A 244,239-nucleotide genomic window follows, 5' to 3' on the forward strand; every position below is an offset into this window, starting at 1 on the left:
CTTTTCATACCCATGCTTCATCAGGTGCTCATGAACGATGGTTTTAGAGAACTGTAGCTAATCTACTAATACATGTGGCGTGTACCGAGGATCAATCTTGATAAGTGTCTCGATTTGATTGTCATCTGTAGCATCATGAACTTTTCATACAACCTAATAGAATTATATTATAAAAATTGCCAGATATCAATAAAAAAAACATCATTGCATGAAATAGATCTCCAGAGATACGGTCCGTGCACCTATGCAGTGGCGTAGCGTGACCGGGTGACACATGACCTGAGACGGATGTCTTGGTTGTCATCCCTCCAATCAACCCTTGTTATCAAGTTTTTTTTGGGTGTTTTTAACACTATAGTTAGCGTTTCTTGGAAGATTTCATTATGATTTTCACTAATCCAATGATTGGTATCGTCCACGTTATTTCAGGGGCATTCAAATACCTACGGAATATTGGTATCTCTAACAAAAACTCACTTTCTGAAAAATTTTGACCGCTCTTGCATTTCCGATGAAACGACGAAGTACTCCAGCATTCACGCCTTATTATTTTTTAGTCATTTTTAGTCTATTTCTTCCGTCTAGCTTGTTTATCTGATGACGAATTTTCCTTTCAGCAGCGAACTCGTAATCATTGAATGGTCTTTTCGGCTGAATCGTGAATTGAAGGCGATCGAATTGTATGCCGTAAAGAACGTGATTGTGGTGCTCGAAGATTACAATCGTCACAAAACCTCAGAGCCCCATAGAGAGATAGTGAGTTCTCGTCAAGTGGATCTTGAAGAAGACGCGGAAAACGACAGTTGATGAAGGAGGTCGTTACCCAAATCAGCAGTCTAATTTCCCATCTAAACAAAAATTGTTTTACATAGACCATACCATTTTCAATATTGACGTGTGGGACAATTTCAAATATTCGATAATTGTGCGATGCAACCAGGAGTACTGTCGAACATAATCCCATATTGTTTCGATGATCTATGTATTATACATAACTATTTCCTACTTTACATGACCCATCAGGATTTCAATGAACTCGTTTTGCATCTCTAGAGAGAGATTAGATACTGATATTTTGTGGTTTGTCTTCCATTTTTTCAAACATCGGATATGTTCTTTCAATCTACACTACACCACTGTAAATATAGAAGATTTTTTTTGTACGTTCCAATTTTCGGAAAACCTGTAGAGATTTCGAAAAATAGAAACGAAGCAGTTTTGTCATCAAAAGCGGAAGCTGAATAGAAACCCGCACTTAAGTCGTGATTTTCAATACTACAAAGATTCCAACATTTTTCGTGTCTTTGGGAGTATTTGTTCTGACGGAACCCATGGGCCTCTATTACCGGTTGGAATAAATTATTCGATCCAAGTTCATGTGCGTTTCTTTCAGAATATACATTTCAGGGAAGAAGTTCAGTTTTATGAAAAAATATGGATGTTTGACCAGGCAGCACTCTCAGGCAACTTAGTATTTTTATTGATGAATACAGAATTCTCAGGGTGGGCGTATAGTTTTAACAATATTGTAAATACAGAACAGAACTCATTCAATTTTGACTATAAACATGAATGTTTTATATAAAAAATATTTACCGATTCCACGTGGACATTATCTAAACCCCCTTCCCCCTGGCCGTGGACAAGCGTGGACATTTCCGTAACCCTTACCCCCCCTAAAGTTGTCCACGTGGTATGTGGACAGCCCCTAAGGCGATGCACCTGTCGAGGAATGACGAGTTGTGTTAAGGATGCATTCAACATCTGAAATTCTTTCATCCCAGGTTCGTTGATCATTCTTCACATATGCTCTTATAGCTGCATTAATGCTTTGATTTACACGCTCCACTGGGTTCGCTTGGGAGTGGTACTTGGAGTTAAGCCAATGTTTAACATTATTTTCCGTAAGGAACTTTTTGAATTCCTTTGAAACAAAAGTAGTGGCATTATCGCTCAATAAAATTTCTGGTGTACCATTCCTGGCGAACCAGTGGTCCCGTAAAATCGAACACAGTGTAGTAGCTTGTATTTTACGAATTGGATGCAGTAATACCCATTTGGTAAATACATCCAAAACAACCAACAGATGTTGATTTCCATGTTTGCTCCTGGGGAGGGGACCAATGAAATCCACTGATATCATCCTCCAGGGATCAGTAGTTCGCCGTGTTTTTCCCTTTTCAGGGTTTAATGCGACGGTTGATGGTTTTATTTCTTTACAGGTTGAACAGTTTCGAATAATTTGTTTGATATACTATGACATTCGTGGCCAGTAATATCGTAGCTTGACTTCATGCAGCGTTTTGTCGAAGCCCATGTGCAACAATGTTTCATGAGTTCGTTTAACTATGTCTTCACGACATTCAGGCGAAGGAATTAGTTTCCACTGAAATTTATAATCTCTCCTAACGGACTCGGAGTCGAAACGTATTTGAACAATTTGTTTCCAATTGTTTTGAAGTCAAGGTAATTTTGAGGATGTTTAGAGACTTTTTCTTTAAGGGAACAGTACCATTTTGATTCAGATGAAGCCGAAATTGTAGAGACACAACGTGACAATGCGTCGGGGACGACGTTTTCAGTGCCCTTCCGATACACTATCGTCATGTTGTAACCCTGTAAGTCCAGACTCCATCTGCTAAGACGAGATCCGATTTGGATTTGAGGATCCATGTAATCGCAGAGTTATCTGTTACCAATTTAAAATGGTAACCCTTCAGATAAGCTCTGAAGTGATGAATGGACAGTATCACTGCCAGTCCCTCTTTTTCCGTGGCGTGGTAGTTCCGCTGTGGCTTGGTCAGCTTATGGGAGAAGTATTCAATTACCTTCTCACCATTTTCATATTCCTGCGTCAGGACTGCCGCGACCGCGACGTCGCTCGCATCTGTCTGAAGCACAAACTCTCTATTGAAGTCGGGTGCTACCAGGACAGGAGGTGTTATAAGCTTCTCTTTCAGTGATTGAAACGACTTTTCGGCAGAAGGAGAGCAGTTTATGGTTTTGGTTTTTCCCTTCAACATTTCTGTTAATGGTGCGCTAATTTCACTGAACTGGGCAATAAACCGGCGATAGTAATTGGCCATGCCAAGGAATCGCCTGAGTTTAGTTACACTCTGGGGTCTTTCAAATTCCAAAACTGGTCGGATTTTTTCTGGATTTACCTTCAATCCATCGGTGGTCAATACATATCCGAGGAAATTAAGCTCTTGTACAACAAATCTACTCTTCTTTAAATTAACGGTTAAATTGGCCGAATTCAGACGTGTTGCAACTTTTCTGAGTAATCGTATATGATCCTCAAATGTCTCCGTTACCACGATGATGTCATCGAGGTAAACGAAGACATTTGGTTCAAGTTTTCCTTGACCCAATACGTGGTCCATCAGCCTAGCAAGAGTTGCAGCACTGTTGATCAGGCCGTATGGTAACCGTGTGAAACGAAACATACCTTTACCAGGAATACTAAAAGCGGTAAATTTTCGGCACTCTTCAGCAAGGGAAATTTGGAGAAAGGGTTCCTTCAAATCTATTGTTGATAAAAATTTAGCTTTTGGAAGACTGCTCAGTATACGTCCGGGATGCGGTAACGGATATGCATCCAGCACCGTTCGGTCGTTCAGGGGTCTCGCATCGAGACACAAACGAATTGAATTATCTGGTTTTCCCACAGCCACGATGTTGAGCGACCAATCTGAATTAGCCTCTTCAATAATCCCCATGTCCATCCACCGATCGATTTCTGCCCACACTTTTCTCAATTTGTTTGGGATATTACCGGACTGGTTTCTCGTTCTTGAACTCATCTTTTATTATTATACGGTGTTCTGTTCCGGTGGTACAATCCAATTTTCCGGAATGAATATCTTTGAATAAACGTTTAATATTCGCTATCTCCCTCAATTGACTATCATTTAGTGATACTTCGTCACACATTATTTCGTTGTCAAAATCCTCATCATCGTGTATTGTGATGCACCCTCTTACTTCCGGAGCTATTCCGAAAACAGACCAAAAGTCCATCCCACAAATGCAATTCATGGCGAGCTGTCCCACTACCAAAGTTGGTACTATTTTTGTAAGACCATTGTAAGTATATGGTATGTCTAACTGACTCACAATGTCTAGCTTTTTGGCGTTAGCTGTTCTTAAAACAGTTCGTAGCGGGACTTTACCTGTTATACCTGTTCTTAATTTTCGGAATATTCTTGCGCTCATCAAAGTGGAGTTACTTCCATTATCCAACAGGGCCTTTATTTGTACACCGAATACCTCTAATTCGACGAATGGTCGATTATCTAACTTGTCTGTGATGAAGATCGTACATGAATTCGACGTGTAATCATCGTCAACTGCAGGCCGATAGTAGTTAGAAAATTTAGTATTAGTTTCACAATGTCGAAGAACACGCGTGCGTTGTATCGCTCGCGCTTTTAAGCGATACAGATGTCGTTTTTTTGACAGTATGGACAACGATTCGTTTGAAATCCCTTGAAGCCACAGATTTCACAAAAAACGCGTCCAGGCTTCGAGCAAGTTGTATGTTTATGACCTTTAGTACCACAATTATAGCATGTATCGTATGGTGGAGGATTATGATTTTTCACGAGATATTCTAAAGAGATAATTGTTCTTTCAGGAACATTTTCAGATTGCGTTTGGGTTTCTTTACCTTTAGGTTTTGTTTGACTTATTTATTACTTAATTACTGATTGTGGATTACTATTTCCGTCTGAATCAAAACGATCGTTTGAGTAAGCGGTTTTATGCTTGTGATTTGAATTTCGTTCAACCGATTGACCTTAAGCTTGGTTTCGGTTCCAAAAATATTTCGGTTTACTGAAGTTGTTTTTACCATCGTTAGAATTCGAATTTTGATGAACTGGACGATTTGTCTGGTATTGATCGCGTGTTATGGTATTAACCTCTCGGGGGTTACCGAACACTTTGTTGAAAATTGGTACTCTTGATGCATCGAGAGTTTTCCCAATACTTAGAAGTTCTGCTAACGTGTTAACAGATTTAAAAATCATTATCTGTTTGTAATCCGGTCTTAGATTTCGCTTGAGATGTCCCAATTTCTCCTCTGGGTTCAAAGGAACACTCAGAGCTCTGAAAAGTTTTTCCATACTTAAAAAGTATTTTTGGAAGCTCTCATTCTTATGTTGCCGCCTGGAGGCAATTTTCATTTTTAGTGTCGCATCTAATTCAGGATGTACGAAATTTGCTTTTAGTTCTCTAACCAAATGATTCCAATCAAACAGGCGGTTCTCGCTTCTCATTGAAAGAAACCAATTCAAGGCTGTTCCTTTAAAAAGGTGCATAGCGGAGTTGAACAGTTCTTCTTGCGAGATTTGTTCTGAAACTGCATAGTGATAAACGCTATCGAGGAATTCATTTAACCCTAACCCTTCATTTTCGCCATCATATTTCATAATTTTCCAATCTGCGACGCGTTGTGGACGTCGATGAGTGAGTGAATCAAGTAAGACTGATCCTACCGGCTCGATATTGTTCGCGGGCACTTGCGGAATGTTCGCACACATAGGAAAATTAACTTCTCTCGTATTAGAGCAATTAGAAATCACACGTGGGTTCAATATGTTTGACGTAACATGAGGGATTCTTGATGAACATCTAGGAGTATTTGAAAATGAACTGGTCGTAGTTGTAGAGTTCATCCCATGAGTGGTTACTGAATTAACAGGGACTCAAAAATTTTCGCTATAAGCTTGACTCCTAGAACGTTCTGCCGTCATTAACTCTCCTAATGTTTGGTTTGCCTTTTTAATTTCATTATTAATTTCCATCATTGTATCTGTCATCGAATTGATTCTTATCATGGAATTTGATATGGATTGAACCGATTCTAAAAGAGAATCTATTCGTGACACTTCGACTTTACGGTTCTCCTCCATTTGGATATGCATGAATCTAATCTCATTTATAACATCATTCAAGCAGTACAGATCGTTAGGTGTTCTGTTAGCTTGGGATACTGCTGTGATACAGTTTTCCGAATTCGTAATTTCTTGAGGTACACAATTTCGGGTTGGGTCATTAACTTCTCTTCAGTGTCTACCGGTTCAGTAGACTGAGCTGTCTCTTCACAAATATTATCATCGTCCTCTGACTCAGTTTGCTCCTGTGTCAAACCATCAAACTTTAAATTATAATAATCTATAACTTCTTCTAATATGTTAATAATTCTTATATTTTGTTCTCCTGCCGTGTACTTCATTAACAATTGAAGACGATTGGCAAGATGTAATAATCTTGAGCGAAAAACTAATTTGTAAGGCACACGATATCTTAAATCTTCTTTAATCAATAGTACTTTGTTTGCACATAGTTCACCATCCTCCACCGCGTCACCGTATATTTTTCTAACAATTTCTTTTGTTCCTTTCTTTTCAGCCTCCATCGAATCGCGCACACGCCTTTTTCGTTGCGTTCCTTGGATATCCCTACCATCGAACTCTTCTAGCTCAACACCTCGCGACATTAGCTCAAAGTTCAGCTCATCCTCATTCAGATGATCAACTCGAAACGTATAATACAATTGTTTAAGGGAATTCAACGTGAGCTTGGCCATCATGGAGTGTTACAAAATCGTCAACAAAAGAGCTCGATAATAGAGAAGATTGTATAAAGTACAACAATAGTCTATTGTCTGTGAACCGATGCTATCATCAGGACACACGTGCAGCCACGGAATCACGACCACTAAGGACACCAGATAAATCCAAACGCGGAGCGAACCTGAATATTGATTATTCAATAACGAGATCAAATCGATTGATATGAGTGGAACGACAAAAGAACTTTGCAAGGATCACCACGTTCGCGAAGAAACTAGAGAAAATTATCCAAAAAATTTTAACCATTCACAAGCCGTCGGGACTGCACTTTAAATATTACTTTTTTTTCACGAACTCGAAAGAAATTCACTATATTTTCGTCGGACCCACCCAATTGAACGTTTATATATTCTCTCTTTCTGTCGAACGTACCCAGAAGAGCGGTGAAAATATGCTATTTCCATTCTACCATTCGTGCTCATAACCATCCTTTAATTCCGGCTACTTTGACTGTAGTTTTAATGTCATTTGACATTAAAGCTGCAGTGGTATGCATTCTTCTTCTCTCTTTATTCTGCATTCAAACGTAGCTGCACACATACATCCACCTTCTCACTCACACATCCATACACGATGGATGATATTTAGATGGATTGTTTAGATCAAAGCAACCGACAAACTATTCCCTATCAAGTGCGAATGTGTTGAATGAACGTTTCAAACGGTGATCGTTCCCCGTGAACACTGTTGTTTAACTACGGGACTATGAACAGCTAATGAATAAGACGGAAAAAACCGAAATGTCATATAACATTTTTAGGTCGACGGTACTTTGACTGTTCATGTTATGATGTTCATTAATGACACAGCACACACGTCTCCATAATTAGTGATACGATGGTAACCATTACCAAGACTGGTCCGGACTGTTACAGTTGCTATTGGTACAATTTAAGTCAAGGCATGTCGTGAGATCGAAGCGAAACTTTTGGGGTGGAAGTTTGACAGTGTGGGGAGCCGTTTCCTATCACAGCAAGCTTCTCATTTGTTCATTTTCACCCGAATGAACTCCGAAAAGTATCTTCAATTATTGGAGGACGTTTTGATTGGCCATATTGAGAATAACGCTACCGAGGATGTCGTTTTTTCAGCAGGATTATGCATAGATCCACGTTTCCAAGCAATCGAAAGCATGGTTTTCCGAGAAGGACATTCCGCTTCTTAAATGACCTGCTTGCAGTCGATTGCAATCCCATAGAGAACCTATGGAGAATCTTGGCCGAGATGGACTATGCAAAGGGATGACAATTTGACAACATTTCCAGTCTCAAGGCAGTAATTCAGAAGTGTTGGGCTATAATCAATATGGCAACACTTTAAAAGCTGTCTGACTCGATGCCAAATCGAGTTTTCAAAGTGATCCGAAATGGAGCTGGACATACTAAATATTAGCTACCGATTGGACTCGAAATTTGCCGCATAAATTTTCTTTTATTGAAATTTTAGAATGCGGCTAAACGAATGTCCACCCAGATTCCACATACCACATACCACATAACCGAAACAAACCTACTGTGATTTGAGCTTTCATCACAACCCCACGTAACAATTAGACTCAGTTTTTCGATGCTTGTTTTGGTATCGTAACTCAAATACTCGAGAATACGTTGAATAGTATGGTCGATCAAACTCTGTAAAGCAACGCTAGCATGTGACGTTTTTATACATATGCCTGAAGAAATTGAAAAGAATTGTATTATGTTTAATTATGTTCAAATCATACCAACTTGACGGATAACAAAGCTTTTTAGCTTTCACAATCGAATTATATGCAGGGTATAAATCGAGCCCCTGTCGTTTTGTCGTCATTCGCACGTTCAAGTATCATTCCGGCAAATAAATCCAATTGCTTCTTCTGGGGTAAGAGCTGTTCTATGCGAGCTTCTTTTAGAACGTCTATTTTTCTTATTAGGCGTTTTCACCAAATTTTCTACAATCATAGCCGAATGACGGGACTAACCAACCCTGATACTGGAAGCTATTGCGAAGCCCAGTTCTTCAGCAGAATTTTTTTCTGTAATCTCCCGAACACGGTTACGCTTCATCCTTTGGCTCAGCTCAGAGAAACATTTCCTTTCTTGCCTTCTAGCAGTATTAGAAAAGGTATTTTTTGAGAAAACCAAAACTTCTTCGAGCCACGTAGCATTTTGCCGTTCAAATCGGGAGCGTGTACGAGCACATTTTGACCACCGTGTTGAGAACTTTAACTTCTCAAATTTCAGGCACTCAAAACACATATTAGGCTGTCAAAAAAGTCCTGCGGTATTTCCGCGAGGTGTCGTTGTAAGCGCGTAGTTCTAGTTGTATTCATTGTATCGAGTCATACTATAGCTTGTTGGGAAGGTATTTTTGCGCGCTATAATATAGTGTTTTGACAGTGTTTGTTTGGTTAAGTCGTTCGTGAGTTATAGTGTCGCAAATATGGAGCACAATAAAGAGAAAATCCGACATATTTTACAGTACTACTATGACAAAGGCAAAAATGCATCTCAAGCTGCCAATAAAATTTGTGCAGTTTATGGACCCGATACAGTTTCCATTTCCACCGCACAACGATGGTTTCAACGTTTTCGTTCTGGTGTAGAGGTTGTCGAAGATGCGCCACGCTCCGGAAGGCCTGTCGTCAAAAATTGCGACAAAATCGCTGAATTAGCCGAGAAAGACCGGCATAGTAGCAGCCGTAGCATCGGCTAAGAGCTGGGGATAAGTCATCAAACTGTTATTAAACATTTGAAGAAGCTTGGATTCACAAAGAATCTCGATGTATGGGTGCCACACACGTTGACGCAAAAAAAACATCTTTGACCGTATCGACGCATGTGAATCGCTGCTGAATCGCAACAAAATCGACCCGTTTCTGAAGCGGATGGTGACTAGCGATGAAAAGTGGGTCACTTACGACAACGTGAAGCGCAAACGGTCGTGGTCGAAGCCCGCTGAAGCGGCTCAGACGGTGGCCAAGCCCTCATTAACGGCCAGGAAGGTTCTGTTGTGTGTTTGGTGGGATTGTCAAGGAATAATCTATTATGAGCTGCTTCCCTATGGCCAAACGCTCAATTCGGACCTGTACTGCCAACAACTGGACCGCTTGAAGGTAGCACTCATGAAGAAGAGGCCATCTTTGATAAACAGAGGCCGCATTGTCTTCCATTAGGACAACGCCAGGCCACACACTTCTTTGGTGACGCGCCAGAAGCTCCGGGAGCTCGGATGGGAGGTTCTTTTGCATCCGCCGTATAGTCTGGACCTTGCACCAAGTGACTACCACCTGTTTTTGTCCATGGCGAACGAGCTAGGTAGTCAGAAGTTAGCCACAAAAGAGGCCTGTGAAAATTGGCTATCCGAGTTTTTTGCCAATAAGGAAGCGAGCTATAACAGGGGTATTATGAAGTTGGCATCTCGTTGGGAACAAGTCATCGAACAAAACGGCGCATATTTCACTCAAAACAGATGATTGTAACTAATTTTATGAACAAATGAAAATTTAAAAAAAATACCGCAGGACTTTTTTGACAGTCTAATATTTGAATTACTTAGAAAACAAAAAGTGAATTTATACTTTTTTTAGAATGAATTAGATGAAAATAAACAATAATAGTGTTTTATGAACAAAACTGCACAAAGAATTGACTTATTTATAAAAAGATTGAGGAAAAATAGGGTGCGGCTAAACGAATGTCTACCAGTGTATAAATAAATATAGAAAGCATATGTTTTACTGCTAAACCCAGTGTTTTTGAAACGAGACAACGACCACACAAACTACTTGCAATATAATCGTCATATTTATATTTTTTGCTGTAAAATTTTCATTAATTATAATAAACGCTAACATTGAATATCAGAACTCACAATAATGCATTGAGTAATGTAGCATACCTGGAGGCTATTTCTATATACTTTGGGACGAACGGTACAAGTGTCATCAAAACAGATTCAAGCAAGAATGCAAGCGGTTGTGCGTCACAGGGATGCCAGGTGATTTTCTTCGAAAGTCATGACATGGTACGAGAAAATGTCTTCACCATAATATCGGAGGAAAGTTCTTCACACAAAAACAAAACTATGATAACTCTATTTGTTTATTCCAGCATTGAAATTTTGGTTGTAACTCAAACCATATCCATTATTGTAGGAAAGGTATGTAACCGGAAAACCTGTGGTCTTTTGAAAGATCTAAGTTAATCTATTGTATAGTAGGGCCAAAATAACAGAAATTCAATGTCACAATCATTCGAACGGAAATAATATCTTTAAAAAATCCACGTACGTTATACTGAAATGTCTTCACATATTTTATAATGACTTCAAAATGTCTTCAAAAAACAGGAAGTGGGTTATATCTATGGTATAACCGCAATGGTGACGTAGGACTATCGTTGATTCAGTGATCATTTGTTTGAAGTTGAATCTGAATCCATTCTGAATGAATGAATAAATGAATATTCGGGGGACTTCGAAAATGAGAGCGTTACGCTAGAGGTACAAGGTTTTATGCATCTAATTATGGAAACGAAAATATCCTACTGATGGGGAAGAATAATCTTCAGAAGCTTTCCTGCTAATTACACTTGATTGAAAAATTACAAAATCAAATGTATTTGGTCGCTGTGTTATATGGTAAGAAAACATTAAAATAAACTCTTTCGCATGAATGTATTTTTCAATTCCCAGGGAACTGGCAGATTATTTTTCAGCATTGATTAGATTTTTCCAGATTGTCCTCGATACTCGAAGCCCATCAGTGGCTAATGCTAACTCGATAACCACCTGTTAATAGCACTTGATTGAAAAATATTTGGTCGCAGTTTTACATGGATAGAAAACATTAAAATAAACTCTTTCACAGGAATGTATTTTTCAATTCCCAGGGAACTGGCAGATTATTTTTCAGCAGCGATTAGATCTTTCCGGAATTTTCTCGATGCTGAATGGCATCCAAACGAAAAAAATTCCGCGCGTGTACGTGTGTGTGTGTGTGTGGCGGCTGCTTCGATGTCTTCCCGGGGAACCGTTTTTCGATGCTGATACTCTCTTGGTCACTATCTCTTCTCCTCCTGATGGCTCGGCTTTTCTGCCCTCCTTCACAGTTCCAAACAAACTGCATGTCTTTCAGGTTAGGTCAGGCTAGGTAATGAATATCTCGATATCTCGATTCCTCGCCGTCCACCTCGTTCAATAACGATGTTGTCTTGTCGATGCCCTCACGAAAAATGAATGCGTTTCACCACCAGAATATTGCTTAAGTATGCTTTTTGTGCGTGATTGAATCGGGAGAAGGTGTGGTTTACGATGGCTATTTTCGCGATGCGAAACATTTTCCGTTGCGTGCGCATACAATATTGGATATGAAAATTTTCTACTGATGGGGAAGAATAATTTTCAGAAGCTTTCATGTTAATTGCGATCGATTGAAAAATCACAAAACCAAATGTATTTGGTTGCAGTGTTATATGGATAGAAAACATTAGAATAAACTCTTTCGCATCAATGTATTTTTCAATTCCCAGGGGAACTGGCAGAGTATTTTTCAGCAACGATTAGTTCTTTCCAGATTTTCCTCGATACTCGAAGCTAACTCGATAACCACCTGTTAATAGAACTTGATTGAAAAATATTTGGTCGCTGTGTTACACGGATAGAAAACATTAAAATAAACTCTTTCACATGAATGTATTTTTCAATCCCCAGGGGAACTGGCAGATTATTTTTCAGCAACGATTAGAGTTTTCCAGATTTTCCTCGATACTCGAAGCCCACCAGTGGTTAATACTAACTCGATAACCATCTGTTAATAGCACTTGATTGAAAAATATTTGGTCGCTGTGTTGTATGGCTAGAAAACATTAAAATAAACTCTTTCGCATGAATGTATTTTTCAATTCCCAGGGAACTGGCTGATTATTTTTCAGTAACGATTAGATCTTTCCGGAATTTTCTCGATGCTGTATGGCATCCAAACGAAAATACTCCTTTCAGTTTGGCCTGCAAAAAACTATTCTGAACTCGAATCCATCAAATTTGGAGCCCTGAAAAGGGCCGTTGATTATATGCTAAGCTCATATAGCACGCTCTCCTTGGATTCGACGGGCTAGCTGAATGTCCTTGGGCATGATGTGATGCGTTTTGCGTGGATAGCACACAAATTAGTATCTTCGAATAGGCCTCCTGCAGCGTCATAATCGCGGAAGTCCTGAGTAATTCCACGAACCAAATGCTGCAAAGCTAGCTTGCGGATCAGCAATTCGGTCGACTTCTGATAGCGACGAATTTCACGCAAAGTTCCCGGTCGATAGCGATGAGGCTTCTTCACCTATCCTGCGACTGGTTCGCTTATCCGAGCTGCTTTCGTGGTGCCTTACCACCGAAAGACTAACGAGCTGTCTGCTTGGTCCCTCAAAAAACGTTTCCTCACGGTGCGAGAGTAGAGTAAGAAATGAACGAAAGCAAAGGAAGCGTCATTTTATAAACCATAAAAGTATAAAATGTAAACCCCATCCTTATTATATTCGTAGCTTACCCTGAGAGAGAAACGAATAACATCGAAGTAAGTGAACAGTAAGCTTATATAATAAAGAGGGTGGGGTTTACATTTTATACTTTTATGGTTTATAATATCACGCTTCATTTGCTTTCGTTCATTTCTTACTCTACTCTCGCATCGTGAGGACTTGTTTGTTGAGGGACCAAGCAAACAGCTCGTTAGTCTTTCGGTGGTAGGGCACCACGAAAGCAGCTCGGATAAGCACACCAGTCGCAGGAAGTGTTTTAAAAAGCCACATCGCTATCGACCGGGAACTTTGCGTGAAATTCGTCGCTATCAGAAGTCGACCGAATTGTTGATCCGCAATTTACCTTTGCAGCATTTGGTTCGTGGAATTGCTCAGGACTTCAAAACCGATTTGCGCTTTCAAAGTTCCGCGATTATGACGCTGCAAGATGCCTATTCGAAGATACCATATTGTTTGCTATCCACGCAAAACGCGTCACATCATGCCCAAGGACATTCAGCTGGTCCGTCGAATCCAAGGAGAGCGTGCTATATGAGCTTAGCATATAATTAACGGCCCTTTTCAGGGCTCCGAATTTGATGGATTACAGTTCTGAAAAGTTTTTTACAGGCCGAACTGAAAGGAGCATTTAGCGAAAATCGTGGTGTCGATGATAATTCGATACCGATAGGGGCCATGGATATGGATTTGATAGTGAAAAATATGAAATACATGACATGATGTAATGAATATTTCCCCATATCGAAGAAATCACCTTGATGAAACTGCATTATAAAATTATTTGTGTACGAATGCCGCAATCGATAGTCGACTCTAATTTGCGCTGGGTAATTTCCTCGGAGGACTCGATTCCTCCTTTGAGCATTAATAATCTCTTTCTGGCAAAACGAAGTGGTAGGATAATCACATTATTGGAAAGATAAAATGAAGAAGTTTTCTGCCAAATTTCTTCAACCTCCAAACATTTCTTTCTCCCGTTTGTCGTTTTTGCGTTCGCTAATCCTGTCTCACAACACACATTTCTCGTTTGAGAAATTGTTGAGTAAACATCGTTTGCCAGTGCGCATAGAGCGGGAATTCTTCAAGATTCATTGCACCTCAAATAAATTTCCGAAAGACGTGGTTTTATTTTGATCGCACTTGATTAAAAAATCCAAAACGATATGTATTTGGTCGCAGCATTATATGAGTAGGAAGCAAATAATCGCTCGAAAATTACATGATTTTCGCGATGTGAAAAATTTTCCGTTTTTCATGTTATGCATCCAATATTGGATACGAAAATCATCTACAGATGGGGAAAAATAATATTCAGAAGCTTTCCTGTTAATTGCGATTGATTGAAAAATCACAAAACCAAATGTATTTGGTTGCAGTGTTGTATGGATAGAAAACATTAAAATAAACTCTTTCGCATGAATGTATTTTTCAAGTCCCAGGGGAACTGGTAGATTATTTTTCAGCAACGATGATAGCAACGAGGGTTCCGCGCGTGTATGTGTATGTGGCGGCTGCTCCGATGTTTCAAGCGGAACCGTGGCATCACTCTCCTCCTGATGGATTCCCTTCTGGCCCAAGGTGCACAAACAGGCTCTTGGTGACACCGTTCATCAGAGCTTTCATGATAACCGAAGTTAGCTTCATCACAACAGCGACAACATGCTCCAATCGCTATTCAATTATAACCGAGTGGGTTTACGAGCGGCGCTCGCTTATATACCGATTGGTGATTTCAATAGCCTGTTTTTAAAGCAATTTTAAGGCTATTGAAACAAGTTTTTGGATGAAAAGTAACAATTATATAACGCGTTGACATTTTATCTTTCGAATAAAGTGTTTATCATACCATTTCGTTCAGTTGTTCAGGAGCTATTAACACTCAAAATCTCGGTCTCCGGCGTAACGCTTTCGTTTTCGAAACTTTGATTTTACACCTCGGTATAGAAATGAAAGACGTAGTCCTACGTCAAAATCAAATGTCTTCAAAATGAAGACATGTCTTCAAACCTGGCATCTCTGGTTCGCCACAAAGTGGAAGAGAGACGAAATCGCTAGAAAAGATTGCCTTACTAATTTTCAACAACGATGATAATTTGAAATTTTCATTAATTTGTTTTTTTTACTTGCTTCATGATATTAGTTAACTGTTTTTGTTTCGATTTAATTAATTAATTTATAATGAAAATAGAAAAACATTTGTTATTTGCTACAAAAAACATGCCTATTATTGACCAACTTACCCCGTGTGTGAGGTTAGTTGGTCAATTTATTCTGAAATATAAAGACGTTAAATACAAGAAAAATGTCAAATAATTGATTCTCTGGTTATTTTTAATTGAAAGGGTAAAAGTTAAGGTTCATTGTGGTACATAACATTCTAACGCAAAACTTCGTACTACAAAGTTATAGCCAAATTTATTCAAAAATGACCAACTAGCCCCGCCCTACCCTACATAAAAAAAATCGGCAAAAAAGGAAAATTCATACGTGACTCCTTACAAATTTTCACAGATTGCAGTCATAAAAATACATGAAAAAGTTCGTTTCAAAATAATTATATTTTTTATAAAGCAAATTATTTCATGCTGTCGTTTTTATTACACATGAAATAATGCATGCCTTAAGCCTATTGAACTATATTCGTTGAGGGAATATCAGATTTTTCCAAAACGAAATCATATTGACACTTTTCGAAATACAAATATTTTTTCAATTTTCATAGCAGATGTCTCAAAAAAAGGTTCGGCATCCTTTCTATAGTGCTTTGTGAAACATCTCAAAATATTTGAACACCACCGCTGACATTCGAGCAAGACAAAGTAAGGAAAGATAATGTATATCTGCACTGAGTGTCGAATTGAATTGAATGGTCGGAGTTTTAAGCAGTACATGGAAGACACTTCGAAATCCCAGGGCGATTCTTCTGTTACCTCGAAGGATTTAACGAGCCAAGTTCAACTGCTTGCCGATGCAATCGACAAATTGGGCAAGAAGGTTGACGGTATCTCGTTGGCTCAATCGTATGCGGGTAGTAAGTCTAATTCATTGCTTACACCTACCGGTCGAACATGGCCTAAGCCAGGGCTAAAACGCCCTCGTGAGGAAAAATACGACTCGACTTCTTTGGCTACGGATCACGGAACATAATCTATAGACCTCAGCGATCTGTCTATCGACCCCATCGTACCTGCTCCAATTCCACCGAAATTTTGGTTGTATTTATCGGGATTTCAGCCTATGATTACTGCCGATGATGTGCAAAAAATTGTGACACGATGTCTTGACCTCTCTTCACCGTGTAACGTAATCCGGGTGGCCCCGAAAGGGAAAGATGTCGCAAAATTGTCGTTCGTTTCGTTCAAAATTGGACTTGAGCCGGCGTTGCAAGAAAAGGCGCTACTTGCGTCGACCTGGCTGGACGGATTAGTGTTCAGGGAGTTTGTGGACTAATCAAAAAACTCTTTTCGACCGACAAACAAATCTGGAGGCAACAACCAGACTCTGATTTAACGTATTGTACATTAGAGATGTGCCATCCGCTCATGAGCTGTTCATTCGAATCGCTTCATCGTAGTGAGCGGTTTCGGATCGGCTCGCAATCTAAACAACGCAGCTCATCAGCTCATTACGGAGCTGGTGAGCTGATGAGCTGTTGAGCTGTTGAGCTGATGAGCTGCTGAGCTGTTGAGCTGATGAGCTGCTGAACTGTTGAGCTGATGATCTGCTGAGCTGTTGAGCTGATGAGCTGCTGAGCTGTTGAGCTGATGAGCTGCTGAGCTGTTGAGCTGATGAGCTGCATAGCTGTGGAGCGCAAAAGCAGCAAAGAGTGTGAATTTTGAGACGCGGAAGAATTTTTCGTCTCCCGCGCTTTATGATATGACGTCAGTTTGTTTTCGTGTGTCCATCTTCGTTCTTTAGCTTTAGCAGAGATGCCAGAGAGGAAAAAAGGTTTTTGTTTTGAAGATATTCAATCGTTCCATTAAATTTTTCTTACATCGCCAAACAAAATAATAAAAATTATTATATGCTTGTAAATGGAATTACTATATTATATTGTTATTAAAACATGAATTTTAAAACACATAAATTAATTTTCGCGTGCTGAATCAAAACAATTCAGAAAACTACCCGCCATAAATGCTGGTGATTGATAATGGTCCTTTTGTTACCTTTTTCATGGCGAAGAATTGTTTCTCGTTGCGCCTATTAATGGATTTATTTTTATATCCTTGGATGCAAAAAAAAAATATCTCGGTAGTTTTATCAAAAAACGTTGTCTCAGCTACTGCTGGTTCTTCTGTTGTTTAAGTTCAGCATATCCTAAGCATCTTCTATGTTGGATTTCAGCATTCAATATTTGTTGTATATTATATTATTAGAATCCATATTAAATTTAGTTTGTGTACAATTACTAATTAAATTCGTTTATTTTTTTTGATTTCCGTCTATTAAGAAAATGAACACTATAAAATGTCCCATGGTAGTTATGCAGTTGTGTGGACAGCCGCAAAATTCAATTGAGCTGAAGAGCGGTTCCGAATGAGCAGTTCACTTGTATGAGCTGGACGGCTCTGAGCCGCTCACCATGATGAGCTGATTTGCCCATCTCTTGTAAGGAGCTCAAGACTTTAAGATATAAAATAAAAAATATGCTGTGCTGTGGTACCTAGATTAAAACTGCTTTTTTATTCATATTTCGCTTTTCCATCAATATATATATATATATATATATATATATATATATATATATATATATATATATATATATATATATATATATATATATCCCATGTGAGGAAGTGGAGTTTTTAAAAAAAAGACTAACTAAACTAAGCTAAAGCTAAAAAGGAAAACGCGACTGTTCTCGTCGGCTCACTAATTTTATCTGAGTCTTTATTCAATTTCTTTTGGTACAATACGAGTTGGAAATCATTATTACTTGGAGAGATGTTGAATCGGCGTAGTTTGATGCCTCCGCGGTTGGTCTCTGCTGCGATCCGGTTCCGTTGTTTACAGTCACAGCACGTCTTATGCCGTGGGTATGGTTGCTGGTTTGATTATATGGGCCTGGCGATAACTTGTGGACCTGGCGATAACTTCTCCCTTTGGTAAGAATGAGACGTCCCGGCTCACTAAGGATGATTTAGCTTCTTCGGATGCTGACTTGGGATTTTCTGCTGGTTTTGGTAAACGATCTAAGAAAGATTCGTGTGGTTGAGGTTTTCCAAGAATTCTGATATTGATGCTTTTGGATTTTATTAAGTACAGCACGATCATTATTATAACTCCCAGGATACTGACAATAGATAAACTCATTGATGAGTAATGGTGAGTTTTATAGCTTTCCACCAATGAATCCAGATGATTTCTGTTGATAATGTGTAGATCTTCAATAGCGGTCTGGTTTTGGGTAATTTGTACTTCGATTTTCAAACCATCGAAAGGGAGTATTATTGGAATTTCGTTTCTGATTATTTCTGTCTTTGTAAATGTTGTTTTGTTCACCTCGATGCTGCAGTTATGAAACTCAATCAAAAATAATCCAGATAAATTTCTATCAGTAATTCAGCAGTTTGTTTTGATTTCCAGAGGAATCATAGATTTTAAAACGACATGGTGATCAGCTAGAAGGTTGATTTCATTTTTCCGTTCATATTTTTCAAACGTACAATTTCCAGTAAATCCTCGTAATATTTTTGAGAAGCATTTATCATCGCTGTAGTTTAGGAGCATGTCTTCGTTACAAGTGTTGTTCTGCTCGATCTGCTGACATTCTCTCGTGACGAAGTAAGTTCCTATCTCGCTCGTCAATGCTTTGTTTGCTGGTATGTTCAATATCTTGTTTCCAACTGGTAAGGTTTCTAGTATCAAATTACTATATGTTACATTTTGAAGAGAAGGTATCTTGACTACAAATATCAGTTCAGATGAATTAAAAAATGCAGATATTTCAAGGAAGTCGTAAGCTTGCTCTATATTTTTGATTTCTATGCCTTTTTCTTCTAATCTTTCTATTGAAAACAAAAGTTCTTCTGGGTGGAGGATATGTTTCGAGACAATGTTAAGTTTTGCTAAATGAATCGACTCTGCTATGTCCTTGAAATGTGAGATTAAGTTATCTAGTAACATGTTGATTTACATTACATCTTTGATTATTTGTATTTGTTTTGCTGTGTTATCCATACGAGCCTGATTGAAATTTTTGACAATGATTTCTTGCTGTTTATTAATTTGTTTTATAATTGTATCTATTCTGTTATTCAATTGATAATTTATCTTGGCTTGTTTGTTATTTTCATTGATAAGTTGATTGCCTTTAATTCTTAGCTCCTCCAAATCTTTAATAATTTCATTGTAATCTTCGTTATCCAAGTTTCCGGTGATAAATTTTATTCCGCTTCCCACAAAATTCAATAATCCTCTTTTGGGTCGTGGTTTATTCTGAAGGCTATGATAAAGATAGTTAAGATTATTAAATTTTGAAGGGATAATTTCGTTCAATTCCGATGTATTGCAAATATTCTTTATTCCGTCGATCAAATTTTTTATCGTTATCAAAGTGGGGTGATAAATTTCGAAATCTATGATATGGTAAATTTTGTGTTCCCCATCTTTGATGTAGTTTTTACCTGATGCTATTGCTAGCAGACCTGGATTGTGACTAAGTTCCATTATTTGTATGGTAGGTTGCCTGCCCATAGTTCCAGATACTAAAACGAGAAATAAGAGAGTTCGGACGGCGGTCCATATCCTAAAATAGAAAAATAGATTAGAGTTCATTTTATTACTTCCTTATTCTACGCATTTTTGCTTTATGTAGTTTCCTATTTTTATCGTCTTCATACGTTTGGTTCCTGTCTTCGACAACTTTAACAGGTTGAAACCATTCTTTAGTTTTTGCTTTAATACCCTGCCGTCTATTAAAAAACTGTTTGATCGGCTTCAAGTAATGGTGGGTCTTCTCTAGATGCATTTTGTTGTTGATGTTGTTTCTGCTGTGTATCAGTAGCTCTAGCCTCTGCTTCTTTATATATTTTGTCACGGTATTCCAAAAGCTGGGCTCTATCTAAAGGTCGTTCTTCTTCGCTTTTTATTCCGTAGAATATTTCGCGAGGTCTCATATTGGTAGAGCTGTGAATTGTATTATTGTACAAGCTACACGATATTTGAAACATTTCCTTATTGGTGACATTCTCATATTTGTCTTTATTGCATCTGAAAATTTCTTCTATTGTTGAATGGAATCGTTCTACCGTTCCATTTTGTTCACTGTAGTTGGTTGGTGTAAAATACTGTTGAATATGAAGTTTATCTAGCATGTCCCGCATTTCAATGGATTTGAATGCTGGTTCATTATCAGATATCATCATTTTAGGTGTTCCGTATAATGAAATAAATTTGACAATAGCTTTTCTAATGTCGACTGTGGTTCTTGATTTAATAGGAAGTAGAAATCCAAATTTAGACAGTTTGTCTATAATTGATAAAAATAAATTAGGTTGGGATATTAACACATAAATGTGGATAATATCCAATGGTTGCTTTGCGATAGGGGTTTCGCCTAGAAGAATCTTATACGGTTTTCTCTCATACTTCATTCGATTGCAGGTATTACATAATATGATAAACTTCCTTATCTTAATTTTCATTTTTGGAAAATAGAATCTTCTTCTCATTACTGCCAGATTTTCTTGAATTCCACGATGTGCAATTTCGTGAGTTTCTTCAATTGAAGTATCTTGCTCCTCATCGGATCTCAAGTCGATTAGTAAGCGTTGTGATATTCTAACCTTGAAAGTACGACATCTACTGAAATAATTTTTATAAACTATTTGAATTTGGTTTATGAGATTTTCTGGACATATTATGTAATTTGTGCGTCGAGGCTCCATATATTCTTTAAACATTTTAATTAGAAACGGTACGCCAAATATTACTTTGGTAATAGTCCGCCTGTAAACTCTGGGAAACACTTCTTCGAAAGTAGTACTTTCTTCACCAATTTTGAGTATAATTTGATTATGGAAATAATTTATGGGAGCCTCTGTGCATTGTATGAATTCTGAATCATCAGTATTCGCTGAATGCACGGTGATATCGTCGGAAGATGAATCAGTTTCATTAATGTTAAGTTCGTGGAAAACTCTGGACAATCCATCGGCTACCACATTCTGTTTGCCAGGTTTGTATTGGATGTCAAAATCAAATTCTGATAAACTTAACCGCCAATGAATGAGCCTTTGATTTGGTTCTTTGAGGTTTAGGCTGTAGGTGAGCGGTTTGTGATCAGTATAAAGTGTAAATCTGTTGCCATAAAGGTATGGTCTGAAATGTTTGCAACCCCAAACTATTGCTAATAGCTCCTTTTCTATGGTGGAGTAATTCTCCTCGGATTTATTAAGGGTACGAAAGGCATAGGCAATTGGCCTATCTTTACCTATTGGCCCTTGCGAAAGTACGGCACCTATTGCGTGATTAGACGCGTCAGTGGTCAAAATAAAAGGTTTTGTGAAGTCTGGGTACTGAAGGATGTCACTACTGGTCAAAATGTTTTTGCATTTGTCAAATGCCTTTACGAAGTCTTCATTGTGAACTATTTTTTCACCTTTTCTCAAAGAGTTAGTCAAAGGTTTTGCAATTTTTGCAAAGTCCTTTATAAATTTTCTATAATAACCGAGTATTCCTAGAAATCCTCGAAGTTCTTTATCACTCTTAGGTAAAGGCCAATTTTGAATTGACTCGATTTTATCCGGGTTTGGTCTCACACCTTCGGATGTGACGACATGTCCCAGAAAGGCAACTTCTTTACTTAGAAATTCGCACTTATCCAGCTGAATTTTCATATTATATTTAGACAATGAATCAAAAATTTTCTTTAGATTGTCTAAATGTTCTTGCAAACTTGTAGAAAAAACGATGATATCATCCATATAGATGAAACATCGCAAACCAATATGCTCTCTAAGAATATTGTCCATCACTCTTTGAAATGTGGATGGCGCATTCTTGAGTCCAAATGGCATTCGTAAGAACTCATAGTGCCCATTTTCGACACTAAAAGCCGTCTTTGGAATGTCTGTTTTCTCGACTTCTATCTGGTGAAAACCAGACGCTAAATCAATAGTAGAAACATTATTACATCTTCCAAGCTTATCGAGAATATCGGAAATGTTGGGGATTGGGTACCGATCGTTGATTGTTTTATCGTTCAGTTTACGATAGTCAATCACTAATCTCCATTTCTTTTTGCCAGAGGCGTCTAGCTTTTTGGGAACTATTCAAACTGGAGAGGTCCACGGGATAACTGAGTGTCTTATAATACCCTGTTGTAACATCTGGGATATTTGTTTCTGCACTTCTTCTCGATGGCAAAAAGGGTACCTGTATGATTTGGCATAAATTGGTAAATCGTCCTTTGTTTGAATATTATGCTTAATAGCATTAGTGAATGATAAAGCTTCTTCTAATAGAAATACATCTTGGTTTTCCGCAATTATTTTCAGTAGCTTCGATTTTTCTTCTGAGTTGAGGTGATTCAATCTTAGTTGATCAAAAAGTCTTCGGTTTATTGGAACTGGAGTAGTTGAGCGAATTTGTGTTTCAAAATTATTCAATTCGAATTCAAAGGGTTTCTCAATGTTAATTTTAGTAGGTTCCTTTGAGTAATTAGTAATTGTCATGAAAGCACGATTGTTTACGGCGTTGTATATTCCAGAGTGAATAAATGTGGTATCGGAAATATTCATGTCAGTGTTCACGAAGAAATCTCCTTCACTGATTGTTACTGGAAGGCTCACTACTTTCGTTTCTACAGGATTCAATTGTATTTCAGTAGCAAACGGATATTTTCTTTTCATTTTTATTTTCCCAGTAGGAAATTGTAACTCATTTGTATTTGTGAGAATGTCGATTCGAAGCATTTGTAAAGATTCGTAACCAATCAGTCCATCAAAAAATGGATGAAAGTCAAAAACGTAAAATTTTTGTGTTTGAGGCACTTGAATGAATGGATTGAATTCTACAAAACGATGATTTGTATGAGAACCGTTAATATTAGTGACAATGGCTGGATCGGTGTGTCTGCAATTTTCAAAGTTAACATGTCGGGTGCTTATGTAGTTTTTATTTGCCCCGGTATCTATTAAAAATTTTAAAACTCCTTTCGAAGTAGGAACTTCGATATAAGGTATGAAATTATTTACGTTGGATTGAATTCTGCATCCTGCTGTCGAAAATTTAGGTCATCGATTTCATTTGTGATTTTCTCTTCGTTATTGGTTTCAATTTGTTGGTCTGATGGCTGGGTTTCTGAGCAAATCTCATTGCTTTGGTTTTCGAAATTTTGATATGCGTAATAGTATTCGTCATTATTGGGGTAATAGTAATTTTCAGGATTTAATTCCTCAGGAATTTGGAAGTTGGGTCTATTCATATAATTGACTTGACGAGTTCTCATGGAGTGGTCAACCTCCATGGGTACCGGTCTTGGTTGTTGATCGTTGGGTCTTTGTACATACGCGTCCCTTTGGGGGTTCGGTAAGTTGAAGCGTGGTTGATTGAAATATTGTGAGTGATGAGCTCTTGGAGGTGGATGGAAAGGTGGTTGCAATGCTCTAGGTTGTGGTTGAAATGCTCTATGCTGTGGTTGGAATTGTCTATGTGGTGGTTGGAATGTTCTATGTTGTAATTGGAATGGCCTAGAATGTTGCTGTGATGATCTAGGGTATTGTTGGAATAAATTTGGGATCGAATTGTTGGGTCTTGGTGGAATTGGGGGTGCAGCTTTAAAAGGGTTTCTAACATAATTATAATTTCCTTCCTCGAGGCAGAGTCGTACCGCTTCCTTTAGTGTTTTTGGACATTGCGCTCTTATGATTGATCCAAGTGGATCCTTTAATCCTGCCAAAAATACTTTTAGACCTAATTCTTGATAAAATGAATTTTTTGCTGCTTTCACGTCAGCATTATTTTCGTTCAAATTGAGAATATTCACTAGCAGTGAAATTGAATGAGAAATCCGACTATAAAATTCTTCTACGGTAGTGCTCTGGTTCGATTTAAATAAATCCCGCGTGAGGGAAATTTCGTCACGCTTATCGCTATAATGTGTAATCAATGTGTTTTTAATATCGTCCCAATCTGTCGAGGTGCCGTAAATTTCCAGAACGGTATCGGCATCTCCTATTATTTTGCTACGGATGGCTTGCATCCAGACTTGAAATATAGGGGAATTTCTAGCTTCGGCCAGAAGTGGAATTAAATTGTCGATGCATTTGATGAAACTGTGCAGTTTCACTGGGTTTCCATCGAAACAAGCGATGTCCCTTATGATTTGTGGTGTTTGCAAAGATTTTATGATTGTTTCTGTTCTGGCAAAATTGTTGGCAACATCGTTTTGAACGTTCACAGGTTCAGGTTGATGTTGAATAATTTGTGCTGCTTGCGGAGCAACAATTTGTGGGGCGGCATGTTGAGCAGCGCGTACTGCTTCAACGGCGCCTTGTATCTCAAGCTGAAGCTGTTGAATTTGATCATCTCGGTCCATGATGGCTTGTTGCAATTCTGCAATATGCGCATCCATTTTTACTTTAATTAATTCCGCACTTGATAAAAGTAAATAATCAAATCACTATTTTACGGTGTACTTATTGTTCTTTTGAAAGTATTTTATTTCACTTATATCTCTTATTTATTTAATAGAATAAACTCTTTAATTATTTTGGCACTTGATAGATAGTTAAATCGTAATTGAGTGATTGGTATGTATTGTTTTATTTCACTTTTATTTTTCTTATTTATTTAGTAGAATAAAATAAAATTCTTACCTTAGAAAAAGAAATGGTCCCATATCCTTTGGGTTCTTTTGACGTAGGACTACGTCTAACCGGAAGATATAGTGGGTGAAATAGAAATCTAGGCACTGAACAAGTAGGAAAAAATGCAAGATTTGGAACGCTTATAACTCGAGCATTTCTCAATAGATCGCAAAGGTTTTTGCATCAATTGATAGGAAATATATCTACGCATCTATCATAACGAATAACATTTAATTTTTCTTGAGATAAATAATTGAATAATTGTGAAATATCAAGCATTGTCAAAATGCACTATGTGCCCATTTTTGATTGGTCCATTTTGTGCTCCTCAAATCGAACCGACCAAAACGGGCAACCAGAGCAGCAGCGAAATAGAATGAAGCACGATTGGAAAGGAAAAAGAAAAAAATGAACGAAACATTGGTCGCAGTCTCACACATGCGTAATTCTCGAGCCAGCCAGTCAGCTTAAAAATCCCCGCTCCGCTGCCGTAACTATCATTCTCATTCAAACCGTACACCACATCGGTTTGCATCACAACAATCAACAAACCAACCCAAGCAGCCATGTCTGGACATGGTAAAAGAGGAAAAGTGATGGGAAAGGCAAAATCCCGCTCGAACCGTGTTGATCTGGAGTTCCCCGCAAGGGTAGCTAGGCCGAGCGCGTTAGTACCAGTGCACCAGTCTACCTAGCCGGCGTTATATAGTTTCGGCCGCCGAAGTGATCGAGTTAGCTGGCAAAGCTGCTCGCGACGATAAGAAAACCCGCATTCGGAACAGAACACATTCGGTTCGGTGGACATCAAGACAACAGGCAGTTGCAGCGAGTGGCGAGTGGCAAACGCAATCGCAAAACGGCACCAGGTAGCAGAAGAAAAAAGTTTGTTCTTTATACAAACTGCTTTGGTGGCAAATCCAGAACAAGGCGGCATCGAGGGCGTTCGAAATGGTTTTTTTTTTCAAAACCACGAGTACTAAGTTTTCTAAATTGGAACCATTCCATAAAACAAGGCGCTTTTCAGGGCCATTAAACCTTCCAAAAAAGAGTTTAGGAAATACAATTCAATGCTTTCTAAAACAATATCCAAAATAATAATAAAACACAAATTTATTTTTTCATAATTTGTTTGTCAGGATATGATGAGTATGTGAATTTGGCAGTTGTTCTGAGCTTATTGATTTTCACCTATTCTTAAATTGCTTCTAGATTGAAAGTTCAGTAATTTACACTTATCTCGACATTTAGCTAATTGGACGGACCTGTAATGCGACATATTTAGTTGGACATTTTTGTAAACATAGAGTTCGGGGTCCAAATTATGACCCCACATTGAAAGTCGACACTGTACCACTGTCATCGCAAATGTTCAATTACAGGTTAAAATTACCTCCAATCCGATACTGAGTGGTGGTAATGCGACGTGCCATTGAATTTAATTTACTTAAAATATGTCACAAGCTGGATGGGAAGAAATTTTCCAACTGTGAAAGCTGTGGCGAGTAGCAAATGCAATCGCTTAACAGAAAGATTTAGCCGAACAAGATGGGGAAAGAATTAATAAAAAAAAAGATGGGGATATCGAGTGATAACAAAACAATAAACTCTTTAGATTGAAGATAATTTTGTGATCCTGAAAAGGACCCTTTTTAGCCTGCATGTGAATCCAACGAGCGAACAAATCGTATTGAATGTATTTTTTTGCCATCGCTCCCTTTTAACGCTCATTCGTTCGTCTCGTTGGATTCGCCCCTCTGGCTGAGTCTGCCGATTTGTCTCTATCCTGTGAGTGTGTACCGCTAGAGTATAAAACACGCGGACCCCAAAAAAATATCTTATTTTCTTTCAAACCGTAAACCCGTGTGGTTGTACGGCATCGGCATCGTGGATGTAACAAAGGAGGACAAGTTAAGGGAAAGGCAAAGTCTCACTCGAACCGTGCAAGTCTCTAGTTCCCTGTTGGTCGCATTCACTGATTGCTCCGCAAGGGTAACTAGGCCGAACGGATTGGTGCCGGAGCACCAGTATACCTAACAGCGATTATAGAGTTTCGGCCGTCGGAGTGCTCGAGTTGGCTTGCAAAGCTGCTCACGACAATAAGAAAACCCGCATCAAGAACAGAGCAGCTTCGGTTCGGCGCTCATCAAGGCAACAATTAGTTTCAGTGAGTGGCAAAGTGTTTCTCCGGCACGTCGTATCAAATGTAATTTACTGAACAACATGTCACAAGCTGGATGGGAAGAAATTTTCCAACTGTGAAAGCTGTGGCGAGTGGCAAACGCAATAGCTAAACAGGAAGGTTTAACCGAACAAGATGGGAATATCGAGTGATAACAAAAACACAACTCCAAAGGTTCTTTTCAGAACCATCAACATATTCATGAAGAGTAAACAGTAAACTAATCCATTTTTAAGGTAGATAGGTAGGTATCCACGTAGGAGAAGAAAATAAAACAATATATTCAAAATATATATTTAACAAAAGCTGTCCCCTTTGTATAGTCCTACGTCACTCCGGTTATGTCCCCGACATTACCCACCCGTCTTTTTATGTAGAAGCAGGTCGTTAGCTCCGTGATGTGTCAGCTGCTGCGTTTTGTATCTGATATGCACTCAGGGAACACTTTCACTAAACACTCAACACGGGGCGCTAACTAATCCTACCGACTGCGCCACTTAACTTCCCATGTGAGGAAGTGGAGTTTTAAAAAAAAAGACTAACTAAACTAAGCTAAAGCTAAAAAGGAAAACGCGACTGTTCTCGTCGGCTCACTAATTTTATCTGAGTCTTTATTCAATTTCTTTTGGTACAATACGAGTTGGAAATCATTATTACTTGGAGAGATGTTGAATCGGCGTAGTTTGATGCCTCCGCGGTTGGTCTCTGCTGCGATCCGGTTCCGTTGTTTACAGTCACAGCACGTCTTATGCCGTGGGTATGGTTGCTGGTTTGATTATATGGGCCTGGCGATAACTTATATATATATATATATATATATATATATATATATATATATATATATATATATATATATATATATATATATATGTTTGTTTATTTATTTATTTGTTATCAACAGGCCTCACAAGAGTGCTCTAATGATATACTTAAATCAAACATCGAAAAAATTAGAAAAAATCCTTTTCAGATGTGAACGGGTCAAGTTAAAATCGTACGAAGTGTACGAGCGGTTGAAAACTCGGCACCTACTTGAAACGGGTTCATTATACCCGTAATTAGTGCTTGAAGAGGGGACACAAATGAATTTATGAGAGCGCAAAGTTCGTGTCCTTATATTAAAATTAATTAATTGGAGAAGAGTAGAACAGTCGATGTTTGAGAGGATCAGGTCTGATACGAATATCGCTTTAGCGACGTCTCTACGTAGATTTAGTGAGTCTAGTCCAATTAAATTAGAGCGATCTTCATAATTTGGAAGATTTGAAGGATTGTCCCAAGGCAAATTTCGCAGAGCGAAACGAACGAATTTGCGTTGAATCGCTTCGATTCGCTGAACGCCATTTTGATAATAAGGCGACCATACCACACAAGCATACTCGAGGATTGAGCGGACCAACGCACAACATAGAGACTTTAAACAATGTATGTTCCTGAAATCTTTCGTAACGCGAAAGATGAATCCTAGGACTCTGGATGCTGTTGATATAAGCGATGTGTTCTTTAAATGTTAACTTAGAATCGAGATCTTCGCCAGAATCGCTAAGATCTTTGATGGCCATAACCCGGTTCACAATGACATTTCGTAATTTATACGGGTAGGCAATAGCTAAACGTATCCGCGAAAAGGTGATAATTGAGCATTTTGCTGGATTCAAAACCATCCTGTTGATGTCACACCATTCATCAAAAATGTTGAGTTGCTGCTGTAGGTATGCTGCGTCATCAAGACAATTAACGGTGCAAAATAGTTTGAAATCATCTGCGTTAGAGAGTTTGTGGCACTTCAGACAGAAATTAACATCGTTGAGGTAGAGTAGAAAGATGTAGGGGCCAAGGTGACTTCCTTGAGGTACGCCAGATGTAACTCGAAATGGAGAAGATACAGTGTCACCGATTTTCACTGACATCACACGATCGGTCAGGTACGAACGTAGCCAGTTCAGAAAGTTGCCATGAAATCCAAGACGTTGTAGTTTGGCGACGGCAATTTCATGGTTTATCTTGTCAAATGCAGCTGAGAAATCTGTATACACAGCATCAATTTGCTGGCGTGACTGTAGAGAACGAGCGATGAATGAGGTATACAATACTAGATTTGTGGATGTAGATCGTTTGGGAACGAAACCATGTTGTTTATCAGTAATTGCTGCAGGCATAGGAGATGTAGTCCAGAACTATCAGTTCAAAGAGTTTGGAAACCGAGCAAAGGCTAGCGTTCCCTCTATAGTTATTGACATTTCTTTTGCAACCTTTTTTGAAGACCGGGAAAACAAAAGAATTTTTCCATGCCTTTGGAAAAGTTCCACATGATACTGATTGGCTGAACAGGAGACTCAGAGGCGAAGATAGACTGCTGGAGCACTTTTTGTACACTATAGAAGGGATACCATCTGGTCCAGGATTTGTAGAATTTTTGATAACGTGGCAGGCTTCTTGTACTCTGCTAGAACTTAAAGCAGCCAATGTGCAAACAGGCGGAAGGCAAGGTACATTTCTTATAGCTGTATCAATATGATCTTTGTCTAGGGTTTCACTGACGAAAACACTGCTGAATTGTTCCCTAAACAGTGAACAAATGGTATCCCTGTTCGAAGCCTCCACATTATTACGTGTCATCACAGTAGGAAGTCCAGACTCTTTCCTCTGTTCATCTACGTACTTCCAGAAATCCTTCGGACTGAGTCGTAGATTATCTTGAATACGATTTAAAGTAACTCTAAACAAGGTTTTATTTAACCATTTGTAGTTTTTGTTGGCGACGGAATAACGATTCCTCCAAAAATCAGTACGGTATTTCGAATATTTCTTCAAAGTGTATCTTTTTTCTTTTCGAAGGCGTTTCAATTGGTAATTTGTCCAAGGTGGGTGAAGAGGATCCTTGGTTGTTTTCTTAGGAACAAACTGATCAATTGCATAGAGGATCACATGGGACATGGATGATGCGGCTTCCTCAATATCGCGGCCATTCAGAATATCATTCCGAAATTCGATTTACGATAGTTGTAATGAGTTGATTCGATGGTGTTTGCACAAACGGGCGGTGACGATTCAAGTAATGATACCAGAAGCGGAGGATGGTGGCGACACATTTTCACTAAAGCGGAGGGAGCTGATGTTACAGTCGCATTGTGGACCATCTCTAAATTAACGAAGCATAGATCGAGAATACGATTGTTGTGATTCAAGATTCCGTTCATTTGGTACAAATCAGCAGTACTGTATCCGTCCAGTAGACTTTCTGTCATACGGTTCATAGAGGAGCACGAGGAATTAGGATATAAGTAATTGGATGTGCTTCGAATCCAGCTAATACCAGGTAGATTAAAATCGCCAAGAAGTAAGATGTTGTCATTTAGTTTCATTTGATTCCTAATCCAAATAATTGATGAGATGTACGTATCTATTACTGCAGAGTCGTTCACACGATCCGGAGGAATGTACGCAATACCAATATAAGTAGAATGGCTATAAAACGTTACGGCAACCCATATTTGTTCCACACTATGGCCATTTGGAGGAATTAATTCACGCGAGATGAATTTCGATCTAACAGCTAACAAAACACCACCGCCAGTGAGTTTGCAACTATTCTCAGCAGATCGATCAAGACGGTACACTATGTAACAAGATCCAAACAATTGTTGCGACAGTGTGTTGCTATTGAGTCATGTTTCAGTAAAGTAGATGATATCGTATGAAGCATCGGAAACAGCTAGGTAGTAATCGGCGATAGATGTGTTCATTCCACCGACGTTCTGATAATAAATTACAATGTTGTGATATATACAAGAGACGCTCGCACTTGACGCTGAAGGACGCCCGTTCTCTGAACATGCTGAACCGGATCCTTGTTCATCATTTGACCAACAGTTGAGGTTGTAGGGTTGCATAAAAAAATACCTTGAGCGTTATCAGAATGCGGCTGAACGGTTGCCCGAGGCTGATTATTTGAGGTTGATGCAATGAGACGAGGTGATGTTTGCTGTACAGTTTGGATTGTAGTTGGATTACGAATTACGAAAGGAGTGATTGATACTCAAACTGGCCAAAAGTCGGGAGAGGTAATCGCATTTTCGATAAACTCGGGGACTCCTAATTTGAATGAAATGAATGATAATGGGATGTTGTCTTCCCTATTTTGTCGAACCAGCTTGTGACACCGAATAATAGAAGGTTCACAAGCGCATTTCCCAGAAATAAATTGAATTATGTTTTTCGGAGATTCGGAAGGTGAGAACCGGGTGAGATAAAACCAGTTTGACGGTTTCGTGACCGGTACAACGGAGAGCGTAGGAAGAGTATTCGTAGTCGTGTAAATCCTGTGCACATTCTGGTCGTCATTAGCATTACCTGCATTTGCTACCAACGATGGCGATTGACGAGCAAGACATGGCATTACAGTTGAGCTCTCCGATCTAACATCGGGTACGTTGCTAATAAATATGACGGTGGAATTCGAAGCACTTCTGACAATGGATGGTCCAGTCGGTGCGACCAGGTTGTTAGTTCGATCGGACATAACGATATGAATCGGCGACGATGGTGTAGAACAGGCTGCGGTCTCGTTGGTCTTGTCGCTAGCAGTCGTCGTGCCTGGTATCGGTTGAGAGTGAATGAGAGGCGTAGTATCGCGACCAGCTTCGGCTGGGCATATACTATGTAGAACGTTACCTGTGAAACTAGTTGAAGTAGCCAGCACAGGCGAAGATGAACGGTGCACATATGTTGGTATTACAGCCGAGTTAAGTATTCGTTCGGAAACAGCTGTAGTATCGTTGAAAGTTGTAGCAGTAGTTGAAGATGCTAGCTCAAGGGGAGAAGTTGACGGATTCGCTGTTGATGTTGATCTGTTGATAGCACTTTCGATGGCGCAACCGGTGCTTGTTGCGCAAGAAGTAGAAACGGCTGGAGTTTCCTCGGCGATGTTCATCAGATCCGAAGTGTTGACGGAAGCATCAGTACCCATTGTTTTCTCCATACAAGTAGTAATGAGCTGCGGTGATATGCGGTTATATATATTGGGCTGTTTCAAAAGTTTATGATTTGCTCAGCATCTACTATCCTACACGCGAATGATATGTCCACCCATACCTATCATCGCTCACGCACCGTGTTACAGTCGAATACGACCCATCCACATGCTTATCTTATGTCTAGCATAAGGCATCTCAAGTGTTGAGAAAGTTCGTGCACCTCGAGGAAGGTTCTTTTGAAACAAATCAATAGAAGCCATCCTATGCGCGATCAGTATAACTACCCGCACATATCATCGCTCACGCACCGTGTTACAGTCGAATACGACCCATCCACATGCTTATCTTATATCTAGCATAAGGCATCTCAAGTGTTGAGAAAGTTCGTGCACCTCGAGGAAGGTTCTTTTGAAACAAATCAATAGAAGCCATCCTATGCGCGATCAGTGTGACTACCCGCACATATCATCGCTCACGCACCGTGCAGCAGTCGAATACGACCCATCCACATGCTTATCTTATGTCTAGCATAAGGCATCTCAAGTGTTGAGAAAGTTCGTGCACCTCGAGGAAGGTTCTTTTGAAACAAATCAATAGAAGCCATCCTATGTGCGATCAGTGTGACTACCCGCACATATCATCGCTCACGCACCACGTTGCAGTCGAATGTGACCCATCCACATGCTTATCTTATGTCTAGCATAAGGCATCTCAAGTGTTGAGAAAGTTCGTGCACCTTCGAGGAAGGTTCTTTGGAAACAAATCAATAGAAGCCATCCTATGCGCGATCAGTGTGACTACCCGCACATATCATCGCTCACGCACCACGTTGCAGTCGAATGTGACCCATCCACATGCCTATCTTATGTCTAGCATAAGGCATCTCAAGTGTTGAGAAAGTTCGTGCACCTCGAGGAAGGTTCTTTTGAAACAAATCAATAGAAGCCATCCTATGCGCGATCAGTGTGACTACCCGCACATATCATCGCTCACGCACCACGTTGCAGTCGAATGTGACCCATCCACATGCCTATCTTATGTCTAGCATAATGCGTCTCAAGTGTTGAGAAAGTTCGTGCACCTTCGAGGAAGGTTCTTTTGAAACAAATCAATAGAAGCCATCCTATGCGCGATCAGTGTGACTACCCGCACATATCATCGCTCACGCACTACGTTGCAGTCGAATGTGACCCATCCACATGCCTATCTTATGTCTAGCATAATGCATCTCAAGTGTTGAGAAAGTTCGTGCACCTCGAGGAAGGTTCTTTTGAAACAAATCAATAGAAGCCATCCTATGCGCGATCAGTGTGACTACCCGCACATATCATCGCTCATGCACCACGTTGCAGTCGAATGTGACCCATCCACATGCCTTCAGGCATCCGAAAATTTTTTAATAAAAAAAAGAGAAGTCACCACATGCAGCACTAAGCTGCAGTAGGACTTCTCTTCTAACCACAACAACCGTACACGTACCCCATCCACATGCCTATCTCCGACACTCGGCATGGACCTTCAAGCGCCCGAAAATGTTTTAATAAAAAAAAGAGAAGTCACCACATGCAGCACTAAGCTGCAGTAGGACTTCTCTTCTAACCACAACAACCGTACACGTACCCCATCCACATGCCTATCTCCGACACTCGGCATGGACCTTCAAGCGCCCGAAAATGTTTAAATTATAAAAAGAGAAGTCACCACATGCAGCACTAAGCTACAGTAGGACTTCTCTTTTAAACACAACAACCGTACACGTACAAGGCCAACCTCCAAGCATGGGTAGTCTGAGAGGATCGAAATGTACACCTCTCTGCAACTCGCAACTCCCAGCCTGTAAACCTATCGTTTGTAGGAGGTCTCAGGTGTCCAGGTGCCACGCAACACGGTGGACACGCAAACGCGCATCACCTCTACGTGCTGGGCTCATCCCTTTTCGCTCGCAGCTACTCAGGGAATCCTTGTTAGTTTCTTTTCCTCCCCTTAGTAATATGCTTAAATTGAGGGGGTAGTCATACATCATTTGAGGCCTATAAGAACTATCTCATGTATGGAGAAGATGGAACACACAAAGACTTTCATCTTGGGACGTGTGTTCATCAAGCCGTGCGCCGGGGCCTTCGCACGTTTGACTATCTTCAATGTTTTTCCACCACTGAAGGCCGAAAAACACCATTACGCATATGCGCTACCTAAGCAGCGCATATAGTTAAATTGGTAAATATAGGCACTCAAAAATGTGTACATCGCACAATGATTGTACGATGTGCAATATGCGTTCAACTTGTCGGTGTTCATGTGTCCTGCAGTTCACATTCTGACGCGCAATTTGCTGCAGTCTTCATCGATCCACGAGCCGAGTGTAGTCACACATCATTTGAGGCCTATAAGAACTATCTCATGTATGGAGAAGATGGAACATACAAAGACTTTCATCTTGGGACGTGTGTTCATCAAGCCGTGCGCCGGGGCCTTCGCACGTTTGACTATCTTCAATGTTTTTCCACCACTGAAGGCCGAAAAACACCATTACGCATATGCGCTACCTAAGCAGCGCATATAGTTAAATTGGTAAATATAGGCACTCAAAAATGTGTACATCGCACAATGATTGTACGATGTGCAATATGCGCTCAACTTGTCGGTGTTCATGTGTCCTGCAGTTCACATTCTGACGCGCAATTTGCTGCGGTCTTCATCGATCCACTAGCCGAGTGATCTCCTGCCTAGGGTTTGTTGTATATGGATTTATTGAAATTGAAACACGGGTTGAAATTTGAAACACACACTTGGAGAGTACGTTCGCATGTAAACATACGATGTACAGGCCACTCCTGGGTTCTTAGAACCCATCGCACTTGCAGAATGAACATCACGCCGGATTTCATCACTTGGGACGTATTTTTGTCATCATTGGTCCAAAGACCGTGTGATCGGCTTAACCTTTAGCTTTTTCGAACCGCTACGGTGTGGCTTATGTTTTGAGACTTTCCCAAAAGACTGGTCTGGTAGTTTCGAGCCGCGCACACACTGCAAGGTATGGCCCCTACAATAGGATGAAAGTTCGAAGGCCCCGGCCCTTCATCCAAGTAGTAATACCTTTAGTGCAGTAAGGGAGTGTAAATCCTTTTATCGATCTGAAGACCGAGATGAAAGGGTTTGTTGTATGAATTGAAACATAACGGACTCGCCAGGAGAGCATTTTTAATGGGAACGTACGTTCGCACAACAAAGGTACGAGTACGGCGCCACTCCTAGTCCTCGCAAAACAACCACTGGGTAACGCGTGTCTATGTACCAAGACCCCAACGCGTTCGGTCTTCTGTTCGACAAAGGTCATCATAAGACGTAATAATGATCCTTCCGCAGGTTCACCTACGGAAACCTTGTTACGACTTTTACTTCCTCTAAATAACCAGGCTCGGTCAACTTCAGCGTGTCAAATGCAGCCCTCGAGGAGCCAGCAAATTACTCGCCTCCAAAGGCCTCACCTAATAATTCATCGGTAGTAGCGACGGGCGGTGTGTACAAAGGGCAGGGACGTAATCAACGCTGGCTAGTGACCAGCACTTACTGGGAATTCCAAGTTCATATGGACCGTTTCAGTCCATAATCCCGACTACGTGGGCATTTCAGTGATTTCCCGTTCCTCTCGGAATAGGGTACACGCTGCTGCCCACATTGTAGCGCGCATGCAGTCCAGAACATCTTAGGGCATCACGGACCTGTTATCGCTCAATCTCACCTTGCTTAACACAAGTTGTTCCATTAAGCAGAAGTCAACCTCGATGAGTTGACGTGTCATCAGGTCATACTACACTGCGCCAGCGAGCGCGCGCGGAAGCCGACCCGAAAGCCAACCCCACACGCACACATCACAACCGGACGACAGCTTCTACGTCTGACTGCTGATAGCGTTCTAGTTAATTTGATTGAGTCACGTTCGTTATCGGAATTAACCAGACAAATCAATCCACGAACTAAGAACGGCCATGCACCACTACCCTTAGTTTTGAGAAAGAGCTATTAATCTGTCTTACCTCAATAAGTTCGGACCTGGTAAGTTTTCCCGTGTTGAGTCAAATTAAGCCGCAGGCTCCACTCCTGGTGGTGCCCTTCCGTCAATTGCTTTAAGTTTCAACTTTGCAACCATACTTCCCCCGGAACCTGATTTTGGTTTCCCGGAAGCCACTGAGAGCACCATACAGTAGCGTCTCCCAATTGCTAATTGGCATAGTTTACGGTTAGAACTAGGGCGGTATCTAATCACCTTCGATCCTCTAACTTTCGTTCTTGATTAATGAAAGCATCCATGGCAAATGCTTTCGCTTTAGTTAGTCTTACGACGGTCTACGAATTTCACCTCTCGCGCCGTAGTACTAATGCCCCCAACTACTTCTGTTAATCAATACCTCCGGATCCGGTTACAAACCAATGAATATTAGGACCAGACATTTGTTCTAGTTAGGATTAGACATTTGTTCTACAGTAACTAGCTGCTCTGTCATTCGCCTAAGTTTATCTCTCTTACATTATTCCCTATATTCCCTATACTCCTGTTCACCATCACTTTGAGCGGGTGTTTTTTGCTCTATTCACTCTTTTTCATTTTTTTTGAGTATTCGTGATATGGTGGGCCTATCTCTAGTCCCTAACTTAGATCATATTAGTCAAATTACAGTCTCTTATGAAATCACACGTTCTTTTTATGTTCTCAGTGCTATTTTTCAGAATTATTTGGATGTTGTCTCCTAGTCCATGTTTCCGTCTTTCAGTGTCGTACTTTCTACACTCCACAAGGATATGTTCTACTGTTAAAGCTGTTCCACAAGTTTCGCACGTGGGTCCATCTTGGTGTCTCTGGTTCATGATTGAGCTGTGCGTCATCCAGGTGTGGCCTATCCTGAGCCTAGTAAGCAACTTCTGGTCCCTAGGGTTGTCTGCTTCGGTCCATTTTTCTACGCTGCCTTTAATTTTCCTGAGTATCTGTTCTCTGCAGTGTAACCAGGTTTTGTTCCATTCGTCCTTTATTGCTTCTTTGATCCACCTGATGGCATCTTCCTTAGGTATGGTTCTGTCTTCAAGTGGCTTGGATCGACCTTCGTTGGCTAAAAAGTCCGCTTTCTCGTTGCCTTCAATCCCAGTATGGGCGGGAATCCATATAAACCTTATACCTTTTTCCCAAGCTGTTGCTTTGGCCTGCTTCAGCCATGGGTGGTCGCAGTTTTGGTAGTCTACCGTTTATGCACACGTTTGTGTTGGGGATCGTTATACCATACCCCACATCATTTTTTGTTTTCGAACCATCAGTGTATATCAGGCTTCTTCCTGGGTAATTGTATGTGTACATTCTGAAATTCGTTTTTGCGACGTTATTTGGGCATCCTGCCTTAGTATTGGCTTTTATTGTCCAATCAATAATTGGACATTGGTGTACCCATGTTCTTTGTTTGGTTGGTACACTTGTTACGGTTTGAGGTAGATCTTGATTTGTAAGCTGTTTAAAGCTGAAGTTTGCTCTTTCCAATAGAGGGAGGGTTTCCCATTGGTCTGATGTAAGCCTGTCTTTCAGTTGATATGCTTTTGTACAAATGTTTCTAGTGATTTGGTATTTGAGAGGGAGCTCTCCACATTCGGCATAAATTGATAGTACTGGGCTGGTGCAAAAAGCACCTGATGCTATATTGTGGAGGCGATCTGGCGTAGTGGTAACATCCATGCCTCTCACGTTAAAGGTCACGAGTTCAATTCTCACTCCCGACATTCTTCCAAAAATGGAAGTAAAAGTGACGAACCAGCCAAATGAGTTGAAAGTCACTATAATACAGATAAAAAAAAACCTGATGCTATTCTGATTCCTTCGTTGTATACAGATTCTAGAGCTTTAGTAGCTTTATCGCCTGCTCTTGAGTACAGCTCAGCTCCATGTAATATTTTGGCTAATATTGAAGCGTTTACTACCTTTATTAGGGTATATCTGTTGCTAGGTTTGAACCTTCCTGCTATTATTTTCATTACTCTTATATAACCTTGTGTTGTTCTCTTAACGTCTTCGAAGTGTTGTCTGAAGGTTAATTTTGAATCTATTGTTACTCCCAGTACTTTCTTTTTTCTATCTTGGGGGATTATGCATTCTCCCAGATGGAGCGAGGGGGCCTTTCTATGGTGTCGTCTTCTGCATATATGTACTAGTTTTGATTTCTGGGGATTAATCTTGAATCCCCTTTCATCGGCCCAACATTGTATGTGGTTGATCGCTCTTTGAGTTTTCCTTCTATTCCAGCCTGGCGTTTCACCGTAGTTAATAAGTGTAATGTCATCTGCGTATACCACCAGAGACACGTTATTTGGTACCCTTTCGAAGAGGGACTCCATAGCTATTAAAAATAACGTTGTTGACATGACTGAACCTTGCGGTATGCCGTTTTGTAGGGTTCTAGATAAGCTCAATGCTCCTTTGCAAAACACTTTAATTTTCCTATCGGTCAGGAAGTCTTTAACGAAGCTCAGAATGCGACCGTCAAAACCCCATACTTTCATTTGCTTTAAGATTGGTAGTCTCCACGTCCTATCGAAAGCTTTGGACAGGTCCAGTGAGACCATGTCTAGGTGGGCATTTTGCCTTGTGGCTGTATTAATTATACTCTCGACGTGTGCTAGGTAGGTGGTTGTACTTTTGCCTCTTCTAAAAGCATGTTGTCTTTCGTTTAACAGGTTTCTGTACTCTAGCTCATCAATGAGTCTTCTGTTGACCATTCTTTCTAATGTTTTTCCCACACAACTAAGGAGGGTTATAGGTCTATATCCATCTGGGTTCATGGTGTTGCTACCTACTTTGGGAATTGGTATGATAATACCTTCTTTCCATTTTCTTGGTATTTTGCCGGTATGCCATACTTCGTTAAGTGTTTTTAGTAGTATAGTTTTACCCTTAATTGGAAGATTTTGTAGTAGTGGATAGGTTATATTATCTTCACCTGGAGATTTTCCTGTGGCACTGTTCAGTGCCCATAGGAGTTTTTTCATGTCGAAGCTTCTGTTGTAAATTTCATTATTTACACTTATTTTTATATCCACTGTTTTCTCCTCGTTCTCTTTGAAGTTTCTGAAGGAGGTCTCGTAGACCTCATCTGACGATACTTTAGTGAAGTGCTTGGCAAGTTCTTCTGTTATGATGTTATTGTCATCTGTTATTTTTTGGTCAATATTCATTATTATTCTCTCACATTTGTATTCTCCTTTACATGCTCTAACTTTAGCCCACATGCTGGAGCTGCTTGTGTTTGGGGAGATCCCTGCTAGGTATTCCTCCCAGCTTTTTTTTCTTGCCGCCTTTATTATGGTTCTTGCTTTTGCTCTCTCTATTCTGAACTTTTTCGCGTTTTCCTGGTATTCAGGTGAGGAAGGGTTGGAGTTCTTCAACTTCCTGAGTGCCTTTTTACGGCTTTTTATGGCTTGGTGTACCTCGCTGGTCCACCATGGGACCTCTCTCTTTGGCTTGTAGCCGGTTGTTTTCCTCATGCTTTTGCTAGCCGCAGTTGTTATGATATCTGTTAGTCCCATGGGGTCTATACTTTCTATACCTGTTAAGGCACGTTCGATTTCACTCTCATATTTGTTCCAGTTAGCTGCTTCTGTTACCCTGGCAGGGTAGTCCACAGTCGACCATGTATTTTCCCTAGCGACTCGTGGGAACCACATGAAAAGCAAAACCAACCCAATGCGAAGATCGAAGCGTATTCGTCACCCTAAGAAGTGTCCTTGTTGTGTGAACTCAGTGGCATCGTCGTCCTCATCGTCATCATCGTCCTCATCATCATCGTCCTCATCATCATCGTCCTCATCATCATCGTCCTCGTCCTCGTCCTCGTCCTCATCGCTATCCCCTTCTCCGGTTATAGATATAAATCCGGATGAAGAATCGAAGAGCGAGCAGCAATGGTCTGACCACCCATTAGCACCGTCATCGCCATCCGAAAGGACACAAGACCCACTGTACGAAGAATCGAAGAGCGAGCAGCAATGGTCTGACCACCCATTAGCATCGCCATCGTCATCCGAAATGACACAAGACCCACTACACGTGGAATCGAATAGTGAGCAGCAATGGTCTGACCACCCATTAGCAACGCCACCCTTATCAGTATCATGGGAACCACTAGCATCGTCATCCAGAGTGATGCTAGAGCAACTACCCCAGTCCCCTTCTGTAGACATAGAGTCGTTTGATACACAGCAGACGATCCAATTAGACTCTCCGAAAGAACTCAGAGTTGTCCTAGAGCCGATAGATGCTAGTCAATATGATATACAAACCATAAGACTATCTAGAACTGAAACAAGAATGTTCATCTTGCACCACTACGACATGGGTGATTCAGTGTCGGACACCCTCTTGGCATTGAATTCCACATATGGACAAACTGTTACTCGTAGAACGGTTACGATGTGGTACAAAAGGTTCGATACCGACAGGAACTGCGCGGATCGTCCACGCAAAGGCCGTCCGAAGGCAATCGATAACACAGCAACACTGCTTGCTGATGTGAAACAAAACAGCCAGCAATCTACGAGGTCTATGGCCCAGAAATACAACTGTTCGGCAGCGACTGTTATGCGATCGTTGCATAAACTAAACTATGTGCCCAGAAGAATGGGATACCACCCACACAAGCTAGACCCAGTCAACCTTGCAAAGCGGGTGAAACTAGCCCAACGACTACTCAGACAAAGTGAACGAGACCAGGGTATGCTCGATAATTTGGTCACTTTTGATGAATCGAAGATACCCATGTTTGCGCCTTACAGAGGCATACATTGGATCGAAAAAGGCGCCATGGCGAAGACAATCGCCAAAGACAGGATGAATCGCAAGTGGAACATGCTCTGTGTGTTTTGGGAGCGACGAGGCATTATACACTGGGAATTGCTAGACAAGGGTGTATCTGTTAACCGTAAACGATATCAGAAGCAGCTGGAAAAGGTGGCTGGTATACTGGGAGTGAGTAAACATAGGCCGGTACCCCTACTACACGATAACGCTCCGTGCCATAGGGCACATGAAACGATAGATTAGGCGAGGAGGGGATTTAACATATTGAACCATCCTCCTTACTCACCAGACATCAGTCCATCGGACTACCATTTATTCAGGTCATTGAGTAATAAGCTTAGGCATAAACTCTTCAAGACTAAGGATGAGATGAGCGCATTCCTAAAAGAGTTCTTCGATAGCAAGCCTCCTACGTTCTATGCCAGAGGCATAGATTCCCTACCTGCGAGATGGAAGCGGGTCATCAAGTACGGTGGTAAATACTGCTTCTAGGTCAGTGTTATGTCATGTATGTTATGTGTTGTGTATCGTCCAATAAAAAAGAGAGATGCCCCCCTAAATGTGTGGGGCTTCTCTCTTTTTTATTAAATTCCCCTGCGCCTTAATCTATGCAACACGCATTACATCTGGTACTACGGCTAAGTCCCAGAAACGAGGTCATAAGTCGAAAAAATTCTAAGTCCGAACAATATTCTAAGTCCAAGAAATATGTTCCCGGATCACCCCCCATCGGAATCCGACTCACACCCGGCACTGGTACTGATTACGGTGTACCAAGTTGCCCCGATCGAACGAGGTGTCTCTGCTAGCGGTATAAGCTGTGCACCATGTCCTGGAATGCAAAGTAGCATGTTTTGGAAAAGTACCCCCCCACCCCCACAGCACAGCACAACAGCACAACAGTTTGTTCAATTTCTCACTGCGCGACTCAGCACGCAGTACGTGTAACAATGCCCCATCAGCATCGGCGCGGCACAGTAGCTTGTGCAGTATTGCCCTTGCGATGCGCTATGTGATGGGCGGGTGCGTCGTGTCCCGTAAGAGAGAAGTCCCACCGTGGTAGCTTAGTGCTGCCCGCGCTGGCGGCTTCTCTCTTTTTTCATTAAATCGCATTGCGCCTGGTAGTATGCAATCGTGCGTGTGTGTGAAATCATCCCATGGCCTGGAATAACAACTGTCAAGTGTTGTCCCCCAGCACAACACAGCACACAACAGTCTGCGCGAGCCAACGCCCGCAGTACGCAGCATCGGCGATAAGTACGATAATGCTATAACACCAAGTGCGTGTGTGAAGCCATTCCCCTCGCTGGATATTACTTTACTTTTTTTTTTATTTCATCCTGCGCCTGGTAGTATGCCATTCCATGTCCTGGAATGACAAGTCTCAAGTGCACAACACCCGCACACCAGCACCCGCAGTACGCAATGTGTATAACACTGCCCCGCCGATAATAACACTAAGTCCCAGAAAGCGTCCAAGTCCCCCCAGCATACAGCACACAACAGCGCTGCGCGAGCCAGCATCCGCAGTACGCAGTGTGTGCCCCGTCGGCAATAACACCAAGTCCCAGAAAGCGTCCAAGTCCCCCCAGCATACAGCACGCAACAGTTTGTTTAATTTCTCACTGCGCGAGCCAACCCCCGCAGTACGCAATGTGTAAAACACTGCCCCGCCGACAATAACACTAAGTCCCAGAAAGCATCCAAGTCCCCCCAGCATACAGCACACAACAGCGCTGCGCGAGCCAGCCCCCGCAGTACGCAATGTGTAAAACATTGCCCCGCCGACAATAACACTAAGTCCCAGAAAGCGTCCAAGTCCCCCCAGCATACAGCACACAACAGCGCTGCGCGAGCCAACCCCCGCAGTACGCAATGTGTAAAACACTGCCCCGCCGACAATAACACTAAGTCCCAGAAAGCGTCCAAGTCCCCCCAGCATACAACACACAACAGCGCTGCGCGAGCCAACCCCCGCAGTACGCAATGTGTAAAACACTGCCCCGCCGACAATAACACTAAGTCCCAGAAAGCGTCCAAGTCCCCCCAGCATACAGCACACAACAGCGCTGCGCGAGCCAACCCCCGCAGTACGCAATGTGTAAAACACTGCCCCGCCGACAATAACACTAAGTCCCAGAGTCCCAGAAAGCGTCCAAGTCCCCCCAGCATACAGCACACAACAGCGCTGCGCGAGCCAACCCCCGCAGTACGCAATGTGTAAAACACTGTATAAGTTTTAAGCAGTGTATAAGTATTGATCCATCCTTTCCAAAACTTTTGCAACACATATATATATATATATATATATATATATATATATATATATATATATATATATATATATATATATATATATATATATATATATATATATATATATATATATATATATATATATATATATATATATATATATATATATATATATATATATATATATCTGTCTGCATGTCTGTCTGCCTGTTTGTTTCTTGTGGACTCGGAAACTACTGCACCGATCGACATGAAAATTTGGTATGTAGGGGTTTTTGGGGTCGGGAAAGGTTCTTATGATAGTTCGAGATCCCTCCACCCTCTCTAAGAGGGGGGTTGCCATACATATAAACACAAATTTCTACATTCTTCCAGAATTAATCAAGCAAATGTAACGAAATTTGGCATGTGGAAGTTTTAGGGTGCAATAAATGATTCTACGGTTGTCCCTCTCTCTTAAGGGGGGCTGCCATACAAATGCAACACTAATTTCTGCATTACTCAAGAATTAATCAAGCAAATGAAACGGAATTTGGCATGAGGAAGTTTTAGGGTGCAATAAATGATTCTATGGTTGTCCTTCTCTCTAAAGGGGGGCTGTCATACAAATGAAACACAAATTTCTACATTACTCGAGAATTAATCAAGCAGATGAAACTAAATTTGGCATGTGGAAGTACTAGGGTGCAATAAATGATTCTATGGTTGTTAGATACCCCTCCCTGCCATATAGATGAAGCACAAATTTCTACATTACTCGGGAATCAATCACGCAAATGGAATGAAATTTGACATGTGGAAGTTTTAGGGTGCAATAAATGATTGTATGGTTGTCCCTCTCTCTAAAGGGGAGCTGCCATACAAATGAAACACAAATTTTTACATTACTCGAGAATTAATAAAGCAAATGAAACGAAATTTGGCATGTGATGATTTTAGGGTGCAATAAATGTTTTTACGGTGGTTAGACAGTCCACCCCCCTCTCTAAGAGGGGCTGCCATACAAATGAAACACAAATTCCTACATAACTTGAGAATTAATAAAGCATATGAAACCAAATTTGGCATGTGGAGGTTTTAGGGTGCAATAAATGTTTTTACGGTAGTTAGGCACTCCACCCCCTCTCTAAGGGGGGGCTGCCATACAAATGAAAGACAAATTTCTGCATATCTCGAAAACTAATCAAGCTAATGGAGCCAAATTTGGCATGGGAAGATTTTAGGGGTCACGAAATGTTTCTATGGTGAATAGACACTCCTCCCCTTTCTCTCTGAGGGAGGGGGGGGGCTGCCATACAAATGAAGCATACATTTCAGCATAGTTCAAGAACTAATCAAGCAAACGGAACCAAATTTGGCATGTGGAGGTTTTAGGGGGCAAGAAACATTTCTAAGGTGATTCAACAATCCTTCCACCTTTCTAAAGGGGGGCTGCCATAGAAATGAAACACAAATTTCTGCATAACTCGAGAACTAATCAAGCAAATGGAACCAAATTTGGCAAATGAAGGTCTTAGGGAGCAATAAATGTTCTTATGGTGGTTTGATACTCCTTTCCCTTCTCTAAAGAGGAGGGGAGAGGGGAGGGTGCTGAACAACTCGACAACTAATCAGACAAATGGAATCAAACTTAGCATATAGAGGTTTTAGGGATCGATAATGGTATCTATGGTAGTTCGACATTTCTCACCCCCCTACCCCTATCTTAAGGGGGGCTCCCATACAAATGAAACACAAACTTCTGCATAACCCGAGATCAAGCCTAATCTAATCAAGCAAATGAAGCCAAATTTGGGATCTGAGGGTTTTTGGGAACGTGAAATGTTTCAACCAAACATGACAATTGAAAATTTTCGGAAAACTCTGAAGGAAAATGGTAAAATTCAAAAAAAATCAATTCGCATGTGTTCTACGATTACATATTGACAAGCGTTGTTAGTCCATTTGATGTTTGCGGTAATGAAATTGATCTTCGTCCGAAAGTGGAATTGGATGGTGGAACGCATCGCATCGTCTTCTATCTATATAAATAAAAATGGATCGCCGAATGTGTTAATAAGAGCAAAACTGGAGAAACGAATTGTCCGATTTAGAGCTGTCTTCATTCTATCATATTTTCTGTATCAAACATTTATTCCATGTAACGGAGAAATATGTTATTTGCAAGTGGATGAAAAATCTGGTACGAGAATTATGTCTGAACATAATCTGATATTATAATGTTGAGCTTTGGTAGAAGTACTGAAATTTTGTAGTAAAAAATAATTTTAAAGGGGAGATTAGAAGATCAATCAATGAACAGTTCTACGATTGGACCCATGATTGTGCGCTTAGTAAGAAAACGTGGATGTGATAACAAAAAATAAATTTTGGGCGGGACGAAGTTCGCCGGGTCGGCTAGTATAAAATAAAAAAAAATATGCTGTTCTGTGATAACTAGATTACAACCAAGATGGTGGAGTTAACAGGTGGCTCGTAATTTACACTATTTAGAAAAGACGTATGAAGGATGACAAGACGAAAAGTTTGGATTTGTTTATGTTATTACTTACGTTGGTATGGTTACATTTGATTTCGTCGAAGGTATTCGAAGCAGTATAATAAATAAACAGTTGTCGTTGAAAATAGTAACCTAGTAACTTTTATGCATATGCTTCCGCCAGCTGGCTCGGCTAATGTGATTCAGGGAGTGCTTTGATCGTGGTACCGCCACTGGCGCATAATTTGGAGCTTTGTTTTATGTGCTGGTTCATAACGACAATCAACCGTGCCGGCGAAACTGTAGTCAATGTTTAGTGTTGTTTGGATACCATCTATGTAAATAAGTTCAAACTTACGGGATACGTCCGAACGACAATTCTGACATTACGTTTTACCTTCCACTTCACTTTCCTTGATTACAACTGCTTTATGTTGATTCATATTTCACTTTTACATCAAAAAACTTTTTTTTATTATATTCTACCTTTTTCGTACGGCTATCTTGAATGTTCAGTTAATTTTTGAGAACTCTTTTCTTACACGTGTTTTGGTTCATCTTCGATTTTTGCATATTGCAAAAATGGATCAAAGAATCTGTATCAAATTTTGTGTGAAAAACAAAATTAAGCGCGCGAACACATTCCGAATGCCGATTGTGACATCTGGTGAACCTACCTTGGAGCGAAACAACGTTTATCGGAGTTCGAAAAAATATTCTCGGAGGGTCGAAAAGATGTAAATAACGCAAAGCGTGCCGGAAAACGGAAAAAACGAGTTTTTAGTAAGTCAAAACGTTGTCATGTCACGATGAAATTCTATTCTATTCTGATTTATTTTGGAACGGGTGGTTTCTGATTTCGTTTAGGACAGGGGATATGAAAATCATTAGATAAAGTTCGGTAAATCTAGTCATTTTCTTCACTCCAGTTTTTTTATAATATGTTCAGATGATTTATTATTAATTAATATCTTTGCACTCTTACATAAATCTATTGTGCGCCAGAATTAATGATACATTCATAATATTGGAAAAACACAGTAAATAGTTAGGAAATGGCATATATAGACCATAAGTATAATCTGGCGTACAAATGTTACATTGTTTGTCCTGTTGTCTTGTGGTTGAACAGCGATTTTTATACACCTGAATAAGCGATCTGAATCGTTCGATTTGAATCTACGCTGTATATTGCAAGTTACATTCACAAATAGGCACACCCATGTAAGAAGGGTAAATAGTAATATATGCGCACGCATAGTTTTATCGACCGACAGTATCAGTGGAACAATATTAGGTCCATTCGAGAGAAAAGTGCCAAGAAAGGTGTTTTCCAACTGCTTTTGTGTATTTTCATTAACATTACCAGTTTATGTCTGTTAATTTGAATGTAGAAAAGTGCAAGCTGCATGTGTTTCTTCGTTGCGAAGTATTATATTGTACCGTTTTACTGCTTAAAGTGTCAATCGGAATAATGGAATAATGGTTCAAATGTGTCGAAAGTTTATGAGTATCTAGACGAAAAATTACAATGATAAGTTTTCCAGAATCTTGCAATTCAGCTCCCAAAATTTGTATCTAATGTGGATTCACTGAAAATTTCCTATTATGAATTTATCGATTCGAATGAGTTCATCTACACTTTGAGTTAATCAATTGTTATGTGCGAAAAAAAATAATTTAAGAATTTCAATCGACCTCAGTGCAGTTTTACTAGTTTTGTTTTCCCCGATGATAAATCGTCTGGGATGAACGTTGAAAAGCAATCGGATATGCTCTTGGCAAATAGTGTTACCTTTTCATTATTTACTCGTTAACAATATATTTATCAGTTCTAAATCTAAAAAAATTCAAATGAATAGATTTTTTCAATTTTCAAGAATTCACTTTGTAGTGAAATTCTCAGTAACACCAAATTTTCGCACGTTTGCATAGTTTGACTTGGTTTCTAATCTGATAAAAAAGCTAGACTAATGAATTTTCTGTGTAATCGACACAAGTAGAAAAAAAAGATTGATATGAAGTGGTGCATACTAAGGTATCCCTATTGAAAACAGATAAATTTATCATTTAGAAAATTGTCTTCTATTTAAAATAGCTGCTCCGCGAAGTTCTATGTATTCAAACTACCACTTCACCCCTTCATTTTTGTCATTTTTGATATCATTTTCAAAGAAATATTAAAGAAAAATCATCCGGCTATATTTTTCAATATTAAAATAGTTGGTCTATTTCAAATTTTCTAGTATACATAAAATCAACAAACTAAGGACGAAAAAAACATTTAAAAAATAAACGAAATGCGTAAATTATGGAAATTATTTCATCATTGACTGTCTCGTATTTGATTTCTGGTTATTTTTACCTTTTGATTGGTATCTCTTTTGAAAAAAAAAAACCGATTGGCCCAAAAAGGACACCAAACAGTTTATAACAATGACTCGAGGGTTCTCTTCAATTCAAATGGATCAGTTCTAGCTATTAACGTATCCATTCGACTAAGATACGTCCGATCTTTATTTCTGAAATAAATATTTCAGCGTTATTAGGAGTGACTGAACGGAATGCCCAGTAGTCGTGCGGATTCAATTCTTACATGAGTTGAATTTTGATTGCTCAGAAACCCAAATCCTTAATGTGGGTGGACGTAGTTCGAACTTTCAGAATGGCAAACACATTAAAAAGTGTTGCCAACCTAATGCTCTATACTTCTATATTAGATTGACGAAAAAATAATCCTTTATTTAACGTAAAATTCAAGGCTTTTTTGGTATAGTTTCTAATTCACGTCATATATGAATATGTTGACACTTTGATAATTCCATTATATTTTATCTATAGAAATCTTCCTATTGCCAAAAAACTGGGACAATCGATGTAAACCACTAATTGCCAGGACTATACTGCCATTCTACGCATAGTTGTCGCATGTTCCAAAATCAGCAACTGAGAAAAAGGCATTCAAAGTTTTCTAGTATTTTCGTCTACCAGAAGCTTTAAGCATTTTGGTTTAGCAATACACTGGGTTTTTTATAAGCAGAGAACTATTGTTTAATGAAATGTGGAAAGATCCCCTCATTTGAATCAATCAATCTGGGTTACAGGCTTAAAAATTCATGGTGGGACAGTTATGCCTAGAATATCAACATGGGACAATAGAACTTGATGTTGTTTTTTGAAATACTGGGAACAAACAATAATCTAAAGTGCGTTTTTTATTATTACAACGGTTGTCGAAATTAGAAAAAGTCAGGAGTGTTGATGTAGGAGATGACGCATAACCAAACAACAATATTCTCATCCCTCATACTCTGGGAAAAAATTATGGGAATAAATTTATCTCAATGCTCTTATTTGAATCGTAAAGCAAATTCACACTGCCTTCATTGTTGTCTTTTTTAAACAATTTTTCGGATGAAGCTCATCTGGGTGTTCCCATTATGCATGTTTCATCCCTAGCCACAAAGCAGTTTCTTCCCTTCTTCGACTGCCTCGAATGTTGAGTTCTCTGATTATTAATTTGTGTCAAATGAAGCGTCAATTACACGGGATAGAGTTTTTGATGAATTTTCGCCCAGTTTAATGGAATTTTTGATAAACACAAATATTCATTGCACCCATGTTGGTCATTATTTACATTTTCACACCCATCCTCAAGACGGAAATGCTACTTGGGGTCTTTAGTCATTACCATGAACTTGTGTTAACAGTGGAAGAAGTTCTGTGAAAGTTTAATCAAGTTTGAAACAATACTTTGCTTGAAACTTATGATGGCATCGATCTTCTTCTACTTCAATGGCACTCACATAATGCAAGTTGAGTTTCTTTAATGAGAAATCTGCTATCAGTGAAACAGTACCTCATCAAATCAATCAAAAACTAATGCAGTCGTTAGAAGAAGGCCTTACTATTCCTTTGTTAAGATATTAAATCCACCAAATCAAAAACGACAGTAAAACTGGAAGGCCTTTCATGCTTGAACTGCAATATTCTGGCCTAATAGTTGAAAAATATAAAAAGAATTCAATTCAGCGCTGAGTTCTATGTTAAGTTTGATCGAAATGATAATTGCGACCTTTCCCTTGGACAAGGTACAGGTAGGGGAAGTTGGGATAAGACGGGAATGTTAATAATAACTTCAATTGTATCTTTGAAATTCATGTTTCCAAATATTTTAATGCAGTTTTTTACAACTCAACATGCTGTTTTTCGAAATAGTCGGCCAAATGTTTTACAAAAAGGTGTTTTTCAATGATTTTTTACTGATATTAAAATAGACCAAAGAGTAGAACATTTTTTTCGATGCGGGTAATATGGACATATAGTGGTTTGTAATATACAAAGCCTAGAAGTTTATCGCTGATGAGATGAATAATTTCATTCAACCAAAGTCTGATATCATTTCAAATGTCCGTTGAATGATGAAAAAATCGAATTAATCCATTTAGAAGTGATATTTTGCTTTTCAGCAGTATAAACGAACAGACCCTCAACTATTTTGTTTTTGGTTCCAGTCAGCTTCTAGACAGTCCACCTTTGACGATTTGATTTCCGTGTTTATAGACGTAGGGCATTCCTTAGGAATAGAATATACAGACTTTTCACAGCCCACTTCCACTGGCAACTGTCTGTTTCACCCCACCAGTACTATAATTTAAATTTTCCACTCATAAATGAATTTACTTGTTAGTACATACCTAATATCGCTTCTCTCTTAACTTAAAAACCGAAATATAACCATCAACGAATTGAATTTCGAAATTAAAGCACTCAAAATGCTTCATATCGATCACGCGAAAATTACATCCACACGCGGAATCATGTTTGATTTTCGGTTATTGTTTTCTTTTTTTTCATTTTTTTTAGAGTGGTTTAAATATTATCGAATAGCATGTAGAAGGAGTACTCATCAACAGAAATTTTGAAATTCATAATGTAACTGTACAAATCAACCATCTGTCCATTTTAACCCCACTGTACGTCTTACTCGCACCTCCCCTAAATGAAACCTTCTGAATATCCCAACAAGACGATAGAATGAGTATTGATAAAACGGAAACATATTTTATTATATTAATGTATTTTCACATAAGTTCACAATTATCACAAAAATTCACAATTATCACGACATTTTCATAGGTCGTATTCTTTTGTCCGTGCATAGTTTCAAACGAAAGGGACATGACCTGAAAACATCACTTTGAAACAGAATAGCAGAAACCATTAGTTTAAACAGTTAAATACGTGCAATGAATTAACTAGTGAATTAGTAAATACAAATATTCAACTCTTTGAAAACTTATTCCCAAGAATAAATTTTGGAGTTAAAAGTGGAATCATTTATTAAATTGAAAGTGCAAAAGTGTATAAAAAGCATAAAATAATTCATTATAAAGTATTGTGCACTGCAACCTTAACTCGAACGCAATCTCGATTTATCGATACCGGAGCTATTTAAGTGTAAAAAATACCTAAAATGCTGATTCGGTGGAAAAGCAAAGATAAGAGTACGCCGTCGACTTCAACCGGAAATGCAAAGAAAAAAAGAAAAGGACGAGATGGAGGTAAGAATATAATGTTCAAACTTATATTACTTATGATGATACCAAACTTAAATCTATAGTGTGTTGTGTAACTCTCATGATAGAGAATGAGAATTACCTTTCTAGTAGAACATTTTGGTAGTCCCAATAAGATACGATGCAGTTGGGTGACATCGCCTATCCCTCCATATGTGCTCGGTGGATGCCAACATCTCAGCCTTTAGTGGGGTTGAAAACCAATCAAAGTACCTACATCTCAGCTTTTTTGATGCTCGAAATTGGCATCCAAAACATGGCTGCCTGTCTGAGGCCGCCGCTGAGCCGAGTTTACGTGGTTGAAATACTTGGAACTCATCTGAAACCGAATATATTTCAACATAAAAATGAGAAACTTGGTACTCTTCAGTTTTTTTTTACCTGTAGAATGTTTCCTCTATTTTGATTTTGACGTTTGCTCTTCAGTTTCAAATTGCGTCCAAGGAAGAGGAGCATCGGGGGTCTTCGTAGCCACATTGGCAGCGCGTTCGCTCGCTAAGCGGTCGATCGTGAGTTCAAAACTCAGACCTCTCAATTGAACATATTTTCGTTGTTATAGAATAACTACGTCTACGCAACAATTATCAGCGATGAAGATCGATTCAGGGTCGGAGTCCTGGCCTCTCTTCATTCATACAAGCACTACATGAAACTGCTCTGCTCTGCAAGATACATAGGGCTGTTGTGCTATTAACAGCATAAAAATGATCAATATCAACTGTATCTGCTAACCGGAAAACTGGACAATGGAAGAACTTAAAGAATACTCTTACGCCTAAATAGCTACTGTTTACTGTACCATACGTATGTAACAGAAGGAATACTTTAACGCCTAAATGATTGTGACTGTCAAATTTACAATTTATAGAAAAAACGATAAAACATGTACACGATTAAATCCGACTCTGTTACAGATAAAATACTAATGAGCCTAAATAAGTAAACAAAATGGGATAAAAAAGAAGTATCGCTTGAAAATTTTGCTCGCGCTATGCGAAACTTAACCTTTTTGCACATGAAGTCAAAAGTGGACAAATTGATCGTAATCAAGTGATTGTAGAACGTTTATCGATTGCAAAGAAGCCCGGATCCGGGGGATCTGCTGCAGCGACGACGAAAAAGTGGTCGCTCCCACTATATATGAAAAGGCAATTAGAGATGGGCAAAACGGTTCACTTTAATGAACCGATCAGTGACCAGCCGTTCACTTAAGTGAACTAGTTCTTTTGAGCAGTTCACTCACTCTTTCGTACATTAGAGGGATATGCTAAAGCATGTATAAAAAAGTGTGAGATGTTATGTAGGACTGTTCTTTTCATGCATAAAATGCTGTTTGTGAGCAATAATTATGTGTCCGAATTTTGTTAAAAATATCTTTTTTTTATCCAAAATATATATTTTTATTAAGGCTCATATGGCGTCAACCTGACGGGGCCGGGAGTTCAATATTTCGACAATGTTTGCCTTATAACTATGTTAGTAATTTGTAACCGATTACTCGCGGTTGGCTCGAGGTTAGTATTACAAGTGTTTTAGTAATTGTGATGTTGCTGTCTCCAATGCTCTGTACCTGTGCCCGACACGGGATACTTCCTTTTGGGATGCACCTGACCATTAATCAGCAACGCCCCCTAGTCTGTACCCCATATCTAGCGTGGTACGTCTTCTCGACTCGAGGAATCCAGGATAGAATGGTCACTAGCCGGCGCAAACATCAGCTCGTGTAGAGTTGTCATGAGCGGTACAACCTTTGGCTCTTGTTGAATGATCAGTGGACTGCACAACCTTTGGCCCGTGTATCTGTAAAGAGTGTGTGTATGTATTGCCGCGACTAAATAAAAGTTTATAGATCGGATAGGAGGGATATGAAACAGGGACACAACGAAGGAAACATCATTAAACGTTGACATCGGCGTTTCTGAGGAACAGGTATAGATGAAGCAGAAGATCAGGATCACGGCTACCTAAGATATCCCGGACGGGGATATCCGATTGTCTGCCTTTTGTTCTCAGTGCTCTAGAGAGCTGAGAGCGAGCAGCATGGAACCGGATACACGACCAGACAATATGCTCGATGTCGTGGTAGCAATCGCCACAATCACAAAGATTGTTTTCTGCGAGCCCAATGCGATAGAGATGCGCGTTTAGGTTGTAGTGATTGGACATAAGCCGAGATATTACGCGAATGAAATCACGACCTACATTCAATCCCTTAAACCAAGCTTTCGTCGAAACCTTAGGGATAATCGTGTGTAACCAGCGACCGAACTCATCTTCACTCCACATGCGCTGCCAAGTAACGAGTGTGTCCTGACGAGGAATGTGAAAAAATTCGTTATAAGCAATTTGCCTTTTCGAAGTGCCTTCTGAAGCGCCCACCTTAGCCATCGAGTCCGCTTTCTCATTCCCCGGAATCGAGCAATGAGAGGGAACCCATGCTAAGGTAATCTTGAATAATTTTTCGACCAAAACACTCAATAGATGTCTTATTCTTGTTAGGAAATAAGATGAGCGTTTATCAACTTTCATTGAGCGGATTGCCTCTATTGAGCTGAGACTGTCTGAAAAAATAAAATAATGGTCGATGGGCAATGTTTCAATGATCCCTAGTGCGTAGTATATCGCACCCAGTTCAGCGACATACACGGAACAAGGATCTTTGAGTTTGAAAGAGGCACTGGAATTTTCATTGAAGATGCCGAAGCCAGTGGCTAGTCTGCTTTTCTTCAATGTTTTGCAATAACTGCTATAGCAAAATTGTACCAAAACGCGAAAGAATTTCTCAAAATTATCGGGCACAATATGATATAATATCAAAACATTTCATATCAGCAACACAAATTTTTATTTACTGTTGAAAAACACTGTTTGAATTGCTTCGCTTTCAACTGTATTTTTTTTTTTGAGGTAGATTTGCATATCTTACTGAAATATTTACCCTCAACTTAAATATATGAAACTAAAACTTTATTTGATAAATAACAGTGTTTGCCAAATGATTCATTCACTGAAAAAATCGGTTTCGTTCCTTCAAATATGATCATACACAAATCATTTCCCCCAGCGGCATTATTTTGTTGTTATGTGCCGCAAATCACGACACAAAAGAGAACGAGACAATTCTGCATCGGTTCACCCTTCATGATACACCGACACGCAAGCAGAACCATCATATACGCTTTCGGTGCAGAAAGTTTATTTTCGTCTTTGCCTCTAACATATGCATATCGACGTCTCCATGCATCATGAAACAGCAAGATCGTACGGACTACGCAAATAGAGACGTCGGTTAATCGCTCGATTAATTCAAATAATCGATTATCTGAAATTATAATCGAGTAATTTTGTATCGAATAATTTAAAATCAAAATATGAATACATCGAATAATTGCCACTGTAATCGCGATTAATGAATAAAAGAATTTTTCTCAAGGATAATGCATTTTTATGTTAAGAATTAGGCTATATAATTTTTTTATCCGACATTTTTTCATCCAACCATCTAACAGCGACAACCCGATAGACCACGCGACCAGAATGACAACGTTATACGTGATTATTACAAGAAAAAAATATTCGCTCGATTAATTAATCGATTAATAATTGTTTTATTCGAATGAATCGAATATTGAAAAATGCCCCAACGATTAATCGATAATCGAATAAATGAAAAATTTAGACATCACTGTATGCAAAGCGAATGATTCCTATTCAGCTAATATAGCAGATCCTGATTTTTAAGTCTCAGAGAGTGCAAACTATATGATTATTTAGCTCGATAGAGGCTAAGGGAAGGGTAGACGGATCATATTTTCCATTTTCAACGCCACTATCGCTTGAAATATGTATATTCACATAGACCGCATAGTTTTACTAGCAACACCGCTCTCTTTTCCCATTCGTTGTTCTCCGTAAATGGTGACCGAATGATGACGTAATTTTTCTTGTATCATTTATTGCTTTACACTTGTCTGTGCAGTGGGTTTCGCCATAGTAGAGCGGGACGATATATGCGGTTCAAACTTGTATGCAGGCTTCGAAAATGGATGTTCGATACAGCTCGAATATGGAAACAACAGTCTTCGTTCCTCTCTTGGTTTAATCATGTAATGTTACACAAGTGATTACTGTCATTCATACAAGTATCTGAATGATCCTCTCATATTTGGTGATATGTTCGTGAGAGGTTACTTGCATGACACATTGTGTATAATTCAATTTTGATCGAAATCCAAACACTGATAAATAATCGTACAATCCAATTTAAGAACTATCGTATCCTGAAATATTGCATTTCATTATGAAAACGACAATACCGACATCTTATTTTTGTTATTTCATGGGGCTATCGTTTGTTTCCATTCGTTAATTTGAGGACTATTTACCTTGCAGCAGCATTCGTCTATCGCTCGTTCGCTCGCCTTCCTCTTATACACCGATCTCCATAAACAGTTCGTTCTGAACTGTATGCACAGTTCAGCCAGTGGTCAGTTCGTTCTGAACTGTATACACAGTTCCGCCAGCGGTCATCGTAAACAGTTCGTTCTGAACTGGGTAAGCAATTCTAGGAACTGTTGCCCAGTAAAAAAGACCGACCGTTCGTTCACTCTTTTTGGTGGACTAGCTCTTTTGAACAGTTCATAAACGGTTTGCCCATCTCTAAAGGCAATAAATGCTATATTGAGGTTTTCAATTTTGACGTAGAACTACGTCTTTCATTAAGGGTGCCAAATTAGAAAACAGGTCACGTTTTTATGAAATAATGTTAACGTTAATAACTATTTTTGCTGCGAACGGATTTTAACGATTTGCTTACCAATAGAATTTTCTAAGATTTGTTTGATATGCTATACATTACAATCCCATAGTCTGTATATGGTTTAAATTGAGGAAAACTGGAAGCAATCTCATTTCCCCATACATCGCTTCTAGCCATCAGTGTTTGGCTTTGTGTGTGTTGCTTGTTTTCGTTGCGCGAGAGAAGAACCTGCTTATTCCTTGTACATGTGAATAGCACACCTTCGATACTTTTAGTTGCCATTCGTATTTGCTCTCGTGCGCATCGGCTCCGTTCCGATGCAACAAGCTCCTAGCTTTGTTGACGGTTTTGACCGAGAGTCGAGAAACGATTTTTCATAAACGATCATTCTCGCGATGTTTCATTTTTATCGCTGCAACTGTGATGCTACAAAATCACGCAAGCCATTAAAATTTTTCAGGTTCCCCGAAACTTTTTACTGAATAGTTATTTATTAAATTTCGACGTATTCGCAACTAATATCTGAAATTATAAACCAACAAATTGAAAAAAAAAAATGATTGCGTAGGCCTACGTCCCAAGCGGTCGTGTCTCGGATACAATCCCTCGAATTTTTTTCCAATTCATTTATTTGTAAGGCCCATACGCATAAGCTTTGCGGAGCCGCCAACTCAAGATTTGTTTATACAAAATTTCAACTTAAATCTATGTTTAGTAACTTTCGATCGATTACTCGCGGTTTACTCGAGGTTAGAGGGGCAACAATTTTTGTGAGGCGGGTCAGGTTAGGGATATGGATATGAGGTATCATTGTCTCAACCGAGGGTTGCCGCACGCACTGTTTTTTTTTTTTTTTTTTTTTTTTTTTATAGAGGTGAGGAACGCTCTTCCAGCCTTATCTGGGAAGGGATAACCCAGACGTCGAGTGGGGATCGCACCCACAAAAATCAAGCCCTCATTCCACCCCGGGACCACATCTAGGCGACTACTTCAGGGGGCGGCTATGCTCATGCACTTAACGAGTTTTCAACGCTAACTAGCGTTGATCCTTCCCTTTTTCTCTATACATCTCATTTACGATTCCGTTGTACTCCGCCACGCACATCCGCTGCACAGGCTTCCTTTTACCCGTCGAGACGTGTACCGATTAGGAATTGCCCTCCAACTTGACGCGCAACCCGTCACAGTCACCCTCGCGGGGTTTCTCACCTGTCGAGACGTGAACCGATTAGGAAGCGCCCTCCAACTTGACGCGCGCCCCGTCACAGCCACCCTCGCAGGATTTCTCTTCCCAACGGAGCGTTGGATCCTCTGCTGCTGTTGTCCGATGTGTGCTCCGCTACTGTCCAAATGGTCGGTTCCTCTGTTGCTGCTGCTGTGCCCGATCCACTAATGTCCGAAAAGTTGGTTTTGCTGCTTTCCACTGTGTGCTCTTCTGCATCCAAGTTAAGAATGAGCTCGCTCGAAGGAAGGAAGGAAGGTATTGAATTAGAGAGACTTTAAACTCTGAGAGTTCATTCGTCTCTTGCCCTTGAGGGCGGGAAATTTAACTAAAGGAAAACTAAGAAAAGCTATTGCAAAATTCGTTATTCTCGCTCGACTCAGTCTTAGTAACCGCTATGGACGTATGTCGTATCGCCGCACCCTACACGGCTCTGGGGCCAAAAACACAACCAAACAATTGGAGCAGGGAAAAAAGCCCATTTTAGTGTGCTTGAAGAGCTTGCTTCTAAAATGGGCGTAAAAACCTGCTCATCTTTTGCTGAAAATAAAAGAACAGAAAAGGAAAATACTTTTAATGTGTATTCATTTCGATATTATATTATTAAATTCTGTCGAATAAACCTGTATCCTTTAAGAATTTTATGGTCCGGTCCTCTTCGATGTCGTCTCTTGCTAATGCAGTTCTGATGCTGTCTCCAACCTGAAATTTTGTTCTAGAGATGTTAAAAACTGGGCAATTGATTAACAAATGCTCTACTGTGAGCCTTACATTGCACCATGTGCAGCGCGGTTGATTTGCGATCAAGAAATTATGTGTTAAGAGAGTATGTCCGATACGCAAGCGTGTCAGGCATACTTGAATGGGGCGCTTAGTACTGTCCATCCAAGGATGGGTGGTATTCTTTATCTTTCTTAGAAAGAAGTCATTAGAGGTGTTCCAATTTATATCCCAACACGATCGTAGGTTGTTATCAACCCATCTGATGATGTCTTCGGACGGGGGGATATCAGTCCATAGTTCAGAATTTCTTCCCTCTTTGGCAAGACGATCAGCTAATTCATTTCCTTGAATTCCGCAGTGTCCCGGGATCCAACAGAAAATGATGTCCTTTCCCTTGATTCCAGCTTCAATGCTTTGGGTCCAGGGGTGCTTATTTTCGCCACTCTGGAGTGCAAGCAGGGAAGAGCTCGCTCGAAATTGCGCGGCCGTTTATATAGCGGCGTTCATTATGTTTCCCTCCCGACGATACTCTTTCGTTTCGCCCGCCCATCGAAATACAAGGGGACATATTAGGGGTATATTTTTCTTTTTTTTCTTTATGCTTATGAATTAAGTACACAATCCGGTGAATGTTTATTTATTTTTATTTGTACCACATCACTTTCCTACAATACCATGCACCTGTACTCTCTAATCAAAAATGCTGTATAAAACCATATCGTTGAAACGAGAAGGTTTCTTCATTGTACGTTTAGACCTATTAGAATCTACCACATTATTATTTGTACACATTTCTGAAAATTGCATCTCGCCAGTATCCAATAATTCTGTGTTATCTTTCTCTTGTAAAAAACTTTCTTCACATCTTGAACATTTCTCGAATATTGTACACCTCTGCTTCTTTGCAGAATAACTTTTGGTCCATCTCTTGCTAGAACTGTGAAACGATCCTTTAAGAATGTTGGGTCCCCTTTTTGCTTATTATTTTGTGCTAAAAATACTTTATCTCCGACTATTATCTCCGATTCTTTTGCTCCTCTAACTGTGTCAGCATACGTTTTACTACATAGTTTAGACGAAGCGTCTTTCTCGCGTACATCCGTTCGATCAAGCTGGTCAGGATTGATTGTTTCCCACAAGCATGGAAATGTTCCTCTAAATTTCCATCCGACAAGTAGTTCAAACGGCGTAATACCGAGCCGCGAGAGTGGACGTACCTTGTTATGCATGTGCAAATATTTTTCAAGCGCAACTTTCCAATTAATTCCATCAATCTTCGCGGCGGCTAAAGCGTCTTTAATTCCCTTATTTTGGCGCTCAACAGCTCCATTTGATTGAGCACTCAATGGAATTGATTTCCGAATTTTCACACCTCTTTCCTCACAAATCCTAACAAATTTTTCACTTTGGAATGGAGGCCCATTATCACTGAGAATCGACAGCGGATATCCCCACAGTTGAAAGATTTTGCCCAGCGCATCATTCGTACTCTCTGCGTCTATGTTTTTCATTTCTATGACGTGAAGATAACGCGAGTAGGTATCTACAACTACTAAGAATTCTCCGGATCCACAATCTTTGAATGAAAAAAAGACGGGTGGGTAATGTCGGGGACATAACCGGAGTGACGTAGGACTATACAAAGGGACAGCTTTTGTTAAATATATATTTTAAATATATTGTTTTATTTTTTTCTCACTATCTTTTAATTGATTTTTGATTTTTTTCTGAAACATTTGTACTTATCAACGCCGGGCAACTTTTGGCGTATGCACGTATCGTACAATCAAAATGATGGCTGTGATAGGGAATGCATAGGTGGTCATCAGCGCGCGTTTTGTACTCTAGCGGTACACACTCACAGGATAGAGACAAATCGGCAGACTCAGCCGAAGGGGCGAGTCCAACGAGACGAACGAATGGACGTTAAAAGGGAGCGATGGCAAAAAATACATTCATTACGATTTTTTCGCTCGTTGGATTCACATGCAGGCTAAAAAGGGTCCTTTTCAGGATCATAAAATTATCTTCAATCTAAAGAGTTTATTGTTTTGTTATCACTCGATATCCCCATCTTGGCTAAACCTTTCTGTTTAGCGATTGCATTTGCCACTCTCCACAGCTTTCACAGTTGGAAAATTTCTTCCCATCCAGCTTGTGACATATTTTACAGTAAATTACATTCAATGGCACGTCGCATTACCACCACTCAGTGTCGGATTGGAGGTAATTTTAACCTGTAATTGAACATTTGCGATGACAGTGGTACAGTGTCGACTTTCAATGTGGGGTCATAATTTGGATCTCTATGTTTACAAAAATGTCCAACTAAATATGTCGCATTACATGTCCGTCCAATTAGCTAATTGTCGAACTAATTGTAAATTACTGTACTTTCAATCTGGAAACAATTTAAGAATTGGTGAAAATTGAATAATCAGGAAAGTCCCCAACTAACAATAAGCTCAGAACAACTGCCAAATTCACATACTCATCAGATCCTGGCAAACAAATTATGAAAACATCAATTTGTGTTTTATTATTATTTTGGATAATGTTTTAGAAAGCATTGAACTTTATTTCCTAAACTCTTTTTTGGAAGGTTTAATGGCCCTGAAAAGCGCCTTGTTTTATGGAATGGTTCCAATTTAGAAAACTTAGTACTCGTGGTTTTGAAAAAAACCATTTCGAACGTCCTCGATGCCGCCTTGTTCTGGATTTGCTACCAAAGCAGTTTGTATAAAGAACAAACTTTTTTCTTCTGCTACCTGATGCCGTTTTGCGATTGCGTTTGCCACCCGCCACTCGCTGCAACTGCCTGTTGTCTTGATGTCCACCGAACAGAATGTGTTCTGCTCCGAATGCGGGTTTTCTTATCGTCGCGAGCAGCTTTGCCAGCTAACTCGATCACTTCGGCGGCCGAAACTATATAACGCCGGCTAGCTGGACTGGTACACTGGTACTAACGCGCTCGGCCTAGCTACCCTTGCGGGGAGCTCCAGATCAACACGGTTCGAGCGGGATTTTGCCTTTCCCTTCACTTTTCCTCCTTTACCATGTCCAGTCATGGCTGCTCGGGTTGGTTTGTTGATGTGTTGTGATGCGAACCGATGTGGTGTACGGTTTGGATGAGAATGATCGTTACGGCAGCGGAGCGGGGATTTTTAAGCTGACTGGCTGGCTCGAGAATTACGCATGTGTGAGACTGCGACCAATGTTTCCCTAATTTTTTTTCTTTTTCCTTTCCAATCGTGCTTCATTCTATTTCGCTGCTGCTCTGGTTGCCCGTTTTGGTCGGTACGATTTGAGGAGCACAAAATGGACCAATCAAAAATGGGCACATAGTGCATTTGGACAATGCTTGATATTTCACAATTATTCAATTATTTATCTTAAGAAAAATGAAATGTTATTCGTTATGATAGATGCGTAGATATATTTCCTATCAATTGATGCAAAAACCTTTGCGATCTATTGAGAAATGCTCGAGTTATAAGCGTTCCAAATCTTTTTTCCTACTTGTTCAGTGCCTAGATTTCCATTTCACCCCCTATATCTTCCGGTTAGACGTAGTCCTACGTCAAAAATCAATTTGAAGAAATTCCCATGGTCCTTCCGGCAACTCACGACTCGTCAAAGGTACAGGTGGATTTTTCCGTGAAAGTCTGACGCATGTTTCACAACTCTCTACAAAATTTTCTACTTGCTTAGCCATTCCTGGTCACCAGAAGTAATTTCGTAGAATCTTTTTCATAGAAACCATTCCCATGTGTCCTTCGTGTGCTGATTGGAGTGCTCTGTTCCGAAGAGTACTGGGCAAAATCACTCGATCTCTAATAAAAACTAATGCTCCCATAGCTCTTAAATTCTTTGTTTCTAATTCATATCTTCTTAATGTCTTATCCCATCGACCAATTTTCAATGCTTCACGTACTAAAATCAGTTCAACATCTTTCTCGGCCTCAACCTCAATATCATTCCATGTAAACTCCATTGTACCTGTGTCCAGAAAATACAACATATGTTTCTCTGTAGTATCGTCGAAAGGTTCAGCAAACTGTGACTCCGTGACCAACCGGGATAACGCATCAGCTACATTCTCATGTCCTGGAACTCGTTCAACCCTAAAGTTGTACGGTTGCAATCGTAGTGCCCATGCTTCAGCCCTTGAAACAGCTCGCTTTCCTATTCTGTGTAAACCGCCGAAAATATACTCGTTCGATTCCGCGTCCGTTCTGATTGTGAAATATATGTTTAGCAGGTACATATGGAAGCGCTCCACACCCCAAACCATTGCCAATGCCTCTTTCTGAGTTTGGGGATATTTTCTTTCAGTCGGTGTCAACGTCTTTGATGCACATGCAATTATACTGAACTAAAATGGCTCCTAGCCCATGAGGCGACGCATCTACATACAACTCTGTTACATCTTCACGACAAAAATATCCCAATTCTTTTATCTGTGTACAGGCTGTGCTCTTCAAGTAGTTAAATTCATTCTCCAAGTCCTGATTCCAGTAGAAGTCGTTAGCACTCGCCAATTCTCGTAAATAACGAGTTTTATTTGCACGCTGAGGAATGAATCGTTCAATGAAGGTAATTAAGCCTAGGAAACTTTTGACCTCTGCTTGTGATTCAGGTTTTCGGAAGTTTTTGATTGCACCTATTTTCTCTACATCAACTTGCCATCCTCTATTCGACAATTTGAAACCCAAAAAATTTGTTTCTTGTTGCGCAAAAGAACATTTCTCGTTCGTCCGACCACCAAAATATCATCCAAATAGTTAACAGTTCCTTCGCATCCGGCAAGTATTATGGTTTGCATAACCTCCTGAAAGATATCAGGGGCATTTGTAAGTCCGAAAGGCAATCGGCAACATCTGTAGAGAGCTTCACCCGCAAAAAAATTTGTAAGATGTCGTGATTCTTCGTCCAGGACAATGTGAAAAAAAGCGTTGGTTAAATCTATCGTGGAGAAGTAATTCGCTCCGTGCAATTCAAATAAAATTGCTTCAAATGTTGACATCTTGAATGGCATTCTATAAATGCATTTGTTTGGTCCACGCAAATCAATGACAAGACGAATATCTGATTTACCTTTTGGAATAACCAACAATGAAGAGCAAAAACTTTTATTCATATCCGTTGTTACTTTTTCTATAATACCGGACTCTCGCAGTTCCATTAATTTTTGTTTAGTTAACTCTTTGAATGCTACTGGAATATGCGTGTAGACATTTCTGGAAGGTGGCATGGAATCATCATAACGTAATTTAACTGCCGGTACGTTGAATTTCGGAAATTCTGCGACGTGAGCCCCTTGAATGCTGTGTACTGTAGCAAATTCGCATCGCCAGTCTGATTCCGCAGTTCCAGCCACTGGTACATTTATGCCTACCACCAACAAACTGTATCTTGCAGCAGTATTGAGCCCGAGAAGGGCTCTCGATTCACGAACGACATAAAACTTTTCGATGGTCACTGGTCTTTCTTTCGAAACAAACAGCTCAGCCGAAAACGTAGACACTACATGAATATTTCCTTGTGAAGCATAGGCCCTGAGCATTTTGTCCGAATCGTAACTTAGCTCATGAATACTCTGTCTAGCGTTTTTATCTCGAAGAATAGTATCGAACGACTCTGAAGTAATAGTATTAACTTGTGCACCCGAATCTATGAAAAATAGAACTTTTATTCCTGCAACATATCCAGTCTCATCGTTTGGGACACAAAAGTCGATTTTACTTATATCGGTTATTTTCTTTTCAGATGGCTGTAATATACGTAATGGTTGCATTTATGAAAAAAGAAAACCGTTTTAATTCATTTTGAAATAGTTTTATTCTTTAGTTCATGTTATTTCTCTGTTCACGAAAATATAATTCAACATCTAAAAATTATTTTTATGTTTCAGTGTCAACTTCTTTTACCTTCTTTTGCTCATTATCTTCTTCCGCTTTCTGGACAACTGCTACCTTGCTCGAAGGACCTGCTTCTTCACCTGCCCATCGTCGTTTCTGAGACTCCTGCTTTGTTTCACAAGCTCGTTCCAAATGTCCGCGACGATCGCACTTGCGACAAACTTTATCGATATGGCAGCAATTATCCGGAGTGTGATAAGCACTCAAACATCTCCAACAAGATTGGAGGCAGCAACATCCCAATTACGAGAACACTTGTAATACTAACCTCGAGCCGACCGCGAGTAATCGGTTACATATTACTAACATAGATAATAAGAAAAACTGTCAAAATATTGAACTCCGGCCCCGTCAGGCAAACGCCATATGAGCCTTGATAAAAATATATATTTTGGAAAAAAAAAAAGATTGGCTGACCCTTTGATTTCTCACGGGACCGTGAAGAAAACCTCCTCTGCCGCGACCACCGCTGTATCCCCTCAACGAATTGTTCTGAACCCGACGTCGTTGACCATAATCATTTGGTTGGTGTGAAACTGCTGCCACTCTGGCCGAACTCGGTTGATGGAGTCTACGATAATCATCTTCATTATCCAGTTCAACTTCACGATTTCGTATTTTGTCAATCAATTCATTCAGCGTCCCACCATCAGTTAGGACCCGAAAAGCTAACGTTCTGACACGGCTGTCAGTTGATCCTCTGGTTATCGTACGAGAAATTGCTTCGAATATTTCATCTGTTTTGTAATTGCACAGTTTCGAGGCCGCTGCCACTCTGTTCACGTATTCGATGTTAAGTTCGTTCGTCTTTTGTACCATATTGGCCAACTTGCTGCGCTGCGACAAAATATATGCTCTTGAACCAAAATAGGCATCCAATCGAGCAATCGCGTTCGAGTATGGAAGAAGAATTTCATCTGGCATTCCTGGTTGCGTGACAGTTCCTTCAAACAGTTCTAGAAGTGATGGACCTGCTTTTATACGAAATAAATCCATTTTGGTTGGTTCATCGATGGCCTGAATCAAATTCATAGAGGTTAATTTCCGTATCTCCTGCTATTGGGGCGCATATCGGGATGCTGAGACTGCTCAATGATATGTTGTTCATTGTAGTAAGCAGTGTCTCGTTACCGTTGTTCTGTTCGTCACGTATCGTGCTTGATCTTGCCTCAAGGAAATTATCATTCTGCTCAATGAAAGCCAGGGTATGACTTAATTGCTCCTTTTCCATACGTATTCTTTCCAATTCTGCTTTCATTTCTAAAATCTTCATCTTCAGCTTCCGAGACTTTTTTTCTTTTTTTGTTTCTGTAAATATAACACTAAATTACTTTACGTACAGATCATATTTCATCAAAACAAAATTCACATTTGATGTTTCAAATTTCTCTTTTTTTTCCAACTATGCCTTTCCAACCATAGTTCGTTTGCGTGAAAAAATATTCCGCTAGTAAAATATAACTCTTTACTTATAAGAATTTTATAATCATATTCCACCATTTTAATTAATTTAAAACTCTACTCAAAAAACTATACCTTCTCCATTATAGTTTTCGAATAAAAGAGTCCTCCGCCATTTCAATCGGAGTCTCAACTAAGCCTTTTCAATCATAGTTCCATTTTTTTTTTCACAGATACTCCGCCTTTACAATCGGAGTCTTTACATATAGCAATTCTATGGTTAAGACACTTTCCTAAAATTTTGATATTTCAGAGAACTCACTTTTATCAGTAGGTTCTTCATTCCTATCTGCTGCGCCATTGTCGTATCCGGACATCATTTTTGCTGTCTGGTTACGATTTTCCTTCCGCCGATTGAAAAGTTCCGCCGCTGCTGCTGCTTTTCGATGTGTGCTCCGCTGATGCTGTCCCAAAAGTACGCTCCGCTACTATACGACTGAACTCTGCTGCTGCTGCCCGATGCGCACTCCGCTGCTGTCCAAAAGGTTGGATCCTCTGCTGCTGTTGTCCGATGTGTGCTCCGCTACTGTCCAAATGGTCGGTTCCTCTGTTGCTGCTGCTGTGCCCGATCCACTAATGTCCGAAAAGTTGGTTTTGCTGCTTTCCACTGTGTGCTCTTCTGCATCCAAGTTAAGAATGAGCTCGCTCGAAATTGCGCGGCCGTTTATATAGCGGCGTTCATTATGTTTCCCTCCCGACGATACTCTTTCGTTTCGCCCGCCCATCGAAATACAAGGGGACATATTAGGGGTATATTTTGACGTAGGACTACGTCTTTCATTTCTATACCGGGGTGTAAAACCAAAGTTTCGAGAACGAAAGCGTTACGCTGGAGACCGAGATTTTGAGCGTTAATAGCTCTTAAACAACTGAACGAAATGGTATGATAAACACTTCATTTGAAAGATAAAATGTCTACGCGTCATATACTTGTTACCTTTTCATCCGAAAACTTGTTTCAATAGTCTTAAAATTGCTTTCAAAACAGGCTATTGAAATCACCAATCGGTATATAAGCGAGCGCCGCTCGTAAACCCACTCAGTTATGATTGAACAGCGATTGGAGCATGTTGTCGCTGTTGTTGTGAAGCTAATTTCGTTTATCATGAAAACGCCGAGGAACGGATGAACGGTTAGGAATTTCCGCTCTACGCACACTGGCAAACAATGTTTACTCAACAATTTCTCAAACGAGAAATGGGTGTTGTGAGAAAGGATTAGCGAACGCGAAAACGACAAACGGGAGAAAGATACGTTTGGAGGTTGAAGGAAATTGGCAGAAAACTTCTTCATTCTATCATTTAAATAATGTGATTCATACCACATCGTTTTACCAGAAAGAGATTATTAATGTTCAAAGGAGGAATCGAGTCCTCCGAGGAAATTACAAAGCGCAAATTAGAGTCGACTATCGATTGCGGCATTCGTACACAAATAATTTTATAATGCAGTTTCACCAAAGTGATTTCTTCGGATATATTCACTACATCATGTCATGTATTTCATATTCTTCATTAAGAAATCCATATCCATGGCACCTATCGGTAACGAATTATTATCGAAACCACGATTTTCGCTAAATGCTCCTTTCAGTTCGGCCTGTAAAAAACTTTTCTGTACTCTAATCCATCAAATTTGGAGCCCTGAAAAGGGCTGTTGATTATATGCTAAGCTAATATAGCACGCTCTCCTCGGATACGATGGGCCAGCTGGATGTCCTTGGGCATGATGTGACGCGTTTTGCATGGATAGCACACAAATTGGTATCTTCGAATAAGCCTCCTGCAGCGTCATAGCCGCGGAACTTTGGAAGCGCAAGTCGGTTTTGAAGTCCTGAGCAATTCCACGATCCAAATGCTGCAAAGGTAGCTGCGGATCAGCAATTCGGTCGACTTCTGATAGCGATGAATTTCACGCAAAGTTCCCGGTCGATAGCGATGTGGCTTCTCCACCTATCCTGCTACTGGTGCGCTTATCCGAGCTGACTTCGTGTGCCTTACCACCGAATGACTAACGAGCTGTCTGCGAAAGACTAACGAGCTCGAGTCCTCACGGTGCGAAAGTAGAGTAAGAAATGAACGAAAGCAAAGGAAGCGTCATTTTATAAACCATAAAAGTATAGAATCTAAATCCCACCCTTATTTTATTCGTGAGTATACAGTAAGCTTATATAATAAAGAGGGTGGGGTTTACATTCGATTCTTTTATGTTTTATAAAATGACACTTCCCTTGCTTTCGTTCATTTCTTACTCTACTCTCGCACCGTGAGGACTCGTTTCATCGGGACTAAGCAGACAGCTCGTTAGTCCTTCGGTGGTAAGGCACCACGAAAGCAGCTCGGATAAGCGCACCAGCCGCAGGAAGCGTGAAGAAGCCACATCGCTATCGACCGGGAACTTCGCATGAAATTCGTCGCTATCAGAAGTCGACCGAATTGCTGATCCGCAAGCTACCTTTGCAGCATTTGGTTCGTGGAATTGCTCAGGACTTCAAAACCGACTTGCGCTTCCAAAGTTCCGCGGTTATGACGCTGCAGGAGGCTTATTCGAAGATACCAATTTGTGTGCTATCCATGCAAAACGCGTCACATCATGCCCAAGGACATCCAGCTGGCCCGTCGAATCCAAGGAGAGAGTGCTATTTTAGCTTAGCATATAATCAACAGCCCTTTTCAGGGCTCCAAATTTGATGGATTAGAGTTCAGAAAAGTTTTTTACAGGCCGAACTGAAAGGAGCATTTAGCGAAAATCGTGGTGTCGATGATAATTCGATACCGATAGGTGCCATGGATATGGATTTCATAATGAAGAATATGAAATACATGACATGATGTAGTGAATATATCCCCATATCGAAGAAATCACTTTGATGAAACTGTTTACCGTTTTTCGTTTTTAAGTGTTGGGAAAGGGCATTATTTTTGCTGAGTAAATTCCAAGAAAAAATCCATTCCTTCTTTAAGCGTGATTCATTCTGCTTCGGATCAACGGAACAGTGATAATCATTTCATACAAAAGATAAAATGTCCAAGAGTTATATGATTGCTATTTATTGAGTCGGAAAATTGTTTCAATAGCTTAATGATAGCTTCGAAAACAGGTTATAAAATGACGCTTCCTTTGCTTTCGTTCATTTCTTACTCTACTCTCGCACCGTGACGACTCATTTGTTTGGGACCAAGCAGATAGCAGGGTAGTCTTTCAGTGGTAAGGCACACGAAAGCAGCTCGGATAAGCGCAGCAGCCGCAGGATAGGTGAAGAAGCCACATCGCTATCGACCGGGAATTTTGCGTGAAATTCATCGCTATCGGAAGTCGACCGAATTGCTGATCCGCAAGATACCTTTGCAGCTTTTGGATCGTGGAATTGCTCAGGACTTCAAAACCGACTTACGCTTCCAAAGTTCCGCGGTTATGACGCTGCAGGAGGCTTATTCGAAGATACAAATTTGTGTGCTATCCACGTAAAACGCGTCACATCATGCCCAAGGACATTCAGCTGGCCCGTCGAATCCAAGGAGAGGGTGCTATAGCTTAGCATATAATCAACGGCCCTTTTCAGGGCTCCAAATTTGATGGATTAGAGTTCAGAAAAGTTTTTTGCAGGCCAAACTGAAACGAGAATTTTCGTTTGGATGCCATACAGCATCGAGAAAATTCCGGAAAGATCTAATCGTTGCTGAAAAATAATCTGCCAGTTCCCTGGGAATTGAAGAATACATCCATGCGAAAGAGTTTATTTTAATGTTTTCTAATTGTATGGCGAACACAGCGACCAAATACGTTTGATTTCGTAATTTTTCAATCAAGTGTAATTAGCTGGAAAGCTTCTGAAGATTATTCTTTCCCATCAGTAGGATATTTTCGTATCCAATAATGGATGCATAACATGAAAAACGGAAAATGTTTCGTATCGCCAAAATTATATAATTTTCAATCGATTATTGCTCAGTCGCCGAAATTTTCATATTCAGAGAGTTCATTCTCCTCTAGTTTGCCTTCCAAATTGCCATCGTAAACCGCACCTTCTCTCGATTCAATCACGCACGAAAAGCATACTGAAATGATATTCTGGTGGTGAAACCCATTCATTTTTCGTGAGGCGTCGTGCACAAATTACGTAACGCGATAAGGGGGGAGGGGTTAGATGTTGCGTTACTTTCTGTTTATTAGAGATAGGAAATTGCGTTACGAAAGGGGGGGAGGTTTAAAATCCGGATTTTTGCGTTACGTAATTTGTGCACGACGCCTGAGGACATCGACAAGACAACATCGTTACTGAACGAGCTGAACGGCGAGGGATCGAGGTATTCATTACCTGGCTTGACCTGAAATGCAATCAGTTTGTTTTAACTGTGAGGGAGCGCAGAAAAGCCGATCGATCAGAAGGAGAAGAGAAGTATCAGCATCGAAATACGGTTTCTCGGGAAGACATAGAAGCAGCCGCCACACACACACACACACACATACACGCGCGCAACTCTTTTCGTTTGCTGGTTATCGAGAGGAAACCTGGAAAGAAATGATCGTTGCTGAAAAATAATCTGCCAGTTCCCCTTGGAATTGAAAATTACATTCAAGCGAGTTTATTTTAATGTTTTCTATCCATATAATACTGCGACCACATACATTTGGTTTTGTGATTTGTCAATCAAGTGCAGTTAACAGGAAAGCTTCTGAAAATTATTCTTCAGAACAAGGTTTTTTGTATCCAATATTGGATGCATAAAACCTTGAGTCTTCAAAGTAACATTCTCGTTTTTGAAGTCACCCAAATATTTATTTATTCATTCATTCAGGATGGATTTAGATTCAACTTCAAACAAATGATCTCTAAATCAACGATAGTCCTACGTCACCCTTGCGGTTATACCATAGATATAACCCACTTCCTGTTTTTCTTCTTTTTCTTTATGCTTATGAATTAAGTACACAATCCGGTGAATGTTTATTTATTTTTATTTGTTCCACATCACTTTCCTACGGTGCCCTCGTCGCGACACATTTTCTCCACTAGGTTCCCGGCATGGAGGGCAGGCAGCCCCTCGCGTCTTGCGGTGAACCTGGGACACACAAATACCACGTGTTCTGGTGTTTCCTCCACATCTTCACACTCCGGACAGAGTGGCGACGTATTGCCTGAAGCAGCCATGTCCAGACAGGAACTGTGTCAGATGAAAATTCACCTCCCCGTGCTTCCTGTGCAGCCAGGTCGATAGTACCGGTATGAGCCCATACGTCCACCTGCCTTTCTCCGCCGTGTCCCATTCCTGCTGCCAGTTCAAGAGTGATTCTACTCTCGCTGTTTTCCGGATACCCCTCATTTCCTTTCGTCTGTAGCACTCTCTGTCTTCCGCCAGTTGGGCCCAGGATAGAGCCTTGTGGTACTCCGGCCGTTATATTCAACGTTGTCTGCCCCGTGCTCGTCTCGTAGACTAGGACGCGGTTCTGGAAGTAGCTTCCTAGAATTCTGCACAGGTACCCAGGAACCTTCATACGGTGTAGGGACTCGGCAATGGGTTCCCAGCTAGCGCTGTTGAAAGCATTCCTCACGTCGATCGTTACTATAGCATAATGTCGGTCGCCCCTCCGCTTTTGCTGTGATGCCTTCTCTGCTTTTTCAACCACTGTCCGGATAGCATCAACGGTGGACCTACCTTTCCGGAATCCAAACTGCATCTTTGACAGACCATGGTCACTCTCCGTACATTTCGTCAGTCTGTTGAGGATACTCCTTCCCAAGAGTTTCCCAAGAGTATCCAGCAGGCATATAGGCCTATAGGATGTTGGTACCCCCGGGGGCTTTCCTGGTTTTGGCAGCAACACTAACCGCACGCACTGTTTTTTTTTTTTTTTTTTTTTTTTTTTTAAAGAGGTGAGGAACGCTCTACCAGCCTTACCTGGGAAGGGTTAACCCAGACGTCGAGTGGGGATCGCACCCACAAAAACCAAGCCCTCTACTCGTTGCCTTATTCCCCCTGGGACCACATCTAGGCGACTACTTCAGGGGGCGGCTGTGCTCATGCACTTCTCGAGTTTTCAACGCTAACTAGCGTTGTCCTTCCCTTTTTCTCAATATTTTTTTCTTTCCATTCGTTTTTAATTCCACTGCGCTGATGTCCTCTTCGCAGGCATTTTGAATTTACCCGTCGAGACGTGAACCGATTAGGAATTGCCCTCCTACTTGACGCGCAACCCGTCACAGCCACCCTCGCGGGGTTTCTCACCTGTCGAGACGTGAACCGATTAGGAAGCGCCCTCCAACTTGACGCGCGCCCCGTCACAGTCACCCTCGCAGGATTTCTCTTCCCAACGGAGCGCCGATTAGGCAGTGCCCTCCAACCTGACGCGCACTCCGTCACAGCTACTCTCGTGGGGTATTCACCATTTTGATCGTGGCTTCATCCTTGATGCTCGTTCCTTCGAAATGTTCGCGGTGTTCCTCCATCCAGGCCACGATCAGGCGTTGTCAGGTAGGCCTTTTGCTGTTCTCCGCGGCAGTATCCGTTTACCTGTCGAGACGTGCACCGATTAGGAAGCGCCCTCCAACTTGACGCGCGCCCCGTCACAGTCACCCTCGCAGGATTTCTCTTCCCAGCGGAGAGCCGATTAGGTGGTGCCCTCCAACACAACGCGCACCCCGTCACAGCTACTCTCGTGAGGTACCATCTCTTGCAACAGCCGTCGCCGTTGTTCACCTTTCACCGTCGGACGTTGTCAGCACTTTGGTCAGCCCTCCACCTTCGCTGCAGCTCCGACATGATTTGTGTGATTGCACTGCTCACGGCATTCCAGATCATCTCGTCGCGACACATCTCCTCCACAATATTCTCGACATGAAGTGCAGGCAGCCCCTCGCGCCTTTCGGTGAACCTGGGACAGACAAAAACGACGTGCTCCGGTGTTTCCTCCATATCTCCACACTCCGGACAGAGGGGTGAAACTGCGTGCCCGAACCGGTGTAGATATTGCCTGAAACAGCCATGCCCAGACAGAAACTGCGTCAAGTAAAAGTTAACTTCACCGTGTTTCCTGTTCAACCAGGTCGAAAGTACCGGTATCAGCCTGTACGTCCATCTACCATTTTCTGCCGTATCCCATTCATACTGCCATTTGTCCAACGACTCCGCTCTCATCAATTTCCGGATACCTCTGCTTTCCCGTCGCTTGTAGCACTCGCTATCTTCCGCCAGAGTGATGCAGATGGGAATCATTCCGGCGATTACACACACAGCTTCTGTCGAAATGGTCCTATAAGCACTTACGACTCGCATGGCCATGAGTCGGAATGTGCTGTTCAGCTTCCTCCGATTTCGGTGGGTTTCCAGAGCCGCCAACCAGGCAGGGCCACCATACCTCAGTATCGACGAAGATACACTTGCCAAGAGACGCCTCTTGCTGCTGCTTGGGCCAACCGCACGCACTGTAGCATTGTGCATAATGACCAGGGATAGCATCTGGTGTTCTACTATCTGTCGAGGGTGGGCGACGGTGAGATGAGGAGACAAGACAAACAAACTAATAACGAAAAAGAAAAAGAAAACACAAAAGCATTAAATTCTTATACTAGACCGTTTCACAAATATATAGATCAACTGCATATAGCAGATGTCGCGAGTTCCCAACACGTCTCTAACAGGAACATAGGGTTGTCTTCTTTGGACCTCAAGGGCATTCAAAAGGTGCTCTCTGACCGCGTGATTATCCGTACATTGCTGCGTAAACTGCGTGATCGATGTCATCGTAACCGTTTCCACACCGACAGACATTGCATTGAACAAGATTTATTCTATGGAGATGCAAATCTAACGAGTAGTGGTTGGACATAAGTCTACTCATTGCACAAATGGAGTCACATCTTACGTCCAAACCTTTGAACCACGCTCTCGAAGAAACATTTGAAATAATGTCCCAATCGGTTTGCCAACTCATGAGGCAACTCTGACGCAGTAATTGGAAAAATTCATCATATGAAATCTGTCTATCAAACAATTCGCCTTCCTGGGCATCCACCTTTGCGAGAGTGTCCGCCTTCTCATTGCCAGGAATTGAGCAATGAGAGGGAACCTATACAAAGGTTAGCTTATAAGATTTTTCGATCAGCGCACTCATCTGCTGCCTCACTTTTGAGAGGAAAAAAGATGGATGCCTACTAGGTTTCATCGACTGGAGAGCCTCAAGCGAACTACTGTAAAAGAGTGTTGTATTACCATTACATCAAGGTACATTGTATTTCTCGTATTGACAATAATAGTGCGATGACTTGCAACATGTTTTAACAGTCAAAGCACTTTGACAAACTATTTATCAGCAAATAATGAAGAACTTGTTTTGTCGGGTTGAGTTTTGTTGCAATGGTGATGTTGCAATGGTCGTCATAGTAGCTCAAATATATGCAGTGACAATGACAACTTTCAGCGCTGGCCACGACTACGTTTTAGGTGGTCCAAACGGGAAGAAAATGGTGCTTCGATCAGTTCTACTTCACTGTTGTCACTAACAAAGTCCAAGTCAAGTAGCCTATTGTTGGCATTCCGCACGTCACAGATCTGCTGCAGTCCATCAGCAAACATATTTTCGGTGAATGCAAGCTCCAGCTCAGTTGACGCGTTCGTCGGTATGTAGGTGTCTAAGTTTTCGTCATATGACCAGAGCAGGCGAGGCAGATTGTAATCACCAATAATCCTTTTCATCCTTTACTCACGATTTGCTGTACACAGTCATAGTGCGCGGCATATTTGCTGGGTTCGCTGTTTGGACGTAGGTATATTCCACACAGATAGACTGATTTAGACGAGAGGGAAAGCGAGTCACTTCCATCCAGGTCAACAGTAGCGTCAGATAGAGACTTCTTGACAGCGATAAACGTTCCGTCTCCTCTTTGAAGGTTGCTAGTCGCAGGTTGCTAGTGCATTGTTGACGTCCGCTCGAATTGGTTCGTTGGTCTTGGTGCGCATACCACCAGCGTTCTGGTAGTAGATGGTTATCGGAGCACTTGCCCTTCGGACTAAGGGGGAAGCGGTTACCGGCGGCAGAGTAAGCACAGGGACATTAACGGTTGCGTGAAAAGTAGTAGTAGGAGTTCTTCTGAGACTAAATGTTGTCTCCTTTTCTGGAGCTAACGATGGAGAATGGATGGTGCTTTCGGTGTGTCGGTTAAAACGGTTAGAACGGGTGTTGTTGCATCTGGCCTCAGTGATCTCAGTTGCATCTGGAATCAATCAGTGATTTAAAATTGGAACGAATTTCGTTTCTGATGTCCGCTAGTATGCAATCGCGAATTTCGGCCTTCATTTTTTTTTTTATCTTCGCTTATTTTTCGTCGGCCTATTTCCGCCACTTTAGTGCCAATCACCGACATCAGGGAGGCGACTCCACCTGTTCCTACCTATCAGACTCAACAACTCATGAGCCGGGCCAACTTCTTTTACTTCCGCTCCGAAGGAAGACGTAACTAGAGATTTTTCGCCTCAGAAAATCCCAACGACGCCAGCTGGGATTGAACCCAGGCCGATCGGATTGTGAGGCTGTTACGCTAACCATACAACCACTGGCGCCGTCAATCGGCCTTCATTGATTCAATTCACTTGCCTTGTTGACTGATACCAGTGAGTTAGCAAAACGTCGCGTCACCTGTGATTTGATTTGCACATTTTTCGCAAACTGTCGCCATTTCGCAAAAACCAGCAACACAGAAGTAGTTCCGCTAGCGACGGACAGATGATCGAATGATGACGCAAACAGCGAGATGGAAATCCAAAGCGATGACAGCAGTGAGTGAGAAGCGAAGAAAGTATCTCACCGTATGTTCGTCTCAGCTCTCTACTCGTGAGTGGAAGTGATGATGATGATCGTGAGGATGCGGAGAGAATGCGATTTTCAGGTGGCCCCCGTTATAAACAAACTGTTTGTAGGCTTTTCGGACTACAGAATGATAAGATGAGCAACAGCGGGAGTATTATATTCGCGACCAGGTACAGGTTATCTCGTATACTAGTTCTGAGCGGTGCTGGGCGATAAGTTGATGATCGGAATGTTTTGTTTACTTCGGTGAAAGGTGCTGATCGGAGGATCTTGATGAACAGATGTCGAGCTGATGTTTATATCAAGGCGCGTAGAAGTATATCCTAAGGTGGGCCAACTTGCTAAAACCACTCTTCAGCCATCTTGGAAGTCTACTGTGTTTTGTTTGTAAACAAAATACAATACGCTTGTACCCAAGCTCGCTCGTGATCAGTCTGTCTCTTTCACGCTTCAAGGAAATAATTCCCCTTCTGCTTTCTTCCGTACTGTTTTCATATACCGCTCCCCTAACCAACTTAGTAACGAAACGGCCTCACCTAGTAGCATAGACTCATCTTGGTTTATATTTCGGTCGGTGGTGCAGGACAAAGGGTTGCAAAAACAGTGCAGGTGAAGAGCGGCGAGGTGGGAGGCTCATGACATGGGGCAATGACGATGGGCAGTTTATTTCGACTACACTCCAGCCAGCTCGGAAAATATATCGCTTATCCTAACTGACTGGAATATTACGAATTCACGTTGGGTGGTTTATTCGAGTGGTTGTAGATATATAGGTGCGGCGTTGAGCGATTGTAGATGATGAATTACTGTGGAAACGATGATAAATAGATGGACAACAGAAAACTCAATACGACTCAATAACACAACAGTGATGCCAGTAAAAAGCCAGTTTGAGTTGATTGGGACATTATAGAGAAGGCATTCTTGCACCACAAAGTCATTCTGCTTCGGGTCATTATTCTGTTGAAGGTAGTAATCACGAGGGAGACCGAATTTCTGAACGGGCCACAAAGTCATTCTGCACCACAAAGTCATTCTGCTTCGGGTCATTATTCTGTTGAAGGTAGTAATCACGAGGGAGACCGAATTTCTGAACACGACCTCTCAGATTGTTCCTGTATGCTGCTCTCCGGACAGTGTCTGCACAGACAGGTCTACCAATTATGCCGGCTACTCCGGTAGTCAATTTAGGAACCCGAACAATTACCCGTTCATCATCAGAAGATAGGATCCGTTTGCGTTCTTCACCGGGAGATTTTCCGTGGTTCCTTCGTATTTCCCCTTTTTTTTCCAAAATATATATTTTTATAAAGGCTCATATGGCGTTAGCCTCACGGGGCCGGGAGTTCAATACTTTGACAATTTTTCTTATTATCTATGTTAGTAATATGTAACCGATTACTCGCGGTTGGCTCGAGGTTAGTATTACAAGTGTTTTCGTAATTGGGATGTTGCTGTCTCCAATGCTCTGTACGTATGCCCGACACGGGATACTTCCTATTGGGATGCAGCTGACCATTAATCAGCAACGCCCCCCTAGTCTGTACCTCATATCTAGCGTGGTGCGTCTTTCTCGACTCGAGGAATCCAGGATAGAATGGTCACTAGCCGGCGCAATCATCAGTTCGTGTAGAGTTGTCATGAGCGGTACAACCTTTGGCTCTTGTTGAATGATCAGTGGTTTATTTCCACTTGTTTATGATTTTCTTTACTGCAGAGTGGGTTCATCCGACAGCAGCTGCTATTTCCCGCAATGTCTTTCCTCAACAAGTCTTAATTATTATCATTGTACGTGTAACAATATCTATTTCGTTCCTCTTAATTGCCACTTTGATAAAAAACTTTTTCAAACATGTACAAAAAGAAAAACAAACGCTGCCCAAACAGTGGTTTGGTGTTGACATCCCACCCTGACAATTCGCAAAGATCTTCCTAAAAAGGTTAAATTGTTTGGAGAAATTTAAGGTGTACACTAAACTTTGCGATGCTTAGAATAGAGATTGATTTCAATTTTTTGGAAAATTTTTGGATTATTATCAAAAAAATATTTTCGCGAAATAGCGCGTATAGTTAGATAAATGTGTGTGTTATTATTATGTGTCAAAAGAAGAAATGTATTCGAAATATTTTGTACCAAATAAATGGAGAGTATCGTCAAGTAGCATGTGTATACTCAAATTTGCGATTGATTGTATATCATATGTTACAGAGTAGTGACGAAAACATCTTAAACGAAAATCGTAGAGGGTTGTGTCCGCGACACGATCGCTTCATTGACGTAGGACAATTCAATTATTTTAATCAAATCGCTCGCTTATCCCTTCTTGTATTATTGTATTAGGTTTTACAACAGATGGTGTAACTTGATTATTATTGCAGTGAATCAATTTTCCAGACAGTTATTGGAAAGCTACTGTCATTGCGCGTCTTTTTCAGTATATGTTGAAAAGTTGAAGCGTAAACAACATAGTTTTTTGCAAATTCGAATATATCGTATTTCGTACCAACGAGAGTGTTTTTGCGAGAAGTGTTACTTTACTACTTCATTATTAATATGAAAAAAAAGCTACGGAAAGTCGCATTTTTGTGGAAGTTTATGGTGGTCACCATAAACTTCCACAAAAATGCACGGTTCAAAAGGGGTAATTTTGACTTGGAAGACGAAGAACGTTTCGGACCGCCAAAAAAGTTTGAAGATGAAGAATTGGAGACTTTACTCGATCAAGCTCCGTCACAAACGCAACAAGAACTTGCAGATACACATGGAGTAGCTCAGAAAATCATATCCGATCGTTTAAAAGCAATGGGAATGATCCGAAAGATAAGACATTGGGTGCCGTATGAATTGAAGCCACGAGACGTCAAACGCCGTTTTTTTCTCATGTGTGAACAACTGCTCCAACGGCATAAAAGAAAGAGTTTTTTTGCATCGAATCGTTACTGGCGATGAAAAGTGCGTCCATTACGACAATCCTAAACGTCGGTCAAAGTATGCATTCCCCGGCCATGCATCAACAACGACGGCCGCGCGGAATATTCACGGCCAGAAGGTTATGCTGTCTATTTGGTGGGACCAGCCAGGTGTGGTGTACTATGAGCTGCTAAAACCGAATGAAACCAATACGGGGGACCTCTACCGACGACAATTGATGCGTTTGAGCCGTGTACTGAAGGAGAAACGGCCACAATACGAGCAAAGACACGATAATGTTTTGCAGCACGACAATGCTCGGCCGCATGTCGCGAAACCGGTCAAAACATACTTGGAAACGCTGAAACGGGAGGTCCTATCCCACCCGCCTTATTCTCCATACATTGCTCCTTCCAATTACTACCATTGTCGATCGATGCAACAAGGCCTGGTTGACCAGCACTTCTCCTATTTTGAGGAAGTCAAATATTGGAACGATTCGTGGTTAGCCGACAAACCGGCCGATTATTTCCGCAAAGGGATCCGTGAATTACCAGAAAGATGGGAATAAGTTGTGACTAGCGATGGGTAATACTTCGAATATTAAATGTGTAACCATTTTTGCAGAATAAAGCATTAATTTTTGAAAGAAAACGAAGCAACTTACCGGTACTCCTATTATTATTTTAGAATGTATATTTTTTATGGAACTCTTTATTACAAAAAGCCACTAACTCTGAAAAGAGCCTCGTGGGTTTGTAGAATCAGCTGAATATGGTTTATTCATATCATATTCCATAATATAACTATATTCTTTCCCTCACGAGAATAATACGACGAGCATGAGAATAATGAGCATGCTTCGAAAGCATTTTTCTATTTCTTAGTGTCATAGCTATAACAATAACTGTTATGTCACTACGATCTTTTTCCAATTAGCGTACATCCGGTCACATGCAATTATGCGATGATGAAGCGAAGCACAAACACATACGATATCGTCAAAGGAAAATGAACACTCTTTTGCTGTTGCTGTTGCTGCTACTGCTTTGCTACTACTGTTGCTTCTGCTTCTTATAATTGGGACTGAATTATCTGATCACTGATGTACACGACCTTACAGATTGATTGTTCAATTATTTTTTGTATTGATGAAACATAGTTTTCATGCTAAAATATATATTTTTCGTGTTTGTACCATTTTTAGTCTTATATTGTATAATCCACGATTTTCGTTATACGCGATGCCCTAGCCCGACTATTTCGCGGATAATCGGGGTTCTACTGTACCTAATTCCCTCCACGCCAAATTTTTCGCCTGAAGCGACATCTTCAGGACTAAAGGAGAACCAAACACTTTGTGTCTCGCGAGGTATGCTTGTAGGCGATTTGTAGCTCGATCGTCCCATACATCTGCTCAATATGAATTCGACTTGCCATTCATGTACAAATGATATTACGGATTCGCACGTTACTTGTCACGGATTTTACAATGCGGAAATCCATCCTTCCTGCTGTGGTATCCCCTGATCCGCATTCGACGATGTTTTGGAGAATCATCAGATATTCTGGATGTGCAAGTCGTGCACGTCCCTCATGAACAACATGCGCGTGAGTATTGCAGTACGTGCGACTTACGAATCTGGCCAAGAAGAAGTGATTTCCGCGCACTTCGAGATAGTAGAACGAATGAAACAAGAAATAGTCTGCGAAATGAAGAAGGAAATCGAATAGAACTTCGCAACGTTAATCAATTCCAGCTCGATGGCACCTAGATCGTCCTGGTAAATATTCTACATCGGGAACTGTTACAACTCGCCGCCGTCGACTCTTCGGAAAATCCAGTTCCAATAAGCCACAAGCTCAGCCACTTTTAATTGGCACTTTCGAATCGCAGTCACCGTCGCTGGGAAATTTCGTTATTACTGCTCTCAGTTGAAAATTTTGGCTGCATCTCTCCCGTATCACACGCGATGTTACTACAGAGCAAGTGCGAGCTCTGGCTTCACGTCGCTTAGGTAATGACGACGTTGAAGTTGTTCGTCTTGTGGGTAAAGGACGCGACGTGAGTACTCTATCGTTTATCTCCTTCAAAATTGGATTGAATGCGTCAAAGCCAAAGCCCTCAGAAGTCGAGAGGGGGTATTCCAAATCCCATTCGCAGGCGAGTACATGAATTCCGAAGATCTCCCGATGCCTGATACCTCTCTGGTTTCCAGATCTACATCGTCACCAACTCGTTCGAACTCTGCATTTATTACCAGAACGTCGGAGGTAACTCGTGCAGTGCTGACTACCGTATATCGTGTTCATGCGATGTCTACGATATCATCGTCCTCATTGAGACCTGGTTGGATGATCGCACCCATTCGCATCAACTGTTTGGCCCTGGCTATGATGTCTTTCGAGCTGACCATAGTCCATTAAATAGCCGAAAGACCACAGGAGTAGGGGGTTGCTATCGCAGTTCGCCGAAGCTGGAAGGCCCTAATGCACGACAACGCACATTGGACTGATGTGGAACAAGTCTGGATTTCCCTGGCATTAAACGATCGTAAGCTGTACCTTTGTGCCGTCCACATTCCTCCGGACCGTATTGAAGAGCATTCTCATTCCGTAACGTCAGTACTATCGAGCACTTTCACCTGCGACGACATTGTTATCTTCGGTGATTTTATTCTACCTGGAATCAAATGGCGTCCGCTTCGCGATGGCTTTCAATATCCTGATCCAACACTAACAACTCATCCCGCCATCTTCTCTGGTTTGTTCGATACGTATAGTGCAGCCACGCTTCGTCAAATCAATAACATCAATCAAATCAATATCATCAATAAATCAATAACATCGAATGAGAACGGCCTGCGTTGTCCCACGGGGCTTGTGAAATGGTTTCGTAGTTATATCCGCACTCTAGCGTGGTTGGATTCGAACTCTTTGTTCATATCTTATATTTTACATTTATCGCTTCCTGACTAAGCATATAGAGGGTGCCTACGTGACACTTTCCTCTGCTGTCAGCAAAGCCGCAATCGCCCGTTCTCAGAATATCGGATTGCGCTTTATGCTGACAGTGCGCATACGTATCAATAAGGCTGGTATCCACCACAGCCCGCATGTTGGACCTCTGTTTCGTTTCGCAACGAGATCATGCTCCGGTCATAACGGGTGTTAAATAAAAAATGAGAATTTTTCAATACCTTTCAGTAACTCAAATAAAGAGCGTAAAATTTTCTTTCTCCAAGAAAATTGCTCTTTGGGCTCCCTAGAAACAGTAGGCGTGTTTGGTTTTGCTAGTTTGAATTTAGTCAAAGCAAAGATGGCGTCGAAACAGCACGTGCTCCGCGAACGCATTGTATGGTTCTACGAAACGCATTTCCAGCAAGGAAAAAAGCGAAGCAACTGATTACAAGAATCCGGAATTGTATCCGGAAAATGGACGTAAGTGCCGTACAACGTTCTTGTGAGAGCATCGCGACAAAGTTGCGTCGAACAGCAGACCACGGCCCTTACTCAAACATTCACTGACATTTTTTTTAAGAAAATACATTATGTTATTAATAAAAAATACTGAAATCGATGAAAAAAAAATTTATTTTTATATGTGATTGAAAAAATTCTCATTTTTTATTTAACACCCGTTACCAGAGGCTCCCGCGCCACTTGTGAAACACGTTCCTCATCATCCACCTCTGCAGCTATCCGTTAACAAGAAGGCACTCACTACTTTCGAATCAACTACTGCTCCCATCAATAATTTCTTCAAAGCTGATATCGAAAGCATGTGCGCTGTATTATCGAGTGTTGATTGGAATAGTGTTCTTGACAATGATGATATTGACCGCGCGATGCAGGATTACTCGCATATTCTCGGCTATGTGCTACAAGCATGTTCTGAAACAGTGTTTCCATGACAATCGTGTTCCGTGGATAACAAAAGAGCTTAGACAACTTAAGACCCTAAAAAGAGCAGCACTCGGTCAGTATTTCAGGGAAACAGTGCGTCGCTCTGAGAATCACGTTGTGCTACAGGCCTGCTGCGCATTTTAAACCGTTTAGTCTCTATGTTTGACATTAACTTGTCTCGTGTTTGACCTTGACTTTGGACAACTTTCTTATGCAATGTAATTTTTTATTTAAATGATTATTTATGTAAAGCAAATTTATATATTCGTTCGATAACTCGCAAGTAGATCGGATAGGTTTTCGAAACGATCCAACAAAGGTGTTTTTTTCCACATCGAATCAGACTGTGTTTTTTTTCATCTGTTGCGCTTGCGAGTAGAGCGAAGCTCAAAGTGGTGCGCGACCGAGACGCAGAGGATACAATTCAGACAGATTTATCACACACGCCACACAGCAGCGGCAAGTATAAGTTTATTTTTCTTTTGTCCTCCTATCATTCCTTCTACCATCTGTGCTCGATTTCACTAAAAACTGTGAAGATTCTTGCATGCGATCGACTGAAATCTGTGTCACATAAAAATGACAAAAGAATTCTCAATCGGACAAACTCTTTTCGTGTGACTTTTGAGGGTTCCGCCCTTCCAAATTACGTTGCAATAGGGGCACTTCGTTTACCTGTTCGATTGTTTGTACCCCGGGTAATGAAATGCAACAAATGTATGCAACTCGGTCACACGGCCGCCTATTGTTGCAATAAAAAACGTTGCGCAGATTGTGGAGAGAGCCATGATGAGAATCCTTGCGCGAAAGAGCACAAGTGTCTTCATTGCGGCGGGACTCCTCATGATCTTATTCAATGCCCGGTGTACAAACAACGAGGGGAAAAACTCAAGCGTTCCTTAAAGGAACGTTCCAAGCGGACTTTTGCAGAAATGCTTAAGAGTTCCGTGCCAACGACACAGGACAATCCCTACTCCATTCTGCAGAACGACGAGCCTGTTGCTGACGCTCCCAATGCCGGATGTTCCGGTACATCGCAGGGTGCCATCAGGAAAAGAAAAATTACTTCTTTTCCATCACTCCCCAGAAAGAATACCGAAACTTCCCAAGTTGGAATGAAGCCTCGAACTGAACGTGCTGAGAATAGGCCGAAGCAAGTACCTCCCGGTTTACGTGGTCATGCTACCAACCAGGGGTCCTCAGCACTTCCCGGAACAACAACGAACACGTCTGTTCCATTTTCGCGGTCGAAGCAACAGCCACTACCTGGCCTGCTTGCGCTTTCAGACCTTGTGGATAACATTTTAAATGCTTTAAATATAAATGATCCTCTTAAAAGCATAGTATTATGTTTGCTTCCGGTTGTGAGAACATTTTTGAAAGAAAAATGTGGCTTTTTAGCAGCGTTCATTTCCCTCGATGCCTAATTCAGCGCAAGAGGTCAAGGATTTGACCACTGTCATACAGTGGAATTGCAGAAGCATCATCCCTAAACTAGACCAATTTAAATTTTTAGTTCACAGTTCTAACTGTGATGTATTTTCTCTCTGTGAAACATGGCTTTGTTCAGCCGACGAGCTGAATTTTCACGATTTCAACATTATTCGCCTAGATCGTAACGACTCGTTTGGTGGCGTACTATTGGGGATCAAAAAACGTCACTCCTTCTATAGAGTCACTATCCCATCGATTACAGGCATTGAAGTTGTCGCTTGCCAGATACAAATCAATGGCAAAGAACTCTGCATTGCTTCGATATATATTCCTCCCAGGACTACGGTAGGCCGCCATCAGTTCTTTGATATTATCGAGGCATTGCCGGAGCCGCGGTTAATCTTAGGTGACTTCAACTCCCATGGAACAGCATGGGGGTCACTCTACGATGACAACCGTGCCACGTTGATTTATGATCTGTGCGACAACTTCAACATGACAGTTTTAAATACTGGGGAAGCAACTAGGATAGCCAACCCTCCTGCACGGGCAAGCATGCTAGACATATCTCTCTGCTCTTCTTCATTATCCCTGGATTGCACATGGAAGGTAATCCAAGATCCCCACGGTAGTGATCACCTACCAATAATTTTATCGATCGCCAATGAATCAAAATCTAGTGAGTCAGTCGATATTGCGTATGACCTCACGAAGAATATTGACTGGAGAAAATTTGCAGAATTAATATCTGAAGCAATCATTTCGATGCATGAACTTCCTCCCCTTGAAGAGTATAATTTTATATCAAGTTTGATTTACGATAGCGCACTTCAAGCTCAAAAGAAACGTGTTCCTGCTACCACTTTCCGACGTCGTCCTCCATCACTTTGGTGGGACAAGGAATGTTCAAAGGTCTACCTTGAAAAATCATCCGCTTTCAAAAAATTCAGGAAAACTGGATTAGTGGAATGGTTTCGAAAGTACCAAGCTCTAGAAGCCAAACTAAAAGGTCTGATTAAAGCAAAAAGGCGTGGATATTGGCGGAAGTTCGTCAATGGTTTGTCAAGGGAGACCGCTATGAGTACTCTTTGGAATACGGCTAGGAGAATGCGTGGCTGGAACCATACCAATGAAAGCGAGGAATACTCTGACCGTTGGATTTTCAAATTTGCAAGGAAGGTTTGTCCCGATTCTGTTCCTGCACAAAGCGTCGTACGCGATATTCCGCTCCAATGCGATTATGAGAATTTTTCGATGGTAGAATTCTCAATTGCCCTCCTCTCATGTAACAATTCAGCTCCGGGGTCGGACAAGATTAAATTCAACTTGTTAAAGAATCTTCCCGACTTGGCAAAACAGCGTTTGCTGAACTTGTTCAACAAGTTTCTGGAGCTGAATATTGTCCCGCATGACTGGAGACAAGTGAGAGTGATAGCCATACGAAAACCCAACAAGCCGGCTTGCGATCACAACTCGTATAGGCCGATTGCAATGTTATCCTGTATTCGCAAATTGTTAGAGAAAATGATTCTACTTCGTTTAGACAAGTGGGTCGAAACGAACAATTTGCTGTCAAATACGCAGTTTGGCTTCCGCCGAGGTAAAGGGACGAATGATTGTCTCGCGCTGCTATCTTCTGAAATCCAAATCGCATTTGCTCGCAAAGAACAAATGGCTTCCGTTTTTCTCGATATCAAAGGGGCATTTGATTCAGTTTCCATGGAAATTCTCTCAGAGAAGCTTCATAATCGTGGACTTTCACCAATTCTGAATAATTTCATGTACAATTTACTGTCAGAAAAGCACATGAATTTTTCTCATGGCAACTCAAAATCTTCTCGTTACAGTTTTATGGGCCTACCGCAAGGCTCCTGCCTAAGCCCCCTCTTGTACAGTTTTTACGTCAATGATATGGATGATTGTCTAACTAGAGACTGCACGCTGATACAACTTGCAGACGATGGAGTTATTTCCATCACGGGTACTAATCCCGTCGCTCTGCAAAAGTCGTTGCAAGATACCATGAACAATCTGTTCACGTGGGCCCTCAAGCTGGGTATCGAATTCTCTACGGAGAAAACTGAAATGGTCGTTTTTTCTTGGAAGCACGAACCCGCCCAATTCCAGCTTTATCTATCCGGCAAAACGATCCAACACTCTATGTTTTTCAAATACCTGGGTGTATATTTTGATTCTAAATGTACCTGGGGGAGACACATTGCGTATTTGAAACAGAAATGCCAGCAAAGAATCAATTTTCTCCAAACAATAACCGGAACATGGTGGGGTGACCATCCAGGAGACCTCATTCTGTTGTACAAAACAACGATATTATCAGTGTTAGAATATGGCAGTTTTTGCTTCCGATCAGCTGCCAGGATTCATATTCTCAAGCTGGAGAGAATACAATATCGTTGCTTGCGTATAGCCATGGGGTGTTTGCATTCGACACATACGATGAGTCTCGAAGTTTTGGCAGGAGTACCCCCGCTTACTCTTCGGTTCACAGAATTATCCTACAGATTTCTCATCCGTTGCAAGATCATGAATCCATTGGTGATTGATAACTTCGAAAATCTACTCCAACTGACTCCTCAGTCAAGTTTTATGTCTTTATACCATGAGTACCTTACCCACGACGTGCACCCTTCACCAGGCATCTCCAACCAAGTTTGCTTCCCATACTTTTGCAATTCCTCTGTCATTTTTGATCTGTCCATGCGACAAAAAATCCATGGAATACCAGATCACCTACGCTCCAATGTTATTCCGTCGATATTTTCGGAAAAATATGGGAAAGTTGGATCTGATAAAATGTTCTTTACTGACGGTTCATACATAAACGGGTCCACTGGCTTCGGCATCTTCAATGAAAATTCCAGAGCCTCTTTCAAACTCAAAGATCCTTGTTCCGTGTATGTCGCAGAAATGGGTGCGATATACTATGCTCTAGGGATCATTGAAACACTGCCCATCGACCATTATTTTATTTTTTCAGACAGTCTCAGCTCAATAGAGGCAATCCGCTCAATGAAAGTTGATAAACGCTCATCTTATTTCCTAACAAGAATAAGACATCTATTGAGTGTTTTGGTCGAAAAATTATTCAAGATTACCTTAGCATGGGTTCCCTCTCATTGCTCGATTCCGGGGAATGAGAAAGCGGACTCGCTAGCTAAGGTGGGCGCTTCAGAAGGCACACTTTTTGAAAGGCAAATTGCCTATAATGAATTTTTTCACATTCCTCGTCAGGACACACTCGTTAGTTGGCAGCGCATGTGGAGTGAAGATGAGTTCGGTCGCTGGTTACACACGATTATCCCTAAGGTTTCGACGAAAGCTTGGTTTAAGGGATTGAATGTCGGTCGTGATTTCATTCGCGTGATATCTCGGCTTATGTCCAATCACTACAACCTAAACGCGCATCTCTATCGCATTGGGCTCGCAGCAAACAATCTTTGTGATTGTGGCGATGGCTACCACGACATCGAGCATGTTGTCTGGTCGTGTATCCGGTTCCATGCTGCTCGCTCTCAGCTCTCTAGAGCACTGAGAGTAAAAGGCAGACAATCGGATATCCCCGTCCGGGATATCTTAGGTAGCCGGAATCCTGATCTTCTGCTTCATCTATACCTGTTCCTCAGAAACGCCGATGTCAACGTTTAATGATGTTTCCTTCGTTGTGCCCCCTTTTCATATCCCTCCTATCCGATCGATAAACTTTTACTTAGTCGCGGCAATACATACACACACTCTTTACAGATGCACGGGCCAAAGGTTGTGCAGTCCACTGATCATTCAACAAGAGCCAAAGGTTGTACCGCTCATGACAACTCTACACGAACTGATGATTGCGCCGGCTAGTGACCATTCTATCCTGGATTCCTCGAGTCGAGAAAGACGCACCACGCTAGATATGGGGTACAGACTAGGGGGCCGTTGCTGATTAATGGTCAGCTGCATCCCAATAGGAAGTAGCCCGTGTCGGGCACACGTATAGAGCATCGAAGACTGCAACATACCAATTATGAGAACACTTGTAATACTAACCTCGAGCCAACCGCGAGTAATCGTTACATATTACTAACATAGTTGCAAGACAAAAATTGTCAAAATATTGGACTCCCGGCCCCGTCAGGCTAACGCCACATGTGCCTTAATAAAAAATATATTTTGGAAAAAAAAAAAAAAAAATTATATATTAAGATTACCATTGGGACTTCGAGCCTGTAGGCGAATAAACATAAATAAATAAATAAATGTGCATATAACTCTATGAATCTCATTGAATATTTCAAAAGTTGCCTCCAGGCATGCTAATCTGGAAGAGGGTGCTTATTTCATTGCAATTAACAACTATTGTAGACGGCGATACTTTGATACAAATAGTAACAAACTATTTAGGTGCGCTACACATAAAACGTCCCGTCACCGTAAAGTCAACGTAAAGGGATGAAACATCCAATATTTTCCCATGGAAATCGTATGGTCGCATTCACATATACCATCAACGACAACTCCAACGTCGCCAAAATAAGTCCAAGAGTTGGAAGAAAGGTAACGGTGACGTTTTATGTGTATTGTACATTATTCGTTAACATCCCACATTCCGTTTTGCCTGCCAAGATCGGGTCGATGAAATGTCAACAATCGACCTCAAATGCTGCCACCTTGCAATCGAGTTATCGACCTTTCATATGCATTCGCCGAACAATTTGACGCCACTTTCTTGCCAACATTTACAAGGCATCGACCTGCTTGCAGCGCTGCGTCCAGCACTGCTCACCTCTTGTTTGTATTAGTTTGTTATGAAACATGAAAATAAAATACATTGATCGATTTTAATCATTTTATATAAAAAAAATAAAAATGCATATGAAATATAAACTAGACATATAATGCAATCGGTGCATCCGGGTTGTCTGGATTGACAATTCGAATCCAGCTGAGAACTTTTCTCACATATGTGGCGCAATGCATATTCGCATATATTATTCAATGAGCGCGAAGCACGGGATCTCCGATAGGGAGAATTGCTCGAAATACTATCGATGGTCAGGTCCGGCTGCTGTTGATGCTGTCCCCCGGGATAGCCACCAGGGCTTGGAGGATACGGGAAAGCTGATGCTGTTGGCTGCTGTGATAGAAGTAGAAATAAGCACTGTGGGGATGGGGGAAATCATTTTTCTTACTCACCAGTTGATGGAAGCAAAAAAGTCGGATTATTCCAACGGATGTTACAATGCCTTACACGCTTTACCACACTTTGCAAATGCTTCGCGACTTTACTTTTTCCGCTCGACCCACCACCGCTTCTCGAACTGGGTGGGAATGGTGGAAGTGACTAATTAGAAGTACTTATTGCGGCTAGATTAGATGCACTCGTTTCGCTGTTATAATTCTCGTCCGAAAATACAACCTCCCCGTCGGCGATTTTCTTCTCATACTCCTCGTCCGAGTAATCGTCATAAATCTCATCATCCGGACTATCCGCGACGGGTGCGTAAAACGCCACATGCTCTCTATCCGTCAACAACCAGTTCGCATTACTGCCGTCATACTCCCACCAATCAAAATCTTTTCCCGAATCGATGCAAAACTAAATAAGCAACAGCTGACTGCTGGGATCCACCAGTGAAATGAACGCCGGAGGAAAATCATTCGGAGTTTCCATAGCAACCAGGGCCGAAAAATGGGCCATTTCGTAGACCAAACAGCAACGGGGTCCGACGGCACTTATTTGACGGCACCTCGAACGATACACACTACCAAACGGAATCGGCGAAAAGGCTTCCCCGTTCATATCGCGCAAAAACACATCCGACATGACAATGATGGTTCGCCGCATAATTTGCGCCAACGCTAGCACTGAATCTCCCTCCAGGCTCTCATAAGTGGCAGCATTTTCATCGTCCATCGACCTCGCGTCGAAATGTTTCTTCATAAATAGCGAATGCCTCCGCGAGGCACATTTCGAGTTCCGCTGAGATTCTGGCGAAGCGATCGCCATGAACTCCTCCCACTCCCGGGCTGTCTTGTTAATCTCTCAAGGATTGTTTTGCTGAATATTCCCTGAAATAAAATGAAATAATTAATGATAAAATTAGAAATTAATAGGAAACAAAAACAAATTCTGTACTCACCAGTTGTATGATCTGTTGTTTTGTATGAAATGACAGTTCATCGTTGAAGAAAAAGCAAGTGATGCCGTTTCGTTTCATAAATTGTTCCTTATTTTCGACCAACAAAGAGCGTTACGGCCAATGTTAGGTCGATGTTTTTTTTCGTCGACGGAATGTGGGATTTGACCTGACGTTACTGCTTCAAGCACGGAAAGCCAATGTGAATTAGTGACGAGGATCGACGATACATTATATTGAGGTTCACTTGCATATGCATTTGCTTACTACATTAAATTCAATTGTGTATAGTTTGCATTAATTTTTCTCTCTCTCTCTCTCTCTCTCTCTCTCTCTTTACAGAAGAAGATTGGCAAAATGATAAAGGTCGCAACCAACAAAACGAACAAGGTAAGAGTACAGTCAAAGTTAACAATATACAATTGTAGATTATCATAAAGGAATAAATACACGATAAAACAATAATGGGAATTACATGTTTATATATTTTTGTGGTGCAACTATTTGATACATTGTTCCTTCTTTGTATTTTTTGTTTTTTTTTTTGTGTTTTTTGGTTCCTAACAATCCCCTTTCAACCAACTCTATGCTTAACTAATTTTTACAACCAGTAGCAAATGAACCATATCATACCGACTCCAGAACACGTTTGTATGTATTGAGTGTACAAGTGAGTTATAAAGGATTCCTTACAGTGCACTAAAACGTATCGGGCAATGTTTTAACTTTTTTCATGTTGAAGTGCCAGTTCTTCTGTTTTCAGTGTGTACAATTTTACGGAAGTGTAAACAACGTTTCTATTCTGGATTCTATAATGTCATATTGTGTACCAACCAAAATATAGGGTAAGTGGGGGCAATTTGAACCCCCTAAGCAAATACGGTTACTTTACTCATATGAAGCTTTGTTGTTTTGTTCCATTTGAAGATCATACTCCATCAATTTCGACCCATGTACACTGGTTTAGCCAGTTCAAGAAAAGAGATTTTGAAAAAAGTGGCAAAGTGGAAAGTGGAAAATTTGTTGCATTGATTTACCGTTTGTAATTTTTTTTCTTCGCCATTTTCTGTTTCTGTTGGTTTATTTTTAATAAATGCATACATTGCGGTAGCAGAGAATCAGTGTTCCCAACATTTCTGGTTCAGTGTTAGAGGGAGATTGTAATTCTCCGGTTGATCTTGCCCTAAACCAACATCATACTGGCTGTTGTGTATCGAGGGATCGATTGGAACAGTGTGATCCCAGTACAGCTTGAAGCTGTCAATTTCTAGGACAGATCTGGGATGTTTAATGTGCTATATCCTAAGTCTGCGTCACATACATTCTGGTACATTGAATTGCAGAGAAGTTATGTCACTATTCATTTCCGACAGAAGGTGAGACATCTCAGTCTCCTCGAATTTCTCGTTCCCCTCCAGGATTTTCGTGGTCAGTTCAGAACAATTAGACTGCTTCAAAAACTGTTGTCAGTGAAGATATTGGAAGTGTGTATATTGTTTCATTCAGATGTTTTGATAAACGAGACGGAACTGAGCGGGAGACATAAGTGGAAATTAATTGAAGCTTAACCCCTTCACAAACGTGGAACCATTGAAAATTTTCAGTCGTATTTGGACCTTGAAAGTCAATTTAAAAATTTGATCAAAGGAAAAAAACGTGCTTATTGGCGAAATTTCGTGGGAGGTTTGTCACGGGAAACGTCAATGAAAAAATTATGGAAAGTGGCTCGAAACATGAGAAATCGCTCTTCAACGAATGAAAGCGAAGAATATTCACATCGATGGATTTTTAATTTTGCACGAAAGGTTTGTCCCAATTCCGCTCCCGTGCAAAAAATTGTTCGAAATATACCACAAGATAGGTGCGATCTTGATTCTGAGTTTTCGATGGTAGAATTCTCTCTTGCTCTCCTTTCATGTAACAATTCTGCTCCGGGATCGGATCGAATTAAGTTCAACTTGTTGAAAAACCTCCCTGATGTGGAGAAACATCGCTTGTTGAATTTATTCAATCGGTTTCTGGAACATAATATTGTTCCAGATGATTGGAGACAAGTACGAGTTTTAGCTATTCAAAAACCCGGAAAACCCGCGTCCGACTTCAATTCGTACCGCCCAATAGCAATGCTGTCTTGTATACGGAAATTGTTGGAGAAAATGATCTTGTTTCGCCTTGATCGATGGGTTGAAACGAATGGCCTACTCTCAGATACACAATATGGGTTCCGCAGGGGCAAGGGGACAAATGATTGTCTTGCGTTGCTTTCTTCAGAAATTCAAATGGCTTACGCCGAAAACAAACAAATGGCTTCAGTATTCTTGGACATAAAGGGGGCCTTTGATTCAGTTTCAATAGAGGTCCTGTCAGACAAATTACACTCTCGGGGTCTGCCGCCTCTATTGAATAATATGTTATATAACTTGCTTTGTGAGAAACATTTGAATTTTTCTCACGGGGATTCGACAGTAAGTCGGGTCTCCTACATGGGACTCCCCCAGGGCTCATGTTTAAGCCCCCTTTTGTACAACTTCTATGTAAGCGACATCGACAATTGCCTTACACCAAATTGCAGCCTAAGACAACTTGCAGATGATGGAGTGGTGTCTGTCGTAGGATCAAACGAATCCGACCTGCAAGGACCCTTACAAGATACTTTGAACAATTTTTCAACCTGGGCCATTGGCCTAGGGATCGAATTCTCCACGGAGAAAACAGAGATGGTGGTTTTTTCTAGGAAGCATAGACCAGCAAAACCAAAGCTTCAACTTTTGGGTAAACCGATCACTCATGCTATGTCATTCAAATATCTTGGGGTCTGGTTCGACTCCAAATGTACTTGGGGGGCCCATATTAGGTATCTGAGTAAAAAATGTCAACAAAGAATAAACTTTCTCCGTACAATTACCGGCACCTGGTGGGGAGCCCACCCCGAAGATCTTATAATGTTGTATCGAACAACTATTCTCTCAGTGATGGAGTATGGCAGTTTCTGTTTTCAATCAGCTGCCAAAACACACCTCATTAAACTCGAGCGAATTCAGTATCTTTGTCTCCGTATTGCGTTGGGATGTATGCCCTCAACGCATACCATGAGTCTCGAGGTTTTGGCAGGCGTACTCCCACTAAAAGATCGCTTCAATTTATTATCTCTTCGGTTCCTCATCCGGTGTAAGGTTATGAACCCATTGGTGATCGGAAATTTTGAGCAATTGATCGAGCTAAATTTTCATTCTGGATTCATGAGCTCATATCATGAATTCGTCTCCATGCAGGTTGATCCTTCTTCGTATATTCCCAACCGTGTTTGTTTTCCTGACTACATCAATTCCTCTGTGCATTTTGATATGTCCATGAAGCAGGATATCCATGGAATTCCAGATTATCATCGATCGGGGATCGTTCCTACGATTTTCGAAGCAAAATATGGGCGTGTCAATTGTGATAATATGTACTTTACTGATGGGTCCTCTATGAATGAGTCCACAGGATTTGGAGTGTTCAACAATTTTTTTAGCACCTCACACAGTCTTCAGTATCCTTGCTCAGTGTATATTGCTGAATTGGCAGCAATACACTGGGCGCTGGACAGCGTCGCCTCACGACCTGTTGAACACTATTACATTGTAACGGATAGTCTGAGCTCTGTCGAAGCTATCCGTTCAGTGAGGCCGGAAAAGCACTCGCCGTACTTCCTTGAGAGAATACGAGAAATTTTGAGTGCTTTATCCAGACGCTGTTATGTCATTACCTTTGTCTGGGTCCCTTCACATTGCTCAATTCCGGGTAATGAGAGGGCTGACTCATTAGCAAAGGTAGGTGCAATTGAAGGCGAAATTTATCAGCGTCAAATCGCCTTCAATGAATTTTATTCTTTAGTTCGTAAAAATACCATCGTTAACTGGCAACGCAAATGGAACGAAGATGAATTGGGCCGGTGGCTCTACTCAATTATCCCTAAGGTTAGCCTCAATCCGTGGTTCAAAAGTCTGGACTTGAGTCGGGACTTTATTCGCACCTTCTCCCGACTCATGTCCAATCACTGTTCGTTAGACGCGCTGCTTTTTCGTTTTAATCTTGCCGACAGCAATCTCTGCGGTTGTGACCATGGTTACCACGACATCGAACACGTTGTTTGGTCGTGCGAGTTGTATCTTGTCGCCAGATCGAATTTAAAAAACTCCCTTCGGGCTGGAGGAAAGCAGTCCAATGTGCCGGTGAGAGATGTGTTGGCTCGGTTAGACCTTGATTACATGTCCCAAATATATGTTTTCCTTAAAGCTATCGATCTTCGAGTGTGATTGTTCATACATCCTTTTCCCCTCCTTTTCGTCCTTCGCGAGCTATCGGTTCCCTTCCTACTAACATTAGAATAAGTTAAATTGTAAACACATATTAAATGTAAGGATAGTTTTAAGAATTGAGTGTGAAGTGTCAGTGTGAATGAGAATGTGAATGTGAATGTGAATGTGAGTGCGAGTGTAAACACACATCTCCTTACATCCCATCCTTTTCCTAATGAAAATGTGTCACCCTTCTAAACTCGAGTCGACCGCGAGTAATCGGTTTCCTATTTCATTAACCATAGAATTAAGGAAACAACATGTTGATATATGCTAGTTGAAATATAGTTAAGAGTTTGGCTCCATTAAACTTATGTAACTGAGCCTGTAAAATTAATCGGATTAATAAAAAAAACCCCTTCACGTATAACATCGAACCACACTCTTGGCTATTAGACTGAGCCAGAACGTACAACATCGAATCTCACTCGTCGTCTATTGATTTGAAATGGAAAAATGCTTCAGGCCTGTGATGATGCGGGACTGCTACGATCGTAAGTAAGATACACACACTCAGCAGAGTATCGAAACGACTCACTGTGCTCGTGTTTGGGCCCTGTTGTTGGAAATCAAATCGTACGGCAAGGGGTTAATCAGACTAGTTAGTTTTATTAGTGTTATTCTGAGTCATCCTTCTTTTTCTTCTTCATAAATAGCACTAACGTCCCTAGAGGAACTTCACCGTCTCAACGTAGTATTACTTGCGTCATTTTTATTAGTTGAGATTTCTATGCCAAATAACACGGCTCGAATGCATTCTGAGTGGCAAGCTCTAGAATACGCGTGACCACAGTGCAAGCCGCAGAAAATTTCTTTGACGAGAAATTCCCGCGACCAGAACGGGAATCGAACCCGAACCCCCGGCATGTTATGTGTGACGCTAACCACTCGGCCACGGGAGCACAATTCTGAGTCATTACGAACATCCAATCCTCATAAAACGATTGCCAATAAGTTTTGAAACTAGAAAATTAAGGAACATTGAGCTTGAAAATGATGTAGAAGGTTGGTTGAAAAGTAATTATCACATAATTTCATAGTGCAAACGAAGAGCTTCAAACCCCTTCATTTGACATTTGAAAGAAACATTCCCTTTCTCATCCAAGTGCAGTTTGTATGGTTACGTCTGCTGGTGCTATGGTGCTATGTAACTGCGAGGGAAGAAAGAAATTAAAGGAGCTCTGAAAAAAAATTGAACGGATCCCACAACCACCTTATCCCCAGAATCTTGTTCCTTGCCATTTTTATTTATATTGTCTATTTGTTTTTGACATGCGACCTGTAACTATTTTTCAATCACAAAACACTATCATATTCTAAGTCATTCGAGAAACGCGTCCAGCAGCAGTTTTTCTGAAAAAATACACAAGCCTTGTATTTTTTAAAATTTCTTTTTATCATATAAATTTCAGCTGAAGAGAAGAGGCGTGGTATGAGGAGTCGGGAAGATCCGAGACGTCACACATTAGGTGGAGACATGATGCACTATCAGAACCAAGGGGAACATACAGTTCTTCAAAGATCATTTGACTTAGAGGTAAGATTTTTAACGTCAATTAATCATGCACAAATTTTGAAAAAAGAGAAATGCCTAACTTTTTTATTTAAAAAATCATCTTATTTTTCTTTTAGTAGTTCAAAAAATATTATACAACGAAAAATATTCATTTCAGTTTTCGCATTGCCAATTCGAACAACCGCCAACGCCGCCTGTTTAGTACGAGTCTTCCAATGCCACTGTTGCTTGAGCGTTACTGGAACTCCAAAATCTTCGCAGGTTACATTTAAGCTCGTTGGAATAATCAGAGTCGAACTTTAAAAAATATAAAAATGGTGTTTCTTGGAAGATGTCTCTTCTATTCGTTTCGACGAAGACCGACCTTGGCGTATCTGCTTCTGATAGTACTATTCCCGACTCCCTTTCGTTGGTTCGTCAGTGAATACTGCAACAATGAAGGTTGGACACGTAAAATTCCGTACAAATCTTGTTGGGGCTTAAGACTCTTGTCGATAAACATTAGTAGGTATTAATATTATTATAAGTCCATTGTCTCAGCCAGAGCGAGAAGAGATCACAGTTCGTTTCGGGTGTAACCCCAGCATCTCGTGTATGCATATTGAACAAACTGGTTCAATTGCATCAGCTAAAGCAAACAGTGTTTGTATTAGTCAAGCGGCATCCACGTTTTTGGCCCAGCGGCCTACAGTGCCGATAAACAAGCCATCGCATCGAATATTCCGAGCAATGTACTGAAACACTGGTCCTTTAAGCCGAATGCGAAGGACATTTTGGGAACCAAAAAAGTGATTGTCACTACGTATTAGCAAGAACAAATGTTTCGGTGTGAAAGCTGCCATTCTGCACGCGTTGTCTGATGCCAATAGGCATTGTTTGACTGTTCGTGACAATATGAAAAAAAAGTCTGTTCTTGCAAATACGAAGGCCTAAGTAGTGACATTGACCCTTTGTGAAAGTGAAAAATAACCATTTTTCGTACGATGCAAACCCAAGACAAACTGCCAGCGTAGCCATTGTTGGATCGATCCGTTATTCAATCTAGGCGGTAATAAAGAGGACGTTTTATATCCTCTGTCGGGCAGGTAGCGCACCGTGTGTAACAGGACAATTAACCATTCAGCGGCTGTTACTTGCAACGCTCGAGGCGGTAAAAGTTTTCATGGAAAATTACGAAGAACGAAATACCAGTCTGGTTGGAGCTACTCGACCAGGCCTTCCACGACTGCCTGAAGGTTCGAACCGAAATGTAAAGGATGGACAATAGAGACGCCCCCTTAACATTTGCATAAAAAAATGATTTTTTTTCGGATGGTGATGAAAAATTCTAAGAAAGATAATTGAGTTTGATAAATTTCCCATGGAAGGTAATTATATTATTACAAAATTGATTGGTTTTTGGTATCTCCAATCACAGGTTTATATAACCTGTGTGTCTACAGAGAGAACCGAATACTGATACTGGAATTATACCACGTTTACGGATCTTTTTACGACGGAGTAAAACACGTGTAGTTTTTTTTAACTATTCAACTATCGACTGACTTTTATTAACGTCTTTCTTTTTTCCCATCTACGAATTCATCTCCTTACTATCAATGTGTTCACACAGGGAGTACCCGTAAATTCCGTTAGACAGCTCTCCTTTCAGGACTTGTTCGTCCCGACAAGTTATCTTGTTGAAGAATAGGGTGCAAGGCGATCAATGTGAACAACTTTCCAATCACTTCTTCCTCGTCGAGTCTCGTAGATTAGCTTGCTCAACTTCCTTTCAATTTGTTTGCAGTTTGATTGGAGCTTTGGAGAGCTACCCGCACTGCGCTTTGGATTGTACAATTAAACAAGCTGATTGTACCATTCCGTCATGCTGTCTGTGGTTATCTTCAAATTTGTTCTGACGATATCAGCTGTTATACGCATTTGCTCAAGTTTTGTTTGCAGGAATGCTGGTAAAGTTGAGACACTGCTGTCTGGATGTGTTGGTCGCCAGAGATCTATGGGTAACCTGATCTCTCTTCCTAAATTTAACAGAGCAGGAGAGAATTTGGTGGAGTTGTGTCCAGCTGCTCTATAACTCATCAATGCTAAGAGTAGAAGCTTATCCCAATTGTGTTGATCCTTATCGACAAATTTCGACAGATAATTCAGAAGCGTTCTGTTCATCCTTTTCACTAAACCATCAGATTGTGGATGTAAGGCTGTAGTACGCGTCTTATCAACACCTAAAAGCTTCAACATACCTTTGAAGACATCTGATTCAAAATTTCTTCCTTGATCTGTATGTATGTATGTATGTATGCTACGAGGTACGCCAAATCTCGAAACAACAGTTGCTACCAGAGCTTCCGCAACGGCTTCGGCAGTTTGAACCGGGAGAACTACCGCTTCTGACCATTTGGTGAAATAATCGCAGATTACCAAAATGTATCTGTTTCCGATAGAAGAGGCAGGCAATGGACCAAGAATGTCTATACCAAGTCCTTCAAACGGTTCCCCGACAAGTGATGGTTTTAAATTTCTTCGCAATCGTTTTGGAGGACCTTTCCTAGCCGCACAAACTGTACACTGCATGCACCATAATTTAATGTCACGAGACATACCAATAGAACCTTTCTTTAACCTTCGATGTAGTTTTATTGTTATCATAATGGCCACCAGTCAAACCGTTGTGTATGTTTGTTAGAATCTCAAATACCAACGTTTTCGGTACAACTGTCTGATTTATGAAATCTGCGGATCAAGACTTCATTTACGATTCCCAGGTCGTCGAACTTTTCCAATAAGACTTGCAAATAGTAGAAAGCCCAGCAATATCCTCCGCTTTCGGTCGGTGTCCTGCTTTCACCCATCCGACAACTACTTTTAAATCGACGTCGGCTAATTGAACTGCTGATAAATCCCGTCCTCCATTGAAAGCCACTCAACAATCCTCCAGCTCGTTCTGATTTTTCGATTCTAATTTCTCACAATATTGGCAGCTGGTATCGTAACAGGGTCTTCTTGAGAGTGCATCAGCGTTGCGATGCTTCAGTCCAGGTCTAGCTCACATAGGAAATCGTACTCCGATAGGCGTTCCACCCAGCGTGCCAACTGCCCATCCAAACACTTGAAATTGCGGAGCCATTTTAAGGCAGTATGGTAGAAATTGTCGTCCATACAGATAATGATGAAAATGATTTATCGATTTCACAACATAAAAAGCTCTTTTCTTTTTACGCAGTAATTACGTTCCGCTTTTGACAAACATTTACTGTAGTAGGCGTTCACTTTCTCTTTCCCATCTTGCATCTGGGACAAAACACAAAACAAAAACACGAAACACAAAAATGCTAAAACCGGGGCTGTTGTTAGCAGTTGCTTCAATTTCACGAATGCTTCTTCGCAGCTTGGGCTCCAGACGTACTTCATTTTGGGTTCAGTTAATTGATGTAGTGGCTTCACTATGTCAGAAAAATCCTTCACAAATTTCCTATAGTAAGCGCAGATTCCAATGAAACTACGCAGTTCCGTTTTATCTTTCTTATTCACCATAACGACTGGTGAGCACCAAGGGCTTTGGGAGGGCTTGATAATTCCACGCGATTGCATCTCTGCCAACAGACTGTCCATTTCCTCTCGTTTGGATGAAGGTATTCTTCGTGGAGGTATCTTAATTGGCTTGTGCTCACCGGTATTTATTTTATGCTTTACTATAGTTGTTTTCCCCATGTTATTTGGATCTCGACTAAAAACATCCTGACCAATTTTAATTGATGATCTGAATCAAGTTTACTGCTTGACGCAGTGAAAAGCGCAGTTAGATGCTTGGGGATTTATCCGACACAAACATTCTTATGCATGTCTTCATTCCCACATGGTTGAATCACTGAAACCGGGTGGCACTCACCGACATTTGTTCCGGCTTTTAAAATGACAGGAGACGTTGAAGAATTCAGCATCCGAATAGGAACGATTTCTTGTGCAGCGTCCGAAATCATCCTCGCGATGATGAGTTCCTTCCTTCAACCATGAGCGTTTGTGGACTCTGATCCACAACACAATTAGCATGAGCAATGAATTCACATTTGGCTGAGATTTCCACTTCATTTAGGAGCACTGGGAAAGACATTTCCTCTATGCTGTATCGCATTAGCGGGATTGATCCAGTCTCCGGGAATTGTAACGTTCCACGCGCGAAATCCATTTTACAAGCATTTTTGGCCAAGAAATCACTCGCTACGATACAATCCTCTGGGAGGTCAACGACCCAGGCTGTGTAATCAACATTAAACTGTCCAATCGCGAAAGTTACTGTGATTTCTGCCAAAACTGGTTTTAATTGTCCAGATACAGTCCGTTTGTACTTTTTGTTAACACGTGTGATCATTTGTCTTAGTTTCTCATAGAAATTTTAGCTGATGAGAGTTTTTGCTACTCCACTATAAACAATTGCTTCGTACGGTTTACCTTCTATACTAATCGAAGCGAGATAACTGCCATGATGTCGCGTTAAAGTGTGAACTTAATATATGCTGGATGGAGCTTGAGTTTCTTCCGACTTATGCCACTAAACCGGCGAACGATCGTTTCCTGATCGATTTTTAGTTTTGTATTGGTACCTTTTACGGAATGGTTTGGTTCGTGTACCTACAGCTCTTGATTCGAATGCGATCGCATTTTCCTCGGACAATTCATCACTGAACGATTGTTCACTTTCGTTTGTAGCTGATGCTACTAATCTAACAGCTTTTTTTCTATTAGCAGAGCCATTTGAACCGCTTCGTCGAGCTTTTTCACGTTGGCTAACCGAACTCGGTCTTGGACAAAAGGATCAATTAGACCGCCAATAAAATGATTGAGTGCAATTAAATCGCGAACATCATTAGGACGATTACGGTACGCCGAAGATACGAGTCTTTTGACAGTATCGGAATAGGTCGTGGTGTCTTCACATCGTTGCTGTTGCCTTGACCGCAGGTGTGCATGATGCAATCCTGTTCGGAACCCATCTCCAAAGCGTTGGTTTAGAGAAGAAGTTTAAGAGCAGAATAATCACTGCGAATCTCTGGCGCGATATTTCGGAGAACATCGAGTGCAGGACCTTTTAGCATCGCGGCTAAATATTTCACTCGAAGCTCCATAGAACATCCATTGATATCGGCTCCCATCTCGAACGATAGAACGTATATTTTTTTTCCAAAATATATATTTTATTAAGGCACATATGGCATTAGCATGACGGGGCCGGGAGTTCTATATTTTGACAATTTTTGTCTTACGACAGTGTTAGTAATATGTAACCAATTACTAGCGGTTGGCTCAAGGATAGTATTACAAAGATTCTCTTAATTGGGATGTTGCAGTCTCCAGTGCTCTGTATGTGTGGCCGACACGGGATACTTCATATTGGGATGCAACTGACCATTAATCAGCGACGCCCCCCTAGTCTGTACCTCATATCAATCGTAGTGCATCTCTCTAGACTCGAAGAATCCAGGGTAGAATGGTCACTGGGTGGTACAATCTTCAGCGCTTGTAGAGTTGTCATGAGCGATACAACTCTTAGCTCTTGTTGAATGAGTGGCCTGCACAACCTTCGACCTGTGTATCTGTAAAGAGTGTGTGTATGTATTGCCGCGACTAAGTAAAAGTTTGTCGATCGGATATGATACAGGAATACAACGGAGAAAACATCATTAAACGTTGACATCGGCGTTTCTGAGGAACAGGTATAGATGAAGCAGAAGATCAGGATCACGGCTACCTAAGATATCCCGGACGGGGATATCCGATGGTCTGCCTAGTGCCCTCAATGCGTGGAAGCGGATACACGACCAGACAACATGCTCGATGTCGTGGTAACCATCGCCACAATCACAAAGATTGTTTGCTGCGAGCCCAATGCGATAAAGAAGCGCGTTTAGGTTGTAGTGATTGGACCTAAGCCGAGATATCACGCGAATGAAATCACATTCAACCCCTTGAACTACATTCAACCACTTGAACTATGCACTCGTCGAGACCTTAGAGATAATCGTGTGTAACCAACTACCGAACTCATCTTCACTCCACATGCGCTGCCAACTTACGAGCGTGTGCTTACGAGGATAGTGGAAAAATTCATTATAAAAAATTGTACCTTCTGATGCGCCCACCTCAGCTAACGAGTCCGCTTTCTCATTCCCCGGAATCGAGCAATGAGAGGGAATGAGAGGGTAATCTTGAATAATTTTTCGACCAAAACACTCAAAAGATGTCTTATTCATGTGATCATTATCAACGTTCATTGAGCGGACTGCCTCTATTGAGCTGAGATTGTCTGAAAAAATAAAATAATGGTCGATAGGCAATGTTTCAATGATCGCTGGTGCGTAGTATATCGCACCCAGATCAGCGACATACACGGTACAAGGATGTTTGAGTTTGAAAGAGGCACTGAAATTTTCATTGAAGATGTCGACCAGTTTATGAATGAACCGTCAGTTTTCCGAAAATATCGACTGAATAACATTGGATTGTGAATGATCTTGGATTCCATGGATTTTTTGTCTCATGGGCAGACAAAAAAATGACAGAGGAATTGCAAAAATATGGGAAGCAAACTTGGTTGGAGATGCCCGGTGAAGGGTGCACTTCATGGGTAAGGTACTCATGGTATAAAGACATAAAACTTGACTGAGGAGTCAGTTGGAGTAGATATTCGAAGATATCAATCACCAATGGATGATCTTCATCTTGCAACGGATGAGAAATCCATAGGATGATTCTGTGAACCGAAGAGTAAGCGGCTGCCAAGACTTCGAGACTCATCGTATGTGTCGAATGCAAACACCCCATGGCTATACGCAGGCAACGATATTGTATCCTCTCCCGCTTGAGAATATGAATCCTGGAAGCTGATCGGAAGCAAAAACTGCCATATTCTAACACTGATAATTTCGTTGTTTTGTACAACTGAATGAGGTCTCCTGGATGTCTACCCTTCCCTTAGCCTCTATCGAGCTAAATAATCATATAGTTTGCACTCTCTGAGACTCAGGATCTGCTATATTAGCTGAATATGAATCATTCGTTTTGCGTAGTCCGTACGATCTTGCTATTTCATGATGCATGGAGAGATCGATATGCATATTTTAGAGGCAAAGAAGAAAATAAACTTTCTGCACCGAAAGCGTATATGACGGTTCTGCTTGCGTGTCGGTGTATCATGAAGGGTGAACCGATGCAGAGTTGTCTCGTTCTCTTTTGTGTCGTGATTTGCAGCACGTAACAACAAAAGAATGCCGCTGGGGTAAATGATTTGTGTATGATCATATTTGAACGAAAGAAAGCGATTTTTCAGTGAATTGATCATTTGGCAAACACTAGGTAGGAGGCTTGAGGTAGGCCCATAGAACTGTAACGAGAAGATTTCGAGCTGCCATGAGAGAAAATCATGTGCTTTTTCGACAATAAACTGTACAAGAAATTATTCAGAATCCACGATTATGAAGCTTCTCTGAGAGAATTTCCATGGAAACTGGATCAAATGCCCCTTTGATATCAAGGAAAATAGAAGCCATTTATTCTTTACGAGCAAATGCAATTTTAATTTCAGAAGATAGCAGCGAGAGACAATCATTCGTCCCTTTACCCCGGCGGAATCCAAACTGCGTATCTGACAGCAAATTGTTCGTTTCGACCCACTTGTCCAAACGAAGTAGAATCATTTTCTCTGACAATTTACGAATACAGGATAACATTGCAATCGTCCTATACGAGTTCGACCCGGAGCTGAATTGTTACATGAGAGAAGTGCAATTGAGAATTCCACCATTGAAAAATTCTCATAATCGCTTTGAAGCGGTACATCGCGTACGATATGTTGTGCAGGGACGGAATCGGGGCAAACCTTCCTTGCAAATTTTCAAATCCAACGGTCAGAATATTCCTCACTTTCGTTTGTATGGTTCCAGCCACGCATTCTCCTAGCCGTTTTCCAAAGAGTGCTCATAGCGATCTCCCTTGACAAACCATTGACAAATTTCCGCCAATATCTACGCTTTTTTGCTTTAATCAAACCTTTTAGTTTGGCTTCTAGAGCTTGGTACTTCGAAACCATTCCACTAATCCAGTTTTCCTGAATTTTATGAAAGCGGATGATTTTTCAAGGTAGACCTTTGAACACTCCTTGTCTCACCAAAGTGATGGAGGACGACGTCGGAAAGTGGTAGCAGGAACACGTTTTATTTATTTGAGCTTGAAGTGCACTTTCGTAAATCAAACTCGATATAAAGTTATACTCTTCGAGTGGAGAAAGTGCATGCAATTGCTTCAGATATTATTTCTGCAATTTCGAGTGGGATGAGGGGAGTTTTGGCCTATCGGATTCCCAGTGAATTGCATTCATTTGATTCCGCATGTGATCCAATTCCACCCCGTACTTCTGTGACTGCTTGTTTACTTCTTTTCGCAAATCATTGACTGATGATGAAACCGAGGCATTAAGTTCCTCGAACTTCTGTATATGATTCCTTCTGTCTTCATCATCCTTCTTTTGCTACTCGTTGAACATTACTTCAATAGCTTTGAGGATGTCACCTCCGGCACCGGCATGCTGAACATCCAGATTGCTTACGGAAGGTAGAATGGTAGTAGGCATAATATAACTAATTTCTGTATTGTGAGGATGCTTATACCCCACTTCTGACTCCAATGTAACAGAATTGATTGGTTCTTGGTATCTCCAATCACAGGTTGAAATAACCTGTGTGTCTACAGAGAGAACCGAATACTGAAGCTGGAATTATACCACGTTTACGGATCTTTTTACGACGGAGTAAAACACGTGTAGTTTCTTTTACTATTGAACTATCGACTGACTTTTATCAACGTCTTTCTTTTTCCCCATCTACGAATTCATCTCCTAACTATCAATGTGTTCACACAGAGAGTACCCGTCAATTCCGTAACAATATTATCTTGCAAAAAAATTGCGCCCTTGCAAGCGGCCTTCCGGCAGTTAACTGCAATATTCGCCATGGCGGACTAAAACATGCGTGTAGGCATGTTTTTAATTTCTTTCTTCGATTTATTTATCAATTCCTTCTCAGTTTTCGCGACATAATTGTTGGAGTAGATCTTACGCTTCAGGTTTGCCCAGAAATTCTCGATGGGACGCAGCTGGGGGACATTGCACGGTTTTGCCGACTTGGGTACCACATCGATATTCAGCTGCTCCATCTCCTCTAACGATCGCTTCGAGTAGTGCGCCGACGCCAGATCAGGCCAGAATACCACGTCTTCGCCCTTATGGTATTTCTTGATGAACGACGCAACTTCTGACAGGCACTTTTCACTATAAATTTCCTCGTTCACGGCCAGTCCGGAGCTAAAGAAGAGCAGCAGCACCTTTTTGGGGACCTTAGTGTGTGAAATAAACTTCACTTCGGATCTCACTTCCTTCGTGGGGGAAGTAAAATACGAAGTACCCTGCCAGTCGTTGCCATCCAGAGTGAGATAGGTCTCGTCGTCCTTGACCATCTTATTCAGCCGCTGCCGCTTGCTTGCAGCGATGTAGCCACTTTTCCTTCGATCTTCCTCTTCAGCATCCTTTGGAGCTTCTTGTCGCTCAGGGTCGTTGGCCGTCCGGAACCGGGCTTTCTTTCGATGCTCTGATTGTTGTCCAATAGTGCCAAGATGTTGTAGATGCCGGAACGGGCGTATCCGGCGTCCACAAAGTGCCGCACGATGTCCGTTTTCGTCGCGGCGGGGTATCGTTCTTTGAACGCGCACACTTCTGAACGGAGTAGCTCCACTGTTTTCGCCATCACGGTTAGAGTTCGACTAATACAGCTGTCAATTTTTTTCCTGCTGATTCGTGGGTTACTGTGATTAATGCTGCATTGATAGTTTCGTCAGGGCGTGTGGAGGTAAACCCATGAAAATCGGAAATTTTTGTCCATAAATGCAACGTTAGTGAAACATCTTCTAAGGTAGACATTACGCAACCAAAGGGTGATTGATGAACAGACGAATGCCGGACCTGAAATCAACTATCAACGTACACGATGTAGATCCAGCACAACTTACGCAGCTTCAAAATCGCTTGGCAATATGTGACGACTCAAGGATCCGGTACTTTGATCTTCGATACATATAACAATATGTGCAGTCAATATATCACGAATTTTGTCAACAACGAAGAGCTTCGGTGACTCTATAGCGTTTGCAGTCCGGCGAGCGCATACCTTTGTTCGTACGGAGGCAAGTTGTCAGGACGGGACTATGGACATCGGCGTAACATGAATCTTATGAATCGTTTTTGAATCCCTTCAATTTGTGAAACTTACCTTCTGCAGCTCTAGAGCGAAAGTGACGTTTGCTTCAAAATCGAACCGTACAAAGTCATACTCACTGCTTGCTCCGGAATCGGACGAATGATGGTCTCCAACACGGATGTCAACTTTCAGTATAAACGGTTTTTGGCGACCTTCAACATTTAGAATGGCGAATGGCGGTTCGAACAGCTGAATAGAGTGCGGATCACTGACGTTGATTTGTTTGGGTCCTGTAGACAGTAAATGTTCAATCAGAGCAGCCTTTTCTGTTTGGGTATAGGGATGCACGGAACGAATCATGAATACGCTACTGCTTCAGTCATCAACTAATCTCAATGCATTTTTCGTACTGCCAGCTCCACCAAGGAGTTGGACATCGTGAGACACTTCATATCCGCCGGATATAGCTTATCTGGCATTTACATAATCCTCTCTCTTATGGAGAAAGGCGAGAGTGTTGAAGGAAAGCCTGGTTCCGGCCGCCCGGCGGTGTTGCGCAACCGCAATGTGCCCCAGAAACTGGAGAGAAACCATTCTTTCGCGTCTTGGGCCGAGAGGTCGAAGCATTCGGCCAAACTGTGAAGAAGTACTTGGTCAGAATGAACTTTTCTATGCTGAAGTATTATTCGCCAAGGCCTCGAAAAAGCTGATGAACGTGCAGACATGCATCTTTTCATTTTCCATGGCTAAGGTACCGGCCAACTGCCATAGAGCCACCCGGCATGGCGCTGCAGCATTTTTGTAGAAAGCTCAATAAACATTGGATAAAAATAGCTCCAATGAATTATTGAATTAAAATTAGCCACCTTTTTCCATACATACGTTACAACATATAGCGGATAGATGCGGAATTATTATTCATCTATTCTTCCGATAGTTCATTTCATGAAGTCATCTCTCTTTTAAAGTTTGTGTAGGAACAGTCGAAACGTATCGTTAAAGAAACAGTAAGAACAGGTTTTTTTTCCATTTCATATTCAACCAAATTCCAAATTTGAAATTAATTAAAAAAGAAATCTTTAGCTAATCAATATCACGTACAAAAAAAATACATACATATAAATTGTTTTAAATTGCATTTCAGACGCCATCAATGAGAACTTACACGCCGATTAATCAAGGACCTCTATTTGACGATGATCCGGGGATAATGTCGGAAGTAGAAACTTCTAGTACGGGATTCAGAAGAGGAGGAAAACAACGTTCGTCACTACCGGTTGTACGGACACCGTCAAAAACATTGGAAAGACCCCTTGGTAGGTTTTGGAAATTTTCAATAAACTCGTATATCGAAAGTCACGAAAATTATTTTTCTTTGGGATCAGCCTATTGGACGAGCTCCCATTCTGCTACTCAGCTCTTGTAATACTTACAAAACAAAGAATTTTAGGGGAAAAATCATAAGGAATAAATGTTCCAAGTATATTTCAAACATTGAAAGGTAGTGATTTTCTATAGTGAGGCAGGTTTATGATTGCACATCAGTAGAAACATTTTCGGTTAACTTCAGACAATATATATGACAAAAACAAAAAATAAAAACAATCAAAAGGTGTATTGTAATAGTCTCATTATTATTTGTAGGTTTAGTATTTCTACAATACAGATCGGAAACAAAACGAGCTCTTCTGCCAAATGAAATAACATCCATCGATACCGTTCGTGCTTTGTTTGTAAGATCATTCCCCAGGCAATTAACGATGCAATATTTAGAGGGTCCCAACGTGAAAATTTACATCCACGATTCAAGCAAAGACATGTTTTACGAATTGGAGGACGTTCGGTAAGAAAATGACTTGTATTCTTAATACATTCGTGTAATTTTTCATCGTGCAACCTAGATCGCACCTTCGGGAGATTCGTGACCGTTCAGTACTTAGACTATTTGAATCGAATGAAGTAGCCAGCCCCCAAGTACTTCCAGGAGGAACTGGTGTTCCACAGCCGTTACCTCCAACATGTGGCCAAGGAGTTTGGGATTCTGAGCAGGTAATTTTCACAAAAAGATTTACGTTGTCCAACAATTGTCCAATCATGTCCATAAACCTTCCAACAATATAATTCTGATAGTGCTCCCGTGGTCGAGTGCTTAGCGTCAAGCATTGTCATGCCGGGGGTTCGAGTTCGCCTGGGGGAGTTTCCTTCAACGAAATTTCTTCCAACTTGTACGGTGGTCACGCGTATTCTAGAGCTTGCCACTCCAGAATACATTCAAGGTGTGTAAGGCGCGATTCACATACAACATCCACGTCACGTTACATCAATTACTCTCCCATGCAATTCTTATGGAAACATTTACATACACATACAACGGTAAGTTCGCCGTAGGCAAAATAAGTCCAAGAGAATAGTTGAATGGACGGTGACATTGTATGTGTAGCGCACATTATTCGGCATACACTGAGAGGAAAATTTAGTATATATGACCAATTTTTTGGTAAATATTACCAATTCGCTAGTCATTTTCTACCTGTCATTGGTACATCCTACAAAAAAAATTTGGTAGACACAAATGTCAAACAAAATTATGGTTTGTAAGTCCAGTGTTGGCTCAATTTTGGTTTCAGTAATGGCTGATTTGTTGGCCCTCCATTGGTTCAATATAATCGAGTAATATAATTTTTTTCAAATATTTTTATTCTTATTAAGCTTTTAGCGAGCGAGTTGGGTATCACGGTACTTAAAAGTGTACTTTTTCGGACACTTGCGAAATTTTGCTGGATCGCAAATTGCATCAACTCGTTCTCATCTTCGAAGATTATTTGACGCCGGAAATCGGCACCACGTCGTACGTACTCGAACGGGACATCGAAACAGTAACCCTCGATAATGCTTCTCGTACGCTTCTCGCTTTCTTTGATGGGGCTCACGCTGGTCACGGGTGTCTCTTATTCGAATAAGTTGCCAAATATGATAACCGCGTTCAACACATGAAACAGCGTTATTTCTACAAAATAGAATGAATTGCGTAACACAGTGCCAAATATTTTAAAAATAATTGAGCGTTTACCTATTTTTACTGGAAATCCCAATGGAAGCTGCATAGTGAAAAAATCTCTCAGTTTAGTCACATGCTGATTGATCATTGTGGATCAAAATTGGTAGTACTTGTTCTTTCAATTTAATAAGAAATTCTCCACTCAGCCTCATGCCGAGCCGGAAGTCAGCAGCACCTGCTCGTCGTTTTAATCTTGTGACAGCGGAACATCAAATCTGCCGGAAGAAAACCCTTGTTATTAATAATATTCCGAACATCTTTCACATATCTAACTACTAAATTTATCTGAAATAGTCAAGGTTCATAGTACTGTCGACCGGTTTCGAAACCGGGACCAAATAGTCTTCACTATTGCCACTATTGACCGCCTTCACCAATGGATCTTTACCTTTGTCTACTTCCTCCCTTTGGCGGATTGCCGATCGAATACTCCAACCGCGCTTCTAATGATTGCCTCCGCGCTGACAATACGACCAGAATTAAAGATGTTACTGCTTGATATGACGCTCCAAGTTCGAGTGGAAGCTGCATGTACCGATCCAGCAACGAAGCGCCTTGAAGCAAATTGACCACGCAAACTGATTCTCCCCATCATTCTCAGACGCGGATTTTCTGTTTTTGAGCACCGTGAAGTTGTGATTTGTGGAGGAAATTGTGTAGCAAATAGGACACATATCGCTCCGATCCTTTGATGGAAGGATTAGTGGGCTCCCAAGTACTGCTGTAGAATTGATGTTGTCGTGACGCTGTGTTTGAAATTGTGGAACTTTCGCCGTAGCATATCGTTCATCAGCTAGTGGAGTTTTTGTTACAGACAGTATATTATTGGAATAACACCGACAATCTGCGCTGTTGCTGCTATTTCTCATCTGAGTCGATGTTGTCCGAATCGGTGCTGGTAGTCTTTTTAGCTGTTGATTGCTCAGTGTGAAACGGTTGTTGTTGGTTTCCTCGCTGCTGACGGTACGATTGGTCCAACTGATATCCATCGTTTCCTGGAACAACGAATCAAACAATAATCGGATCTTCAATCAATTGTGTACGGCGACATCCGCCGTTTTTGGCCTCTAATGTCTAGTTTGCCTAAATGCTTACGGCTGCACGTAACTTTTGTATGAATTGTACGATTTTAGCCTAAAAAAGGAAAATATTTAGGTAAAATGCCGAATGTTTACCTCCAAATCGCTTCGCTTCCATTAGAGAAATGGCAGTTGCGCACACACACAGTTGTTAGAAATGAAAATACTCAAGGTTACACATGCTATGAAGTAAAATGTACGAATCATTGGTAGGGATGTACATTGCATCTGACATCAGTTTTACAAAGTTTTGGTAATAAAGGGTGTGTCACATCAAATTGCATCACGGAAAAAACGCTGTAGAAATTTAATTTTTAGGAATTATATCTTCAGCTTTCGCTTATAATCAGATAAGAGTGTATAGCTCACGTTGGCCATGCTTCACTGTCAATTTTTCGTAAATTTGGAAAAATGTCGTCGAACGAAAAAGAGCGTCGTGAATTAATTCTGTACACTCATTTCGAGAATCCGGAGTTGTCACATCGGGACATCGGTAAGATGCTGGGAATCGTCCAATCCACGGTCAGCAGAGTACTAAAACGATACTTCGAGAACCTAACCATCGACCGGAAGGTGAAGAACGGCAAAAATGGATGCTCCGTCAGTGAAAAACATCACAAGCGCGTAGTTAAGCAGTTTAGACGTGATCCGAGAAGTTCGGTCCGGGATGTCGCCAATAAGCTGAATTTGTCAAGTTCATTCGTCCAGCGGACCAAGCAGCGGGAGGGCCTGCGTACATACAAGGTTCAGAAGGCTCCTAACCGCGACGAAAGGCAAAACATGGTGGGGAAGACGCGAGCCCGGAAGCTGTACACCGAAATGCTGACGAAGCCGCATTGCTTGGTAATGGACGACGAAACCTACGTCAAAGCGGACTTTCGTCAGCTGCCGGGCCTGTTGTTCTTCTCCGCAGAGGACAAATTCACCGTTCCGGAGGAGATTCGCAAGCAGGAACTATCCAAGTTTGCCAAAAAGTACATGGTGTGGCAAGCGATCTGCTCTTGCGGAAAGCGGAGCGCCCCCTTCGTGATGACCGGCACGGTAAACGGGCAGGTTTACCTTAAGGAGTGCCTATAGAAGCGCTTACTACCACTATTGAAGCAGCACGAGGGCCCGACCATCTTCTGGCCGGATCTCGCTTCGTGCCACTATTCAAAGGACGTGTTGGAGTGGTACGAAGCCAACGGGGTCACCTTCGTGCCAAAGGAAATGAACCCGCCCAACGCGCCGGAGCTTCGCCCAATAGAGAAATATTGGGCGATTATGAAGCAGGCCCTCCGGAAGAACCCAAAAGTTGTCAAATCGGAGGCGGACTTCAAGAGAAAATGGATTTCTGTTCAAAAAAAACTACAACCTGACGTTGTACAGAACCTTATGGACGGGGTAAAGAGGAAGGTGCGAGCATACGGGGTTGGGCTCGAAGTATGAATAAAAAGAAAATGCCAAAAGTTGTTTAATAGTTTTTATTTTACTGTCTGAAATTTTCAAAAGGATCGGTCTACTGGGCGAATTTCTACAGCGTTTTTTCCGTGATGCAATTTGATGTGACACACCCTTTATTTACAAAAAAATTGTACATTTTACAAATGTTTTGACTACTAAAGATTTGGTAGCTGCATTTACTAAAGTTTTTCTCCAGTGTAGAAATCTCGACTAAGTACTACTAATAAAAATGTCGCAAGTATAGTTACGTTGGGAAGGCAAAAGTTCCACTGGGAACGATAGTGCTATCCAAGAAGAAGAATATAATCCTGATATATATGATTGACATTTATCCTTTAACACGTTGAGCCCCGAATTGTTCTTGCTACTCTTTCCATTAAAGCTCGCAGTTTTAAGTAAAATGATTATTGGTGGTTTCGGCATTTAAATGTATAGCATAACCCTTTAACTGAGTTTTCTGCTGGTCAATGTGTTTCATGAGTGTTAAAAAGGAAAAAAAATAGAAATCAAATAGAATGTGCTTTTTTGCAATTTTTCATCTTCATTTATTGATATTCAGGTAAACTACCTGCTACAGTCTAGAAATTTTGAACTTTTCTTAGTTAAAGTGTCTACATTCTATAGAAAATATAGAAAACCAGATCGATGACAGTCATTTCTCTGGATTTTGTCCACCTGAAAAGCCATAGTGCGTTGACTGCATCATTCCGAATTGTTTTCCGATGTCCCGTTTCGATGGGAGAGTTGATGATTTTCCTGGTGCTTACGCAAAATCAATTCGCGACGTTGCTTTTCCGGCGATGTAATTTTTCCAATTTTCGAAAAACTGACAGCTATCAAAATACAGTGTAAACAATACACTCTAAACTACGTATTTTTTACAGCGTTTTTCCGTGATGCAATTTGATGTGGGGCACCCTTTACTAAAATTTAACTGCATTCTAATATAACACCCGAAGTGGTAAACATGCGAATTGAATAAAATAATTATTAAAATTAAAATAAATATTTTTTGTAGGTGAATCAAAAGATAATGATCATTTATATCCATCCACTTCGTCTCCACTGGTATCTTAAAATCTTTCTATTTTCAAATATTTTTCATTACAGAGCTACTTCAGTGAACCTGAGTTTGATTCAGAATATCGACATCAACATATACACAAAAGTAAAGTGAGTAAACCAATTTTGACAATAATGATAAAGAACAATCGGAACTGTAGCTGAAGGGAAAATATCGCAATATGTTAATTATGAGTTAATTTGTTAATATGTCAATCATGAGTTCGGGCTTGAGATGAGTTTCCATGATAATGACGATGTCGATCCCGTTGAGAAAGTCAACAAACTCAATGTTCTTGAGCGAGCAAGCGTTCCGATGGACGATGGCAGGTAAATTCTGTCGGTTGTTTTCCGGCACTGTTCTAATGGGTGTTCAATAAAAAATGAGAATTATTTCAATACCTTTCTGTAAAAAAAAATAAGAGCATCGTCTGTCGGAAAAAGACTAGGTCCCCAAAGTACACGGTCGAGCAGATAGCGACCGTGAAATCTCAGTGCCGGTGGATGACGAAGAATTATCGCGGGACGTCGTTCGTGATGGGCGATGAGTGTTATTTTCCGCTGTCCCACATTACCGGCAATTTTTTTTTATTTTTATCCAAAATATATATTTTTATTAAGGCTCATATGGCGTCAGCCTAACGGGGCCGGGAGTTCAATTTTTCTACAATGTTTGCTTACAACTATGTTAGTAATATGTAACCGATTACTCGCGGTTGGCTCGAGGTTAGTATTACAAGTGTTCTCATAATTGGTATGTTGCAGTCTTCGATGCTCTGTACGTGTGCCCGACACGGGATATCTGCTATTGGGATGCAGCTGACCATTAATCAGCAACGCCCCCCTAGTCTGTACCCCATATCTAGCGTGGTGCGTCTTTCTCGACTCGAGGAATCCAGGATAGAATGGTCACTAGCCGGCGCAATCATCAGCTCGTGTAGAGTTGTTACCGGCAATGACCGGTGTTATACCAGCGACAAGACGTTCACATCCCCCGGGTTTAAGTACAAATACAAACTTAAGTTTGGGAAGAAAGTTGTGCTATATATTGCAATCTCCGACAAAGGGATTTCAAAGCCGTGGTTTAACAAGGCGAGCGGACTTGCCATCAACCAGAAGGTGTACCAGAAGGAGTGCATGCGCACTTGTGAGGTGGACGGGGAACCGGCGGTCTCTCCAGACGCTAGACGTGGTACACAAATTACCTAAAGCTAAACAACAAGTAACGCAAGACGAACACCCTCCCCCATAAGTTACGTAACGCTAACATAATATGTGCAAATGTCAGTCATTATCATATTTTAGTTTTTATTAAGTATTGAAAATCTCAATGTAGAATGTCAGAATAAAATGTTCTTACGGGTTCCTTATATGCAAGTATGAATGCGACAATGGATGTTGGCAGTCGGTTTTTTTCCGACACAGTTTTACGACCTGGCTGGTGGCTAATTGAAACACGGTTCCGTATTTCAAAAATTTCAGCTTATTCAGGGCATGTTCTACTGGTGACCTAGTTACCAGTTGCACAGTTGACGCACACTGGGTCAGCGTCATCCATCATTTCGCACGCATTGGCTGCGTGCGTTGATCTGCCCACATTTGACGCACCGGCTGCTCATGTGGCAATTTCTGGGACCATGTTAGAACATCAAACAGTTGTTACACTGCGTGACGTCACGTATATCGGTCGATAGCGCCCCAATTCCACGAGTAAAGTGCGATACACTATCTTACAGGGTTTTGCAGTTTAAACGCTCACGCAACAAATTTTAATAACTTCTACAAAAGTGAACCGATTTTTATTTTTAAAAAACGAAAATAAAGCTTATTTTTGGACATTTTCGATGTGACCACCCCTTTTTTCGGTAACGCGTTTTAAACGGTGAACAAAATTCTTCATGCACAACTCTAACATTACAACTTCGATGGTGTTGAAAATCCGAGTTATTTCTTCTTTAAGTACCTCCAAATTTTGTGGCTTATAAACATAGCAACGGTCATTCACGTACCTCCAGAGGAAACAATCGACGACGAGAAATGTTGGAATTCTTTCCATAAGAGGACAAAGTTTCATTAAGAGTTCGGTTGCTCGAGTAATACGATTTCACGAAAAATACACGTTCTTGTAAATTGTACATCTAGACACTAAAAACCGTCCGATCAGACTGAACGAGTAGCCGAATATTATCGTCCCGAAGTGGGGAATGCAGTGTTACCATCGACGGACAGGACGTCGATTCTCCGCCATTCCACTCCAGCACCCAGCGAGCTGTCGAACATATGTTCCTTCGAATCGGATAGACGTCGAGAAGGTTCCGTCTATCCAGCTTTCCGATTCTTCAACGGCACTTGAGAAACATTTTCATCAGCAACAGTTGCACCACGGTGTTCAACAGGAAAATTATATATATTCAAGGCATTACCCGAATCTTGACAAGGTAATTAGCGTTCCATTCCGATTATCTTGTCTCTCCGTTTTGCGTGGTCTTTCGCTTGCAGAACATTTCTCCGTATTCCACGATATCGACGAGAGCAGAACGTAAAGACGCAGTATTCTGTCCTCGTTTGCCTGCACCACAGAAGTCGACGACAATTATCAAGAAGAAAGTGATGCAAAGGAACTGCCTGTTCGTTTGGATAACCTCGCTGCACTATGTACCGAGCTCAATTCAGTGCAGGCCGAGTTGGAGACTTTGGAAGACACGGATTAAGCCATGGATGCGTATCTGCGCGATCTGAATTCGAAAAGCGTTATTGTCACACAAAAGGTACACTCATGCAATTTAATAACGTGTCATCTCGTCAAAAACACATGCAAAACCCACAACGTGAATCCCCGAGTCAAATGAGCTGCGTAAAACTGCCAGATGTTAAATTATCCGTATTTAATGGACAGTTCGAAAGTTGGCTAAATTTCCACGATTTATTTGATTCGATCGTTTACTCTTCATCGAATCTGTCAACCATCCAGAATTTTTACTATCCACGGTCTTCTTTGGCTGGTGAGGTATTGAAGGTGATTCAAACAATACCCACAACAAGTGAACAGTATGCTGTTGCATGGAAGATGTTGACCACGCAACATGTAAAAGAGTTGAAGCAGCTAGGTGAACACACCGGGATGTACTTCTCATTGATTTGATAAGTACGCGGCTAGACCAGTCAGCAGAAGAGACTGGGAAGAAACGCTTGAAAATATTACCTTCGATGAAATTGTTCAATTCTTACAGTGTCGAGTCAATGTACTGCAGTCAGTCGTTATTAAACCTGGTGAAGTACAACAATTTAATGTGAAAAAGATCTTCAAATATGTCGGGAAACATCGAAATATTCCAGAATGCATCACGTGAATGTACAGCTTGTTCGGGTCAACACTCTCTTTATCAATGTAGCGCATTTTCTAAAATGTCCGCAAAAGAGAAGGAAAAATTAATTCGACGTAACCAACTATGCCGTAGTTGCATGCGTCGAGGCCACGTTCTGAAAGAGTGTCCATCAGAAAGCAACTGCCGCAAGTATAGAGGACGACATCACACTCAGTTGTGTTCCGCTCAAAGATCAGTTAATTCAAAACAAACAACTTCAATTCAGCAATCGCCAGTTATTAATCAATCCAGTCACTCGAAGGGTAATGAATATAATGTGCTGGCAATGACTGTGGGCAGCTGTGGAGGCAGCTACCAACTCAGCCCAGAAGCATTTCGTTCTTGTGCTAGGAGAGCGAAAACTGGCATTCGACGACATGGAAACTCCTTTGACTCAAATCGAATACTGCTGACAAATGATCCATCGAACCTCGAACCACTTACACCTGGTCATTTCCTGGTTGGCACACACGTATCACACAAGGCGCCTCTATATATACCAGGTGAAACAATCATTTGAAAAGCACTTTCAGCCATATTGGAATTGCTGTCGGTTTACAAACAGCTCTGGTGAAAATCTCTACCCGGTCGGAAGAACAGGAAAATCGTCAAACGCTGCCGGCGGCTCTCTACAAACTACTACGACGCTTATTCGAACGATGCGTACTATGTTCGACTTTCGCGAATTTATATGACAAAGAAGGGATGATTTTGTTGAATTTCATTCTTATCCAGTTCATTCACTACTCTCGCATGTGAAAACGCAAAAATGGCGTATCCTAGCAATAACATGTTATACATTTATACAAGCGCCTTGGTATCACATACTCTACGACATCAATTACCAGAAATTCGCTCGTTACTGTAGAGCAAATCCAGGAAAGCATCTCAGGAGGCGATGTGTGAAAATTATTGTTAGCCGTAGTTATAGTATCAACCTTTGTAAAGACTAGACGTAGAAATAAAATTTTGTTAAGCTAGTTTTTAAAGCGAATTCAATTATACTCAGAAAATACTGGAAAACACACGAAAACTTCAAGTCAATCAAGACGTTGAAGAACCTTTACATACAGCGACGTCAATTCTCCGCCATTCCACCCCAGCACCCAGTGAGCTGTCGAACAAGGAGCTATTCAATTTTTTTTTTGCGTGAGCGTTTAGCTGAAAGACCCTGGATTTTATTTTCTTTAAATCACATAAAATCATATGAGTTATGATAATTTAAACATTTTTTTGTTTTGACAAAGGACTATGTCTTTGATTTATATATAGGAGGATCACTCTACGAAAAATGTAACGATTTATTAAGAGATTTCTAACACATATTACTCAAAATCATTATTGCGACATATGTTGTGTTATATACCATTAGACAAGAAAATTTATCCAGCAATTTTTTGAAAACGAACACGAACAGGAAACGATTAAAATGAGTATGTTTTTTTTTATTGCACTAACCACTCGCTTTCCTACCAGACGCGACGAGCAGACGAGCAATCTTTTGGTCTGCAATTCGGCGTTAGCTCACAATGTGAGTCAATGCGTATCATGAGTTCTATTCCATTTTTCGGACAAACAGGCTCCCCAATGTTCTGAACAATGTGGCAAAGAAGAGAAAATTGGGCTTATATTTATGTAGATCTTAACTATTTAGACTTGTGTTTGAAAATGATAAATCATGATTCCTTGTCTTCTTCTGCATAGTTAAAATAAACAGAGGAAAAGGATAGTAACGTTTTCAATTGTATATTTGTGTACATTTTTGAACAGAATGTGGTTCCCGATTCCACCCCGTTATCTGATCTTCAAGGGTTTCCATTTGATATATCAAAAGAGAAAAAAAATACAGATTTTGAACAATGAAAAAACTCAATTCAAATGCAATTACTACACACAATCACAGTTCTTTGTCAAGATCCTGTCCGTGCCGTTAGTCTCAGACCCATCAACTTTTTTAATCACGCAATACATATCGAAAGTTTTGATTTACATCATTTTGTTGTTTTTCTATCTGGTTGATGATGATTGACTTACATAGTACGTAGTGCAAAGCGACAATCCAAAAATTTACCCTCAAAGCAGCCCTCAGCATAATAGCGGCGATTGAACTGAAGCAAAATGATTAGAAACTCATGTTACAATTGACTTCAGGTCCAAGCACTGAAGCGAGTTCGGAAGATGTGCTGAGCTGTGACTGGAAAGTACGCCATGAGAGATATTTAAAACAGATTCGAATCATCTCGTGGAAAATTACTGTGGTATCTCCATTTTGTGTTACCCGGCGCAAGTGTTACAGGAATTAGTGCACAACGTTCTCTATTCAGCATCCCGAACAACTATCTCCGAATTTTAACACGGATTCGTAAAAAACCGGTCAACCACAACAAACCTCATGGCTTCAAGGCTTCATTTATTTCGATTTCTCGAAAGCGTTCGACAAAGTACCTCACGACCTCGCCATTACGAAACTTCGTCACCTGGGAACTCATCAACGTAACCACCGCCAAATCGTGCTCAGCCCTAGGATTTGTTCGACGTAGTACCAGCAACTTCCATGATATTTATGCCATGAAGACACTATACTGCTCATTAGTTCGTAGTACATTGGAGTATGCGGTATGTGTGTGGGCTCCATCTCACACAACCCAAACAATCCGAATGAAGAGAGTGCAACGCAGCTTCATTCGTTACCCGCTTCGCTCATTACCGTGGTCTGACCCAACGAACATGCCCGATAATGAAAGCCGCTGTAGACTTATCGCTCTCGAAACGCTTGTCTCCAGACGATCCAATCTACAACGGGTTTTTGTTTTTGATTTGATTTCGGAAAACATCGACTGTCCATCATTGTTGTGCAATGTTTCGTTTTATGCACCTTCCCGTCAACTTCGTGAGCGTGACTTACTGTTCATTACACTACATAGAACCTCTTATGGTCTCAATAACCCGTTGGATGTTTGTCTTCGTTTGTTCAAAAGTGTTTGTGCTGTGTTTGAATTTTACATGTCTAAAAATGTATTTAAAAATAGGATTAAGGGTTATTAGGTTAAGATCAGTCTGTGCAATCGTTTTCTAACATTCGAGATATTGCAAATAAATGAAATAATAAATAAATATTTTCATTCCACTTCCCACACCTATGTGAACTTAAACACGAGTTTTTCGTTTGTTTCACAGTGTTTTGGTATACTACCATATAGTGTTCAATAAAAAAATCACTTAATTTTCAAAATGAATCGCCCCAAATTTCTTGGAATACAACAAATTTCCTCTGCGTTATCACCAACAATATTATTTATTTGTTTATAATTAAAAAATTAAAATCATATAATTTAAAAAATGCATCATGAGTATTAGAAGTATCATACTTAATAGTTAAGTCAAGTACTCTGGATTAATAAAAAGCTAAATCTTCAAAATTCTCCACAGATCACGGATGCTTTAGCCTTCAGTGTATCTTCCATGTGTATTCGGATGTTTTTCCACGCGAAAACAATTGCTCCAACGAACGGTTCATTGTCGCATTTTGTACATAAATTCATAACCGCTGCTACTTCACCTTCGGCGGGCTCCTTATCGTGTTCACGTATTTCCCCTTCAATGTCAGTTTCTTTGCCGAGTTTATGTTTGAATTCTGGTTGTCCAAATTCAGCTAATCCATCGAATATATACTCACTATTTTTATCGGTTTCATTATCAATAATAGTGCCATCTCCAAGCAATACCAATCCACGCTTCTTTAATTTTTCTGGATTAACTTCACGTTTTATAACGGCTTTTGGGCCAGTTGTCTCTATAATTCGAACATTAGCTGGACTGTTGAGGTCAATATATGAAGTGTGTCTTCTTGGGATAATTTCCTCAGGAAAAATAATACTGCTATGCGTTTTGGGAAGAGCACTGTCCTCTGGTTTTATTTTTCCCAAAATATTCCCAATGACCAGCTGCTGTTGCAAATTGCGTTCACCTACGTGGAACTGACCACTTACAAACTGTGTTGTGATTGTTGCTGCATCCGATGGCAGTGAACCATCAATCAGTTGTGATGGTAGACCTTTCACAGGTATGCCCAAATTTCCTGGAGGTTGGGGATTACGTTCGGGAATATTGAGCTCGACTCTTGTAGGTATATGGCCACTCGCTAGCGAAGGATTCAATGGCTGCGGTGCTATCTGAAAACAGTAAAAAACAAATTAGCAACAAACATAAATTAGCGATCAAGCAGATTTCAAGAATTGAAAGTTCGAGTAATGTCAACGTCATTCATTTAGCTGTACATTATTTCTATTGTTATCAATATCTACTGGTTCAATTATAGCTCTTATGGTACATGTTTCGTCTTTGGATATTGAAACCCACTTGCTATAGATATATGAGTAAGTGGGCTTTTCAAGGCCAGAGGCAAGTTGAAATCGTAGTTTAATGCCTCTTTGACAGAGAAAATATCAGAACGTTCGGTGACTCCGAACAAAAACAAATATAATTCATCTTACTCTAAACTCGTGTGGCTACGACATTATTGCTTTCACGGAAACATGGCTTCGTAAAGAAACGATGAATCAACCTCAAACTACACATTCTGTTGCTGCAACCAAAACTCTTCGACCAGCAACATGACTCGGGGCGAAAGTGTACGCAAAAGCTTACAATGCAGCATCATTGAAGTTTCAAATGCAACTGAACTCGAACAAATCACAGTTTGAGTAAGTCAATCTTAGTTTGCCGTTCTTACTTGAAACCTAATAGTGATTCAGAGATGTACAGGAAGCATTGTAGTAGCCTCCAGTACTTTCTCGATCGCAAAAACTAAACCTTATTACACTTACCGAACTTTTTGTGGTACTTTGATGAACAATTCGATGAGTCAGAAATCACCTCAACACAGACGATTCTTGGCTCTGGATAATCTCAAATCTACAATCATCCTAACGCCTGCTTGACTTATCTCTCATAAAAAGCGGCATTATCTACAATGTTGCAAACTGTTGCCCAATATCAATACTAATTTGTCTAAGTTAGGTTCTCGAGCAAATGGTTCATGACGTTATACACCGCTCCATTCACCACGTAATATCAGTTAGACAGCATAGGTTTATGAAAAGTATCTCAACTACTGCAAACCTGATAACGTTTGTGCAGGGTCTGGTTGGGAAGCTCGAAAACCGGAAACAGGCCAACACGGTGGCTGGGCCTGCCGTTGCATCACTAAATGGATGCTCTCCTACTTAACAAGTCGCGAGGGGTTTGTTAAGTTCAATGTCTGGTACATTCAACATCCATTCTGCAGTCATCTTCGCTGCGATTGTTTGATGTAGTGACCCGAATAAATCGCCCCAGAAAACAACTGCAACAGAAATAACCCATCAGAAAAAGTGTAGTAGACTAGACATATTGTGGCGCGGGAAAAATGTCACATAAATGCCTCACAGAGAAAAGTGTAACTTCTATTATAAATTATAATTCGAAAAAATATATTCTGAGGTAAAGTTGATTTAACGAGGATACGGAATCGAGGCGGCCCAAGCCACCAAGACGACGCGATCCGAGTCTATCGCCGACCCGCACGCAAACCTGTGTTCCCAGGATTGCCCGGTTTGAAATGTAGGATACGATCCTTTAGCAAGGTCCAACCGAGCTTTAGCATTTATCCCGCGCCACAATATTTCTAGCCTACTACACTTTTTCTAAGGGATTATTTCTGTTGGAATTGTTTTCTGGGTAGATTTATGCCGGGAACCGTTTGATGTATGCAGACGACCTGAAGATCTATCGTGTCGTTTCCTCGTCCCTGGACTGTTGTATGCTTCAGGAGGATTTAAGCTCGCTAATGGCTTGGTGTGGGGGAACCGCTGGTAATACGGACAGTGGGGTAATATGGACAGGTGGTTGATTTGTATAGTTACATTTTGAATTTCCGATTTCTGTTAATGAGAACACCTTCTACATGTTATTCTATAATATTTAAGCCACTCTATGGAAATGAATACTTATCAAAAGTGGAAAAGGGAAACAAAAACCGAAAGTTATATTTCGGTTTGTGAGTTAACAGAGAAGCGATATTAGGTATGTACGAAAAAGTAAATTCATTTTTGAGTGGAAAAATTTAAATTATTGAAATAATTGTACTGGTGGGGTAAAACGGACAGTTGCCAGTGGTAGTGGAATGAACTGTGAAAAGTCTGTTTAATCTATTCCTAAGCAATCCCCTGCATCTATACATGGAAATCAAATTGCCAAATGTGGACTGTTTAGAAGCTTACTGGAATCAAAAGCAAAATAGTTGAGGGTCTGTCCGTTTATACTGCTGAAAAGCACGATATCACTTCTAGGTGGATTAATTCGATTTTTTCATCATTTAACGGACATTCGTGATGAGTTCAGACCTTGGTTGAATAAAATTATTCCTCTCGCGATCGATAAACCTCTACGCTTGATAAAATACAAACCTGTCCATATTACCCCCACTTCATGTCCATTATACCCGCATCGAAAAAAATGCTGTACTTTTCGGTCTGTTTTAATTTTAGTAAGAAACATTGAGAAATTTTTTTTTATAAAATATATGGCCAATTAGGTAGAAAAACAGTTTATTGAATTATAAGAAACTGCATCAAAGTTTTGGGAAACATAAGTTTCCAAAGATATAGTTAAAGTTCTTCTTAACATGCCCGTTTTACCCCTACCTCCCCTACTTTAAATGGCATGCCCTCTTCGAAGTGTAAGGTTGTTTCATTTACTCGCCAACGTTCTCTAGTAGATTTCGCTTACACAATAGGTGCGGACAAACTAGAACGCGTCAAACAAATCTAAGATCTAACATACTGATAGACTTCAAAGTGAAATTCAACTGTCTGCCTGAACGATAATGGAATCGTACTGTGTAAGTTCCAAATTCGATACGATATCGAAAAGTGTCAAGAACGTCACCAACTACTAAAGGGTGATCAATCATAGGATATTTTTTTTCAATAGCCGTTTTTTGACAGATCATGCATGATTATTTAGAAGCGAATGAACTGAAAAGTTTAAAGCCTCTTTAATCCAACATCATCATTATCATCATCATGTGTGAGTTCTGGTAAACTGTCATCGTGGTTTTGTTCAGTATTGTTTTTCATTTCATCATGAAAAGGCTTACACCGCAACAACGTCTACAAATTATTCAGCTGTATTATAAAAATCAGCGTTCTGTGAAAAAAGTTTTTCGTGCGCTCAGACCGCATTATGGTTGACATAATCGGCCTACCGAAGCTACTATTCGGCATACCATAAACAAAATTGAATCCGAATATTCATTATTGGATTATACTCGACCGAATAGAACACGTCGAGCAAGAAGTGTTGAAAAAATAGCGGCAGTAGCAGAGATTGTACGTGAAAACCGCGATGAATCGATTCGACACCGTTCTCAGCAACTTGACATGTCGTATGGAACAACTTGGTCCATTTTACGGAAGGATCTTCAATTCAAAGCATACAAAATACAGCTCGTACAAGAATTGAAGCCAAATGACCTTCCTGCACGTCACCGTTTTGCTGATTGGGCTCTTGAAAAGATCGAAAAAGATCCGTTGTTTTCGACCAAAATTTTGTTCAGCGATGAGTCGCATTTCTGGCTCAACGGTTATATCAATAAACAAAATTGTCGCATTTGGGATGAAGAGCAACCAAAACATGTTCAAGAACTGCCGTTACACTTAGAGAAAACAACGGTCTGGTCCATAGGCTGGTGGAATCATCGGTCCATATTTTTTGAAAAATGACAATGGCCGAAACGTAACTGGGTATGGGGCTCGCTGCCGCACCATGATATCGGATTTTTTGCTACCTGAAATTGAAGCTAATGATCTCGTTTTCAATAGGAAGGGGCCACTTGCAATACAGCTCGTGGAACAATAAAAATAATTGAGACGTCATTTCGGAGAGCAGCTGATTTCACGTTTAGGACCGGTGAGGTGACCACGAAGATCGTGTGATATCACACCTCTGGACTTTTTTCTTTGGGGATTTGTTAAGTCCAAAGTCTTTTGCCTACTATTCGACACTAGCTCACAATCTGAGTCAATGCGTTTCACGAGTTATTCTCCATTTTCGGACAGGACAGACATTTTAAGTTGGTAGAATCAATAGAGGGATGATCTTAGAAGATGGTTTTACTCTATTATCCTCAAAGTTCAATCAATTCGGGCTGAATTCACTTCTTTATCATGTAGGTCTTGCTACTAACAATTTATGTAATTGTGATCCGGGATGCAATAATATCGACCATGTTGGTCGGTTGTGTAAAAAATGCAATTAAGGAATTTAACTGGCTGCTGATTTGGAAGTTCGAAAGGGTATACTCGCGCATATCAAATTATGATAGCTTAAGTAGTCGCGATCTTATATTATGTTCCCCATATATGTATTCCCGCATCATTTCCTCGAATGTACTTGCCCATTCTCCTTTCCCTTTCCCATACATAAGCAGAACTTAACACCCAATGAGATCAGTTCACTACAGTAGCAATACGAACTTCCCAAGAGAGCACTCATGGCCCTAGGATACTCATTATACATCACCTTTTTAGACTTGTGTTTAAAAATGATAAATGATGCCCCTAGACCCAGACCCATCAACTTTTTTTCAAAAAGTTTTTCACCCGAACAGCAACATGAGGCCGAGCGTTGTAGTGATGGAATAATACCGACTCGAGTCTGGTGGCCAAATCTGAAAGTTTTTCGGCAAAAGCTCACTTTAACCCTTTATAAGGTCGTGGAAACTAGGCAAGGAATCGACTCGAACTTCAAAGAACATAATCCTTACATGAGGAAGAACACATATTTTCTTCTTCTTCTTCAAAGGCACTAACGTTCCTAGAGGAACTTCGCCGTCTCAACGTAGTATTACTTGCGTCATTTTTATTAGTACTTAGTTGAGATTTCTATGCCAAATAACACGCCTTGAATGCATTCTGAGTGGCAAGCTCTAGAATACGCGTGATCACAGTGCAAGTCGGAGGAAATTTCTTTGACGAAAAATTCCCCCGACCAGAACGGGAATCGAACCCGAACACCCGGCATGTTAGTTATGACGCTAATCACTCGACCACGGGAGCACAAGAACACATATTTACCTTTGATGAATAAATAAAGTATTGAAACAGTTAAAAAATTCATGACATTATATTTGCCACTGCCCGTTAACCCCAGAAACACTGGTAATAATATATCTGCCCCTGCCTGTCAACCCCAATAACACTGTTTGTAAGTTCACTTTAATGCGCCTGCAAAAATATTGAACTAATATTCCAAGTACGGCGGAAAAAAATGTTTTTTATGGGTGGCAATATAGTTGCCGTGGCCTTATAAAGGGTAAACGGATCAATTGTTGTATGTAGCTCATAGCGGATCAGTACCTTTCGATCACATCAAGTACAGATCCCGCAAATTGTGTTTATTTCCAAAGAAACTTGACATTTTCAACGCAATAATAATTGAATTTGTTGTGCTAAACTCTGAGACTTGTAAACAATACATGAATTGGTTGACAGATATCGACACTTCTCAATCCAGAAAAAATCAGTTGTTACCGTTGACTATTTTTGGCACCTTGAACCATCTCGTGAAAACGGAACAAATTAAGCCACCCAATATTTTAGAAAGAGTATCATAGGAAGAATTGTTTACCTGTGATGCAGTCGTAGGTGGATTCGGTGTGACTTCTCCTCCGTTATGGTCGAAATGGTGAACGTGGTGATGCTTATGGTCTCGATGCGCTTTGCCAGCACTTAACGCGACCTTATAAATGTGTACCATGGTCAATTCAAAATGTAAATCTGTATCAATTGGACCCGTGATTGAAGGACCGCCAGAGAAAAGTTTACCGTTTGGTTTTATGCTGTAGTCCACCAACTATAGAAAAATAAGAAATTGAACTATTTTGAATATAAAACAATTGATCGACAAAAGGTACTCGATTATGGAATCCTCGTCCAATTCTTTCTGCTTTAATCCACAATTGCCATTCTCCAGTTTTCCCATTCCACGAAGCACAAATATGATGCCATTTCCTCATTCTAAATGGGTAGTTCAGTCTTGAAATATGAAAAAAACAAGATATAATACAATAGAATAATTTGTTTCAGTTGGGATCACAAATGCGTGATGTACAAAACGTTAACACGGCTTAGTATGCGAATTTTACATATATTCAGCTCATCACATAACTCTAATGTACTTTTTCGTTAGACAAGCATTGCGCATTACGAATGATGAATTTAAATTGTTTGTGGCAAAAACACCACATAAATTAATCAGGCTTTAATTGCGAGCTTTCTCGTAACACTACCGTATGAGTTCAGTTTATTATCTTAAACTGTCACATTATCCACTTGCAGTCATCACTCGCTCGTTTATTAAAAGTCACTAGGGTTATGAAATCAATCAAATAGGGATTGAATCATCTAACACAACTGAAGATCGATTAGTATCATGATATAGTATATATACTAAGTAGTGGTATAATTTTCGGCAAAAGAATAATCATTCCGTAGAAAAAGAAAGCATGTGATTATTCAACTTATTCGTGAACATAATCTTACCTGAATAGTGATTGTCCATGTACAGCTAAGCTAATGAAACTCATGCCTCGTGCATTAGCAATCCATAATTGTATCTCTCGTGATTCGTTTTGAACTACAAAGTAAAACAACTTCATCAGACTGGCAGATTAAACCTTTCGTTTTTGTCGAATACTTCTGTATTTTTGATCAATATATATCATCAGTATATTTTACCTAGTTAACCCATCATCTCCCAGCGTATGAAATTTCATACGCAAACTACATAACCCTGTTTTGAAACCTATGAATTTCTGAAACTGAATATTTCAACATTAATATTAAACTACAAGGAATATCACATCAAATACCGATGTGTACGTCTTTCAGTTTCTGTAATTTTATTTGTATTTTGAACGGTACAAAATTTTGACAAATGGAGACGGAAAAATAAGCGTAGCAATTCTATAAATTTTGTCTTTAAAATAAGTGAAAGTTTATGCATCTTGTGACAAAACGCTACGTGACAAGTGTGAAATAGTAATATCTTTCAGAAAAATCCGATGAAAATATGGGAACAACAGTTGGTAATCCAAGAAAAAAATACACGGTATGTCAATTTAACCCAGTACTCGCGCGCAAAATCATAACTCGTATAATCGCGCACGGTGTCATAGATCGTGCGTGTCTCTGTAATATTGCTATTGTGGACTTTCTAAGCTTATTGGAATTTATTTGAAGGACAGGGTATAAATGAATGAAAAAACTGCAGAATTTCAGATTTTTTTTTTCTTCAACTTCATAGATTTTTTGGTCTGTGAGATTTGGTCCGCGAGTATAGAAGGATCTGTATTATAGTGATTTTCAACTCATTTGGCTGGTTCGTCACTTTTTACTTCCATTTTTGGAAGAATGTTGGGAGTGAGAATTGAACTCGTGACCTTTAGCGTGAGAGGCATGGATGTTACCACTACGCCAGATCGCTTCCACCTAGGATTCACAATAGTTTAACAACCGGGTGTGCCTTCTTGGGAGCTCAATGCACATTGTTAATTGTAAAATAGTTCTAGATTTGAAAAAAAAAAACGAACAAATACGAGGATTCACCGCCATCCCACTCCAGCATGCAAACCAGCTATCGAACAACGATCGAAGAGAATACAACAGTTTTTCAGTCATTCCGAATCGAAAATAACTTCACCACATGACGATTGAGAAATTGAAACAAATAACTTCAAATATCCTTAAATCGAACTTGGAAAGCTGTTCTAGAACACGAGAACAAGAGAACAAGGGATAGTCTTTGAATCAAAGTTGTATCAACTTACCTGCGTATGTAATGATAGTGTGATCTCCGGTGTGATTAGTGAAACGTGTCCATGCGCACAGAGTAAATTGTTCCAGTGCTGGCAAGCTTTGTTCATATGTTACGGTACCCTCATTGTTGAAAGCAAACTTATCGACACTGCACTTGTTCTGAGAATAAAAATAAACGGACACAGTTATTGTTCATTATGGCACTATGTTATACAATCAATATGCGTTGCGAGCGGTGAAAGTGAATGTTTAATGGACTGGACATATAAATTTTCCTTACGTAAAGCTCGCACGTAAAAAGGTCTCCTTTTATTGACGTGTATTTTGAAGAGTCACTATTCTTGGTAAAATGAGATTTTGTTTTATCTATTTTAATCGATAGTCTGCCATCGACGATCCATTGACGTGCGCTGAATAAGTAATGTTTGATTCACAAGATTAACAAAAAACCTAATGAATCCCTCAATAAAGAACAAACATCTCGTGCATTTATGGCTCTTGCAAACATTAATATGATCAAAGTTGGTTATTCCAATGAATTCAACGTATTCCTTCAAAACTTTCAAACTTTCTCAATAATTCTAGAGTAAATGTTAGGAATATAAAAAATTAGAAACATTCCGTCCAGTGATGTCATAAATAGTATTTACCTCAACATTTTTCCATTTTATGTTTCTCTAATTTCTTTCTTTTTTCCTTTGTGAGAAAACAATCAAAGGATTATTCTTATCTGTACGACAACTGCAGTTCATGTTTTCATCAGATGTTCATCTTTTTTAGTTCAATTGTTCAGACTATGAGACACTCCGATCAGTTTTTATTCTTATTTGAATGACATTGAGTTAGAAAAGAATTTCAATAGATACATGCATTTTTGAGAAAGACTTGGATCAAGTATGCGCAGAAGCGCAGTTTGGAACTGGCAGAGTATAGGCAGTGCCAAACAATTGAAAAAAAATACTAATTATGCGCAGATTTGAAACAAAATTAACAATATCATAACATCGAAAGAGGACACAAATCATTTGAACATCCGAGGGGAGGTATACTTACGTCAGTGTTATGAAATTCCGTAAAATATCGAGCACTGTAGAGAGGGTCATCATCTAGCAATTTATCATCCACAGCAGCGCCAAAATCCAAGCTCGATTTTTCATTTGATGAAAATATGTAATAATCAGATGAACGTTTAGTTGCAGCATGATTTTTCAGATTTATCTTCGAGGGCTCCACAGCAACATATGACGTAATCTTATTTAGTAACACATATATGATCACCACAAATATTTTGTTGCGTTCGATTTGCATTATGTAAAAAGTCGTCGTTACAAATGTGTTAGAAACGAAATTGAGATAAACACGATACACTTTCAGACGCAATACTGTTTCGATAGTCCATCCGCGGGCTTGAGATGCACGTGATTCGTTGCGTACACGCTGCAACAATTTTGGAGCGTCCGTGAGAAGCAGCAGATCGAACGCGACTACTTCAACGAATGTCCGTTGAAACTGCTAAAAAGAAATGTAAAAGTATGTTTGTGAAACAGTTTCAAGGAGAAGTGGTACTCTTTGAGACCATCTGTTCGTGAACGAAGCGAACGAGTAAAGTGCAGCTAGGATTTTGATAGTGTTTTTTTCATGAATTGAATATTTTCGTAGCGTCTCACGATTTTAATTAGGGAGTTTAGTAGTGGAGTTGAAACGAAGTCATGATTTCATTGCACGCTACCACCTATCTACACGAAAACTAGGTTATGTATGACGTAGGAATTTACTAATTGGCTATATAGAATTTGTCGCGAGCCAATTTCGGTTGGAGAGGCCCTAACACGTGTTATTTCTAAGTATCACACTTTATGCGTGTTAAAAACTGAAGAATAAAAGGATACATCATGGCCAATCATACGGGTTGGTGATGAAGCTATTCTTTTTGACTCGACTGTATTCAAAATTGTTCTATTGAAGTCATTGTAAAGATCATGAATAAAATGAGTCACTTGATCATCAAAAGACTTAAGTCATACATTGCCATATTGGTGGAAATGCCTAAAAATAAGATCAGATTGCCATACAAATGAAACACAAATTTCTGCATTACTCGAGAATTAATCAAGCAAATGAAACCAAATTAGGCGTATGGAGGTTTTAGGGTGCAATAAATGTTTCTATGGTGGCTAGACACATCACCCCCTCTAAGGGGGCTGCCATACAAATGAAAGACAAATATCTGAATAACTCGAAAACTAGCAAACTAGCGCTCCAGCAAATGGAGCCAAATTTGATGGCATGCGAAGGTTTTAGGGTACACGAAACGTTTCTATGGTGAATAGACACTCCGCCCTTCTCTCTGAGGGAGGGGAGTGTGGTACTGTCATACTAATGAATTTCTCCTGTCTGAAAATAATCTGATATTATAATGATGAGTTTTAGTAGAAGTACTAGGAATTATATAGTAAAAGGTAAATTCAACGGGGTCGTTTAGAAGATCAATCAATGAACAGTTCTGCGATTGGACCCGTAAACTTGCGCTTAGTAAGAAAACGTGAATGTTTGAAGGACAAAAAACAAATTTTAAGCGCGACGAAGTTTGCCGGGTCAGCTAGTAACACATAATAACGTATAACAAAATAACACATAAAATATTTTCAAAATTGCACGTCAAACAATCAAATAGTGACAGTGTAGAGTTTGAAAACTTAATCGAAAATTCTTTTCCCGTGTAGCACTTCGAGCATTTCAACTTACCCCATGTTTTTTTTTCAACCCAGGGGTAAGTTGAAACATCAGTGACAATCGACTGTTTGCCTGCAGGTTTTAATGTATGAATTGGTGCCGGACTTTTTTAACTATGATATCTTTATTCAAAAAAAAAGAAAGATTTTTATTTCGTTCGTCAATATGTCAAACAAAAACAGATTGTTAATTTCTCAACTAAGACTAGGACTAGGACAAGTACGAACGGTCATTTGCATAAAACTGTTTAGACTTATTTGGATATATTTTGAATCCAGATTCCACAAGGCGTCTCCCCTCTTTTACTGGGTGCATTACGTAATATTTGAATATATGAGAGATCCCATTAAGCTTATTAATAGCCGTTTTGAGAGGCTCTACTTTGAAGCAAAAGCACACACTAAATTCATGATATTTCAGCGTTTCAACTTACCCCGTTTTGCAAGGCAAGTTGATTCAATGCATATGAAAACTAAAAGTTTTAAAAATTTATATTTTTCGAACATCCAATGTGAATCTCACCATCTCACCAAGTCACCTGCCATACCGTGTATATGCTGCAAACAGATTCAAATATAGTGATTTTTTAAGATAACTTTCAAGTCGAACTTCGAAAAAACCGTTTCAACTTGCCCCAGTGTACCTTACCAATTTTCTCATACCTATGAGGACTCCCCTCATAGAAATCATCGCAGTCTAAATGACTTATGTTAAGGTAGTAGCCCGGTGTGACGACCGAAATTTCAACGCTTTTCCATATTTTTTTTCAACAAAAAATAAAAAGCGTTTTAAATTTTTATATGGTTTTATTAGTGTTTTAAAATATAGAGAAAAAAAATTTTTTAGTTTATTTTGCATAAATTTGTTTTCAATATTTAACGTCAGAGTGGAGTCATCGAAAAGAAGATGAGCTGGTTCAGGGAAGCACACAACCTTCCGAAGTCATCTGAGATAAAAAATTCAACAAGATTATTATTCTGTACACTTTATTTTAATGAACTAACCTATAATATACATGAAAAAAAACTAAAACATAATGGCGGATTCGTGAAAAATCCAATTTTTTTTATAACTAACTATTTTATAAAATAAAATAGTTAGTTATTTAAAAATTAAATGTTTTAAAGATTACGTATTTAGATATGTGTCTAGAAAAACGTAAAATTTTTAAAATCGGTTGAATAGTCGGTGCTTCCCCGAAATTTCGAAAACATGGTTTTCGAAAATTTCGTTCTATTGCGCGAAAAAAATGTTTTCTACTAAACATAACTTTCAAATGCTTGAAACTAACCATAACTTTCAATTTACTAGCAATGGTATCGCAGCGTTAACGTTACGCTTTACAAGTCATACGTGATACATGTCTAACCAAAAAATAAAATGAGCCTAAAAATAACAGAAAATGTCATAACTCTCAAATACTGGTGTAGCATTTGTATAATATACAGTAGAACCCCGGTTATCCGCGAAATAGTCTGACAAAGTCACTGCGCGTAACGAAAATCGCGGATAATGCAATAAAGGACTAAAAATGAGGTACAAATACGAAAAAAAGATATTTCAGCATGAAAACTATGTTTCAATATAAAAATCATTAAGCTGTCCATCTATAAGGTGTGTACAACAGTGGTCAGATAATGTTAAATTCTTGACCGAAAAGAAAGGGCATAAGTCTACCACTCATTAACAATTTTCGGGAAGCCTTATGTATTTACTATGAAACTCACTTTCGCGGTTAATCCGCCCCGTGGATCATCATTCTACTGTATATGGTATTGCAATATAAGATCAATATGAGCGAGCGAAACAAGAGACACATTGCAACTGACCGAGAAAGATATAGATTCACGTTAAGCTCTCCTTTTTACTCTTACACTTTCCAACTTCCTTTTGTAATGAGGTGTAATACGAGGGCAGTCCGATAAGTACCCTACGATAAGTAGCCTACAAAAAAAAACAAAAAAAAATTGGGATAGTGGCGATTTATTCCTCAACATAGTCTCCTTTAGCTCGATACACTTGACCAAGCGATGCTCCAACTTCTTTAATCCATCTGAAAAATACGTTTTCTCAAGGTCTGCAAAGTAGGCCTCCGTGGCGGCGATACTTCCTCATTCGACCCACATTTCTGTCCGGTGAGTGAAACAAAAAAAGTCGCACGGGGCCAAATCTGGAGAATACGGTGGATGTTCGTAGTGCAATTCGACCAATTTGGCCGTGACGACGGCAGAATTTCCATTTTTCTAAAATCCGCGGACACGCCCACTTCCACACAAGGTCGAAACAAAACTACGAGTCCGATTCGGCTGGAATTTTGACAGTAGCCGTTTACGAGAATGTATTACACGACAAATAATCTGTCTTGTGATACTGACACCATCTGGCGATGAGGCTCACTACTTATCGCACCGCCCTCGTATTGCCACGCGTTTATGCAACAGTCGGCCTTGGTTCGATCTCCATTAACATCGTTTGGACTTTTTTTTTGGGTGCAATCCCTTCTTGAATGGCGTTAACGTTCCCTGTGGAACTTTTGCCGCATCAACGTATGCATTAACTAGCGTCATTTATCAATACTTAGTTGATATTTCATAAGCCAAATAACACGCCTTTAACGTATTCCGAGGGGCAAGCTCTTGAATACGCGTGACCACAGTGCAAGTCGAAGGAAATTCCTTTGACTAGAAATCCCCCGGCCAGAACGGGAATCTAACCCGAACACACGGCATGATAATGTGTGACGCTAACTACTCGGCCATTGGTGCACTGGGTGCAATCCCAAAAGAGAGAATAAACAAAGAGATGTCTGCTCTCATACATACAAACATTTTTAAAGTTTCGAGACAGATGATTTTTTCTGACGAATAAGGCGGATTAACTGCCATCAAGCTCCTCGAGTTCCTCGAGTCCTCATCGTTTGGTGTTAATCGCCTAGATGAACGTGCTCAAGTTGATGCTATTTACACCAACATAAAAACCGCCTTCGACCACATTCTGCTAAGGAAACTATCCCGTCTTGGTGTTTCTGAATGATTCATCAACTGGCTGAGGTCATACTTTTCTGGAAGAACGTTCCGTGTCAAGCTCCAGTCAAACACTTCATTCCCGTTTGCTGTTTCTTCGAGAATTCTGCTAACCAGTAATCTGATCTTGTGGAACGTTCGTCGCTTATTGTAGCATCCGGATGTGTGTCGATCAGGGCCCAAAATCTTCGAAAATGAAAAATGAAAATCGACTTTCCTCTTAGTAGCTTCGCTGCGACTAGGACTACTTCGCCATCAACATGACTTGAATTGACGAGCGTTGAGAGCGAGGATGACTGACGAACTATTCTAGTAAATGGTTATTCAAATTGACGCGACTAATGAGTACAAATCTGCCTCTACATTCAACCTGACTTCAATCCACACTACTACTCAATCTGACACGAATCTCGTTACCCGCGTACACAATCTTATTATGATTACCCACCATGAACTCAAACCAACGAACTTAGACAGTTTATCCCCTGTTGGGTTGGATTATTGATGAAGGAGTAGACTGAAAGCTATAGCGAGATAGGTGCCAATTAGAAATAATCTGTTTAATAAAGTTTATAGTCCTGATCGCCGAGGTTTCGCTTTTGGCATTACAAAAGCGACAAACATCATCTTGTGCTAAACCTATGTTTTTAAGATGGTATTTACTCGGACAGTGTATTATTACAAGACCAGTGAATGTGCTGAAGTCTTTCTTATTAAGGCTTAGCAGCTGTTGAGTAATTGTAATTCTCGGCTTAATGAATTTTTTCGCCTGTTTAAGTTTTGCAGCCATCCAATTGGCTGTCACTTCCCGGTTTTCCCATTTCTCCAGCTCACTTTTCAACACACAGTTAGTTAGACAGTTACCAGGTATACTATACAGGTCCTCGCGTTAGTATTAGTAAATTGCGTGCAGTTTGGGTGAAATTCTAAACAAAACGTTAAGTTCACTTTGTCTCCGAGTTCAATTTTGTGAAAAAGCATAAAAAACGGGTTCATAACAACACAATTCACAATTTTGTCAGTGTTTCTGAACACAACACTGCACGCTATTCTATATGTGTGATAATTTTCGTGTACGATACAAAAAAGCTAGCTCACCTGCAGTACATGTCCAACCACGGTGAACTCAAACATCGGCACATGCATACGTGAGACATGAGAGAGAGAAACAAACTCATTTTGGGGGAGTCACTTCAATATGCAATGAAGTCCGTTTGACGGGAAGAATGAAATGAGATAGTCGAGTCGTAGAGTGAGATAGCCAAAACTCATTTCCAAATGAATCCGAAGGCGATTTTCTTCATAGTCCGCTGTCTATCTTCAGTTGAATATGACTCTGCCGAGCCCTGATTCCGATCAATGCAGATGGCTTGATGATTTATGTAGCAATCCCTACTAATGCGGATTGCAGTCTGGGCTGGACAAACCTTGCTTGACCATTTCGTGAGTTGGTGTCGTCTGAATAAACTGACCATCAGTATCACTGAGTGTGTTGATTATGAGCTTTTATCAACAGCCAGTTATATTCGACCATTCGACCGATCGACGATTTAATTTTAGAGAGGGTCACTCAGGTCAACGACTTAGGCGTAGCTCTCAATCCACTAAGCACAATCGTCCGTTAGGATTCAATTCAAACATTTCTAGGGGCTTCACTGATCCCTTCTGCTTGAAATAATCTACGGTTCTTTTGTTCGGTCGATTCTCGAAACCATACAGATCTCTTATCAGCATATGTGGAGCATCAGGATTAAGCGGATTCAAAAGTGCTTTATCTGTACAGCACTCAGACATCTGCATTGGCCTGATTAGTGGTTTCGTTTTTCAAATAAACAAAATATTATTTTCCAAATGTGAAATTCACGTGCATTCATATTTACTGTATGTTTTCTACGGTTTCGAATCTATCATTAATTTTCAACAATTTCACGCAAGGAACTTGTTTTAAGATTCCAATAGTTTTCGTAGATTAACGGAAGCGTACATCCAATGATTTAAACACTTTGATTATTTATGTTTCAGGCTGGAAAAACACCTTATTTCATCGGAGCGCAAACCCTTCCACGAGGCATCTACTCAGACAGGAACAAAAATACTGCCGGTAAATTTTTAATAATAACTTAATTACATTTTCAATATCCACAGAAAATATATATATCTTCTGACTAGTAACTGCACACTGCGTGTCGAATTTACCAAAAAACATAAAGATCACTATTGATTTTTTTTTTTTTCAATATATCAATAGTAACGCCCCTGACAATATCATTAAGTTCCAATTGCAATATGAATTCGTTAAGATTATTTTGTTTAACACAAAAAGCAATTTTCAACTCCTTTATCTACAGAACTTTGACTGCTCGACAACTTGACAACTTTGACAACGATAGTTCGTCAATTTTGCAGTGAATGCAACATTTCAATATATTGTCTTTCGAAATAATAGGCCAAATGTTTTACAAAAAAAAATCTTTTCAATGTTTTATACTGAAATTAAAACAGACCAAAAAGTAGAACCTTATTTTCCGATACGGATAATATGGACATACAGTAAAGCGATATGAACAGGTTTGTAATGTACGAAGCGTAGAAGTTTATTGCTCGTGAAAGCAATAATTTTACTCAGCCAAAATCTGAACTTATCACAAATTAATCCATCTAGCAGTGTTTCGTGCTTTTCTGCAGTATAAACGGATAGACCCTCAACTATGTTGCTTTTAGTTCCAGTAAGCTTCTACACAGTCCATCTTTGACGATTTTATTTCCATTTATAGACGCAAGACATCCCTTACGAATAGAATATACAGAATTTTCACAGTCCACCTCACTCCCACTGGCAACTGACCGTTTCACCACACCAGTACAATTATTTCAATAAATTAGATTTTCCGCTCACAAATGCATTTACTTTTCCGTACAAACCTGATATTGCTTCTCTGTTATCTTACAAATTGGAATATAACCGTCAGCGAATTTAATTGTAAAACTAATCCACTCAAAATGCCTAATATCGAAGCTGCAAAAGCAAAATTTTCAAGCGTAGCTGCTTTTGCTTGTACGCCATTTAGAAAGCTAAAGAGTTAAAGTCGAAATCAAAATAAAGGAGTCATTTGACACACACACATCTACAAGATAGGGGATGTTCAGGTTTTTCAATGGGCACTTAGGAAAAGTCAAATTCAGGTTGATCAAATTTTGATCGTTTCATTCCTTATTCTACATTCGTAACAGTGATATTTGTCAAAGAATAGCATTTTTACTAGCAACCCCCCTTTGTTTGTTATGTAGCTTGAGTTTTCGAACTATACATATAAATTAAGACCGTGCGATGCGTCTCTATTTTTAGGGTTACCAGCAAAACCGTTGCGATCGTACGGATCTAAAAGTAGTATTGGACCTTCCTTTCCCTATACTTCAGATCAATTATACAGTATTCCAGGTACGCATTTTCTGTTATATTTTTATTCTTTTATGGAAAACTCACCTTTACTTTGATGTTAGTGTTGGGAGGGAGGTAGGAGAGAGGGAGGGGTGTCATACTATCATAGAAACATTTCACGTACCCAAAATCTCCAGCTCCATTTGCTTGCTTAGTTCTCGAGTTATGCAGAAGTTTGTGTTTCATTTGTATGACAGCCCCCTTCCCCTTAGAGAGGCGAGAGGAGTGTCGAACCACCATAGGAACATTTATTGCCCCTTATATTATTATCACTCATTGATTCACGAGTTCTGCAGCATCCCCCCTGAGGGAGAGGGGGGGGGTGCAGGAGTACCAAACCACCATATATACATTTATCAATCCCTTAAAACTTTTTATGCCAAGTTTGATTCCATTTGCTTGATTAGTTCTCGAGTTATTCAGCCCCTCTCCCCTTCAGAGAGATTGTCATACTACCATAGAAACAATTACTGCCCCCAAATCCTCCAAATGCCAAATTTGGTTCCGTTTGCTGGATTAGTTCTTGAGTTATGCAGAAATTAATGCTTCATTTGTATGGCAGTTTCTCCACCTCTTAAAGGAGGAGAAGTGTCTATAGAAATGTTTCGTGCTCTCTAAGAATTCCGAATGCCAAATTTTAGTTCGTTTGTTTGATTAATTATCCCCCTTAAAGAGGGAGGTGGTGTGTCTGTCCAACACAGAAACATTTATTGCACCCTGAAATCTCCACATGCCAAATTTGGGCTCGCTTGCTTGAATTCTCGAGTTATACTGAAATTTGTGTTCCATTTGTATGGCAGCCCCCCCCCCCCCCCCCCTTAGAGAGGGGAGGTGTGACTATCCAACATAGAAACATTTATTGCACCCTAAAACCTCCACATGCCACATTTGGGTTTCTTCTTCTGTAGGAGCATTGTACCACTGTGACCATTAGTTTAATCTATTGTGGTGAAACCTCCCAAACAAATTTGGGTTTGTTTGCTTGATTAATTCTCGAGTTATATTGAATTTTTTGTTTCATTTGTATGGTAGCTCCCCATTAGAGAGGGGGGAGGTGTCTCGAGCTATCGTAAAAACCTTCCTCGGCCCAAAAAAACCCTAGTATATATATATATATATATATATATATATATATATATATATATATATATATATATATATATATATATATATATATATATATATGTGTGTGTGTGTGTATACATATATATATATCACGTTGAAAATTTAAAACCAATTTAAAAACTTTGCGGTTCATGAAATGAGAAAACTTGACGTTATTTTCTTATTAAAATTCAACAAAATAAATATAAACATGAAATTCAGTAATGATCAAGTTTGCACTAATAACTTTTAAATACACATTACTTACAAATACTTAAGTAGGTAATTAATTTTTGAAACTAACTTTAAATCGCAAAGTAAAGATAAAAATATGTTTCGGAAAAACGCAATCCTACGTCAAAAACTATGGGTGGGTTATACCTAAAACACAACCACATTTGATATTTGAGTATATTGATTAAATAATTGATTAAACCAGTCCCAATTTAGGTCAATTCATGTATTATGAAAAGATTACTTTCTTTGTTGAAAGTCGTATGGCATGATGCCTGGTGGACTTCCAAAATATGTGAACGAAAGAATGGCTAAACGTTCAAAGCATTTTACATTTCCCTCTGAATTTATTGCATCTCCCAAGTGTACGTACTTCTCGAACCGCAAATTTGCTTGATTTGTTGAACTTCAAGCACTTAGTGTTGATTTTGACATGTAAGTTGAACGCATATTGTTCAACCGACGTTATCCCAGCAAATTGTTATCAGAATTTTGCCAAACGGTATACGTAGATGAGTCAGAGTCTCTAGTCGACGCAAGATTGATTTTTCATCTTCCAACGACCACAAACATAAAGAATTACACCATTTCTTTCGATTGATTTATAATTCAAGCTGTTGAAAAATCATTCCACTGAAACGCAAAATACATGCACGAGTAAGGTCGTGAGCTCATTTGGGCAATATTTCTCAGCAAGTGGTGGACATGACCCCATGAAACTCTAGTGCTCTAGTACCAAAGATGCGGCTCAGCAGAACTAAAATGAGCTACCTGATCACATACGGTATTGAGCCATATTTTTTGAATGGCATTCTTCGTTTACTCGAAAATTGCAAGGATATCGTTATCGGATTGGACGAAACGTTAAATAAGATTTCACAAAACAACAGATGGATATTAGCGTCCGTCACCGGAATGTAACGAAGGGAACGGTGGATTCCAGGTACATTGGCTCAGCTGTTCTAAGCTCAACGCGTGCACTGGACTTGATGGACGGATTGAAGAAATATTTTGAAGCTAAACCTAGTTTTAAGTGGGTCAACTATGCATTGACGGTCCCCATGTTAATTGGAGAGTAGTGAAGCAGTTGAATGAAGAAATTCGTGAAATCCGAAGCATCCAAAACTACGAGCTCACGAATATAGGTAGCTGCAGGAATGAGAAAGACTGTTTGGAAAATTGATGAATTCCTCCACAGCCCATGATTGCATAAGAAACGTAATCGACAACACCATTAGTATTGGGAAAACGCATTTTTGTTGTTTTTTTGGCCTACAGGCATAACCATGCAAATTTCCGATGAAATGATCTGTCCAGTTGAAGGATATTATCGGCAAAAAGAGGGTCTAGGTGATTTTGCAGATTATAACATGTTTTTACCATTTGGAAAACGCTTGCGTCTATTTATGCGGACAATCAATCGTTTCAATGAACATTTGTCCGCATAGCTAGACGTAATCACCAGCTTGCTTTGTTTGTAGCGTTGGTATTTACAATTTCGATAATAGTCAAAACGTCTCCGTCGGTAGTTTCAGTTGTTATCGGATAGAATCAAAAAGGTTTGGAAGAAATTTAGTGAATTGTCTGGAAAAGGTGCTCTTGATTTGTTGCGAGTCTATGATAGTACTTTTTTCCTGAAGAATACTCTGGGATATTATAAGAACAGCAGGTTCGTATTTTTTCAATTAATAGAATTTGTAAAGGCAATCTGCAATGTTGGTAATTTTAGCAACATGATTTACCGATATCACGTTCAATCGCATAAAGATGGTGGAGTGACTTACTCCAACGGTATGAGTAAATGCTGAGTATTAGCGTCCGTCACCGGAATGTAACGAAGGGAACGGTGGATTCCAGGTACATTGGCTCAGCTGTTCTAAGCTCAACGCGTGCACTGGACTTGATCGACGGATTGAAGAAATATTTTGAAGCTAAACCTAGTTTTAAGTGGGCCAACTATGCATTGACGGTCCCCATGTTAATTGGAGAGTAGTGAAGCAGTTGAATGAAGAAATTCGTGAAATCCGAAGCATCCAAAACTACGAGCTCACGAATATAGGTAGCTGCAGGAATGAGAAAGACTGTTTGGAAAATTGATGAATTCCTCCACAGCCCATGATTGCATAAGAAACGTAATCGACAACACCATTAGTGTTGGGAAAACTAGGTGATTTTGCGGATTATAACATGTTTTTACCATTTGGAAAACGCTTGCGTCTATTTATGCGGACAATCAATCGTTTCAATGAACATTTGTCCGCATAGCTAGACGTAATAACCAGCTTGCTTTGTTTGTAGCGTTGGTATTTACAATTTCGATAATAGTCAAAACGTCTCCGTCGGTAGTTTCAGTTGTTATCGGATAGAATCAAAAAGGTTTTGAAGAAATTTAGTGAATTGTCTGGAAAAGGTGCTCTTGATTTGTTGCGAGTCTATGATAGTACTTTTTTCCTGAAGAATACTCTGGGATATTATAAGAACAGCAGGTTCGTATTTTTTCAATTAATAGAATTTGTAAAGGCAATCTGCAATGTTGGTAATTTTAGCAACATGATTTACCGATATCACGTTCAATCGCATAAAGATGGTGGAGTGACTTACTCCAACGGTATGAGTAAATGCTGAGTATGTGGAATAATTCAATGTTGAATCCGAAGAGTTATAATGCTAAGAACCAATAGTATTTTAATTTTACCACTGATCTGCTGGTTTCATTATCTACTCGAAGATTCAAATGCAGAAATTTAGGTAATTAGAACATTAAAAAACACAATTGGTTCTCTTTGTTCATCTTGTACAGAAAATAGTAATTATATGAGCAGCGTTTCAATGGTTTCTTATATTCGTCTATTAGGAAACACTTAGTAATAAGACACAATCGTGACATACATGTTTGGACTCTACAAAGAATGTGATTCAAATGTAGATTTAGCCTATAATACTGACAATTGTTGATTTTCGAACGATGTATGAAAGCTGTATGGAACTACGCCTGTTATGCGGACAAACAGTTATTTTTCGGAAACGTTTTTTTCGAAATGGTTCAAATGTTTTCGAAAAAAAAATGTTTGTTTGCATGTTGAGCAAATGTATTACATTGTGTAGAATGCGTAACAGCGAAAAAGTCGATTTTGTTCATTTTGTCGTTTACGTCTCCTATACAAACATGGGCAGTCCAGTGCTTCTACAGCCTGTTTGAGAACATTCCGTTAAGATGTGCGGAGTATTTTTGAATTATTGGATCGGTTGAAGTTTTGCGGAGTAAAATGGATCGAAACTTATGGTATAAAGGGTGTGTCACATCAAATTGCATCACGGAAAAAACGCTGTAGAAATTTAATTTTTAGGAATTATATCTTCAGCTTTCGCTTATAATCAGATAAGAGTGTATAGATCACGTTGGCCATGCTTCACTGTCAATTTTTCGTAAATTTGGAAAAATGTCGTCGAACGAAAAAAAGCGTTGTGAATTAATCCTGTGCGCTTATTTCGAGAATCCGGAGTTGTCACATCGGGACATCGGTAAGATGCTGGGAATCGTCCAATCCACGGTCAGCAGAGTACTAAAACGAAGCACCTTTTCTATTCGAACTGACGAACCTTTTAAAACCAGTAATGAATAAATTGAGAAAGTCAGGACTTTTGAGAGGGATTCTGAAGTTCCTTATAAATGTCGATCTTCCCGATGATTCGTTTCTGCTAAGCAGCGGCTAAAATTGAATTAGGATTCGCTGTAAAAGTTGCAATCAACAGTGTTGTGGAAACAATCAAGTTTATGAGATAAATATCTTGATTTTTGACGGAACTGTAAAGAGTACTACATTTAATTTCTTCGTAAAATGTAGGAACGATCACCTTTGTCGTATCCACGACAACGACACGACACGATATATTTGTTGTATCCAGCGTTTATAGTTTGCAAAAAGCGTATGAATTTCGCTCTTGAACATTTCGCCGAAAAAATAGAATCAGTGGTACCGTGGCGAACAACAGTAAACAGGAATTCCTCGAGTTTTGTGATACTTTGGGTTCGTGCGATATTCTGAAAAACTATCGTCGAAAAGAATAACGTTTGGACCTTTTGTGGGTGAAAAAACTCATAGGCGCAGCGGGAAAAGAATATACAAACTTGTCTGACTTTGTCAAAAAGATCCTCATTCTGTCGCATGGCAATGCTACTTTGGAGCGAAGTCCTCCATGAACAAAGTATGTTCGGTGGTAAACCAAAATGATCCGAACTTGGTAGCTCAGCGCATTGTTCACAATGAATTCATCTTATTTTGCAAACAACTTGCAACCTAAATGCAAGCTTGTTATGTTTGTTTGGACTTGAATTTAATCATTGCTTCATTCGTTTTACTAAAATATTAGCCATTATTGTAACAAATTGCTTCACGTAATACAACTTATACAGTATCATGAAAATGTTAATTAATAGGGGTCGATTTTTAGACCTCGTCGACCCCCAAAAACAATTTTCGTTTGTGTCGACCCCTTGGAAACCGAAAGGAAACCCGTCGACCACTTTGAGAAACCCTGACCTGGAGTCTCAATTTCAATTTTCTCATGCATAAAAAACGTAGTAAGAAACACATAACGTCCCGCCTAATGAGGCTTGAATTTAGAGATGAACCAGCCTTTGGCTGATAATCTCTCTAATAAAGAAAGAAAAAAAAAAATAAATAATGAGGCTTGGTTTAGTTTGAGTGGCATATTTATCCGGGATCAAAGTCACAAAAGGATCTAATTCAAGAGCAGGATGTGATGCGGTATATCAGCTTTAGTAAACAAAACATTGTAAGTCGTTATTAGCCTATGACTCTTTGCCCCCAAACATCAATGTATCTTCTATGCTAATTAATCGCAGAGATTAAACAAAATATATGTTCACCACTCCTAGAATATGTGAACAGTCGTCCAAACTGATGATTGGTCCAATATATCAGATTGAATAAACTAAATTTCACAAGAAATTCCTTTGATACCATGCGCACAGAATTACGGCCGTATGGCTAACGAGAGAGCAATTTCTGCTTTTATTTGTATTTTGACATGCGACAGCTCGACTGAAGTACAGAATGACTCAAAAGTCATTAAATTCTTCAAACATAAGGTGAATATCAATACGGTATATAGATAGTTAATAGTTATACTACCAAATAAGCCACTTTACCCCCACTACCCCTTTTATCCAATTATCCGATGTTTTTATAAATGTTTGAAACTTGAAGTTGGCAACACTTTTTGATAGATGTGCAATTCGTGATTGAATAGATGAATGGAATAACACCTGTGCAGACAGTTTATCGTTCAGTTGAACAAACTCTTCGCGCTCTCCCTCAATTCCCATTTCCCTGTCGAGCCCCATTGGATTATTTTTGGGAGGAATATCGCTGATGTATCTACGCCAATAAGCCGCCGATGATTGAAATGTTGGAAGATAACATTCACCACGTTATGGCTGGTGAATGTTATCACTTCCGTTGTCGCAAAAAGCGATCGAGAATTGGACTTCTATGAAAGCTATGCCCCTAGAACACTCTATATAACCAGATAGTATGAGGAATATATTCAAACAGGCTGAAATAAACTACTCCATTTCGTAATATCATAGAATATTCTTAATATGTTAAGTTGGCATTCATACGTACATAGGGTTAATTCTTGTTATCATGTGGGCATGTTTAAATATTCTTTTATAGATGGATATATGAGTTCTCCTGAACGAGGAGCCAGTAGAGCATATGAGGAACCATATTACAGCCAATACAGTACTCGTGGAAATACTGCAACACCAATAATAGATGAAGAACAAGGGTATTAACATAATTTGCTATTAAAAAATATGTAATCATCTTGTATTTCCAAACCTTACTGCAGTAGGGATGTCACGTTAGCAGAAGATCAATATGCTATGTACGGAGTTAAAGGACTTGGAAGGATTCCTCCTGCTGCAAATCAAATTTATGATCCTGCGAGGTAAGTGAAACTATTTTTTATTCGACTTTAAGTTATATACACTTCGGACATCTGATGGTAATTGGTGGTGCAAAGTTTTAATCGATGTACTCGTCAACTGTGTGTTACGTTTTCTTCTGCCTTTTAATTACGGAGGGTAGTGCAGAAATTGATGTTGTCGTCGGATGATAGTACGTAATTCCTGAAACAAAAATATTATTAGAGCCTCCGGAGACGAGTACAATCGGAAACTCACCATTACTCTTTATTGCTTGTACAATCATGCATAGCAAATAACCCGCAAACGAAAGAAAGGCTAGAGATGTTACACTAACTTGGAAAATCGATTGAATTTTAGTCGGCTTATGATCTAACATTTCTCTTCTGCAAAAGAGGTAGAATCTTAGTTAATCAGCATAATCAATGAGCATAATTATTACATTATTACAATTTTTACAATAATAATAACGTATATATTGCCTTAAAACTATGTACTTTTAAGGCAATATATACATTATTATTCAATCTTTATACATGTTTCTGTGCAATAAATATTAGTACCACAAAAAATGAAATGTTTGTTTGTTCATGCCATAGAGAGATGCTTTCATATAAAATTTAAAATAAATTTGTTCAGTGGAAGTAGAGATATCCTGTTCGTAGTTTCGAGAAAAACGCTTTTAAAATTTTGAATCAAGATCGTATCAGATTAGGTACCGTGACTCTAAAATAGTTATGACTCTTAGAATATTCGGAATTTCAAAAAAAAACTCTTCCATATTCTTAAACGTCGAATCTTCAGAAGTATGCAAAAAAAAGATTTTTTTAAATTTCTAAACAAATTGCAATTTATGAAATAGAAAATTCATTCGTTTCATATTCCAGTAAATACAAATTCCAGATGTCAAAATATGTTCTGAGGTAATTACAAAAGATGGCTTATTTATCATCAAATTGCATTGAACAATCACTCAACAATATTGATGTTGAAGCTTTTATTTCGCTCTGAAAACCTGCGTGCACATGGAATGTGAATAAAATACTTTCATTTTGCTCAAACCATGTCAATCACAAAACGCAACTTATGGCAGTCACCGACTAAAAAAACTTAAAAATCAGTAATTACATTCTTTACCATTCTTTAAATTAGTAATTATGATTTTTACATTGATTGTACAATGTTGAACAGTATAATTATGTAACAGGTGTGAGAATATTACCTGCTGAAATTATTAATCAACGATAATGCAACGACATCGTTCAGCATAGTATCGTTTGTTTCCACTTTTTTTACACCGTTCGTCACTGATGCACTTGCAGAGTTTTGGCAGTTGGTCAACATGCCGGATACTAATGTTCTGAGCTTCAGTAAATGTTCTAGTCGTAAATTTCTTAAATAATGCAAACTATCATCGGAACCATTTATACTATTACAATTAACAATACGACAAATCATCAACACCTCTAGAATACAACGAACGGTTACAATGTATTTGCTAGGCATGTTCTCAGGCTATATCACTTGTACGATGCAGTATTATATTTTCTGCATATTTCACACCCACAAGGCACTCGAACAGGTCTTATAGTGATACAATGTATCGCTGGTCTATTTATAAGGTGCATATTGCTATATCTATCAGCAGAGGGGATAAATATAAATTACGCTCCGTAAATGACTGGATTTTGGTAAGCCCTAGTTAGTGAGTGAGTTTCATTTGAAAAAAGCCAACGTTGAATATGTGTAAACTAATGTAAACCCCTGAAATGAAATGAATCTCTTTAACTTTTTTACTGTTAGAACCCAATTACAATCTTCTATCGATATAGTTATAAAAAACATTTAGTTATCACTACTTGTTCTTTCTATTATCTATATGTATTACAGAAGTACTTAATTTATGGACGCATTCCACCGAGATGGAAAGCGTAAAAGTTTGAAATTACTAGAACATGACAGTTTATAGACGCAGGCGAGAAACAAGTTTACTCGAAACACTCAACCGTTTCAAATTATGTTATCCATCGCATGGCTGTGATGATGCTTGAGAGACAATATGTTTCCCCTAGAAATATTCAAGAGCAAGTTACTAGTATGATGATCTCGTGATTGTGGAAATGTAAATTATTTAACGATGTCCAAACTGAAATTGAATATCAGCCTTGTTTCGAATTTTGCTTTTTAGTTATGTTCTATCATAAATGATACGATAATTTTTATGAAATCGCACATAATGAATGTTTGCTGAAAATATAATTTCATTGCAGGCCGGAGGATATACATCGCATCCGAGTGGAACACATGGAGAGGCAACTAGCAAACCTCACAGGTCTAGTGCAAAAGGCTCTAACACAAAAACCTCAAACACCTTTAAATAACAGCGCTCAGAATGTTCTCAGTATACCCGCTCAGTATCGATCTGGTTAGTTTAATTACCTGTATCTGTATAATCTGTATTCAATACTACAGTATGCGTCTTAAAAATGCACCTTGTTTTGAAATTATTGGAATACAACTGACATCCGGTATATTTTGGTTTTACAACATGTATATATTTTGTTTTTTGTTTGACAATAATTAAGAAATTTGCATTTGACATTGTTGCCAATTCTGATTGTGTTTGGCTTCAGAATCCATTGACTCTGTAGTGTAGTCTTCAAAATATTTATTTTGAATCGTTCAAGTTATTTTAGTTAGTTCAATTCATTGGAACAACATCCACAAAAGCCAGTATGTCTTCTACGTAGGCACATCAGGGGCCAAGTGGCGACCTTGCAAGTCCGAATCGAGATATTGTCTACAGCAACCATGACCCGATAAAAACTGCGTCAGATGGAAGCTTACCTTGTCTTGTTTTCTATCCAATCAACTGGCGATATAGGGAATCAGTCGGAGTGTTCATTTACAACTACCTGTATTATTCTGCGAGTTGTTAGAACACCAGAAATGTACGTTCAGCAACAAGAACTCTCATAGCTGTAAGCTTGCACGTTCTTTGTTGCCCAGGCTAGACATCCGTACCGGAGTCTGCTACTTCTGTTTGGGCTTGCACTGTATGGCATGCGAGATCTACGATGGATTGAGCATAACTCACGTGACGTTTGAATTTGAGTTAATCTATGGACTTCAACTCTCGTTTGGAAAATATCACCTATCCACCAAATTGTATCTTCGCTTGCACCCTTTGCTTATTCGACCATTTTCGCAAAACATAAATGTAAAACATGGTGGAATATCTGCAATTTTTCTTGGTGCGTCCAATTATCAACGATTCCAAACGCCTTAGTACCTAGAATTTCAACTTCCTCGCATGTTTCCCCAGTCACAGATAGTAGAGTGTCGTTAGCAAAGCCAGTGATTTCGACTGCCCTGAGGAGCTTTAGTGGTGTCAACATTCTGTTCTACATCCATAATTCAAAATAAACAAAGTATTCTTAAGGATGGAGACTTGCCAAACGCCTCCTGGGATTTTAGCCTTTATCTGCCCAAATACTGTCGTACAATAGTATTCTGTTTTGTAAATAACCCTCCAGGATTTTACCCAGACAGACAGGGTACACATTCTGTGCAATGCTTCGGCTATAGTTTTTCAGTTGGCGCAGTTGAATGCGTTTTTAACGTATATCGCTATAGACGCGAAATATCGTTTTCCTCGTATTTTCTGTATGGTGGCTTCTTCGGCCGTGTAAATCACTGAGATAGTCGAGAGTCGATCTTTCTCTCCGAAATTTGAACTATCTCTTCGAAAGTCCTTGTTTACTTTCTGTGATTTTGACAGTCTGTTGGCGATTATTTTTCCAGCATACATATTGGCCTTTACGATGAAGATTCTTCTGGAGTAATACCAGGTTTTTGTCTCTTCCCTTTGTCTGGGAAAACTTCTTCATTCAGGCTTCTTTGCAGTGTCAGTGTCATAAATATGTCTGAGTACATCTCTTCTATAGCTTGAATCGCTTGAACGTTGTGAATTTCATCCGGGCTCGGTGTTTTATTTTTCTTCAGTCTCTTTGCAGCCGTCATTAGTTCCTCAGCGGACACCAGCAATCCAGTATTTCCATCGCGACACGATGTGCATTCCTCCAAGGACTCGCGTCGCCGTCTCTGCACAGTTCTTTTAGACAATCCACTATGATGAGCTTGATTTCACGTTGGAGTGCGGCTCGTGCAGCGCGGAACAGTTCACGGCACTCGATTCTCTCGATGTCGGTTCTGCCCCTATGTGTACTTTTTCTGACACTAAGCTACCTTAAGCATCTAAAGCTATGGGTTTATCTCTTACATAAAGGGTGTCCCATATTAAATTGCATCGCGGAAAAAACGCTGAAGAAATTTACCTAGTTGAGCGATCCTTTTCAAACATTTAGACCATAAAATCTAACCCATTAGTAAGCTATTGGCATATTTATTTCATTCAACTTCAATACCATAACCGTATGTTCGCACTTACGCTTAACTCGACTCATAAGGTTCTGTACAATATCAGGATGCAGCTTCTTCTGTACGGAAATTCATTTTTTCTTCATGTCTTCCTCAGATTAAACCTTCTTGGGATGCTTTCGTAATGACTTCTTTATAACAGCCCAGCATTTTCCGATGGACCTTTGTTCCAATGCGTTGGATAGGGTTCATGTCCTCATATCCTTGGGTACGAATGTGACTTCGTTGGGTTCGTACCAATCCAGGACTTCCTTTGAATAGTGGCACGAAGCTAGATCCGGCCAGAAGATCGTAGGGCCATCGTGTTGCTTCAACAGAGGAAACAGACACTTCTGTAGACACTCCTTGAGGTAGATCTGCCTCATCCATGATGAGACAATGATGCTTCGTCAGCATCTGGGTGTACCGTTTCGGAGCCCGTGACTTTCACACAAATTCCCGGTACATACTTGACAGAATGTATACCTTCACACTACTACTTCTACAGCTACTACGGGCGAGCAATCTCGTATCCCGAAGGGAGAATAGAAAGGAACTCGCCACGTGTAGGTTGTAAAGAGTATCGACAAGGCAACGAATCTGAAACATCATTTTAACTTTGTTGTAATTTCCTAGGACGTACCTTTTTATACGCATACTTGTAAAAAGCATGTGTCGCAGTGTAATCTTTTTTCCTCTAATCCACAGATAAATCTGTATCATTCGAAAAATCTGTTTCGTTCAGTGATGACATTCAAGGGACTCCTAAGTCTTATACACCTAATCATCTCGGTAATGTACAAAAGTTGTGTTTGCTAGTTGAATTTGTTGTTTTTCTCTGCAAGTAACTAATAAATCTTTTCTTGTAAACAATGTAAATACAGGAGACTCGAAACCATCCAAACCTGCAATAAAATCATCTACTTTACCAAGGACTTCATCGCAAGGTATTATTTATATTTTGAATTCTGAACAAACAGGAAAGTGATGTTTACCTATTTCACCACATAGAGCGGGATCGTTTAAAGCCAGCACCGCCGCCTAAGCCACTAGTGCTGGCAAGTAACCAGTATAACGCGGACTTGTCACTAGCACCAGAGGTTTACAATAACTTACGAGGTTTACAAAAGAAAGCCAAAGATCTCAGGATCGAAGTACGTGCAATGAGGAGACTGACGCAAACACAAGTAGTTACCATAAGGGAAGATATTAAAGGTACATTTATGAGGATTCGAGCGACATTATTAGCTAGCAGCGGAACTCTTTGGGGACAGACTGAACACGAAAGGGTAAGAGTATATTATTATTATGAAAATATAATAGAGTGCAACGATTTTATCTAATATGAAATTTCGGGCCCATTTCTATCGAAACGACATTGAGGTGTGGTTTGGACCGCCACGATTCTTCATTCGTTAGATGGGGACTTCGCTCCCATTACATTGACCTTAGAATAAATTGTAGGACGAAAAACTAAATTCATGATAGAAATTGCGCTTTTTTCCGTTTGGCATTTACAGTATTGCTTTTGAATCCGGATGCTTGAATGTTGAATTCATGTGAAGTTACTGTTGTACCAATTTAGAGTAGTGTCAAGCATTGTACCTAACTGTTGACAAAAAAATGACAAAAATCAGAACAAATATTTGTGTTTCACTAACCCATGTCCGGAATAAGAAGCATATTCAAAAGATGATTTTTGATCCGGACGGCGGATCAAAGTAAACGATTTCTAATTGAAGGAGTTGCATAAGGGTGTCCGGAATTCAAAACATGAATAAAAAAGTGTCCGGATTTAAAATCACGGCACAATGAAGAAATTTTCAAATTTTGAACAAATATAGTATGATTTTGTGGAATTCTGTGATTCATAACTTGCATGAACGCCTAGGAACGGTAATTTTCCATGTTATGATATGTCAATGTCAATGATATGTCACAATATTTCTGGTAGACTTTTGTGACATTGGGCTTTTTCAGGTCAGAGGTCAGAGGAGAAATGCAAATCCAAAATGGCGGATTACATATTTTCTTTAAACCCCATCGATATGGGTATTAAATAAAAAACTTAACTAGTAGAATACAGTTATACATGAGAAATGCAAATCAAAAATGGGCCCCACCACACAATGACGGATTATATATTTTCTCAAAACCCTATCAATATGGGTTTTTCCCAATCTCCATCAATATGGGTATCAAATGAAAGGGATTGACTAGTAGAACAAAGTTATTCATGAGAAATGCAAATCCAAAATGGCCGCCACCACAAAATGATGGATTACATATTTTCTCAAAACTCTATCAATGTGGGTATCAAATGAAAGGGATTGACTAGTAGAACACAGTTATTTTTTGAAAAACGCAAATCCAAAATGGTGGATTACATATTTACTTAAAACAAACCCTATCAAAATGAGTATCAAATGAAGGGGCTTGACCATTAGATCACAGATATTTATGGAAAATTCAAATCCAAGATGGCCACTGTAACAAAATAGTCAATAACTTTTTTAAACCGATTCATTCAACTTGAACTGTGTATTAGTCAAATAATTTCATTTGATACCGATAATGATGAAATTGCAAAAAAAAATACATAGTCGTCCATTTTGTGCCGACGACCCTTCTGAATTTATGTTTTTCATAATGTAGTTTGTTCTACAAGTCAAGTCCATTCATTTGAGACATATATCCCAATTAACATTTTTTAAATAATGTGAAATCAATTATAGCGGCGGCCAAGATGCATTTTTCAAGGTAATGGAACACGCAGTATTATAATGACAGCAGAGATGAAAGTGTGTTTCAAATTTCGGTTCAATTAGTGAAAAGGAACGAGGTCAAACTTTTATTAATGTGGGACAACCCTACAGACATATAAACATACATACAAACAGTACCTTTCATTTGATACCCATGTTGATGGGGTTTTAGAAAAACCCATATTGATACGGTTTTGAGAAAATATGTAATCTGCCATTTTGTAGTGGCCGCCATTTTGGATTTTGTAAATAATAAAATACACAGTTTTATAATGACTGCAGAGATAAAGGTGTGTTCCAAATTTCAGATCAATCGGTCAACAGGAAGGGGTTAAATTTCTTTTAATGTTGTGAAGCGCTACAAACAAACATGTTACAAACATACAAATTACAGAGCAAGCTAAATAACACCTTTTAATAATTATCTTCAGACACTTCAGGCAAAAAAAGTTTCTCATTTTCATAGAACACTAGTTTGATACGGAGAAATTATTTTTAGTAATAATTTTTCTTTTTATTCATTACGTTTATTCCGCCTAAAAATCCATCATTATTTTCGACACTTCCCATCTCATAAAACAATGCTCAATGTCGTCAACGCATCATCACACCAACGATTAATGGCTGTGTAATATTGTTTATGCCGATGAAACATATTTTTGAACAAAACACCATAGCCGAAAAAGATTTTTCCCCTTCCAGTACAAATAAATATGTGGCAACACTGAAACATGTTACATATTATGATATGTTATGATTATAACCCTGTTTGGAAGCAATTGTCATTTATCTATTGGCGCCACTATATAGAAAACTTTCTATTCACTGGCGTGGCCAATTACTTGTGCGATACTTGCGCAAGTAACTGGAGCCGGGTGTTTACATGGCTCTAGTAACTAGACTCTAGTGATTGGATTCTACTAGTAGCGCGCTGACTGGCACCGTCTAAATCAGCCTTTAGTGCCATTGGCATAAATGCGATTAGCGCCTCCCACGATTTGTGCTTTATTGTCTCTACGAATCGAAGTACTAGATCGGGTTTTTCCACTTTTCCAATTTTCCACTAGAAAAAAATACAGTAAATATCGACGTCAAAATAGATCTGAAGTGCTACCAATCGTAACATTCAAATATATACTAATAAATCTAATCTGAAATAATTTATCTGCTGCAATCGATGGGAAAATATGCAAAGTTCAACCAAAAATGCATATTCAACCAATGTCCCATTTCTGAATGAGCTAGAAAGCTTAGAATTACACAATTTGATGAAGCCCTATTAATTTGTAGCAATATAGTAATATTTGTATGTTCGTTCATAATTTTATCAATTTCAACCACAGACGAACATGGCAAGAGAAGAAGAAATTTATAAACAAGAAGTAATGCGTCTCGAAAAGGACTTAAGTGATTTGGAATCTTCAGTTGAAGGACTAAGGGGAGAGGTAATCAATCGCCGCACACGGGTGAATATGACTGCTGTCGAAGATATGGCTCTAGTTTTAAGTCGAGCAAGGTACGTTGCATTAATATATGTGTTTCTAAACTTTGATAAACCTAATATTATACCCTACTGCATAACTGGATTCATAATCAATTGTTACAATCAATTAATTCAAACAATACGGTTTCAACACTAGAACTACCGGTCTATCTCCGTCATGACTGTAATTGATATACAGAAAATCAACTTAATCAAAATTCATAGCAAACTTCGGCCTATATGTCTGATCTCTTACGACGGTAGTTTTCGTGTAAATAAAACGAATTCGTATGAAATAAATCGCCTGTTTGCGTATAAATTTCTATTTAAAATTGCTCTGTTAGACACACTGTTGTTCTGTATTCAACCTTTCTCCATACTTCTATTGCAGCAAAACTGTCGCAGAGTTGAAAATACGCTTCCCAAGCTTGCAGCAGGATTTACGAAACTTTTTATCATTAGATATGGAACGATTATGCAGAGAGGAAACATTTTTGAAGGAAGAACCAGAAAGACTGGAATCTGCACTGAGGCGATGCAAAAAATTGACTGGAACATTGGTTACCTTGAAAAGGTGAATTAAATGGTCTGAAATTGTATACGTCTGTTGGTACAACTTTTTGTTTTAGGTTAGCAAGCGTGCAAGAACAACGATTACCAATACCTGAGTCAACATTACTGGAGGAACCGCTAAGGACCACAGAAGGCACCCCCAACACTAGCAAGGTTGGTTTATACAAGTTTTTTTTTCATTTACGTGTTGTCGCTTCACGTAAATTTACGATATAAAAATACCAGTGGTAAAAAGAAAAAAAGAGACGCACTTAACTTCATTTAGTAGCATCTTAGAGTTATTGCATCTGTTTTGTTTATAATTTTTATTGTTGTTTGTTTTTAAAATAAATAGCTTCTAAAATAACAAATAATTTTGTACTAAGCATTCCCACATAAACATGCTGAATTCCACATAACAACGAAATCACAAATTGCATACCAATGGATTCAATTTTATCCTGATGTTCATAAAGTTTTGTAATAATAAATAACTAATAATTTAATCTGCATCTCAGTGGGTGAATACTACAAAACCATATTTTGAACTCCCTAGTACAGTTTTCCATTTTGTTATATATCCGAGCTAGTATTCTCAGCTCAAGCATTTTTGAGACGATACGGTATCATAACTTGTTACCAGTTCTAATTAAAATCAATTCATTTTACTAATTTTGTTTTTCATACAACATTCGCGAGAAAGAAAGACAATCAAATCGAAACGGAGAAAACACATCGAAACTGTCGAGAATCTGAAATAAGAAATCATGGTCTAACTCCAGGCGGAAATTAACCTGAACTCTGGAGTTCTAATCAATTCAAGCTCGCTCCGATGAAATCGTAAACCGTTCGACATTTGTTCCAATATCTGCAAAAAGTGCCGTCTGTTTGACGTCTCAATCGCTCCAGCTACTAAATAAAAGTATTTTCGAGAATCTCTCCGAATGTTTCATTCAAACATAATTATAATTGAGGGGCTTAAAATGCAAGGGGTACAAGTGACATCGATTCGATTTCTCTACATAGACTCTCTCTGCTGGTCATAACATAGCTGTATACACACTCCCAGCTGTATTTGGCAATGTGGAAGATATGTCAGAACCTCATCTATCTATACTTCTATAGCAAACTCAAATTGAACGTTTTTGCAGTTATTAACTAAACAAAAAGTTGATGAAGAGAGTCGATCAAATCACTTACTCCGCTTTCCTTCAAAGCCCCTCATCTATAACCCTAATGACTAAACTACACTAATACACTTAAAAACTAACACCATAATTCGTAAGCGCGGAGTTAAAACGCCTTTATAGTGTTGCGCGCGACAAACCAAAATCGAACACGTAGCTGCATCGGTTGAACTCACGACACATGTTCGACATCGGTTCATTGTAGCCGTAGTTCGTATGAGCTAACGGTATCTGGAGATAGTTGTGAGACCGCAGGCTATTTGCAGAAGTTCAGGGCAATCGACGTAGGATGATATCAGATTCGATATGAAGCACCAATGATGACCAAATGAACAACACGTTCGTATCTTGACCAACTGCTGACCGGGACGCATTGAGGCTGAATCTTGGGAATATATACTTCTGATTCTTGGAGAGGTTGTTCTTACGCACAACAAGATATGATCTACTACACTCAAAAAGGTAAGGTACTTCATAAAGGAAGTCGTGCCTTCTTCGGGGGAGATGCAAAGACACTTATTCCCTGAGTGATGGAACGAACTGACAATGCATATAAAGTAAACTGTAGTACATCACAATAGATCAAACTAATGTTTGCAGTTTTTTTTTCCAAAATATATATTTTATTAAGGCACATATGATGTTAGCCTGACGGGGCCGGAAGTTCAATATTTTGACAATTTTTGTCCTACGACTATGTTAGTAATATGTAACCGATTACTCGCGGTTGGCTCGAGGTTAGTATTACAAAGATTCTCATAATTGGGATGTTGCAGTCTCCAGTACTATGTATGTGTGGTCGACATGGGATACTTCTTATTGGGGTGCAACTGATCATTAATCAGCGACGCCCCGCTAGTATGTACCTCATATCAATCGTGGTGCATATCTCTTGGCTCGAGGAATCCAGGGTAGAATAGTCACTGGGCGGTGTAATCTTCAGCTCGAGTAGAGTTGTCATGAGCGGTACAACCTTTGGCTCTTGTTGAATTTTCAGTGGCCTGCAAAACCTTCGACCTGTGTATCTGTAAAGAGTATGTGTATGTATTGCCGCGACTAAGTAAAAGTTTATCGATCGGATAGGAGGGATATGATACACGGATACAATGGAGGAAACATCATTAAACGTTGACTTCGGCGTTTCTGAGGAACAGGTATAGATGAAGCAGAAGATCAGGATCGCGGCTACCAAAGATATCCCAGACGGGGATAACCGATTGTCTGCCTAGTGCCCTCAATGCTCTGGTGAGCTGAGAGCGGGCAGCATGGAACCGGATACACGACGAGACAACATGTTCGATGTCGTGGTAGCCATCGCCACAATCACAAAGATTGTTTGCTGCGAGCTCAATGCGATAAAGATGCGCGTTTAGGTTGTAGTGATTGGACATAAGTGGACATAAGTGGACATAAGAGTGTGTGCTGACGAGGAATGTGAAAAAATTCATCATAAGCAATTTGCCTTTCAAAAAGTGTGCCTTCTGAAGCGCCCACCTTAGCCAGCGAGTCCGCTTTCTCATTCCCCGGAATCGAGCAATGAGAGGGAACCCATGCTAAGGTAATCTTGAATAATTTTTCGACCAAAACAGTTAATGTCTTATTCTTGTTAGGAAATAAGATGAGCGTTTATCAACTTTCATTGAGCGGATTGCCTCTATTGAGCTGAGACTGTCTGAAAAAATAAAATAATGGTCAATGGGCAATGTTTCAATGATCCCTGGTGCATAGTATATCGCACCCAGTTCAGCGACATACACGGAACAAGGATCTTTGAGTTTGAAAGAGGCACTGGAATTTTCATTGAAGATGCCGAAGCCAGTGGACCCGTTTATGAATAAACCGAAGAGTAAGCAGGGTTCTCCTGCCAAAACTTCGAGGCCCATCGTATACGTCGAATGCAAACACCCCATGGGTATAGGCAAGCAACGATATTGTATTCTCTCCAGCTTGAGAATATGAATCCTGGCAGCTGATCGGAAGCAAAAACTGCCATATTCTAACACTGATAATATCGTTGTTTTGTACAACTGTACAATTGTCTCTGCGTGCAGTCTCTAGTTAGACGTAATATTCATATCATTGACGTAAAAACTGTACAAAGGGGGCTTAGGCAGGAGCCTTGCGGTAGGCCCATAAAACTGTTACGAGAAGATTTCGAGCTGCCATGAGAGAAAATCATGTGCTTTTCTGACAGTAAAGTGTACAAGAAATGTTTGCAGTTGTTCAATGCTTCTTGAAAAGAAGAGCGGTTCCTTTGCGTGAACTGAAACTAAATCAGCAAATATCTTTACCGATTTCTTCAGTATTTTGTGTTCATTAATTAACTTTGTCTGCTTCCATCATGTTAAGGTTAAGGAGGCACTTGTAAATGTGAACGTACCACAGCAGTCTGATCGGATATATAATCAATCACCTCTCTATACGACCTTCTCGAGTAAATGTACTGAGCACTGATTACACCAATTCCACCACTGCTCAATAGTCCAGGGAACGAATTTAAGAAAAAATTGCGTTTGGTACTCGATAGTTATTCCCTGGAGCAGGGATTCTCAATGCGGTCGATATCGACCCCTTGGGGTCGATATTAGCTCCCAGGGGTCTACATAAACGAAAACTGATTTTGGTTCCTATTTGTGTTATTATATTACCTTTAAGATACTGTATAAGTTGTGTTACGTGAACCAACTTGTTATAAGAATGACTAATATTTTAGTAGAAAGTGTTATTGTTGTAATTTGTATTTATAATTATTAATTACACTTGATATTAATTGAATTTTATGTCTGTTTACTGATGAGTAAATAATGTCGAGTTTACTCGCTTAACCACCCGCAATGTTTTTGAATTGGTAAATATTTTGAATGAATAAGATAAAGATAATTTTTTTATAGAACTTTGGCTATAGGGGGTCGATGGTATCACTTCACTCTGGAAAAGGGGTCTCTTGCTTAAAAAAGTTTGAGTATCCCTGCTATCCCCGATACCGTTGCAAACATCTAGCATTTTTTAAGCAAAACTTATATATTCAGACCCAGGCGATCTTCGTCCTACTCATAATTGATATTTTAATACAAATAATTTCGATCACTCACGTTTCACCCATATTCATATCCGTTGTTCCATTCACGAGTTAAATCGTGACGTAGGGACACCAAATCATTCTTATTTATAAAGATGTACAAAATTCGCTAAATAAATAGCTTTTCAATTCTCGATAAAAGGGGGTCTCCGTAGCCACATTGGTTGCGCGTTCGCTTAGTAAGCGATCGATCGTGAGTTCAAAACTCAGGACCCTCATTGACCATCTTTGTGTTGTTACAGAATAACAACGTCCACGCAACAATCATCAGCGATGGAGATCGATCCACGGTCGAAATAAGATCGATTCATCCATACAACTGCTCTGCTCTGCAAGACACATCGGGCTGTTGTTGTATAAACAACTCAACAATGATCAATCAACTGTCTCCGCTGTCCGGTCTAACTGGATAATGGATGAACAGAAGGAAAAACTCTTACGCCTAAATGGCTACTGTGTAAATATGTACCATATGCGATGGTATAGAAGGGACTCTAGCGCCGAAAAATGGCAACTGTGTAATGTGCTAAGATATATGATAACCATGTGACATGTACACGATTAAAATTCGGCTCTGTTACAGCTAAAATGCTAATGAGCCTTAAATAAATAAATGGGATAAAAAAGACGGGTGGGTAATGTCGGGGACATAACCGGAGTGACGTAGGACTATACAAAGGGGACAGCTTTTGTTAAATATATATTTTAAATATATTGTTTTATTTTCTTCTCCTACGTGAATACCTACCTATCTACCTGAAAAATGGATTAGTTTACTGTTTACTATTTATGAACATGTTGATGGTTCTGAAAAGAAGCTTTGGTGTTGTGTTTTTGTTATCACTCGATATTCCCATCTTGTTCGGTTAAACCTTCCTGTTTCGCTATTGCGTTTGCCACTCGCCACAGCTGTCACAGTTGGAAAATTTCTTCCCATCCAGCTTGTGACATGTTGTTCAGTAAATTACATTTAATGCGACGTGCCGGAGAAACACTTTGCCACTCACTGAAACTAATTGTTGCCTTGATGAGCGCCGAACCGAAGCTGCTCTGTTCTTGATGCGGGTTTTCTGATTGTCGTGAGCAGCTTTGCAAGCCAACTCGAGCACTCCGACGGCCGAAACTCTATAATCGCTGTTAGGTATACTGGTGCTCCTGCACCAATCCGTTCGGACTAGTTACCCTTGCGGAGCAATCAGTGAATGCGACCAACAGAGAATTGGAAACCTGCACGGTTCGAGTGAGACTTTGCCTTTCCCTTAACTTGTCCTCCTTTGTTACGTCCACGATGCCGATGCCGTACAACCACACGGGTTTACGGTTTGAAAGAAAATAAGATATTTTTTTGGGGTCCGCGTGTTTTATACTCTAGCGGTACACGCTCACAGGATAGAGACAAAATCGGCAGACTCAGCCAGAGGGGCGAGTCCAACGAGACGAACGAATGAGCGTTAAAAGGGAGCGATGGCAAAAAAATACATTCATTACGATTTATTCGCTCGTTGGATTCACATGCAGGCTAAAAAGGGTCCTTTTCAGGATCACAAAATTATCTTCAATCTAAAGAGTTTATTGTTTTGTTATCACTCGATATCCCCATCTTGTTCGGCTAAACCTTTCTGTTTAGCGATTGCATTTGCCACTCGCCACAGCTTTCACAGTTGGAAAATTTCTTCCCATTTAGCTTGTGACATATTTTACAGTAAATTACATTCAATGGCACGTCGCATTACCACCACTCAGTGTCGGATTGGAGGCAATTTTAACCTGTAATTGAACATTTGCGATGACAGTGGTACAGTGTCGACTTTCAATGTGGGGTCATAATTTGGATCTCTATGTTTACAAAAATGTCCAACCAAATAAGTCGCATTACATGTCCGTCCAATTAGCTAAAGGTCGAACTAATTGTAAATTACTGTACTTTCAATCTGGAAACAATTTAAGAATTGGTGAAAATTGAATAATCAGGAAAGTCCCCAACTATCAATAAGCTCAGAACAACTGCCAAATTCACATACTCATCAGATCCTGGCAAACAAATTATGAAAAAATCAATTTGTGTTTTATTATTATTTTGGATAATGTTTTAAAAAGCATTGAACTGTATTTCCTAAACTCTTTTTGGAAGGTTTAATGGCCCTAAAAAGCGCCTTGTTTTATGGAATGGTTCCAATTTAGAAAACTTAGTACTCGTGGTTTTGAAAAAAAAAAAACCATTTCGAACGCCCTCGATGCCGCCTTGTTCTGGATTTGCCACCAAAGCAGTTTGTATAAAGAACAAACTTTTTTCTTCTGCTACCTGATGTCGTTTTGCGATTGCGTTTGCCTCTCGCCACTCGCTGCAACTGCCTGTTGTCTTGATGTCCACCGAACCGAATGTGTTCTGTTCCGAATGCGGGTTTTCTTATCGTCGCGAGCAGCTTTGCCAGCTAACTCGATCACTTCGGCGGCCGAAACTATAAAACGCCGGCCAGGTGGACTGGTGCACTGGTACTAACGCGCTCGGCCTAGCTACCCTTGCGGGGAACTCCAGATCAACACGGTTCGAGCCGGATTTTGCCTTTCCCTTCACTTTTCCTCCTTTACCATGTTTAGACATGGCTGCTTGGATTGGTTTGTTGATGTGTTGTGATGCGAACCGATGTGGTGTACGGTTTGAATGAGAATGATCGTTACGGTGGTGGTGATGGTTTTGTATTATAGAGACTTTAAACTTTTTAGTTCATTCGTCTCTAGCCTTGAGAAAGGCCCTTTGAAAACTCTACTCTAACTCCTGCATTACACCTCCGCCCCCATTGCCTTGAGAAAGGCACTCGATCCTTCGCCGTCCAGCTCGTCCAGCAACGATGTTGTCCAGTCGGTGTCCACACAAAGAATTATCGTTACGGAAGGAAGGAAGGTCTTGTATTATAGAGACTTTAAACTTTTGCAGTTCATTCGTCTCTAGCCTTGAGAAAGGCCCTTTGAAAACTCTACTCTACTCTATTACTCTACTCCAGCGCTACCACCTCCGCCCTCTTGCCTTGAGAAAGGCACTCGATCCCTCGCCGTCCAGCTCGTCCAGCAACGATGTTGTCCATTCGGTGTCCACACAAAGAATGATCGTTACGGCAGCGGAGCGGGGATTTTTAAGCTGACTGGCTGGCTCGAGAATTACGCATGTGTGAGACTGCGACCAATGTTTCGTTCATTTTTTTCTTTTTCCTTTCCAATCGTGCTTCATTCTATTTCGCTGCTGCTCTGGTTGCCCGTTTTGGTCGGTACGATTTGAGGAGCACAAAATGGACCAATCAAAAATGGGCACATAGTGCATTTGGACAATGCTTGATATTTCACAATTATTCAATTATTTATCTCAAGAAAAATTAAATGTTATTCGTTATGATAGATGCGTAGATATATTTCCTATCAATTGATGCAAAAACCTTTGCGATCTATTGAGAAATGCTCGAGTTATAAGCGTTCCAAATCTTGCATTTTTTCCTACTTGTTCAGTGCTTAGATTTCCATTTCACCCCCCATATCTTCCGGTTAGACGTAGTCCTACGTCAAAAAAAAATTCTCGATGTTTTTCAAACTTCTCGATTGATTTTCATAACATTGTTTCATAAATGACGCACGTGAAAGTGAATGCACCAAACCGTATAGAGATAATTTAAATCTGTTGTTCCGTACTCGATTTAAATCTTGACGTACAGACACTCATTGTTTGGACAAATAATGTTTTATTTATATAGAATGAAGTATTTGTAGCAGTACCTGAACATCAGTGGAATGATAAGTCAGAACAAAAGGACCTACCACTCTCTCTCCCGTTCTAAGGACCTTGTATTTCAACCATACTTTTTCATATATTTCGTCACACTAATGTCACGTACCCTCTGACTTGAATAGAAATTTAGCAATTAGTGCCATCTACCAGGGGGTCTCCGTAGCCACATTGGTTGCGCGTTCGCTTAGTAAGCGATCGATCGTGAGTTCAAAACTCAGGACCCTCATTGACCATCTTTGTGTTGTTACAGAATAGCTACGTCCACGCAACAATCATTAGCGATGGAGATCGATCCACGGTCGAAATAAGATCGATTCATCCATACAACTGCTCTGCTCTGCAAGACACATCGGGCTGTTGTTCTATAAACAACTCAACAATGATCAATCAACTGTCTCCGCTGTCCGGTCTAACTGGATAATGGGAGAACAGATAGAAAACTCTTACGCCTAAATGGCTACTGTGTAAATGTACCATATGTAATGGTATAGAAGGAATACTGGCGAATGGCAACTGTGTAATGTACAAATTATAGATATGATAACCATGTGACATGTACACGATTAAAAATTGGCTCTGTTACAGCTAGAATGCTAATGAGCCTAAAATAAATAAAAAAAGTGCCATCTACCGGTAAAATGTCAGAGATTTTTCATACTGCTTTTCGTGTTGACGGCATGGAATTTCGTTTTCACTGGTGTGAAGCGAAAATGGTAATCTAATGGTAATTCAGGTGGAATGGACAACTTTTATAAATAAGAGTTATAAATTAAAATTAGCTCTTCGGCTTTTAATATATACTCTAACTAATAGAGTTATGAATTTTTTACAATATAGAATAATACACTGGTTATAGAATAATACACTGAATTAATTCATAGAATAATACACTGTATTAAATATTAGCACATTTCACTCTACATCGAAGATGATCAAATTGGTTCTTTCAATCATTTTTGACGTAACCACGCTAGCCCGTTATCAATAAGACAACGTACACAAATTACGGGGCCAAAAATTAGGGATTTTGAAACGCCTAGCAGGCCCCCAACCATACTCTACCCCCTCCCCAACTCTCTTACGTAGCAAAGTCGTATACTTTACAAATAGTAAGTAACGTGATCTCGACTCTCCTTCTAGCGGTAAGTAATTTATGTACGTGCCCAGTAATATTTCTCTCCAAAATGTAATTGTGTAAATGATAAATACAGGTAAACTTCGATATAACGTTCATTTTACTTTCAAAATTGTACGTTGTATCGAATTGTACGTTATATCGAAGCATAATAAAGTACTCACAAACGTAGTCTATAATACATTATTGTGTTGCTGTTTTAGTACAGTTAATGAATAATGTCAATCAGAAGACGAAGCCAGCCTTTCTCATGATGTTTCCCTTCGTACTGTTGATTAAAGCTTGATTCATTTAGAATCCGGAATCACAAAACCAGCTGTATTTCGGGATTGATTGAAGGTACAAAACTTGTTTTAGCATCACAATACAGATAATTCATTGTTCTATCAGAAAAAAAATATTGAAAAAATTTTTCCTTTACACTTTGGAAATGTGTACGTTATATCGAGGTAAAATGTACGTTATATCGAGTGACATACTCCCATCGGAATTCCAATAAGATTGTATAAAATTACCAATAGATGACTTTACAAGACAGAATGTTTAGTTTTCTCAACGCCAGAGTCATACATCGTTTAACAATGAGTCAACATGTCAATTCACGATAACGTTGACACAGTGTCGACAGCTACCTCGAAGTGAAACAAATAACTCTCTTTCAAATTACCTGATCGTTAAAATTTAAATGAAAATTTTTACTTGAAAAACGTAGTCTTGAACCTCAATAAAGCTCATAATTATAATATGAGAGCGTTATCAGACTTAATCTACGATCATTATTTTTCCTCCATATACAAAAACAAAGTTTTACCTTTTTACATAGAATAAATATTTGATACGGAAAAGTTTTTTCATTTCATTCATTCATTACGAAAACACTGTATTCTATCAAATAATTGTAGTTCTTACTATAAAACTACGGCATGTTGCGTAAACTTTGGATTATTAACTTCTTACAACAGCTGCGAATGTAAATATTCTCTCATTACACTTCTTTTTTCCACAATGCATACTCAATGAAACAAAATATGGTGTTATGGAAACAGTTGAATGGATGAACATTTTGAAAATTCATAAAATAAAAAAAGACGGGTGGGTAATGTCGGGGTCATAACCGGAGTGACGTAGGACTATACAAAGGGGACAGCTTTTGTTAAATATATATTTTAAATATATTGTTTCATTTTATTCTCCTACGTGAATACCTACCTATCTACCTGAAAAATGGATTAGTTTACTGTTTACTCTTTATGAATATGTTGATGGTTCTGAAAAGAACCTTTGGTGTTGTGTTTTTGTTATCACTCGATATTCCCATCTTGTTCGGTTAAACCTTCCTGTTTAGCTATTACGTTTGCCACTCGCCACAGCTTTCACAGTTGGAAAATTTCTTCCCATCCAGCTTGTGACATGTTGTTCAGTAAATTACATTTGATGCGACGTGCCGGAGAAACACTTTGCCACTCACTGAAACTAATTGTTGCCTTGATGAGCGCCGAACCGAAGCTGCTCTGTTCTTGATGCGGGTTTTCTGATTGTCGTGAGCAGCTTTGCCAGCCAACTCGAGCACTCCGACGGCCGAAACTCTATAATCGCTGTTAGGTATACTGGTGCTCCGGCACCAATCCGTTCGGCCTAGTTACCCTTGCCGAGCAATCAGTGAATGCGACCAACAGGGAACTGGAGACTTGCACGGTTCGAGTGAGACTTTGCCTTTCCCTTAACTTGTCCTCCTTTGTTACGTCCACGATGCCGATGCCGTACAACCACACGGGTTTACGGTTTGAAAGAAAATAAGATATTTTTTTGGGGTCCGCGTGTTTTATACTCTAGCGGTACACACTCACAGGATATAGACAAGTCGGCAGACTCAGCCAGATGGGCGAGTCCAACGAGACGAACGAATGAGCGTTAAAAGGTAGCGATGGCAAAAAAATACATTCATTACGATTTGTTCGCTCGTTGGATTCACTTGCAGGCTAAGAAGGGTCCTTTTCAGGATCACAAAATTATCTTCAATCTAAAGAGTTTATTGTTTTGTTATCACTCGATATCCCCATCTTGTTCGGCTAAACCTTTCTGTTTAGCGATTGCATTTGCCACTCGCCACAGCTTTCACAGTTGGAAAATTTCTTCCCATCCAGCTTGTGACATATTTTACAGTAAATTACATTCAATGGCACGTCGCATTACCACCACTCAGTATCAGATTGGAGGTAATTTTAACCTGCAATTGAACATTTGCGATGGCAGTGGTACAGTGTCGACTTTCCATGTGGGGTCATAGTTTGGACCCCGAACTCTATGTTTACAAAAATGTCCAACTAAATATGTCGCATTACAGGTCCGTCCAATTAGCTAAATGTCGAGATAAGTGTAAATTACTGTACTTTCAATCTAGAAGCAATTTAAGAATTGGTGAAAATCAATAAGCTCAGAACAACTGCCAAATTCACATACTCATCATATCTTGACGAACAAATTATGAAAAAATCAATTTGTGTTTTATTATTATTTTGGATATTGTTTTAGAAAGCATTGAACTGTATTTCCTAAACTCTTTTTTGGAAGGTTTAATGGCCCTGAAAAGCGCCTTGTTTTATGGAATGGTTTCAATTTAGAAAACTTAGAAATCTTGGTTTTAAAAAAAACCATTTCGAATTACGCATGTGTGAGACTGCGACCAATGTTTCGTTCATTTTTTTCTTTTTCCTTTCCAATCGTGCTTCATTCTATTTCGCTGCTGCTCTGGTTGCCCGTTTTGGTCGGTTCGATTTGAGGAGCACAAAATGGACCAATCAAAAATGGGCACATAGTGCATTTTGACAATGCTTGATATTTCACAATTATTCAATTATTTATCTCAAGAAAAATTAAATGTTATTCGTGATGATAGATTTGTAGATATATTTCCTATCAATTGATGCAAAAACCTTTGCGATCTATTGAGAAATGCTCGAGTTATAAGCGTTCCAAATCTTGCATTTTTTCCTACTTGTTCAGTGCCTAGATTTCCATTTCACCCGCTATATCTTCCGGTTAGACCTAGTCCTACGTCAATATCTTCGTACAGATGAATACCATTTAAATTAATATATGTAACATGTAACACATGGTAACATATAATAGGAGGAAAAACGTTACATTGTTACTTTGCTAACCGAATAAAGTATCGATGAAATGAGTGACATCTATGGCTAAAAATAGTATGTATCATACGTATTTATTGTAGTTGCGGCACCTTGTGGCAGGAAGTGTCAAACACAAAGTGCTTACACGATCATTCATATGCTAGTAGAAAACTGATACAGTTAGAAAAATTGGAAAATTTTGAAAGAAAATGGTAAAATTCGGAAAATTGAATTTCCATATGTCCCGCAGTGACATCACTACGATTTACATTATTAGTTTAACTTGAACTTCGTATTTCGTTGGTGTGAGAAAATAGTAATGATTTTTCAAGAAAAATAACACACTTTAAAAACAAAAAACATAAATGAAAATTATCTTTTCCGCTTTCAAGATTTTATTTGCAAGTGATTATAGTATCTTTGAACGAGGATTGTGTCTGATATTAATTCAAATATTAATAGTGTGTATTAGTGGAAAACGAGAATCGAGTTACTGAAAATGCTTTCAAAAAGCTAGTGTGTTGTAAAAACGTACATTGTTTCAAAAATTGTAGTTTTGAATACATCATGTTGCGTAAACCGTGAATTACGAAATTCAACAGCTGCAACAGCTCCGAATATAAATATTTCCTCATTCCATATCTCTTTTCTACAATGCATAGTTTTGTCTCAAATTCCGAACACTTAATCTTTTATGGCAATTAAACAGTGTCTCATTACTCAAAATGGTACTTTTTCGCGAAATTAATGTGGTTTTTGGATACAATAGAGCCTTTTCTTTCATTTGGCTACCAGAAAATTAATTTACAAATTTATATTCATGGTGAAAAAACTAAAAATATGTTTGATTACTTTTGTCTGAAATTCTGAACACCCAAAATGCAATATAAAAAAAATCATAACTTTTGAGCTATTAGGCCGATTCAGATGACCAATATATCAAATCAAAGCGAATTAGCTATTCTTTTTTGGAAAAATGTAACACTCCCAAAAAATTGGATAATGTGCTTCGAAACTTGATTCAAATTTCGAATTTGCTAACGCAAACATTTTATCACTGGTTTTTACAGTCACTTTATTTATTCACGTATTTATTATTCAATTATCGAAAATATTAAAGTTCAGTAAATTTACATTTAAAAATGAAATGTTTGGAATTGAGACAAAATGGTACACTATATGGTTCTGGTAGCAGTTGAATGAATGAAAAATTTGAAAACAAATAGAAATTGAAACAAGTGAAAGCAAATATATCAAAATGAATATGATTGGCTGTTACGAAATGTATAGATGTCGCTAGATTTCATAAAATATTTCCAAAAAGATATTGAAATATTTCATTCCAACCAGATTACAACATCTGCCCGCTTCGTTCAATCCAAGCTAGTTCGTTAATATTTTTATGTTTTATTAATATTTTGTTTTTTTTGTATACCGTCAACAGGGGCTATTTGAAACAGATTTTAGCTTCCATGATTTGATTTTTTTATGTAACGGAATTTGGATTGGCCGATCTTTAGAAAAAGATTGATCTTGCTTATATTCATACAGAATTTCGCTGACAATAATCCCATGAAATCCGACCGTGTTATACACAGTTTTACCACACGTACAGATTTGAAAAAGATTCGATTTTGATGATCCAACGCTCAAGGCTGCAACAATGTTCAATCCCATAAACTTTTCCAAATTGACAAGCATTAACGTTTTGTTAGAGGCGTTTCCAGGCTTCTCCGATGGGAATATACAAGATCTGGAGAATGAATTCCGTACCCTAAACATAAAATTACATCGTAAGGAAATCACAGTTTTAGATGACGAGCATGTGCAGGATTGGTGGATAAACATTGGATGCCTAAAAAGAATTGACGGTTTGCTCACATTTTCAGCGCTTCGATGCCTTGTTTGTAACGTTCTCACTATGCCTCACTCCTCGGCAACTGTCAAGCGATTTTTTTCCTGAATATAATCAGAACAAAGATAAGCCTCGGAATCGGTTCAGCAACGATACGATGAACGCTATTTTGAGATCAAAAGATTTGATTGAACATCGTGGCGGCAGCTCGAAAATTTTAATAAATGATAGTATTCAGTCTAGATTCAGAAAAACTATGTATAAAACATCATCAAACAGACGAATGACTTGTAAGCGTAAATGTAATATTTGTAGTAAATATATGAGTAGTTTTTCATGCTAACAAAACAGATTTTTCTCTACAACGAATATTTTTGACGGTACAGATTTTTGGAAGAAAAAGTACAGATGAGAAAGATTTTTAACCTCTCTGGTACAGATGAAAATGTGGCAACACTGGTCATACGTCTGGAATTTAGTCGAAACATTGGTACAGGCAAACCTGTTTTTGTGCGCTCTTTTTTTGTGTGATTGCTCGTTTGTGCGACTCTTTTTGAGCGATTTTATTATGACATCGGGTCTTGAATCACACAAATTGTAAAATCGCACCTAATCAGTCACACAAATAAGAAATCGTACAAGAAGCAACCACACAAAAACAGGTTTGCCTGTAGTAATCCCAATTCGAGAAAAGAACGCTTCAGCTGGACCTGATGTCATCATCCAATTTGTATTACAATTTTCACTGTCAGCCTAGTGGATGTAATGGTGTGAATATATGTAAAGGCCCATTTATACGTTGCTAGTAGCTGACTTGTCAATGAGCAGCTACTGACCCGGTGAACTCGCTTGACAATTGGTTTATTCGCCTTGTCCGTTCACACAGTGTGAGCTGTTGGCGAGAAACTAGATATGACGGCACGGGTTTACCAGGGATGCCAGGCGATTTTTCAAAAGTCCATCAAATAGTCAGAAACAGCAATCAGGTCCGAATTTGTCAGATGATTGATCCGAAATCTATTTCTCTATTGGCAGTTTTCTTCTTAGGTTTTCAGTTGAATGTATCATTACACAATTTTATAGCGAAACAGAAGCTGATCGTGATTAAAAATACATACTTTGTGCTGAATTTCTTTGAACTGAAGGTACTATCCGAAAAAACAGAAAGAAAAAAGGGATTCGGGCCAGGAATTGGATGCAAAGAAAAGGAACAACAAATACAATATTGAAGGAACTCTGCGATGAGGATCCCCGAGATTACAAAGCAGTGTTGAGAATAACACCTGAACAGGTGGAAAAACTATTGGGTTTAATTGCTCCACAAATACAACGCCAAGATACACTCATGAGGGATGCTGTACCTGCAAGAGTGAAATTAGAAATGACATTGATGTGCCTTTTTTCTGGAATATCGTTCAGATTGTTATTGATATTTTTTTAGAATCTCGAAAGCATCCATAGCTAAGATAATTCCGGAGGTATGTGATGCTATAAATGGCAGTCTGAAAGATTTTTTTAAATTTTTTTTTTTTTTTTATTTATTTCGCCTTGCCAGCAGCTTCGTATACCAATTTGTGAAATGAAAATGATAGTAGATTTGCAGTTGGAATAAATATTCATCAAAAATTAAAATAATGAATGAAAATGTACTTTTTTAAATCGAGTAAGTATTCTGTTTCTTAGAACAATACTTTTTTTTGCAAGTTATGAGTGAATTTTGAATGAAAATTGTGCCTGATAATGATTCTATATTAGAGATTCTCAAGAAAACTATCTCAAAAAGAAAGCGTGCCCCGCCAGCGTGCAAAACGAAATAACAACGATTTCATTTAGAAACTATGAGGGTTTTATTTGTTTTTCCAATAATTCTCAAGTCTTTAAATATCTTCGCATATTTTCAAATATCTTAAAAATAGAGACATTTCTTTATATTTGGCATCCATGATTCGAACGCTAAATTCTGTTTTTGACGTTTTGAGGGATGCGAGTGCAAGTAAATTCAAAAAACTTTGAAGTAGCTCGCACGCCGGATTACACATGACACTAACTGGCATGATGTGTTCACACGGTGTGAGTAGCTCCACTGCAGTAACTGACTAGACCGACTCGTATGCTTACTCGCACCGTCTGAACCCGGCTTAACTTGCAATATTTTTTGACGTAGGACTACGTCTAACCGGAACATATAAGGTGGTGAAATGGAAATCTAGGCACTGAACAAGTAGGAAAAAATGCAAGATTTGGAACGCTTATAACTCGAGCATTTCTCAATTGATCGCAAAGATTTTTGCATCAATTGATAGGAAATATATCTACGCATCTATCATAACGAATAACATATCATTTTTCTTGAGATAAATAATTGAATAATTGTGAAATAACAAGCATTGTCCAAATGCACTATGTGCCCATTTTTGATTGGTCCATTTTGTGCTCCTCAAATCGTACCGACCAAAACGGGCAACCAGAGCAGCAGCGAAATAGAATGAAGCACGATTGGAAAGGAAAAAGAAAAAAATGAACATTGGTCGCAGTCTCACACATGCGTAATTCTCGAGCCAGCCAGTCAGCTTAAAAATCCCCGCTCCGCTGCCGTAACGATCATTCTTTGTGTGGACACCAACTGGACAACATCGTTGCTGGACGAGCTGGACGGCGAGGAATCGAGTGCCTTTCTCAAGGCTAGAGGGTGGAGGTGGTAGCGCTGGAGTAGAGTAGAGTAGAGTTTTCAAAGGGCCTTTCTCAAGGCTAGAGACGAATGAACTGCAAAAGTTTAAAGTCTCTATAATACAAGACCTTCCTTCCTTCCGTAACGATCATTCTCATTCAAACCGTACACCACATCGGTTCGCATCACAACACCTCAACAAACCAACCCAAGCAGCCATGTCTGGACATGGTAAAGGAGGAAAAGTGAAGGGAAAGGCAAAATCCCGCTCGAACCGTGCTGATCTGGAGTTCCCCGCAAGGGTAGCTAGGCCGAGCGCGTTAGTACCAGTGCACCAGTCCACCTAGCCGGCGTTATATAGTTTCGGCCGCCGAAGTGATCGAGTTGGCTGGTAAAGCTGCTCGCGACGATAAGAAAAACCGCATTCAGAACAGAACACATTCGGTTCGGTGGACATCAAGACAACAGGCAGTTGCAGCGAGTGGCAAACGCATTCGCAAAACGGCAGCAGGTAGCATAAGAAAAAAGTTTGTTCTTTGTACAAACTGCTTTGATGGCAAATCCAGAACAAGGCGGCATCGAGGGCGTTCGAAATGGTTTTTTTTCGAAACCACGAGTACTAAGTTTTCTACATTGAAACCATTCCATTAAACAAGGCGCTTTTCAGGGCCATTAAACCTTCCAAAAAAGAGTTTAGGAAATACAGTTCAATGCTTTCTATAACAATATCCAAAATAATAATAAAACACAAATTGATTTTTTCATAATTTGTTTGCCAGGATATGATGAGTATGTGAATTTGGCAGTTGTTCTGAGCTTATTGATTTTCACCAATTCTTAAATTGCTTCTAGATTGAAAGTACAATAATTTACACTTATCTCGACATTTAGCTAATTGGACGGACCTGTAATGCGACATATTTAGTTGGACATTTTTGTAAACATAGAGTTCGGGGTCCAAATTATGACTCCACATTGAGAGTCGACCCTGTACCACAGTCATCGCCAATGTTCAATTACAGGTTAAAATTGCCTCCAATCCGACACTGAGTGGTGGTAATGCGACGTGCCATTGAATGTAATTTACTGTACAATATGTCACAAGCTGGATGGGAAGAAATTTTCCAACTGTGAAAGCTGTGGCGAGTGGCAAACGCAATCGCTAAACAGAAAGGTTTAGCCGAACAAGATGGGGATATCGAGTGATAACAAAAACAATAAACTCTTCAGATTGAAGATAATTTTGTGATCCTGAAAAGGACCCTTTTTAGCCTGCAAGTGAATCCACGAGCGAACAAATCGTAATGAATGTATTTTTTTGCCATCGCTGCCTTTTACCGCTCATTCGTTCGTCTCGTTGGACTCGCCCCTTTGGCTGAGTCTGCCAATTTGTCTCTATCCTGTGAGCGTGTACCGCTAAAGTACAAAACGCACGGATCCGCTGAAAAATATATCATTCTCTTTCAAACCGTAAATCAGTGTGGTTGTATGGCATCATTTCACATCACATCGCATCAACGGATTGGTGCCGGAGCACCAGTATACCTAATAGCGGTTATAGAATTTCGGCCGCCGGAGTGCTCGAGTTGGCTTGCAAAGCTGCTCACGACAATAAGAAAACCCGCCTACAGAACAGAGCACATTCGGTTCGGAGGCAACAACTAGTTTCAGCGAGTGGCAAACGCAATCGCAAAACGGCTGCAGGTAGATGAAGGAAAAAGTTTGTTTATACAGACGGCTTTGGTGGCAAAACCAGCCACCGTAAAACACCGCGCTTTTCAGGGTCATTAAACCATTCAAAGAAGAGTTATTAAAAGTTTTTCACAATACCAATGCATTCTAAAGTGACATAATATGACATATAATATAAACTGTTTTATTTTGTTTATGCTTGTTCTTGAACTTATTGGTGGTTGGGTTCTTTTAAATTGATCATTCAGTTTTCACAAACCCATGCTTGGTTTCCGAATTAAAAGTGGCTTTAAATTACAACACATTGTATGCAGGATGGCATTAACGAATTCACAAGAACTGCTTTCTTTGGTTGATAACTGATGTTGAAAATTGACTGACGTTACATCTGCATTGTATAGAAAATTAACTAAGGAGCAACATGATGAGCTATGTATTTCCTGCTGCTCTGTTCTTATTTTAAAGGACTTTAATCCGAAGGTCATCCGTCCCTGTATTTACTGTTGGTTTTTCAGAACGCTTCTAGCTCGTTTATTTCTCGACAGATCGTAGAGTTCGTCTCCAAAACCTCAGTTCTTTTTCTTTTTAATTTACTTTGTTTGCGGAGACTACAAATCTTACAATTCATTCGTCTCCGAAACCACAGTTTAAGGTACGGTAATGTGCTCAATATATGATAGTGAATGAGCTGATAACCACCTATGCATTCCCTATCACAGCGATCATTTTGATTGTAAGATATGTGCATACGCCGAAAGATGCCCGGCGTTGAACATTTAATAAGTACAAATCCTTCAGAAAAAAAACAAGAATCAAGTTTGTAAAAAAAAACGCAAAAACACAACACCAAAGGTTCTTTTCAGAACCCCCAACATGTTCATGAAGAGTAAACAGTAAACTAATCCATTTTTCAGGTAGAAAATAAATAAATATATTCGAAATATATATTTAGCAAAAGCTGTCCCCTTTGTATAGTCCTACGTCACTCCGGTTATGTCCCCGACATTACCCACCCGTCATTTTTTTCTAATGACCAAACTTACAGAATTGTTTCGCCTAAATTTATGACCACTAATTTGTCAACCTTTTAAGGAATCCAATGTTTATGCAATGTTTGTCAGGTGTTTTTTGGCAACATTAAAATCAATGTTCACTCAAAAACAAATTTACAAAAAAAAATCCGAATAGAAGAAGATCGATTTTTGCGATTTTTAGAGTACAGAAAATCGAAAATTGGAAAGGAATACAGGAAAACTTCGATATAACGTACCCTCGATATAACGTACACATTATCAAAGTCCAAAAATTAATTTTTTGAATATTTTTTTTCTGAAAGAACAATACATTATCTGTATTTTGATACTAGCTTGTGTTATAACTTTAACCAATCCCGCAATACAACTGTTTAGTGATTCCGAATTCTAAATGAATCTAACTTCAATCAACAGAACGATGTTAAAAATCATGTGAAAAGTTGGCTTCGTCTTCTAATTGAATTTATTCATCAACCTTACTCAAACAGCAACACAATAAAGTAATATAAGCTATGTTCCAAAGTTCTTTATTATGCTTCGATATAACGTACAATTCGATACAACGTACAATTTTGAAAGTAAAATGTACGTTATATCGAAGTTACCCTGTAGCTCGATATCCTTTATATCGATCCAAGATCGCCCAATCCAAAGCGGAATCGTTTTTGGCTATCGATGCAATTTTGTATTTTTTTCTTCGCCTCAATTTACCACTTGTTAATAATATTTCATAAAGGTGGTAGATTACAGAGATTTATTTGGAATTGAGCTTGTAAATTTGTAGTGTTCATTGTTAGTTTTGTTTTCTTATTGAAAATCGAGTGTTCATATGTTATTGTAACATAATTTATGTTGTGTCAATATATATTTTTTATTTTTATTCGGTATTTGACAGGATAGTGGGGTACTTTTGGGTAACCGTTGGGATATTAAAAATTGTCCGAATAACGGATAGTTATTCGAAACATTATTTGTCAAGGGGACCGATTTAGGCCAAATATGCAGCGTTTGTCAGATAATTTGTTGCCATTTCAAAGCTAACTGGAATGTCAAAAAATCAAAAAATTAATTTTTGGGAAACTTACACCCTCAGTTGGCCTAAACGGATTTTTCGATATTTGAATTCCGTTGGAAAGTTACAGCCAAAACTATGAGGTCAACAGTATTGCTGTGCGAATTTTTAATCGTGTTTTTTTCGAACCTATGTTTTTTTCAGCTGGTGGTATCGATATCTCTTGATCTACTCGGCCGATTTGGCTGAAATTTTTTTTCAGCTTGTGAAAATGAATTATCTAAATCGTGACATAGTCGTTTCTTGATGACGTTTTTCTATTTTTCATGAAAAATAACCCATTTTTAACAAAAATGTTCTCAAAAGTTTCAAAATATTTATTGGAATTTGTTCTACGACACTCCATTGCTTCAGAACCGGTACTACCAGCAAGGTACCGATTTTCAGACAACATCTACGCAGCCAGCTGTAAACAGCTTAATAATCATTATTCATGCACTCAAAAAATGGAAAATACATGTTCAAATATACCTTAAACAATAACCAAGATACCCGGACACTTTATTTCTATCATTCAATAAAACATCACGAAAATTCATTATTTTTCGATCATTCCCTTAACCCTTTCGAGTACAACGTCGAGCCACACTCGTGGCGATCAGACTGTGTCAGAACGTACAACATCGAACCTCACTCGTGGTGTATCGTGCTGGTGAAATGATTACATAGCTTCAGGCGTATAATGTTCGTGGAACTGCTAGTTCAGAACAAGTATTTGCACATCATAGGGCGCCCATGTAAGATACACACGCTCAGCAAAGTGCTCGTGTTTTGACCGTGCTGTAGGAATTTAAATCGTACGACAAGGGGTTAACACTCTCGTCTCTATTGGTAAAAAAATGGAAATGCAATATGCATCTCCTGGGCAATCTGAACAGTGTAGGTTATAATGAACAAAACACAATACTATGACAACACAAAAACACAATAATGAACAAAACACAATACCTTTCTTTAACAAATCACAAAAACGAAAACAAAGTGTGTGTCCCATTTCACAACACACGATCAACCCTTCGAAGAAGTTGGAGAGCTCTGGTATGGAACTCACGATCTCTCGCTCGCGCGATTTGACTACGAAGAGCCGATACTGTGTAATAGGGATCACAAACGACATCTTTTATGCTCTCGTGCAATCACTGCATTTACATTTCGAGCGTGTGTTTAATTGGGCCCCCTTTACTTTAGCTGTTCGTTATCGTTTGCATGGAAAGGCACATAAATACATACATCAATGTAAGGGAAATGCAATGCTTTACATTTTCCTCAATTTAATTCATTTACGGCCTAGGGAATCGTAATGCATAGTCCCTTCGAATGCGCATAGATCAAATATTATTTGATCGATATTTTAAGATAACTACAAATATCTACCTGAAACATAATGGATTTATTTTCTCCATTGGTATGAATGAATAATCTCTTTCAAGCAAACGCGTCTCCTCTGCTCTCATCTGACTGTGGAATAGCAGATGGTTCCTCATACAGTGCTGACAACAGTTCACAATGCCCTCGAGCAAATATGTTGACCAACAATTATTACAAATTATTTATTAGAACCGAACGAATAAAATCGGTCTGTTTTTCGCATAAGCTAAGTTGTCCACGTGGTATGTGGAGAGTCTCTCAATTATTGATGAATAATAAATAAACGAAATCCGAATCAAAAAACATCAAGATTAAGTAATCGCTCGAATCCTATGGTACGCAATTTTGTTCGCATGATTCCATCCGATTTATGTTCTCCTCATATCAATATTATAGCATCCCATAAAATCATAACATCATTCGATTGAGTTCTATTTCAAAACATATCAAAATGTTGTCAATTGTTCAACAGCATTGTGCGATAGAAGAATATAATATTAATGATTTTGACGATTTCAATTAGTTGCAATCATTTTGCTAGTTGCTCTAATGAAAAATGAACACTGAGCCATGAATATACCACATTAACATCATTGAGTTCGAATTTGTTCGCGTTAAAAAACATATTGCCTTCTTTCTATCTTTACAAGAACAATGTACGTTAAATTTCAGTTTTCCGTTCTTATATGTGTTTATTTTAAATTTAATACGTGAAAATAAATTTAAACTAAAATATACAAAACAAAAATGACGAAAAAAAGGATATACTCGTGATAGTAATTCATCGATCAACTAATTAAAAAGAGCATTTTTCTGGACAGCTTGAATGAGAACAGTTTTTAAACTTGTGGTTGATTTTTGGCATGCTGTTAATTTCGCTGTTGGCCTCTTTGATTGACTTTGATTGGAACTATACAAAGCTAACAAAAATAATTTCTAAAATTCCCGTTCTTCGAAGAATATTGTAGCTCAACTTATTGTAGTTCAAGATAGTAAGCAGTTCTTGTTATGAAAATTGAAACTTGTACATTTTTCATTATTAGAAAAAACATTGAAAAATCGAACTTTTTTTTAGTGAGGAGGTAAAGTGGTCACCTGTGGGATGCAAAGTGGTAACTCGAACACATCACGCTAGAAGAGAGAGATTTATGCGTGTTTTTTTTTTTGGACAAATTTGTTTAAATCATTATTGAAATAGTAGGTACATGTATGAAATGAGGCAGGCCTATTCACCTAGAATCGCGGTTGAAATTTTCTCATACGTACAAAAACGTAGTAGCAAATATATAACGTTTTCCATAATGAGGCTTGGTTTTGGTTGGGGTGGCATTTTTTTCCTGGATCAAAACCACAAAAGGGACCCTTTTAGGAGCAGAAAGTGATAAGGTATATCAGCTTTTGAAAACAGAACATTGTCAGTAGTAATCCTCCACTGTCCACTTTGCCCTCCAAACATCGAAATGCGAAATATGCGAACAAATCGCTGAAATTGCACCTCCCCTAGAATATGTGAACAGTCGTCCAAACTGTTGATTTGTCTCAAATATCAGGTCAAATAAACTAAATTTCACTAGAAATTCCTTAAATTCGAAACGCACAAAACTACGGCCAAATGGCTACCGAGAGAGCGTTTTTTGTTTTTATTTATAATTTGACATGCGACAGCTCCAAGGGTGACTCAAAAGTCATGAAATTCTTGAAACATAAGGTGACTATCAATACGGTATCAATAGTCAATAGTTATACTACCAAACAAGCAGGTGACCATTTTACCCCAGGTGGCCACAATACCCCCACTACCCCTATTTGGAAGAGATATGTCCGTGAGCATCTAAACTATAGTTGGCACCAGTTGAATTGATATTTGCCGCAATTACGGTCTCGCACCAATTACGGAAGGACATACTTGTACAAATCCTTATTCACTTTATCTCCTTATGAAATACACACTTGCTCTATTTTTAAAGAAGCCACTTATCCAAAACCATAACACTGACAGAGTGTATTGTTAAAAGTTATCTTTTTCGTACCATATCGAGTGCAAGATTTCTGAAGATATCAGTGGTAACCATGCTTTCATTTGTGAAGAGGATCACCCGATTTTTCCACATTAGACCATTAGACTTGCAGCCCCGGATGCAGTTCGTATCATGTGGTTTTCCGTGCTCGTTATTATACCCTACAATCTCTTTTCATGATTTTCAGTAACGTAAAATCGGAAATACCAAGCATGTCTTTTTATGGTGACTCCCGTGGCCGAGAGATTAACTTCACATCGACACTATCATGTCGGATGTATTGAGCGTTGTGCAAAAGTGCCATCTCCACCCCGGAGCGAGAAACTGGACATCGTGACGCACTTCGTGTCCGTCGAGTAGGGCCGGTTCGACATTTACAACACCCCTTCTGTTCAAGAGGAAGACGAGAGCGTTGAACGTAAGTCTGGTTCCTACTATCCGATGATGCTGCACGACCGTAAAGTGCAGCAGAAACTAAAGAGGAAGACCGATAGGTGGCCTCATCGTTCCACACTTTGAGCTGGGAGAATGAAGCAGCAGCGTCAGTCGAGTCCGGCCGTGTTTGTAAGCAGAGATGCTGATGAAAAACTTTTTTTCGGTGGAACGCGAGGTCGTAGTCATAATGGACAACAAAACCCTTGCCCTAAATAGTAACAGCTGGCAGGTGACCGAAAACTTTACAACTCCCTCCAAAGAAATAAGCAATGATGTCAAACATATCTCCAACACCAAGTTCCCGAAGAAGGTCTTCCTGAGGCTGACAATCAGTGAGAAGGGAATGTCCAAGTCGCTGTTCTCTCCTCTGGGACTTGCGATAAATGGGGAGACATACAGCACGAAGTGTCTGCCGGAAGTTGTCATCTTCATCAAAAAGCGAAGCAGCCGGACCTGGCCTCAACCACTTATGCCAAGAAACCACTGAAGGAGATGTGTAGTAACATCACGTATGGACTGCTGTGCTCTTCAAATGAATGTAGATACTCTGCTGGAATGGTGTTCAATAGGAGGAATATTGGAGGTGAATATTAGGAAATGTCATGCGATAACACTTTCGCGGCTTTGCTCACCAGTCACATTTGAATATACAGGGTTTTCCATTTCGGGCTTCCGGAAGTATACAGCCCTGCGCTGACAACCGTTTGACATAGCTGTCAACCACAGCGTTATATCGTTAGTTGAATGACTGCCATTTTACAATATGGATCGTATTAGCATCGCACAACGTGTTAATTTTGTTAAATTATACTATAAAAATTATGAAAAACCGGCATATGTTTTTCGAGCATTACGGACGGATTTTGGTCGTCATGGACGGCCTACAGAGCACACAATCGCTAATGTAGTGCGTAAATTCGAACAAACTGGATCCGTAGCGGACATTGTAAAACCTGTGCATCATCGTAATGTGCGTTCGGCCGAAAATATTGCTGCTGTTGCTGCCAGTGTGGAGGATGACCCGAATGTTTCGATTCCACGGCGTGCTCAGCAATTGGGCTTGTCAAACACATAATTGTGGCGAATTTTGCATTTGGACTTGCACCTTCATCCATATAAAGTCCAACTGGTACAAAAATTAGAGCATGGTGACCATGGAATGCGTCGGGCATACGTCGATTGGGTGAACGAACAACAGCAGCAAAATGCTGAATTTTCGCATCAAATTTTCTTCAGCGATGAGGCACATTTCGAGCTCGGTGGCTATGTGAACACCCAAAATTTCCGTATATGGGGCTCAGAAAATCCACACGTGATTGTTGAGAGGCCATTGCATCCGCCAAAAGTCACTGTTTGGTGCGCATTATGGTCTGGTGGAGTCATCGGGCCGTATTTCTTTGAAAATCAGGACGGCGAGACGGTAACTGTAAATGGTGAGCGCTATGGCCGCATGTTAACCGATTTTTTTGCCACAAATTGAAGATATGGATACGGATGACATGTGGTTTCAGCAGGACGGCGCCACGTGCCACACAACACGACCAAACATGGCCATATTGCGAACGAAATTTGAGGGACGCATAATTTCGCGTTTTGGTGATGCTAATTGGCCGTCCAGATCATGCGATTTGAACCCGCTAGACTTTTTTTTTGTGGGGTTATGCGAAATACCGTGTATATGCCAAATCTCCGCAAACTCTTGAACATTTGAAAGACAACATTCGTGAAGTTATGACCGAGATTGGCAAGCTCGAGGAACGGAAACAGGTCGACACAGTCTATATAGATTTTGCCAAAGCCTTCGACAAAGTTCCGCACGCGACAACTGTTGATAAAATGAGAGGCATAGGCCTGCCGGATTGGATCACTAAATGGACGCACTCTTACTTAACAAGTCGCGAGGGGTTCGTTAAGTTCAATGGTGCCATGTCTGGCACATTCAACATCCCCTCTGGAGTGCCACAGGGCAGCCACTTAGGACCACTCATTTTCAACATTTTTGTCAACGACATCTGCAGTCTTCTTCGCTGCGATTGTCTGATGTATGCAGACGACCTTAAGATCTATCGTGCCGTGTCCTCGTCGCTGGACTGCTGTGTGCTTCAGGAGGATCTAAACTCACTACTAGATTGGTGCTCTTCAAATGGCATGCAAGTGAACACTTCGAAGTGTAAAGTCATGTCTTTCACTCGTCATCGCTCTCTAATCGATTTCGCTTACACAATGGGCACAAGCAACCTGGAACGCGTTGAGAAAATTCGAGACCTAGGCATACTGATAGACTCCAAAGCGAAATTCAACGAGCACATCTCCGCGATTACTGCTAAAGCGTACGCTTTGCTGGGCTTCATCCTTTAACGATGTATACGCTTTGAAGACCCTATTTTGTTCTCTAGTTAGAAGCACATTAGAATATGCAGTACAAGTTTGGGTACCATACCACAGAGAGCAAATTACTCGAATCGAAAACGTCCAGAAAACTTTCATAAAATATGCATTGCGCCGCTTACCCTGGACCAATCCCGTAATATTACCGGCATATGAGGATCGATGTAAATTGATCGATTTAGAGACGTTAGCCAAGCGGCGGATAAATTCGCGCAGGCTGTTTATATTCGATCTGATCACCGGCCGTCTGGATTGTTGCTACTTGCTAGAGAATTTGAACTTCCATGCACCTGTGTGAAATCTCCGGAATCGAGTCCTCTTGTGGGTTCCTGCTCATCGTACTCAGTACGCCTATTTCGAGCCTCTGATCACCAGCAGTAGGCTATTCAACGAAGTGACAGACGTTTTTGACTTCAACATTGCAAAAAATACATTTAGAAATAGAATAAGACAAATAAGATAGTTAAGTCTGTACTACTTTTAAAGTCGAAGACGATACGAAATAAATAAAATCGAGATACCGCCCCATAAGTCATCGAAAATTACCTGTTCCGGATCAAGGTGTGCGAGGAAGCCCTAGGACATTTGAATGATGCTGTATTTCACACATAATGGCATAAACCAAACTTTTTTGAATTTGAAATAAAAGTTTCATCGAAATTCGAATTCTAAGTGTGTTTTATTTCAATTTACTTTCGGAATTTAAAGTTGGAAAACCCTGTACGATGGGATCGACCGAAGTGGAAAGAGTTGCAGCCGTCAAAGACCTGTGTATCCTGCTCGATAACAAGCTAAAATTTACGCAGCATATTACAACGGTCACCGCTAAGGCTTTTAGCGTTCTTGGGTTCATTAGACACCACACTCAGGCATTTAGAGATGTCTATTGTCTCAAATCGTTGTATGTGTCTCTCGTACGCAGTATATTGGAATACGGTGTTACTGTTCGGGCCCCATACCACGCCGTTCACATCGCTCGCCTGGAACGTGTGCAGGAAAGTTTTATCCGATATGCTCTTCGTCATCTCCCCTGGCGCAACGACCAACATCTGACCACATATGAAGAACGCTGTGCCCTGATTCACTTACCGACACTGCAAAAACGACGAGAATTTCTCCAGAGACTGATTTTCTGAAGTTTTGGGCAAGCTTCGGATTAACGCTCTAGGTAGATCAACCAGACAATTTGTTTTCTTCCGGCAAGCAGCACATCGTAATCTATAAGGACAAAATAATCCCTTGGATGTTTGTTGCCAACGGTTCAATGAAGTGTATTACTTGTTTGAATTCGATATGTCCAGAAATGTGTTTGTTATAAGGATTCAATAATTGAATTTTAGTCTGTCCGACTATTTCTTGGCGAAGACTGGATAAATGAATAAACACGTTAATTGCTTATATACTGTTGTTTTGTGGCATCCGCTATCTCACGCACACTATATCGCGGATTTTCGATAGGCACAGTCTTAATAATGTCTGTATCCGTCGTTGCTGGGAGGTCCCTGCGGTCTTCATCATTGAGCTCAAAATTGCTAGCTCTAAACTTCTCAGCTCTACCACTCCCATAAACGGTGCAAATCTCGTCTGCAGTGTCCTTTGCACTATTGACTCTTTTAAAGAAATGAAACATGTCGCGAATGCTTATTTTGGGTCTCCTTAGCGAACGGTGGAAAGACTGTCATCTACGAAACGTTTTTGAATGAGACTTTGGTCACTTTGAGTAAACTGACCAGACGTCTCGCGTTACACGGGACAGTCCCGCATTTCAACAAAATGTCCCGCGTAAGATTCCGTCCCGCGAAACGTCCCGCATTTGGCAAAAGAAACGAAAATGTCCCGCGATATCAATATATTTCAATATCACAATTTGATCATGTTGATTTTCTTAAATGGATGAACCTCAAAAAAACTTTTAATACGTTGAGCTGGTTTCATCGCACCGACATTGGGCTTTTTGTTCAGAGAGTGTCAACTGGAAGCGACAGCAACAAAATTGGAAGATGATTTTTATAAAAGTCCCCTATTGATCCGCAGGAACCAACGTGAGTCAGACGAAAAGTTCATCTTTGATCCCCTAGCTCGGTCAGGGCTTAACGTTTTAAATAAGCCGGAAGAACTAGTGTATACTCGACAGGAATAGGCAGAGTTCTTTGATGAAGTATCGTAAATGAAACGCTAGGCGGTCTTACGGAAGTTGGCCGGAACCTGAACCATGGCCGATGAAAAGATGTATAACGGCGTGTTATTTTACATTTTTGTGGGTTTGGTGGTGGTCTGTCTCTCTATTTTGGCCATTCGTCCAAAAGTTTTCTATCGGGCGAAGCTGGGGAATGTTGGGAAGGTTGGTGGTCTTCGCGCCGATGTTTATCTCCAGCCGATCCTGATCCCAGGCTGATCCCAGGGTCGGCATAAAGACCACGTCACCTTCCCAACTCCGGCAAGCATTTCGTACTATATGACTCGAAAGCTTGGACATTCCATTCACGTCTGTCAGAAGAGGAGCTTCTTCGAGAACTTGATGTGAATGATATATTCGACGTCATCGCTTACCTGAGGAACGTAAAGTACCCGGTCCCCTGTCATTCGTTGAATTCTAGCATCGTGTACGTCTCGTCTTTCATTATGAGTACGAAAAGAAGTTTTTCACCAGCACCTCAAGCTACTCCTTCTGGGTGATTGCCTGCTGCTCAGATACAGCCGGTCTCGTCTGACGCTTCCGCATAAAAATGTCCATTTTGGCCAGATTCTTCTCCACCGTTTGCCCGGTTGCTTCGGTCCTTAAGGAGCGGCAAAGAGATGATATTGTAAATACCAGATTGGCTATATCTGGCGGACACAAAGTGCCTCAGGATGTCCAACTCTTTCGCTGTGGGGTGGAGTTTGCAGTATGGAAAAATCATCAAGTTGCTTGACTGTGCTGATGCAGCGAATCAACAGCCTTGAATCATTTTTGTTGTAGACTTAATAAACGTATGATTTAAAGAAATTTTGTTCCTATACATTATCTTTCATCGCCATCCGAAATTAGTCCATTTTTTTTTGAATGCATACGTTAACACTAAAATTGATGAAAAATTAATTGGAATGTTGGAGCATTCCATTCGGTAATTTGAAGAAAATTGTAGAATTTGAATCGTGAAATGCTCTGATTGAGCGAGTGATTTCGGGCGTAAACAAAATCTAAACCACCGAAAAATCACAACTGAATGCCGATACTCAGAAAGAAATAATACTGATCAGTTTAGACGAGCTAAACTATGGTTTATCGGTAATCGGTAATGAATTAGAGAGACTTTAAACTCTGAGAGTTCATTCGTCTCTTATGGTTTATGTTCACATAACGTATATACATAACGTTTTGTTTTTTGTGTCCCGCGTTAGACCTCTGACCATCTGGTCACTTTAACTTATTTAACTGTAAATTTGTCACTCATAGAATGGCGCGGACGAACCTCATGGGACAACCTAATATTTTGAAACATTTGAAGTAAACAACAGTTTGATTTGTTTCTCGGAGATGGCTTCGACCGTTGAATTGTTCATAACAAAAACTTGTTCAGTTATTTCAGAGAGGTTAGATATTTATTAACATGAACTATTTTATCTCGCTTTGAGTTTCACCACGACATTTAAATATTACTTTGCACAAAATGTCGAAATTTGTTTCAATTTTAAATTTGTAAATTTGTCTTTGCGAGAGGTTTCTATTTGCTGCTTCAATTGGAATGTAAAAAACACTGGTTCTCATTTCATGACTTTCTTGGTTTAGCACAGATAAACCATGATTTCCTTGGTTTGGTGATTATTGGTTCCCGGAATAAATCGCCCCAGAAAACAACTGCAACAGAAACAACTGCTCAGAAAAGGTGTGGTGTGATTTATTTTATTTAAACATTTCCACAGAAACAAACCAATTCAGCTTAGCAATGCTGCAAATTACGTACCACATCGTCCAGCCATCGGTGCTCATAACTCCGTGGAAACAGTATGCACTCGTTTGAAAGGCTCATCAAATCCTGATCCATCAATTATTCTGAAGAAGTGTAGTATGGCTAACTCTCATTTTCAAAGGGGAACAGGGGAATTGCCTCATTATGTGCACCTTCTATACTTTTCTAGGTGATTGTTGTCGACTTTCTCAAGCACAATTGTCTCAACTACCTTTGCACTACCCATGAATGAATCCCCGAAGAGATCAACTAGCACCAATCTTATCAGCTATACTTCATTCATCATCAGAGCTATAGAAGCACATAAGCATATAGACACAATCTACGCGGATTTTTCAGCAGCATTCGGCAACATTAATTATGAAATACTAATAGCAAAACCCGAACATCTCGGTTTCTCTGGTACGCTACTAAGTTGGCTAAATTCTTATCTTGTTGGTTGTTCAATGGCAGTTAAAGTAGGTGATATTATTTCTGAGCCTTTCTTTGTTACATCCGGTGTTCCACAGGGTAGTCACATTGGAGCCTTCTTATTTCTGCTGTATTTGAATGACATCAACTTTACTCTGAAATGTTTCACACATTCGTATGATTCCAAGCTTTATCATGTAATAACTTGCCAAGAAGACGCGCATTTTTTTCAGCCGGAACTCGATAGCTTCTCCGGCTTGTGTGCAATAAACCATTTGAGTTTGAACGCTGACAAATGCTCCGTTATCTTCTTCGCTCGCAATATATATATACTCGTTCGTCTACACTATTGCCGATACAATTCTTTATCGGAAGGATTAGGTTGAGGATTTGCTCGTGCTCTTAGATTCAAAGCTCATTTTTAAAGACCATATTGCTCACATTATTTCCAAGGCATCGAAGTTTTTGGGCTTTTTCCGAGCTGCTAAAGAGTTCTCAGACATCCACTGTATAAAAGTTTTGTATTGTTCGTTAGCCCGATCTATTTTGGAGTATGCTGTTGTTGTATGGACTCCGTACTATCAAAACAACATACAGTAAATAGAAGCTACAGTTTGTCCGTTGTTTCTACTAGAGGAATATCACGGTCAGTCCAGCCTTGTACGAGCGTATGAGAAGTCGGTCGATTTTCCACGAATTGCATCTGGATTTTCTTACTGTACATACATAGTAGTTGTAAATATTATTCAGTTGATAGTAGAGCAATGAGTATGCAGGAACTTCTACTTCCGTTGTGCAAAAGATCATTATTGTCAAAGTTTCTACGCAGAAATTCTTTCATTCTATTGTTTAAATAAATATTTATTTAATTTTATTTTCGATTGATACAAAAATCTCAATGTATTAAGTGACCAACTATTCCTATGCATCTTCAGTATAAATATAAATTGCATTTTGCTCGTTTTATATGGTTACTAGCTGACCCGGCAAACTTCGTCCCGCCCAATATGTATCGTTTTCACATCTACGTTTTCTTACTAAGCACCCGTTCAGGGGTCCAATCGCAGAACTGTTCATTGTTTGATCTTCTAATCTACCCTTTAAAATTATGTTTTACTATAAAATTTCAGAACTTCTACCAAAACTCGACATTATAATATCATTTCAGACCCAATTCTCGTGCAAAATTTTTTATCCACTTGCAAATAACATGTTTCTCCGTTACATGGAATAAATGTTTGATACAGAAGATGTGATAGAATGTAGACAGCTCTAAATCGGACAATTCCTTTCTCGAGTGTTGCTATTATCAACACATTCGGCGATCCATTTTTAATTATATAGATAGATGACGATATAGGAGCGCGTTTTATAACATTAAAATTCATTCCCACTTTCGAACGAAGATCAATTTCGTTACCGCAAACACCAAATGGACTAACAACGTTTGTCGATATGTAATTGTAGAACACATGCGAATTGTATTTTTCGAATGTTCGCATTTTCCTTCAGAGCTTTCCGAAAATTTTGTTTTTGTTGGAATATGTGTATTTTTTTTATAGAACCCCCTCTCCATTCCAGAGAAGGGAGGGGTGTGATACCATCATAGAAACATTTCTCGTGCCCAAAAACCCTCTCATCCCAAATTTGGCTCCATTTGCATTATTAGTTCTCGAGTTATGCAGAAATTTGTGTTTCATTTGTATAGCAGCCTTCCCTTAGAGAGAGGGGAAGAGTATCGAAACACTATAGAAACTTTATCGATCCCTAAAACCTCTATATACCAAGTTTGATTCCATTTGCTTGATTATTTCTCGAAGTAATCAACCCCTCCCCCTGTAGAAAGGGGGAGGAGTGTCAAACCACCTATGAAACGCCAAACCTCCACATGGCAAATTTGATTCTGTTTGCTTGATAAGTTCTTGAGTTATGTAGACATTTATGCTTTATTTGTATGGTAGCCCCCCACAGAGAGGGGGAGGAGTGTAAAACCTCCATAGAAACGTTTCTTGCCCTCAAAAACCTTTACATGCCAAGTTTGATTCCATTTTTTTGATTAGTTCTCGAGTTGTTCAGCACCCTTCTCCCTCCTCTTAAGAGAGGAGAAAGGAGTGTCAAATCACCATAAAAACATTTATTGCTCCCTAAAACCTCCAAAACCTGTCAAGTTTGATTCCATTCGCTCGATAATCAGCCCCGACCGTGACTTCAATCTACTGAAGAAGCCATTCCGTAAACGATGAGCCGTCTTGCTTCCTACCAAAAGCCTTCTCACCGCCCAGGTGTATTCTTCAGAAAAATTCTCAAAAACTGAGCATAAATGACTGGCCCCCTTAGTAGGAGACATTCGTTACAAACAAAACATTTATTAATCCTTTGATGTTTTGAGAAATACATGAATATTTACCGTCATAACCGTGATATGAATTCCTTTGAATTAGATCTATTTCACAAACCGGAATGTCGCTGCGTTAATAAATTTAATAATAAAGTCTAAAATACATATGCCGTTATTGAAACACATATGTGCACATTTTATCTTTATACTTACAATACAAACACTACTCAATATAGGGTATATATATATAAACTTAGTAGAACTAAAGCTGATACCGTCGATATGCAATAATTTTAATTATTCAATAGATAAGACATTCGAATCAATTGCAAACAGTGATTTGATCCGCATACCAAGAAAACGTCAAAGTCTACTAGAAATTCGTAAACATGTCAATTTGAATACTATGATAAATTTCTGCATTTTGTGGGATGTTACAGTGTAGGAACAAATTTCATTTGCTCCCTGATCTATATTCTTGACTTCCTCTCGATTCTCCCGGATTCCTTCTCATAACTTTATGTTTCTTGTTATTATATCCGATGTTTAGCTTGTCCGTAATAAGCTACGTGGAATACGGTATAAATAGTCATCAACATGATAAAAATGTGCATTATAAATAAAATATTGAATACACGTTACTTTTTCCTTAATTATTATATTTTAAAACGAAGTTTAAATCACAACATAGCTGTTTCTATTGTTTCCTTTCCATAGTTCAACTGGCGATGGAGCTCTAACTTCAGAGAGGCTATCAATGAGTAATGTTCCATCCATTTGTTGTTTCAAGTACTATATTCACTATTCAGCACCAAAAAATTGTTTGTTTACTTATTCGTTTGATTTGTTAACATTCCATTTGTATGGTAAGAAGCTTCTGCATTCGATTAAAGCAAATATAAAAATGTATTTCGCTGTGACAACATTATATTTGTATGAATGCTTCGAACGTAAATATTATCAAAAATACTGCATTCACTAGAGCACAATAAAAAGGCTTCAATCGAAAGAGTTTAGCAGGTTTAGCATACTCCTGTTTGAACTGTTTAAACTTTTTTCGAAAATCTGAATTATTTTTTTTTATCCAAAATATATATTTTATTAAGGCTCATATGGCGTCAGCCTAACGGGGCCGGGAGTTCAATATTTCGACAATGTTTGCTTACAACTATGTTAGTAATATGTAACCGATTACACGCGGTTGGCTCGAGGTTAGTATTACAAGTGTTCTCATAATTGGTATGTTGCAGTCTTCGATGCTATGTACGTGTGCCCGACACGGGATACTTCCTATTGGGATGCAGCTGACCATTAATCAGCAACGCCCCCCTATTCTGTACCCCATATCTAGCGTGGTGCGTCTTTCTCGACTCGAGGAATCCAGGATAGAATGGTCACTAGCCGGCGCAAACATCAGCTCGTGTAGAGTTGTCATGAGCGGTACAACCTTTGGCTCTTGTTGAATGATCAGTGGACTGCACAACCTTCGGCCCGTGCATCTGTAAAGAGTGTGTGTATGTATTGCCGCGACTAAGTAAAAGTTTATAGATCGGATAGGAGGGATATGAAACGGGGACACAACGAAGGAAACATCATTAAACGTTGACATCGGCGTTTCTGAGGAACAGGTATAGATGAAGCAGAAGATCAGGATCCCGGCTACCTAAGATATCCCGGACGGGGATATCCGATTGTCTGCCTTGTGCTCTCAGTGCTCTAGAGAGCTGAAAGCGAGCAACATGGAACCGGATACACGACCAGACAACATGCTCGATGTCGTGGTAGCCATCGCCATAATCGCAAAGATTGTTTGCTGCGAGCCCAATGCGATAGAGATGCGCGTTTAGGTTGTAGTGAATGGACATAAGCCGAGATATCACGCGAATGAAATCACGACCTACATTCAATCCCTTGAACCATGCAATCGTCGAGACCTTAGGGATAATCGTGTGTAACCAACGACCGAACTCATCATCACTCCACATGCGCTGCCAACTTACGAGCGTATACTGACGAGGAATGTGGAAAAATTCATTATAAGCCTTTCAAAAAGTGTGCCTTCTAAAGCGCCCACCTTAGCTAACGAGTCCGCTTTCTCATTCCGCGGAATCGAGCAATGAGAGGGAACCCATGCTAAGGTAATCTTGAATAATTTTTCGACCAAAACACTCAATAGTTGTCTTATTCTTGTTAGGAAATAAGATGAGCGTTTATCAACTTTCATTGAGCGGATTGCCTCTATTGAGCTGAGACTGTCTGAAAAAATAAAATAGTGGTCGATGGGCAATGTTTCAATGATCCCTAATGCGTAATATATCGCACCCAGTTCAGCCACATAAACGGAACAAGGATCTTTGAGTTTGAAAGAGGCACTGGAATTTTTATTGAAGATGCCGAAGCCAGTGGACCCGTTTATGAATGAACCGTCAGTAAAGAACATTTTATCAGATCCAACTTTCCCATATTTTTCCGAAAATATCGACGGAATAACATTGGAGCGTAGGTGATCTGGTATTCCATGGATTTTTTGTCGCATGGACAGATCAAAAATGACAGAGGAATTGCAAAAGTATGGGAAGCAAACTTGGTTGGAGATGCCTGGTGAAGGGTGCACGTCGTGGGTAAGGTACTCATGGTATAAAGACATAAAACTTGACTGAGGAGTTGGAGTAGATTTTCGAAGTTATCAATCACCAATGGATTCATGATCTTGCAACAGATGAGAAATCTGTAGGATAATTCTGTGAACCGAAGAGTAAGCGGGGGTACTCCTGCCAAAACATCAAGACTTATCCTATGTGTCGAATGCAAACACCCCATGGCTATACGCAAGCAACGATATTGTATTCTCTCCAGCTTGAGAATATGAATCCTGGCAGCTGATCGGAAGCAAAAACTGCCATATTCTAACACTAATAATATCGTCGTTTTGTACAACTGAATGAGGTTTCCTGGATGGGCACCCCACCATGTTCCGGTAATTGTTTGGAGAAAATTGATTCTTTGCTGGCATTTCGGTTTCAAATACGCAATGTGTCTCCCCCAGGTACACTTAGAATCAAAATATACACCCAGGTATTTGAAAAACATAGAGTGTTGGATCGTTTTGCCGGATAGGTGAAGCTGGAATTGGGCGGGTTCGTGCTTCCTAGAAAAAACGACCATTTCAGTTTTCTCCGTAGAGAATTCGATACCCAGCTTGAGGGCCCACGTGAACAGATTGTTCAGGGTATCTTGCAACGACTTTTGCAGAGCAACGGGATTAGTACCCGTGATGGAAATAACTCCATCGTCTGCAAGTTGTCTCAGCGTGCAGTCTCTAATTAGACAATCATCCATATCATTGACGTAAAAACTGTACAAGAGGGGGCTTAGGCAGGAGCCTTGCGGTAGGCCCATAAAACTGTAACGAGAAGATTTCGAGCTGCCATGAGAGAAAATCATGTGCTTTTCTAACAGTAAATTGTACAGAAAATTGTTGAGAATTGGTGAAAGTCCACGATTATGAAGCTTCTCTGAGAGAATTTCCATGGAAACTGAATCAAATGCCCCTTTGATATCGAGAAAAACGGAAGCCATTTGTTCTTTGCGAGCAAATGCGATTTGGATTTCAGAAGATAGCAGCGGAAGCCAAACTGCGTATTTGACAGCAAATTGTTCGTTTCGACCCACTTGTCCAAACGAAGTAGAATCATTTTCTCTAACAATTTACGAATACAAGATAACATTGCAATCGGCCTATACGAGTTGTGATCGCAAGCCGGCTTGTTGGGTTTCCGTATGGCTATCACTCTCACTTATCTCCAGTCATGCGGGACAATATTCAGCTCCAGAAACAAGTTCAGCAAACGCTGTTTTGCCAAGCCGGGAAGATTCTTCAACAAGTTGAATTTAATCTTGTCCGACCCCGGAGCTGAACTGCTACATGAGAGAAGAGCAATTGAGAATTCCACCATCGAAAAATTCTCATAATCGCTTTGAAGTGGAATGTCGCGTACGACGTTTTGTGCAGGAACGGTGTCGGGGCAAACCTTCCTTGCAAAGTTAAAAATCCAACGGTCAGAGTATTCCTCACTTTCGTTTGTATGGTTCTAGCCACGCATTTTCCTAGCCGTATTCCAAAGAGTGCTCATAGCGGTCTCCCTTGATAAACCATTGAAGAACTTCCGCCAATATCCACGCTTTTTTGCTTTAATCAAACTTTTAGTTTGGCTTCTAGAACTTGGTACTTTAGAAACCATTCCACTAATCCAGTTTTCCTGAAATTTTTGAAAGCGGATGATTTTTCAAGGTAGACCTTTGAACATTCCTTGTCCCACCAATGTGATGGAGGAGGACGTCGGAAAGTGGTAGCCGGTACACGTTTCTTTTGAGCTTGAAGTGCGCTTTCGTAAATCAAACTCGATATAAAGTTATATTCTTCGAGTGGAGGAAGTTCATGCATTGAAACAATTGCTTCAGATATTATTTCCGCAAATGTTCTCCAGTCAATATTCTTCGTGAGGTCATACGAAATATTGACTGACTCACGAGAGCTTGATTCATTAGCGATCGATAAAATTATTGGTAGGTGATCACTACCGTGGGGATCTTGGATTACCTTCCACATGCAATCCAGGGATAACGAAGAAGAGCATAGAGATATGTCCAGCATGCTTGCCCGTGCAGGAGGGTTGGCTATTCTGGTTGCTTCCCCAGTATTCAAAACTGTCAATTTGAAGTTGTCGCACAGATCATAAATCAAAGTGGCACGGTTGTCATCGTAGAGTGATCCCCATGCTGTTCCATGGGAGTTGAAATTACCTAAGATTACCCGCGGCTCCGGCATTGCCTCGATAGTATCAAAGAACTGATGGCGACCTACCGTAGTTCTGGGAGGGATATATATCGAAGCAATGCAGAGGTCTTTGCCATTGATTTGTGTCCGGCAAGCAACAACTTCAATGCCTGTCATCGATGGGAGAGTGACTCTATAGAAGGAGTGACATTTTTTAATCCCCAATAGTACGCCACCAAACGAGTCATTTCGATCGAGGCGAATAATGTTGAAATCGTGGAAATTCAGCTCATCGGCTGAAGAAAGCCATGTTTCACAGAGAGAAAATACATCACAGTTAGAGCTGTGAACTAAAAATTTAAACTGATCTAGTTTAGGAATGATGCTTCTGCAATTCCACTGTATTACAGTGGTCAAATCCTTGACCTCTTGCACTGAATCAGGCATCGAGGGAAATGAACGCTGCCAAAAAACCACATTTTTCTTTCAAAAATGTTCTCACAATCGGAAGCAAACATAATACTATGCTTTTAAGAGGGTCGTTTATATTTAAAGCATTTAAAATGTTGTCCACCAGGTCAGAAAGCGCAAGCAAGCCAGATTGTGGCTGTTGCCTCGACCGCGAAAAAGGAGCAGACGTGTTGGGTGCTGCTCCGGGAAGTGCTGAGGACCCCTGGTGCGTAGAAGAACCGCTTAAACCAGGAGGTACTTGCTTCGGTCTATTCTCAGCACGTTCGATTCGAGTTTTCATTCCAACTTGGGAAGTTTCGGTTTTCTTTCTGGGGAGTGATGGAAAAAAAGTATTTTTTCTTTTCCTGATGGCACCCTGCGATGTACCGGAACTTCCTGCATTGGGAGCGTCAGCAACAGGTTGTATGTACACCGGGCATTGAGTAAGATCATGAGGAGTCCCGCCGCAATGAAGACACTTGCGCTCTTTCGGGCAAGGATTCTCATCATGGCTCTCTCCACAATCTGCGCAACGTTTTTTGTTGCAACAATAGGCAGCCGTGTGACCGAGTTGCATACATTTGTTGCATTTCATTACCCGGGGTACAAACAACCGAACAGGTAAACGAAGTGCACCTATACGTAGTTTGGAAGGGCGGAACCCTCAAGTGTCACACGAAAAGAGTTTGTCCGATTGAGAACTCTTTTGTCATTTTTAAGTGACACAGATTTCAGTCGATCGCATGCAAGAATCAAGAAAACAAGAAACACTTTTATGTGAAGAGTTCTTGAAGCGACCGACACCATCGAGTATCTCTTTTCGAGTCAAACCCTTTTCGTTTATTACACCGTCTATTTCAACGTTGCAACATGGTACGTATACGCGATACTCGATTGCAAAGAGATCACAGCGCGTTATTTCATTCGCTTGGGTTCTGCTGGAGACGACAACTCGTAATTTGTCTGGCCCCATCCGAGTAATCTCGGTAACTTCGGAAAATTTCTGAAAATGGATGGGGGATGCTCCCCGCCCTCTGCCATATTAATAAAAACGAAGAAGTAGACAACTGTTCGATATGAACAGAATATAATAATTTCGAAAATATAAATTAGTAAAAGAAATTATATTTCTATATTAGTTATTGTTGAAAATTTTATTTATTTCAATTTTTGTTATTATGTGTAATTTGAAAATGAAAAAAGTTCCAATAAAAGTTCAACGGTGATGTAAGAAATGAACACCCCTAATGCCAACGCTTGCCGATATTTTTTTTTTTTATTAATTCGTTTATTTTTACAGGCTCAGTTACTTAAGTTCAAAGGAGCCGAATTCTTAAATATAATTTTAAAACTATATATATATAAACAATTTTCTTACATCTATGGTTAGTAAGGTGGAAAACCGATTACTCGCGGTGTACTCGAGTTTAGAAGGGTGACATATTTTTAGGAGAAGGATGGGATATAAGGAAATTGTAACAATGTTGATGAACACTCAATTCTTAAATCTATTCGTATATCTATAGTTTATTTACATTTCAACTTATTCTACTATTTATAGCAAGGGGACGAATTACCCGCAAAGGAAGAAAAGGAGGGTATAAGGATGTAGGTACAATCACACACGAAGATCTATAGCTTTAAGGAAAACATATATATGGGACATGTAATCAAGGTCTAACCGAGCCAACACATCTCTCACCGGCACATTGGGCTGTCTTCCTCGGGCCCGAAGGGAGTTTTCTAAATTCGATCTGGCGACCAGATACACCTCGCACGACCAAACAACGTGCTCGATGTCGTGATAACCTTGGCCACAAACGCAGAGACTGCTGCTGGCAAAATTGAAACGGAAAAGTAGTGCATCTAACACAGTGATTGGACATGAGTCGGGAGAAGGTGCGAATAAAGTCCCGACTCAAGTCCAGACTTTTGAACCACGGTTTGAGGCTAACCTTAGGGATAATCGAGTGAAACCACCGGCCCAATTCATCTTCAATCCACTTGCGTTGCCAGTTAGCGATGGTATTTTTGCGGACTAAAGAATAAAATTCATTGAAGGCGATTTGACGCTGATAAATATCGCCTTCAATTGCACCTACCTTTGCCAATGAGTCAGCCCTCTCATTACCCGGAATTGAGCAATGTGAAGGGACCCAGACAAAGGTAATGACATTACAGCGTCTGGATAAAGCACTCAAAATTTCTCGTATTCTCTCAAGGAAGTACGGCGAGTGCTTTTCCGGCCTCACTGAACGGATAGCTTCGACAGAGCTAAGACTATCCGTTACAATGTAATAGTGTTCAACAGGTCGTGAGGCGACGCTGTCCAGCGCCCAGTATATCGCTGCCAATTCAGCAATATATACCGAGCAAGGATTCTGAAGACTGTGTGAGGTGCTAAAAAATACGTTGAACACTCCAAATCCTGTGGACTCATTCATAGAGGACCCATCAGTAAAGTACATATTATCACAATTGATACGCCCATACTTTGCATTGAAGATCGTAGGAACGAACCCCAATCTAAGATAATCTGGATTTTCATGGATTTTCTCCTTCATGAACAGATCGAAATGTACAGAGGAATTGATGTAGTGAGGTAAACAAACACGGTTGGGAATATACGAAGATGGAACAACCTGCATATAGGTGAATTCATGATATGAACTCATGAATCCAGAATGAAAATTTAGCTCGATCAATTGCTCAAAATTTCCGGTCACCAATGGATTCATAACCTTACACCGGATGAGGAACCGAAGAGATAATAAATTGAAGCGATCTTTTAGTGGGAGTACGCCTGCCAAAACCTCGAGACTCATGGTATGCGTTGAGGGCATACATCCCAACGCAATACGGAGACAAAGACACTGAATTCGCTCGAGTTTAATGAGGTGTGTTTTGGCAGCTGATTGAAAACAGAAACTGCCATACTCCATCACTGGGAGAATAGTTGTTCGATACAACATAATAAGATCTTCGGGATGGGCTCCCCACCAGGTGCCGGTAATTGTACGGAGAAAGTTTATTCTTTGTTGGCATTTTTTACTCAGATACCTAATATGGGCCCCCAAGTACATTTGGAGTCGAACCAGACCCCAAGATACTTGAATGACATAGCATGAGTGATCGGTTTACCCAAAAGTTGAAGCTTTGGCTTTGCTGGTCTATGCTTCCTAGAAAAAACTACCATCTCTATTTTCTCCGTGGAGAATTCGATCCCTAGCCCAATGGCCCAGGTTGAAAAATTGTTCAAAGTATCTTGTAAGGGTCCTTGCAGGTCGGATTCGTTTGATCCTACGACAGACACCACTCCATCATCTGCAAATTGTCTTAGGCTGCAATTTTGTGTAAGGCAATTCTCGATGTCGCTTACATAGAAGTTGTACAAAAGGGGGCTTAAACATGAGCCCTGGGGGAGGCCCATGTAAGAGACCCGACTCATTGCCGAATCTCCGTGAGAAAAGTTCAAATGTTTCTCACAAAGCAAGTTATATAACATATTATTCAATAGAGGCGGCAGACCCCGAGAGTGTAATTTGTCTGATAAAACCTCTATTGAAACAGAATCAAAGGCCCCCTTTAAGTCCAAGAATACTGAAGCCATTTGTTTTGACGTAGGACTACGTCTTTCATTTCTATACCGGGGTGTAAAATCTGAGCGTTAATAGCTCCAAAACAACTGAACGAAATGGTATGATAAACACTTCATTCGAAAGATAAAATGTCTACGCGTTATATACTTGTTACTTTTTGATCCAAAAACTTGTTTCAATAGTCTTAAAATTGCTTTCAAAACAGGCTATTGAAATCACCAATCGGTATATAAGCGAGCGGCGCTCGGAAATCCACTCAGTTCTAATTGAACAGCGATTGGAGCATGTTGTCGCTGTTGCGGTGAAGCTCTTTATTTATCATGAAAGCGCGGATGAACGGTGTCCCCAAGAGCCTGTTTGTGCACCCTAGGCCAGAAGGGAATCTATCAGGAGGAGAGTGATGCCACAAACGGTTCCCTGGGAAGACATTGCTACACACACATACACGCGCGGCTATTAACAGGTGGTTATCGAGTTGGCATTAACCACTGGTGGGCTTCCAGTATCGAGGAAAATGTGGAAATATCTAATCGTTACTGAGAATAATCTGCCAGTTCCTCTGGGAATTTTCAAAATATATTCATGTGAAAGAGTTTAATTGAATGTTTTCTATCCATGTTACACTGTGACCAAATATGTTTCAATCAAGTGCAATTAACAGGTTGTTATCGAGTTGGCATTAACCACTGGTGGGCTTCCAGTATCGAGGAAAATGTGGAAATATCTAATCGTTACTGAAAATAATCTGCCAGTTCCTTTGGGAATTTTCAAAATATATTCATGTGAAAGAGTTTGATTGAATGTTTTCTATCCATGTTACACTGTGACCAAATATGTTTCAATCAAGTGCTGTTAACAGGTGGTTATCGAGTTGGCATTAACCAATGGTGGGCTTCCAGTATCGAGAAAAATGTGGAAATATCTAATCATTACTGAAAATAATCTGCCAGTTCCTTTGGGAATTTTCAAAATATATTCATGTGAAAGAGTTTAATTGAATGTTTTGTATCCATGTAACACTGTGACCAAATACATTTGGTTTTGTGGCTTTTCAATCAATCGCAATTAACAGGATAGCTTCAGAAGATTATTCTTCCCCATCAGTAGGATATTTCCGTATCCAATATTGTATGCGCCCGCAATCGATTATTGCTCAGTCGCCGAAAGTTCCGAGCTCAGAGAGTTCATTCCCCTCTAGTTTGCCTTCCAAATTGCCATCGTAAACCACACCTTCTCTCGGTTCAATCACACACAAAAAGCATACTTAAGCGATATACTGGTGGTGAGACACATTCATTTTGACGTAGGACTACGTCTTTCATTTCTATACCGGGGTGTAAAATCAAAGTTTCGAAAACGAAAGCGTTACGCCGGAGACCGAGATTTTGAGCGTTAATAGCTCCTAAACAACTGAACGAAATGGTATGATAAACACTTCATTCGAAAGATAAAATGTCTACGCGTTATATACTTGTTACTTTTTGATCCAAAAACTTGTTTCAATAGTCTTAAAATTGCTTTCAAAACAGGCTATTGAAATCACCAATCGGTATATAAGCGAGCGGCGCTCGGAAATCCACTCAGTTCTAATTGAACAGCGATTGGAGCATGTTGTCGCTGTTGCGGTGAAGCTCTTTATTTATCATGAAAGCGCGGATGAACGGTGTCACCAAGAGCCTGTTTGTGCACCCTAGGCCAGAAGGGAATCTATCAGGAGGAGAGTGATGCCACAAACGGTTTCCTGGGAAGACATTGCTACACACACATACACGCGCGGCTATTAACAGGTGGTTATCGAGTTGGCATTAACCACAGGTGGGCTTCCAGTATCGAGGAAAATGTGGAAATATCTAATCGTTACTTAAAATAATCTGCCAGTTCCTTTGGGAATTTTCAAAATATATTCATGTGAAAGAGTTTAATTGAATGTTTTCTATCCATGTAACACTGTGACCAAATATGTTTCAATCAAGTACTATTAACAGGTGGTTATCGAGTTGGCATTAACCACTGGTGGGCTTCCAGTATCGAGGAAAATGTGGAAATATCTAATCGTTACTGAAAATAATCTGCCAGTTCCTTTGGGAATTTTCAAAATATATTCATGTGAAAGAGTTTGATTGAATGTTTTCTATCCATGTTACACTGTGACCAAATATGTTTCAATCAAGTGCTATTAACAGGTTGTTATCGAGTTGGCATTAACCACTGGTGGGCTTCCAGTATCGAGGAAAATGTGGAAATATCTAATCGTTACTTAAAATAATCTGCCAGTTCCTTTGGGAATTTTCAAAATATATTCATGTGAAAGAGTTTAATTGAATGTTTTGTATCCATGTAACACTGTGACCAAATACATTTGGTTTTGTGGCTTTTCAATCAATCGCAATTAACAGGATAGCTTCAGAAGATTATTCTTCCCCATCAGTAGGATATTTCCGTATCCAATATTGTATGCGCCCGCAATCGATTATTGCTCAGTCGCCGAAAGTTCCGAGCTCAGAGAGTTCATTCCCCTCTAGTTTGCCTTCCAAATTGCCATCGTAAACCACACCTTCTCTCGATTCAATCACACACAAAAAGCATACTTAAGCGATATTCTGGTGGTGAGACACATTCATTTTTCGTGAGGACATCGACAAGACAACATCGTTGCCTAACGTGCTGGAGGAGGTGGACGGCGAAAGATCGACACATACACGCGCAGAACTCTTTCCGTTAGGATGCCATTCAGCATCGAGAAAGTTCCGGAAAGATCTAATCATTGCTGGAAAATAATCTGCCAGTTCCTTTGGGAATTTTCAAAATATATTCATGTGAAAGAGTTTAATTGAATGTTTTCTATCCATGTTACACTGTGACCAAATATGTTTCAACCAAGTGCTATTAACAGGTGGTTATCGAGTTGGCATTAACCAATGGTGGGCTTCCAGTATCGAGGAAAATGTGGAAATATCTAATCGTTACTGAAAATAATCTGCCAGTTCCTTTGGGAATTTTCAAAATATATTCATGTGAAAGAGTTTAATTGAATGTTTTGTATCCATGTAACACTGTGACCAAATACATTTGGTTTTGTGGCTTTTCAATCAATCGCAATTAACAGGATAGCTTCAGAAGATTATTCTTCCCCATCAGTAGGATATTTCCGTATCCAATATTGTATGCGCCCGCAATCGATTATTGCTCAGTCGCCGAAAGTTCCGAGCTCAGAGAGTTCATTCCCCTCTAGTTTGCCTTCCAAATTGCCATCGTAAACCACACCTTCTCTCGGTTCAATCACACACAAAAAGCATACTTAAGCGATATACTGGTGGTGAGACACATTCATTTTGACGTAGGACTACGTCTTTCATTTCTATACCGGGGTGTAAAATCAAAGTTTCGAAAACGAAAGCGTTACGCCGGAGACCGAGATTTTGAGCGTTAATAGCTCCTAAACAACTGAACGAAATGGTATGATAAACACTTCATTCGAAAGATAAAATGTCTACGCGTTATATACTTGTTACTTTTTGATCCAAAAACTTGTTTCAATAGTCTTAAAATTGCTTTCAAAACAGGCTATTGAAATCACCAATTGGTATATAAGCGAGCGGCGCTCGGAAATCCACTCAGTTCTAATTGAACAGCGATTGGAGCATGTTGTCGCTGTTGCGGTGAAGCTCTTTATTTATCATGAAAGCGCGGATGAACGGTGTCACCAAGAGCCTGTTTGTGCACCCTAGGCCAGAAGGGAATCTATCAGGAGGAGAGTGATGCCACAAACGGTTTCCTGGGAAGACATTGCTACACACACATACACGCGCGGCTATTAACAGGTGGTTATCGAGTTGGCATTAACCACAGGTGGGCTTCCAGTATCGAAGAAAATGTGGAAATATCTAATCGTTACTGAGAATAATCTGCCAGTTCCTCTGGGAATTTTCAAAATATATTCATGTGAAAGAGTTTAATTGAATGTTTTCTATCCATGTTACACTGTGACCAAATATGTTTCAATCAAGTGCTATTAACAGGTTGTTATCGAGTTGGCATTAACCACTGGTGGGCTTCCAGTATCGAGGAAAATGTGGAAATATCTAATCGTTACTTAAAATAATCTGCCAGTTCCTTTGGGAATTTTCAAAATATATTCATGTGAAAGAGTTTAATTGAATGTTTTCTATCCATGTAACACTGTGACCAAATATGTTTCAATCAAGTACTATTAACAGGTGGTTATCGAGTTGGCATTAACCACTGGTGGGCTTCCAGTATCGAGGAAAATGTGGAAATATCTAATCGTTACTGAAAATAATCTGCCAGTTCCTTTGGGAATTTTCAAAATATATTCATGTGAAAGAGTTTGATTGAATGTTTTCTATCCATGTTACACTGAGACCAAATATGTTTCAATCAAGTGCTATTAACAGGTGGTTATCGAGTTGGCATTAACCAATGGTGGGCTTCCAGTATCGAGGAAAATGTGGAAATATCTAATCGTTACTGAAAATAATCTGCCAGTTCCTTTGGGAATTTTCAAAATATATTCATGTGAAAGAGTTTAATTGAATGTTTTGTATCCATGTAACACTGTGACCAAATACATTTGGTTTTGTGGCTTTTCAATCAATCGCAATTAACAGGATAGCTTCAGAAGATTATTCTTCCCCATCAGTAGGATATTTCCGTATCCAATATTGTATGCGCCCGCAATCGATTATTGCTCAGTCGCCGAAAGTTCCGAGCTCAGAGAGTTCATTCCCCTCTAGTTTGCCTTCCAAATTGCCATCGTAAACCACACCTTCTCTCGATTCAATCACACACAAAAAGCATACTTAAGCGATATTCTGGTGGTGAGACACATTCATTTTTCGTGAGGACATCGACAAGACAACATCGTTGCCTAACGTGCTGGAGGAGGTGGACGGCGAAGGATCGACACATACACGCGCAGAACTCTTTCCGTTAGGATGCCATTCAGCATCGAGAAAGTTCCGGAAAGATCTAATCATTGCTGGAAAATAATTTGCCAGTTCCTTTGGGAATTTTCAAAATATATTCATGTGAAAGAGTTTAATTGAATGTTTTCTATCCATGTTACACTGTGACCAAATATGTTTCAACCAAGTGCTATTAACAGGTGGTTATCGAGTTGGCATTAACCACTGGTGGGCTTCCAGTATCGAGGAAAATGTGGAAATATCTAATCGTTACTGAAAATAATCTGCCAGTTCCTTTGGGAATTTTCAAAATATATTCATGTGAAAGAGTTTAATTGAATGTTTTCTATCCATGTTACACTGTGACCAAATATGTTTCAATCAAGTGCTATTAACAGGTGGTTATCGAGATGGCATTAACCACTGGTGGGCTTCCAGTATCGAGGAAAATGTGGGAATATCTAATCGTTACTGAAAATAATCTGCCAGTTCCTTTGGGAATTTTCAAAATATATTCATGTGAAAGAGTTTAATTGAATGTTTTCTATCCATGTAACACTGTGACCAAATACATTTGGTTTTGTGGTTTTTCAATCAATCGCAATTAACAGGATAGCTTCAGAAGATTATTCTTCCCCATCAGTAGGATATTTCCGTATCCAATATTGTATGCGCCCGCAATCGATTATTGCTCAGTCGCCGAAAGTTCCGAGCTCAGAGAGTTCATTCCCCTCCAGTTTGCCTTCCAAATCGCCATTGTAAACCACACCTTCTCTCGATTCAATCACACACAAAAAGCATACTTAAGCGATATTCTAGTGGTGAGACACATTCATTTTTCGTGAGGACATCGACAAGACAACATCGTTGCCTAACGTGCTGGAGGAGGTGGACGGCGAAGGATCGACACATACACGCGCAGAACTCTTTTCGTTAGGATGCCATTCAGCATCGAGAAAGTTCCGGAAAGATCTAATCATTGCTGGAAAATAATCTGCCAGTTCCTTTGGGAATTTTCAAAATATATTCATGTGAAAGAGTTTAATTGAATGTTTTCTATCCATGTAACACTGTGACCAAATATGTTTCAATCAAGTGCTATTAACAGGTGGTTATCGAGTTGGTATTAACCACTGGTGGGCTTCCAGTATCGAGGAAAATGTGGAAATAACTAATCGTTACTGAAAATAATCTGCCAGTTCCTCTGGGAATTTTCAAAATATATTCATGTGAAAGAGTTTAATTGAATGTTTTCTATCCATGTAACACTGTGACCAAATATGTTTCAATCAAGTGCTATTAACAGGTGGTTATCGAGTTGGCATTAACCACTGGTGGGCTTCCAGTATCGAGGAAAATGTGGAAATATCTAATCGTTACTGAAAATAATCTGCCAGTTCCTCTGGGAATTTTCAAAATATATTCATGTGAAAGAATTTAATTGAATGTTTTCTATCCATGTAACACTGTGACCAAATATGTTTCAATCAAGTGCTATTAACAGGTGGTTATCGAGTTGGAATTAACCACTGGTGGGCTTCCAGTATCGAGGAAAATGTGGAAATAACTAATCGTTACTGAAAATAATCTGCCAGTTCCTCTGGAAATTTTCAAAATATATTCATGTGAAAGAGTTTAATTGAATGTTTTCTATCCATGTAACACTGTGACCAAATACATTTGGTTTTGTGGTTTTTCAATCAATCGCAATCAACAGGATAGCTTCTGAAGATTATTCTTCCCCATCAGTAGGATATTTCCGTATCCAATATTGGATGCATAAAACCTTGTGCCTCCAACGTAACGCTCTCGTTTTCGAAGTTCTCCAAATATTCATTCATTCAGAATGAATTCAGATTCAACTTCATACAAATGATCTCTATATCAACGAGAGTCCTACGTCACCCTTGCGGTTATACCATAGATATAACCCACTTCCTGTTTTTCTTCGGCGTAAGCCATTTGAATTTCTGAAGAAAGCAACGCAAGACAATCATTCGTCCCCTTGCCCCTGCGGAACCCATATTCTGTATCTGAGAGTAGGCCATTCGTTTCAACCCATCGATCAAGGCGAAACAAGATCATTTTCTCCAACAATTTCCGTATACAAGACAGCATTGCTATTGGGCGGTACGAATTGAAGTCGGACGCGGGTTTTCCGGGTTTTTGAATAGCTATAACTCGTACTTGTCTCCAATCATCTGGAACAATATTATGCTCCAGAAACCGATTGAATAAATTCAACAAGCGATGTTTCGCCACATCAGGGAGATTTTTCAGCAAGTTGAACTTAATTCTATCCTATCCCGGAGTAGAATTGTTACATGAAAGGAGAGCAAGAGAGAATTCTACCATCGAAAACTCGGAATCAAGATCGCACCTATCTTGTGGTATATCTCGAACAATTTTTTACACAGGAGCGGAATCAGGACAAACCTTCCGTGCAAAATTCAAAATCTATCGATGTGAATATTCTTCGCTTTCATTCGTTGAAGAGCGATTTCTCATGTTTCGAGCCACTTTCCATAATTTTTTCATTGACGTTTCTCGTGACAAACCTCCCACGAAATTTCGCCAATAAGCACGTTTTTTCCCTTTGATCAAGTTTTTAAATTGATTTTCAAGGTCCAAATACGTCTGAAAATTTTCAGGGGTTCCACGTTTCCGAAAAGCTTTAAATGCATTCGATTTTTCTACATAAAGCTTGGAACATATGCTATCCCACCATAGATTGGGAGGCCTTCGACGAATAGTGGAACCTGGGATGGGTTTCGTTTGAGCGCGAACCGCGCTGTCATAGATCAAACGAGAAAGGAAGTTATACTCCTCCAATGGAGGTAAACCATCTCTGGAATTGATGGCTAGAGCAATCGCGTCCGCATATTTTTTCCAGTCAATGTGTCTTGTGAGGTCATATGCCATGTTTATAGATTCAAAAGAATTCGACCCAATGGTGATGGAAATTTTGATTGGCAAGTGATCACTACCGTTGGGGTCCTGGATTATATTCCACTTGCAATCTAACGATAGTGAATTCGAGCAAAGCGAGAGGTCAAGAGCACTTGGGTTAGCAGGAGGTTTAGGTATACGTGTTGTTTCCCCAGTGTTCAAAACGGTCATATTGAAGTTGTTACAAAGGTCATATATCAACAATGAACGATTGTCGTCGTACTGTTCCCCCCAGGCAGTTCCGTGAGAGTTGAAGTCTCCCAAGATCAATCGTGGCTCAGGAAGGAGTGAGCACATGTCATCAAGTTGCTTGCGGCTAACCGCAGCTCTCGGAGGCCAATACAAGCTGACAATACAGAGGTCTTTGCCTCTGATGTTTGCATGACAAGCAACAGCTTCGATCCCTCTAATAGGTGGAAGGTCAATTCGAAAAAATGAGTGGCACTTATTGATCCCCAATAGTACCCCTCCGTATCTGTCATCGCGGTCCAAGCGTATAATATTAAAATCGTGGAAAGAGATATCATCTCGCGAAGAAAGCCAAGTTTCGGACAGAGCAAAAACATCACAATTGAAGTTATGAATTAAAAACTTGAATGTATCCAATTTAGGGATAAGACTACGACAATTCCACTGAAAAACAGTGATATCTCCGACCTCTCTATCTAAATTAGACATCAAGAGAGATAATCACTGCAAGGAGGGGCCATGTTTACATCAATTGCTGTAAAATTGTCTTTAATACTGGAAGCATTGAGATGACAAGGGTTCTGATGGAGTCGGAAACATTAAAACACTTGAAGATTTGATCCAAAAGGTCAGACAACTTTATAAATCCCGATTGGGAAGATGAGCTGGACGGAAAAACAGGGACAGTTGGGGTTTTTGATGTCCCCTCGAGTGCTGGGTCATTCGAAGGTGAACTATTCTCACGGAATTCACGGATTCCAGGAGGAACCTGATTTTGCTTGTCCGCTGCACTCGATTTTTTAGGCAAGCTAACTGGGGGTATCACCGGGTATACCCCTTGTTCTTGTTCTTGAACTTTGGGAGTGGTCACATTTTTGCGCCGGGGATTCCCTTTGAAAATAAACGGTGTGCCCCCGCTAGCTGTGTCCGCTTCCATTTCATCAACTAGCAACGTGGAAAAGGTATTGTGTGTTGAGATTGGTTGTTGTTGTTGTTGGGCCAGTGGAGAAGCGCCCTTTAAAATTTCCGCAAAAGTGCGCTTCGAGCGTTCCTTTAAAGAGCGCTTCTGTTTCTCCCAGCGACTCTTGTAAGTTTCACAAGCTGAGAGCGCGTGTGGGGATCCTCCGCAATATGGACACTTATGCTCAGTCGCACTGCAGGATTTCCCCTCATGTTGCTCTCCGCAAGTGGCACAGCGCTCCTTGTTGGCACAATAATCTGAAGTGTGACCAACTGACTTGCATTTGTTGCAAGTCATGGGCTTTGGCACGAAGAGTCGCCAAAGCCCATGACTTGCAACAAATAGTCAGGGAGGGCGGCACCAGCAAAGGTGACTCGAACCGAGTCTGACGGCGTAAATTTAGTTTGGTCCCCATCATGGGAGAGTTTCCCGAGTTGGCGACAGTCCAAGATCTTTACTTCCATTGAGGGAAGCTTCTTGAACTTGCCTTTTCCTTCTTTTTTTATTTGTTCGCTCGTCAGACCCGTTTCAGTTATCACCCCCTCAATTTCTACGTTATGGGAGGGTATAAATGTTCTATATTCGAGAGTGAAGTGTTGGTCAGCAACAATCTCGTTTGCGTGTTTCCGTTTATTCACGACAACCCGCAATTTGTTCGGTCTAACCCTGCGAATTTCAGATACAGAAGAGTATCTGGCCAGATCTTTCATGATCTGAATCACGTTAAGGCTTTTTCCTTTTGGTTTTGGCCGGAGGAAAACAACCCACGGGCCAGTTCCAGGTGCATCTTCTGGATAAACTCTGACACGTGGAGTGGAGACAACAGAGGGAGAAGACGAGGACGAGGACGAGGATTGGGTTGGATCGGAAACATCAGAAGGGGGAAGCTAAATCGATGATGGGAGAGGGGGAGTGGAAGTAACAGTGGGTTCAGAAGGGAGGCTTGCTATTTTCTTAGAGGGGGGCTTGGAAGGATGAGCAGATTCGTCCCCAGAAGAATTATCTTCTTTTTGAGGGACTCGTTTATGTTTTTTCCCAGATCTTGTATGGGATTCATTATCGGAGATCTCCATCTCTGGAGATTCTCCACTATTCTCCATTTTACAAAAAATTGTGTCTTATTTTGAATCTATTATTGATTTTAACAATAATCTAAAAAAAAATAACAAAACAAACAAAAAAAATTATGATGATAATATTAAGCAATGAACATATGAGTTGAATAATAATATTAATATTAAATATGTGTACCTTAATATAAAAGTTGCCCTAACCAGGGAGAGACAGAGGCTACGCGCTATGGATCAACACAATAGCGCAAGAATAGCTCACACGATCACGCGATGATAATTCCCGTTAACGACAGCCACACGATGGCGATCCCGTTATGCCGATGTTCAACAGCCGCCAAGGGCTGCAAGCTGCAAGAGCGCTGCTTCCTTTGTTCCACTTCACAAAAGGTCAATTCGAAAGCGGACAGCAATGACCTTCACTCGTACACTATACCAATAGCACAATAGTAAAAGTGGCAACGCACAATACCGACACTGAACTTTACTCGTCAAGAGTTGGATAGCGAATGCTTGCCGATATGATAAACACAAAGTTAAACAATGGTATAAATCGAGCACAGAAGCTATACAGAATGATGGAAGAGGTAAGAGGAAAATAAATTTCTACTTGCCCCGCTGCTGTGTAGCGTGTGTGATGATGTGACTTGCTGCCGGATTGTCTCGATAGCGCACCACTTTTTATGAGCTTTACTCGCTCGCAACGCACCAGATGAAAAAATACACTAGAAACGGATGTAAAAAAAACACCTGTATCGGATCAAATATAGGTTCGACCGATCTGCTTGCGAGTTGTCGAAGCAATGAATTTTGATGTCAAACATTTTACTTCCGCAAATATATTTTTTTATATTCTAATGTTCACAAAACACTAATTAAAAAGCTATGCTGAATCACACTTATATTAAGTCAATATACAATGTTATCATTATGCTAATTTCATTCCCCAGGAAGGGTGCTCTAAACTATATAGCGCCGCCTTCAAATTTCTCATAAATTGAAATATATTTCGAAGAAAAAATCGAGAAGGACAATTCTTGCCGGGGCATATAAAAGAATCATTCTAACATTCTCATAGTTCACTCTCAACATTATCATACCAATTAAAAATGGCAAAACATAAGCTTTCACATCATTATTGCTGTTAGGAAGGTTTAACGGAATACAAAAGAAAAAAAATCTATAAACGGTATTAAAAATATTAGCAAGACGTGTTAAACATCGAGGGACTCTGTTTAACTTCGTTTCTTCGTATATGTTTCACATCATACAGTGTTGGACAAAACACTACTGCTGATGCAAAAAAGAAAGTGACAAAACTATGAGAAAAAATAATCCAATCCAGTACTTCAATCGATTTATAATAATTTATTTGCATTTTTTTAGTCAGTCATTAAAAAATGCAAGTTTTTTATTTATCTAAAAAGAACCTATTCCACTTTTATCTTGAATTTCAGACTTTCAACTCCTAGCAGAAAGCTGCCAGCATAAAACCAATGTGTATGTGTGATAGATGAAAATATTCTAAAGAAGTTCTAGTGAGGGTGAACATTGAAAATAATGTCTGAATTAATTGAAAAGAGAATCCGCGAAGTCCGTCTAAAGGCGGGCTTGGGCTGTAGAGGGTTAAACATACTTAACAACTAAAATGACGCGAAAAAAATTAAGACCGGTTTCAAAATTCATGATAAAAAAAATAAAAACAAGAAAATCCATACCGTGAAAAACTTCTAGGGTTAGTACTTGGTCGTGTAACATTTATAACACATCACTTCACGCACCTAGTTCGGCATGGAATCCACCAGCTTCTGGCACGTGGTGAACGGGATGGCGTTCCAACAAGCTTCGATCCTATCCCATAGTTGCTGCCTATTCTTCGACTTCTCCATGTACACCGAATTTTTCACGTTCTCCCATAAGTTCTCTATAGGGTTCAGATCCGGTGACTGCGCTGGCCTCTGACGGTCTTGGCGGTGTGCTTCGGATCGTTATCCTGCATGAACTGTCATTTCTGGGGCATCTCCCACTCGGCGTGTGGCACCATAACATCCCTTAGGATTTGGGCGTAGAGGTACTGATTAAGATCATGGGGGGACCACCCAGTACAGGGGGCCAACCCTGTACCAGGAGAAGCACACCCACACCATAATGTTCTCTTATCCATGCTTAAATGTCTTTGTGGTATTCTGTGTTATTATATGACGTAGCCTATTGGGCGATGAACTAGTTTTTTCGTCCGAGCCGATGAGGTTTACCTTCATCCGACCACAGTATATTACGTCACTGGTTTTCCTTCTCCGGACCGATCCAATCGAAGTGGTCTTTCGCGATCTTCAGCCACGCCTTCAGATGCTTCGGCGTCCGCATCGGGACCTTCCGGGGGCTTTTACCGCTTAGCCCCTGCTTCACCAGCCGCCACTGAACTGTCCGGGAACTCAGTACGTCCCGGATCTTTTTCGAGGCCTCAAGATCCCTCTTGAAGGCTCGCAGAGTTATCCTTCGCGGTCATTTTTCTTGGGCGTCCAGTCGTTCTGGATTTTTCGCGGTCGTGGAGGGCATTAAACACGAAGGATTTGTATCGTCACAAGTACTCTGCGATTTCACGATGGCTACTGCCTGCCTTGGAGATTTTGCGGATGATCATCCGCTGTGTTTCCGTGCAATTATGCCCGGGACTCTTTTTTCGTAGATTGCAACTAGAATTCGATAATCAAAACCTTACATACTTCTTGTTTACATGATAAATATTTACCCAGAATCCGGAAAACACAAAATACCAATGACGTGATCACAGTTCCTAGTCCGATTCCGTTTAATGCAGCGATAGATCACTAACCAAATAAGATTTTTTTTGTAGATTTTTTGTTTAAATTTAACACAACAATGTGATTTTGTCAGACACTGAGATATAGCTGGCGATCATCGGAACGTAGCTTTTTGAACATTCAAAATTCAACAACAAAATTCGTTCCGTTTCCCCGAGATGGCGCGAAGTGCTATAAATAGTCGACGGTGAGAGCTGATTTTTGCTGAATCGTGAAATCTCGACATCTGTCAACCATTTGGTTTTAAGTTTTGCACAACAAGTTCAATTTTTATTGCGTTGAAAATGTCGAGCTTCGAAGTTTTTATTTTCTTGACGATGTTTATGGTACAGAGTCACCATCGGATAGATTTTGTAGGGAATGGTTTGAGCGATTTAAAAGTGGACACTTTAGTGTTAAAAACAAAGAGCGTCCAGGTCATCCGAATAAGATTGAAGACGAAGATTTTCATTTCTCGATTAAGATTCGTGTCAAACGCACAGCTTGCAGAATCATTGACAGTTCGACATATCTAATATCTAAACGACTCAATGCCGCCGGATACATAAAAAACCAAGGAAATTATGTTCCATACAAATTGAAAGCAAGAGATGTCGAACGATTATTTTGAGATGTCGAAATGGATTCGCTACGACAATCCAAAACGCATCGACTTCGGTGGTCACATCCACGCTCGAATGTCCTGCATAACCGGAAAGCCGCTTCGCCGCCATGGTTCAAGCTTCCGGGAAGAGACAAACGTTCCTTGAAACGTTTTGACATTGCACAGATGATGGTTTTGGCCATTTTCAACTTATTTGCGATGCTTATACCCGACAATGTCGGGTTTTTATAACTTATGTGCAGAATATTCATTTTATTCGCTTGCTCTTCCATCGCGGGAAAATTTGAGAAACTACCTACTTTTTTCAAAAATTTTGCTCAGTATTCTAAGAGAATGACTGTATAATATGTAGAATGAAATCGCTTTAAGTGCGCTACACATACAGCGTCACCGGCACCGTTCCGTCAACTATTCTCTTGGACTTATTTGCCGACGTCAAAATTGCCGGTGATGATGTATGTGAATGCTACCATACGATTTCCATGGGAGAATATTTGACATTTCATTCCTTTACGTTGGCTTCACGGTGACGGGACGTTGTATGTGTAGAGCACTTTACCTGACAAAAAGGTATACCGATTCTGAATCGATAGAGCTTTACAAGCATGAAATAAATTCATAGTTTTCTGGTTATTTTATATATTCGGCGAATTTCGCGCTAATTCGTCTATGGAACTAGCAACTCCCTCTCAAAATCCATTCAAACTTTGTGGATATTAAGATATTAGTTAATTGAGTATCTTTGCTTCAAAAATGTGTTCTAAAAAATGAAAATTCAAGTTTCGCCCATTCCAGAACAAATTCTAGACAAAAATAGCGAAGATACTTTATTTACGAAGATACGAATTGAAATTGCGAAGATACTTTATTTGCTGATATCTCCCCATTCTCAGAATTTTAATGAATTCTTAGCGGGTGCTGCCAACTCTAAGGCAAGTTGACGTGAAATCCGTCATTTTTTCAAGTGACATTGACATTGACACAATTTTGCTTCATAAAAATCAAATATTATCATTTTGTTTGTTGTCACATATCACACATATTTCGCTCATTAATTTTATGTAAAAAGCTGATATAGTAAATGAATGCACATGTTCTTATTTACATTATTTCTAATGCATGGAAAAATATCACAGATGGCACATGCGAAAACGGTTTTTCATCTTGATTATTCCATTATTACTTAAATCTCGATTAATACCGACTAAGATTGTATTTGTCTCAGGGATAAAAACCCGAACCAAGCCATGTCAAAATATATCAACTTTTCACTACTGTGTCAAATGTCATATTGTATTGTGTAATGAAATGCTTGCCATTTTTGTTGTAAATTGTTTGATTGTGATGTTCAGTTCAACATTTTTTATTATCTACTTCATATTTTATTTCGCAAATAGCCAGTCCCAAGTCCCAGACAGGGTCCGATCAATATCAACGGTGGAGTTGCACCAGAAAACGCCCTCGATGCTCTTTTAGATGAGCTCCAAACATTCGCCAAACCTCCCAATGGAGTGAACGAGGTAATTGAACAACAATTCTATGTTCCTCTTATGTGAAATGAAGTGGAAGATGAAACATTACATGATATTAAATATTGAATTTTATGAACTGTTTCATATATATTGTTGAGAACAAATAAAAAATAGAATCATTTTCCATTTTCCTTCTCCCATTTTTAATGTAGATTCGTCCCGACGATTCTACTTCAGACGACAGTTCCCAGGCTATACAGAGTACTGTAACCACAAAAATTTCACAGTCTCAACTTTATCCAGAAAGTATGTCCACAAATGTAGGTCTACGACGGTTACACTCGTATCCAAGCGGGTCGGACACAGACACAAGCCCACCACAGCCGATGAGACCGACCGGAAAGCCTCCAGTTCCAGAACGCAATGCGGATCTACTATCAAAAGTAAATAGCAAGCGAGTACCTCCTCCACCGCCTCCACGAACTAGTTCGCGTAGCCCACTCGCTAGTCCAACAAGTCCAAATATGCCTCACCAAATGCAGCAATTATCCGAAATAGAGCATCAAACCACCATAAACTTCGATAATCTGGTTAAGGATTCCGGTATGGATTCTAGCAGTGAATCCGTCAGTTCTGATAATTCACAACGTCAGCAAGCTCTTGAATTGCGTCATCAAGAGTTATTGAAGAAACAAAAACAGTTACAAGAACAATACCAGCGTCTGCAGCAAATCAGCAAAAACAGTATTCCACTTGTATCATCTACTGTCAACGAGGAGAAGAAAAATACACACACAAATTTCGTACAAAAAAATAGAACTAATATGGCTAACAACATTGCTGACAAAACATGCTCTAACGCTACAGACATGACTTCCACTGCTAATGGTTATATTAATATGGGCAAAAATGACGATTTGAATGTTGAGACTAGCAGCAGTAATAGTCTTAGCAAGACAATTAACAAAGTTTATGAAACAGATATACTATAACAGCAAGCCAGAGTATGGTAAAAAACGAAAACAACTTTTCTATAATCTTTTTAAAAGCCAATGAAGTGTTGGCTCATTTTAGCAGTTATTGCTGAGATTTCGTTAAGCACTATAAGTTTTTATGCAAGTCTATCAAATACATATAAAACGAACATGTTAATATTATGTTAAAACTTCTGATTGTGATGTTTTGCAAAAAAATAAAGCTAAACAGGAACTCAACTTGAACGATCTTTCAATCTATATGAAACAAGTCATATGCCTAGATTCAGTAGCAAAATAATTAGTGGATGTTTCCGGACAACAAATCGAAGACAAACAGACGTTGAATTTTCGTCTGCTTTACCGACAGCGTTCCAAGTCAATAAGCATACAGCGTGTCTCGTAATCAGGAAGATGAGTGGTATCATACCACGGCAGTTGCCTTAACCCATTGACCTTTTCGCTACGAGCGTCGTCTATAGACGACATCAGGTTGATATTGCACATCGATCACACCAGCGCGATATGCTTACTTTTCGGCGCAGTGCTCCGTTCAGCGGTAGCAATTCGACGGAGCACACTGCCGTAGTTAAAGGGTTAATTCAGGTTTATATTTAGAGACCTCCAACATCATATGCTTGTTCGTCCCGGAATGTAAAACTGATGCATTTATGAATTTGCTAATTAAAGTGACTTTTAGTTCGCAGTATGTTTGTACTTGCGAAAAAAAAATCCGGTTTCGACCAATGTTCGATTTTTCGAACAGTCATTTCCCGGAAAATGGCAGTATTCTAGTCTAGAAATTTGAAAACAATCAATTTCTTTCCTTCATATTTCTATAGTTTAGGCATTCAAGAATATACCACAGAAAGGACTTATCGAAAATTCTATCATTTACCGAGTTAGAGCCATTTTAGTTATACGGTATCTAACCTGATACGGTCATAACAATGAAGTTCAAACGCGTTTTTCTCGAAACTGTTTTTTTTTTCAAATTGGCGTATACGATATCGCAAGTTCTACTGAACCGATGCATGGCGAATTTATATAAATAAAATCTGCAGGCATCTCTCTATCGCATGAACCTCTGAAAAATTGTATTTTTATAATTTTTACTATTTTGGTAAAATTTTGTTTTTCAAACGGCCGCTATTTTGTCAAAAAAGATGTTTTTGACTTGTCCGTGATTCATGCAATAGCGGCATCTTTTCTGATTGAGAATATGTTAAATTTTTATTTCTTTCAGATAACCAGAAAGACTGGATTCGTGAAAGCCATGGCACAATTTTTTTTATCCCTCTCACTTCATCAGCTCTTAACTATTCTAGTTATTCATATTTTTTTCCGTTCAATTTTTGTTTAATTGTTAAAAGAAAAAATAATGATATAATGGATAGTAGGGTAAATGATCTTGGTTGTATATATATATATATATATATATATATATATATATATATATATATATATATATATATATATATATCATATATATATATATATATATATATATATATATATATATATATATATATATATATATATATATATATATATATCATATATATATATATATATATATATATATATATATATATATATATATATATATATATATATATATATATATATATATGAACGTGAAGAAAAAAAAATCGCTAATAGCAGTGGCTGTAATTGCGGAGGTGTATCGTTTTTTAAATAATGCGCGAGGCAATCCGAAATCGAAGAAACGACTGTAGCAATTGAACTCACGGCACATGATCGACAAAGGCTCATTGTAGCCATAGTTTGTGTTAGAAAACGGTATTTGAAGGAAACTGTGAGACCTCAGGTTTCTTGTTTGCACGTTGAAATTAACCTTCTGCAGAAGCTCTGGACAATCAATATCTGACAATATCAAATCTGATATGAAGCAGGTTTTGGCAATCCTTCGACGATCATGCAGTGTTTCTATTCCGATAAGTTTGCAGCGATTTTCATAGCTGGGGAGATTATGAGGATTACTCCACGGTAGACGGCGTAATGCAAACCTCATGAACTTCCGCTGGACAGCTTCCACACGTAGAATACCGTTTTGGTAGTAGGGTGCCCAAACAATAGAGTACTCCAATAATGAGCGGACCAGGGCACAGTATAAAGCTTTTATGCAATAAATGTCCCTAAAATGTTTGGTCGAGCGAAATATAAAGCCAAGTGCTTTAGATGCTTTAGAAATTATGTATGCGCTATGCTCGCGAAACGTAAGCCTTGAGTCCAGTATGATTCCTAAGTCCTTAACACAGTCAACACGTTGTAGAGTTATGCCTTTCAGCTTATAAACATAATAAGCTGTTGAACGTTTACGAGAAAAGGATATTATCGAGCATTTGTTTGGGTTCAAAATCATCCTCAAATCATCCTCAAATCTCGCGTCACACCACACAGCAAAGGTATTTATTTGTGTCTGAAGAAACTCAGCATCAGCTTCACATTCAATCTGATGGTACAGTTTGAAGTCATCCGCATACGATAATTTCTGGCACTCAAGAGAGAAATTGATGTCGTTGAGGTAAAGTAAGAAGATATATGGACCGAGATGACTTCCTTGAGGAACTCCTGAAGTAACTCGAAAGGGCTTCGAGATAGTGTCACCAATTTTCACTGAAATTTTTCGGCCTGTTAGATATGATTGCATCCAACCCAGAAAAGAGCCACTGAAGCCAAGACATTGAAGTTTGGCGATTGTTATCTGGTGATTTATGGAATCCAAAGCTGCTGAGAAATCAGTGTATATCGCATCGATTTGTTGACGCGACTGTAGAGCCCGTGTTATTGAAGATGTGTAAACGATCAAATTCGTTGATGTGGATCGATTGGGAATGAATCCATGTTGCTCTTGGACTATGTAGCTTTTACAGTAATGAGAAATGCAATCCAGTACAATTATTTCGAACAATTTCGAAACCGCGCATAAGCAAGCAATTCCTCGATAGTTTTTACATCCTTTTTGCAACCCTTCTTGAAAACAGGGAATATGAAAGAATTCTTCCATGTTTTCGGAAAGATGCCACATTGGATGGAGCAGTTGAATATGATGCTTAGTGTTTGAGACAAACTTGTCGAGCACTTCTTCAGAATAATGGCGGGAATGCCATCAGGTCCAGGATTTGTAGACTGTTTCAGCTTACTGCATGCTGCGTCCACGATATTGGGACTGATCATAGGAGGTGTTACAGGCGAGTTAAACTGGGGTGTGTTATTACTCAAGGTACTCTTCCACTAAAACGCTATTGAACTGAACTCGGAACAGTTCGCAGATATCTTCTCTAGTCGAAGCTTCAATGTTATCGCGCACCATTACAGTCGGTAGTCCGGACTCTCTGCTTTGGTCATTAACAAATGACCAGAAACGTTTCGGTTTCCTTTTCAATGAAGATTGCATGCGGTCCTGATATTTGCCGAATAATGAACTGTTTAGGCGTTTATAATTGTTGTTGTTATAACGTGCTTTCCACAAAATACATCTATTTTTAGAATATTTTAGCGTTGTTTTTAAGCGTTTCAACTGATAATTTGACCAAGGTGGATGGAGGGTTGTACGATTCCTTTTTTTCGGAACAAATTGGTCGATGGCGTAGAGCAACACATGAGAAAAGGTTAGAGTAGCTGCCTCTAAATCTGAGTAGTCTAAAATTTCGTTCCAGTTCATGCTCCAGAAAAATCTATTCATTGATGAGTAATTAGCTTTCCTATAATCGTAATATACTGATTCTGTCGTGCGTGCGAATTCGGCTGGATGTGGAACACGTAACGAAATGAGAAGCGGAGGGTTATGAATACACGATTTCACCAGAGGAGAGGGCGCCTCAATCACAGCTACGCATGGTATGATTTCGGTACTGGTAAAGCATAGATCGAGAATCCGATTATTTCCATTAGGAACTCCATTTGTTTGGCATAACCCAGCAAAACTGAAACTGTCTAGAAGATGCACGGTTTGGCGATTCATGGTTGACCGTACAGATCAGGATAGTTTTTCTGTGTTGATTGTGTTGAGGTGAACACTTCTAAAATGCTCAAGAAAAGACAATATTCTGAAGAAAGCCTAAATTATGAATGAATCAATATGATGACAGTAAACTCAAGCAATGATAAATGCAACATCTAATTGTGAATTCGAATGTTTTCATTCAAAAATGGAAATTTCTAAAACCGTTAAAAAACATAAAAATTTGAATAATTTCAACACCTTATGGTAGTATTAGCAACTAGAGACTTGGGGCTTTTCAACAAACCCAAACTCGTATCGATTATGTGTGATTTTCATGAAGAAAAATCGATTTGCATTTACTAGTTACGTAAAAACACCCCAAATTGGACAAACCAAGATCATTTACCCTAGAAATATTATTTGTTTTATGTTCTCGAAAAAACGGCCGAAATTTGTGTCTCTACACTAGAATACCCCCTCAATGATAGCTTGGATTTTTTTGGCGTCAGAGGAAAAGTTGTTCAAAAAACTAAACAAAACAAATCTCTTTCATTAGATATTGTAAAATTTGATCGAAGCGGGCCTGACCCACATAAAATCACGAAAAACTGTAATTTTTTGTAGAAAACCAGCCTAGAAGTTGTGTTGCCGCGGTAGTGTCTCCATTCAAAATTTAGATAAAAATATAACCTTTCAATTGAACATTGTCCGATGCTGCGCAAAACTGCGCGAATTGTCGTTTAAGTGAGAAAAGCGAATGTTTCCTCAGCTGAGACGAATATGGCACTGCCGAACGATTTTCCGATGTCAATGTCTGCGTTGTTAATTTTGATGGACGATTGTCCTTCATTATCAGTATTTCTACGTTGATACATTGGACATCCACCTAGGCTTGCGGTCGTGTCGTTGGTGAAATCTTTAAAAAAAAGTCACAGGAGGGTTGTGTCCAAGACACGACCGCATAGTTGACGTAGGATTCCGTTAGACTATCTGCTGCACGCTGATTTTGGATACGTTTGAAGAATTACATTATTAAACTCTTCGATAATGATTTGGCTCCGTTTTGTCTGGTTGTTAGGTATTGTTTGTTCACTTCACTAGTGTCCATAACCGAGTGATAATGATAGATTAGATGGTGGGTATCACGTACCAAAGCCGCCCTCTGTTGTCCTGGACGAGATGGCGCCTGTGTTATGTATGGATGAAATAAAGAAATAAAGCTCATCAAAGCAATATAAGATAATTTTCATTATCGAACCCAATTTTTCTCAACAGAAAAAAAGTGTTACTTTAGTATAGAGAAAATATATTTGAAATGGAAAAGTAATTTCATTCATAACTTTTTATTTTCTGAGTATTTATTCAACCCATTTCCTTTTCACTTTAAACCCAACGGAACACAATGCTACATGCCTCAATGCTAACAGCACCCAATACGTATGTAGAGCATATGTGAAATCACTTTTTCGAATATTCCTTCATTTTTCCAATTTTCCTCGTCGCATGAACTTTCCATGGGAGAAAAAAAATCGTTTCATATTTCAAGTCATTTTAACACAATAGCTACCATACACAATTTTACACTTACAGTTGTGCTAAAAGTTTTACGAAGCAACCAACATAAAAGTTCCAAATTTAAATTTTATTTATATTCTATCAAGCATAAGTTCTATTCAGTTCATTGAAACATCATTCTTCACTCAAAAGATTCTTATTGGAACAAAAAAACACTTGTTCATCGCTCTCAACTTATTCGCCAGCACGTATGCAATCAGCAATGCCCACGCTAGTTACAATGAGCACTATCCATTTGTGCGCGTCGTTAGTTAAACTATCGAGGGTATTTACATGCTGATTTCTCCCAGACAACATTGATTTGAATTCTCATGTCGGTGGGAAAAAAATCTCCTCCTACTTTCATGTATCTGCAATGCTAATTTCCCCTAGGCAGCTTGGTTTTGATGTCTCTGTTTGGGACCCGCCGCTTATGTCGTCAATTTCGACCTATCAGAAGTGGGTATTTCTGTTAGGATAGGGGTTGAGATTCTTCAATTGTTCGATAGTTAGTTTCATGACATATATTATTTCATTCAATGTAAAAAATTGTTATGGAGTGCTGAAATAGATTGACGAAAAAATCTCATCAATCCATCATGAAATCACTGAAAAATAAGCATTTGAAATTGGACAATTTTCACGGTGCGCTCGATTTTCGATTTTCAATTTGTACCCCAATATGTTCCCGAAAGACGTAATCCTACGTCAAAAAATGCAGTGTACATTTTCCGCACGGCCATGAGCCATGTCTGTGGTAACAATATCGAACAGTAACCCAAATTTCGTCATAAGCAGACCCGAAAGCAAATTTAGATTGTTGGAATCTGAATGAAAATTTTTTTTCGATGTTGTTTAAACACTTAGAAGACAAAGTCCTGACCCAAACTTAACTATTTTTCTATAAATCTTCTTATAAATATTATCCAGAACATAAAATAATTATCAGAGACAATTTTCGTTCAAAATTTTTCCCTACCTGCAGGAATGTCTTATTCTGTTACACAGAACACACAATAGAGCCATATTTAATTTAATATTTTTGTTTTAAAGCGTTATTTCACTCGAAAGTTCATAACAATTTACGCGTCACAGAAATGAAACACGAAGCTCAATGACGTCTATATCGAATTGCGTTTCAAGGTCGGATGACATTTGCACAACCCGTCGAAGTCGAACGGATGACAGAATGCGATATTGCGATTCGGGTAATTTCGATTCGATCGGATTCCAGAATACGGGTGAGTAGTTGATCAATAAACGCATCTGGATTTTTTGAGAAAATTACACTATCGATATCTTCAGGGCGTATCCAAATTAAAAATGGGCATATGAGATAATCCTCGCTTTTGCCATCCAGTCGAATACACCCAGCAAGGTGTGGAACCGAATACATTAAACGTTGTAATGAAGTTATTCTACATTTCGTACATTTTTTTTTGTGTGAACACACGTGCTGTAATATCATGACAATGCATGCGTGTATTTTTCCTCACACCGCTTCTGATTGTCTAGAATCGTAGTTATTCGCTCTCTGCTTCTCTATCGATCGCAAGTCATTCTACGTTGAGATGGCGAACGTTAGGATCTTTAGGGACATTGGAGAAGAAGATGGAGAGCGTTGTTTCAACAGTGGGTGTCAACGATGAACTCCAGATTATTGTTTCTTCTTCGAATGTGCAGTCGCCTAACATGACTCTAGCAATGTCTTCAACAACATTCGTATTGAATATATACATGTGATCTACAGTCGGTGTTTTATTAGGATTGATGACAATAACGTGATTGTTGGTATACCACAACAGTTCAAAATAATGGACTCAGTGGTTCACACCCAACAGGGAAAAGAACGTGATTGTCACCTTGCAAACCGAGCTCATACATGAAGAAGTTCAATAATTTCTTATGTTTACTCAAAAAGTCTTCCAGCTCGCCGGCAATACACATGGCTTTAGCTGAATTGAGATGATTGGCGCATGTGTGGATGAAAGTTCGATGAAGCGAACTTAGCACCATCTGTCATTCAACAACGTAAATAAATTCGTTCTCTTTGAAAAACGAACGACGAGTCGATTATTGGGATTTTATTTATTCCAAAATACTAAAATCGCGATTAAGAATGGAATTTGTATGCCATAACATGTGTTAAAAATTAACTTTGGGTGTAGGCCACAACGAACTTTTTTTTTTCTTCTGAATCAATACCAACAAATCCAACCTTCGCAGCGCATTTTGGTACGTTCACTTTGGAAGACGGAAGATTTTTCGTTTATTGTTGCATATTCAATTGTGAATGTTTGCAAATATCGATTATTTTTTTTATTTATTAATCCGTTTATTTTTACAGGCTCAGTTACATAAGTTTAAAGGAGCCAAACTCTTAACAATATTTCAACATGTTGTTTCCTTATGGTTAATGAGATAGGAAATCGATTACTCACGGTCGACTCGAGTTTAGAAGGGTGACACATTTTCATTAGGAAAAGAATGAGATGTAAGGAGATTGTGTGGGCTTCAGAATGCGTATTGGCAGCACTGCCCGCTATAACTGTCTCGCCATACACGTTCATCCCACCTTTCATATATACCCCTTTTATAGTTACCCGATGAGCAAACCTCGAGCGCGGCCTGACAGCTCATCCGATGACGACACACACGAAAACGGCAGCTCCGGTGTTCCAGCCATAGCAGAGGGCAGATGTGTTTTCCGAGTCCCGAGGCAAAATAGAATACTCCACTGAGCCCGGTCATTCACATTGGCGATCCTGCCAGGAGCTGGAGTTTTCTGTAGTGGTGATAAAACGAATACCTATATCAATGACGAAAAATTGAAGTGGAAATCAGTTTCGAAGTGCAAAAAAAAATGGCTGTCGCCCCGGCTTAATAATTGTGATTGTTTTATTATCGCCGGTAGTGGGAAAATTATTGAACACGAACGCAAAAACTTTCCGTTTCGTAATGGAAAACGTTATTACGGTAAACTTCAGTGTGACTGAAGTAAATGAAAGTGTTGCGTTCAAATACGGTGTGTGTTTGGTTCATCGTCATTAATTTCCCTACGTTGTGTTATACGGTGTGATTATACAGCGGAGTCCAACCGGGAGTAAATTCTGCTGCAAGTGCTGTAGCTGGTGATGACAATTTTTTCTGTGGGGACTGTGGGGACATGCCCATGGCGGTGATACAAAATGCCTCACTTTTCAGGCGTGTAGTTAAATGATTCACCTTAACGGATGGTTCTTTGACAGTGATAGATGTTGACTCAAATGTGGATAAGCCAGAACGTGTCAATTGGAAAAAAAATGGAATATGATATGATTTGTGATGATGTAATGTGAAGTGATGTGCCTGTTGAAGGTGTCGGAGGTAGCGCGTTTGAATGAAGCGGATCGTGACGACCGCGCTAGGTATAATTAAAAGCGGATCGAGACGACCGCGCTAGGTATCAATAAAGCGGATCGTGACGACCGCGACAGGTTTAATTAAAAGCGGATCGAGACGACCGCGCTAGGTTTAATTAAAAGCGGATCGTGACGACCGCGACAGGCTTAATTAAAAGTGGATCGTGACGACCGCACTTGTATAAATAGAAAGCGGATCGAGACGACCGCGCTAGGTATGAAAACAGCGGATCGTGACGACCGCGACAGGTTTATTTAAAAGCGGATCGTGACGACCGCGACAGGCTTAATTAAAAGCGGATCGTGACGACCGCACTGGTATAAATAGAAAGCGGATCGAGACGACCGCGACAGGTTTATTTAAAAGCGGATCGTGATGACCGCGCTGGTATAATTTGGAAGCGGATCGAGACGACCGCGCTAGGTTTGAATAAAGCGGATCGTGACGACCGCGCCAGGTTTGATTGAAAGCGGATCGCGACGACCGCGCTAGGTTTGATTAAAAGCGGATCGAGACGACCGCGCTAGGTATGAATACAGCGGATCGTGACGACCGCGACAGGTTTATTTAAAAGCGGATTGTGACGACCGCACTAGTATAAATTGGAAGCGGATCGAGACAACCGCGCTAGGTTTCAATGAAACGGATTGCGACGGCCGCGCTAGATTTAATAGTTGAATAGGAAGATGTTCACGACGACCGCGCGTGATTTGATTGGAGTGGCTCGTGACAACCGCAAATTTGAGATCAGACATGTTACAGCGGATTATGTACAGTTTGAGATAGTAGTAGGTGTTCATGAAACAGCCAGTAAAAAAATTGAAGAGATTTGAAATGCTGGCAAATGACTTGATTGTAATCGGTGGAATTTTGATCAAAACTGATAATGCAGTCCACAGATCCTAAGCCAAAAAACGCTATCGCTCATGATGGTTACACAGCTACGGCCAAGTTTGCTAGAACACGTATGGTATGTCAAAGGATGCAAAGGTATGAGCAACTAATATGTTATAGCCGTAATCCGGCTAATTTAGAGAATTACGGAATTGGACGATAATACAATGCTACTTTATAAGAGAGCAGCATAAAATGTTAGAAGAAAAACTGAAGAGAGACAATTTTTTTTTCATTCATTCCCCAGATTTCGTTTTTTTAGAGAGGGGGGAAGATGTGTGGGCTTCAGAATGCGTATTGGCAGCACTGCCCGCTATAACTGTCTCGCCAAACACGTTCATCCCACCTTTCATATATACCCCTTTTATAGTTACCCGATGAGCAAACCTCGAGCGCGGCCTGACAGCTCATCCGATGACGACACACACGAAAACGGCAGCTCCGGTGTTCCAGACATAGCAGAGGGCAGATGTGTTTTCCGAGTCCCGAGGCAAAATAGAATACTCCACTGAGCCCGGTCATTCACAGAGATGTGTGTTCACACTCACACTCACATTCACATTCACACTCAATTCCTAAAACTATCCTTACATCTAATATGTATTTACAATTTAACTTATTCTAATATTAGTAGGAAGGGAACCGATATCTCGCGAAGGACGAAAAGGAGGTGAAAAGGATGTATAAACAATCACACTCGAAGATCGATAGCTTTAAGGAAAACATATATTTGGGACATGTAATCAAGGTCTAACCGAGCCAACACATCTCTCACCGGCACATTGGGCTGCTTTCCTCCAGCCCGAAGGGAGTTTTCTAAATTCGATCTGGCGACAAAATTCGATGTCGTGGTAACCATGGCCAGTGATTGGACATGAGTCGGGAGAAGGTGCGAATAAAGTCCTGACTCAAGTCCAGACTTTTGAACCACGGATTGAGGCTAACCTTCGGGATAATCGAGTGGAGCCACCGGCCCAATTCATCTTCGTTCCATTTGCGATGCCAGTTGGCGATGGTATTTCTACGGACTAAAGAATAAAATTCATTGAAGGCAATTTGACGCTGATAAATATCGCCTTCAATTGCACCTACTTTTGCTAATGAGTCAGCCCTCTCATTACCCGTAATGAAGCAATGTGAAGGGACCCAGACAAAGGTAATGACATAACAGCGTCTGGATAAAGCACTAAAAATTTCTCGTATTCTCTCAAGGAAGTACGGCGAGTGCTTTTCCGGCCTCACTGAACGGATAGCTTCGACAGAGCTAAGACTATCCGTTACAATGTAATAGTGTTCAACAGGTCGTGAGGCGACGCCGTCCAGCGCCCAGTGTATCGCTGCCAATTCAGCAATATACACTAGGCAAGGATACTGAAGACTGTGTTAGGTGCTAAAAAATATGTTGAACACTCCAAATCCTGTGGACTCATTCATAGAGGACCTATCAGTAAAGTACATATTATCACAATTGACACGCCCATACTTTGCTTCGAAGATCGTAGGAACGATCCCCGATCGATGATAATCTGGAATTCCATGGATATTCTGCTTCATGGATAGATCAAAATGCACAGAGGAATTGATGCAGTCAGGAAAACAAACACGGTTGGGAATATACGAAGAAGTAACAACCTGCATGGAGATGAATTCATGATATGTACTCATGAATCCCGAGCGAAAATTTAGCTCGATAAGCTGTTCAAAATTTCCGATCATCAATGGATTCATAACCTTATACCGGATGAAGAACCGAAGAGATAATAAATTGAAGCGATCTTTTAGTGGGAGTACGCCTGCCAAAACCTCGAGACTCATGGTATGCGTTGAGGGCATACATCCCAACGCAATACAGAGACAAAGATACTGAATTCGCTCGAGTTTAATGAGGTGTGTTTTGGCAGCTAATTGAAAACAGAAACTGCCATACTCCATCACTGAGAGAATAGTTGTTCAATACAACATTATAAGATCTTCGGGATGGGCTCCCCACCAGGTGCCGGTAATTGTACGGAGAAAGTTTATTCTTTGTTGGCATTTTTTACTCAGATACCTAATATGGGCCCCCCAAGTACATTTGGAGTCGAACCAGACCCCAAGATACTTGAATGACATAGCATAAGTGATCGGTTTACCCAAAAGTTGAAGCTTTGGTTTTGCTGGTCTATGCTTCCTAGAAAAAACTACCATCTCTATTTTCTCCGTGGAGAATTCGATCCCTAGCCCAATGGCCCATGTTGAAAAATTGTTCAAAGTATCTTGTAAGGGTTCTTGCAGGTCGGATTCGTTTGATCCTACGACAGACACCACTCCATCATCTGCAAGTTGTCTTAGGCTGCAATTTTGTGTAAGGCAGTTGTCGATGTCGCTTACATAGAAGTTATAAAAAAGGGGCTTAAACATGAGCCCTGAGGGAGTCCCATGTAGGAGACCCGACTTACTGTCGAACCCCCGTGAGAAAAATTCAAATGTTTCTCACAAAGCAAGTTATATAACATATTATTCAATAGAGGCGGCTGACCCCGAGAGTGTAATTTGTCTGACAGGACCTCTATTGAAACTGAATCAAAGGCCCCCTTTATGTCCAAGAATACTGAAGCCATTTTTTTTTCGGCGTAAGCCATTTGAATTTCTAAAGAAAGCAACGCAAAACAATCATTCGTCCCCTTGCCCCTGCGGAACCCATATTGTGTATCTGAGAGTACCCGATCAAGGCGAAACAAGATCATTTTCTCCAACAATTTCCGTATACAAGACAGCATTGCTATTGGGCGGTACGAATTAAAGTCGGACGCGGGTTTTCCGGGTTTTTGAATAGCTACAACTCGTGCTTGTCTCCAATCATCTGGAACAATATTATGTTCCAGAAACCGATTGAATAAATTCAACAAGCGATGTTTCGCCACATCAGGGAGGTTTTTCAACAAGTTGAACTTAATTCGATCCGATACCGGAGCAGAATTGTTACATGAAAGGAGAGCAAGAGAGACTTCTACCATCGAAAACTCGGAATCAAGATCACACCTATCTTGTGGTATATCTCGAACAATTTTTTGCACGGGAGCGGAATCGGGACAAACCTTCCGGGCAAAATTAAAAATCCATCGATGTGAATAACGGGCGTTAAATAAAAAATGAGAATTTTTTCAATACCTTTCAGTAACTCAAATAAAGAGCGTAAAATGTTCTTTCTCCAAGAAAATTGCTCTTTGGGCTCCCTAGAAACAGTAGGCGTGTTTGGTTTTGCTAGTTTAAATTTAATCAAAGCAAAAATGGCGTCGAAACAGCACGTGCTCCGCGAACGCATTGTACGGTTCTACGAAACGCATTTCCAGCAAGGAAAAAAGTTCACGGTGGCACATTTTAAGGAAGAAAATGTACCTGTCAGTACGGTATATCGTATCCTGGGCTCCCTGAACGTAGAGCGGAAGGTCGGAAGTGGTCGTCCGGTGACGATAAAGACGAAGCAGAAGAAGACATCGTTTAAGAAGCTGTTTGACAACAGGGACGCAACCAGCCTGCGTGACGCCGGTCGGAAATATGGCTGCTCCCACGTATTTATCCATCGGACCCTCAAGATGGAAGGAATCGTCTACAGGAAGAAGACGAGGTCGCCGGAGTACACGGAGGAGCAGATTGAGACGGTTAAATCACAGTGTCAGTGGATGACCAAAAAATACCGCGGGACGTCTTTCGTTTTGGACGACGAAAGCTATTTTCCGCTGTCCAAAACGCATATTCCAGGAAATGATAATTACTCCTCCAGCGACAAGTCATCCACACCGCTTGAAGTTAAAATCAAGTTCAAGCACAAGTTTGAAAAAAGATTATGTTGTGCATCGCCATTTCCGAACGTAGAGCGGAAGGTCGGAAGTGGTCGTCCGGTGACAATAATGATGAAGCAGAGGAAGACATCGTTAAAGAAGCTGTTTGACAACAAGGACGCAACCAGCCTGCGTGACGCCGGTCGTAAATATGGCTACTCCCACGTATTTATCCATCGGACCCTCAAGATGGAAGGAATCGTTTGCAAGAAGAAGACGAGGTCGCCGGAGTACACGGAGGAGCAGATCGAGACGGTTAAATCACAGTGTCAGTGGATGACCAAAAAATACCGCGGGACGTCTTTCGTTCTGGACGACGAAAGCTATTTTCCGCTGTCCAAAACGCATATTCCAGGAAATGATAATTACTACTCCAGCGACAAGTCATCCACACCGCCTGAAGTGAAATACAAGTTCAAGCACAAGTTTGAAAAAAAGGTTATGTTGTATATATGTTGTATATAACATTCACTGACATTTTTTTGAAGAAAATACATTATGTTATTAATAAAAAAATCTGAAATCGATGAAAAAAAAATTATAGGAGGTTGTGTCCAAGATACGACCGCATTGTTGACGTAGAACTACGCTGTTATTTTATATAAGTCGCTTGTTCATACCTTCGGATATTATTCTATAATGCTGTGAAATTTTAGAAACAACTGCTTAGTAGAATAATATCTGAAATGATTTTTTCATTGTAGAATCAGTTGATAATAATTGATTGATGATTCATTCTTGCCCTCGCAAAACAATCGTATGCCGCAATTTATTTCATGTCAATGCATTGAAAATTTACCTCGAAGGCTATTCCGATGGCCTTTTTCGAAATTGACATAGACTCGGCTACAGTCGATTATATACATGTTGCACCAGCACCATTATTTCATATCTCATAACTACATCAATATATCTTTGGCACCGCATGTAAACAAAAACAATGACAACACTTGCAAGTATCAAATATCATGCTACATGTTATTTAGTATTGCCTCAAAGGAATCGCACCTCTAGATATCGTTCGTACAAACTAAGCATAAACCAAGCGCCAAACAAGCGTTCACCATAGTATGCATACAGAGCCATACATTGGTGGCTTGAAACTACTAGCAATATAAACATTTCTCATCATTTTGCGGTATTCTCAAAAGAAACGCTTCTGTTAATATTACTGGCCTCGAAAAGAGTTGCATTACTTTCTTATGCTCGAGATAAGCGCAGCTGTCTCCCTTAGTGCAGGAAGTTTTGCTACTGGCAAGCAAAACCTAATCACATACAAAATTCCAGAACATTTACTTTCTTGATGACTAAACAAGAGAAATAAATTCTTTTTGTTAATAACAACCTCGAAAACAGTAGCAATGCTTCATTATGATCAATATTAGTGCAAATGCAATCCTAGTTGAAGGCAGTTTTGCGACTGGCACGCGAACACAAATAACTTATAACATTCCAGTAAGATATTCAAGATGCTTAGTATTCCCAAATAATTTTTTGGTGCACAACCTTAACGTCTGCTTCGCCATAACGTCAGTTTAATGCATTGATACATTCTCAAAGGCACAAACGAAGCCCTTATGAAGACGGAAAATAAACAATGTTAACTGCTTGGAAAAAGACCGAATTATGCCACACAGGTTGTACTCTGCTGGAACACCCATCGATGCGAATTCGCTGATGAGTTTGTCAAGAGCGACCGCCTTCACCACCAGCGGGGGGAGCTTGATTTTGGTTGCTGCCTGGGCGTTTACATTTTCGACCGACGCGCCGAAATCGCCTACTTCGCTGTTGTTCGGTGCGGTGTCACATTCGCGAAGGCTCGGTTCAGTGCGAGCGCTTTTTACTGCACCAACACCAAGTGCATCATTAGATGACGTTTACCTCGAAACTTTATTGCCCCAGGTAATGCGTTCGTTTTTTGCAGGGCTCGAGCGTGCCTTCCTCTTCTTCTTGCTCATCGCACACTACGCGAAGCGTCCAATTTATGGCGCGGAAAGAAGAACACACGATACGAATAACGCGAAAAACGAACAGAAAAATCAAACGACGATTTCCAAGTTGGATTACCAATGGTAGGGTCCAATCATAGATCGAAGCGCAGCGAAAGCAAAGTGAACTGGATTACTCAACAGTCCGATGCCGAATGAAAGTTTGCCTCAGAGAGATCCACTGTTTATACTCCAGGCAAGTATTCCCCTTCATTCCTCTTCTTTTCCTTTGTTCACGGAGACTTTAAATCCTACGATTTCCCCTCCGTTGGTCGTCGATAAGTTGCTCGTTATGGATAGCTCTGTTCGGGAAAGCACTCAAATTTCATGAATTTTAACCATTTACTAACAAGGGGATTCTAATGTATGGCATATTAAACAAATCTTACGGAATTTCCGATTCGTTTAGTATGTAAATCGCCAAAATCCGTTCGCGGCAAAAATAGTTATTAACGTTAACTTTATTTCATAAAAACGTGACCTGTTTTCTGATTTGACACCCTAATGAAAGACGTAGTTCTACGTCAAAAAAAAATTTATATGTGATTGAGAAAATTCTCATTTTTTATTTAACACCCGTTATTCTTCGCTTTCATTCGTTGAAGAGCGATTTCTCATGTTTCGAGCCACTTTCCATAATTTTTTCATTGACGTTTCTCGTGACAAACCTCTCACGAAATTTCGCCAATAAGCACGTTTTTTTCCCTTTGATCAAATTTGTGAACTGATTCTCAAGGGCTAAATACGTTTGAAAATTTTCAGGAGTTCCACGTTTCCGAAAAGTTTTAAATGCATTCGATTTTTCTATATAAAACTTGGAACATTGGCTATCCCACCATAGATTGGGAGGCCTTCGGCAAATGGTGGAACCTGAGATGGGTCTCGTTTGAGCGCGAACTGCGCTGTCATAGATCAAACGAGAAAGGAAGTTATACTCCTCCAATGGAGGTATACCATCTCTGGAATTGATGGCTAGAGCAATCGCGTCCGCATATTTTTTCCAGTCAATGTGTCTTGTGAGGTCATATGCCATGTTTATAGATTCAGAAGAATTCGACCCAATGGTGATGGAAATTTTGATTGGCAAGTGATCACTACCGTTGGGGTCCTGGATTTTCCTCTGATGTTTGCATGACAAGCAACAGCTTCAATCCCTCCAATAGGTGGAAGGTCAATTCGAAAAAATGAGTGACACTTATTGATCCCCAATAGTACCCCTCCGTATCTGTCGTCACGGTCCAAGCGTATAATATTGAAATCATGGAAAGAGAGATCATCTCGAGAAGAAAGCCAAGTTTCGGACAGAGCAAAAACATCACAATTGAACTTATAAATTAAAAATTTAAATGTATCCAGTTTACGGATAAGACTACGACAATTCCACTGCACTATGGTCCAGGAGGTGCATTTAAATGAAAATTAGCATCTAGATCTCAACAGTGATTCTCTAGACAAAAACTGTCTTCGACAAAGTTGTTACATATAATAGAGTCTCATTTTTACGTTATCAAAAAAAGGGTGACCAACATTTACGATGAAATAAAAAATCTAACTTTCTTGTCATTATACAGGGTTTTCCATTTCGGGCTTCCGAAAGTATACAGCCCTGCGCTGACAACCGTTTGACATAGCTGTCAACCAAAGCGTCATATCGTTAGTTGAATTTCTGCCATTTTACAATATGGATCGTTTTAGCATCGCACAACGTGTTAATTTTGTTAAATTATACCATAAAAATGATGAAAAACCGGCAAATGTTTTTCGAGCATTACGGACGGATTTTGGTCGTCATGGACGGCCTACAGAGCACACAATCGCTAATGTAGTGCGTAAATTCGAACAAACTGGGTCCGTAGCGGATATTGTGAAACCTGTGCATCATCGTAATGTGCGTTCGGTGGAAAATATTGCTGCTGTTGCTGCCAGTGTGGAGGATGACCCGAATGTTTCGATTCCACGGCGTGCTGAGCAATTGGGCTTGTCAAACACATCATTGTGGCGAATTTTGCATTTGGACTTGCACCTACATCCATATAATGTCCAACTGGTACAAAATTTAGAGCATGGTGACCATGGAATGCGTCGGGCATACGTCGATTGGATGAACGAACAACAGCAGCAAAATGCTGAATTTTCGCATCAAATTTTCTTCAGCGATGAGGCACATTTCGAGCTCGGTGGCTATGTGAACACCCAAAATTTCCGTATATGGGGCTCAAAAAACCACACGTGATTGTTGAGGGCCATTGCATCCGCCAAAAGTCACTGTTTGGTGCGCATTATGGTCTGGTGGGGTCATCTGGCCGTATTTCTTTGAAAATGAGGACGGCGAGACGGTAACTGTGAAAGGTGAGCGCTATGGCCGCATGTTAACCGATTTTTTTGCCACAAATTGAAGATATGGATACGGATGACATGTGGTTTCAGCAAGACGGCGCAACGTGCCACACAACACGACCGAACATGGCCATATTGCGAACGAAATTTGAGGGACGCATAATTTCGCGTTTTGGTGATGCCAATTGGCCGTCCAGATCATGCGATTTGAACCCGCTAGACTTTTTTTGTTGGGTTATGCGAAAGACCATGTCTATGCAAACTTTTCGCAAACTCTTGAACATTTGAAAGACAACATTCGTGAAGTTTCGACCGAGATACCGTCGTGAAGAAAGACAACATTCGTGAAGTTATGACCGAGATACCGCCCCATATGTGGCGAAAAGTCATCGAAAATTACCTGTTCCGGATCAAGGTGTGCGAGGAAGCCCTAGGTGGACATTTGAATGAAGTTGTATTTCACACATAATGGCATAAACCAAACTTTAATTTGAAATAAAAGTTTCATCGAAATTCGAATTCTAAGTGTGTTTTATTTCAATTTACTTTTGGAATTTAAAGTTGGAAAACCCTGTAGATAGAGGTAAACATAGTTCGACAATATTGTAGCCCTGGTTATTTTAAGTAACTTTGTGGAACAATATTTACCGCTTTTTCTCTAGGTTGAGTTAGGGTTCCCAAAAAAAAAAAAAAGGTTTTTTTGCTCTAACTTTTATATGTAAAATTCTACATCAAAACTGTCTTCGAATGACTTTTAGAGCTTTCCAATCCACGTATTTCACGGTGCACGACTTGTATGTATCTTAATTCTGCTCAAAGTTACTGATGTTTTTTCCCCGAAAACACGACCTTTTCATTTGCTAGTCGTTCTTTTTGGGGCAAACATAATAGAAAATTATTGATGGCATTTTAAAGAGCACATTTGAATCTACATAAGGTGAAACTTTCAAAAGAGTGTTATTTTTTGTATTTGAGTAAATTAAATTTGAAATTATGAGTTTTTGCATATAAATGAACAAGTTGCAATTTTTAAATGCATATAGTAAGCGTAGACTTTAAAGCAGCATCACTTAAGTTCAGTCTTATAGCCACTCAACATGGAGGTTCAAAGAAGACACATTGTTGATTTTTTTCGGTGGACGAAATATTTTTTTTTCTGTTTTATAGTGATTTTCAACACATTTCGGCTGGTTCGTCACTTCTACTTCCATTTTTGGAAGAATGTCGGGAGTGAGAATTTAACTCGTGATCTCTGCGTGAGAGGTATGGACTACGTCAGATCGCCTCCACTCGGACGAAATATAGAAGACGTTATACAATTATTACGAGAAAAATACCAAGATATATGTGTTTTGAGTGCCAGAAAGTGCCTGAAATTTAAAAAGTGAAAGTTCTCAACCCGGTAGTCAAAATGTGCTCGTACACGCTCCCGATTTGAACGGCAAAATGCCACGTGGCTGGAAGAAGTCTTGGTTTTCTCAAAAAATACCTTTTCTAATACTGCTAGAAGGCAAGAAAGGAAATGTTTCTCTGAGCTGAGCCAAAGGATGAAGCGTAACCGTGTTCGGGAGATTACAGAAAAAATTTCTGCTGAAGAACTGGGCTTCGCAATAGCTTCCAGTATCAGGGTTGGTTAGTCCCGTCATTCGGCTATGATTGTAGGAAATTTGGTGAAAACGCCTAATAAGAAAAATAGACGTTCTAAAAGAAGCTCGCATAGAACAGCTCTTACCCCAGAAGAAGCAATTGGATTTATTTGCCGGAATGATTTCAGCAAATCACAATACTTGAAGGTGCGAATGACAACAAAACGACAGGGGCTCGATGTATACCCTGCATATAATTCGATTGTGAAAGCTAAAAAGCTGTGTTATCCGTCAAGTTGGTATGATTTGAACATAGTTAAACATAATACAATTCTTTTCAATTTCTTCAGGCATATGTATAAAAACGTCACATGCTAGCGTTGCTTTACAGAGTTTGATCGACCATACTATTCAACGTATTCTCGAGTATTTGAGTTACGATACCAAAACAAGCATCGAAAAACTGAGTCTAATTGTTACGTGGGGTTGTGATGGAAGCTCAAATCACAGCAGGTTTGTTTCGGTTATATATGAGGGGCTTAGAATGCAAGGGGTGTAAGTGATTTGATCGATTTCTCTTTATCAACTTTTTCTATCGTGAATAACTCAGCGCACAAAAACGTTCCAATTTGATTTTGGTTCCTATAGCACCACACCCACAATCTAATCGACGTAAATAACATCGACCTAACATGGAACAACATTCCCGTCTTGCCTCCCCTTGTCTATCGTTCGTTGATCGAAAATACGGAATGATTAGCGAAACGAATCAGCATCACTGGTAGTTGCTTTTTCTTCAACGGTAAACTGTCATCTTATACAAAACAAATGGAACATACAACTGGTGAGTATGAAAACTATTTATGTTTTCAGTTAATAATTTATTTATTTTTATTTCAGATAGTCTTTGGCAAATTCATCTATCTATTACATATCGTTGCAAGCTGAAGAGAATCCGCTGCAAGTCAATTCCAGCCTGCGAACACTATTCGAAAAATTGATTCCCCTTCAGCGTCAGCGCCAGAAGAAAATACGAAAGGTGAATTTTGGATTGATATTTTTCGGAGAAGGAGTATGTATATCACATTTTCATAATGCTCAAAAACATCCCCATCGAATTAATTCCAGGCTTGCAAGAAGTTGATTGGAGACCACAGTTTCGGACTCAACATGTTTCTCGGCCGTTAGCGAAGCCCGTAGACCATGACAAACAAGTTGGCAAACACATGAACTCGTGTGTTACAATCGGTTCGAAAACATACCGCCATCTAGCTATTCGGTGAAACCGGCTGAGATTCCTGATTATTATAATTATATCAAATACCCGATGGATTTAAAAACGATGGGGGAAGGACTGAAAAATAGGCGAGCTTGACAGTAAAAAATTGTCAATATTTTTCCATTCATTGCCGCTTGATACTCATTCTAGATATTACGTAGCATGAAGATTGTTCGTGGCAGATATTGCGCGTATTTTCTGAACTGTCGATCACCAGAATCTGAATATTATCGGTAGGCCAATAAATATCACATGTTCCTCTTAGATGTATCATATTACAATTATTTAGGTACGGGAACACGCGTTACTATCACACCAAGATGATAAAGATCTGCCTTTGGGATAAATGATGTTGGCTTACTCCCATCCGTGGCTCCGATGGCTACACCTACCGATTCATGTGCAAGCTGATGCAAAAGACCTGCGAACTTCGTGTTGTTTTGATATTGCCGAGGAACTGCTAAGACATCTAATTGTGTAAAGATTCTTACATACTATGTTTGTGGATCGAACAACAAACTCTACCGGAACGAGTGCCACATGAGAAAAGAGAATTGTGGTTAGCGCATGTTCGTAGTGCCGATGCAGTATTGTCCGGCCACATTCTTCGAGGTATGCTCAAGAATGGTTGAGTGTGCATGTATTTTTATTTCCGTTTTCGTTAATAATAAAATTACAAAAATTATTCATAAATGTGTTTTCCTTTTAATGCTTCATTTCTTCTCAATAACAAACCAAGGCAAACAAGAAGCAGGCAGTGCTGGAAGCAGCGCTGCAAGCAGGTCGACGCCTTGCACATGTTGGCAAAAAAGTGGCGTCAAGTTGTTCGATGAATGCATATAAAAGGTCAATAAATCGATTGCAAGGTGGCAGCATTTGAGGTCGATTGTTGGCATTTCATCGACCCGATCTTGGCAGGCAAAACGGAATGTGGGAACCGATAATTGAGGTTGTGACCTATCGTTCACATTGTCAAATAAGCTGGGAATATGTTTGCAGTTAAGCTATGATCAAAAGAGAAAGTCGATAAAGAGAAATAGATCAAGTCACTTACTCCCCTTGCATTCTAAGCCCCTTATATGTAATTGTATATGTCTCTTAATCAATTCAGTTGTAATTTAGTACAGTCAATATTCTAAAGTACGAGATAGAAAGCTCTGAAGATGAGGAAAAAGACGAGAAGCAGGATTTTCGTCTAAAAGAATACCCTGATGGCGCCAAGGGCCCATTTATCGTATACTTTAGACGAAAATCCAAACCTCTTAACGTCATTCGCATCTCAAAAGAGTTGACACAGAAATTTTCCGAAGTTACCGAGATTACTCGGATGGGGCCAGACAAATTACGAGTTGTCGTCTCCAGCAGGACCCAAGCTAATGCAATAACGCGCTGTGATCTCTTTGCGATTGAGTATCGCGTATACGTACCCTGTTGCAACGTTGAAATAGACGGTGTAATAAACGAAAAGGGTTTGACTCGAAAAGAGATACTCGATGGTGTCGGTCGCTTCAAGAACTCTTCACTTAAAAGTGTGAAGATTCTTGCATGCAATCGACTGAAATCTGTGTCACTTAAAAATGATAAAAGAGTCCTCAATCGGACAAACTCTTTTCGTGTGACATTTGAGGGTTCCGCCCTTCCTAACTACGTTGCAATAGGTGCACTTCGTTTACCTGTTCGGTTGTTTGTACCCCGAGTAATGAAATGCAACAAATGTATGCAACTCGGTCACACGGCCGCCTATTGTTGCAACAAAAAACGTTGCGCAGATTGTGGAGAGAGCCATGATGAGAATCCTTGCCCGAAAGAGCGCAAGTGTCTTCATTGCGGCGGGACTCCTCATGATCTTACGCAATGCCCGGTGTACATACAACGAGGGAAAAAAATAGAGCGTTCCTTAAAAGAACGTTCCAAGCGGACTTATGCAGAAATGCTTAAGAGTCCCGTTCCAACGACTCAGGACAATCCCTACTCCATTCTGCAGAACGACGAGCCTGTTGCTGACGCTCCCAATGCAGGAAGTTCCGGTAGATCGCAGGGTGCCATCAGGAAAAGAAAAATTACTTCTTTTCCATCACTCCCCAGAAAGAAAACCGAAACTTCCCAAGTTGGAATGAAAACTCGAATCGAACGTGCTGAGAATAGACCGAAGCAAGTACCTCCTGGTTTAAGCGGTTCTTCTACGCACCAGGGGTCCTCAGCACTTCCCGGAGCAGCACCCAACACGTCTGCTCCTTTTTCGCGGTCGAGGCAACAGCCACAATCTGGCTTGCTTGCGCTTTCTGACCTGGTGGACAACATTTTAAATGCTTTAAATATAAACGACCCTCTTAAAAGCATAGTATTATGTTTGCTTCCGATTGTGAGAACATTTTTGAAAGAAAAATGTGGTTTTTTGGCAGCGTTCATTTCCCTCGATGCCTGATTCAGTGCAAGAGGTCAAGGATTTGACCACTGTAATACAGTGGAATTGCAGAAGCATTATTCCCAAACTAGATCAGTTTAAATTTTTAGTTCACAGCTCTAACTGTGATGTATTTTCTCTCTGTGAAACATGGCTTTCTTCAGCTGATGAGCTGAATTTCCACGATTTCAACATTATTCGCCTCGATCGAAATGACTCGTTTGGTGGCGTACTATTGGGGATTAAAAAATGTCACTCCTTCTATAGAGTCACTCTCCCATCGATGACAGGCATTGAAGTTGTTGCTTGCCAGACACAAATCAATGGCAAAGACCTCTGCATTGCTTCGATATATATATCCCTCCCAGAACTACGGTAAGCCGCCATCAGTTCTTTGATACTATCGAGGCAATGCCGGAGCCGCGGGTAATCTTAGGTGATTTTAACTCTCATGGAACAGCATGGGGATCACTCTACGATGACAACCGTGCCACTTTGATTTATGATCTGTGCGACAACTTCAAATTGACAGTTTTGAATACTGGGGAAGCAACCAGAATAGCCAACCCTCCTGCACGGGCAAGCATGCTGGACATATCTCTATGCTCTTCTTCGTTATCCCTGGATTGCATGTGGAAGGTAATCCAAGATCCCCACGGTAGTGATCACCTACCAATAATTTTATCGATCGCTAATGAATCAAGCTCTCGTGAGTCAGTCAATATTTCGTATGACCTCACGAAGAATATTGACTGGAGAACATTTGCGGAAATAATATCTGAAGCAATTGTTTCAATGCATGAACTTCCTCCACTCGAAGAGTATAACTTTATATCGAGTTTGATTTACGACCTCCATCACTTTGGTGGGACAAGGAGTGTTCAAAGGTCTACCTTGAAAAATCATCCGCTTTCAAAAATTTCAGGAAAACTGGATTAGTGGAATGGTTTCTTAAGTACCAAGCTCTAGAAGCCAAACTAAAAGGTTTGATTAAAGCAAAAAAGCGTGGATATTGGCGGAAGTTCGTCAATGGTTTGTCAAGGGAGACCGCTATGAGCACTCTTTGGAATACGGCTAGGAAAATGCGTGGCTGGAACCATACAAACGAAAGTGAGGAATACTCTGACCGTTGGATTTTTAACTTTGCAAGGAAGGTTTGCCCCGACACCGTTCCTGCACAAAACGTCGTACGCGACATTCCACTTCAAAACGATTATGAGAATTTTTCGATGGTGGAATTCTCAATTGCCCTTCTCTCATGTAACAATTCAGCTCCGGGGTCGGACAAGATTAAATTCAACTTGTTGAAGAATCTTCCCGAATTGGCAAAACAGCGTTTGCTGAACTTGTTCAACAAGTTTCTGGAGCTGAATATTGTCCCGCATGACTGGAGACAAGTGAGAGTGATAGCCATACGGAAACCCAACAAGCCGGCTTGCGATCACAACTCGTATAGGCCGATTGCAATGTTATCCTGTATTCGTAAATTGTTAGAGAAAATGATTCTACTTCGTTTGGACAAGTGGGTCGAAACGAACAATTTGCTGTCAAATACGCAGTTTGGCTTCCGCCGAGGTAAAGGGACAAATGATTGTCTCGCGCTGCTATCTTCTGAAATCCAAATCGCATTTGCTCGCAAAGAACAAATGGCTTCCGTTTTTCTCGATATCAAAGGGGCATTTGATTCAGTTTCCATGGAAATTCTCTCAGAAAAGCTTCATAATCGTGGACTTTCACCAATTCTTAACAATTTCCTGTACAATTTACTGTCAGAAAAGCACATGATTTTCTCTCATGACAGCTCGAAATCTTCTCGTTACAGTTTTATGGGCCTACCACAAGGCTCCTGCCTAAGCCCCCTCTTGTACAGTTTTTACGTCAATGATATGGATGATTGTCTAACTAGAGACTGCACGTTGAGACAACTTGCAGACGATGGAGTTATTTCCATCACGGGTACTAATCCCGTCGTTCTGCAAAAGTCGTTGCAAGATACCCTGAACAATCTGTTCACGTGGGCCCTCAAGCTGGGTATCGAATTCTCTACGGAGAAAACTGAAATGGTCGTTTTTTCTAGGAAGCACGAACCCGCCCAATTCCAGCTTCACCTATCTGGCAAAACGATCCAACACTCTATGTTTTTCAAAAACCTGGGTGTATATTTTGATTCTAAGTGTACCTGGGGGAGACACATTGCGTATTTGAAACAGAAATGCCAGCAAAGAATCAATTTTCTCCAAACAATTACCGGAACATGGTGGGGTGCCCATCCAGGAGACCTCATTCAGTTGTACAAAACAACGATATTATCAGTGTTAGAATATGGCAGTTTTTGCTTCCGATCAGCTGCCAGGATTCATATTCTCAAGCTGGAGAGAATACAATATCGTTGCTTGCGTATAGCCATGGGGTGTTTGCATTCGACACATACGATGAGTCTCGAAGTTTTGGCAGGAGTACCCCCGCTTACTCTTCGGTTCTCAGAATTATCCTACAGATTTCTCATCCGTTGCAAGATCATGAATCCATTGGTAATTGATAACTTCGAAAATCTACTCCAACTGACTCCTCAGTCAAGTTTTATGTCTTTATACCATGAGTACCTTACCCACGACGTGCACCCTTCACCAGGCATCTCCAACCAAGTTTGCTTCCCATACTTCTGCAATTCCTCTGTCATTTTTGATCTGTCCATGCGACAAAAAATCCATGGAATCCCAGATCACCTACGCTCCGATTCTATTCCGCCGATATTTTCGGCAGAATATGGGAGAGTTAGATCTAATAAAATGTTCTTTACTGACGGTTCATTCATAAACGGGTCCACTGGCTTCGGCATCTTCAATGAAAATTCCAGTGCCTCTTTCAAACTCAAAGATCCTTGTTCCGTGTATGTCGCTGAACTGGGTGCGATATATTACGCATTAGGGATCATTGAAACATTGCCCATCGACCACTATTTCATTTTTTCAGACAGTCTCAGCTCAATAGAGGCAATCCGCTCAATGAAAGTTGATAAACGCTCATCTTATTTCCTAACAAGAATAAGACAACTATTGAGTGTTTTGGTCGAAAAATTATTCAAGATTACCTTAGCATGGGTTCCCTCTCATTGCTCGATTCCGGGGAATGAGAAAGCGGACTCGCTAGCTAAGGTGGGCGCTTTAGAAGGCACACTTTTTGAAAGGCAAATTGCTTATAATGAATTTTTCCACATTCCTCGTCAGTATACGCTCGTAAGTTGGCAGCGCATGTGGAGTGAAGATGAGTTCGGTCGTTGGTTACACACGATTATCCCTAAGGTCTCGACGAGTGCATGGTTCAAGGGATTGAATGTAGGTCGTGATTTCATTCGCGTGATATCTCGGCTTATGTCCAATCACTACAACCTAAACGCGCATCTCTATCGCATTGGGCTCGCAGCAAACAATCTTTATGATTGTGGCGATGGCTACCACGACATCGAGCATGATGTCTGGTCGTGTATCCGGTTCCATGCTGCTCGCTCTCAGCTCTCTAGAGCACTGAGAGCACAAGGCAGACAATCGGATATCCCCGTCCGGGATATCTTAGGTAGCCGGGATCCTGATCTTCTGCTTCATCTATACCTGTTCCTCAGAAACGCCGATGTCAACGTTTAATGATGTTTCCTTCGTTGTGTCCCCGTTTCATATCCCTCCTATCCGATCGATAAACTTTTACTTAGTCGCGGCAATACATACACACACTCTTTACAGATGCACGGGCCGAAGGTTGTGCAGTCCACTGATTATTCAACAAGAGTCAAAGGTTGTACCGCTCATGACAACTCTACACGAGCTGATGATTGCGCCGGCTAGTGACCATTCTATCCTGGATTCCTCGAGTCGAGAAAGACGCACCACGCTAGATATGGGGTACAGACAAGGGGGGCGTTGCTGATTAATGTTCAGCTGCATCCCAATAGGAAGTATCCCGTGTCGGGCACACGTACAGAGCATCGAAGACTGCGACATACCAATTATGAGAACACTTGTAATACTAACCTCGAGTCAACCGCGAGTAATCGGTTACATATTAATAACATAGTCTAAGCAAACATTGTCAAAATATTGAACTCCCGGCCCCGTTAGGCTGACGCCATATGAGCCTTAATAAAATATATATTTTGGATAAAAAAAAAAAATATTCTAAAGTAGATCTTTTTTATGGAATAGCTTTTTATTAGACCCGTGTATTGTTTTGGCCCTTAGAGTACCATTTCCTTAATTAGAGTGAATAAAATCGCCATTTTTTATTTTCAAAAAAGCAGGAAGTGGGTTATATCTGTGGTATAACCGCAAGGTTGACGTAGGACTATCGTTGATTCAGTGATCATTTGTTTGAAGAATTCATTCTGAATGAATGAATAAATGAATATTTGGGGGACTTCGAAAACGAGAGCATAACGTTGGAAGCACAAGGTTTTATGCATCCGATATTGGATACAAAAAAATTCTATTGATGGAAAAAATAATCTCCAGAAGCTTTCCTATTAATTGCACTTGATTGAAAAATCACAAAACGAAATGTATTTGATCATAGTATTATATGAACAGAAAACATTAAAATAAACTCTTTCTCTTGAATGTAATTTTAAATTCCAAGGGGAACTGGCAGATTACTTTTCAGCAATGATAACATCTTCCAGATTCTTCAACATAACGAAAAGAGTTGCGCTGGATAACAACCAAACGAAAAGAGTTGCGCGCGTGTATGTGTGTGTGTGGCGGCTGCTCCGATGCCTCAAGCGGAATCGTTTTTCGATACTGATATTCTCTTGGTCGCCTTTTCAGTGGCATCACTCTCCGCCTGATGGATTCCCTTCTGGCCTACGGTGCACAAACAGGCTCTTGGCGACACCGTTCATCAGCGCTTTCATGATGAACGAAGTTAGCTTCACCACTCCAATCGCTGTTCAATTATAACTGAGTGGATTTCCGAGCGGCGCTCGCTTATATTGGTGATTTCAATAGCCTGTTTTGAAAGCAATTTTAAGGTTATTGAAACCAGTTTTTGGATCAAAAAGTAACAAGTATATAACGCGTAGACATTTTATCTTTCGAATGAAGTGTTTATCATACCATTTCTTTCAGTTGTTGAGGAGCTTTTAACGCTCAAAATCTCGGTCTCCGACGTAACGCTTTCGTTTTCGAAATTTTGATTTTACACCCCGGTATAGAAATGAAAGACGTAGTCCTACTTCAAAACAAACTTTTGAGCAGTATGACTGATTGAAAATTTTTCTTCGTCGAATTGAAGGTAACTGATAGGGCTGTAACAAGTAACAAATCCTACCTAAAATTCAAACTATGCGAAAATTATGAACAAAATATGTTTTTGCTATTTTATTGAGTTTAGTTTAGTTTCGTTTTTTATTGCTAATCAAATTTAATATAGAATATCCAAACACTTTTTTTTTATTCTTCATTTTCAATGCATATAATTTTAAAAATAAAAAAAAACTCATATAATAACACTTTTGCTGTTAGGTATCATCAAGTTTTCCTGGATGAAGATGATGATGGTTACCTTCGGGAGTATCAAAACTCGCATATATTTGCTGTATCAATAGTCCTTTTGCGATTGACAAAAGCATCAAATGGTGTCGAAACAATCGTTTGGAACAATGATTACCCCTCGTCGGTTTCGCTGTGCCGACCGAAAACGTTAATTTTCGCTAAGGAGACTGATGAACTCACAAATGAAGTAGTTTCAAAAATTAATGCGGAAATTGAAGAACTGCTTCCAACTGAAATTTGCAAAGTGTCTATCACAACGAAAATGTGCTTCACAATGGTTGACAACAAAGTTGTCAATGCCTTGACAAAGACACATTCGGCAAAATGTTATTTTTGCAGGAGATCCGGTAAAAAACTCAACTTGCCGCTAACTGTAGCAGATACAGGCGATCCAGAAAAATACCAGTATGGAATTTCGCGCAATTATTCGAACTATGGAAATGTTTATTAAGATTTCTTCCCGTTTGACCATGGAGGAATCAGCTTGGAAAGTGTCCAAAACAAATCAAATTATCAAAGAACAGGAAGAAACCGTTTGTAAAGAATTGAAGGTGCAGTTGAGATTATATATAAATGAACCACGCCCAGGAGGAGGAAACTCGAATTACGGCAGCGTTGCTCGTCCATTTTTCGAGAATAGAGAAGCGGTTGCGGAAATTACGGGGTTGGATAAGAAGTTATTGGAGAAATTTTATGTAATTTTGACAAATCGCAAATCGATGTGCATGCTTATCATGTGTATGTAGAGGAAACTCGTATACTCTAGAATAATTTATACGGATGGTACGCCCTTTCTCCGACAGTACACAGACTACTCGTGCACGGTGCAGCATTAATCAAACATGCGCTACTTCCAATCGGTATGTTTTCCGAAGAAGCTGCTGAATCCCGTAATAAAAGCATCCGCCAGTTTAGAGAGCGACACGCCAGGAAATTCAACAGAGAAGTAAACTTGGAGGACGCCTTCAAGAGGCTCCTCTTGACGTCGGATCCAGTATTATCTCTTAGTAATAGGCAAACCCCAGAGTATTCCGATCTTCTGATTCCGGAAAATGCTAAACGTTTGATTTTGTAGTTTTTTATTTGTATGATTTTTAATTATTACTATGAATTTAATTTCCATTATAACAACTAAAATAGGCTAATATGTATATACGGAAGATTATAAAAAAAATTTGAATAAAACAATAGGAACAACAAAAGTTTGGTAAAATAATGTCATCAATCAACTCATCGCCAGTAAAATATGTCAATACAATACATCTGTCAAAAAAATAACACGTCGAGCCCCGAGTTGTTCTTTATACGGTTTCCATTCAGGAAGCATTTAATAACTTGTCGGTCCCCGCTTTTCTTTTTATACAATAAATATATTTATAAATATATAATTAAATTCATAGTAATAATTAAAAATCATACAAATAAAAAACTACAAAATCAAATGTTTAGAATTTTCCGGAATCAGAAGATCGGAATACTCTGGGGTTTGCCTATTACTAAGAGATAATACTGGATCCGACGTCAAGAGGAGCCTCTTTGCAAACGGTTTCTTCCTGTTCTTTGACAATTTGATTTGTTTTGGACACTTTCCACGCTGATTCCTCCATGGTCAAACGGGAAGAAATCTTAATAAACATTTCCATAGTTCGAATAATTGCGCGAAATTCCATACTGGTATTTTTCTGGATCGCCTGTATCTGCTACAGTTAGCGGCAAGTTGAGTTTTTTACCGGATCTCCTGCAAAAATAACATTTTGCCGAATGTGTCTTTGTCAAGGCATTGACAACTTTGTTGTCAACCATTGTGAAGCACATTTTCGTTGTGATAGACACTTTGCAAATTTCAGTTGGAAGCAGTTCTTCAATTTCCGCATTAATTTTTGAAACTACTTCATTTGTGAGTTCATCAGTCTCCTTAGCGAAAATTAACGTTTTCGGTCGGCACAGCGAAACCGACGAGGGGTAATCATTGTTCCAAACGATTGTTTCGACACCATTTGATGCTTTTGTCAATCGCAAAAGGACTATTGATACAGCAAATATATGCGAGTTTTGATACTCCCGAAGGTAACCATCATCATCTTCATCCAGGAAAACTTGATGATACCTAACAGCAAAAGTGTTATTATATGAGTTTTTTTATTTTTAAAATTATATGCATTGAAAATGAAGAATAAAAAAAAATTGTTTGGATATTCTATATTAAATTTGATTAGCAATAAAAAACGAAACTAAACTAAACTCAATAAAATAGCAAAAACATATTTTGTTCATAATTTTCGCATAGTTTGAATTATTTTAGGTAGGATTTGTTACTTGTTGTTACAGCCCTATCAATTACCTTCAATTCGACGAAGAAAAATTTTCAATCAGTCATACTGCTCAAAAGTTTGTTTTTTGAAAATAAAAAATGGCGATTTTATTCACTCCAATTAAGGAAAAGGTACTCTAAGGGCCAAAACAATACACGGGTCTAATAAAGAGCTATTCCATAAAAAAGATCTACTTTAGAATATTGACTGTACTAAATTACAACTGAATTGATTAAGAGACATATACAATTACATATAAGGGGCTTAGAATGCAAGGGGTGTAAGTGACTTGATCTATTTCTCTTTATCGACTTTCTCTTTTGATCACAGCTTAACTGCAAACATATTCCCAGCTTATTTGACAATGTGAACGATAGGTCACAACCTCAATTATCGGTTCCTATAGCAAAATCAAATTGGAACGTTTTTGTGCGCTGAGTTATTCACGATAGAAAAAGTTGATGAAGAGAAATCGATCAAATCACTTACACCCTTTGCATTCTAAGCCCCTCATATATAACCGAAACAAACCTGTTGTGATTTGAGCTTCCATCACAACCCCACGTAACAATTAGACTCAGTTTTTCGATGCTTGTTTTGGTATCGTAACTCAAATACTCGAGAATACGTTGAATAGTATGGTCGATCAAACTCTGTAAAGCAACGCTAGTATGTGACGTTTTTATACATATGCCTGAAGAAATTGAAAAGAATTGTATTATGTTTAACTATGTTCAAATCATACCAACTTGACGGATAACACAGCTTTTTAGCTTTCACAATCGAATTATATGCAGGGTATACATCGAGCCCCTGTCGTTTTGTTGTCATTCGCACCTTCAAGTATTGTGATTTGCTGAAATCATTCCGGCAAATAAATCCAATTGCTTCTTCTGGGGTAAGAGCTGTTCTATGCGAGCTTCTTTTAGAACGTCTATTTTTCTGATTAGGCGTTCTCACCAAATTTCCTACAATCATAGCCGAATGACGGGACTAACCAACCCTGATACTGGAAGCTATTGCGAAGCCCAGTTCTTCAGCAGAAATTTTTTTCTGTAATCTCCCGAACACGGTTACGCTTCATCCTTTGGCTCAGCTCAGAGAAACATTTCCTTTCTTGCCTTCTAGCAGTATTAGAAAAGGTATTTTTTGAGAAAACCAAGACTTCTTCCAGCCACGTGGCATTTTGCCGTTCAAATCGGGAGCGTGTACGAGCACATTTTGACTACCGGGTTGAGAACTTTCACTTTTTAAATTTCAGGCACTTTCTGGCACTCAAAACACATATATCTTGGTATTTTTCTCGTAATAATTGTATAACGTCTTCTATATTTCGTCCGAGTGGAGGCGATCTGGCGTAGTCCATACCTCTCACGCAGAGATCACGAGTTAAATTCTCACTCCCGACATTCTTCCAAAAATGGAAGTAGAAGTGACGAACCAGCCGAAATGTGTTGAAAATCACTATAAAACAGAAAAAAAAATATTTCGTCCACCGAAAAAAATCAACAATGTGTCTTCTTTGAACCTCCATGTTGAGTGGCTATAAGACTGAACTTAAGTGATGCTGCTTTAAAGTCTACGCTTACTATATGCATTTAA

The 244,239-nt window shown here is 39.8% G+C and overlaps 3 protein-coding genes, 2 long non-coding RNA genes and 1 pseudogene across 14 annotated transcripts; 2 read left to right on the forward strand and 4 right to left on the reverse strand.

Moving 5' to 3' along the window:
• Positions 1-34,703: 34,703 nt before the first annotated feature.
• On the reverse strand, positions 34,704-34,858 carry LOC129772221 (5.8S ribosomal RNA; annotated as a pseudogene).
• Positions 34,859-46,919: 12,061 nt separating this feature from the next.
• LOC129771693 (coiled-coil domain-containing protein AGAP005037) lies at positions 46,920-211,776 on the forward strand. 9 transcript variants are annotated; one of them, XM_055775613.1, is made up of 21 exons: positions 46,920-47,018; positions 50,832-51,256; positions 89,895-89,942; positions 95,305-95,429; positions 106,791-106,962; positions 107,291-107,489; positions 107,548-107,695; positions 112,337-112,399; positions 135,290-135,368; positions 136,614-136,706; positions 143,747-143,861; positions 143,925-144,023; positions 146,271-146,425; positions 149,128-149,211; positions 149,304-149,366; positions 149,431-149,708; positions 152,528-152,700; positions 153,059-153,241; positions 153,297-153,393; positions 210,502-210,624; positions 210,789-211,774. In XM_055775613.1, the coding sequence occupies exons 2-21, from the start codon at positions 51,169-51,171 to the stop codon at positions 211,566-211,568; spliced, it is 3,165 nt and encodes a 1,054-aa protein (XP_055631588.1). In that variant the 5' UTR covers positions 46,920-47,018; positions 50,832-51,168; the 3' UTR covers positions 211,569-211,774. The 9 variants fall into 9 exon arrangements, with proteins under 9 accessions (XP_055631588.1, XP_055631594.1, XP_055631587.1 ...); XM_055775619.1 differs by having other exon boundaries at positions 46,970-47,121; positions 143,928-144,023; positions 210,789-211,775; XM_055775612.1 differs by having other exon boundaries at positions 46,970-47,121.
• LOC129771697 (uncharacterized) lies at positions 108,541-109,686 on the reverse strand. Its single transcript, XR_008742455.1, has 3 exons — positions 109,093-109,686; positions 108,717-108,919; positions 108,541-108,653 (listed from the first exon to the last, which is right to left on the reverse strand). It is a non-coding gene; the product is annotated as an uncharacterized LOC129771697 (long non-coding RNA).
• LOC129771694 (uncharacterized) lies at positions 118,919-129,022 on the reverse strand. Its single transcript, XM_055775622.1, has 6 exons — positions 128,565-129,022; positions 127,523-127,670; positions 126,237-126,330; positions 125,609-125,729; positions 125,323-125,547; positions 118,919-119,825 (listed from the first exon to the last, which is right to left on the reverse strand). The coding sequence occupies exons 1-6, from the start codon at positions 128,817-128,819 to the stop codon at positions 119,067-119,069; spliced, it is 1,602 nt and encodes a 533-aa protein (XP_055631597.1). The 5' UTR covers positions 128,820-129,022; the 3' UTR covers positions 118,919-119,066.
• On the reverse strand, positions 144,025-145,592 carry LOC129771695 (uncharacterized). Its single transcript, XM_055775623.1, has 3 exons — positions 145,223-145,592; positions 144,259-144,386; positions 144,025-144,204 (listed from the first exon to the last, which is right to left on the reverse strand). Exons 1-3 carry the CDS (start codon positions 145,504-145,506, stop codon positions 144,128-144,130), a joined length of 489 nt encoding a protein of 162 aa, XP_055631598.1. The 5' UTR covers positions 145,507-145,592; the 3' UTR covers positions 144,025-144,127.
• A 19,705-nt stretch (positions 211,777-231,481) lies between the features above and the next one.
• Positions 231,482-233,013, forward strand: LOC129770445 (uncharacterized). Of its 2 annotated transcripts, none has more exons than XR_008742117.1 (5): positions 231,482-231,615; positions 231,713-231,946; positions 232,003-232,174; positions 232,231-232,614; positions 232,671-233,013. It is a non-coding gene; the product is annotated as an uncharacterized LOC129770445 (long non-coding RNA). The 2 variants fall into 2 exon arrangements; XR_008742116.1 differs by having other exon boundaries at positions 232,003-232,141.
• Positions 233,014-244,239: the final 11,226 nt, after the last annotated feature.

Source organism: Toxorhynchites rutilus, chromosome 2, assembly GCF_029784135.1.
Source record: "Toxorhynchites rutilus septentrionalis strain SRP chromosome 2, ASM2978413v1, whole genome shotgun sequence".
Lineage (NCBI taxonomy): Eukaryota > Metazoa > Arthropoda > Insecta > Diptera > Culicidae > Toxorhynchites > Toxorhynchites rutilus.

What these genes read in the sequence shown, in the direction of transcription:
- LOC129771693 (XM_055775613.1), top strand. Translation starts at nt 51,169, where the DNA reads ATGCTGATTCGGTGGAAAAGCAAAGATAAGAGTACGCCGTCGACTTCA. An exon ending in TCAATTATACAGTATTCCAG is followed by an intron (nt 136,707 to 143,746) that starts GTACGCATTTTC and finishes ATTCTTTTATAG; the next exon opens with ATGGATATATGAGTTCTCCT. An exon ending in CAAATTTATGATCCTGCGAG is followed by an intron (nt 144,024 to 146,270) that starts GTAAGTGAAACT and finishes ATTTCATTGCAG; the next exon opens with GCCGGAGGATATACATCGCA.
- LOC129771694 (XM_055775622.1), bottom strand. Translation starts at nt 128,819, where the DNA reads ATGCAAATCGAACGCAACAAAATATTTGTGGTGATCATATATGTGTTA. An exon ending in CACTATCATTACATACGCAG is followed by an intron (nt 126,331 to 127,522) that starts GTAAGTTGATAC and finishes TTTACTTTGTAG; the next exon opens with TTCAAAACGAATCACGAGAG. An exon ending in CATGGACAATCACTATTCAG is followed by an intron (nt 125,730 to 126,236) that starts GTAAGATTATGT and finishes TCATATTTCAAG; the next exon opens with ACTGAACTACCCATTTAGAA.
- LOC129771695 (XM_055775623.1), bottom strand. Translation starts at nt 145,506, where the DNA reads ATGCCTAGCAAATACATTGTAACCGTTCGTTGTATTCTAGAGGTGTTG. An exon ending in TTGATTAATAATTTCAGCAG is followed by an intron (nt 144,387 to 145,222) that starts GTAATATTCTCA and finishes CCTCTTTTGCAG; the next exon opens with AAGAGAAATGTTAGATCATA. An exon ending in ACAAGCAATAAAGAGTAATG is followed by an intron (nt 144,205 to 144,258) that starts GTGAGTTTCCGA and finishes TTTTTGTTTCAG; the next exon opens with GAATTACGTACTATCATCCG.